The 288,358-nt window shown below is 38.8% G+C and overlaps 2 long non-coding RNA genes and 1 pseudogene across 5 annotated transcripts; 2 read left to right on the top strand and 1 right to left on the bottom strand.

Moving 5' to 3' along the window:
• The first annotated feature begins 7,853 nt into the window (after nucleotides 1–7,853).
• On the top strand, nucleotides 7,854–8,222 carry LOC131496857 (large ribosomal subunit protein eL22-like; annotated as a pseudogene).
• A 63,183-nt stretch (nucleotides 8,223–71,405) lies between these two features.
• Nucleotides 71,406–282,408, bottom strand: LOC131496859 (uncharacterized). Of its 3 annotated transcripts, XR_009254677.1 has the most exons (5): nucleotides 282,018–282,408; nucleotides 276,187–276,265; nucleotides 229,059–229,150; nucleotides 89,169–89,281; nucleotides 71,406–72,396 (listed from the first exon to the last, which is right to left on the bottom strand). It is a non-coding gene; the product is annotated as an uncharacterized LOC131496859 (long non-coding RNA). The 3 variants fall into 3 exon arrangements; XR_009254678.1 differs by lacking the exons at nucleotides 71,406–72,396; nucleotides 89,169–89,281 and adding an exon at nucleotides 148,420–149,175 and having other exon boundaries at nucleotides 282,018–282,404; XR_009254679.1 differs by lacking the exons at nucleotides 71,406–72,396; nucleotides 89,169–89,281 and adding an exon at nucleotides 221,714–221,846 and having other exon boundaries at nucleotides 282,018–282,404.
• On the top strand, nucleotides 270,108–276,309 carry LOC131496858 (uncharacterized). 2 transcript variants are annotated; one of them, XR_009254676.1, is made up of 5 exons: nucleotides 270,108–270,212; nucleotides 270,692–270,827; nucleotides 273,279–273,387; nucleotides 274,585–274,663; nucleotides 276,192–276,309. It is a non-coding gene; the product is annotated as an uncharacterized LOC131496858 (long non-coding RNA). The 2 variants fall into 2 exon arrangements; XR_009254675.1 differs by having other exon boundaries at nucleotides 270,108–270,245.
• Nucleotides 282,409–288,358: the final 5,950 nt, after the last annotated feature.

Genomic DNA, 288,358 nt, shown 5'->3' with positions numbered 1-288,358 from the left:
GCCATCTGCAACAACGTAGACGGAACTAGAATGTATTATGCTAAGCAAAATAAGTCAGTAAGAGAAAGACAAACTCCATATGATTTCATTCATATGTGAAACTTAAGAAAAAAAAACAGATGAACACAGAGGAAGGGAAGCAAAAACAAGATAAAAACAGAGAGTGAGGCAAACCATAAGAGGTATTCTTAAACAAAGGGAACAAACTGAGAGTTGCTGGAGGGGTGTTGCATGGAGGGACGGGCTAAATGAGGGATGGGCATTAAGGAGTGCACTTGTTGGGATGAGCACTGGGTGTTACATGTTAGTGATGAGTCACTAAATTCTACTCCTGAAACCATTATTACACTATATGTTCATTAACTTGTATTTAAATAAATAAAAAAAAAAGATGTGTGTATTGAGGAACCTCCATACTGCTTTCCACAGTGGCTACACCAATTTGCATTCCTCCCAACAGTGCACAAGTGTTCCTTTCCACATCCTCACCAACACTTGTTACTTCTTGTCTTTTTGATTCTAGCCATTCTGACAGGTGTGAGGTGATATCTCACTGCAGTTTTGATTTGCATTTTCCTGATTAGTGATGTTGAGCATCTTTGCATCTTTGTGTTGGCCATTTTCTTCTTTGGAAAATAAAAATAAAAATAAAATCACCATATGATCCAGGAATTTTGCTACTGAATATTTACCCAAAGAAAACAAAAACACTAATTCGAAAAGATATGCACCCCTATGTTTTTGGCAGCATTATTTACAATAGACAAGATATGGAAGCAACCCCAGCATCCATCAATGGAAGACTGGATAAAGAAGATGTGGTATGTATATACAATAGGATATTACTCAGCCATAAAAAGGGTGAGATTTTGCCATTTGCAACAACAGAGATGAATCTAAGGGTTATAATGCTACATTAAATAAATCAGACAACAACAAATACAATGTGATTTAACTCCTATGTGAAACTTAAAAAAAAAAAAAAAGAACAAAGAAATAAAGAGATAAACAAGCAAATAGACTCTTAAATACAGAACAAACTGGTGGTTGCCAGAAGGGAAGTGAAGGGATGGATGAAATAGAGAGGAATAAGAGTATACTTATCATTATGAACACTAAGTAATATACAGAATTATTGAATCATTATATTGTACACATGAAATTGTGTATATAACACAATTTATAACACTGTATGTTAATTTTATTTCTATAATTTTTTTTTAAAACAATGCCTCTACTGATTTCCCTATAGGGTTCTTTTTTTTTTTAATGTTTTTTATTTTATTTTTGAGAGAGAGAGAGACAGAGAGAAGAGAGCATGAGCAGGGGAGGGGCAAAGAGAGAGGTAGACACAGACTCTGAAGCAGGCTCCAGGCTCTGAGCTCTGAGCTGTCAGCACAGAGCCTGACGCGGGGCTCAAACTCACAGACTGTGAGATCATGACCTGAGCTAAAGTCGGGCGCTTAACCAACTGAGCCACCCAGGCACCCCACCCTATAGGGTTCTTAAAATGACTCAGAAAGCAAGCAGATTTAAAATTTGGGAAACGTGGTACATTACATATAAAACCCTCATACTCTACTCCTGATCACTCATTTTCCTTGTTCTAAATTCTGATTCTAAAATGAGAATTCCTTGAGGGCTTAGTATAGATTTAAGTGAAATGTCCAAGTCCTGCTCATGGTGTTTGTATGAGACATGGCCTTAAACAACTACTAGGTGTACAAAACAATTGTTTAAATGTAAAGATTATCGCTGGATCATGAGTTCATGTGTCTTGCCCCTAACATCAATATTAGTGGGAAAACAGTTTGTCAGTTCCTCAAAAAGTTAAACATAGAGTTTCCATATGACCTAGCAACCCCATTCCTAGGTATACACAGCAAAAATGGAGACCTCGTTCTCAAACACATACTTGAACACAAATGTTCATAGCAGCACAGTTCACAATAATCAAAGGTATAAACAAACCAGATACCCTCCAACGGATAACCTGGTAAGCCAAATATAGTATCTACATGCGACAGAATATTACCCAAAGAAAGGAACGATGTACTCACACATGCTACAACATGGATGAACTTCAAAAAGTGAAAGGAGCCAGATGCAAAAGGCAACAGAGTGTAAGAGTCTATTTATGTGAAATATCCAGAATAGGTTAATGCATAGAAACACAAAGCAGATTGGTGGTAGCCAAAGATAGAGAAGTTACTGTTTAACAGAAAGTGGGTTGTTGTTGTTTGTTGTTGTTGTTGTTTGTTTGTTTTGGTAGGGGGTATGGGGAGGGGATAAAAGTGTTTTGGAACTTGGTTATGCTGTGGTCACACAATCTGGCAAATGTGCTATAGACACCATTGCATTATATGCTTTAAAATGGTTATGTAAATTTATCTCAGTTAAAACAATACAAGTGGACCCACTCTAGATCAGAATTATGTGTATATAAGTATATATATTTTCCTTACTCTGAGTTGTAAAAGCTTCTTTCACTCTTGTTCCTTACACACCTTCCATAGAATTGCTGACTAGAACTAGAAATGCAATTAGGGTCTGAAAAACACAATTTTCCTCAGCACAAAGCCAAATCTTTGTATGTGGATTCAATCCTCTACCTGCTTCTAGAACACTTGGTAGAATGGAGCACTTCCAACCTGCCTTAAAATGCTTTGATTTTTTAAATTTTAAAGTGATTTCAGACATATTAAGGTTTCAAAACAGTGCAAAGGATTCTTATACATTAGTCACCCAGAGTCACTATATGTAAATATCTTTATGTAAAACATAAGAAATGTAAAGCATGTTTTAGTGATAAAATAGGTAAATATGCATACATATGTACATTCATGTACATACATGTATGCTATGCATACATATGTACATTCATGTACATACATGTATGCTGTCTATATATGCATGGGATATGTTTTCTCATGTATGTATATTCAATATGTATGTATTTCATAAATCTATATATGGATGCATGCATAAAGGTGTGTATGCATCTATTCACATATATGTATATGGGTGTGTATATAATTGTGCACATGTATATATGTGTACATGCATATACACACATCATATGCCTACGTATGTATGCACATATACACATAATCTTTTTTTCTGGACCATTGAAAAGACATGTTTCCTCTTGACTCATATAAACAGTTTGTTATTTCCTAAAACCAAGGACAATCTATTGTATTACCACAGCACAATTATTAAAATCAAGATACTAATATTAATGACACTAAAATCTAATCTATAACTCTTCAAATTCCACTATTTGTAGTAATAATGTACTTTTTAGCAAAAGAAAAAAACATGGAGCTGAAATCTATAAGCTGGACTGGAATGAAACTGGTAACTCGAAGTTTTTGGAAAACTTTCTTTATATCTAGCTCATTGTATTTTTAATTACCAAGGTAATATATTATGCAGTATGCCTGGGGTGCACGAAGATTAGATTCAGGAATCAATTTCATCCAATTACTTAATCTCAAATATGACTGCTTTTACACTGTGAAACTATTAATCACTCTTTTAGGAATAGAGGGAGAGCCAACAACAAAAAAAAATCATAAGGGTCTGAATATCTTTTGAGCTAAAAGTGTTCTCTGTTTACTTTTTCTTTGATCATGAAAATCCACAGGCAGCCATAAAAATTTTACGGGAGCTATAATTATTTGAAACTTTCAGGGTGTCTCTAAAGCACTTTATAACAACCTCAAGTATCATAACTTGATATTATTTCTACTTTTCTACTTATAATGAAAACAAGAGTTGTGAGTCCTATTCATCATTTCCACATGAAAAAACAGTAGAAAAAGTGGTGTGTTTATTCACCTAGAAAATGCCCAGCTGGGGTTTATTAACCACATTTTAGTTACTCGTCTTTATGACTCTCAAATAGAGATAAGATAAAATCACAAAGACCTCCCAGATGACAGGCTCAGCAAGGCCATTGGATTTGAGGGAAGCTGGGGTATTCTGTGGTTGCTTCATGGCCAACAACAAATTATCTATGTTCGAGGTATCTGTTTTCTGGAATTTTTAGTAAATTAAAACTTAGAGTCCGTTTGACAGCACTATCCATGATCTCATCGGCACATCCTCTTAATATTGAACCGTTGAGGATATCAGTCCTGCAAACTCGCATTTAAGATAAGCCCTATGTATTTAATATATACATGTAATGAGGAATAAGGCTTATTCATTTTATCTATCTATCTATCTATCTATCTATCTACCACCTGTCTTTAAATCTGCTCTGTGATGGAGGGAAGTGGGTAGGTGATGGCCTAGATGGGTGATGGGTAGTAAGAAGGGCACATGTGATGAGCACTGGGTGTTGTAAGTGATGAATCACTGAATTCTATTTCTGAGCCAATATTGCACTCTATATTAACTGAAATATAATATAATAAATTATAATATAAATTATATAAATAATAAATTATAATAAAATATAATATTTCACAGTTAGTCAAATAACTGGAATATAACTAACTGAAATATAAATAAATTTAAGCTCTAATCAAGTTCAATGAACCATATGCCCTGCTAAGACAGGAACACAAAAGGGTATAAGGGATCTCTGGCCATCAGAAGGTCACAGTCTAATTGGGATCATTGATCTGTAAAGAGATAAACCACAAATCAGCATCATTAGGTCTCTAACATTTGTCTGAACTGAATGCCATGACATCATGAAGAGTCTGGTCAAGATGCCTTCGATTTATCTGGGAAAGTTTCACTGAAGGAGGTGATACCTGAACTGTGAAATCTTGATGGCTGAAAGGAATTTTTCAGAAAAAAAAAGGTTGGGAAGGAAGTTTATATATATAAAGCTAAGGAGATATCTACATGTATACGATAGACATGTATATAGATAATCTATAAATGTAAAGAGATACAGATATGCACATATATACACATACATACAAGCATGAATATACTATCTAAGTGAGAGGTGGTAATGACTAGTCATGAGAAGCTCATACATACATTTAAGATATTTATAATTTGCAGTTGAAACTCTATTTTAGAGGGTAGAGAAAACCTAAAAGGCCCAGGGTACAGGAGAAGTAAAATCAAGTACTCTGATTTCATGGCTTCTCCTGGAGAAGCTTAAATAATGCCACAGTCCCTTCTAAACTGCCTCTTATGCATTGGTCGCTGTGGTCCTACCATGTGTTCTAATACGCTGGCCAAAGGTGATTGTCACAGGAATATGCATCACACCCAACAAAAACCAATCTATAAATGGAAGGCGTGCTGTCAACTGGCCTGCCACAAGAGAACTGGCCCATGCTAGATGGTGATGGATGAATCACCTTGCACCTCTCAGCTTTTCTCTGCTATCAGCATTTTACCTCCTCTGTACAGCGTCTGGTCACAGACAAAACACAAATGTGAAGCCATGGGATGGAGAAAGATGCCATGAGTCAAAGAGACCTTCTGAGTCAAGCCCTGACTCCATCTCACCCGCCTCTTTCCTCCCTCACCTGTCTGCAGCTGCTTGTTACCAGGCCAGGCCTTTGCCTTCCTCAGGGACTCTGTACTTGCTGTCCCCACTGCCTGTGATGCTTCTTTCCCAGTACGGCTCACGCCCTCCTTTTTATTAGGTCTTCTGACAATGCCATCTTTTGGGGGTGAAAAGGGGCATTTCTGGATGCCTGTACCTAAAACTCTACCCTCCACACATTTCAAAACCCCTTTCCCAGCTTCATTATTTTCTCCTTGGTGCTTATCACCATGGGACATTCTATGGCTTTCCTCAGCATTCACCTTTTTTTTGTTGTTGTTCTATTTTGTCTCCATCCTGCACTAGAACATAGCTGCCTGAGTGCAGAATCTTGTCTGTTGTGCCCACTGCTCCATCCCTAGTGCTTAGGTTAGAGCCAGACACTTGGGGGTACTTGGACAAGTAATGTTTCATCCCCAACTCACCCCAGATCCATTTTCAGCCCTCTGTGCCCTGCTCTGTGCCCTTGGAGGTAAACCCCTGTGAGCTGCACCCAACAGTAGATAGATGGCTTTGGGGTGCTTCAGCCAATGGGAGGCACTATGAAGATGTGTAGGGAGGGAGGAGAGAAGGACTGTGGTATTCCTCCCTGCCCTATCACTGCCTCAGTCCATCTCCAGCAGGAGCTGTGTCCCCCCCACAACTAGAGAGCTCCTGCCAGTCCTCTGTTCCTTCCATGAAAGCAATCTCTTCTAATTCCTTCCACTGTGGGGGTGTAATGGCTTCCTGCTGCTCCTAATTTCTGGGTACTGTATCCTTTCTCTATTTTTACTTGTAACCCTGCCCACATATCATTAAGTCGACCCTTCATTAAAATCTTTTCATTTGTACCATCTGTGATGAGCTCTCTTTCCTGCCAGGACTCTGCCTGATAAAGAACTCAATAAACACTTGTTGAAAGACTGTTGAATGAACGAAAAGTTCTGGCATCCTTTGAAAAGTTGATGGATTGGCTTTGGCACTGGAACTGCCGTTGGAGAGACACTAGAGGAGAGAAGCCTACAAGTCAGCAGTGGGGAGATGCTCCTGGAACGTCCAGCCAAGCCCTGAATGTGTATACTAAATGCAAGAGCCACTGGTTGAGGATACAGAAGTCAATCTGCAAGCTACTTTTCTTCATTACGCCAATCATTTCGTCTAGTTATTTTGTATGTCAGCTGAATATGTTTGTGCTGATAAAATAACGGTGTTTGAAACAGATCATAACGCTAATAGAATGCACTGGCAGAGGGTGAGAGGCGATTAAATAATTGTCGAATTCCAATTCACTATTTGACTAATTTGCTTAACCTTTCTGAGCTTGGCTTGCTCATCTACAAAGGGTAAAATAAACTTAATGGAGAAGTTATAAATGTAAAGACATGACTTGTGTAAAGTGCTCATCACAGTGTGTGACACAGTATTTTCTCAATAATATTAGTTTCTCCTCCTTTTCTTCCTGGTTTCATTTCTCTTTTTTGTTGCCTCTCTCCTTATGGCACTGCCTCAAATAAAATGGGATCAGAGAGATTTCATTCTGCCGAAACCTTTAAATTCCCTGGTTTGAAAAAAAAAATCTGCAATAATGTTTCTGGTGAAGAAAGAGAAGGAATTTATTACCAGGTGGGCATTCAGACACCCAGGTACAAGAAGTTATAAGAAAAAAAGAGAGTCTGTGAAGAGACGCAATAGTCACCCTCCTGACATAAGGCTTCCAGAAAGGTCTGCCCCATGCTGTACAAGCAAATGGCTATGCTTGATTGCTTGGCAAGTTAAGCAATATTCCACAACCATTACAGTTACATACCACTGGATCAAACTTGAGCCCATTTCAAGATGCTGAACAAGAGAAACTTGGCTGCTTTTCTTCGCCATGGGGGAAAACAGAGGGGCCTTCTTGGAAGATTATTGGTGTGAAATCCTTAGTTATAGTGTTAAAATTTACCACTTTATGTGCGTGTTAGGACACATAGATGTATTTCCACTTCAACCTATAACTTCCCCCTTGTCTTTTTTTTGTTTAGAAAGCAAAGAGCATGCTATGAAGGTAGGATAGCATTAGAGGTTTTGCTTCCAAAAAATTTCACACACTATAGGATGGATTAACAGAACCGAATACACTTTCAAAGAAAATGCTGTGTTTAAGTATATACACATCCTGTAAGCCCACTCGTAGGAGACAGCATCCCAATCACCAAGGGCATGAGAGTGCTGTGTTGGTTTTCTTGAGCTCCTGTGTCCCTTTTGTCCTAAAGAAATGGGACTCATCCAACAAATTATAATGCAATAACTGACTGCCTTTTCTGCCTCCATTGCTGCCATGGCGCCTGCGGGGGGGGGGGGACTTGTGGCGGGGGTGGGGGGCAGAAAAAAAATAAAGAATCAACTTCTGAAGTTTACACTTGACTGCACACACCCTGTAGAAGATGGAATCATGGATGCTGCCAATTTTGAGCAGTTTCTGCAAAGAGAATCCAAGTGAATGGCAAAGCTGGGAATCTCCATGGAGGGGCTGTAACCACTGAAAGAGGCAAGAGCAAGATCACTGTTAACTTCTGAAGTGCCTTTCTCCAAAAGGTATCTGAAATTTCTTACCAAAACATATGTGAAGGATAATCAACATGACTGGTTGTGTGTAGTTGCTAACAGTAAAGAGGGTTATGAGTTGCATTACTTCCAGATTACCCAGGATGCAGAAGAGGAGGAAGATAACGATTAAAACATATTTACCAATGGGGCATCTTCATGACTCAGTCAGTTAAGCTGACTCTTGGTTTCTGTTCAGGTCATGATCTCACAGTTCCATGAGTTCCAAGCCCCGCGTTGGGCTTCGGGCTGACAACACAAGGCCCACTTGGGATTCTGTCTCTCCCTCTCTCGCTGCCCCTCCCCCATTCATCTCTCCCTCTCTCTCAAAATAAATAAATTAATTTAAAAAAACTCATTTACCAGGAATATTTTGTATGAATTCTTGAAAAAGGCTTAGGGCTAAATAAATAAATATACAGATATGGATCACTGTATCTACGTAGCTGCTGAATGAAGCTGGCATGACTGTAGAGAAAAAACCCAGCTCTGAACTTGAAGGCCATGAGGACAGCAATGAAATAGTTCAATCCCTTGCAAAACACAAACCAAAACATAACCAGAAAATGAGAACATCCCAAATCTCAACCTTCCCTTGGGTCCTGCAGAAATGTGTGCCATGCTAACTCCATGTTGGCGCTGTCTCTAATCGTGGGCTATCGTCACCAAACACCCACACTGCAAGAGTCAGCACATTAATATCTTCGTGACACCAATCCCAGACTTAAAGGAGAATCAACACCCATACAGACTTACTCAGAGACCCTGTGTGACTTTCTGTGGCACTCACCAATTCACGTTACTCTATTTAACCAAACTATGAGCCACGTGAAGGTGGCCACCATGTTGTAATGTCACTGAGCCCTTCTCTCCCCATTCACTCATTCTCTTAGGAAAGCCTTCCCAACTTCCCTGACCATGATCCAGTACCCTGCTCCACACCATCGTGGTACATCACGTATGTCACACACTGCTGTCATCACCAGTGTTAATATTGCCTTTGGGTGATCATTTGAGTGTTTCCGCCATCGGAAATAAGTTCCATGATGACATTTGGGCACCTTTGTTTCCATGAAGTCTAAAAATAATTATTTTTCAATGAGCGGATACATACATAAATCTGAAATGTCCTTATTATTTAACTGTCTAGTATTTTTGTTGGAAAAATTAGTTTGTGGTACTGTGGTATCTTGATAAATTATAAATTGTCTTTACCATATTCTCTGCTTGTCTGGGAAAAAAAAAAAAAAGCCATTACTGAAACATACGCATGCATAACATCCCAGAACAAAAACTGGTACCTTGAAAAACAAGTAAGAAAAATTGAGGTTTGACATATTTAATTCTGATAGGCATAAAAACCAGATGTATAAGTTAAGGGGACGAGTCATATGGATTAACGCATGCTCTGACATGTAGTGTTGTTGACAAATGAAGCAACTGAAATGGAAACATTCATTTATTTTGATAGACAGGTGCCAACATTACTCTGAAAAGGTGCCAGTGTGTTCTATACACACGCACACGCATACGCGCGCGCACACACACGCACACACACACACATTTCTTATGCCTTACCACTATGTTTAGTGTAAGATTTATACAGCCTATTGTAGAATAAAAGTTATCCACACATTAAAAGTAAGGATTCTTTAGGCAAAAGTTATATAAGATTGTCACTAAAACTGTCGTCATTAGACAACAAATACTTGGTATCTATTGTGTGTTTTCTAGGACTGATACGATGTCTAAGGTACATCCCTATCCTCAAGAAGAAGGGTCAGAGGAAAACTCAACTACAAAAGCACTTAAGAGGTAATACATGCAAAATAAAATTCACAGAGTTAAGAGAAGGGAGTGGTCTCTTCCTGTAATGGAATTGGGGAGAGCAGAATGTTCCATGGAAGAGTACAATTTAATTAGGAATTTGGATGTTAAGTAGAATTTTGATGGATGGAAGTGCAAGTAAGGTGAAGGAAAGGGACAGCTGTTCCAAAAAACATTAATATCATTATTGAAAATCTAAAGACCTGCATGGACTGTGACATACTGAGAAATATATTGTTTTAAAGGCTGGAATTGTGGGGTTGAAACTGCAGCATAGGCTAGCTTGTCCTGACTTGCACAGGAGTAGGACTTGGACATCAAAAGCCTGGGGCCTGAGCCAGTGTTCCTAATTCCGATGCTCTGTGGCCTCCCTTCGTGGTGCAAAGACTCACCCTAGACTCCCAAGTGCCAACCATATTTGTCCCAGCCACATTTTCCCTTGACAGCCAGTCAATCACTTTAGCTAACAATGTTGTCCCTTCCTGAGTTCTTTATCCATAGCAGCATGAGTAATTCATTGGGTTTAAACAAGGATCCCTTTATTGGGATTTTCTGGTGAGGATTCATATTCAACGTAATTTTAAATATTGGGTCATGACCGAGAAGCGCGTCTACATTTTTTCCCAAAACTCCTTGTCATCAATCTCTAATGTGTATGTACTTATTCACTCAGCAAAATATCACAAAGTATTTCTCTATGGCTACATAGCAGATCCTGGCCACGTCCTGCTCACATCCCGGTGTCCGTATTACCTCAGTGCACACCACTAACTAACTTCCCACTACTGAATGCTGCTTTTTTGTTTTCTTCCTTAAGGGCTTTCTCTTCTTGCAGCTGGAGTGTGTTTTGTCCCCCAACTGGTTAGTGGATTTGACCCAAATTATCATAAAGAACTAATATTACAGAATAGGGCCAAACATATGTGTTGAACTCAGGGAATTCATTGTGAATGCTTCTTGGTGCTTCTATGCCTGGGGATGAGACGAAATGCATGACTGCAAGAGTTTCAGAACCTGCAGCCTGACAAGGGCATGGTAACCAAGGGTTCTGATATCTAAGGAAGAAGTTCTGAGGTTCTCCTTGGTGAGAAACCAGCAGAAATGTCAGGCAAGAACGAGGAATATATGAAATGAGTACAAGAAAAGGAAGACAAGGAGTATCAAGTGTAGTCTTGAGACCAACTGAAGCTGATTGTGGCTTATCCCATGATCCCTCCTGTTTTAAGTATTTTATTTAATTACCTAATATATTGCACCTGGCCGCCACCTTGAAGCGTCAACATAGGACACAATGAAACTGACACAGTGCACCAGTGACAGGAGTGGTGCACTGGTCGGACTATAGATTATTACGGTGCCCACCACCATCTCACACTTTCCACTTCAGTACAATTGCCAGTACCTGCACTTCTCCTCCCAAAGGCTCCCTGTTGCTCCCGGAGGTGCTTTGCTGCCAGCATGGCAAACTGGAGCTGTCAAAGTATTCAAAACAAAACCCTGGGAACAGTCCTCAATCAGTCCAACTGATTGGAGTTTGTCTACCATTTCCCCAGTGACCTCATTTCCGCAGTGATCTTTTTATAGGATGACTCTAAGTCATATGCTCTACACTGATTCCTAAATTCCCTCCGTGAGTTAATCTCCATTTATCCATGCTTGTAATGGGCTCTGTAGCACAGTCTTCATGGGTTGCATCCCCTTCTTTGCCTATCTTCTTCAATCTCCTATGGGTGTTTTCTGTCGTCCCCCACATAAAATACTTTCACTCAAATCCTTGACTTAATTCTGCTTCTGGGGAACCCAAACTAAAGCAGTCTGGTACTTGTCATTTGCTCATACTGTTGGCTGTTCCCCAAGCAACAGAGGAGATTCTGACTTCAGACCAACAACCCTCCCAGAAAATATGGACAGAAAGATAGAAGGCTCATAATTTCACCGCCAGGAATTCCCTCCTCTCCTCCATGTCAAGGCCACCTGTGAACTGGACTGCAATGCCATGGAAGTCGATTTCTGGCTGCTCCTGGCATATTACCTCAATCTTTACGAGAAATTAGATTATGGGAAGTAGTCATGCTACTATCAAGAAATACCATCACAGTTCATGCGACAATGAGGTAGAAACCATAATTATTTTTCCTTTCTTAGATTTTTTTTCAGACATTGACTAGTTCATAGATTCTGTCTTCCTCAAAATCTCACAAAAAAGTCGTATGACATCCCCCACCTGTAACCTCATCCTTATGGCACTTTAAATGTATCAGTATAGAAAACAGATCAATCAACTGTATCAACAGACCCTGCTCACCTCTCATATACTCAGAATTAAGCCACACATTTCAGACCTTGAATCTTATCATCAACATTAACTGACAAGGATGTACATCAGACCCAAGTTGGACAAATCCAATTCTCTCCTCCATAAATTCTGAGTTGGGACTTACAAAAGCTAGCTAATTGAAATGGGAAGCTCGCCCGGGAAGACCTTGTTTAATTACATGCATAGTTAAGAAAAGAAAGATAAACCCTAGGAGGCTGAGAACAAGAAGAATAAAGCCTACCTGCAAGAGAAAGTGCAGATAGTGCAACTAGGGATTTGGAGAAAGTTCTCTTATTTCTAACAGCTTCCTAGTGCCTGCTTCCAAGCTTGTATGTGGTCCTGCGATATTTTTTTCTCTTGGAGCTACAGATCCCATTGCACCTTACAACAATTTTCTCCCTTTGGCCTTAAGTTAACTTGAGGGATTTTCCAGTTATTTGAAACCAAAAGAACTTTGGTTAAAACAAGCACACTTGACTTTGAGCTCAGGGAGAAGGGGGGACCATCACTTTCTTGATTTTCAGTGTATCTAACTCAGTACTTTGGCACACAGCACATCTTCGTTAAGTGTTAGTCAGAAACAGATTGAATAACCAATATTAGTAAATTTCAGTAGACACACCAAGAAGCATGTATATTTTTCGCCATGAGAAAAGCCTTTCCACCAATGGGAAACAGCTGACCAGCGTTCATCCATTTATAGGGCTGGAATGCTCATGCCTTGGGTTTATTTTAATCGGTAATTGCCCACTCCTTTAATCTATTTGAAAAACAGTCTTAACCACCACTCAAATTATTGGTGTGTTTCTCCAGGATAGGTAGTAAGGCATTAATTCACCTTGAAACATTTAGGCGCCTTTATCACTCTCAGATGTTCAAAGTGTCCGAGCAGAGGAGAGGGATGAAGTAAAGTTTAGGATGGTTAAATCAGAGAAATGAGGTCTCAATCTTTGGCAAATCCAACACTTCATCAAACTCAATAGGAAGGGTGAAGTGTTGTGGGCTGTTGTTTCTTGAGATGTGCATTAAGGAAAGACTAAATTTAGCAAACGCTAAAGTCCCTCTTGTAATGTTTTATGATTGTTATAGTATTTGGTAACTTCTGTTCCCCTCTGGCTGTGATGTGAGAGGCTCCCCTCCACCACGTCACCCCCATGACAGCAATCTCTAGTTGTAAAACGGTAAGACCGTCAGCCAGCAATAATTTGCAATCTAAACAGACTTGACGCTCCCTGACATTTATTGAAACCTCAGACCCCGTGCGCTGGTTTCAGTTTTCCTCCCTTTGCTCTGTTTTTACAGACAGACAAGTGCTTAGATTTAGGTTTAATAATGAGGAGAAATTTCTTCTTGGCCTACTCTTGCTTGTGTTGGCTGCACCGGGGCTTGCAACAGACGGGTGGTTGGAGTTAATTACACTAAATGGTGAGAACATTATTTGACCCCACCGGTTCAGCCCCAGAGGCTGTGTGCCTTCTCACAGACATAGGCAGATGGAATGCTTCACAGGCTGGGCAGAGGGCAGGAGTCATGTAGAGAGAGCTCTCTGCTTAAGACCAGACATGGGGTTTCACTTCCTAACAAAGCTTGGAACTCCAGACTCTTTTATAAGCATAAGCTAGTGACACTCAGTGGAACAGAGAATGATATCAACAACTAGGAAAACATACTTTAGCCAATGGAATTGCTCTCAAACACAGCAGTCACCTTTGTGATGGTATACCTCCTTCTTTTTGGGGGAAGATGATGGAGGACTTCACCACAAACTTGACTCTGACAAGCCAAAAGGAAAACTGTTGTCACATATGTCATTGCAGGAGATCTGGTGACATATTACAATTACATTCGAGAGCCAGTGATTAACTGCATTTTTAGCTCAGTGCGTAACACTTAGTGCCTGCGAACATTCTTGTCATTGCCATTTCTAATCATGATGGTGACAATGATAACAGTCTACCCAAGTTCTTGTCCTAGGGATAAGCTGTCATTCCTGATTCTCAAGAAGAAAAATTAACCAACACACCTAGGGGGTAGTGAAGGCGCATTGATTGTTGAGCCAGCATAATATAGCTTCAGGTGTACTAAAAGTGTAACTAGGCCAGAGAGACTTGTTGACTTAATACTGTCAAGATTTTTGTTCCAATGTGTGCTTTTCTGTTGCATGTCAATTCTATGTAGATTGTTCAGAGGCTCTTGGAAGTCGGTAAGTAGTAATGGCCTACATGTTGTCTGCAATATTAATTCCATAAAACAGCACTGTATAGAAGCATGCTTAATTTTTTTCATTTTTTATTTATTTTTGAGAGACAGAGCATGCACATGGGGCAGAGAGAGGGAGACAGAGGATCTAAAGCAGGCTCCACACTGACAGCAGAGAGCCCAATGTGGGGCTCAAACCTAACAGAACCACGAGATCATGCCCTGAACCAAAGTCAGACACTTAACCAACCGAGCCACCCAGGCGCTCCTGTATCATATTATGTTTTTAAAAGCCTGCTAGAATCATTGCTGTAAGCTGCACTATCAAATAATTTCTGGTCTGTGACAGTCTATGAAACCCACCAGGATAACAGAGGAGGGAAGAGGTGAGTAGTATCCCCAGAGATGGCTCCTACTCTTACCTAACAGGAAGTGGTCCAAACAATTCTTGGTCCTCTTTCATATACAGACAGCCTCCTGTTCTGTACTACAATGGCCACCATCTTTCCCCTTTTTGTCCAACGTCAAAAATTAATAGTGGTAAGAGAATCAATATTACACCCCAGCACACCAAGGGTTTCTTTGTAATGTATCAGTTGGGAAACAGTGGACTAGGATTGGGTTTTAATTTAGGTAAGAGTCCTGACTGTCTCCCCTTCAAAGCAGCATGATTCATGTTCAATGATCACATTCCACAGATCTAGTCCCAGTCAGCTGGCATACACTTGATTGTCATTAAATTATGAGCAAGCACGTATAGTTGGTGAGACTCATCTCCTCCCAATGTATAACCTACTCAAAACACGTGTACTTTGTGAATCAGCAGCATCTTTCGCACAAAGGTAACACATGATCACAAGTATAATGTCCATATCTGGAATGAGATAGGATACAGAAATTACCCTGTGGTGATAAACCTTGTCAAATAATTACCACAATCCATAAAGGAGTTTGTTTTGCAAAATGCTTACATAAAAAGTATACGGTGCATATTTTCCCAGTAAAAGATAATTAGGAGTGGTAGGGTGTGCTGTTAAAACACAGAAACAATGACATTCAAGAGTTTAAAAATTGTTATAACACAATCAACTACATGTAAACAGGGAGCAAATGTGAGCTATACTTAATAAAAGAGCTGACATGTTTTTTTTAGTAGAGTGGCACTTATTAGAGCAATTACTTTCAGAACTAAAAACATGGTAGCTGTATTATAGAGTCTGTGAGATAGGATCAAGGCATAAGGGAAAGCCAGGACTGAACAATATGTCAGAAGTAAGTTTAGGCAGCAAGAAGAGTCTTGATAAATAAAAATAAATGCGATTTAAACCCAAGAATAAGGATTTCAGGAAAAAGTGAGGACCTCTGCTTTCTCTGGTAACTAATTCTTAGCCCCCCTCCCCCTCCCACACACCACACACACAGTACAGAGAGGGCTGCTGTAGAGAAGGTAAGAAAATCTTCCTAAAGACTCAATACTAAATCTAAATTTTCAAAGTTGTGTTGCTGTTTGCTTCATTTTTGTTTGTGGGCTTCTTGTGTATTTCCAAAAAGAAACTACAGAGGAGAGTTATTCGCAGTGAAAGAAGTGTGAGAAAGGTTCAGGCACCAAAGATCTCAGCCCATTCACAAAACACAAGTGGCTGGAACATACTGCACGGGGCAGGCCAGAGCCATAGCAGAGAGACGTGAGGGCCATGCTGAGAAGCTGGCATCTGTCCTGTTTGCAGCAAGGAGGCACTGAGTAGTTTACTTAGGAGCACAGCATGGTCAGACTGGTATTTTAAAGAGGTCACAAGGGCAACATTACAAAGGACAGATCAATGGTTCGGCTGGAGTCACAGAGACCAGCCAGAGAGAAGGCAGTCTATGGAGCCCTGAACAGGGCCTAAACGAAGACAGAAGTGGTGGAAAAGCACATCCGTTAGGACAATTGGCAGGTTACACGTGCAGAAAAATCATGGTGGACTAAGAAAGGGAAAGCCTATCACGATTTACAGGATTCTGATTTGAGTCAGGGGCTGCTGGAGACAAGAAATATGAAAGAAGGAATAGATCCTAAGGAAAAACAGATCTGAGTTCAGATTTGAATGTAAGTTTGAAATTCTTATGGGCGCCTAAGCTCAGATACTGCACATCGAATAAACCAAAAATAGGATTCAACCTCAGGTCTATTGGACTCCAGTCTATGCTCTTCTTATACATCTTATATCTTCCTAGTGAGGTAACTAGGAAAGAAACTGTGTAATAAGTTATTATAAACAGGTATGAGTCTGTGTAGAGGCAAGAGTTGATTCAACATATTCATGGATGCAAGCTATTATCTATCAATTTATATGCTTTTTTCTTTAAAGAGACTTTCTTTCATATTACAGAAATAGCTACCTGGGAGGTAACATCTTCACAAACAATATGCAATCAAGGCAGATTAATTTAGACTCTTAGCCATGTGTTGGAATTCTATCTTCTCCTTCCTTCATCCAGCACAGTTGAGCACATGAAGCTCTGGACAGGACTCCTTAGGGAGTCCTGATGAGAATGATGTTAATAAAAATCATTGAAAATGGAAGGATTCACCATATACAAGTATTTCTTCCTCTGACAGAATTCTTTTCTTAATACTCTCTGATTTTCAAGCAAGTGGACTTTCTCTTTTAAAAAATGATCTGTTGGGGCGCCTGGGTGGCTCAGTCAGTTAAGCGTCCGACTTCAGCTCAGGTCACGATCTCACGGTCCGTGAGTTCGAGCCCTGCGTCGGGCTCTGGGCTGATGGCTCAGAGCCTGGAGCCTGCTTCTGATTCTGTGTCTCCCTCTCTCTCTGCTCCTCCCCCGTTCATGCTCTGCCTCTGTCTCAAAAATAAATAAACATTACAAAAAAAATTTTTTTTAATAAAAAATGATCTGTTGCGATGCAGACTTTCTTATCTTTTCAGAGACAAGTTTCTTTTTTTTTTTTTTAATTTTTAAATGTTTATTTTTGAGAGGGAGAGAGAGCACAGACAGGGGAGGTGCAGAAAGAGAAGGAGACACAGAATCCGAAGCAGGCTCCAGGTTCTGAGCTGTCAGCACAGAGCCCGACGTGAGGCTCGAAATCACAGACCGCAAGATCATGAGCTGAGCCAAAGTTGGACGCTTAACCAACTGAGCCACCCAGGCGCCCCTCAGAGATAAGACTTAATGAAGACATAAGACATCAACATTGGAGATTTAAATGAGATTTAAAGATTTAAATGAGGTTACAGACTTCAACATTAGAGGAGAGATATTAGTTAGAATTTTAAGGAGCAAAACAGGCTGAAAGATTTATGATAGCATTTAGAAACACAAGCCTTCAGACTGCATGCCCAAGCATGACCAAAGAGCAGGTAATAACAGATCTCATTAGACACTGTTTATTTAATTTAACATTATTCTGTCAGAGATGTCTACCTGCTGGGTAGAGCTAATATTTTTTGGTAGTTTAAATAATGCTCAAATACACAAGGCTATGTTTATAATAACAGAGAGGTATAAGTGCAAGTTCAGAAATCACCAAATTATCCCACCTCAGTGCAGTGTTCTGTATCTACAGTTGTTAATTTTTCTGCATCTGCATTCCTCCATGAGAGCTAGGAAATAATTCATACCTACTAACTCAGAAAGAACCCTAAAAAGGGAACCCATCATGGATGACACTAAGTCTCCACGTTTTCCTTTGTTTTCTTTTTCCCCTTCTATTGCTACCATACACACACCACACACAGTCAATATTCCTCCTCCTCCTTTTTTAAATTACTTTTTTTTATTTGAGAGCGAGAGAGAGAGAGAGAGGATCTCAAGCAGTCTCCACCCTCAGCACAGAGTCCCCTGTGGGGCTTGATCCCGGGACCCTGGGAGCATGACCTGAGCCCAAATCAAGAGTTAGATGCTCAACCTACTGAGACGCCCTACCACCCTTCTTCCTTTTTTTTAATGCAAAGTATCTTCAACTTTCATTTGAGAGAAACATAGTAACATTCAAATGTAACTTAAATAAAAGAAGATTTACCTAGAACTTTTCATCTTATATATGGTCTTTAAGCGTGGCCAGTACAGGTATGTATTTCATTTGTGTTTTATATATTCATTAAAAAAATTTTGAGCCCCTCCAATGGGCCACACACTGAGCTCCAAGAATCTGGTGTCACCTCCCTTTGCCTGGTCTCCTGGAGGAAGAAGATGGCTCCTGGGGCAGCTCTATCCCTTCCCTGAGACGAGATCAGCCTCAGTTCCTTAGCTCAGACCTGAGCCTGCTTCTTTCCTCAGTGGAACAGTGTGCTGAGTCCAGGGGCTTTGTTGAGCTCTGGCCCTGGGTCCTTGTGAGGTGGGAGGGCTAGAGGTGGATGGGTGCCTGGGGCATCTCTGGGCTTGGTGATTAAGCTGGAGGCCACTTCCTTTCCTTCATGACAAAGCAAACGTCATTTCCCCAGCTTTCATCCAAGAGGAAGCTCTGGGCAGGGTCTGTCCCTGGCCTCTGACATCCAGCAGCTGCATCAGGTGATCAAAGAGTGCCAGCACGTGATTCTGGAGCTGCCTGAGTACTCAGAGCAGAAGGGTGCAGTTGTGAGGCTCACCCACCTCCAGCTGAAGTTCCAGAAGCTGAAGGTGGGTGCTGGTCAGTCCTACCACAGAGGCTGCTGGAGCAGAATGAGAATGTAGAAGTCTGGAGGCCTGGGGCAGCCTCTGGCTCTCTCCCCTTCCAGGGGATGAAAGCTACCCAGAAAGGTGGGGACAGAGGTGGGAACTCATCCCCTGTGTAGCCTACTTCTCTCTTCTTCTTCTTCCACCTCCCCCTCCCCCTCTTTCCTCTGTTTCCCTTCTTTTCTTTTTACTAATGTTTTTTTATATATGAAATTTATTGTCAAATTGGTTTCCATAGAACACCCAGTGCTCATCCCAACAGGTGGCCTCCTCAATGCCCGTCACCCACTTTCCCCTCCCTCCCACCCCCCATCAACCCTCAGTTTATTCTCAGTTTTTAAGAGTCTCTTATGGTTTGGCTCCCTCCTTCTCTAACTTTTTTTTCCCCCATCCCCTCCCCCATGGTCTTCTGTTAAGTTTCTCAGGATCCACGTAAGAGTGAAAACATGGTATCTGTCTTTCTCTGGATGACTTATTTCACTTAGCATCACACTCTCCAGTTCCATCCACGTTGCTACCAAAGGCCATATTTCATTCTTTCTCATTGCTAAGTAGTATTCCATTGTATAAGAATTCTATGCATGTTTTTGAGATTAAAGGAACTCCTGGGTAGAACTGTACAGAACAAGATATGCCAATATGAATGATTTCATACAGAAACCAATATCCTTGAATATTCAAGTGAGGAAAATCAAAGATGCTTGTGGAAAGACTACACTGCACATATGCCCACTTAATTTTCTGTTTATGTCACTTCCATCTCCATCCAAAACAGGTTATAAAAAAATGGTCACGTTACTTAGGTTTCTATATATTTAAAATATAATTAATAATTCATTATTCAATAGCATAATGTAATTTAGACAGTGAAGCTATCAGCTTTTTTTAAGCATTTTTAAAGGTAAGGAGGTTGGGACGCCTGGATGGCGCAGTCGGTTAAGCGTCCGACTTCAGCCAGGTCACGATCTCGCGGTCCGTGAGTTCGAGCCCCGTGTCAGGCTCTGGGCTGATGGCTCGGAGCCTGGAGCCTGTTTCCGATTCTGTGTCTCCCTCTCTCTCTGCCCCTCCCCCGTTCATGCTCTGTCTCTCTCTGTCCCAAAAATAAATAAAAAACGTTGAAAAAAAATTTAAAAATAAAGGTAAGGAGGTCAAGAAAAGAAATTAAATTTTCTTCTGTGGTTTGACATCATCTCCTATATGAATTTGGAAGTAATAATAAAAATTGTTGAGCTGAAAATTTTGTGCTCTATGATGAAAACTTTAGAGCACAATGCTAGTAGATTGACAGTGTTTCTGAAAATCTTTATGAATTTTAGTTAGCTGTATTTTTTTATTTTTTATTAATAATGTATTTATTTTTTAATTCACATCCAAGTTAGTTAGCATATGGTGCAACAATGATTTCAGGAGTAGATTCCTTAATGCCCCTCCCCCATTTAGCCCATCCCCCCCCCACAACCCTTCCAGCAACCCTCAGTTTGTTCTCTGCATTTAAGAGTCTCTTATGTATTGTCCCCCTCCCTGTTTTTATATTATTTTTGCTTCCCTCCCCTAATGTTCATCTGTTTGTATCTTAAGTTCCTCATATGAGTGAAGTCATATGATATTTGTCTTTCTCCAACTGACTAATTTCACATAGACTAATACCCTCTAGTTGCATCCACATAGTTGCAAATGGCAAAATTTCATTCTTGTTGATCACCGAGTAATACTCCATGTATGTGTGTGTGTGTGTGTGTGTATGTATGTATGTATGTATGTATATGTGTGTATATATATATATATATGTGTGTGTGTATATATGTATATGTATATGTGTATACACACACACACACACACACACAAACACCACATCTTCTTCATCTATTCATCCATCGATGGACATTTGGTCTCTTTCCATACTTTGGCTATTGTCAATAGAGCTGCTATAAATATTGGGGGGTGCATATGTCCCTTTGCAACAGCATACCTGTATCCCTTGGATAAATACCTAGTAGTGCAATTGCTGGGACATAGTATAGCTCTATTTTTAATTTTCTGAGGAACCTCCATACTGTTTTCCAGAGTGGCTGCATCAGTTTGCATTCCCACCAGCAGTGCGAAACAGAGTCTCTTTCTCCACATCCTCACCAGCATCTGTTATTACCTCAGTTGTTAATTTTAGTGATTCTGACAGGTGGGAGTGATATCTCATTGTGGTTTTGACTTGTATTTCCCTGATGATAAGTGCTGTTGAGCATTTTTTCATGTGTTGGTTGGCCATCTGGATGTCTTCTTTGGAGAAGTGTCTATTCATGCCGTTTGCCCATTTCCTCACTGGATTATTTGTTTTTTGGGTGTTGAGTTTGATAAATTCTCCATAGATTTTAGATACTAACCCTTTATCTGATATGTTGTTTACAAATATCTTCTCCCATTCCGTTGGTTGCCTTTTAGTTTTGCTGATTGTTTCCTTCACTGTGCAGTAGCTTTTTATTTTGATGAGGTCCCAATAGTTCATTTTTGCTTTGGTTTCCCTTGCCTGAAGAGACAGGTTGAGTAAGAAGTTACTGTGGCCGAGGTCAAAGAGGTTTTTGCCTGCTTTCTCTTCTAGGATTTTGATGACTTCCTGTCTTACATTTAGGTCTTTCATCCATTTTGAGTTTACTTTGGTGTATGGTATAAGAAAGTGGTCCAGGTTCATTTTTCTGCATGTCGCTGTCCAGTTTTCCCAGCAACATTTGCTGAAGAAACTGTCTTTATTCCATTGGATATTCTTTCCTGCTTTGTCAAAGATTAGTTGGCCATACATCTGTGGGCCCATTTCTGGGTTCTCTATTCTGTTCCACTGATCTGAGTGTCTGTTTTTGTGCCATGAAAATCTTTATGAATTAAGAGAATAATCTGCAATAATCTGTTTTGACATTAACAATATGGTCTAAAATCTTTTTTTTAATATTTATTTTTGAAAGGGGGGGAGGGGTAGAGAGAGGTGGGGCCCAGAGGATCCCAATCACACTCTGGGCTGTCAGCACAGAGCCCAACACGGAACTCTAACCCATGAACCGTAAGATCATGACCTGAGCAGAAGTCGGACACTTAACCAACTAAGCCACTGACGTGCCCCTCGTCTAAAATCTTCTTGAAAAACTACTTCAAGGATCAAGGATTCACCATCCCATTGCTCAGGCACAGTGATGGCATTTCCAGGCATGGCCCAGAAATTAAATTATTCTAACTGGAGAACTAAACTTTAGGAAAAAGTTGTCAGTGAAGCATGGAAGGTAATCAGAACAACCTTGGAGATGTTTAGACCACCCAGCAAAGGCCCCTAGTTAACACTAGAACTCTCTTTGATGCTTAAAATATTGGAAATAATTACTTATACTTACAGATGAGATAGTAAGATTTTTAATTCTCCATTATTTTCTGGGAACTTTTAGCCAAAGATGCATACATCTACTTTTTCTTCAGAGTCTTTCTCTTCCTGACTGCATGATGTCCTCTGATGCCATGGTCCTTCCAGTCATACAGAACTTCATACAGAAATGAAGCTTCCCACTTTGTTTTGGACCCTTCCTCTGTCCCATCCCCTACGTTTTGTCAAATTTTAGGGTATGTCAATGCTAGCACCTCTGAGTTAGAACAAGTGTTGGCAAACACATTTTGGTTAAGTACCAGATAGTAAATAATTTCGTTTTTGTGGGTCATACAGCCTCTGTCACAACACTCAACCCTACTACTGTAGCATAAAAGTAGTCACAGACAATACGTAAAGGAACAAGTGTGGCTATATTCCAATAAAACTTTATTTACAAAATCAGGCATTAGGCATATTCGGTCCAAAGGACCATACTTTGCCAACTACTGAGCTAAAGCACATGTTCTTCTTTTTCCACACCTGCTGTTATATCCTAACAAACTCTCACTAATTCACTCTGCTCTTTTATACACTTTTGTTTCCTGTCTCTGCCCAGTCAAAAGCTTCCTTATGTTGTCATACGAATCTTCTTTAGGCGTAACTCACTCATCTGTGTTCCCCTGAGAAAACCTATCTGTGAGCCTATTATCTATAAAATTAAGTTTTAAAGTTTCTGCAGATAAAGTCCCAACCTAGTTTCATACCTCACCCCTGATACTTAAGAATGATACTTGTCCTTCAAATAGCCCTGCTCCTTCTTGCAACTTTTCTTATACTCTCTCTTCTGCTTAGGATGGTCTTCTCCCTATTTTTACTTGTCCAAATCCTGTCTGTAATTCAAGGTCTTCACTCCCTTATCAACTACTCCTGACTTAGCCCTTTGTGTGGTCTACAGGGAAGAGCTAAAAATATGTGTATACAGGGGACGACCATGGGGAAAATTAAAAGAGCCAGTGGCAGAATTTTGGAAATTCACTATACTTAGGGGATAAGAGGGGAGCAGTGTAAGAGACAAAAAAAAAAAAAAAAAAAAAGAGAGTACTGGGAAAGGCAGAGGGAGAATCAGGAAGCACTGCATGACAAATTAACATCCACATGAATCATCATGTTTAACATTCAAGTATCACTTCACTGAATGAATGCATTGTAATACACTTTAATTTAAAAGATCCTCATGTTAGAAATTGAAGTTGTTTTGTATTTTTTACTGTTGTAAACAACATTGTGGATAAGACATCTATTTATTTATTTAACAAGTATTTGAGTAAGTGCTTAGTGACTGTTATGTGTCAGGCAATGTATAGTCATCTATGTAATTGACAGTTCTCAATAATCTGTTATCCTGGAAATAACCCCTAAAGATGGGCTTTCCCTCCAATGCCTGAAGTTATAGTAACAATGGAAACATTTTACCACAGGATTGACTCATGCTCAGGAACTCAGGGCAGAGGGGGGCGGGTAAGAACACTGACAGACCTGTCCTGTGGGAAAGTGAGGAACACTAGTTGAGAAAATGACCCAGAAGATGATAATCTTGTTATGTTAATCTTTTGGTTTTAGATGCTCCTCCAGGGCAGAATCAGAGAATATGTATGTATGTATATATGTATGTATGTATGTATGTATGTATGTATATACATTTATGGATGATATACTCAGTATATTTGTAGAATATAATAAGATAGCATCATCTAATTCACAGGGAAAAATCCCACTCCACAGCTTTTTAAGATTAAATCCTTTAGGAAGTGAAACAGGCCTGGTTTGGAAATGGAGACTGTCGATTTATCTTGAAAACACATCCACGACTCAATTTCCCTGATGTTACACAATAGTGCCAGTGATAACAGGAGAATTATTCCAGGAATAGAGGAAAGTTTATTACATTAAAGAGATAAACTGAATTGATACAGACAAATGAACGTCTAAGTTGAGTAGGCACAGAGAGAAATTAGTGCAGCAAAAAAAGCTTTATAAATAGGAAAATGTCTTGATTTCTCCTGGGTGGCTCCATTTACCTTTTTTTTAGACTTTTTAGATTTGGGGGTTGGTTGAATAGTGCTAAGGGAAGAAATCTTCAGCACTCTAAAAATTCTGAGTAAGTTCAATATACTTATGTGTTCACTCCTTAATACAGCTATCTCAAGTGTCACTAGAAGCAAAGACATGAATAAGGACCTCTGTGGAAATTCATTCTTTTCAGCTGAGGATTGCCTCATATCCAGAATGAAGACATAAATAAATGCTGGCTTACTGCAAGAACAGATACACTCCAGGTGTTACAATCTCAAGTATCTAACAAAACAAAACATTATTTCAATGAGTGAAGATGGTCAGGGACAAGAGTGGTGCAGACTATGGGTCCTAGGTGAAGCCATGTCCTATGACGGGCTAGCATCTCCTCAGTCCCTGCAGACTGCTACCATGCAGGACCATAGGATCACTGTGACAGATCTGATACTCAACAGAAAGATGAATCACTAGATGTGCAATATCTGATCAAAGGCTTGATAGCTATAAAATATGCTAGTAGGTTCTTCACTAGGGATGAAATTGGGCATTAGTCCAGTGGCTCTAACTTATTGATAACTTATTTGTATTTGTATGAAGACATTACCTCCCTAAATCTCAATATTTTTATTGATTAAAAAAAAAGTAGGGGTATAGGATAACTTCCGAAACCTCCTAGAATTGCAGTAGTTACCTGAGTGAGAACTCCGTGTCTATTAGCTCAGGCTGCATTACAAAATTCCATAATCTGAGTAGTCTGAACAGAAATGTATTTTCTCATAGTTCTAGAGGCTGGAAGTCTGAGCTCAAGGTGCCCGTGTGGCTGGTTCTGGTGAGAGCTCTCTTCCTGTTTTACACACGGCCACCTTCTTACTGTGCACTCACTTGGCCTTTCCTTGGTAGGTGTGGTTGGGAAAATCTCTTCCTTTCATAAGGTCAACCATCCTATTGTTTTAGCACTCTGCCCTTAATTATCATTTAACTTCAATGATGTCCTAAAATCCCTATCTTCAATTATAGTCACATTAGGGGTTAGAGCTTCAACAGGGACACCATTCAGTCCATCTCACCATGAAGTTCCACACTTGATCTTAGCCAAAAGGCTGAGAAGCGATCACCACCATGAAGTTCCAAAGGCTCATTGGACTTGCTTGAGTTTGTGAGTGTTTTCAGTACTGGTATATATGAGTCATAAAAATGTCTATGAACTCGAATAATGGAGTGTGTTCATAAAAAAATTTATGCAAAATAGGTCATTCTCCATTTATTAATGGATACATGAGGTCATTTAATTTCCCCAAGAAGAAAAACCAAAAAGAAGAAGAAGAAGAAGAAGAAGAAGAAGAAGAAGAAGAAGAAAAGATGATTAGGTTAAAATATTAAAAATCAACCTTTTCAGAGCACTGGAAAACACCCAAAGGCAAGCAAGAACTTGCTCATGAAAAACTACTACTGCATTGTGAGAAAAAACAATGAGCTTTTGGGCTTCTTGCCTAGAGGATTTCTCTGCTCCCAAGTTCCAGCAGTAAAACTCTACTGGCCAGAGGTGATGAACTTGGTTTTGGGTAGGTGGTAAAGCAAGTAGAAATTTAATGAGGAGATTTTGGAAGCAAGAGAACCATAGAAAGGCTGATAAAATTCACTCTCTGGCTGACTGCTAAACTGTATATGCATGTGGAAGACACTAGAGAATCTGGCAAAAATCAAAAGCCTAGGGAGACTTGTAAACTTGTTACGCCTTTGAATGTGTTCCTCAACCCCCACACACAGCTTGGGTGGCAAAGGTGGAAATCTTGGCCGCTTGAGGAGTTTCAGTATAGCCTCTGCACAAACTATTGGCTGACCACTCAAGTGAACAGATGTAGGGGAGACTCTTAGAGAATTAAGCATAAAAAACAAAACCCAAACAGCATAGACTTCAGTAGTTGTACACCACAAGGAAGACAGATTATTCAACTTGTATCCATGCATATTAACAGCCTACTAAAACATAAAAACTAACACTTAGAAGAAAAAAATAGAACCCAGAATCATTATAATGCATTATCTAAAATGCCTACTTTTAAAGCAAAAATTACTAGACCCGCACTTTTGGTGAGGAGTGGAGGGAATAAAAAAAAACCTTTGTGCACTGTTGGTGGTAATATAAATTGGTACAGCCACTATGTAAAACTGTATGGAGATTGCTCAAAAAATTAAAATAGAACTACTGTATGATCTAATAATTTCACTTCTGGGTTTATATTCAAAGGAAATGAAAACAAGATATGTGCACCCCCATGTTCATTGCAGCATTATTCACAATGGTCAAGACATGGAAACAAGCTAAGTATCTGACAACAAATGAGTGAATAAAAAAGATAGGGTGTGTGTGTGTGTGTATGTGTGTGTGTGTATACATGTATGTGTATATATGTATGTATATAATGTATAAATGTACATATGTAATATATATATGGGAATATTATTTACCCATGAGAAAGAGGAAAACTTGGCCATTTGCAAAAACATGGATGGAACTTGAAGGCGTTATGCTATGTGAAATAAGCCAGACAGAGAAAGACAAACATTGCATGGTATCCTGTGTACGTGGAATCTACATAAAAAGTCAACCTCAGAGAAACAGAGTAGAAAAGTGGTTGCCAGAGCTGAGAGGTGGGAAAATCGGAAGAGTTTCGTTAAAGGGTATAAAATTTCGGCTATAAGATGAAGAAGGCCTGGGGTGCCTGGGTGGTTCAGTCAGTTAAGTGTCTGACTCTTGGTTTGGGCTCAGGTTATGATCTCACAGTTCATGAGTTCGAGCTCCACATTGGGCTCTGCTAGTTCACAACCTGCTTGGGATTCTCTCTCTCTCTCTCTCTCTCTCTCTCTCTCTCTCTCTCTCTCTCTCTCTCTCTCCCTCTCTCTCTAAAAATAGATAAATAAATAAATAAGCTTAAAAAAATAAATTAAAACAAAGATGAAGAAGGCCTGAAGATCTCATGGAAAACACAGTGACTGTAGTTGATAAAACTGCATTGTATAATTGAAATAGGCTAAGAGAGTAGAACTTAAATGTTCTCACCAAAAAAAAAAAAAAAAACCACACACGCACACACACAAAACATTTTTCTAGATATGTATCCTAAGGCAAGAGAAACAAAATAAAAAATAAACTATTCGGACTATATCAAAATAAAAAGCTTTTTCACAGTGAAGGAAACCATCAACAAAACAAGAAGGCAGCCTACTAAATGGGAGAAGATATTTGCAAAAGATATATCCAATAGCGAGTTAATTTCCAAACTATATAAAGAATTTATACAACTCAACACCAAAAAAAAAAAATCTGATTAAAAAATGAGCAGAGGAACTGAATAGACATTTTTCTAAAGACATACAGATGGGCAACTGACACTTTAAAAGTTGCTCTATATCACTAATTATCAGGGAAATGAAAATCAAAACCACAATGAGATATTATCACTTTATACATGTCAGAATGCCCAAAATCAGAAAGACAAGAAATAACAAGTGTTGGCAAGGATTTGGAGAAATCCCACCTTGTACATTTGGTGGGATTGTATATTGGTGCAGCCACTGTAGAAAACAGTATGGAGTTTCCTCAAAAAATTAAAAATATCACTATAATATGATCCAATAATTCTACTCCTTGTATTTACCCAAAAAACCCCCAAAAAATATTAATTTGAAAAAATATATGCACCCCTATGTTTATTGCAGCATTATTTACAATAGCCAAGATATGGAAGTAACCTAAGTGTCCATTGATAGATGAATGGATAAAGATGTTATTTTATATATATATATATTATATATATTATATATATAATATATATATAGAGAGAGAGAGAGTGAGAGAGAGAGGGAGAGAGAGAGAGAATATGGATACACTTATGCATATACATAGAGAATATTACACAGACATAAAAAAGGATGAGATCATGCCACCTGCAACAACGTGGATTGACCTAGAAGCTATTATGCTAAGTGAAATAAGTCAGACTAAGAAAGACAAATACCATATGATTTTACTCAAGTGCGGAATCCAAAAAAACACAGATGAATAAACAAAGAGCAGAATCAGACCTATAAACAGAGAACAAACTGATGCTTGCCACGAAGGAAGGGGGTGGGGTGATGTGCAAAATGGGTGAAGGTCACTGGGAGGTACAGGCTTTCAGTTATGGAAGCAGTACATCCCGGGAATAAAAGCCCTAGCATGAGGAATATAGTCATGCTACTGTGATAGCGTTGTATGGTGGTGACGGAGGGTAGCTGGCTACACTTGCGGTGAGCATAGCATAACATATAAACTTGTCAAATCACCTGTTGTACACCTGAAATTAGTATAACATCATGGGTCAACTATACTCATTAAAAAAAAAAAAAAAAGATCAAATGGCAATACTAGAGCTTAAAATGCAATAACTGAAAATTTAAAATTAACTAGACAGGATAGCCAGCATATATGAGATGGCATAAAAAAGAATCCGTTACCTTGGAAAATGGACCAATAGAAATTATCAAATTTGTAGAACAGAGACAAAACCTCGAAGCAAACTGTACAGACCTTAGAAATGTATGAAACAGTGGCTGGTATTCTAATACAAATGTGCAACTGAAGGTGGCATAAGGGGGTGAAAAGAAAGGTGGAAGAAAAGATGTTGAAAGAAATAATCTTCCCAAATCTGGTGAAAAGCATGATCCTTCACAACCAAGCCTGACAAACCCAACCAGAAAAACATAAAGGAAACGACACAATGACACATCGTCATCAAATGCTGAAAGGCAAAGAAAAAGAAAATCTTGAGAGCAATTGGAGAAAAACAGCACACTATTTATAGAAGAAAATGGTAAAATTGATGAATATTTTTTTTCTTAAGCAGAATCAGTGAGGTACAGAAAACACTGGCATGACCCAAGGACATAGAGACAAAAAGCAATCAAACAAATGTGTTGACCAATAGTTTTATATTTCGAAAAGAACTATTCTTCACAAATGAAGGTACAATAAAGGCATGTCCAAATAAAAATGGAAGGAATTTGTTGCCAGCAGCTCTGTGCTACACTAACAGAAATCCTTCAGGAAAAGAGAAATGATACCAGATCATATCCCAGATGCACAAGGAATGGCAAATACATATGTAAATATAAAATACTGGTGCATGTATACTCTAATCCTTGATTCTCTTATTTTTTAGAAGACGTATAATTGTCTGAAACAAAAATTGATTTTAAATATAGAGCAAATATTGTTGGGTTCATAATGTTTAGAGACGTATTATATGTGATAACAAGAGTGTAAAGTTGGGTTGGGTGAACCATTCTAATACAGAGTTCCCATTCTTTACTGGAAATAAATACATTGGCACAAGTCAAAAATATATACTTCACACCAGAAAGCAATTATTAAAATAATAACAAGAGGAAACACAGTTGAAAATTTAATAGATGAATTAAAATGGTAAAAGACTAATAATTGTCTGGTTCCATTTGTATGAAATTCAAGAAGAGACAAAAAGAGTAGTGACAAAGCAAATCAGGGACTTCCTAGGGTCAGTGTTGGGGGAAGACACTGACCATAAGAGGACAGGAGGGAAATATTGGGAATGGACAGAAGTGTTCTAAAACTTGATCTTGGTGCTCGTTTCATAACTAGATGTATTTGTTAAAACGTATAATTATACACTTAAAGTGGGTGGATTTTACTTTAGAAAAATTATCCCTCAAGAAGGTGACAACGAAGAAAGTAGATTGAATTATAAAGTTAATCTGAAGGTCTCTGGTAAATATTACACATGTGTGTGTGCATGTGTGTGTATGTGTATATATATATATATATATATATATATATATATGTATATATTCATGGCTTTCATTTCTCCTGAGTAATATTTTTATTAATATAAAGTAATACTTTATTATCAATTAATGCAAAATACTATTTTATCCCACTTCAAAATCTCTGGACTTTTGCTTACCCTGATCAAAAGCTGACTTACAAATTATTCTCTTACTTGCTTCGTAAGTAGCTCAAAATCACACAGTGTACTAGTGGAGAACTGAGGACTGCAAAGTTGGCGTTTGTGACTGTTGGTGAGCACAGGGCCTCCTGAACTCTGGTCACACAGTGAGAGTGTGTGGCTTGTGGTATGCCTCTTAGTCTGAAGCAGAAATCCACTGTTATATTGTACACTTCCTAGTGAAGGAGCACAGCAGGAACACCGCCAGGGTACTTGTCATTACTGTCAGTTTTGACTGTGGTGGTGGTCATGAAAGCATCGTTGATGGTGGCAGTGACACACTGGCAGTGACACGAACAGTGGCAACAGCAGCAGCAGCAAGCCTGGGAACAGCGGAAGCTTTATAAAAAGACGGCAGACCGCCACAGAAATATTTACATGCATGTCCTCTGTGCCCTGAAGGCCTTTGCCCATTCAGCACTGCCTTCGGCTTTTAGACAGTAACCCGGCCACTCTCTGTGGCTTTTCTCACAACACAAATGGAAAAGGTCAGTCCGGTTGGCATCTGAATCCAGCTCTCCCGTCCACCCCCACCCCCCATACTGCACAGAAACCTCGTTAGCCAACCAGCTCATTGTGTGTTGACATTTCACTTTGTGTACAGCAAGAAGGTCATGAAAAGGAAACACTAATCTGGCCATACTGCTGCTTAATCCTTAAGACTCTCACTGGAAAATACTGCTTCAACATGCTCCATTGTGGGCTTGTGCCATTTTGTTGTGTTTTATTTTGTTTTATAGATAGAACAATGCTTTTTTGGTTTGGGCACTGTATTGCCTGGGGAAAAAAGGGAAATGTCTGTTATTGCTTGCTAAACATCTACCACGTAGCCAGCCAAACCACAGGAGCTAATCTCAAATCGGGGAGTTAACTTCTCAAGGAAGGAGCCCTGTGGCTTACATTCCTTTCGAACATGGCCTCCTGAATTTCCATGCTTTTTCATCTAACTTTTCTGTGTGTACTTCAATACCTACAGCCTAGTTTTCAATTTGGTGCTATAGCAATCTAGGTGTTTTATTTGAATTGTCTTTAAAAGGAGAAATAGTCATCACTTTTCTTTTTTTTTTTTTTTTTTTTGTCTAAATGCCATGTAGATTGGGATCGACCAATCATTTTCAAGGTATATTTTATAAGTTGTTTTGCCTCTTACTTTGTGCTATTTCTGCTTAACTCATTCCAGAAGTAGCATTCATTCATATATTCATTCTTCCAATAAACATTTTTAAATACTTCCTATGGACTCTTTTAAGGCACTAGTCCTTTTTAAGTCACTGAGGAAATAAAAGTAAAACATATCATGTAGAGATCTTACCCTTAAATAGCCTGCAGTCCAGATTCTGTCCATCAAGATACCAGAAGCAATAGATAGAGCCTTTAAAAAGGATAACTGAGAAGAGTTTAATGAAGACACTATTTATAAAGAATTAACGGAAAGCAAAAGGGGATGATAAGCACCTCATAGCTAATAAGATCAAAATTCCACTACCATTTGCTGAGACAGAGGAACATGGGCTCTACATGCACTGTACATGAGAGCCATATGGCTACAGAAGAGAGAAGGGGCAGGAGCTATAACCTTAGGTTGAGAAATACAGCCACTGAAAACTTGTGGCCAGTAAGAAGAGAGCTGATGCATTATCTGTCTCACTTCATCCTACCCTGCCATGTCTTGCTGGCACCTCCAATTGTCCAAACCCAACTGGAAGCAAAGGGCAAGGGAGTTTGGTTGATACCGTTCATAAAGGTGGGCCTCCCAAAACAAAGGGCATTAACAAGAAAATGCAGAGTCAATGAGGGACAAGTAGAAAACATCCAGAATACAGAGATAACTGGCAATAAGACCTTAGCATTAGATTTGCTTTAGAAAAGAACTGAAATAATTAGTTATATGTAATCTAATTAATTGATCCATCTCTCCACGGTAGATTTTTCTCGTAGAAAGCATATACTAAGTAATATCCATGAATTTATAAAATTAGAGATAGTAAGAAGGCTGATTATTAGATCTTATTGTTTTTAGAATAAACACATACAAATAACACGACACGCTTCACAGTTGTTCTCTTTTCCAAGCTCCATCCACACTTCAACTTTAATTGTGTTAGACAAGTACTAAATATATATGAAAAGATTATGGAAAGAGAAGAGAAGGGAGAGTAGAAAGGAGGTCAAAGGAAAACAGAGAAGAGAGAAGAGAGAGATGCAGGGCCAAGGATGGAGATGAAAGGAAAACACTCTGTGCGACTGCAGGTAATTATGAACCACCCTAACAAGAGCAAAAGTCATCTCTGCTTAGAACCCTAACGTTCTGGGAAACAGCAATCCTTCTACCCCCTTTACTTCCTCTCTCTTTTCTTTTCATGCTGCTACCAACCTGAGTTCTCACCTGTCTTTTCCCCTTCTTGCTCTACACGGTGCCATCCAACCACAAGCTCCAACTATCAGGTTGGTAGTTATTCCCATATCTATGGATTAGACTTAGCCTTCATATTTTCCCCCAAATTAAGAACTATACAGCCAAGAATTTATTGAACATCTCCACTTGGATGTCAAACATGTATTTCAAAATCAATATTCTTAAAATCCAATCTGTCATCTGTATCATCAAACTATCACCAATTTCCCCAAACCAGAAGCTCAGCACTGTCGCTAACAGGCTTCCCTACTCTCAACCCTTATCTCCAAATTCAAACAGGTATTGATTTCCTTAGATTCCTACAGGTTCTCTGACCCCATGGCGTTTTTGCCTTCCAGCATTTGTGAATACCGTTCACACTTCCATTGCCTTTTCCATGCACCCTCACTTCCCCCAGCCTTGTATTCTACCAGGTGAACTCCAATTCAAAGCTCTGGGCTTCAGCCTAAACCTTGCATCACCTCTCACATCTGTTTTGGATGCCCTTTCTACGTGATCTTAATTCAGCATCTTAAAATCCTCTTATTATAACATTGCCAAACTATATTAAATGGCCTTGTTTCATATACAGTTGACTCTTGAGTACGACAGGCTTGAACTGGGCACTTATACACAGATTTTTCCAACAAACATAGTACAGTAGTTACCTACCTATCAGATGTATTTTCTCTTCCTTATAATTTTCTTAATAATATTTTCTTTTTTCTAGCTTACTTTATTGCAAGAATACAGCATATAATACATGTAACATACAAAATACGTGTTAACCAACTTATGCTATTGGTCTGGCTTCCAGTCAATAGTTGGCTAGTTAGGTTTTAAGGGAGTCAAAAGTTAGGTATGGATTTTTGACAGTGTGGGGGTCAGTACCCCTAACCCCTGCATTGTTCTAGGATCAACTGTATGTTTACTTGCCAGATTAAATCTCCATGAGGGACAGGCTATATTTATTTCATTCTCACTGGCATCGCTGGTCCCTACCATTATGTCTGGGTCACAGTAGACCTTCAATAAGCAAAAATTACTTGAATTGATGAATTTTGGTTTTGTTTTTTACTTTTTACAACCTTATCCAAACGTAGAATTCTAACTCTTATGAACAAAAGGCTTTCCTATTTTAAGTCTTTCTAGCACATAGTTCCTTTATAAGTCACTTTCTAAATGGAAATCAAGCTCTACTTTAGTGAATTCTGGACTAATGTTTGACATATTATGTTAAACTGATTCAGAGACTGTGTCTGCCCACTGAAAGCCTCAGACATGAACAGCCATATAAAATAGTTCTGCTTATCAAAGTATACCCTTTCCAGGTACTAGGCTGATTCACAGGTAAATCATCCAAACAAAGGCTGGACAATATTTGTTTCTATTTTAGAATCAGTGTTTAATCCTAAAATTTGATGATAAGGCTTCTACAGGGGATGATACTGTGATTATAGAGTACCCACTTAACTTTGGAAGGCACCTCAACTGACCCCTCTCATTCATACTCTGGGTTATTCAAAGGTCCAAAGGTAATTACAAATCCCTTTTGAGCTCTTGAAGAACAAAACCTACCTTCTGAAAGAAATACATCTTGAAATGGCACAACAGCAATATGGGGCACCTGGACTGATGAGCTTACTCTGAAAAACCTCGTGGGGAATAAAGTGCAGCTCAACCATGCGCTGTATTAACAAGCTGGAACTTGGGTTAAATTTGACTATTGATTCATTCTCTGGCATCATCACCTGTAAGAATCTTTGCCTCTCTTTAACCTTAGCTGAAGCCACAAACATTGTCTGATCTTGCTGACACCTGGGCTGCACTCAGAATGATGAACGTAAAAGCTTTGAAAAGGTAATAAAGTCACAATATCCATCATCTGAAACCAACTCAAGGAATAGCCATGAATCAACTGGAAGGTTTGGTAAGCACAGGGCCAGCTAGCAGCCTAAACATCTAACATCTTTTGCTACTTCCAAAGAATCTAAAGTGACCTGCTCAAATGAAGAGGGGATAAAAGGGAATTCAGGTTGTCAGCACACAGTACAGGCACTTTCTTGGGTTATTGCTTTCTTTATTCTTTATTTCTCTTATTTCTTTATTCTCTTTTTGGTGGTGCTGATGGTGGTGGTGGTGGTGGAGGAGGAGGAAGAAAATCAGCTTATATTTACATTATCTCAATGTCTCTTTAATGGGGCATTTAATAAAGTAGTCAATACCTACTGGGTACCTACTGGAGGAAAATATACTAGGAATGACTATTGTATAACGTATTATGAAATATTCCCTCAGTCTCTTGACCTCAGTCTTTGGTCGTTCTTTGTCCACATGTGGTCAACATTTAGGTAGAGGCAATTGATACTTGAGAGTAATAATCCAAGGCAGTGGGGTCCCAATCTCCTATTTACTCACAGATCAGAGTCATGCAGGAACTCTTCATGGACCTTATTCTTGAATCCACTGCCCTCCCAGAGCACCAGATTCAATATATCTGGAGTGAGGTTCAGAAATCTCAGTTTAAAAGCCCTCTTGAAAACCTAATGTTAAGGGGTGTGTCTCTCTATAGATTATAGATTCAACAAGCCTCTGTATCAAATCAGGTAATAAAAAAAAAACAACTTGCTGTTCTGTGTTACTTCAGATCTTACAGAAGTGTCCTCTTGTAACTTTATTTTCATATTATGTAGCAATATGCAATACAGCTAACTGCATCTCTGCATGTATGCACACCTACACATATATGGATATACATACATCTACCTATGTACACCTGTCTATCTGTCTATCATAGATCTATCAATAGGCCCACCTCATTATTCAACACCATGTCATCTACTGTGACAAGTCCATCACCGGTGCTACAAAGCAGTTATCTGATGTGTAACTAGTGCATGCTAAGTAACGCTTCTCCTTTTTGTTTTATCTGACAAGGTGATGAAATTTAAGCTCAGGAGCAATAATTTCTTCATTTGGCAGATGTCTATATTTCCCACTGGTAGTTCTTAATTGGCTCTTTAATTTTATGATTCTATTGTATACATGCTTTTAATTATGCACTTTTACACCTTCTTTGGAAATAGATGTGACATCATTATAAATGCATGAAATATGGGTAGAGGTGAATCAGCCAGCATGAGAGAAATGTTGGGACAGAGAAGCCAACTCAGTTACTGCCATGCTCGACTCAACGGAGTTGCTGTTTTGATAGTATCTTGAAATGAGTAAATAATGGAAAATGTTTATAACTCAACTTTCACTAAGTTCTTTGCCTTCCAGACTCAGAAACAAATAACAAAAGTCTGAGACCCCATCTTGTACCTCAGCGTGTCCAGGGCCTTTGAAAGACCTGCAGAGGAGCCCTAAAAGTCACTTCTATGTTCTGATGGTTGTTTTTCACCTGACTCCAGACTTCTGCCCTGGGTTTCCCAGCCACCTGCCATCTCCACACCATTCCATGAGCCTGTCACTTTGTGGGTGCCTCACCACCCTCTGGCTTTCCAGGGCACAGCTAATACAAGGCTGTCGCATATAACTGGACATTGAGAAAGCTTTAGTCTGCCATAAGAAAAATTACAATGCCAAAAAAGAGAGAGAGAGAGAGACAGAGACAGAGAGACAGAGAGACAGAGAGATGGAGAAGCATTTCTCCCCATGCCACTTCACAGGATGTTCTTGGCCCCTCTCTCATATGCCTCTGGCTGGCCATGACAGTTTAATGCTACCTCACTGCCCAGCACAGGTGGCCTCTCACATGAACCTCGCCACCTCCATTCCAAAGCCTCTAAGTTGAAATAAATTTCTAATGATATCAGGTGAGACGGAAATTGTTCCAATGAAAGCTCCTTTTTCCATTATTAAAGAAAATATTAGCATCATATTTGGAAGCACGTATATTTTTATTCAGTGATTCACTGAGTAGATATTTGTTCCTGGGCAAATGGTGGCTCTGCTGACAGGCATCTTCTAGAAAACACTTCTTCTTAATGGAGAATGCTGAGCCACATTTGGACTCTTATGAAGGAGAAGGTCAATTTTCAACTCCTAATGTTATTTGTTAACTGGTTGCAGTTTGTATACATGCATTTCTGAAGGCTGAAAGATAGAGATAACTTGAAAAAGCTCTTTTCAGAAAGTCCTTGAGAAAGTGTAGAAACATAACTGCTACACTGAAACCCATGTATGGAGTAACACAGAGGGAGGAGACTGGAGTATTGTTCACCTCAGGACCAAGCATAGTGTGTGGGTTGTGTTACCGGGAGACGCAGAGATCACGGATGAATTAGGGCGTGTGTATGTAGCCTGTCCATCAGCAGTACCTTGAACTTCAGGCTGGTCTTGAGCAGCAGGTCTCCTTTGTATTGGAGAAACCGATCCAGAGAAGTACCAGCACTGCTGGAAGGAGTTTCTCTGAGGTGGCTTTTGAACTTTAAGCCAGCTTCAGGACGAAGTGCAAAAGTGTCTGTGGGCACAGGGGTCACGTGGATGTGTTGAGCTGACCTGCAGCCTAGCAAGCCCAGATGCCCAGGCAGCAACATCTTTAAATATCCGGGTCAGGGAGGGAACAAGAGGGTGACCTAACTTGAAATAACTAAGATCATCCATGCCCAAAAGCCAGTGAGATCACCCCCTAAGGATTCCTGGAAAGAATTAGAATTTGCTGGGTATATGTGCACAGGGCTTTGCAGGGGACCACAGGTCACAGAGTATGTAGGAGGGCATACATGATTTTTATGTAAATGTGACCCAATTCATATCCCTAGGCTGGTGTGGTCTGAAGAAACAATAGTTACATAATTTCCACTGACTCTGGCAAAGTCTTAGCCATTGTGTTTTTAGATAGTCATAGATAGGGCAGCAGGGGCTGATTAATGCAAAGTAGTCAAACCTGGGTGAAAAGTTATGTATTAAGAATGCTGATTAAGAGCTTTTTACCACTCTGTAAATGATAATCTAATAATCTGTCACAGGGCTCTTTTCCTAGTTCTGGCTTTTCAATGGCTTTATTATTGATTTAGACTAAATAAATAAATACAGCCTGTGTATGTGTGCATATATGTGTGTGCACGTGTGTATTACTTTCCTATGGCAAATATATATGATTTATTTGCCATGGCAGTATATGTATGTGTATATATATATATATATATATATATATACACACACATATATATATACACACACACACATATATATATGTATATATATATATATATACACACACACACATATATATATATACATATACATATATATATTTTTTTTCTTTTTAATTATCTAATTTGCTGATGACACAAATATGGACAGGGCATTTAACAACATGACCAACCCAAAGATTTAATACAAGCTCACTGACATAGAATGATGAATCAAAACCTAAAAGAGGAAGTCACATGGAGATAAATCCAAAGTAGCTTTTTCTTTTAATCGATTACACAAGGATGAAATCATGAAATCATAAATTATGGAAGGAAGTTTGTTGCCAGTCCTTGTCCTGACATTAAGTTAGGTCAATTCAGACAAATTAGATCTTGAGAGATAATGTAAATCCTTTTATTGGTTATCCCACTAGGTTTTAAATGGGTCACCTCTAGAACCCGTTAAGACTCTATATGATAAGTGTGAAGATTGTCTAGCCTTGTTTACAGGGAGAAAAAAAAAATGGATTCAACTGATGCCAATCCAAGATCTGTGTAAACATGAACAGCCTACTTAAATTCTCTGAGTCTCAGTTTCCTCATCTGTAGAGAGAGAACTTCTAATTATTTCCAGAGTTTGAAGAAGTACAAAATAAGTTATGCATATGAAGTACCAGAATGGAGTCCAACACATAGTAGATAATAATAGATATATTTCATTTTCTCAAAGTCTTGTTAAAGAAAAAAAGAAATAGAGAAAGAAGGGAAAGAAAGGGAGAGGGGAAGGGAAGGGAAGAAAAGGGAAGGGAAAGGGAAAAATAAATTTAGGGAGAATTTTCATTTTCATTTTTCATTCTTCAGAATATCAAATGAGCCAACAATATAACATTTACTGCCCAAATCCTAACAATACTGTTTACATTACTGTTTACAGCTCGTAAGAAGAGTTCCCTGATGATTTTCATATTCAGGAGTGATGTCTCCAAACCAGGTGCTCGTATTTTAAGATGGATCTTAACAAATTAGAGCTTATTAAAAGGAACAGCTTATGGAGAGAAGGGAACATTGTGGCAAGCTGTAATATACAAAGAATCCCCAAGGAAAATACAATGTATCATAAAAGACGTGCAGGTTATAGAGGGCAAATAAAAAAAGATTTACAGAACTATTTCTGGCTATTTGCTAGTCCATGACATCAAAAGGGGATAGCCTGGTTTTGCACTGTCTTTGAGAGCCAAGCTAGAACCAAGTAATAAAACTGACAGGAGGCCAGATTTCAACTCAACATGAAACAAACACTGCATTGAATAGATAGGTCTAATACTGAAAAGATTGCCTCAGGACTCAGTGACTTCCTTGTCACTACAGGACTCAAGAAGATACAGACGACCTTCCATCAACATGGTCAAAGAGAATCTGCACTAGGTTAGGGGTTGAGCTACACGATGATATTTCGATTTCCTTGTAACTTTGAGACTGTGTAATTCCAAGAAGGAAGTGGGCTGACAAGGATTACATTCTGCAAACCAGTTTCATCAGAACTGCTGTGTTGTGACCTGAAATGTGAAGGCGTTTTTCACAAACAATAAGACAGCCTTCTTCCCAGCACAAGAATTTCCCCTGAGGAATTCTCTGGTGTTGGCACCTTTTGAAATAGTGCTTTGGCAACATCCATGGGCCCGGAGCAAACGTATCCAGACCCCATCTGGTTGGTGTCCTCCTCATCACCGTAACACTTTCTCCTTAGCCAACATACACTACTTGGCTTTAGTAATTAGTTAGAGTTACTGTATATTTATCCAGATTTCCAACTCCTTGATCCCCATTCTCTCATCTCTTTGTACTGCTGATGTGCTTGCCTAGTGTGGGTACAATCATTTAAGTATATAGTCACTCGGCTCTGGTTTCAACCACAGATGTTGGGTTATTTTTTATTGTTTGGGTCTTTAAGAATGACAGAGGAATGTGGAGAGGGCTGAGAAACTTGGGCACACATTTTGAGATCTCTGTGTTTCTCACCACAGCTAAAGATATAAGCATGTGGGGAAATTGAAAGTTCATGTCCTGGACTGTGATATCTTTCTCGTCTCAGAGACTGGCTTCTCTGCTGTCACTGCACAGATACGAAGCAGTAAACGTGCCTTATTTAACAACAACAACAACAACAAAAGATATGGTAGGCAGTCTTCTAAGATGGCTCCTAATGATCCCCACCTTCTGAGGTTTAAACCCTTTGACGCCACCCCCCCCCCCGCCCCCCGCTTCAGTGTGGCCTGGACCTACTGACTCGCTTCTAATGAACAGAACTTGGCATAGGGTTGGGATGTCACAAAAGGATGCAGACTTTCCCTCTGGATGGCTTCGGTGAAGCAGGCTGCCAAGCCCATATGGCACAGAACTGAAGTCAGACTCTATCCAAAAAGCCAGCAAGGAATTGAGGCCTTCTGTCTGACAACTAATGAGGAACTGAATTCTGCCAACAAACTGGGAGCTTAGAAGTGGGTCGTTCCCCAGTTTAGCCTTGAGATGAGACCACAGCCCCCTCTGACAGTTTAATTTAAGCCCATGAACCTGAAGCACAGAACCCAGCTGTCCATGCCTGGATTCCTGACCCACAGAAATTGTGAGATAATAAATGTGTATTTTTTTCAGTGACTAAATTTGGAGGCAATAAGCTATGCAGAAAGAGGTAACTAATATACTTGTAATAGAGGAAAGCCTACGCTTAGCATACAAATAACTTAGGTGGAAATTACTCACGTCGCTACAGAATTAACTCTAGTTAATTTGACCTAAGTGCTTTTTAAGAAATTAAGTATTGTGTATTTTTGACTAGTAGGAATAGAGAAACTTAGTTTTGAAAGGAAATATTCATCATTCATTCAAATTCAACCAGAAGATACAATGGGGCACCTTTAGAACCTTCATGTGTGTCACTCAAGATTTCACTAGAAAAACAGATCCAATGGAAGGTGCACATTAAGGATGTTATTGCCAGGAATTAGCTCACACGATTATGAGAGCCGGCTAGGCAAGTCTGAAATCAGTGGGCCAGGCCATCAGGAAGGATAAAGCTGAAACTCTCAGGTACAAACTGAAGCTACAGGCCACAGGCAGAATTTTGTAGTCTTCTAGAAGATGTCAATTCTGTTCTAAAGCACATCCAGTTGATTAGATCAGGCCCACCCAGATTATCTAGGATAATCTCTCTTACCTAAAAGTCACCCACTTATGGACTTCAATCACATCTACAAAATACCTTCACAGCAACACCTGGAATAGTATGCAATTGAATCATTGGAGACTGTATAAAATTGACCATCACATCATATAATCCAAAGTTGATACATAAACTGGCCATCAATCCTTGAAATCAAAGGAAAATAAAGAGATGTGATTTACAAAAATTTGAAATGTTCATAACATTCTATGTCATGACATAATCATGTCCCTGTGAAAAATAAAGCAAATATTTTGTTTTAATCTTACTGGAGAAACTTATATGGTTGAAGAGTAAACATAAGCCAGTTCTGTAATTAAGTTTTAAATGTGTTTCTTCCCCTAATGCTATTAATGATATTCAGTGCTCTGAGAACCATATTTGAATTGTTAACTCCAATTATATAAAACCATTCAAATATTTAATTTTAAATTTAATTATTTTCTAAATTGTCAATTGTGTACATGGCGGAAAATATTAAATAAATGTTACATAAACATTTTATATAATTATGATATTGATAAAAGAAGAAAAATATGGTTATAAACCTGCCAAATTGTCAAAAACATCAATAAATGTTCCTTTGACTTGTTTATTAGGCCTTAAAACTTATTCTTTATTATCTAGTAATTGAACTATCTGAGAGGAAAATGGTATGATAGGGGCGCTTCCCCATTTTCTCAGTCACTGCAGACACTATCACCAAAATAAAAAGTGGCTGGGGCAGTGAACTATAAACTTTGGGTAAATTACCTACTGTCACCAAAAATTAAGGTTATTCTACATATCATTCATATATTCACTCACTTAACAAATATTTATAAAATGCCAGGCAGGGGTCTAGAAATAGATCCTTGCCTTTATTTTAGTCCAAAAAACAAAAATAAAACAAAACAAACAAACAAAAGCAAACAAACAAGTGTGAATAAACGTAATAAAAATGATTACATAGATAATCAGAAGGTTGTATTTCTACAAGTGAAGTAAACTGGATTCACCTGGATCCTTGTTGAATCCTTGTTCTTACAAACAAGGATACAGTTTCAAATATCCCCAGTGGACAATTTTATCAGGTAATTTACACTCCCTAAGAGAAGACTCTACAAAAAAGTGGCTAGAAAAGGGGCTGGAAGTCTTAGGGGGAGAGGGGATCTTGAAACATCAAGAATGAAATGCAGCAAATTCATAAATATCTGGGGATGTATAATACACTAGTCTTTTGAGTTATTTTAAAACCTACTAGACAATGAAAAGCAACTTCTGCCTGCAAGTTCTGGAATCTCTTGAAATGGGTTACTTCTGAGTCAAGTGCACTTTGTTCCTGCAGAAACAGCCTTGAGAGAACAGGGACTCACAATGGCAACTATGTTACATCAAGCACTATAAGCAGCTGGAAACATATTCAGATACATGGTATTGAGGGCATTTTGAGATACTTTTGTTATTGAAGAGACCTTGGTCCATTTGAGAATTTATAAAGACCTTATCAGAGAGATTAACATTCCACTGAGTTTTACAGTGTGGTGTGTGGCTTCCACATTGTGTAGGATGTGAGTGGATTACATTCATTCTCTTCCCTCCCCTTCCCCCTCCTTCTTCATTTTCCACCTCAAATACTTGATAAAACAGCTAGTTTATATGACACAATGTGGCCTACTAATTAGGAGCTATAGACTCTTCAAAAAGTTCAAAGCTGAAGTTACTTTGCTCACCTTAAATAAAAGCTAGATGTAAATAAAACACATCCATAAAATATATTCTTGACAGCATCAGAACATCTGAAGCAAAATAGAAAACATCTATTTTCCTACAATCCAATTGGAGGCTGAAGTAAAATATGCCCGTTTCTCTGTCATTCTGCAAACATAAGTTCAATTTTGGAACAGATCCCCTGATGGAGGAGACTAAAGCAAGACCACTTACATTTTAAAAGGACAAAAAAAAATAAATTAAAAAAAAAAAAAAAAAGAGGAGTGAAGAAGTCTGCTTATTAGATAAGATTTTGGGCATGGTCACATTTCTTAGACCTCTGGCTGTTTTCGGCCTGTCCGTGATGCCGACAGAAAGGAGAAGAAAGCAGGCCCATTCCCAACACTCGACCTGTGCTGGCTGTCGGCCATCTTTGCAGTCTCGGTAGCATCTGGTGGTTACATTCTATCTCTTGAAATGAAACAGCCTCCTGAAAATAAACCTCTCTCTTGCCCTCCCTCTTGCTCTCTCCTCTCTCATCTCGGTCTCTCTTTCTCGTCCTCAAGACGTCTACAGTCTTTTTACCGTCTTTATATTTAGTCTGACTGAATCTGTCAGGTTAAAGGTATAAAAAGCTGACTGAACCCAGCAAGGCAGAGAGAGCACTTTTCCTCTCATATTTGGTGGCTGTCAGCTATTGAGGAGGATTCTGGAGTTTGTCCTTGAAACCCAGTATAATGTGAATTAATGTGTTGATGGCAGTGTTTGCACAGCCCTCTCCCTCTACCCACACATTCCACTCTTCCCTCCCCATTTACTTCACAGAAATTGTTCTTCTACTCAAATGCTGCGTAATTAAGTTGGAGTTCTCACAGCATCATTTCTCTTTTATACCAACACAAGCCCTTCTGTAAAAATGAAATAAAAAGATTTCCAGGGGCGCCTGGGTGGCTCAGTCAGTTCAGCATCTGACTCAGGGTTTCGGCTCAGGCCATGATCCCAAGGTGGTGAGATCGAGCTCCACATCAGACTCCATGATGAACATGGAGCCTGCTTAAGAGTCTCTCCCCACCCCACCCCCTGCCCTCTTCCCCTGCTAGGCCCCCCACTCTCTCTCTAAAATATAACCAAATAAAAAATAAAATGATTTCCAAATTTTTCTTTAAAATATGCTAATACTTCATAGTCATGTCTCCTTATTTTATTGCAAAAATCCAATTAACCATAAGTCAGCTATTACATGTGGAACCGCTAGACTAAGGACACACGAATACATTCACATAAACTACTGAAACGAGGATTTTTTAAAAGGTAAAACTTGCACCATTATAGAGGCAGTCACGTGGGCTCTGGATTTCATAGCATAAGTAGTTAGCCTTTAAAGCGAGCTAAACACGTAAAATTCCACAAAGTCCAGGAGTCCACTTCTTTGCTGTTGTTGTTCATTGATTGAACACTAGTGCCTGGCACAAAACGCAAACAGAGTGAATATTCGGTGAATCAATGAGATGTTTTCAGGGATAGGTAATGAAGAGGGAATTCCTATAGGCTGTTGTTTTTCAGCATGACAGTAGCCAAGAGCTGAATAATTAAGGAGTGAGAACTTTGCAGTGGGGGAAGGGGACCAGATGTCATCCACCAGAGTCCCAGTGTCTTCAACTTAGAAAGACCTCCTACCTAAAGAATGCACATTTTCAAATGCATCCCTAAGAAACAGTCATCACCCCGCTATTTTAATATCTGGGAGAGGAGCCAGGAAATACGAATTTAACATCAGTCCTGCTGCTGATTTCTTGCTAGCCTTGGATAGATCTAGACCTCGGTTTCCTCGGCTGTTCGTGGAGAAATTTGGATAGACGGCGGGTTGTAGCTCAAGATCGCACCATCCTCCAAGAACTCTGGAGTCAAGTGGCAAGCATGAAAAAGGAATTTTGAAACTTTACTCATTTTCAAAGTTTTGTCTGGGGACTGGCTACCTGGGACTGCTTCAGAATCAACTTGTATTTCTAGGACATAAAATTTTAAGTGATGAAGCCAGATGCACACATAGATACACATGTAGATACAGAGATAGGAAATTGAAACAACCTAGGACTAACTGTTCTCTATGGCTAATCCACAAAGTAAATAAAACCCATGCAGGTGGCAAGAGAATCAAGCCATCAACAAATATGAAAACAAAAATGCAAAGGCCACCCCGTTTACTCTCTTGCTCAGCATGAAAATTCCAGTTAGAGAAAGGCAATCCCTGAAGCAGCAATCACTGTCTAGAAATATACCCAGAGTTTTGAATTTATTTGGCATTTGCTACTGTTTTCCATATAATCACCATCCACATTGGGGACGTCTCTAAATAATGAAAATGCCGACAGACCAAAAATAATGGAAAGTCTAATAAAACCTGAGAGCAAAATTCTCCCAGACAAGTTCTCCCAGGACATCCCACATATTCATCCTTTTGTTTCTAGAAATGGCATTAAAGCCACCCAGTGAGGGAGAGGAAAACTATACAGACTCCTGTTCATTGTGGGCACTTAAAACCTCGCCACCAAATGTAGGTTTTGACTCTGTGCCCAGCACAGCTTTGAAAGTTTTGCCATGAAGTCCTAATTGCTAAGTAAATGTTCGCTCGGTATTTCTCCATAAAGGAGAAAGAAAGAAAAAAAAAAAAAATAGTTGTAGAAGAGAAAGTGGGAGAGAGCACGTGTCATTTTGTTGGAGAAAACACATATTCTAGGTACATTCTTAGGCTGAAAATTATAACTCCTATGTACAAAATTGATAATTTGTTAAATGTAATATTCTCCATGTTCCCATGTTTGCTAAAGATGGCACACGGACCCGTTGCAACCTCTAAAGTGTGCTCCCCCTGATATAAATGAGATGCCTTTCTACTCAGTAGTATTTGCTGAAAGGCGTGGTCTCCCAATCCCCTTGAGAGTTTACAAACCATGACTGCTTTACCTCTGATTGGAAAAAAGTTTCGTTTCCAACCAGAAGTGCTGATTATGGATCTTCTAAGACTCTACTGCACTCATGACAGTCACAAGCAAATAGAATATCTGGGCCTTTCCCTGAGGGGTTGATAGTATCTCTTGGGAGGCAAAGCTTACTAACGGGTATGTTGGTGCCAAATTGTATACCCAATAAGAAAACACATGAAGTGATAAATTTAGTATAATAAGGAAAACAAGAAAGGATATAATAATAAGTAATTCATTTAGAACGTCAATGTTTTCTCTAGGTTTTATTTACAAATACTGTGTAATACTCTCACTTATACCAGGGTTTCAAAATCTCACTGCTGTTGCTATTTGGACCAGATAATTCTTTGCTGTGGAAGGCTGTTCTATGCATTGCAGAATGTTTAACAGCATACACGGCCTCTACCCAGTAGATGTCAGTAGCATCCCTGATGCATCTGTGGCAACCCAAAGTTCTCCAGACATTGCCAAATGTCCCCTGGGGGCAGGGAGTAGGGGTGACAAACATATCCCCAGTAGAGAACCATTGACTTTTGAATGATTATAAAGAATGTTTTCTTCCTTCCTTTTTACTGTAGAAGATGGGGGAATCCAAGCAGTGAAGTTCTTCCTAAGTGTCTCACTTCTATATTGAAATTATATCATGTAAGATCAACTCAAACAGGAGTGGGGAGGAAGGTAGAGTAGGGGCTATAAATATCTACATTCTACCACTTTCAAGCTGTGTGACTTTGGGAAAGTTATTGAAGGGCTCAAAACTCCTGTTCCCTCCTCTGTGAAATAAAGACAAGAGAATTTACTCCCCAAAGATGGTGATATGTACAACACTTAGGAATGCCTAACACTATGCCAGCAATTTGCAAGTGCTAATTATTACTGCCATGATTTTCTTTAAGCCAAATGGCTCACCTTATGTCTGCACCAGGAGTTTGGAAACATTTTCTATCTAGCATGCCTTCCTCTATATAGTTTGTTTTTATGAGAATAAACATTTTTAACTTGTTGCTTCACTCTGTTTCAAATAATGACTTCCAGACTAGTTGTAAGTGTCTGCTGAGCCAGAAGACCAAAAGTGTATAGAAATGTCATGGGATTTTCCTTTAAGAAAATGCATCTTTAAAACTCCAGCTACACGATCTAGGATGTCGTGTAGACATCTCCTCTCTGCCCAAAGAGGTAACTGTCCCCACTATGAGTAGATCTCTATTTCTGATCACTTTCTACATAAGGTCCCCTGCTGGAAGCAAGGGACCCAAGAGAGAGAATGGGAGTGTTTTATGTGAGAACGCGTAGAGAAGCCGAGGAAGGCTCTCTGGGAGAGAAGAGGTAAGCAGACTTGCCGGAAGACACAGAAGCTCTTCCTTGTAGGGGTCTGGTGAGGCCCTGGAGCCGCTGGGGTGGCGCTGGTGGTGCTGCTGCTGGGGTAGCTCCTAGAGACATAAAGACTCCCATCTCTGAAACTCGCTCTGGGCTTTCACAGTCCCATCGCCAGGAGGCAGCCCCGAGGTCTGCTGGTACTGTAGCAGCAGTGATGGGAAGGGGAAAGGGGAAGAGGCAGCTCCCCGGAGTGGCCCCGGGGATGGATAATCCCCACGTCCAGTGACTGATGGGTTGTAATGACTTGCTTTGAGTCATCTTGCTGGCACTCTCCAGTGGGCTCGCTGCACCAAAACCTTGTGGTAACTGCTGAGTTGGTAGATAGAGCTTGACCAGGGGAGAGTCCTTGGGCTCTCATTCATAAACCCCATAAAAAAGAGAGTGGGTCAGAGAGCAAACTCCACAGCTAAAATGCACAGAAGTAGGCAAGTGGCTCTATAGAGCCTGGGTGGGGAATGGGGAGAAAATCTCCTGGTCATTTGTGACTTGACTCTTGAATCTTCCTGAGATGTAGGAAACAGCAGTCCATGTGAAATCTATAAATAGTTGTAGAAGTCAAAGTTTCTCTTCAGACGAAAAAAAAAAAAAAAACACTCTCTGGAGAAAACATGATCTTTTCTCCATGTTTTAGTTGTCAGTTTTGACAAGAATGATACAAGCTAATTAAATTTTTGTTAATTTATTTTGTCTGATTCAGTGACTGCCTGTCACACAAATCCCTCAATAAGTAAGATTTCTCTCTGCTATAAACTTTCTACTCTTTCTCTGAAATGCCATTAGGTAAACGCACGAAAAGTGGACGTGTTTTATTCAAATAAACACTAAAAGCACTTAAACTCAATCCGCCCTCAATACTTCAACTCTTCATGTCTGTTTTGGAGAGGACCTAACTCCTTCCAGCTTATAAATCTCCAACAGCGACCATAACCCTGTAAAAAATGAAACCCCTTGTGCAGATAAAATACAAAGATGAAGTTAAGAAATTGATAGTAGATGAAACAGAGGAGTAGGATGCATTCCAGTTTGCCTTAAAATTCCCAAGGAATATCCTCTCACGTCATTTCTCTTTGAATTAAAATGTGAAAATGACACAGTGTGATCACTTCAATCCTACTTATCTAGAACGGCTGGGATCTTTTCTTTCTTTTTACTTATGCCGTGTCCAGGGTGGTATGATAAAGTCATGTTTTCATACAAGAACAGAGCTTGATGCTTGAACTGCTATCAGCACATTTGACAGGTGTGGCTATTCTCCTCAATCTTTTCTGCACTGCTCTCATGGAGGGTTCCATGCTTCCTCATCACTTGAGGTTCAGCACAAACATCACCCCCATCGCAAATTCTGCCTCGACCGCCTTCACCCCACTCCTTCTGCCGTGGCCACCCTAGAAGAACACATTCTTTCCCTCACTCTGCATAGCAATTTCTTGTTTGCATGTCTGTTAGATGACTACAGTCCCATGAAAGCACGTCCCCAGTTAGAAAATAAGGAGAAAAAAAATGAAAGGGGTGGAAAGGAAGAGGGAAGGCAGACAAAGGGCCTTTTTAAAATAATTTAGCTACTGGCCTATTGTTTAGGCAAGGGCAAATCCCACATGACATTTCCCTGACTTCCTGGGGCTCATACATTACAGAGGATTTCCTATTTCATCAATGTATATGCACTAGACCCTATTCAGATATGATAATATTCAGAATAGGCCTTCAGAACCTCAGGCAAGTTTTCCTGGGTGTGGTTGTTGCTGTTCTCTTGTATATCCAAAGGAGAAAATGATTCATTACGCTTTCTGTTGAGCTGATAATACTGCAATAGTAACTAGCCCACTGGACACTTGTTTGCCCCAAACCCTCCCCTATATAAACCCTCCTAATCCTCAGAACAACCCTGTAAGATAGGTAGGTATTATTATTATCCCCATCTTAGAGATGGGGAAACTGAGGCAACAAGAGGTTAAAAATAAATAGTCCATGGTCACAAAGTTAGGAAGTTAGAAACCAAACTAAAACAGAGCGGAGCGCATGCTCTGCACAGTCGAATTGGTTTCAATGTCATCAACCAATAAATATTTTTTGACATTTGAAATCGGTTTTGTGTCACAATGGTAGTGATGATTGAAATTAAAGGAGAATGTCAATAAACCACACTCTATGCTTTCTCTCTTCTGTGCTCTCACAGTAGATGAACTCTCCTGTCATGCTTTCTCATTCTTTACAGACGTTTGTATCTCTTTTATAAACTCTAAGCTTCACAGGAATTTATTCATTATCACATCTTTCACAACTGTTTTTGCTGAATAAAATAAAATTGTTTAACATAGGTTAAAAACCCTTCCTTCTTCCCACTGCCCACCAGGCAGGTATTGATCGAATTCTACTGACTCTCAGGTCTGGGGATAGAATATTAACTTTAATTCCTATCACGGTTATAGATCTCTTTTAATTGTACATAGGGGCTGAATGAACGTTTTCATTTCATTTCATAGGAATGAAAGCTTTGTGATGGGAGTTTCTTAGCCTTTGGAAATGCCTTTAGAAAAACCAGGTTAAGAATTTTAATCAAGGTAGGTAAGCAGAGGCTACGATACTCACACCATCAATTGAATTCTTCAGAAACACTGAAGAATTTTCTTCATTTGGGATTAGTCATTTTATAGCAACTTCACATTCAAAGAACCCTTTAATACCAGCACAGGAGTGTTGTTATGTTGTCTTGCATAATGTGGTCACTTCTGCACAAAGGCACCTGCATGTTTTAATTCTTCTTGGCAGTGGAACACTCAAGTACGTGACTTTACACTCATAGACACTCTGGCACATTAGCTGTTCCCTCTGCCCCACACCCCACTTCTTTTCTCCCTTCTCGTAGCTGGAATTCACTCACAGAACATGCTGCACTCTCCCTCAACTCAAACTGAATATCCAGCGGCAAGAAATTAAAAAGCAGTCTGTTGCCAAAGAGAAGGTGTCAGAGATTTGCTGAGTCATCTTGTGATATTAATCGATTTGCTAAAGCTCTAGTCAGCTGAATCTCAATCAACAGCGTTAGGGCATCTCAGGCGTAAGGCATGGCTGTGAGGTGATGGTCTCTTTAACTGAGCTCCTTTTTCATTAGGCCACTTCACATATGAGGCTGTGAGTGGATATTCCTCCCATCTTAGAGTATCTCCAAGAGTTTTACAAGAGATAAAAAGCTGCTGTGTATGTGATTGTCGAATAAGGATATACAGCTTGACGAAATTATACTTGGATTACAGTATAGCTGCCATTTGGCCAGAAACGGCACTGGGGGGAGGGGGTGAGAACATACTGGCACATGAAGGTGGGGGGCAAACATATGGTAGAATGGTCTACATTACTACTTGGTACTGTAGAAGATGGGAGTGATGTCCACACCTCTCCAAAAAGTCTGTTGTTGGCTCCCCTCTTCCAAAGAGGTCAGGCTCCTTACTTTATGACACAGACTTCCAGAGGAACATGAATGTTAACAGCTTTCCCTATAGCCAAGCTCCTTTCCAAGAGCAGAAAGTACACAGGGGAGAGAGATGGCTCAGGAGGTGAGCTCTGGAATATGAGGAGGCTCCATATAGGGTTCAGAATTAAGGTCTCCTTGATTTAAGTCACTGGGTTATCCAAATTTGGGGAAATGAATATTACATTACACTTCTAATCTTCATTTCCTCTCTGACCTCAAGCGTACCCCCAGTGCTCTTACTAAAACTGCCCAGGGAAAAAGTTAATGTCCATTCCAGATCAGAAAGACCAGGGCTTTTGCATGCCTTAGTCTAAAGCTCCTAATATGGTGACTTTCCCCAACCAGGCAGTGACTTCTACAGTTTGATGGGAGAGGAAAACTGACCTTGTCTCCTTGGAGAGGGTGCAAGGATGAGCCAGACCTGAGTCCTTAGTTTGGGGGCATAATGGATTGTATCCCAGGTTCATAGTCTCCTAATCCCCCCGACCCATTGGCTTTAAATGTTCAGTAAATTAGCCTCCAATACGATTAGTCACTTCATAAGTGGCCTTTTTGGGGGAAATCTGCCAGGACAACTGTTGAGTGATGTCTCAATTTATGGCCCAAGGGGGACAAGGCATCTCTGGTAATGCCATTAAGTGGAGAAAGACGAGTGTAAATGTACCGTTTTCTCCTTTTGGTGGTAACTTTAAAATGTTTTTAAATACTTTTGGCCCCATCGTCATGGTATTACTGCTGCCCATGGAGGAAGAGATGGGAGCTCCAGAGGAAAGGAGGAAAACACTTAAATGGGGCTCCTCAGATTTCTTCACTTTTACTGCATAAGATACATTTACCCCCCCTCCCCCCAACTTCTTGCATGGAAAAAAAAAATTACGTTCTGCTCTCAAATCTTGGCTTCTCCAGTAATGGCTGTTAATATTTAATAAAGATTTAGTAAAATTTCTAAAGTGACTACTCAGAGTGAATGCCTGTATAGCACAGGACACAAGGCACAGTCCCTGAAGACAACCGGTAAAGTAGCGATCCTTCCGTCCTCAATGTCCCTGTTTGCCTCAGGCCAGGAGTGGAAGTCTACAGGGTACCCAAGGTCACACATCACAGAGGTTTGGTAAACTTTCAGCAAGATCACACTGTGAGGAGTATCTAATGCATTCCTGTTTTTACTCCTTTTCTGACATTAGGCCTCTTCAGCTCTTCATCAATAGGATGGAAATAAGAAGTGAGCCACAGGCTTGAGAGGAGAACTAAAAATAATCTAGGTCTGCTCATTCAGCAATATCCTAAAGGTTATGGGTTTTGTCACAGGCAAAACAAACTCCTCATTTCCTCACAGGGTAAAAAGAGAACGAAATTTGCCAAAGTATTCTCAGATTAATTGGAGGAGAGCACTGGCTTCCTCAGACACCGCCCTGTCTAGACGTGAAATCCCTGAGCAACTCCTGTCACTTTTCTTCCCTGCAGTAAGGATCACATAAATCACTGACTCCCAATGGAGGCAGCTCTCATCTTGGGGATAGAGGGGCCTTGGCCCATTGACCTGTGGGGTTACAGCACCTCATCTCTAATGGGAGTGGATGCAGCCTTTGCCTCCGTCTGCCCTTTCCATCAAGTTGACTTCTGTTCACCCACTAGAAGCCCATCAGGCCTCCCAACGTATCCTGTCATATTCGACGTGGCAACATGCAGAATAATGGACATAAAGGACTTTCTGTGCAAGATACAGATGCAAAGGATTGCCATTCCTATTTCATAGTAAGAATAATTATTATGTATGATTTTATTTTTTTAACATATCAAGTAACCCCCCATTTTTAAATATGGTCCTAATCAGATGGCAGGAATGAGACTCTTGTAGAAGATTATAGAACGATGTATATTAACGATAAGATCCTATAGGATGAATAGGACAACTCTGTGTCTGTGACCCTGGTCTATGCCCATGTGCAGGGATTTAGAGGAGGGATAAAAATGCTGCCTTGCCTGCCTAAAGAAGTTCCACATTATTTCATTGTATGCATTTGTGTGATTATGTTGGGAAGGAGGAGGTGGAGAACTCACAAATGTCACAGTTAGCACTAATATATGCCTTTATAAATAATCAATTGTTTCTTTTTAATTTTTTTTAATGTTTATTTACTTTGAGAGAGAGAGACAGAGTGCCAGCAGGGGAAGGGCAGACAGAGAGGCAGACACAGAATCCGAAGCAGGCTGCAGGCTCTGAGCTGTCAGCACTGAGCCTGACATGGGGCTCGAACTCACACACTGCGAGATCACGACCCGAGCCGAAGTTGGACGCTTCACCAACTGGGCCACCAAGGTACCCCAATAATCAATTGTGAATGCTGAACCTAATTCATTATCAAATCATTAACAAAGCACTTCTAATTTTTGTCTCCAAATGGTCCCTTTTTAGAACAAATGTCTAGCAACATACTCAGGACATATGTAATAAACATCGTAGAAGCTGGCACACAGTGATCTAGAGCCTGGCACACTTATTGGAAGCTTTACCCAATTAGAAGGAAGCAGGAGGTCAGCACTTGGCACTGGCCCTGAGGAGAATGAAGAGCAAGAAACGTATGACAGTGAGAAACTTCACCAGTCAAGCAGGTCAGATCCCGTTTCCTGTTATGCAGACTTTGCTCCTTGTAGATTATATAGAACATCTTCTATATTTCTCATTTGATCCTCACATTCCATTAGATGGGCAGAGCAGGCCTTGTTATCCACATTTTACACCGAGGAAACTGATATACAGCCCAAAGTCACACAGCTTGTAAGTGGTGAAGGTGGGACATGAACCTATGTCTCTGGACGCTTAGAAGGTTAGTGCCTTTTCAACAATTTATTTTTACAACCTCTAGCTGATACTGCCTAAGCTGTCCAAAATAGCCCTAGAGAACTAAAATTCTTCCTCTGATGATCCAAGTGTGAGTTTCTCAAGGGGCTGTGACATCCCTCTGAAATGTCACATGAAAGTGATGTGGTATGAGCACATATGCATTCATCTGTAGGACCAAATGAATAGGAACCCAGTGAAGTTTAAAAACAACTGTCTGAAGAAATGTGGGAGGTTACCACTGTATTGAATCATTGCACCATTTTTCCATCCAAGAATCCCGAATGCAGATGTATATAACCAGGAGGACAGAGGATGCACTTATGTGTTTTCTCCATCCCCCTTGAAACAACTTTGGATACATCTCAGGAACCCAGCATCTACGTGGAGGCCCCCATCATAGGACCTTCCCTTAGGTGGAAGAATACATCGAGGAATACATAAGGAGAGTAGTGGCTCAGATTCCTGGTGTTTTAAGTAGTCTGCAGTGAGATGTTTTTACTCACACAGATGCCGAGTTCTTGGATAAAATGGGGGTTGGACTTCACAAGGACTTTAGAGTTTGAGATGGGCTGGACAGGGGTAGGGTGGTGAACTGAGGCAGTGGGCAAAGAGATTGCCCATAGACAGGATGTGGCCAGATGTTTATCTTTCAAGCCACCAAGGGCACAAACTTTCCAGGGCTGGTAGGGGTTGGCACACTGCAGTTCCCCCTCCTCCAAGCCACTGCCAAACCACCTTAATCCTGACGTGTAGAGCATTTGCTACCTTAGCACAGGGACTCCCTGGCGATCAGCAGCTGGAGAACTTCCTCTCCTCGGCCAGGCTGTCCAGACATGGTCCACCAGGGGCCTGGTGTGTCTGTCAGACTCTTTTCCACCCTCAGTCACCAGGGTTCAGAGTCACGAACAAAAATACCCCAGGAGCTCTTTGGTTTTCCTGTGACCCTGCAGTCCAGGAAAAAGGATGTCTACCGCGAAATTACTCTGTATTTGAGATGCAATGTGGTCTAGTGGGAAGCCTGCAGGGCTGGGAATCTGGAGCTTTTTTCTTCAAAACCTGGGCTCTATTACTAGCTCTTTGACCTTGGGCACATAATGGAAACTAATAATTAAAGGAGAGCTTAGCTGATCAAGTTGCCAGACCTTATGAAACCTTCATATGTAGAGACTAAGGAGAAGAGACTAGACCATGAGTGAATAGAAAACTTAGAACCAAACTGTGGCTTAGCTTCAGCAAATGTGCTGGATGTTCTAGTGTGTATTTTGTGCACTGACCTCACCCTTATATATATGCTATATATATTTTTCATATTGCTACACACACACACAAATATATATATATATATACACACACATATATATATACACACACATATATATGTATATACATATATATGTATAATGTGTCATATACATATAATGTGCCATTTCATACATATATGTATATACACACACACACAGATGTGTGTGTGTGTATATACATATATATAGTCTCTTAAATCATTTTGAAAACACACATTAAGGAAAGGAAAGAGGAAAGGGGAAGCGAAGAAGGCTCGATGCCTTGAAGCAATGCCCACCATCACTTCCTTGTTAATACTCACTGAAATCTCAGTCAATGCTTACTCCTCTAAAGATCTGGCACCTAACTTGTGGTTCTGCTTAACCCCAAATCGTGCTATCATCGTCACGGATGGCAAGGGCAGCCTTCAATATTCTGGCCTCTCAAATGCTTGACCTCTTGATCTCCATTGGCCGTCAACTCTGCCATACTGTCACCCCATACCACGACCAATATTTCCACTCCTGGAATTTCTCCCATCTCTGAAATTATGAAATCAGACACACCACTTCTATCAGCTAAGCCTCTGTATACTGCCGGTAACAAAAACTGGTTTAAGCTGTAAAGGTGATTTTTTGAGTTATGAAGTAGAAAAGCCCATACATAGGATACACCTTAGGGCCAGACTGCCTCAGTGTCTTGATATGGTTTTATGGGATCCAGTTTCTTTCCATTTCTGCCTCCTGAATTCCTCAGCAGCATCCTCAGGGTGGAAAATTATGTATCGTTCTGGGCTTCACGCTGTATGCTGTACCATAGAGGAGGAGAAAGAAAAGTCCCTTACCTGAAATTTCCAGAAAAGGTCTTCTTCACTCTCACTGATGCACACTGGGCCCGATGTTCACCCCAGAACGAGGGACATTGGCTCATGACTGGATTACTGTGAACTGATTAGCAGAAGTCTAACATATGTATCCAAACCCCTAGAACCGGGGTTAGGATTAGCTCCCCCTACCACATACAGGCTTCATGAGGTGTAGACATCAAAATAAAAACTGAGGCCTTAAAAAAGAGGAGGGGAACAGGTGTTTGGGCAGGTAACAACGGTGTTTGCACATCACTTTCTGAACACAGTTCTCCATTTTCCTGCCTCTCCACTAATTTGCTCTCATATAGTAGCTCATCTTCACGAGGATCTCTGGTCCCGAAGTCCTTAAGCAATCCAGGATGGTAGCCACTAGCAACATGTACCCATTGAGATTTAAATTCATTAAAAATAAATAGAATTAAAAATTCAGGTTCTCAGTCTCGCTAGGCAAATCTCAAGTGCAAACAGCCACACGACACTAGTAACTGCCATACTGGACGACGATAGATATAGGACATTGCCGTCATTAAAGAAAGTTTCATTGGAGAGCCATGCTCTAGTGCCTACTCCTCAGATTCCTCCTACTTATCAGCATCCTTCTGTCTTTCCTTTCCTTTCTTTTCACATAAGACCCTTTACTTCTTACCACTATCTTCAACTCCTTTTTCCCACCTTCTTTGGCTTCACACATCATGGAAACCCCATCTCTAAATGAATGCAACCGTCAACATTCTTTTTTTTTTTTTAATTTTTTTAATGTTTATTTTTTAGATAGAGAGAGACAGAGCATGAGCTGGGGAGGGGCAGACAGAAAGAGAGACACAGAATCCAAAGCAGGCTCCAGGCTCCAAGCTGTCCGCACAGAGCCCGACGTGGGACTCAAACTCGTCAACCGCGAGATCATGACCTGAGCCAAAGTCAGACGCTCAACCGACTGAGCCACCCAGGCACCCCTCAACAGTCAACATTCTTTTTTTTTTTTATATCAAATTTATTGTCAAATTGGTTTCCATACAACACCCAGTGCTCATCCCAAAAGGTGCCCTCCTCAAAACCCATCACCCACCTTCCCCTCCCTCCCACCCCCGTCTACCCTCAGTTTGTTCTCAGTTTTTAAGAGCCTCTTATGCTTTGGCTCTCTCCCACTCTAACCTTTTTTTTTCTTCCCCTTCCCCATGGACTTCAAATAAGTTTCTCAGGATCCACAAAGGAGTGAAAACATATGGAATCTGTCCTTCTCTGTATGACTTATTTCACTTAGCATCACACTCTCCAGTTCCATCCATGTTGCTACAAAAGGCCACATTTCATTCTTTCTCATTGCCATGTAGTATTCCATTGTGTATATAAACCACAATTTCTTTATCCATTTGTCAGTGGGTGGACATTTAGGCTCTTTCCAGCATTTGGCTATTGTTGAGAGTGCTGCTATAAACATTGGGGTACAAGTGCCCCTAGGCATCAGTACTCCTGTATCCCTTGGATAAATTCCTAGCAGTGCTATTGCTGGGTCATAGGGTAGGTCTATTTTTAATTTTCTGAGGAACCTCCACACTGCTTTCCAGAGCGGCTGCACCAGTTTGCATTCCCACCGACAGTGCAAGAGGGTTCCCGTTTCTCCACATCCTCTCCAGCATCTATAGTCTCCTGATTTGTTCATTTTGGCCACTCTGACTGGCGTGAGGTGATATCTGAGCGTGGTAACAGTCAGCATTCTTAATGTGTACATTCAGGCTGCCGAGGGCTACTGGAATTAACGGGACCTATGTGCCGCCAGGATCCCTTGAAAATTTAATCTCTAGTCTCATCTGGATGCTCAGAGCTGCTAAGCAGTCTGTTTCCCTAGCCTGCTGTCCCGTCCCTCTTCTTCCCTTGCAGTCTTCTAATAACTTTTTCTGTGCTCCTCAAACATTTTCTCTGACTCTGAGAAGATAACAAAAGCCTTCTCCTAGGGAAGAAAGCTGGTGTGCCTTATAACCAAACAAACTGCAACCACAAACAATACTTACTCCTCCTTTCCTAGTACTCTGAAACGGAGGCCCTTCCCTCTTCCTGTTGAATGTCAGCACCTACTACCTCTTTCAAATCCCTCCACACAATGCCGAAATCATTACCCCTGTCACTTGTATTTTAAAAACCTCCCTCTTTACCACGTTCTTCTCAGTATCATCCAGTTCTGTTTATTGATTTATTTTTCTGTAAAATGCTGGTAACAATGGTATCTACCATAGATGGTTAATTTGAAGATGAGTCAAAGCACTAGTATAATGTCTTGCATAGAGTAAATGCTTAATAAACATTTTTTTTCAAATTAAGAAATAGGGTTTTAAAAATACCTTAATAATGTTCTCTTATGTGCTAGATTTCTTATGAATTAAGTGTAGTGACACATGAAATTAATGTGAAAAGATCACAGAGCGGCCTTGCTTTAAAAGGTGGTACATTTGGACAATAGAACATTTCTATCTTAAAACAGGTGAGTACTATTAATTGAAGAATATATAAAAAGCCAGTTTAACTATTAAAAGTGAGGTAAATAATATAATGTTAATAAGATGATGAACAAAACAATTCCTTTACGGTACTTTCTTCTTAGTGGGGAAAGAAGACAGAATATGAAATAAAGGTGTAATACATGTTAAGAAATGATAAGTGCTAGAAGAAACAGTTTAAGGAGAAACAAATTAAGGAGACAAAGAGTAGTGGACAAGCAGGGTGCTACTGTTGACAGGTGCTTAAGAAAAGCCTATTGAGAAGGTGACATCTAAATCAAGGACTGAGGGGAGAGAGGGAAGAGGCCTTGTGGAACACGAGAACAGAGACAAATGTGTGCAAAGCCCTAAGTTGGAATGGGCTTGGTTCAGGCAAAGAACTTTATGGAAATGAGCAAGGGAATCTGGAAAGGAAACAGTATCAGAGATGTAGTCAGGAGCAAGATTATTTGGGCCCTTGTAAATCATGGCAAAGACTCAGGTATTATTCTAATTCCAACAGAAAGCCATAAAGCTCAGGCATGTTAAAAATAAATAAATAACAATCAGCTTTAGTTTTCTGTTTCATTACTTGTTATTCAATGTTTAGTCCTATCAGATACACACAATACTAAAACAATTTCAGCTAAATTTGTCAGATCATTTCTGTGACTAACTAAACTAATTTTTATGTAAACAACTAAAGCCTACACTTGGATCAGCTATCCTCAGGTGGGTTTTGAATCAGCCCACTAATGGGATGCTCAGAACCTAGCGTTATGACCACACATTACTAGCCATCTTCCTCTAAAATTGTGCTTTCTCCGCAGAGAAATAGTAACAAGTCAATTTGTCACAAAGTAATTATTTCCCCAAATAAAATCCAGGAAGGTGTCATGAAGTTGTAGGGGGGAAGAGGAAACTCACATGTTTCTTGCAAGTTTCATTTTCCTTTCAATATCCTTACTTTGTGTCACTTAACATCACATTTTCTTCCCTGGACAGATGGTGCTAAAGGCATAAATTTACAAAGACATGAAGAAAGGCAAATTAAGTTTAGTACAGAAATTGTGAGTATCCATTGTAGGATTTCTCTTGTAAACAAAAGCCAAAAGGTCACAATAAGAAAGGACTATTTGAACTCTGGACTTTTTAGTGTAACTATCTTGCTACTTGTCAATGACAAAATAGCTACGTTTGAATAAACATAAAGGAAAATACCAGTGATACTGCTTTGACAGATTTTTTTTTTTAATTCAATTGAAAGAAAGAGGCAAGAGACTGAGCATCTCTATACTTCTCTCCATGTTCATCATATTCAGGTGCCCTGTGGAATATCACAAGGTAGAGAGACTCAACCAAATAAAAGCAGGGATCAATCAGGATCCAGAAATACTGGTTGAATGGTCTACTGACACGCACAAATGATATTATGTTTCCAACGGGTTGTTTTATACTTTGAGGGAAAAAAAAAATTACATACTAGTTTTCATGTCAATTACAGGGACTTAATTGTTTTGAACTGAAGCCTGTGATTTATCAAGACACATTAAAAGTATCACAAAGTATGGCTATATAACTGGTACCCAACTGACCTGGCCTTTCCCCAGTCTGTAAAAAAAGAAGACTGTACTTGTAAATGTTTTCATGTACAATATTTACGTTTCGATCAGAAAGAAACAAATGGGCAACTTGGCCCCAAATGTCTACAAGATGTGGGCAGATGTCAAGTTATGGGGTCACTTGAATGGCATTTTATGGCCGAGGACACACGATTCAGCTTGTTTCAGTCTGTTTGAGCAGCATGTCCATTCCATCACTTCTTGCTCTTGGGCATATGGTGGGATGTCATTAACCCGGGAGACAGAACCATGAAAGTGGAACCATATGTGCTGTAGCAAGAAAAAAATTATTTTCTTCACTCTTCCGCTGCAAGTATCAATGTGTACCTTCTGCCAATGCTTTCTTTATCTGTTAAATATTATGTAAACATGCTGATACATGCACTGTCATTAACGCGGTATTTGGGTACTCAAACTTAGCACTGGATAGGTCATGGGATGACCCTCCGCATTTGAACCGGGGAACTCGGAGATGAAATATTAGGGCAGATGGGCCAAACAGCCCCACGTGGATCTTTCATCAGCAAGTTTAACTGGTGCACAGCAATGAGGGAAAAGCTCTTGGTCTGTCATGACGGGGTCACATCTACCAGGGCCTGACATACTTGACACCATCTGGAGATACTCCTGGCTGCTATTAAAGAGGCTACTTAAGAGTAGACTTTGAATATGCTAGCGAATGCTACAGATTATTCTTTTGCCAGTTAATTTCACACAGGCTTCCATCTCCACGTGAATTTATGAAGTTATCATGGTGTGATGAATTATTCTGTTCCTCCTGACTCTTTCTCCTCACTTCAAAGGGCCATTTTACCTCACTGAAGGCCTATTTTGTCAGAAATGCCTTAACTGTGTGTTTATTTTTAAGATAGATGCATTACGCTGTGTAAGCTCTGGGAATTACAACTTATACTCTTGAAGACACTTCGGGCCTCTCTGGAAGTTGTCCACGTATCTCAGGGCAGTTAAATTAGCTGTAAGCTTGCCATGTATTATTTCAGTGTTTGGTGATCAAGTTATATTCATGTTACGTAAAAACAGGGATGGCTGGTTGTTTTTTTTTTTCCCCCGCCCCCCATGATCTGAATGGTGTCTTTTAAGTTGAGCTGGAGTCATTTAAACCCATCGATGTTGACTGAATCCTTGTCGAAGTATTTGCCCCACACAGGTTTTCCTTATCTATTCATGACAGCAAACATCATGTTCTTGTCTAGACAGAAACTGTAAGAAATGCAGAGACTGGATTCAGAACGAGTTTGGACGTGACTACCAAGGTATTTTTGCACAAACACTGTTTTTGTCTTTCCCAGGATATTTCATATTCCAATGACCGTACTCCCTCTGTTACACAGGACCCACAGACTGGCCCTCCATATAAAGATGACTGGCTGTATGTCTGCTGGACCCGTGAGCTGCAGCTCAACGCAACCCTCTCTGATACGCATTTATATGGATCCTGCTTAACCTTCTTTGTGTCATGAATGGTTCAGTGCGTTGTAAATAAGGCAACGGAACCTTTATCCATGCTAAATTTTTCTAACAACACTAAGTTCGCCCCTTTTTGAAAATAAGCCCTGTGCATTATTCTGTATAGCGTTTGTTAGGTTTCAAAATATCAAATCTTTGTATCATAGCGATTCCGTTTTCTACCTGTTTAAAAAGATGAAGGCTAGATATGTCCTCAAAGCAAGTATTTGGGACACAGGAAGTAGATCTGTACTTGCCTAGGACTGGGGTTAGGGGTACACAGGGACTCCAAATGGGCACAAGCTTTCCTTTTAGGGGGCTGAAAATGTTCAAAAATTACACCATGGTGATGTTTGTGCAACACTGTGAATACACTAAAACTTCTGAATTGTACACAAAAGACAGGTAAATATGTGGTATTGAAATTGTAGCTCAATAAAGCTGTTAAAACATAGAAAAGATAGAGGCTAAAAGCCAGAGAATAGCTTTGAACTTTTTCTCTCCTTCACAAAATATAAAATGTTATGCATTTTCCTAATTGACTAATTACAGAATCTTATTTTAGTAACATTTGAAAATATATTCTCTGGGATTATGCATCGTGTTCGTTTTGCCTATATAAATAGTGAATCATTCGAGAGTATGCTGGTCTTCGGGCGCCATTTCTCACTCAGCTGCCAGTTCATATGAACTATGCCCAGCAGAAGTGAATCTGCTCCACACGAACCAGGGGGTAGCAAAGGCAGTTCTTCCCTCCCCTGTAGCAGAGGTGGAAGAGAGAGGATGGCAACAAGGTATCTCAAGGGCTCAACTTGGGTGAGGTGTCCAGTCATGCACACCTTCTTCTACGGTCAAGGCAAGGTACATGACTGGACCCCAAGTCAGAGAACGTAGGAGTACATTCTACTGCCCTTTTTGGGGGAGGAACTGAAATGTCAAGGTTCACGGATGCTATGGGAATTGTGGGCACTCTTGCAGTAGGTTACAAGTGGGAGGGGTGCAGCGTAACCTAATAGCAAAAGTGGAGTCACCAGGAGGGCCGGGTGCGCTGGATTCACTCTGAAACCCTTGTGCAATTTCCTTCTCCTCTTTGGATCATGGGTTTCCCATCTAGGAATGGGAACACATAGCTCTGCTTTTGATTTTTTTGTCATCTAGGAACATATCAATAAATGTGTTCCTGCCACAGTGGGGTCACTGTGCTTTCAGTAAGTGTCCAAGCTTTCCTTTGTGTCCACTGACTGCTGCACAGGGAGAAAAAGCTGTGCTTCACAGCTTCCTTGTTGTTGGTCATAATCATAGGTAATAAAAATTTGTCTTCCAACACTACAGTGCTTACAGAAATCAGAAGCATCGTTTTCCCATTTGAAGAGTTAAAATGTCCTGCTTATATGTCATCTGGTCCTTTACTACTTCCTAAAGCACTGATGTGGTTCCCCATGGTGTAGGAGTCAGTCCAAAAGAAATATACCGGGGTCTGGCAATTAAGCAGAGATAGTTAAGAGACAGAAAGGGAGGCCAGTTTACATTAAAATGCTTTTATCTCAATATTATAGTAATCCATACTTCCTAAGGATACAAAAGTTTGGGGCTTGAAATGGGTCATTTTAACTTCCCAGACACATTGTACTGATTTCTACCCTCACCTCCCACACTGTCCCTATGGAATTCTCCTAATTATTTCTAGGAGTCCCATCCTCAAAGAAGATCATATGGCATCTGTCAGATTCATCCTTTGTGATCAGTGTGCCCTATACTGTGTCTCTTTCTGAGGCCTGTACTGTGTGTAAAAAATCCGGAAGTCACTGTATCATTGTCTCTGATGCTGAGCCACGTTTGGGCACCCTTTCCCTCTCCCCCCCCCCTCGCCTGACATACCAACCACTGCTACTTTTCCAGTTATGTCTGTTCCTTCTGTGCTCAGTGGGGTACTGAGGCTCTTGAGGGGCTCGTGTAGCTCAGTGTTCCTTGAAGCCAAACCTTCATCCTGTGGAACTGAGAGGCTGTCTCTCATTCCCTTGTATGGTAGCATACTGCCTTGGCACCAAAACAGAACTATTTCTGATGCAGTCATTGAGCATTTTCTAGGAAATATTTCCTTTCATTTCCGTCCTCTGCAACTCCTTCCATAGGTTTAAATATATCACAGGCTTGGGCATTTTTAGTTTTAATCAATACTTTAAAGTTGTTCTCCAAAGTGGCTGATCAGTTCGCACCCTTACCAGCACTGACAACAACGGCCATTTTCCTATATCTTCACCAGCTCTTAACATGCCCTGGCAGCTGGGGTGTTAAACAGCCTGACTTGGTGGAGGAGCTTCTGAGTCAAGAGTGGATGTGGTAGAAGAAGAAACGGTCTTAATCCATGGGGTTTTTCTTAGCCAGCTGATTAAGTCAAGGATCTCCAAAGCAACCGAACAAATAGTGTGTGTGTGTGTGTGTGTGTGTGTGTGTGTGTGTGTGTGTGATGATGCAATTATGAAGGCTGGCAAGTCCAAAATCTGCAAGGTGTGGCTGGGTAGCAGGCTGGAGACCCAGGGAAGAATTAATGTTTCAGTCTAAGTCCAAAGGCCATCTGTTGGCAGAAGTCCCTCTTGCTCAGAGGAGGCAGACTTTTGTTTTATCCAGTCTTTCAACTGATTGGATGAGGTCTGCCCACTTTATGGAGGGCAACCTGTTTTCCTCAAAGTCCACTGATTCAAATGTTAATCTCAAACAAAAACAAAGCAACATCCACGATAATGTTTGAACAAGTATCTGGGCACCATGGTCCAGCAAAGTTGACACGTAAAATTAACCAACTATATACCAGTTATGGCTTGAATGAATTCCTGTGTCCATAAAGGGTAGAGAAATAGTAAAAAACAAAAACAAAAACCACCACAACTGATTGGGCCTCATAACCTAGAAGTTAACATTTAGCAGCAAATAGAGAAGATGGTCAACTGAGGACTAGTTAAAACAACCTTCTTCTCAATATATGCCCAAATGGATCAAGGACAACTATAGAACACCCCTCATCATCTTGAAAATATGAAAGACCATAAGCAGTTTACTAACTCAAGGGCAAGGCTGGTAGAGGAACCCTGGCTTGATTGAAATGAAGTCTTTCTCACCTAAAATCCATGTGGCTCAATATAGGATTACTAAAGTAGGCACTAAATCAAAGCTCTTTTTAAAAAAGAGATTTAAAAAAAAAGTGATCCAAGTTAAATTGGAATATAGGAAGATAGTCTGTTCCTGCTCTGATTTTGGTGACTTCATGATGGTCTGACCAGGGAAAGTTACCCTGTCTAGGTACCATTTGACTTCTCTTTCCATACATGTGCTGGAATGCCATTTGCATTAATATAAGCTGTGATATCAGCTATCCAACAGCATAACTGATCCAATAATATTGAACACGCATTCTTCACAGAATATCTTATTACACCTCTGGCTGTTGTTTTTGTGAGTAGACCATGGCCCAAATTGGTCAGAGATTCATTAAGACCTCCAAAGCAGCTGCCCAGGGGCCCCAAAGGAAGGTGTGAAGATTAACAGCCTGAGTCAAGGCTGTTAGAGGATATACTTAATTAATAGTGACAAGGGATTACTGGCTCCATTGCCTTTCTAGGCGTGCTTGAACCACGTATACTGACACTGGTTTATTTTTGTTTGCATTATTGAGTAAACTCTAGAAACTCAGTAGATTTACAGTCTTTCCTTCCTTAATTCAGCAGGACCAAGAGGCCCCAGTTCTCCTATAAACTATGCCACTGGTGTCTCCTGAGGTAAACAGCTCCTGGGGTTGGGGTAGGAAACCTGTCTTGCCCATTCCGCATGAGGTTTTGTTTGTTTGTTTGTTTGTTTGTTTTTTAACCTGTTTTCCTTGTACTGATAGTACACTCTGCTCTTCCTTTGTCCATGTCTCCTTATTCATAATTTACCAATGACACCTGTAGGTCCTTAGGGTGGCATTAAAGTTAAGTTGGTTTTAAGTTTCTGCCTCAGAATCTGTATGCAGATCAGCAATGGTAAATCACCTGAATGTTCTGTGTGGTGCTCTTCTTCCAGGAATCTTAAAAATATGTTCAACTAAGCCATGGACTAACAGGTGAAGAGTTATCAGTCACAAATAAAATTTTCATTAAAAACAAACAACTAAAAACCTTCCTCTACATAGCTCTGTCATGGATTCCCAGTGACTTTCTGACTGTCATCAGCTTCTGGTAATTTTAATTTATTAAATTAAAAATAAAATTTTAATTCTATAAATTAAAATTTTATTTTTAATTCTACAAATTAAAATTTTATTTTTAATTCTGTACATTAAAATTTTATCTTTCATTCTTAGAAAAACAGTGAGGATTTTACCTGAAATCAGAGAAAATTATCCTAATGATTTGGGCAGACTGTGAGTAGTGCTTTCCTTTGGGCTCATCAGCTTGGCCCATGCACCAAGAGTAACACCCTTTAAAACTCATTTCAGTATATAAAATATACACAGGGATACATGCTTATACTACTAGAGCAACATCAATCGATCCAATCTCATAAAACTATACTATTTTGGGCTAGAATAGGAAACAGAGATAACAGGGCAGTCATGACTTGACGAAGTTCATATCTAGCTTTAGGGGTGACTAGGTATTTATGAGGAAGAGAAATTCAAAAAGAAAAGAGAGTGAAGGGTGGGAGGCTAAGAATGGGACTCTACATCGTAAAGAAGCATCTGTCTCCAGATCTGATGATGTACCACAGACAGCCCTTCCCAGGACAGTGTCTGAGTGGCTGCAGTCCTGAAGCTGAGAATCCAGGTTCCTGGAGTTCCTATTCTAATTCTTGGTTTTAGGAAAACAACATTCTTGCTGTAGGCACAAAAATATTCATGCACACAGTTCATAAAACATCTTCCTAAAGGGCGCTGGAGAGGGAGAGGGGAGAGGCTGTGGGGAAGCAAGCACTGGGTGGGAATGAATGGTTCCTTAGAGTAGAGGAAACAGTTGGTGCCAAGAGCCTGCCGGCGGCCTCCGCCAAGCACCCGGGGGGCACCTTTCAGTGGAGTGCTCTGGGTAAATATTTGAGCACCTTTCCTCCTCAGAACTTGGGTCAATACACCGTTCACTGGCAACGTTTTCTATAGTAAAGAGCGTACCGAATCTTTCACATCTCCCTATGACTTTCCTGGAAAGGGGAAGGACCGAATGATATTTTCAGCACACATTTTAAATGAGGGAAACTGGTTTTCATTTTTTCCTCCCTGATCCTCCAGGCAATCGTCTCACCAGGGCATCGGGAGCTCATACTATTTTCTAGGCACTTCCACTCTCCAGGAGAGAAGCACAGAGGTGGCAGTGCATACAGACAAACCAGCAGGAAGTCTCCTCTCAGAGAGGAAATTACGTGGATTCACAATCACACGTGAAGTGTGTGCGTACGTGTGTGCGTGCGTGTTGGGTATTTTCCCATATGGATGGCACTGAACGTATTTTTTTGGTCATGTCCTCTGACTTTTCTCCACACGTCTAGAACGTGGGCTGCAAGGGAGAGTTCAAGCTGCGGACTGTGAATTCAAAAGGCCTAAAGCACATGAAGATCCACTTCTGTGTTGTACTGGCACTGCCTCTGTCTAATTACACAAGAGCAGAACAGGTCGCAGTCTATGCAGCATGTTTCAAGAAGTCTCCAAATGCTTGCAAATGTCTTCCTCAATGGCTTCCTTTAATGATGTCTCAAAGTCCTGGCATCAGAGTTATGTGTGGAAGTTAGAGGCACAATGCCTAAAGAATGAACCTGAAGACAGGTAATTATAAAATAAAAATATTGGGGCACCTGGGTGGCTCGGTCAGTTAAGTGTCCAACTTCAGTTCTGGTCATGGTCTCACAGTCTGTGAGTTCGAGCCCTGCATCAGGCTCTGTGCTGACAGCCCAGAGCCTGGAGCCTGCTTCAGATTCTGTGTCTCCCTCCCTCTTTCTCTCTGCTCCTCTCTTTCTCTCTCTCAAAAATAAATCAACATTAAAAAAAATTTAATAAAAAAATATTACATTTAACTTGTTTCCTTCCAGTTTGAATGTCTTGTGTTTGGATGGTGTTTTATCTAGTACAGAACTGGAAGCCTGGCTTGTGGTAACAAAGTACCTAGAAGATACTGCTGACCTATGTCCAATCCACAGCACCAAACTGTATCAAGCCTCTAAGAGGGGTTATTCCCCAAGGAAATGAAAGACTTAATAAGACCTAATCATGCCAATTGGTTTCTACATGCCAGACACTTTTCTGAGTACTAGCAGAGGTATTTCCTAATTTATTCCGTATAATGATGCATTGAAGTAGGAATGATTATTAACCACATTTTACAGAAGAGAAAACTGAGCTCAGTAATTTGTCCAAGGTCATCTAGGAATTGGCAAATCAGAATTCTTACCCAGGCCATCAGAGAAGGAAATGGGTGGCGATTTAATAACTAGCCCCTGCTCCCTTCCCCAGCCTCTGAGAGTAAGGTTAGAGATACTGAAGCAGCAGTAAACAGCAGTCTCCCCAGTGAGGGCAAGCCTGAATAGGAAGGAGAGAAGAACACTCCATCTGCAGTTGAGGCCAACTGGGCTCTTTGAAGGAAAGTGGGGGAGCCAAAGATAAAATTTACTCTCTTTGAACACACTGCACCAAAGAAGGAAGATATGTTCTTTGTGCGTGGATGAACTGTGGAAGAAAGAGGCTGTGTGATCCTCACCACCGGCTGGAATTTCCAAACCTCAAATGTACTTGTCAATGTAGCAGCAAATGCACTGGCCTTCCTACTGTAGTACATGAAGCAACAGCCCCATGGCTCTAACCCTCAAAACACACTGCGAGAAAATTTACCAACTAGGTGGGTGATTCCACATCATCAGCACCTCCTTCGTCTTTGCATAATGGCTCTAGTAAGGCAAAGTTTTCTTTCTGGCTAGCAGGGAAAAGCGAAACCAAAACCAAAACCCAAACCAAAAACAAAACCAATATGATTTCTGTAGACTCCTGAGGTACAATTAGCAACCCTGATTACTGTGTTTCCTTTTTTACCCTTTTCAATGACTCAAGTACGGTTCCTGAATGGGATCTTGGTTTGGCAAGCAAGCACACAAATTGATGACATAACCCCGCCCTCAAGAAATGACCAGCCTTCCAATCACGGAAGGGGCAGTAAGAGAATCAATAGCTACATCCACGATGTAAACTCAAGGTTCAAAACCTACTCAGGAAGAAAAGCAAACTTATGTCTCAACTCAGGCTGAGGTGGATTCACTCTGGAATCCTTAATATATGAGGCCAAAGGACTTCATGATGACATGTCATTTCTGCATTGTGCTCATGTACTAAGGCTGCACTTATGACTGAATGCCAGGCCCTGTGCTAGACGGTTATGACACCACAACACTTTAGGATTCTAAGCATTTTTCATTTATTTTCATTTGAGGATTTAAAGCCTATTCCTAACAAAAATTGAGATTATTCCCTTTTTTAAGGGCCAGCAATTAAAACACAAACATTGCCACGTTTTATCAGGTAGTTGAAACAAGTATTCAGGTAACGTACCAGCATTTAGAAAACAAAACACTGATATGGAAAAGATTTCATGATATCACACAAAAATGTTCATAGTGATGAAGTCTGGATAATAAAGTCATGGGTCATTTTTATAATGAAAGTTTTTTAGCAAGTCTTAAAAGTAGACATAATAGTATAAAGAACACCCACGTATCCATTATCTTCTTGAAAACACTTTATGTTCTGATTTATGCTTTTTACTCTGTTTTATAAATAAACATTAATTTTTCATAATCATAAAATTAAAATGATAAATGCTTCAAAGAAGTGGATTCAAATTTAGATTTTTTTTTTAAATATACTAAGGCTGTACTTTACATAAGACACCAAAGCAGATGTACCATGAAAGACCCATCCCCAGTTCTTCCCACCAGAAGATCAGTCTCACAAATTAAGGAAATGAGAATTGGCAGTGGGGGGAAAAATTGTGAGTTGCAATTCTCTGCTCTCTTCCTGCTCTCTACCTGGAGGGGTCAGCATTTGGCAAACTCAATACTCTGAACAAACAGGTCAAGTCCCTCACTCCCATTCAGTGGCTTACCTCTTGGCTGAGCATAAGAAATCGACGTTTGGGATTTCGATCCATACACACGGCTGTGGAAAAGCAAATTTGCAGCACCTACCTTGGGTCTTCCACCCACAGGGAAAATGCGAACATGAGTCACAACTGTACTCCATTTAGAAGACAGTTAATTTAGAAATGTGCAATATGCTGAACAGGCACAGAACCAAACCAAATGTTTGTAGTAATAGAAATTTCCATATGCTGTACAACATTTAAAATATGTTATTTGCCTACACTAGCCTTCAACAGCGGGACCTTTCTCTACGGCTAAAATGACAGCCTCTATCCAGCCGCCAGTACTAACACTGATGTTACAAGCTGTACCCTGTGTGCCCTCGTGGCTTCTAGGCAAGGTGCCTCCCTCCAGAACTACCCATCGCTAAGAACCCCCAAGGACTAACTCCTGTAGTAGGGGTCCATGAAGGGGATTAAGCATAAAGAGCTGAAAGAAAATGCTTTTTCAGCAAAGAGTTATAAAGAGGAGACTTTGGGAAGTTTGCCTTGGGATCCCATGATTTCACATTCAATCAGTTTTCTTGAGTTAGTCATAGAATTTAATGTTAACTAGTATCATAATATCAGGTATAACTAGAGCATTTTACCTTTTACCATGCTATATCCATCCTCCTTTTACAGATAAGAAAATTAGAGCATAGGAAAAGTAATTTTCTAGCATCACATAGCTAACTAACCACACAAAACAAACAAACAGCAGCAGCAACAACAACAAAAACAAGGAACGGACTCTCAGTGCCATTTGACTACTAGGGATTGACAAAATAAAATTAAAAAAGAACTGAGCTTGCATTCAAAGCATGGCCATTGTCTCTGGCCATGAAGAGAAAGAGGAAGAGAGATGATAAGGTCAGGCACCAACAAAATCAGGGCACAAGCAAAGCAGACTTTTGACACTTGCCTTCTTAGCAATCCTCTACCTAAAACCTCCTCAATCCTATCCAGTGCAGCTGCAACTTACTCTAGATACCAGCCATCTTGGTCCCCCAGGACTCAGTGTTGACCAATTAAGAGCGTCTTTCTTAAATACTGACTTTGAAACTAACACTTGATTATGCATTTGTTCAGAAATTGCTCTTAAGAGAATTCTTCCATCTGTGCCCCAGGCTTTCTCCTGCTCAATCAGGCCGCGTGGATGGTATGCTTCCCCTCCAGCCCTCCTCTATTTCCCTCAGTGTTACACCCTTGGTATTTAAAAAAAAAAAAATTTTTTTTAATGTTTGTTATTTTTGAGAGAGAGAGAAAAGGACAGAGCATGAGCGGAGGAGGGGGAGAGAGAGAGGAGACACAGAATCCAAAGCGGGCTCCAGGCTCTGAGCTGTCAGCACAGAGCCCAATGCGGGGCTCGAACTCATGAGCCATGGGATCATGACCTGAGCCAAAGTCGAATGCTTAACTGACTGAGCCACCCAGGTGTCCCCCTCAGTATTCGAAGGTGTCTTTGGACGAATCCACATTAAAACATAAGGGGAAAAGTTAGTATAAATATCCAGAGCCTCTCCTACTTGCCAGAGTACCAGCTGCACATTTTAAAAATGTTATTGAAGAATAATACACATACAGAAGAGTGCACATAGCAAAAGTATGCAGTGCTGTGACTTTTCACAAAGTAAACACACTTGTGTAAAAGCACCCAGAGGGCGAAACAGAGGAACCCTCTAAAGGTCTTCCTCATGCTTTTTTCCAGTCACTACCCCTCAACCAAAGATGATCACTATCCTGACTTCCAATAGGATGGATTAGTTCTGCCTATCTTGTACTTTATATAAGTAGAATCATATAACAGGGTTTTGTGTGTATCTGCCTTCTTTCACTCAACACTAATTTATCAGATTCAACCATATCACTTTCTGAGTTGTAAAGTCATTTTCCCCACTTTGTGTTCTATAGTGCAGAATAATATGAATACACAGCAATTTATTTACCCATTCTACAACTGAAGGGCATTTGGGTTGTTTTTGCAATATTTGGCAACTTTAGACAGTGCTGCAATGAACAATCTAGTGCATACTTTTGGTGATATATGTACATGTTTCCGATGGGTATGCATATCTAGGAATAGAATTGTGGAATCATAAAGTATGCCTATGTTCAGCTTTACCGGATAACACTAAACAGTTTTGCAAAGTGGTTTTGCCCATTTAGTTTCCCACGAACACAGTATGAAAGTTCAGCTGGCTACAGAGCTGTTCAGTCTTAGTATTTCCTTGGTTTATCATTTTAGCTCTTTCACTAGATATGCAACAGTCTCACACTGTGATTTTTATTTGCATTCCCCAGGTGCGCACTCTAAGAGATGCTTGTAGAGACACCTACTCTAATTCAGTTGTCCTTTCCCAAGAAGCGACCTACAAAGAAGGTATAAGGTATTTTAGATCAAGGATCCATAACAGTGGAACTAATGACATTTTGGCTTGAATCATCCTTTACTGCAAAAGATTCCCTGTGTACTCTGAGATGTTCAGCAGCACAATCTACAGTTGTGACAACCCAAAGCATTGTTGAATGTCTGTGGTTGTAGGGGAAGAGGCAGGTGGTAGTCTTCCCTGGTTGAAAACCATTGCTCTAGATCTGTTTGGCACATTCTTAGAGACATGTCAATCTTTGCAAGGTCTTAGAGGTTACACCATGATGGGAAATGTCTCAAGAGGACCAGCGCAGCAACAGAGCAGGGCACAGAACAGGAGAGCAGGGGGGACAAAGGAGGAGAGTCCATCAAGATCTTTGTGTTTGCCCCATGATCAAGGGGGCAAAAGTTCATTTGCAATACTTTAAGAATGTGTGGTTGCCTTGCCACCACTATTCCAACTGAAAATCTCTGAAATTCTTCTGCATGCTATGAGACCACATTAAATGGAAACAGTCATTCTGAAAGCTTCTAGCCAGCCAGGACCTGCAGATCAGTAAAAAAAAAAAAAAAAAAAAAAAAAAAAAGTGGGAAACTAAGCAGTTGAGTTGGATTCCTTTTATTTTGTAAATTTACAATATAAAAGGAAAGGCAAGTTGCCAGAATATGTTTTTCTTATTCATCTTGCTTAAAGCAAATATACTTTGAAGCCAAGATTTTTTTTCTTTTATCAGCAAGGTTATTTGTGTGTATAATAAGAGGGGCAAATAAGTACAGAAGTCTGAGGTAAACCAGGAAGGGTGTGCAAGTCTGACTGAACATTAATAACATTGTCTACCAATGCTCATAAGTATACTGAGATCTCCAGAGCCAGAGACACAGATTTGGATCCTGGTTCTGCCACAAAATGCTGGGTCATTTGATTTTAATTTCCTTGTGCCTCAGTTTCCCCACCTATAAAAACAGAGTTTATAAGACTATAAAAGCCTATCTCCCAAGGCTCTTTAAGGATTAATGAATTAATTGTTACAGGGCACACAAAAAATAATGTGTGACAATAGCAATAATTAATAAAAGTTGGCTACAGCAGGTTTTTCAACAATCATGTCGAGTAGGTATTATTACTTTACCTTACAAAAAAGAAACTGGATACAGAAAGGTAAAATATGGGGTGCCTGGGTGACTCAGCCAGTTAAGCTTCTGACTCCTGATTTTGGCTAAGGTCATGATCTCACAGTTCGTGAGTTCGAGCCCCACGTGCAGAGCCAACTTGAGATTCTCTCTCTCCCTCTTGCAGCCCCTCCCCTGCTCATTCTCATTCTCATTCTCATGCTCATTCTCATGCTCATTCATTCTCTCAAAAATAAATAAAACTTTAAAAAATTCTTAAAAAATAAAAAAGGTGAAATATATTGCCCAGTGTCACACATTTAGTTTCAGAAGGGTTATGTCTCAAGCCCAGGCTTATCCCTCAGGCTCTCCACCAGTCAAGATGCCTCAGTTCTGATGTACGGGGCCTGTGGCCCTCTCTGCCACGTACCACTTTCCTAGGAGTCTGGCAGGAAATCTCTCCAGTAAGAAACTCCCATGCCATTTCTCAATTACAAATCCCAAATACCTCATTCTTGTCTTCAATTTCAATTTTTTTAACTTTAAATTTCTCAATGACGTAAGATAAAAATTTTATTAATTTTAGCAACTGCTTGAATTTTGTAAGCCATGCATATAAGCCATGTCATAAAATCAACTACTAAAACAAGAAAATCAGGTAAGTTTAATGGAAATGAAGAGACTGACCAAATTAAACAAATTAAGCCTTTCCTTCTTCCATACTCTCTTAGGATTTGTTGTGGTGGTGGTTACTGCCTTGAGTCAATTAAGCCATGCAAAAACATCACTTCTGCAGGTAGATTTGTGTGTGTGTGTCATTTTAGCAAAGTGACATGGTGTAGGTGGAGTTGATCTCAGGGTTTGAAAGTAACTGAGGAAAAGAAGGTAGCAATGGCATTAATAATAAATATGGTTTTATTCCATGCGAATTTTGCAAGACAAATGGAATCTTTGGACCTGATGGTTTTTGAAAACCATTTGCCAGACATAATTATACTCCCATGGAAAGTATTTGACTTGGGCCAATCTTTTGGTGCAGAAGATCAAAGGAGAAAATCAGTGGGCCTTTGGGCTGAATAAAGGCTGACAATAAGGCCTTATAAGTTAATTAAAGTCAGATTTATACCCCTAAAGCCCCAGATCATTCTGCAGACTTCCTAGGGCAATTCAAGCTTTGTTACCCACAGACTTGGACACACCAATCGTCTTTTGCTTAACACTAAATCTTAGCCGTTTGAAAACAAAATTAAATATGTGGAGGCTTTTGTGCTAGGTCTCTTTGGAAAACCATGACAACTCTCCCCAAGACAGAGATCCCATCAAGGTCAGCAAGAGCTTTGGGTAACCCCAGGACTGTCTGAGCTTGGGTTCTTAATCCGGATCTCTAGCTTTTCAGAACCTCAATATTTATCTCCATATAGGCTTTATCCATTTGTTTTATAAGAAAGAGGTCAACAATCGGTCACAGACTGCATAGGACAGAAGCTGAGCACTTCCTCAAGGCCACTGCAATCCTGCAAGCCCACGACCTGGAGTAGGTGCCCAAGTCTTAGGTCAGCACTCTGTGTGCATGAACATCTGTCTTTTGAGCCTAGGTCACTGTTCACATTTCCTGTTACCCATAAGCTGACCCAATGGCCCTGAAGCTTCTCTATATAAGCTACTTTGGAAAAGCTGTGTTAGCTTTTCAGAGCACCCATCACTGAAGCAATTATTTATCTCATGGATTAGTGTAGTGCCTCCAGATCCTGGCTATGCATTAGGATCACCTGCAGAACTAAAAATCCTTATCCCCATGCTGGCCCACAACCACTGAAATCTCTGAGGGTGAGACCTAAGAAACGTATTTTGGGCTTTTATTATTATTGTTGCTTATAATTTCTCCTGGGAAGTTCTAGTTTGTAATCAAGACTATGAACCCCTGGTTTTGTGCACAATCTAAAGACACTAAAGAGTCTCAACCAGAACAACTTTCACCTGGAGATCACACTGTTTGCAGTATTATTATTTAAAAATATATGGGCTGCCTGGGTGGTTCAGTGGGTTGAGCGTCCAACTCTGGGTTTCAGCTTGATCATGATCTCACGGTTCTTGAGTTTAAGCCCCACTGCAGAGCCTGCTTGGGATTCTTCCTCTCTTTCTCTCTCTCTGCCCCTCCCCAACTTGTGCTATTTCTCTCTCAAAATAAATAAATAAACTTAAAAAATTTAAAAATATATATACCATAAGAAGGCCTGCAAGCAACCCTCACCAAGTAAACATTTTCTCCTCAGTAACATGACTTGATTTTCTGTAAATGCTTCCATATAAACTGCTTTTATAGAAACTTTTACTGCTCAGGGAAACACCCTTTGTAACATTATCAAAAATATATTATTTGCAAGAATTTTCCCTTGGGGAAGAGTGTGATGATAAGAAATCAAAAGTTTCTTCAATCCTTCAAATTGTTCAAATTCTTCAAAAAGTTCTTCAATTAATGACATTCTGGTATAAATCTTTCTCTTTCTCAGGGATAATTTGATATGGGAATAAAAATGAAAATGCCACTATAAAATAGAATTTCCTAGATGGAAACATATGGGGGCAAATAATTTTTTCTGTCAATTAACCATTACATTAAGTTGTATGTTTAAAAAGACAAACATATGCAGATAGAGATATCTAATCATTCAATTTTTCTAATTGATTGGACTGTCCATGTACTTCTACTTTAGTGTATCACAGGTAGTTCCCCAGGTAAAACTTGCTTGCAAATGTTTAACATTTGTTTAAAAATCCAGTCAGCATTCTCTGATTGCCCCAAAAGCTGTATTTGGAAAAGACTGACTAGGATTAAAATTGGCAGACCTACCCCAGCCTTAGGGACTGTTTCTTTGAAAACATCAGCAATGGTGGTAACAATTACTGAATAGGATTATAGCATTACTTAAGTACTTGCCATCTGCCACTTAAGATTCTAAGTGTTCAGGAACCTGGGTGGCTCAGCCGGTTGAGCATCTGTTGGACTCTTGGTTTCGTCTCAGGTCATGATCTGACGGTTCATGGACTCGAGCCCTGCATTGGGCTCCTAGCAGCGCACAGAGCCTGCTTGGGATTCTCTCTCTTTCTCTCTGCCCCTCCCCCACTCGTTTTTTTTCTTTCTTTCTCTCTCTCTCTCAAAATGGATAAATAAACTTAAAAAATATTTTTTAAAGACAAATCTTTTTCATATGTTTTTTAAAGTTTTATTTATTTATTTTCAGAGAGACAGGGACAGCATGAGCAAGGGAGGAGCAGAGAGAGAGAGAGAGAGAGAGAGAGAAAGATTCTAAATGTTCCCATTAATTTGCTTAAACCTCATAACAGTCGTATGAAAGAGGTTTACTTGTGAGGCACACTATTACTACTACCAAATTCCAAAGGTGGAAACCAAGAGTAAATGACCTACAAAAGGGTACAAAGCTAGTAAGAAACAGAACTTGGTTAAAACTAGAACTGTTGGACCCTCGAATCCACAGGCTTAACCACTAGCATTAGCTATGGGAAGATTTTTCTTTTTTGCACGGGTGAAAGCCCAGTGGCCTCTGCGGCTGGTTTCTGCCTCGGGGCTCACACTTTCCTGCCTGGGACTGCTGATAAATTTTTTATGGTTACATCCTGGATGTGATGGGACCTACACTCAAACTACTTTCCAGTTTCTTCTGTCTGGTCTGATATGAATTCTACCTTGTGTGAACAATAGCTATCTTGACATTCTCAAATACACCCAGGATTTCTACGCCTTTTATTATTTCTTCATACTCTTTCCTTTGAAAGGAATGCTCCTCTTTCTTTCATCAATAAAATGAATACCTGTCTCTAGATTCAGCTCAAAAGCTGCTGCTTCTATGAAGAGTAACCTGAGTTTCCTTTCTTAAATTGAAATATGTTTGACATATTATGTAAGTTTTAGTTGTATATGTGTTTATTTGATACAATTATGTATTGTAATAGGATTGCCATTATAGTAATTGTTAGAAAGATCATGTCACATAATTATCATTTTTTTGTGGTTGGAATAATTAAGATCTAGTCTCCTAGCAAGTTTGATGATCACAATACAATACTGTTGTCCACATTAGTGTACTGTACGTTATACACCTACAACTTATTTACTACTTACTTACTTACTATTTACTGCTTACTACTTAGGTACTACTTGTACCCTTGACTAATAACTCTCCTATTCCCCCACATTCTAGTCCCTGGTAACCACCACTTTATTCTGTTTTTATGAGCTTGGCTTTTTTGAGATTCCATACATAAGTGCGATCAAACAGTATTTGTCTTTCTCTGACTTAATCTCATTTAGCACAATGTCCTCAAGGTCCATCCATGTTGTTGCAAATGCCAGGATTTCCTTCTTTCTCAGGGCTGAATCATATTCCTATCTATCTATCTATTTATCTATTCATCCACCTACCTATCTACCTAACCTACCTCAGCTTTCTGTGGGAACTATTTTCCTCCTCTTTGATTTTATTGCATAGTTTCTTCTTTCTACCCTGAATATTGTTAATCATGCATTTGTCTGTCTCTCTCAATGCTTTATAAGTTCCTGGAAAGTCAGTATGTGTACTACTTACATTTTCATACCCTCCACAAGACCTAGCAGTGGTTTTACATGTTTTATTTTATAAAAAAATATTTTTAAGGGGGGTGGGGCAGAGAGAGAGAGGGAGAGAAAGAATCTTCAGCAGTCTCCATGCCTAGCATGGATCCCAACACGGGGCTCAATCTCACGACTGTCATCATGACTTGAGCCAAAATCAAGAGTCGGGCACTTAACCAACTGACCAGCCAGGCACCCCATAAAAGATACTTTTTTCAGTTGAAGCATAAGTTACATTCAGAGAAGTGCACCAATTGTAAGTATGCAGTGATGAATTTTCACAAAATGAATGCATCAACTCGTGTTGAACAAGATTATTACCAGTCATCCAGAAGCCTCCATTATAACCCTATCCCTACAAAAGATAACCTTCCTAACTTCTACCTATTTATATTTTGCCTGTTTTTGAACTTTGCATGCATGGAAACATATAGTCTGTACTTTTTGCGACTGATTTCTTTCATTCAACGTTATATTTGTGAGATCCACCCTTTTATGGGTAGTAGTATTTTGTCAACACCGTATGAATATATCACCAGGTATTAATCCTTCATCATTTAGATTGGGGCCATTATGAATGCTGGTGCCATCAACATTCTTGTGTATATGTTTGCTATATATTTGTAAGGATTTCTACTAGGTATGTATCTAGGAATGAAATTGGGTCCTATGGTACACACAAGTTCAACTGTAGTAGATAATGACCAACAGTTTCCCAAAGTTATTGTACTAGTTTAACTCCCAACAGTAGAAAAAATAAAGTTGCTCAACATCTTTGTAAAATCTCATTCTTAATTTATTCCATTCTTAATTTAAGCCATTCTTGTGGCTGTATAGTGGTGTCACACTGTGGTTTTAATTTGCATTTCCTGATGAACAATGAACCTGAACATCTTTTCATGTGTTCATTGACTATTCAGGTACCAGCTTTTTAAAGCAATTATTCAAGCTCCTTGCTTATATTTGTATTTGTGTTGACTTTCTTTTATCTATTGACTTTTAGAAATCCATACATTAGGCAGTGAAAAACTCTCTAAGTTTTCTATGTTGTGAATATTTTCTCCCAATCTGTGGTTTACTATTGTCTTTTTATGAACAGAATATTGTCTTTTTATAAACAGAAGTTCCTAATTTGAACACCATTAATATCTATCAATCTTTTCATTTGTGGTGAATAATGTCTTTTTGTTTCCTAGAAAAGTAGTCTTTCTTAACCACAGTTATAGTTTTCTTCTACCAGTAATTAAAGCAGGGTACAATATGATTTTCTCTCTTCCATAGACATTGTCCATTGACCACACATTACTTACTGATCTACACTGCTACCTTTGTCAAAAATCAAGTGTGTACAGATGGATGCGTCTATTTCTCCCTCTCTGTTCTACTCAATTAGCTTATTTCCCTTCTATCGATTCCATACTCTTTTAAATCCTGTAATTTTAAATTATGTTTTGATGCTCTGTAGTGTATCATCTCCAACGCTGTACTTTTTCAAGATTTTTAGGACCTTTCCTGAGCTTTTCTACTTCCACATAAGTTTTAGAATCATTCTGTCAGTTCCCACAATCAAAATGTACTGGATTTTTTTTAATGTTTTATTTATTTTTGAAATAGAGAAAGAGAGAGACAATGTGTATGTGTGGGTGGAGGAGGGGCAGAGAGAGAAGGGGACAGAGGATCCAAAGCAGGCTCTGCACTGACAGCAGAAAGCCTGATGTGGAGCTTGAACTCACGAACTGTGAGATCATGACCTGAGCCAAAGTCGGATACTCAACCGACTGAGTCACCCAGGTGCCCATAAATGTACTGGAACTTTTAATGGGACTGTATTGAATCTACAAATCACTCTGAGAAAATCTGACATCTTTTTATTATAATTTTCATATCATTAATGTGTTTAAATATTCTTTAATTTTTTCCAATATTTGATACTGTTATCTGTAATATATTATCCTCATTTTCACATTTATTCCTAAGTATCAAATGTGTTTTTTGATGCTAATATAAATGTTACTTTTAAAAATTAAAATGTTTAATTTGATGTTGCTGTTGTATGCAAACACAATTTTTTTGTACTGATGTTATATCCAACAACCTTCCTAAATTCAATTATTGACTGTAGATATTTAATTTCCATATTAGTAATTATACCATCTTTCAGTTTTGACAATTGTGAAGTTTACTAAAGATTCAAGTTATAGCCTAGATAGGCTTTGCTGAGAATTTGCAATCACTCTGTGTGTGTGTGTGTGTGTGTGTGTGTGTGTGTGTGTATGTGGTCTGGGTGAGAGATGTGGGGACTGTTTTGTAGTATATTAACCCTAGATGATGACTCCTCAATAAAAATTTAAATTATTCCCTAAAGTAATAGAAACAATATTCATTTTTTGTTTTACTAATATATATTCTCTATATATCTAACTCATGCATACAGTTCAGAAGTATATATATGTATAGTTAAGGGGCATTCAAATTCATTAAAATGTGTTGGTATCTGTTTCCTTTTATACAAAATACCATAGGTTTTAAAACAGGTACAGGGATGTGTTAGAGTGAGCAGATGATTTGCTGAATGTACATATTTATGTAAAGTTTAAATATTTTAATCATTCTAAGGTACTTTATCTTCTTAAAAGTATATTGTGTGTCTAGTAATCTATTAATGGAAATGGTAAAACTCTAGACAATAATTTGGATATCAAGGTGTTTGCTGTGGATTATTAATAATAAAAACCATTATGAAACATTTAAGTAACACCAGGTATAAATAAATTGTGGACCATCTTTACCTTAAAATATTGAACAATTTTTTAATAAGTGGGTTAATTATTCAATGTTAAGTGAAATATTACATGAAAACTCTAAAGTACCAAAACTATACAGTGTGATGTCAATAGGAGGAAAGAGGGGGAAAAAATAAAGACTAGCTATTTTCAGGTATTGAGATTAGAAGTGATTTTTGTTTTATTTTTATTTTTATATTTTAATTTAATTTTAATTAGCTTAATTTTAATTTACTGTAATTAGTCAAAATAATTCATCAAAATTATAAAGACAAAATAGTGGATACTATTCACTTTATAACATACTTGAAACCTCAGTCACATAAATGTTCTATAATAATTCTTTCAGGGTAGATCAGTGGTCCTAAGGGCTATGATTTTAAATTCTTTTCAAGATGCCAAATTTCACTTTTGTTCAGTAGACAATGTAGTGAATAAGTAAAGAATTACTTTACAGGTCTCACTAGTAGCCTCTCACTGTCTTAATGTCAGCCCTAAGGGTATATTGATTGACAAGGTAAGTTAAAATTAGCTTAAGAGCTTAGGCCAGGGGTGCCTGGATGGCTCAGTCAGTTAAGGATCTGACTCTTGAGTTTCGATCAGGTCATGATCTCACAATTCCTGAGATTGAGCCTTGCATCAAGCTCCATGCATTGTGAGTCAGGCTCCATGCTGACAGCGTGGAGTCTGTTTAGGATTCTCTGCCTTTCTCTCTCTATCCCTCTCTCTCTGCCCCTTTCCTCCATTCATGTTCTCTCTCGTTCTCTCTCTCTCTCTCTCTCTCTCTTTCAAAATAAATAAACTTAAAAAAAAGTCATGTGAAAAAAAAGAACTTAGGCCAAAGCATGCTCTTAAAAAAAATACCAGATGTTGAGGCTGAATGGCCAAGATTATTTGTCGATATTGATCAAATTTACCAGCTAGTTGTTTAACCTCTGCTCTGGTCTGCCTTTGAATATACATTTAGCTTTGGGTAGTCAAAGGAATCAATGTTGCAACATATTTCACTCTCTCTGCCTCATTTTTAAAGACATCATGACAAAATAACTAGCTCAAGAGTGAAAAACATAAACCAAGGAATGAAATAATTGTTTGACATTATGAAACTTATTAATACATCCCATTATCCAAAGAGAAGATATAAAGGTATTTGATCCCATTTAATACCTATTCCAGCCGAAAACTCTTAAAAGCAAAAATGTAGAAATACTACTTAATATGATAAAGAATTTCTATCACAAGGCAATAAAGAGCATCAAGTCAACAGGACAGGTAAATTCAAAGAGCCAACCAGTATCATTTCACTTTATTTTGGAAGTACTGGGCAATGAAATGATGACATGAATGGAAACCATTCATACTGCAAAAAAAAAAAAAAAAAAAAAAATTTATCATTATTTTCAGATGATGTGTTGATTTTACTTAAAATTCCAAAAGGATCTACTGAAAATATATTAGAATTAATTAGTAACTTAGAAGGATACCTTATATAAATCTTGATCAATAACCATTAAGTAGAATGTATAAAATATTTCATTCATAACAGTACTGAAAAAAAATCACCTTAAAATATCTAGGAATAATGTTAACAATAAATATTGTGCTATAATTTTATGTAAATAATTATATTTCTGAAACTAAAGTATATTTATCATGTAATGAGACATAATCAAGCTTCTCAATAACTGCCATATTAAAAAATAATATGACAGGCACCTGGTGGTTCAGTGGTTAAGTGTCTGACTTTGGCTCAGGTCATGATCTCACGGTTTGTGAGTTCAAGCCCCAAATCCGGCTCTGTACTGACAGCTCAGAGCTTGGAACCTGCTTTGGATTCTGAGTCTCCCCCTCTTGCTGCCCCTCCCCTGCTTTCTCTCTCTCTTTCTATATATATGTATATATAGGTACAAACTAAATAAACATTAAAAAAATAAATTAAAAAATAAAAAATAGTATGATAATTAATGGTTTTAAGTTATTTTAAATAAAAATTTTAATGAAATTCAGAAGAAAATCTAGAGAGCATAAAAAAACTAAAGCCAAAAAAGAAAAAAAGGTATTAATAGAATATAATTGTTTTTAATGTAAGGAGGATTCACAATAGATTCCTCCAGATTTAAAATATATTACTTCAGTAATTAAAACAGCGTAAAATTAATATTGAAATCTAATCAGAAAGTTATGATAACTGAACCAATCAACAAGAAACAAAATGTATATGCATGCATGTATATGCGTGTGTGTGTGTGTGTATATATATACATATATATACATATATATATGTATATATATGTATATATATACACACAAGGTAAATGTGGAATCAAAATAACTAAACAAAACAAAAATCATAGAAGAAGAGAAGAAAAGCAGAATGAAAAGTTCTGGAGAACTAGTTTCGTTATTTGGGGGAAATACCAATTTAGTACCTGCTCCGTGTTATGTATCCAAATAAATTCAGAGGATTAAAAATAAAATATTAGAAAATAATGTAAAACACTAGAAAAAAATTAAAGCCAAAACTAATCAAATGTATGATGGTAAAATGTCTTGCTAAATCAAACACAATGGAAGAAACAAGAAAGGAAAATATTTAACTTCTCAAATTTGTCCATATGTAAGCATAAGTAATGATTACATATTTTTAAAAAATTGCAGTAAATGTTCAACAAATGCTACTCATGAATAATATCTTTATTATACATAGAAACAACAGAAATCAATGAGAAAGTCAATAAAATCCCAATTGGTAAGTAAGAAAAGCAGAGGAAAACCACCCATAAAGGGGAATACAAGTTCCTTACAAAATTAGCATGGAGTATTTAAAATGAGAATATCCACTTCAGAACCACTTAAGAATGTGGTTAAATTAAAATTGACTTTCCCTTCATTCTTCACGAACTTACTGAATGACTATCTTCTGTCAAATATTTTTCTAGCAGCTAAAAATATAGTGTTTAATATGGCAAAGTCCCCATCTTCCTCAAATTTATAGTCTAGTGGAAGAAACAGACAAATAGTAAAAATAAACAATGTAATTTATCTAATAGTGAGTACTATGGAGAAAATCAAACAAAGGAAAGGGTTAGAGAGTCAATGGGTTGCCAATGGGGCAGTTTTTCATGGGATCCTTTAAGAAATGTGCCTCTAATTTGATGACTTTCTGGCATCTAGCCAGAGGGAAGAGTAAGGACAATATGGTGATGGAAATATAAAGGTGGAGGCTGGAAGAATCACAACGTTCAGTGTGCTTGGGGAGAGTCCGTAGGTAAAAGTGATAGAAAGGGGAACATCATCGGGGCGCCTGGGTGGCTCAGTCGGTCAGGTGTCTGCCTTTAGCTCAGGTCATGATCCCACAGTCCGTGAGTTTGAGCTCCACGTCAAGCTCCATGTCAGGCTCTGTGCTGACAGCTCAGAGCCTGGAGCTTGCTTCAGATTCTGTCTCCCTCTCTCTGCCTCTCCCCTCGCCTCTCAAAATAAATAAACATAAAAAAACAAAAAACAAAAAAACAAAAAAAAACAAAGGGGAACATCATGCAGGGCCAGCTCAGGGAATCTCATCTTGTTCTGATGCCAGATATTGTCCAAATGGTAAACTTTTTTTAAGGAGACAGAATTGGCAATGCTATTAAAAAAACATAAAATATCATGTATTTAACTCAGTAATCCCACTTCTGGAAATCTGTTCCTTGAAACTTATTCTCCCTCATGTCCTATATGATTACTTAAAACATTTCCAGGCTTCAAAAATTCCTTATCCCACCCGTTTACCACTATCATACTCCTTCATCCTAGAGGATAAACTAACCCACTTTTGTTTCAGAAAAAAATGATCTGTTAGGTAGGAACTCCTTTAGGTCTCAATTTGGAGCCAGTGACTCATCTTTATACCCATCCTGCCTCACATCTCCTTTCCTCTCTGGGGAAGGTACCCTCCCGCTGTCCCCTGCTTCTGTATCCAGCAGACTCTGACCCTTGACCCCTCCCCTTCCTCCTCTGGAATCCCCAGTAACTGTTTTCCCTCAATTATTTTTCCTTCTATTTCCTTCTATTTCTCCTTCTCTACAAACTTCTTCCTCTGCACCAGTGCAACTCACTTCAAAAATTACCCATTGTTGAAGAAACAAAACAAAAAACTTTCCCTATCTTTCTTAGCCAACTTTTCTCAAAAACGTCCACTTTTACTGATGCCACTTCCTCACTTTCATTTATTGTCATAGTTTCTGCCATCTTGCTTTTGCTCCCATGCTTGCAGTGGAAACTGCTCTGGAAAATACCACCAACTTTCTCTTTGTTACTACATCCCTTTTATATCCAACCTTTTGCTGTGGGTATGCTTCAGGGGTGGCCTTCTTCAGAGGGCGCACATAAAGCCACCAAGGAAGTATGAAATCTGGGTCCTAAATGTTTTATTATCCTCTCTGTAATGAGCCCTTAAATTACTTTATTTTGCACTACTCTTGGTGGAGGTATTATAAGCCACTGTTAAAATATCATTTGTATTACCTTAGCTTGGATTAATTCCATGTATAAATCCTTGGGGAAAAACAAAACAAAGCACAGAACAGTCCAAGTAATGGGTCAACAAGCAAACAATCTCATCTGTGATTTAGAAAGGAAGGCTTCTGACTGTGGGCAGCATGGGGAGGTGCTGACTCCAGAGCAGGAAGGTTGAAAACCTCTAGAACATAACTTAGCACTGGTCACTGAGATGAAGGAAACGTGTACACACCAAATGAGAGGAGGGAGCACATAAAAAGATAGGGGAGGGCTGAAGACATACTTTTGTTTTTCTATAATCTAATGATCTACTAAAAGCTGGAATATGTATGTGCCTGATGGTCTCTTGGAAAAAGACCTGTTTTTGTTCTTGTCCAAGTAAGGACTCTATCCTTGTGCGTCGGGAATTGTAAATAGGCTGTTTTATCAAATGGAAGGCCAAAAAAGAAGGAGGAGGAGAAGGAGGAGAAGGAGGAGGAGGAGGAGGAGGAGGAGGAGAAGGATTAACTCAGGCAAGAGATGCCATCTTCTATTCATTTCAGATGCATCCAGTTTCCTAACACTTACAGCCAGCCAAACTGCAGGATAAAGTACATACAGTAAAATTATACAGACTTGCAAAAATTCTGATTTGAATTCAGGGTATTAATAGCAGAAGGAATGTTCTTCTGGGAGTAATCTAAGTGTTATATTTACCTTTGGTTTGAGAATATTTGCAATGAGGAATTTCAAATGCAAATATTTTAAAAGCATAGCATGTTGGTAGAGAGACACTGTGGGCACTTCTGTTTTCCTTAAATTAAAAAAAGAGGTTTTTCTTGACTTTTTATTGGAATCCTAATGAGACCATAATTACGACAGCAAAAGGGGAGACTGCAGCTGTTAAAAGCTCGGTGTTACTGTACATATAGTCCCTGCACTAAATTGAAAAAAATAATTCTAAAACCATTCAAGAGAAGGGGAAAAAAGATGATTTAGCAAAACAAATCTTAAATACTTATATCCTTAGTATGCATGGATTTTTTCTAATGCAGATTTTTTGAAATTTGGCTGTCCTGCTTCCTCTTAACTATTCTTTTCATTTTAATTGGACCATAGTATAATACACTTTAAAAAGAAGACCCACCTTTGTTTTTGTCCCTTCCACACATACCCAACTTCCCACACCTGTTAAATGTTATGATATGAAGCTAAACATCTCCAAAGGCTAAAGGCTCAACTATTTTTGTTCGGCTACAACCCTGTTTGGAAGTTCTGAATGCCTGTGTATGGGACAGAGAATTTCTTTGAACACAAGACTTGTGATTACAAGGACTTTCACCTTCTGGTTCAAGGCAGCTATTTGTATTTTTGCTACACCTGACCAGAGGAAGCATTATTTCTCTTGAACCAATGACCATGATCAATTGGGTAAAATTTAATTTTTATTTTTTTTATTTTTTTTTTATTTTTTTTTTTTAAATTTAATTTTTAATTAAACAGTTCCAAAATGGCGCCCTCATTCTTCTGGTCATGTCCTAGACCTGGACTCAGACAAATAAACATTTTTTTTTTTATAGAACAAAGAGGATGATCAGAGTAGATCCTAAGCAAAAGTGTGCTCAGATTGACTTGTCATTAATGGTACTTGTTAACTTGATAGACATTTTCAACCAGAAGTTCCAGTAGCAAAAATCTAATCCAAATCCTATTTTTCCCTTCTTTGGTTGGGAAAATGAAGCCCTGTGCATTCGCAAAGCAGTGGAAGAAATACAGACTGGCAAAGAGGCAGGAGTCTTCCAAGTACTCTATATAATGGAGCACAGCTGACCTTGTTTTGTTCCCCAGCCATCACCCAGAACTTCCTAAAGAGCACCTCAAGGGCATCTCCCCAAGTTCTATTCCAATCAGAGCCTTCAGGAAATGGTAATGTCAAGAGCACTGATGCCCTCCTCACATCTTATTGTGCACCAAAAGGGGAGGATGCTGTTATCAAGTCTAATAAAATACATTTATGCTTCAAACTCTGATCAACGTGAGTCTCCACCACAACCAACAAAACAGCAACCTTTCAGATTGCTATTTTAGAAACCTAAATTTATTTCTCAGCTCTGTGATAACTGGACTGTCCTTATATCCAGAGTTTACAAAATCTTCTAAAACGCTGTGTTCTTACTTTGGTGACTTAATCAGCTTATATTACAGATGAATAATGCATGTCTGACCTAGCCATTATCAGAGAGCTGTTATCTGGTCACAAATAACACAACAGAAGTGTTTTCAAAATGAGCTGAGGTTACATTACACAGAGTTCTTATATTTCACGCAGAAGGATAAAAGCTGCTTTTCATATAATCGCTAATTGTAGATAGTTGTATTTATTTCCGGATTTTTAAAATAAGTCAGTCACTAAATTTGATCAATGTAGCATATCCATTTGTAATCCATGTTATTTCCCCCTTTTTGATTCTGATATACTCCACCACCTCTGCTGCACCCTCACAACAGCTCCTAACCCTGGCATCCATTTCTTGCCCACTCTTACATCTCACAAAAAGAATACCAATTATGGGGCGTGTGGGTGGCTCAGTCAGTTAGCCATCTGAGTCTTGATTTCGGCTCAGGTCAGGATCTCATGAGTTCATGAGTTCAAGCCCTGCGTCAGGCTCTGCGTTGGCAATGCAGAGCCCGCTTGGGATTCTCTCTCTCTCCCTTCTCTCTCTGTCTCTCTCCCTCTCTCTCTAAATAAATCAACTTTAAAAAAAAAAAAAAAAAAAGAATACCAGTTGCAAAGACAAAAGGTATCTCTACTGTTTTCTTAAAGATTTATTAGTGATCAGACCTTCCTGAAAGGAAGACTATAACCATTGCCCTGACAGGACCAGGACCATGAAGAATATGGATATGGGAGGTGATGTCTACTCTGCCTGCCAGATAGGCTTACACTGTTTTCATTGCCTTGTCCTGTTTCTTACTCTGTCCTATTTGTTTATGGAAAGAAGCAGTTGTATGCCACACTTGTGGAATCAGGAGCCAATGAAACAAAAGGCTACACCATCCAATTTTTGAGGGGAGTGGCACAAGAGCATGCCTTCCTTTTGGCCCCATGGTATTGTGTATACAAAGAACTCAAAAAATATCCAGAGAGGGGCGCCTGGGTGGCTCAGTCGGTTAAGTGTCCGACTTCAGCTCAGGTCACGATCTCACGGTCCGGGAGTTCAAGCCCCACGTCGGGCTCTGGGCTGATGGCTCAGAGCCTGGAGCCTGCTTCCGAATCTGTGTCTCCCTCTCTCTCTGCCCCTCCCCTGTTCATGCTCTGTCTCTCTCTGTCTCAAAAATAAAATAAACATTAAAAAAAAAAAATTTAAAAAAAAAATATCTAGAGAACCCAAAAGATGCAGTAGTAAGATTGACAATGTCTTCTATGGTAACCTTTCTACTGGCTCACTCTTTTTATCCTATAAAATTTTCCTTTTTGTAATAGCAGGATTTTTTTCTGATTTCAAAGTAAGATATATTTATTCTGAAAAAGTATTTTAAAAGGAATAAAACCTAAAATTAGAATAACTCCAACATCTGGAGGTAACTATGTGTTTTCATACTTTGTGTGTGTATGTGTGCACTTTAAACGATAATTGTGATCATGCTTACCACACTCATGTTATACTGAAATTTCTTAAGTTGTATGTCATCGCCAAACAAGAGGACTTTTAATTGGATTCTTAAAGACATGAACATCTGTGTCAACATTTATTTAGTCATTTCCCACATTTTTGGACATAAGTTGCTTCCCACACCAGCACCTCTGCTATCACTGTCAGAGGCAAAGTCTTTTACACCCACTTGTCTCTTCATACACTGAGTTCCTACAGCCTCAGATTATCTGCATCCACTGAAGAAAAACACCAGGCAGAGATAAAAAGGTTTGGGGGTTATAATTCATCAAGCTTGCTCCTTAATGCTTTACTTAGAGAGTCTATCATTGCCTCATCTTTGGATCCTTCTTCTCTCTCTAGAACCAGTCTACATCTCCCTTTCTCAGCACACCTCCTTTTTTCAGTTTCTTGACTTCCTGGATCTATCTCAGCATGGATCAAATTCTGGCTTCACATATCCACAAGTCCAAGTCCCTCTGGTCAACCTACCATTCTACTACGGCCCATGCCCCAGCATCACACCTGCTACAATCAGAGCTTTGTTTTACCACTAATTATGTTCCACTCATCTCCCATGATCTGCTCTTCTTACTCCACTCGAGTTGCAAAAATAAATACCATAGACTAGGGGGCTTAAACACTTGTAATATATTTTCTCACAGTGCTAGAGGCTGGGAAGTCTGAGATCAAAGCGGCAGCAGAGTCTGTGTCTGGTGATGCCTCTCTCCTTGGGCTGTGATCACGGCCTTCTCACTGTCCTCACATGGCCTTACCTTGGAGCAGGCATGAGAAAAGAGATTTGTCTTCTTATAAGGCCACTCATCCTAACAAACTGAGACCCACCCTTTTGACCCCATTTAACCTTAATTTGCTGCTAAAAGCCTTTTCCCCAATTCATTCACATTGTAGGGTTAGGGCTTCAACATAAGAATTTAGAGGGGAAACAATTCAGTCCATAGCATCCCCTTCAAATAACATGCAGATTTCATCAATACCTTGACTATTCCAAATTCTTTCCTAGAGAAAATGCTCAGACTCCCCAAATGATGGCAACATCACTCCAAAAGCAGGTCAGGCTTGCAGACCTAGTGTAATCCAGCTGCAATGAATTCAGGTTTAACTCCAACAAAAAATATTCTCATAAACATTCAGATGATCCTTCAGTTGACTGTCCCCCAGTTTGTTTCTCTGCCTTAAATATGGCACACCTCAGACACTGCTTCTGATTACAAACCTGTCTGGCTCCCAAGTCGCAAAACAGCAGCAAATATCAACTAATCAATGTTTTATGGTTGTAATTAAACTGTGCACTCACAAATAAAATGTAACACTTAAAATCAGGTCCCAATTTCTCAAAGCTGCATTAATATTTATAAAATGATTATTGCAGACGGGCACATTCTTTTACTGCTTATTAAGGCACATAGTACTCACTCAGGACCAGTAAATTCTTAATTATCATAGAAGTCGAAGGCCATGGTTTCTCAGTTCCTTCGCCTTGTCCCGACAACTTCCCACCTTCCGAGGCCTCTTTTATGGGTAAGCTTCTGGTCTTTTTCACTTCCCTGCCTTTCTATTCCCAAGAGATGCTACCTTAAGAGAGATCTTCTGAGAGAAAGCTAATGGAACTGTGATTTCCCGTATGACTCCATGGAGTAAATGGAGCAAAATGGTCCATCCTCAGCTAAACAGCTGTTTCCAGCTTTTCTAGGAATTTCGCAGCCCGAATGATGACAATTTCTCTCCCCTAAATCCCACCCATAGTTGTTTCCACCAGACCACCACCATAGTCTATTATTAGCCAATATAAGATCTATAATATCTCAATGGCATTTTTGTAGAGGTAAAAATCACATACTTATATAATAGAGGTGGGAATTGATTTCCATGGCGATAGCTTGAGCTCTGAAGCAATACAATATTTTAGAAATATTCATTAGTCCAAAAGGAAACTTTAAATGGTAAAAATGAACTAACCCCACCAGCTGGCAGCATAACAGAGCAGAGAGGGGATAACACATTTGGCCAAGTCATAGCCATCTGAGCTTTGAGACTACACAATCTCAGCCCCTTGTGGAGGCTCAGGTTCCTTTTATACTTGGCAGAATGTTATTTCCTGATGTACAGAAAGCAAGAAAATGGTTTTGGGGAAGTACTTATAGGGCCCCAACAGTATCAAATAGCTTTTTACAAAACATTTTGATGAGCTAACTTGAAATTCATCAGAAATTTACAGATTATATTTATTTCATGCAAATATTCTTTTCATAGAATTATAGACTAGGAAGGGAACTTGGGGATTATTAAGTCTGAATCTCTCATTTTACAGATGAAAGTAGTAAGGTGACATGAAATTAGGTGTCTGTGGTTGATCAATTTTATGCTCAGAAAAAAAGTTAGTTGACTAGAAAAGTGTTACCGACTCTGTGTAGAACAGATTCAGCTATTACTTACCTGTATGAGAATTTAATAGAAACTGTTGATACTAGCAATTATGGAGGTAGAAGAAGGAGCAGCCCTGATGTCTTATTAATTCAGAGCATAGAAATATACATCGACTCCATAATATTTCCACAGCCTGCTATGGGGGCTTGAATTCCCACCATTAGAATCATCTCATGGAGTTTTAGATTTTTATCACTATGGAAACTTTCAGTTGTATGCAAATTTTATTTGTGTACAATGAAAGCTATAATACATTAACTCACTATATTAGCATACATTACATTATCAACGTATGTAAGAATTAGATAGGACAAGCAGATACACTTACTGGTAAGAAACACAGGGAAATTGAAGAGGTCTGGTGTCTATTCCTCCTGCCTAAGGAAACAAGATGGTGCAAAGGATGGAATGTGCTGAAGAATTTAGACATTTGAGGATTAGGTGGGAGAAATAGGAGGAAGGGATTTATAAAAAGTCAGATATGCCAAAGAAAAACTTTGCTCTCTTGGTCATCCAGATAGGATTCACAGGCACCTGTTTAATTAATGGGAAATATTAAATTCATTTTAAGCAAGCAAACATGAAAGGAAATCAGTGGTGGATTAAGTAGCAGTCTGTTTAAGGAAAAGAACATGGAATCTGGGGTCAGATAGACGTGGCTTGAAAGCATATCTTTCATCTACCAGCTACATGATCTTGAGCAAACCACTTACATTTGAGCAACAGTCTCTTCATATGTAAAGCAAGAATAATAGTACTTTTTAAGAGTTGTTAAAAGAATTGTGTCTGGCATATAGTAGACATTCAAGAGCTAGGAGCTACAAGAAAGAAGGGGAAATTCTACATTGCTGGAAACTTAAAATTGTAAATGAAGCATCCCCAATTGCCAAATTCCAGCCAGTCTATCCAGTAAGATTCTTACAGGATGAGGCTTCCACCCCTTCACACCTGCCCCTCCATTTCTGTACCAGTCTTCCCACATTTTTGTCACAGAAACAAACAAAATGCATGAGGAGGATCACTTTGTAAGACAACAGTTTTCAGAATCAGAAGCCTGGGTTGGGGAGGATTTGGGGGACAGGATTTAGGAGATCTTTCACTTCACTCCCTATCTTCTACCCACAATGCTTTGTATCATTCACAACAGCAAAGGGCTTCCTGTAGAGTAGAGAGCTCAGAAAGCTTACTCCAGAACTCGCTGATTCCTCCTTACAAAGTTCCAAGGTTTGCTGATACATCCATGTTCACCTTGATATTTAGCACATCATTGTTACTACAGCACCATGGCTCTACCCATCACTCCACCACCTGTACCTGTCATCTGTAAAAAAAATATACTCAGCTAAGGTTTTGCCACTGAGGACTTAAAATTCAAACGTAGGAACAGGAATTCCAAGAGACCAACATGCTACAGTACCTAGCTTTCAGACAGGAATTATTTGGAAACTATATGTCCATTTTAAAAGCTGGTAAGCACCCAGAAATTTTCTGGAGGAATGTGTACAATTTTGATGTTGTCATTTGGTAAATGATGTCAGCAGGAATGTGGCTGAGGGCACAGACTCACTAGCTCTAGCAATAAAAAAAAAAATCAATAATAAAATTAAAATTAAAATTAAAAAGAAAAATTCTTTACCTGTTCATTTTCTAGCACTGTAATGTTGTAGTCCTGAAAAATGGCGATTTGGTCATGATGAAGCATATGATATTTACATTTACTCAACAAAAGAAAAATCCATAAAATCCATTTGCCAAACACACCCTAAAAGGAGTCTCTATGCAGCTGAACACTCTTACTAGGTAGTGTGGTTGAGGTGAGATTTTAGTGTTTGCAAATATCAAGAGTGAAGATTTTTAGATTATCATCTTTAGATCCCCAGGCCCTCAAATCTATCATATGCTATGAAAATAGCTCATGGGCATCCTAAGTAGTTAACAGTAACTATAAAAGGGCTAACTCACCTATCACTAGGCTTCCATCCAACACATTAGAGAAGTGACTTGTTTAATGAACCCCATTCAGTTGGTTTTGGCATCCCCAGTAGTTCCTTCCACAGACCCCACTCCCTCTAGAAATCTCACCAGAAGCCAAGTTGTACCAGCTTGTTCTTCTGAGCTTTTACCAGCCATACAGCTGCTCTCTCAGATCCAGCTTCCATCACTCAACTGGTCTCTGTGATTTTTGTTCTCATTTGGGATATAGCTATGTCTGTATCCATCTCTCTGTATACAAAAATTTTCTTTGTTCTTTTTTTTTTTAACAAAATAACTTTTCAGTAGTAAAGGGAAATATTTATTGTAAAACTTTAAGATGATAAAGATATTATAAAGATAAATTAACTTACTATTCACTCATAATTCCAATGCCAAAAAACAACCACTGTTAAAATTTTGGGGTATGTAATTAGGCTTTCATATGTATAAAACCCAGGTATTTACAAAATTAAAATCGTAACATACACCATATTCTGTACTTTAAAAACAAAAAACAGCATTCTATGGTGATTCTCTCTACATGCCAGTACATGCTTATTTCTTCATTCTGATATCTTGTCTGGTTCCTTTGGCTTGATGTCTATTTAGACAATTTGATTAGCTCCTGACTCCATCTTTCCTTGTCCAATGTCTTGCCATTTTATTTTTACCCTTGTCCACAAGCCCACAGAATAAAGCTATTAAAACTGGGTTCTTCCCACAGAATAACAGACTGAAATATGCAGTCCTGGATTGGATCCAGGACTAGGAATAATCACTATAAGGACTTTACTCGGGTAATAGATGAAATGTGAACAAACTATCTAGAAGCATCACCAGTAAAAAATAGTCACTGTTGTTTAATAATGAAACTGAATGGCCTTATTCTTAGGAAACATACACTGAAAAATTTAGAGGTAAAGGAGCAGTATTTGTGTAGCTCACTCTCAAATGGCTCAAAAAATTAAAATTAGATAGAGATAAAGCATATGTGGTAAAATGGTAACAATTGATGCATTTGAGTTAAAAGTACACAGGATTTTTCTCCTGAAATTTTTGAGTTTAAATTATTTCAAAAGAAAAGTTAAAAATATATATGCCAACTCCCTAATGAAATTAGGTAAAACAAACAAACAAATTAAAAAAAAAAAACAAAAAACAGAGAGAAAGATATAGGGAATATCTTTGTCTAAGAGTATGTTTATGCCCCTGACATTAAACTAAGCATACTATTTTAGGATTAAACCCCTCAGAAATCACCAAGTACAGTTTGTCTCACTTAAAAAAAAAAAAAAAAAAAAAAAGTAGTTGCCTTGTCTAAGACAAAACAACATATTTTTACTCCCTGTCTTACTCACTACATGGGTCTTAATCTCCAAGGCTGAGAAATGCATGAAATGTTATTGCTTGAGATATCCCTAACTCCAGAATTTATACTAAAATTTACTGGAAAGAAAATGAGCAAGTTCTTAATTTCTTTTAATTGAAACTAGACAGTTCAGTTCAGATTCCAGACATTACAAAATCTATTCTAAAATGAATGGTGGGCAGATTGAAACATAAACACACACACACACACACACACACACACACACACCTACTTTTAAACTCAAGACCATAGACAATTTCACTTTTGTTAGGATTGATATGTGTACAGTTTACAGTTTTCAGTAACATAGCAACATTTGCTGTGTGTAACAACAGCATCTAAAATAACATAATAAAAAAAGAATTATCTGCGATTAGAAATGAACTGTTAAAACTACACTGGTCAGTGCCAAAAATCAAGGGACTTTATTAGTATTTCAGTAGCTGCAGTGAAAAAAGCCCCTCTGGGTGCCTAGAAAATCTGCCCCCTTAAGCTTTCCACCCATCCTCCTCACTAACATGGTAATGGGCTTTGTTAAATTCAAAGACAGTTACGTCAGCAATTTGTGGCCTCTTGTGGGTTTTCCAGGCCTATAAAGCACACAAATTATATCCAAATATTGGCCTGAAAAATTAGTAAGCTATAGGGTTTGTGTTATTTTAGCCAAGCTTTACTGGTGTAAAAGAAACCTAGGGACCCTAAAACTCAGTAGTTTCTTTGCTGCTTTATTATTTTCTTTTATGGTGGGCTGATCCTGATATGTTAATATCACTTTTTACTTTTCTTTTCTTGCTTCGTTATTCTATTATTTTTATTATTTTTGTCTTGTTTTGTTTTCTTTAACACCCAAGGAAAATTTTGGCAGATGTTAATTAACATTACATTTCTGGTACCTTTATAAAACTGTTCTTTGGTCTTCTGTTTGGAATTGAGCTATTAGAAAATATCTAAAATTATTTTCTTTTTTTAGAAGCTTTCACGACTATCCCAGGAAATGATAATGCCCTTTGTAACAAGTTGCAAATCCCTATTCATAGGATTCCATACATCAGAGTGTGATGCAGTAGCTGAATGGAGTTACAGCTTTGGCTGGGCCAGGTAAGAATACCCCCAAAGAATGAAACTACTCATGGTTATCAGAATCTCCTGTGCATTAATTTAATGAGGAAAAGCACTAGCATTGGGAGTCCAAACACTTGAATCCAACACCAGATGTTCACTTACTAGCTTTGAACAACTGTGGCGAAATTTCTTCCTTTTTTTTTAAGTATGATTATATATTTTTTTAATTTTACAGTAAAATGCAAATATGGAAAAACATACAAAATATATATTGCTGAATGAGTTATTTAAAGTTAAACATCCTTGTAAAGTCACTCCAAGAGGCTTCCAGATGGTCTGTCCCATTCACAATTCTTCTGTCTCCATAAATAACTTCTATCCTGACTTTTATAACAATGAAGATAGAGGGAAATGTTTGCTATAAAAGTCAGAATGGTTGTTATTTGTGGCCAAATTTGTAACCTTATTTTCTTCATGGGAGTAATACTGAGAATAACAGCAGCACTAATTAACTCACAGTGGTGTTTGGAAAAACAAAACATAAAAACAAACACACAAGATGCATATGTTCAAGGGTTCTACAAACTATAAAGATCTCTACCAAAAGAAACGGTTCCTTAAAAACAGGGAGGGGGATAAAACATAAGAGACTCTTAAATGCAGAGAACAAACTGAGGGTTGCTGGAGGGGTTGTGGGAGGGGGGAGGGGCTAAATGGGGGAGGGGCGTTAAGGAAGCTACTCCTGAAATCATTGTTGCACCATATGCTAACTAACTTGGATGTAAATTAAAAAATAAATAAATTTAAAAGAAATGGTTCCTATTTAACTGAGCGAGTCTCAGGTAGGGGGTCTGGTCTAACTGCAACACATGAATCTGACCAGAAGTATTACTAACAGCTCTTATCATTCATATTTATGTGCTGGGAGCTGCGGGGAGTTAGACTCTAAAGTTTTTCATAATATTATTTATCAAGTAGGAAGATAATTACGTGTAGCAACTGGGAAACATAAGTGTTAATAAAAGTATGTTTATTGTAGACTACTTACACTTTAATATGATATTTTCCACTAGACCACATTTTTTCCCCATCTTCTAGTATTTAATGGTCATAATTTAATTCCCACAAACATTAGTACGGAGCTCCAAAGGTCAAAATCCAAGAGGGAAATGGAGGCTTTGCTGAATAAAGTTATTTACATAGTTAATCAGGAGCTAAAACCCAGGAGAAATGCAAATCACCTTGTTTCCAGAGAAGGAACAGTAGTATAGTCTTTGGCCAGCATTCACACCCCAGAGACAAACAAAAGCTTTGACTTTCTTCCCTTGAACTTCTTTTGTGTATGTGATCTTACTTGGTTTCAGTTTTCAAGTTTATAGAAATAATCTTCTGGGTGAACCAAGGTCAAAACAGCAACCTGGGGTTTAACTGCTGATCAAGCAAACAGGATGTCCAAATATTTCCCCGAAGCAATAAACCATCAGTTAATGGTGTCATTCCCTCCCATAATGCCCTCTTGGACCAACAGGAAATGTACCTTCATTTTGCTGGCCGTGAGTAGTAGTATCCATTTTAAACACTATATAAAACCGATCACATCAGGATTTCTAGCTCCATTCAAGGATGGAAACTTGTAGTGAATTACAGGCTGTCTTCCTTCTTTCTGTTTCACTGAACTGTTACATGATCTGATCCGGGTGGCTCCTTTATTTTAAAAAAAGACAATAGGGAGCACCAGAGAAGGATACTAGGCTAGAATTAGGAACCCTTAATTCTAGTCCAATTTCTGCCTCTATACATTATTGTACAAGTCATTTTAAAACAATGAGTAAAATTCTGAAAAGTTTGATTTAAATTCTGAACACCAGCATTATTTATAACCTCTCCACTTGAAAAGGTTTTGGCTGTAGATTATAAGAGTATGGTATGTGATCAAAATGAACCATGGTGAGGATATGGGTAAGGGAAAAGACAACAGTCAAATGGGTTTGAGGGAGAAACATAAAAAGGGTTTGAGGGGATAGATGTTAGTGGAAATGCTTTAAGAAATGTGCAGCAACCCTTTAAAAACTGGCACTTCCCTAATGCTTCACTAATGCCTGGACAATACTGTTCACCTAAGTAAGCTTACGGTATATTTTGTCAAAAGTTATCTTCGGTTCATTTGTTTTGAATGGTAACTACACTTCTCGTGGTAAGCACTTTATAATGTACATAATTGTCTAATTACTATGTTGTACACCTGAAATTAATATAATATGTCAACTATACTTCGATTAAAAAGTTTTAAAAATCTTAAACTATCTTTGTTTCATGTTAGATCATAAAGCTGGAGCCTTTCTTCTCAGATTATAATGTGGCTACTCCTTTGCTATTCTATTTTTCCACACCTGATAAAACTACTTAACTTTTTATCTACTCTTGTTATGACCTTAAGTCCAGGCTCCTCTGATTTTCCTAAACCAATTTCTCTCTCCTCAGTTTCTGGCTCTTTTTTAACTCCTTACCCAGCCTGAAACCCATGGTTACCTGTTCTGATGCTTTCTCCTCTAGCAAATCTGGAATTCATTGCCCCTTTGTTTTTCTTTGATTCACATTTGCACCCAGATAACCCCTATTCTCCCCTGTGTAAGACAGCAGGCTTCCAAAGAATGTTAAACCAGGAAACATGGCTGAGTGAGTACACTGCCAACGTGAGTAACCCCAATTTAGTGGATCCTTGTCTATTCCTTCAACCATCTCCTATCACATTTTTATAGTGACCGTTCTACGCTTCCTGTGTGTTTTTAAATGCCAGCTCAGCTGTTTCTTCCAGCTGCTCATCTACTAGGGTTGACTCAGTGTATTCCCTCAACATTATTCCCTAACATGTTCATCATGATTGCTCGGAGTTTTTCCATATTCTTTAAACACTTAATATCTTTTTGCCACTCACAGATCAAAACCTCCTCCCAAGGTTCAAGTTTCTGGCCTCAGCATCCTAGGTACTATAAAAATTCCAAATGTACTAATAAATATAAATGTTATGATTTAAAAAAAAAAATCTGTGCCCCCTCCTCTTGCCCTCACTTCCACTTAACCTGATGAAACCCTAGCCTTTCCACAGTTAGTTTCAAATCCACTTTTTAAAAAAATAGTTAATAGAGGAAAATTAGGCTCTCTGAGAATATTTTTCCCAATCCAATTCCCCTCTTTCTCAATCTAGAGATAACCAGTATGTATTCTCAATTTAGTACCAATTTTTTCATGCATTTTTTATAATTTCATGTATTTGTTTATGAAAAATATATAGTATGGGAGAGAGAAAAGTGGTCTCCTAGGATGTCTATGTCCCAATCCTCAGAACCTGTGAATATTTTCTCTTACATCAAAAAGGGCCTTATACAAATGTGACTAAAATTAAGGGCTTAGATGTGATTAAAGGTAAGGACGAAGTGAGGAGATGATCACTGGCTATATGGGTTGGCCCAACTCAATAACATGGGCCATTCATAGTAGAGGAGGAAGGCAGAAGACTGGATCAGAGAGATGCAACATAAAAAGGACACAAGCTGCTATTGTTGGCTTTGAATATGGAGAACAGGGTTTGGGGGTTTGAATAAGGAAAAAGAGCCATGGAAGAAAGTGGCATCTAGATACTAAGAATCACCCTTAGTTTATGGCTAACCAGGAAACAGAGACCTTAGTCCTACATCCTCAAGGGACAGAATGCTGTTAACAAGCTACATAGCAAGGAAACAGAATCTCCACTAGGGCCTCCAGAAAGGAACACAGCTTGCCAACACATTGATTTTAGTTCGGTAAAACCTATATTAGACTTCTGACTTTACAAAAGTAAAATGATTAATTTGTGTTGGTTTAAGCCACTAAACTTGTGATACTTTGTGATGTGTTCAGAAAATGAATACATATTATAGTTTTCTGTGTCCCAATGCTATAAAAAAGTACACACCCTTCTGCTTTATTTTTTAACCACATGATTATATTTTGGGGATAAACCAATATTGATAGATGTAGTTCTAGCTAATTTATTGTATGTTCTATGATGCTTTATAAATATTCTACAACTTATTTATTATACTGTTTATTGATATTTAAGAGGTTTTCTCCTTAATTTTTTACTATTAATACTTTTTTAAAGTTTTTACCCCAGCTTTATTGAGGTATGACTGACAAAAATTGTTTATTTAGACTGCACATTATATTTATGGTGTACAATATGATATTTCAATATACCTACACATTGTGAAATGGCTACCACCACCAAGTGAACTAACACATCTATCACCTCACATAGGTACTATTTGTATTCTTGCAGTGAGAAAACTTAAGACCCACTCTCTCAGCAATTTTCAAGTTTATAATAGAGCATTATTAACTGAAGTCACTATGCTAATATATTAGATTCCCAGAACTTATTCATTTTAACTGAAAGTTTGTACCTTCTGACCAATTATCTCCTCATATCCCCCACCCCCAGCCCCTGGTAAACACTGCTCTACTCTCTGGTTCTGTGAGTTTGGCTTTTTTTAGATTCCACATTTAAATGAGATTAGACAGTATTTGTCTTTCTATGGCTGGCTTATTTCACTTAGCATAACATCCTCCAGGTCCATCTATGTTATCCTAAATGACAGAATTTCCTCATTTTCTTAATGGCTGAATAATATGTATATTTTATGTCTATACCACATTTTCTTTATCCTTTAATCCATCAGTGGATATCTAGGTTGTTGTCATATCTTGGCCATTGTAAAACAATACTGCAATGAGTATGGGACTGTCGGTATATTTTCCAGAAACTGATTTTCTTTCTGTCATATATATGTAAAAGGGAGATTGCTGAGTTACATGTTACTTCTGTTTTTAATTTTTTGAGGAATTTCTATGGTGGATTTTTTACTTTTTCTAATTCTGAAATGAACTATTAAAATTTATTTGTTTACTCGTGCATGATTTTCTCCCAATTATATCTACAGATAGAATTTCTAAGTCACACAGTATATGCAGATCATGCACTTCATGAGTTATTGCTACTTTGCCCTCAAAATGAGTGTACCAGTTTATATCCCCATTGTAGTGGATGAGAGTTTGTTAGTCTTCCTCTTTGCCAACATTTGATTTTTGTCAGACCTCTTAATTGTTGACCATCTGATGAATATGAAAAGGCCTCTCCTTGTATTTTCAATTTGCAATTCTGAAACTTCTAGTGAGATTAAATTAAGAAGACTTTTGCGTTCTTTTTCAGTGAATTTCTTGTTTACAGTCTCATTTTGCTATTGGGTCATTTTCTATTTTCTTATTGATTTGTAGTTATTTATAAATTCTGGATATTAATTCATTGTTATTTATAACTTTTAATTGTACGGATTTTCTTTGTATTTTATTAATAGCACCTTTTCAGGGGACCTGAGTGGCTCAGTTGGTTAAGCCTCTGATTCTTGATTTTGGCTCAGGTCAGAATCTCACTAGTTCATGGGTTCAATCCCCTCATTGGGCTCTGTGCTGACCATGCAGAGCCTACTTGGGATTTTCTCTCTCTCCCTCTCTCTCTCTCTCTGCCCCTTCTCTCTCTCTTTCTCTTTCTCTCTCTCTCTCTCAGAATAAATAAACTTTCAAAAAATAGTACCTTTTCTTGAAGTTATGTTTTATGTTTAAAATAGTCATCTTTATTAATCTTTTAAAATTATGGGTTTTTTTGTTATTTAAGCAATTCTAACCTCAGATTATGAATATTCCATTCTGACTTGTTTGTTTGTTTTACATGTACAAATGGTTAATCTATCTGGAAGTGGTTCTTGGATTGTGTTAAGTAGACGTATTTTTTCCCAGATCAATCAACCCAGCACCACTTACTAAACAGATTATTTTTTTTCACCAATCAATTTTAATGCCCCCTCTGTAACACACCAAATTTCATATATGTGTTGGACCTTTTTCTGGACCCCCTATCCTGTTTCATTAGTTTATTTGTTTTTACTCATGTGCAACTATCAAGTAGCCTTAATTACCATAGTGTTAGAATGTCTTGATATCTGTTGTGTGCTTCCATTTTGTTATTCTATTTTTCAAAATTGTGCTTGCTATTTTTGCCCCCTTGGTGTTTTATATGAATTCTAGGAACTATTGGTCAACTTACATAATAAATTATGTTGGTACTTTCATTGAATTGCAATTTATTAGTTAATTAAAAGAAAAGCCACTCTTTTATTACATTGCTGAGTATTCCAATTCACAAACATGGTATATGTTGTCATTTAATTAACACTCATTTGCTACATTTATTCCTAGAAACATTATGCATTTATTTTCTATTTATTGCAGGTGTATAAAAATGCTAAAGATTTCTTTTTGTGGAGCATTTATGTGACAACCTTACTGAATTTCTACATATTCTAACAGTTTATTGAGTTGCTGGGGTTTTTTCTAGTAGACAATCATATTGTAAAGAGCTACTGTAATCTTGATACCTTTTATTTTCAACATTGTTACTTTGTTTTAGACATCAATTCAATGCTGAATACAAGGATGCTAACAGGGATCCTTGTTATGTTCCTGAGTTGAAATTAAAAGTCTTTCCTTTTTTGTTTAGTTCTTTAAAAGTATGGCTTTTCTTTTGTTTCCACTGTCCATGGAAAAGGCACATAAGTTACAGACAACCATTTCCTTAAAATGTGGTAAAATTTCTCTGCAAATCTGCCTCAGCCCAGTTTTATTTGGGGGAAGGATGATGGTGGCAAATATTTTTGTTTGCTGATTACATTTCCCAATTTAATATTAACTATACATGCCTTTACTCTGTAATGAGTCCATTTGGGTAATGTGTTTTTCCCCAAATATTACCCACACCACATAAGCTTTAACTTATATGGGCGTTATCTTGTTCATTATGTTCTCTTATGGTTTTTCAGGATATTTATAATGCATCTTTAGTGAATGCATGCTACAGACACAAACATTACATTCTTGGGGCACTTTCCCTCTCCCTCTCAAATTTCATTTATTGCTCTAAGTCAGCATTTCATATGGACTGAGCTCCTGTGCAGTGTTTAAAACTGTATCACAAATGCACTAAATCTGACTAAGCTTCCATTACCTAAATGCAACATTTCTAACATTAAACTCATTACTAACACGACCACCACCCAGGAGCTCCTACTCCTGAGCCAGGTCATGGTTAAGACAATACTTGCAGCCATTCAGACTCAATAGTTCAATTCACTCTTTAACTTCTCTGTCCAGTCTACAGGATTACAGAATCATCACAGCATCTCCCAAATCTGTCTCTTTCCATTCCCGTTGTACAACCCCCAAACATCACCTTAGCACCTCATTTTCTAAGCCACTCTGGCAGTCTTTTTTAATTTACCATACTGCTTCCCTACAGTCCCCTTTTCTAATACATTCTGCTCGCCCCCCCCAATCACACATTAATCTTGTGTATGATATGTTTGTAAATAAGTGGTCTTTTTTAGAGTTGCACAGTATTTTATGGTTTACGGAGAACAGATGAAGTAGAAAAGGCATCGCTGGCTCTATCTTTTTCAAATGCAGAACTGAAGTTTCAGATTCTTTTGATTTTCTGAGGGAATTAAAAACTCAATCAGACCCCTCTATGTTCTTTAATGGCAGGAGGTATGATTTTTGCTATTGTCTCACAACACCTCAAACCCTGTGCTTTAGTGCATATGGTGCCTGAAAAATGCTGAGCTGTTACTGACAGAGAGATACAGCAGTGATTATTCTTGATCTGCGAGGCATGTTGGGTGCTCGTTGCATTATCTCACCAAGAAGGGAACCACCCCCTGAACAAACGATTCTTCTACCTTTCATGACAAATGTATGGCCACCAAAAACGGTAACACAGGGTTAACTTGGGAGAAACTTCAGCACCAGCAGTTTTAATAGGAAGATAAACTGAAAACAAAGAGATTCAGTCTTGCTTACTCCTACTGTTTAATTCTGAAGAGATGAAAAAAAAATAATGAAAACACATACTCTCGGTAAAGGCACCCTCACTTCCATATATACACACACACACTTGATTGGTTCCATGGTTTATACAGTATGCTTTCCGCTCCTTTTCTACCCACTTACAAGATTACAAATATCAATCATTTTCCATGGTCAATTCCAGGGATTAAAGCCTAGTACTGGGTATCTCTATAAGCAATGACATCAGATGAAAATGTGCTCTGTTTTTTTGTTTCCCCTACCCCCACCCCCAGCTGTTCATATATCATATTCTGGTGTCTGAGAGAAAGGAATATGAGTATCTCAATAAAGAACTATGCTAGAAGATGATAGAAAATCAAACAAACAAAATAAAGAGATAAAACTCCTTTTGGAAAAGATCAAATCTAGGAAAAGCTCCCAGAGAATGGGTATTTCTTCATACATGGACTCCAGTTCAAGATATCAGAGGATAATCTTCAAATCCAAGTCACTAAAGTCAAGAAGCAATAATTGAGAACCCATGATGGTGAGCCAAAGAGCCAACTGTTCCTGGCATTGGCAATATATCCTGAATATAACCAAACTTCTCTAAGTTCAAACATCTGTCCCATCCCTATTTTAAATGTGATCCAGGAGGGTGTCTCTGTTCTCCTAATTCCAGTAGGTGAACGGATGAAACAAAGGCAACAGATGCATGAACCTGCAAAGCACGCAGGTGTGTACTACTTAAAGAATTTGCTTATGTTCCTTCTTAGTCAAAAAAAGATTCTTATACTTTTCTCCAGCTTGTCAGCCAAATATGTAAAATGCATTATTTTTTCTTCAGTAAAATCAGAAATCGAAAAACATATGGACCAACCTCTTACACACTAGAAGGGCAGCAGCTGAGGAAGTCATATACCTAACACCCTGTATCAGTCAGGATAAACTAGATTATTCTGCAGTAACAGACAACCCCAACATTCAGTGGTTGAATAACCATGAAAATGTATTTTTTTGCTCATTCTACATACTGTGGAGGAAAACTGCTGTCAAGAGAATTTACACATCAAAATTAAACAGAGATGTAGGTTAAAGGATGCTCTCCACCTCAACACAGACTTCCAGGACCACCCAGGCAGGGGGAGAAAATATGGCACACCACCATGCCCTAGCTCTTAAAGCTTCTGCCTGTAAGTGATACTCATCACATTCATTCCTATCTCATGGCCTAAATTCAGAAGGAGCGAATACGTGCAATCTTACCATATGCCAAGAAAGGAGAAGAACTACGATAAATGTGAGCAGGCTTAATGACCTCATTCCACTTCATAAAAACTGTCCAAGTCATACCCTTCACTATTAACCTTACCCACAATATCAACACTGACTGTGTACAGACACCATTCTAGAGAGAACAGACAGAAAGGAAGGCAGGTGTGAATACTACATACCACAAAAGTTATCTCCTAAAATGATTCAGGAAATAGAAATATGGATGATAGCCAATTCTATTTTATTTAGTCTTTTGCTTGGACTTTCTTTCTTCCTTCCTTTTCAATCAATCAACAAACCTCTTCCTGGTCTATACTCTTGATGTTTTCGTTCTCATATTTTTAAAATATTTCACTTTCAATCTCCTACTGTTACCTTATGAATTTTTTGGAACAAAGTGATATATTCAGTAAATTCCCTTGAGATATTGTCAAAGCTTTAAAAGCCTTAATGACATTAATTCATTAATTTTTTCTACTCTAAAGCATTCCAGAACTTATCAGTTTCGAGCTCTGACTATATTAGGGCAAAGAAAATAAAGATTTAATTCCTGCCTCTGTAGCAGTAAAACTCCTAGAGAAATAGCACACAAACAATGAACTACCAGAAGAAAAAAATAAAAAGGAAAAAAGTCCAACATAATATTGTTTTAGGTCCCTATTGTTCATATTAGCTACTGGTATATTCTTAAACCCCCACTGATCACATATGGACAGCAATAGTGTTACAAGAGTTGGCAAGATGGGCTCTTCTGAAGCCTGGTGTGGATGTCTAGCTAAGGAAGAATGTAGAAGATTTACGTAAGTAAATGCAGAGAGACACAGACTTCAGAAGTAGGGAAACATATACTTTGCTCAGAAGAAGAGAAAAAAAATATTATGTTTTCTTTCAATCATCCACATAGAAGCAAAAATGAGTTGGCTTTTCTTTGTTTTTACTTATCTATCACAGATAATTATTGGAACTAAGGAATCAAGCCAACCACACTAAATCAGAATTGTTTGCTGTACCATTTTGTGCATATATTAAAACACCTGGACCTGTGCTTTTTCACTCCTTATACAGCTGCAAGTTGTTACCTTTAGTCTTTTACCTGAATCATGTTCCAAAACTCTGTGTGTGTGTGTGTGTGTGTGTGTGTGTGTGTGTGTGTGTGTACTTTTGGAATTCTTCATCCATCCTCTGGAGTCCCCTACAGGGACTGGCTGCCTGGACTGTTATTATTGCTTTACTAAAGGCTCAGAGGACCATGTGATTTTGGCTGCTTCCAGAAAAATATATTCACTGAAAAAACATTTTTTTCTTTTTATTCTGACATGGGTATGAGAGGTTGTCTGAGCAGCTGAGGGAACTGTCTAAAATATCTCTCTGGTGTTGTCAGTGGCCACAAAAATCCTGAAGCTTTAGTTCCATGCAATGTTCAAGTGGAGAAACCTTGGGTGAAGATTTAACCATCCATGTTTATATATCACAACCGCATCTCCATTTGAATTTAATTTTTTTTTTCATGTTTATTCATTTTGAGAAAGAGAGAGGGACAGAGAGACAGAGAAACAGAGCACGAGCAGGGGAGGGTCAGAGAGAGAGACACACAGAATCCGAAGCAGGCTCCAGGCTCTGAGCTGTCAGCCCAGAGCCCGACGCGGGGCTCGAACCCACGAACCATGAGATCATGACCTGAGCTGAAGTCGGACGCTTAACCGACTCAGCCACCTGGGTGTCCCTCCATTTGGAGATTTAGTTCAGTTCTTCAGAGCATGCTTTCATGGAACAAGTCAGAATTTATGTACAACTTGTAAAATTAGAAAATGATATTAGAGAAGATATAAACTACATGAAGCCACTCCGACAGGCCCTCTGATTTCAGGGTCCTCTTTATGACTCTGCTTATCTACTGAGTATACTAACAAAGGCCACTAGATTATAATCACCTACAAGTGGCCATAGTTCAGACTGGTGTGCCACCACCATCTGTCACAGTAGTGGATAAAAGTAACACTACATTGCAAGGAAACTTGAACCAACATGCCTTCATTAGATCCAAAATGAAAGCTGGGACACAGTATATTAGTGGATATGTCTTTTTTGGTTCTGTTAAAATTAAAGAAGTAGGGGGGCGCCAGAGTGGCTCAGTCAGTTAAGTGTCCAACGTCGGCTCAGGTCACGATCTCACCATTCCCGAGTTCGAGCCGTGCCAGGGCTCTATGTTGACAAAGCCTGGAGCCTGTTTCACATTCTGTGCCTGCCCCTCTCCCGCTTGCACTCTCTCTCTCAAAAATAAATAAACATTAAAAGCTAAAATTAGAGAGGTACCATTTTTTTTGGAATAATAAAAATACTACTACTAAAAAGATAGAGATAGTTTCTCTATGGTTCTTTCCAGGTTATTCTATTCCATTCCAAATAGGCAATATTTTCATGATCACCAGCGTTCTAAAATACACAGTGAACAGTGTTCAACATGTTATGGTAGCATAGTAAGCATTGGGATAATAAGCTAGCTTATAAGAACCATGGCCCCCTAGGAGCTTATAACCTAAGGCCAGTCTGACATCAAGTTCTATGTGTGATGATGACAGGAGAGGGTAAAGTATAGTGTTCAATACAGCATATGGAGTTTCTTGAGATTATCAGCCTCACCTGTCTCCTTTCTAACAGACATAACCATCCTGTGGCACTGCCTTTTCACCTAACTTACAAAATGCTCCAATTATTAGGGACATGCCAAGCTTACACCCAGGTCATTCATCATCATTTTCTGGAACTTTTAAAAACATTTCTCTTCTAAACATAGAAGCAGAAGTGAGGAGAAAAGGCTTAGTGTTTCTGTAATCTATCCGTAATAGAAGTGCCCATCCTTTAAACTGTCCCTCATTAAAAAAAAAAAAAAAAAAAAAAGTAAACAGAAAAGCAGTAAGTTTAAGTCTTTAACAACTGCTTTCTCTCCATGTTCTTGCCTGTTCACACCTGATCTGAGAAGCCTTTCACAAATCACTTTACTGACCCTGGCTCTTTGACAACACAAGATCAAAGCCTCTCCAGCTTTGGAGTAACTTTTCTGCATAAATAAGTACAGCACTGGTACACTTTGGGGCTATATAAAGAACCTTCGGTTTAGCTCTAAAACTGAGTTATTTTTACAGAAGCTGATGTCAAAGGCAAGAGCCAAAGACTTGGAATATTACAATAGAACAAAAACAAATAAGCAAAAAAACAAAAAACAAAAAAAACCATAGCAATCAGCCCAGGTCTTCGTGATATTTATGTTTAAAGCCTATACCAGTAGGACAACATTTATGAGGCTTTTCCAAATGAAGTACACCAATCCTCAGTATAAGGCTCGGCTCCGTCCAACAACATTCCATCTTTCTCTTTATCATTTATGGGATCCCTGTTGACCTCTGAGTGTTGTCTGAGGTCTGAAAACGTGTGATGTAAATCTTTGATGGTCTTTTAAAATGAGACTTTGATTGTCTCAAGGGAGAATGGCACTGAGTGAATTCCATTCAGGAACCTCAAATAATAGAATAAAGAATATAAGACACATTTATCATTGGAGTATGGATGGACCTTTCCTAAGCATGATTCTTGATTGGGGTACAATGTTTCTCTCCCAACTCGCTAACTCTGTGTTTAGTTTTATTCCTGCATGAAGCAAATTGTTAGCAAACAGAAGCCAATATCTTTGTGGTTCTCTCATCCTTCCTCACCTTTCTTCCCATCACCCACATCTCCATTGCCCCATGCCACTGCAGCACATGCACATAAAACATATATTATCTTACACGTGTTATTTCCTAGCATTGTTTTCCACACAAGAATATATTTCCTGAATATGTGACTCACATTTAGAATCTACACACCTATTGTTTTCTAAATACCCTCCAAAAATATGTGAATCTAAAAAAACTGATCAGGTGCCTGGGTGGCTCAGGGGGTTAAGTGTCTGACTTTGGCTCAGGTCATGATCTCACAGCTCATGAGTTCGAGCCCCACATCGGGCTCTAATGCTGACAGTTCAGAGCCTGGAGCCTGCTTCTGATTCTGTGTCTCCCTCTCTCTCTGTCCCTCGCCTGCTCGTGCTCTGTCTCTGTCTCTCTCAAAAAAAAAATTTTTTTTAATTACTGTTGACCATATATGTGCATAATGTTGCCTTTTAGAAATATTTTATTGACATACTTCTTCTTTTAAAAAAAAATCAGGAGACCATACACCTCTACTGCCCCCCGGACAGAATGTTATGCCTTTCCTATTTTACTCTTAACTCTTTTTTTTATAGTCATTTTCCATGGTGTGGACTGGATGTTTGAATTCCCTCAAAATTCAAATGCTGAAATCCTAAGCCCAAATGTGATGGTATTTAGGAGGGGAGCCCTTTGGGAGGTAATTAAGTCAAGAGTGTGGAGCCTTCAAGAGTGGGATTAGTGCCCCGAATACTGCTCCTCACTCCTTCAGCTATGTGAAGACATGCTGAGGAGACAGGAATCTATGACCCAGACACTGGATCTGTCAGCACCTTGATGTAGGACTTCCCAGCCTTCAGAACTCTTACAGGGGCACCTGGGTGGCTCAGTGGGTTGAACGTTCCACTACAGCTCAGGTCATGATCTCGTGGTCAGTGAGTTTGAGCCCCGCATCAGGCTCTGTGCTGACAGCTTGGAGCCTGGAGCCTGCTTTGGATTCTGTGTCTCCCTCTCTCTGCCCCTTCCCTGCTTGCTCTGTCTATCTCTATCTCAAAAATACTACACATTAAAAAAAATTTTTTTTAATAAAAAAAGAACTATTAGAAATAGAGTCTGTTGTTTACGCCAGTCTATGGTATTTGTCATAGCCGCCTAAGCCGCCTAAGTCATCCCAGAATCACACAACATACTTTGTGTTCCCACTAACTGGAATGTCTTCCTTATTCCCCAACAGGCAATATTTTATAACTCTGAAAGAAAGATTTTCCTTTAGTGAATTTAAATTTATCCTTTTGTGAACTTGAATTTATCCTTCAAGATACAAGGCAGATACTACTTCCTCTGTGTATCCTTATTTGATCCCCAGAGGGACCTTCACTAGTACTTAAGTGACACTTTGGAACTAGCTCTACCATATTTACAATCACACTATAAATGTGATATTTTGAATTATTTATTTTGTAGCCCATCTCTCTCTCTCTCTCTCTCTCTCTCTCTCTCTCTCTCTCTCTCACACACACACACACACACACACGCACACACACCATACAAAGTTTCCTAAACATAGATAGTATACTTTATTTCTGTGTTTAACAAAGCACACAGCACAGTACATGGAAAATAATTGGGAATCATATATATAATGTAAAATTGTGTGGTGAATGTCATATAAAATAATTCATGGGAACACTTGACAGTGTCTGGAAAATGAGGAAGAAGTGTGAAATGAGGATGAAGGGGAAGGAGAAGAAAAGGGGAGAAAACAAGGGAAAGCAGTGGTGATAAGGATATCTAAACTGAAAGTGAATGGAGAAACAAAGATAATATAGACAAAATTCAACTAATCAAGTGGTAATTCTTATCAGGAACCCTTAATGGAGTGTGTGGGCAGGAAAAAGAAATAGTGATGAGAAAAGAAAGGTGTCAAATCCCTGTTGAGTCCAGTCATCCACTCTTACATCCTTCCAGCTATCACAGACATCCAAAAGATAAAGAGTGGATGGGAACATAAGAGGAAAAATAGTTATAATATTAAGCAATGAATGTCTGAGACTTTTTTTTGTCTCTTCAAATATTTTAACAATAAATTAAAAATCAATTTAAAAATATCACTCTTGGGGTACCTGGGTGGCTCAGTCTGTTAAGCTTCTGACTCTTGGTATCCGATCAGGTCACGATGTCATGGTTCCTGGGATAGAGCCCCAGATCAGGCTCTGCGCTGTCAGCACAGAGCCTGCTCCAGATTCTTTCTCTCTCCCTCTCTTTCTGCCTCTACCCCAGGTGCGCTCATGTTCTCTCTCTCTCTTTCTCCCTCTCTCAAAACAAAAAAACATTTGAAAATTTAAAAAAACATAACCACTCTTAGTTGTGCTTCATGGGGTGGGATGCCTACAGTGAGGGTAAAACATCAAAGCACAGTATCCCTAACACATTAAGAGGGAGAGGAACTTGAAAAAAAGCTCGATATAGGGTGATTTCTTTTACTTTTATTTATTTATTTTTAAGAGGGACAGAGAGAGGGAGAGGGAGAGGGGTAGTGAGAGAGGGAGAGAGAGAATCCCAAGCAGGCTCCACACCGTCAGCACGGAGCCCGATGTAGGCCTTGAACTCACGAACTGCAAGATCATGACCTGAGCCAAAACCAAGAGTCATACACTTAACTGACTGTGCCACTCAGGCACCCCAGGGTGATTTTTTTTTTAATTGCCACAATATATTGTCATCACCATTACGGGCATGTTTTAAAAACGAAGGGCGGAATGGGGCTTTCCAGAGAGTCAAATTTCATTAACCGAAACCATTTCTGAATCAATTTTTATACTCACATCAAAGCCACTTAAAATAAATGAGGTCTGATAACAAAACTTTTACCTGGATTACCAAGGGGATTTCAGTGTGAGAGCAGGGAGTACGGTTCAGGCCTCGTACCCCAAGGAAGGGTAGAGACGAAACAGCAGGATTCTCCTATAAACTTCTGAATAATCTTTATCTCCGAACAAGTGAGACTTCTTCAATGTGGGCTAGGAGTCTCCAGCAGTAGCTAGCCATCCTTCCTTAGATACGAGATCACCTTTTACTATTAATCAAGTGCATCTGGAGAAAAAGGAGTCGGCATAAATCCTCCATCAACAACCACTCTCACGCTCATACATTTGTCATCAAGAGCATTCTTTTTGCTCAGGAGGTTCTGAACAGAACTTACCTAAACACACACACACACACACACACACACACACACACACACACGCACACACACACACACGCACACAAATGAACGAAAGTGTCTCCCATATTCTCTCTACTCCCACAAATTGGTGATAAATAAGTACTAGATACTAGCAGTGCCAAGAATTTTGGAATTGTAAATACCATTAAGTCATTTTGATGTCACTGGAGCTCAAGAGAGGAAACACAATGCCGGGGGGGGAGGGGGGGGGGACAATGGATTTAAGAATTTTAGTGGCCTCAAACTTATCTGTTTATTTCAAGAAATGTTGCAAATACTAACAAAGTTTTTTAGCTGAAATTATGTTTCTAGAGTATTCTTTCATATAAAAATAAACTAAAATATCAACTTAATTTTAAAAGCTGTGCATCTAACCTCTATATAGGCAACAGGCCTGCAGAAGCTTTCTATATATGTTACTTGATCCTATTATCATCTTTCACCCAGGATGCTCCAACAAGTGGTTAGCACATAGCAGAGGTTCAGAAAGGGTGTTTTTTTTTTGTCTTTTAATATATCTGAGCTATAATTAGAGTGGGTATATGTACCCACATACCTACAGCTATTGAAGTGATTACAAATGTGATTAATACCCCCTGAGAGATCATTCAGTTTCCAAAGTATTTGCCAGAACGAGTGGGCCCTGAGACCCCTGGGGAGCTGAGGGCCGGACAAGGTCCAGTTTCCATCTCCCCATCACAGCCCCACACACTATTATTACTTACTGAAGGCCAGTGATTTGCTTGGCCCTGCATGGCTCACAGGGGAAAACGCTGCCTCTGCCCAGTGGGGTTTGAAGAACAAGGCTTGTAAGACATAAAAGACAAGTAAGAACTGGCAAGACTGAGGAGCAATTTAAGCCCATGGCTTAAAATACCATTAAAATAATCATTAAAACCAGGCATCTAACACGCCCCATGATCTAAGCCAAAAACAGAAAATGTAAGATTTTTCACCCTGTAACCACAGGCTCTTTGTGTAATTGGTAGGCATCAGGGAAGAGGGGGATAAAATCCTTCCTAGATATTCTAGGAGATAGTCATATGGTTGTGAATGTTGTTATTATGTATTATGCACCCACAGTTCCATGGCTAATGTTGGATATACACAAGAGTGAAACATGATTGAGATAGTTTCAACAGGCAAAGAAGTATTCTCCATGTTACCTAGGATATAACCTATAAAGACTAACACTCATCTAAGATCGCAGAAGCTGATATCTCATAATGTGCTCTGAAAGGGTCACAGATGAGGGATACCTGGGTGGCTCAGTCGGTTGAGCGTCCAACTTTGGCTCAGGTCATGATCTTGCAGTTCTTGAGTTCAAGCCCCGCATCAGGCTCTGTGCTGACAGCTTAGAGTCTGGAGCCTGCCTCGAATTCTGTGTTCCCCTCTCTCTCAGCTCCTCCCCTGCTCACAAGGAAGGAAGGAAGGAAGGAAGGAAGGAAGGAAGGAAAGAAGGAAGGAAGAAAGGGAGGTAGAAAGGAAGAGAAAGAAAGAAAGAAAGAAAGAAAGAAAGAAAGAAAGAAAGAAAGAAAGAAAGAAAGAAAGAAAGAAAGAAAGAAAGAATCACAGATGATATGATCATCTAAAGAAAGACATGTCCTCCAAATGCTAATCCCACAGCTGTGGAAAGCAGGCATGGTTTCCTGTGAAAAGATGTCAGAATGTGTGGCTGGCAGAATAATAACTATAAAGATGTACACGGTTTCATCCCCAGAACCAGGGACTGTATTACTTTAAGTGGCAAAAGGGTCTTCGCAGACATGATTAAGGCTCTTAATATGGGGAAATTATCCTCAATCTCAATGGCCCTGACAATGGGGAGGCAAGAGGGTCAGTGTCAGAGTAGATGTGATGAAGGAAGCAGAGGCTGAAGTGCTATGAGAAAGGACCACAGGCGAGGAATGCAGGACGCCTCCAGAGCTGGAAAAGACAGGGAAATGCATTCCCCTAGAGCCTTCAGAATGAATGCAGTCCTGTCAACACCTTGATTTTAGTACTTCTGACTTCCAGATAAATAAGATAATATATGTTATGTTCTAAGCCACTAAGGTTATGGTACTTTGTTGTAGCAGCAAAATACAGAGGAAATTTTTTTTTAATTTTTTTAATTTTATTTTTAAAATTTACATCCAAGTTAGTTAGCATATAGTGCAACAATGATTTCAGGAGTAGATTCCTTAATGCCCCTTACCCATTTAGCCCATTCCCCCTCCCACAACCCCTCCAGTAACCCTCTGTTTGTTCTCCATATTTAAGAGTCTCTTATAGGATTTTTTTTTTATTCAGCTTTTAAAATGATCTTGGTAATAGGCATGCCTAAATTTCTGCTGCATAATCTGAATGCTTCAAAAAGCATCTGGAAGACACTTTCATAGCAAATAGATCTTCCACATTTTCCAAGGATACATCAGCCTGTGCCTCTAAGTTACACGTTAATAGTATTTCTATGTTTAAGACACTACCTACAGGGGCGCCTGGGTGGCTCAGTCGGTTGAGCAACCGACTTCGGCTGGGGTCATGATCTCACGGTTTGTGAGTTCCAGCCCCGCGTCGGGCTCTGTGCTGACACCTCAGAGTCTGGAGCCTGCTTCTGATTCTGTGTCTGTCTGTCTGTCTGTCTGTCTCTCTCTCTCTCTCTCTCTCTCTGCCCCTCCCCCGCTCATGCTCTGTCTCTCTCTGTCTCAGAAATAAACAAACATTTAAAAAAAAATGTTTTTTTAAAGACACTACCTACAGAAGTTCTGGAAAAGTAGCACTTGTCTCTCCCAAATGGCTCTGTGCTCATTCGGAACACTCCAGAAAATGTGCTACATGTTACAGAAATTTGGTTTAACGACCAAAAAATTAGTCACTCAAGTTCATCATATTAACATAATAAAGGAGAAATACTATGCATATGATCATAACAATAAATGCTGAAAATGAAACGGACAAAATTTGATACCTATTCATGATGCAAACTTTCAGAAGTCAGGAACAGAAGGAAATTTCTCCAACCACTCAATCAGGCTTTATACCAACATTATATTTAATGATTAAAGAGGCAACGCTTTCTCCCTGAGACTGGAAACAAGGCAACAGTTTCTACTCTGTTTCTACTAAAAAATTTGCTGAAGATCCTAGATATTTCACTAAGATGAGAAAAAGAAATAAAAATATGCATACATATTGCATAAAGAAATAAAAATATGAATACATATTGCAAAGAAAGAAATAAGACTGTCTTTATCTAGAGATGACAATCATCCATATAGGATACTCCAAATAATTTAGAAAACAAGTTAGAAGATAGTAGGCAAGTTTATCAAGGTCATAGGTAAAAAAAAAAAAATTAATATACAAATATAAATGATTTTTCTATATAGCAGCAATAAACCATTGTAATGGAAATAAAAACAGCATTACGATTGCAATTAAATATCTAAGTATAAGTAGATTTCATAGTATATATGTAAGGCCTGTACACTGAAAACTACAAAATACTGCATAAAGAAACTATAGAACAATCCTTAGATCTAAATAACTGGAGAATTGTAACATGGTTATAAATTGGAAGACTCAATATTATTAAAACATCTATAATTTTATCTATAAACTTAAAGCAACCCCAATCAAACACAGGCGTGTTTTAGAAACTGATGAACTAACTCTAAAATGTATATGGGTATTTAACTAACCTGAAGAACAGTTCAGTAGGAGAAAGCGATCGTCTTTTATACAAATGGTGTAAGAACAAACATTTATCCATATAAAAAAATCTTAACTCTTACCTTCCATCATGTAAATATTAACTCAAAATGGATCATAAAACTAAACATAAAAATTCAAAATATAAAACCCCCAGAATAAAGGAGGAGAATTTTTACAATCTTAGAAGAGGTTAGGATTCCTTAGATAAATCAAAACACTTTGAAAGATACTGATGAGTGAATAAAATAACACACAGACTGGAAGAAAATATTTGCAATGTATATATATGACATAGGAATCATATCTAGAATACTAAGAACCCATGAAACTCAATAAAATATCAAATAATCCTATAAAAACAGGCAAACACTATTATATACACTATCAGACACTTCGCAGAAGAAGGTATACAAATAGCCAGTAAACACATAAATATAGGCTCAGTATTATTATTTATCAAGGAAATAAAAGTTAAACCTTCAGATAGATACCATTATGCACTGGAATGCCTAAAGTTAAAAAGAACCTTAACACTAAGAGCTGGCAAGTATGTGAAAAAATTGCTACTGTCACATACTGCCAGTGGGAATGAAAAATGGTACAATGGTACTTTGGAAATAGCTTGTCAGTTACTTATAAAGCCAAGCATTCACTTACCATGGGACACAGTGATCCACTAACCATATTTAACAAAAGTAAATGTAAACATACATCTCCAAAACGATTAGTGCACGAATGTTTATAGCAGCTTTATTTGTTATAGCCCCATGTTGTAAGCAACCCAGATATCCATCAACAGGTGACTGAATAAACAAACTACAGTACATCCATGCAAAGAAATACTCATCATCAATTGAACGGAATAGATCAGAGGCACACAACAACGTGCAGGAATCTCAAAAACATTAGCTGAGTAGTAAAAGCTTTGCACAAAAACGTATGAACTCTGAGGTTTTAATTATGTGAAACTCTAGAAAGACAAGTCTAATTTAGTGTCTGCCTGTGACCAGAGATTAGCAGGGAATTGTCTGGAAACGGTCATAATCTTTGAGGGTAATAGACTTGTTCTACATCTTGGTGGTGGAGGTGTTACACAGAAAGATACACTTCTCAAAACTTACACTTAGAACTTGGTACAACTGATTTTATGTCATCTGCACATCAATAAGGTTGATAGGGTTTTCAGTCTTCCCAATACCAAAACACAAAAACATCTACCAACTACACATCCTCATACTCTACCTGTATCTTCATATCAGAGCTGTTGGCTATTACCCATTCTTTGTTTTTGGGGTGGGGGGGGGGCGGGGGCAGTGAGTTCCTTCACATATGGCTGGTGTCTAAATAGTTTAAGCAAATAGAATCCCAAGTGCAGGGAGACCTCATGAACCCATCGGTACATTCAGCCAGATAAGAAATTTCAGATATTTATAGGATCCTGTTTTTACTGGGGCCTCTATTACAGGTATTCAACCATGAAGAATAAGGACCAAAAGCTGGTGACAAAAGGTTGGTATTTAAGGAATGACAGAAACAGGAAGAAACAAATGTCTGGAGAAAGTTTTTAACCGTCCATCCAGTGATGAGTGACTTCCAGTGACCAGTATGTTGCTACATCAAAGTGTCCCTGAATGCCTTTGAAGGAGGTTATTTCTGTCTGCTCAAAGATGTTATGAAATGCTACACTTGGTGATAACAGTGGCCACTTTTCCACCCCCTCATCGGTATAGAATTACAACACAAGGGGATAACAATTAAACATTATTAGAGCCTGTGGTTTCCATGGTAAGAATACATATCTTTGAGACTCTAGAAGGACTGAAAGTGGGTGGCATTGCTGAGAAGAAGTTCACTATGAAATTACAACCAAAGCCTTGAAAAAATAAATGGTCTTTGCATCAGATGACTGAAGTCAGGTCCAGTTAGAACACTGTGCTATCTTAAAACTTTTTTGACTTTCCAGATCACTAATTTTGTTTTAGAAACATTTCTCTGAATCACCTTTGTTTAGACCAAATAGAGTTGAAGCTGAACAGCAGGCAAACAGCAGGTCAATAAAATTAATCTTTCCTCCAGTTAATGTATATACATTTCTCAATTATTTATACAAAGTGAGGAAAGTCCCAGGGATCTTCTAAAAATGGTTGAATATAAAAATGTCACTTCTATCTTAGCTTGAAATGCTTTTTTAATGTATACAGCCCATTTACTGTCCTCATTCTGGGGTTGTTCCATAAAATGATGTTTTCTGGGTAGCAGGGAAAAAATAAAAAAACACTAGGCACATAGAGAAAAAAGCATCCGAGATTAAAAGTTTTCCAGAAAAATGTCAAAGGGGACAGCAAGTGTATGAATAATGGAAAGATGACTATCTGGGGGTCTTTGGGGACAGAAACTTCTAAGCAGCATCAAAACATGTTATCATGATTCCTGCTAGTAACATGAGCCAACTTCAAAGCTTTCCTTGGTGGAATACACCAAGAAGACTCATTATCAGAAAGGAGTAGTTAACTAGAGTGAATTATTAGAATGCTCAGCCTTCCTTAAATGGAGTACAGCTGCTGAGTCACACTATAAAAACGAAACAGGACCACTCCTTTGCTCATGTCGTTAATAATTTTTGTTTGAATTGGATATACGATATTTAAAGCCAGACAGAGTGACACCAGAAAAACAAAAAAAAGTAACCACATTGTTTAGCACATTTAAATGATTCTTTCTTGACAAATGTTAATCATTTAATATGTTTTTCTGGACATTTTAACCAGTGTAACCCCAGTTTTCTTGGTGTGCTTTTTTTTGTTCCCATCACAAAAACAGCCATCTTCCCCAGATGCATGTTATAACTGTAGATTGGTAGTACCTGCAATACTTGGGAGTCTCACTATCCACTGCTTCATAAAGGGGAATTTAGACCGAAGGTCACAATATAATAAAATCATTTTCTTAGTCACTCTGGAAAGGAACTTGAAAGGAACAGGTGCACTGTCTGGGAGGAAGCCTGAGCTGATAATGTAAGACCTCTTCCTTACTTTTTTTCCTTTCCTCTTTTTTTTTTTTTTCTTTTCTCCCTCAGGAGGTTCCAAAAAATATCATGAGAAAGTAGTCTGATATAAACAGATGCATCTCACTCTAGGAAAAACACAAACATCAATTATGAAGCAGAATGACACTGACAGCCGATAAAAGGAGATATGCTGCTTTATGTTCTTTCCTTCATCCTGGTGTGCACGAATCTGGGAACTTGATAAGCTGTCATAGGTTAAGGAAGTAAACAGATGTCGGCTGTTGATAACAATCTCTGGTGAACTTTCAGAGCCGGGTGGTGATTTGCCCAGTGGCTCTCTCCTTATCGGAATGCCATTATAAACGCTCACCTGGGTAAGCGCTCCAGCCTGCCCAAGCAACTTTCATCTGGCATCAATCACGGCCATAAAACAAGCCCATGAGTAATATAACAGCCCAGGTGTCTACAATTTCCAACTTCCACACCACCTGACAGCATGCAAGCACTTTCAAATCAAGGTTTCCCTATCTCTGTTTAAGGACAGTGAAGAGAACTCTAAGAGTTGTAGCCCAGTCCCGGACATGCTTATGGTTGAATGAAACACTCTTACTCATTTCCCAGAAAGTCAGCAAGTACCGTGAGTGATCAAAGTGGAATGACATACTCGAGGAGTGTAAAAGCAACTGAACTAACATCAGCAATGCAGCTTGCATAACCAGCAAATGCCTGATCTTGAAAAAGATTGTCTTGACTTGTGAATGTGTTCTTCATTCAACGGCTCACAGAGTATGCTGGTGGTACCCAGATCTGTAAGCCTCAAATGTCTACGGAGCTTTTACACGGCTAGAGATAAGGTGGCAGTAATGATCAAAAACATTTCTTATCGGGTCCATATTTTTGCTCTGGGTTTTAAGACATGAAAATAATGCTCAGAAGTTAATGTTTATACTGTTTTTAAAATGAGATAAGGAGAACCTGACAGAGGTGATGGTTGCACAACTTTGTGATGTACTAAATCCACTAAATGACATTCTACAAAATGGCTAATTTTATGTCATGTGACCTTCTGAAGAAAAATCAATATTAAAATTTTGAGGGGGAAAAAAAGGAAGCAGCTAAGGTATTAAGGCCAAAACATTCTGCAGAAAAATTTTTAATTAATTTACCCCACAAACAGTTTTTGAACAGTTAAGGGCCAGGCACTTTAGTATGGGGCTTAGAAAATTAAGGTCCTTATATTCCCATCTCTTTAAATGCCCTAAGCATTTACAACAGAATTCCTTTCTCCCTTCCTTCCTTCTTTTCCTTCCTTCTTTCTTTCCTTCCTTCCCCCACTCCCATCCCTCTCTCTCTCTTTCTTTCCTTCCTAGTCAAACCTTTCAAGACAGAAAATCTTTTTTTCCTAGCTTATCAAGCTGAAGGCTCCAGGATTAGTGAACCTGGATTCAATCCTGGCTTGGCCTCTTTCTAACTCAGCAGTTCTAAACAAGATTTTAACTTAAGCCTCACTTTTTTCATGTGAAAATGAGGATAATAAAGCCATCAACCTCATAAGGATATTTCAAGGATTTTATTAGATATTGTAGGTAAAGCACTGAGCACATTACTAGTATTAGAAATAAGTTAATGTCAGGCTTGATTATTGATATTATTATTAGGTGACTTTCTTTCATCCTTCATGTCAATATGGCATTGTAAAACATATTTTGGATTCCTTAATTTTTTAGCACACTTATGTGACTATACAATATGTTTCAATGATGATAAATTATCTCTGAATCAAATTAAAGTTTTTAAAGTTTCTAAATTTGGTATACCTTGCTGGAATACTTGACCCATGGAATGATAAATGATTAGTTAAGAGCTAATTCCTTCCTCTGCCTTCCAGTTTTCCCACCCTGGAATATTGCCAAGTGAAAACTGGTTGATCTCTACTCACCTGAGAAAATTTTGTTACCTCCTAAACCAGTTCAATATCATGGAAAATAGCTTTCAAGCTAGTGAAGGCTTGTGGGGAGGGGGGTGGGGGGAGGTTAAGGGTAAAATAAATACATCTATCTCTAGTTGCAGTTTATTATTTTTTTTCTCTTTAATTTTTTGGAAAATCAACTTTATTAAAGTATAATTTACATATAATAAAATGTCCTATTTTCAGCCTACAGTTGGTGAGTTTTAAAAAATATATACTCTTATGTGTAACCACCACTCCAATCAAGATATGGAACATGTTCATCAATCCCCCAAAACACCCTTGTGCCCCTTGTTAGTCAACCCTACCTTATGCCTGGCCCCAGACAACTGCTTATCTGTTTTCTGACATTTATATTAGTATAGTTTGGTCTAAAACAAAGGGTTTGCAAACTATGGCTCATAGGCAAAATATTGCCTGTCCTTTTTTGTAAAGCCCACAATCTAAAAAAAAAAAAAAAAAGGGGATTTTTCCCCCTCCATGTTGAAATGGTGTGAAAAGACAGAAAGAAAATAATATTTCATTACATATGAAATATTTATGATATTAAAATTTCAGTGTCCAAAACAAAGTTTTATTGTCATTCAGTCATGGTCTCAATTACACTGACATATTATCCATGACTGCATTTATGCTACAATGGTAGAATTAAGTAATTGCCCACAAAGATTAAAACGTTAATTTCTTGGTCCTTTACAGAAAAGGGAATCATGTAGTATGTAGTCTTTTGAATCTGGATTCTTTTGCTCATTGTAAGTTTTGAAATCCACCCATGCTTTGCATGTAACAGTAAATCAGCCTTTTCATTGCTGAGTAATATTCCATTTTACGAAGACACCACAGGTTTTTTGGTGTTTTTTTTTACTCATTCATATGCTGATGTACGTTTGGGTTGTTTCTGTTTGGAGCTGTTATGAATTCGTATGTTATAAGCATTCTTACACAAGTCTTCTTGTGCACATATGTTTTAATTTTTCTGGGGAACCATAAGTCAATGTGGGCTTGCTACATCACTTGATAAGGGTGTGGTTAACTTTATAAGAAATTTCCGTGAATGAGAGCTCCACTTGCTCCACACCTTTTGTCACTAATTGCAAAACTTTAAAATAGGGCTTAAAATGTCAAGGATTTCCAAGCAAAAACACATACTCTAACTTGGGTTAACTTCTTGAGTTATTCATATTGTTTGAAGTATTCATTATGACTGCATTTCTACTTTTCTTATCTTGTTTTCAGATAAAAACATTGTCTTTGGATTTTTTTTTTTATGTTCATTTATTTTTAAGAGAGAGAGAGAGAGAGCTGGGGAAGGGCACAGAGAGAGGGAGACACAGACTCCGAAGCAGGGTCCAGGCTCCGAGCTGTCAGCACAGAGCCTGATGTGGGGCTTGAACTCACAAACCACGAGATCATGACCTGAGCCCAAGTCAGAGGCTTAACCAACTGACCCACCCAGGTGCCCGTGGATTTCTATTTACCACACATATGCCTTTATAGATGGCTGACAAGTATTGAATTTTTCAATTCAGGTAATGGTAGCATAGAATAGCGTCAGCATACTTTTACTGTAATAGGTAGCTGGGCTTTGAGAGCTACCCTATGGTCTCCATTGCATAGTCTCTCCTTCTCCTTCGTTTTCTTTTTTACAATGCTTTAAAAATGTAAAACTCATTCTGGGGCACCTGGGTGGTACAGTCAGTTAAGCATCGACTCTTGATTTGGGATCAGGTCATGATCTCATGGTTCATGAGTTTGATCCTGACTTCAGGCTCCACACTGATAGCTCAGAGCCTGCTTGGGATTCTCTCTCTACCTCTCTTTCTATCCCTCCCTCACACCCACACATGCACTCTCTCTCGAAATATATGTATATATACGTATATATATGTACATATATATACATGTACATATATATACGTATATATGTATATATATATATTTAATGTAAATGAAAAAATGTAAAACTCATCCTAAGCTGATGAGCTATACAAAACACACTATGGGGGCGCCTGGGTGGCGCAGTCGGTTAAGCATCCGACTTCAGCCAGGTCACGATCTCGCGGTCCGTGAGTTCAAGCCCCGCATCAGGCTCTGGGCCAATGGCTCGGAGCCTGGAGCCTGTTTCCGATTCTGTGTCTCCCTCTCTCTCTGCCCCTCCCCCGTTCATGCTCTGTCTCTCTCTGTCCCAAAAATAAATAAAAAACGTTGGGAAAAAAAAAAAAAAAAAAAAAAAAACACACTATGGCCCAGTTTGACCTACAGGCTATGGTTTACCAATCTTTGACATAGAACATGTTTTTCATAATTGAACAATGCTCAAAGTTTTCTAAATTATTTCCTTATATTTAACTGATTTAACACAGGTCTATCTGGCATAGTAAGGAATAGACAGCTTTCAAGAACAGAGTTCTGAGACACAGCTAACAGTCTCTTAGGTGGGTGACAACTAGGGCTATGCTGGGGTCAGCTCCTACCAGCGCAAACAGGTGATTATTAAACATTCATGAGTTTTCTCAGATGATTGTTAAACCACTGGTAGCTTGAAATGGGTCACAGTGGGAGTATCTACACCATGAAAATGAGTAAATACTTTTTTTTTTTTTCTAGAGAGCAGATGTACCTCTCTACCACTGGCATCAATCCTTCTGAATCACTGGTGCTTATGCCATCTGCAAGCTCAGACTTGACTGTACATGGCTAGTATGAAAATAAATCCACCAATCACATTCCCCACTCTGGGAAACAACCTGCCATCCTGCTTTCCTATGATAATATGCAAAATCCACATTTTTGTCTTGCTTGTAATCTAACTCAAAACTTAGAAATCCTGGTCATAAATTTACAAGTCCAATCAGTTTTTACAACCCTCACCCAGAAGGCATGAAAAACTATCAAATATTTGATGTCTGTATATCAGAACTGCTGCCTATTTCTGGACTTAGTTTTTTTCCTGTTGCTATACAAATACACATTTTAATTTTTCCTCAGATATAATTAGAATTATAAAGTCTCCCATTCCTTTGAGCTTGATATTTTGCCCCCATTGTGCCTATAATAATCTCAGATGACAGCTTCTAATTTTTGCTTTTGTAAGTTAAGTTGAATTATTATATAGGTCAGTTACATGCCAAATCTGGCCCCTGATCACTCAGCTATGAGCTATTTTTTTTTTTTTTACATTTTAAGTGTTATAAATGAAGAAGAAAGAAGAGTAGCTAATTTTTTTTCTTTTTTTTTTTTTTTTACATTTTAAGTGTTATAAATGAAGAAGAAAGAAGAGCAGGAGAAAGAAGAAAGAGAAGACAGGATATCAATCATGTGGTCTGCAAATCTAGTCCTGTACAGGAAAAAAGTTTGCCAATCTGTGGTACAGAAAATCAACACAGCATGAACATTTCATAATCTATTTAATAGTGTGTACATTATGGTATAATAGAGGGCAGGGAATATATTTTCTTCCTATGTACCTTTTACTTAATGACAAAGAAACAATCGCAGAGGAAAAAAAAAATAAGAGCAACAGGTTTAATGGAAATCCACTTGTTTTCCCTCTTCAGACCTATCTTTCTCTCAACCTTCCTCATTTTTTTGTAGGTGGGAATATTTATTAAAAACAAGGGAGACTGAATGAGGCAATGAATAATTAATTATTAGTGTCTTCACTTCACTTACAACCATGTAAACAGTCCTAAATATTTAGAAGTTCTAGACTTTTAAAAGAGGATATGTGAATAAATTTTACTCACTGTGACAAGCAGGGTACCACGAAATTGAAATATAGTTTTCTATATAGAAATCCTGTGCTTCTGGTGTTTCCATGTTCAATTCAAAGTAATTTATTGAGGATGTGCTATACTCTAGGCACTATATTACTGGTCTGAAAGCAGCCTAGACACATATTTAGCTATAATAAGAAAAATTAAACATACAATCACACTGTAAATGATCCATTTTATTCAGCCCTTCCTCCAAACATGGATGTCTTCTCCTATTTAACACTCTACCAGTTTGAATGATAATTTGCATTTACAAAGGAGATATATGACTAACCTGTTGACAGAAGAGACCCAAGATGTAAGGGTTGCTTTAATCTGGCTACTGTTCTCTGAGCCTTCCCAGGAAAGCAAACAAAGCCTTGCTTAGCTGTTGATGGATATCTAACCATCAGTGCTAGAAGCCTCCTAAACCAATCACGAAAGCTGGGGTCTTGGTTCTGCTTCAGGTTACAAGCACCCCAAATCAAGCGTATGTGACTTGTACAGCGTCTAAAATGTAAAGATGGGGAGGCAGCAGCGGAAAGAGCAGGGAAAGGGCATTCTAGACAGAGGGAACACTAGCACAGTGCTCTGGAGGCAGAAAGGCCAGCCTGGGGATCAGGAAGGAAGAAGGGCCTACAGAGCCAGTGTGCAGTGAAAAAAGGGACAGCAGTGGAGGATGAGCTAGGCATGCACTCAGCCACATGTGGGCTTTACACACCATGCAAGGAGCTTAGATGTCACTAATTCATCAGAGTGTTTTAAGAAGTGACAAGATCCAATTAGATTTTTCAAAGTACACCCTCAGTGGCTGCTATACGGTAAATGAATGGTAACTGAACAGGAGAAGAGTAAGAAAGGCCTGTTGGAAGGTTGCAGGAGACAGTCCGGGGAGCAGATAATGCTGGCAGTGGAGAAACAAGGGAACATATATTTTTTACTTATTGCTGTCAGGATTTGGGCAACAGTCTAGTGATGTTCTGTGGAATTAAACGAGGATTCATTCAATGAAATCCTGCACAGGAAAGTAATTCTAGTGTTTCCTGTCAGTCTCTTAAACCACACTGTACGTTTTGAAGGAAAGATGTCATTGTTTTCTCACACCACTACTGAATAGTAACTGTTATGGACTGAGTGTTGGTGTGTCCCCAAAATTTACATGTTGAAATCTAATCTCCTAATGATGGTATTTGGGGGTGGAGCCTTTGAGAGGTAATTAAGTCACGAGGATAGAACTTTATACGCAAACTTATAAGAGGCCAGAGAGATTGCCTGCTCTTTTTCCACCATCTGAAGATACAATGAGAAGTCAGAAGTCTACAACCCAGAAAAGTACCATCAAGAGAACCTGACAATGGTGGTACCCTGATCTTGAACTTCCAGCCTCCAGAGCTATGAGAAATAAATTCCTGTTGCTTCTGTAAGTCACCGAGTCCATCGTCCAAAATGACTAACACAGTAACTGATACTTTATTCTACATAAAGCTGGTACCCAATTAATGCTTTTTCACAGAGCAGAGGTATGGTGGCCATGGGCAAGGACCGACCGGATATTCCTTCACAACAAACTCTGCTACAAGGAGTGCTGTTAGTCGACAACCTCCGACTGCTGCATCTCTGTGACTCACCACAATGTTCCAACAGCCCTTGGGCTTCTCCCAACCAATGGCTGAGCACAGCACAGCTACAGAAGCAAGAGCATTCCTGCCTAATGTGTGAGTCTTCTCATGGGCAATCTCTGTGTTCGACTGCCTACCAGCCAGGCCAAGCTTTCCTCAGGGCTGTGCTGCAGTATGAATCTCATCCTACTCAAAGCTCCTTCCTTCCCTCTGTCCTTTCACATAAAATTTGCATAATGTCTGGGGCACCTTGGTGGCTCAGTCGGTTATACGTCTGACCACAGCTCAGGTCATGATCTCACAGTTCATGGGTTCGAGCCCCACGTCAGGCTCTGTGCTGACAGCTCAGAGCCTGGAGCCTCCTTCAGATTCTCTGTATCCCTCTCTCTCTGCCCCTCCCCTGCTTGTGCTCTGTCTCTCTCTGTCTCTCAAAAATAAATAAACATTAAAAAACTTTTTTTAAAAACTTACATCACATCTGAAGGTTGTCCTTTTTCCTACTCCTAATCCCTTTCCCTCTTATCCCTCATAGGTATTTCAACCGATGAATCTCTGACCCATCTAATTCTATCTTGGCAACTGTTTCATTCGATCTCCTGAGCTGACACTAGAGGTAATTATAAAGACTGACCTTATTACCATGTGATGCAGTGCTGTTACCCCCTGAAGAGAAAACAAGTAAAGTGACAATAACCAAAGAATTAATGACCAAAGAATCCACAAGGAAAAAGAGAACCTGTAAAAAGACAGTTCAGTTTTTCAAACTGGAAGGTAGGTGAATACATGGTAAGATTTGGTATACCAGGGAAAGCTTACCCCTAAAATAACAGAAGAAAAGGCCAAAATGTAACTTTATTTACCTTTAAGTCTCAGGAATTGGCAGCAGCATCCACTTCTGGTTTTGAGGGTGTAAGTGGGGAAAAAGACAAGTCAACTTACACAAAATTATAATGGCTATTCCCCACCAGAATCACCCCCCTTCTGAGTGAGAAGTAGTTATGTCCCTACCTGCAGCAAGCCAAGGTTCTACCCTCCATCCCAGTACAAGACTTAAGCTTTACATTCTCGAGATAGCAAAGCAGAAAGTCCCTACACTGAGACAGGCTCATTGATGAGAAGGTACTTTGTGTGTGTGTGTGTGTGTGTGTGTGTGTGTGTGTGTGTGTGTGACAGAGAGAGAGAGAGAGAGAGAGAGAGAGAGAGAGAGAGAGAGAATCTTCAACAGGCTCCGGTGTGGAGCTCAATCTCATGACCCTGGAATCATGACCTGAGTGGAAATCAAGACTGAGATGCTTAACTGACTAATCCACCGGACACCCCGAGAAAGTACCTCTCGATTTTCCTTGTTCACTTAAATTCTAGAATATTGGAAGCCAAAAGTCTATCTTACATATAGGGAATACAAAGTCTCTTTAGTGTAAAATTTGACAACACCAAGAATAAAGATATAAAGTACTATCTTTGGGCTTCTACAAGGAAAGTTCCTCATCAGAATCATTACACAGGAAGACCATAGTAAATAAGTCCAACAAAGAATCTAAGGTCCCAGCCATTTGAAGAAGGAACATAATATTAAAAATAGATACAAAAATAAGCAAGCAGGGGAAAAAAACAAAGGTATTTGGAGGAATAAAAATAAGCAAAAAATATTTTCAAAGTGATAAACAGTGTATCTAAAAAAATAAAAAGAACAGAATTTTAGAGGAAAGTATCTTCAGAGAATAAAATAGGCTTTTGGAAAAAAAATAAATAAAAGAAGCAATTTTTTTAAAACTTCAATATAAAGTCTGCAGGATAAAGCTGGTGAAATAAAAAAAAAAAAAAAAAGAGAGAACAGATAAAAGGGTAGCAATAGTAGAAAGGGAATAATCAGGTAAACATTTCAAAAAACATCCCCCAAACAGGAGACATGTTTCCATATTTAAAGGGTTCAGAGAGTCTACAGAATAGTGATTGAAAATTGACCCACACCCAAATATACCACTGTGAAATATACCATAAGTCAACCCTTATGACTACAAAAAAACACTATAATTTTGTATTAAGAAAAAATGAGTTGTATATAAATGTTCTGGAGTCTATGATAACAGTTTTGTTTTGTTTTTTTAACAGTACCTCTAACTGCCAAGAGACTATGGAAAAATGCCTTCCAATAATTTAGGAAAAGATATCTCTAACATAAAAATTACACATCCTACTAAATCCTTAATTAAGTGTTAAAGGAGAGTCAAGACATCCTGACTTGAGTTCTAGAAAACAGGAAACAAACTTGGGTGAGGTAAGGGAAATCAAGATGATGTTTAAGAAAATTGCCAATACAGCAGCTGTGAGCCAGTACAGACAGCCATCAGTCTTCAGCACGGTATGTCAGAATGTTTTGGAAGATCATGTCAGAAGACGAAACTGATAGATCCCCAAAGGTCTATAATCATACAGAGAAACGTATACAGAACTGAGACAAAAATTGGGCTTGACTTCACAACCAAAACAAAGAAAACAAAATACAGAAGACAGTTGTCACCAAAAAAATTATAGAGGAAAAATGAGCACAGTATACTATATGATTCAGCTGTAACTAATATTTTCAGAGTTATGACAGCACATAGAAGTGAATGTTGGTCTAATAATAAATACCAAATAACCATCCCAGAAGGAAAAGGGGATATGATGCTTATAGTCAGAGAATAAAGAAAAGAATAATCAAATCACCATATTCCACAATGAGAGTTCAAAAAATAATTCTTCAAAATGAAAAATAAAGGAACAGTGATATTATCAAACATTAATTGGAAATATGTAGGTAAATAATGAGAAAAATTTGTTAAAAAGAGTTAGAGATTGCCTTGGAGGGCGCAGTACCCAGTGGCAAAAACAATGGTCTCCAGCAACAACACAAAAAGGCACGCAGAAAAACCACCCTCTAACACACACACCCAATGTTATTTTCTTAATATTCATACCATCATCCATTTAATTACATTGGCCAATCAGGTTTGTCAAATAAACCCAGATCTAGGAAACTCTTGCTGCTATCATCAGGCTAGAAAAACCTGTAATCTTATTTTTAGGTCACTAATTTTGAAAGCTATTACATTCTTTTTTTCCCCCCAAAGAAATTCTCAGCACAGAAGAAATTAAATAAATTGGAAAGGTGTCTTTGAAGATCCAGATCTTAAGTATAACGCCTAATTAATGCAGGAGGGGGAAGGAGGGTAGGGTAAGGGGCAATCAATTGGGTCACTGCAGCTTCTGGTAGGTAATTGTTTATTTTCCTCAGGATTTTATCTATGCCAAGTAATCTCACACACACACACACACACACCACATTCTTTTTTTTTTTTTTTCCTTCTTAACTATCAGTTAAACCATACATAAAGCTAAGCTTCTCAGGAATTACTACGGATGAGTAATTTTTTAATCATATCTACAAATGTTGATGGGACGATGCAGCAGTATTAATAGAGAAGTAATTCCCATTTCAAGGCAAGGCTCTGAAACGAAATGACTGCAGACACCCTGCCAAATACACACCTCAGCAGTCTTTCCATGCTGATTTCTGACCAATTCCACCTACAAAAATGATGGCCATCATATCGGAATCTAAACTCGCTTCGATCCCAATTGGCCAGACTCCAGAAACTGAAGTAGATGTGGTGTCATGTATACTTTTTGTGTTCAGAGAAGGGGACTCATTTCAGCTCTGGCCCGAGAGTATCTTGCTCTGTGAGGAGTTTCCAAACCGAGACGGGTGTGGCGAGCAATCCTGGCACTGCAAGTAGCTGGAGATAGATGCCCTGTGGGGTCTTGCCATGCGTTACACCCACACACGCTATTGTCATTAGTACATATTAGACAACACCACCACACCCTCCCATGCACCAGCATTTTCAATTAAAAACCTCCTGAGGTTTCCACGTAAGTATCTTACAAAAGATAACATGAAGGCTACTGCTTATAAAGAGTCCTGAGACTGTGTGCTGCCTGCCCTCATTTTACCTGGATGCAAAGCGGAAACACGGGAGTCCCTGAGGATGTTGCGGGAGACCCAACAATGGGGTTTCTCTCACAAATAAAAGAGACCTTCAGGACTTTAATTTTGTGTTGGTATTGTTGGTTTGGCCATGCTATATTGCTTCACATTTTGATATCTACCAAAGCTCCTTCTCTATTGTACTAACACCAAATACAACTAATCTCAAAAATATATATACATTTGCTCATCCAGAATAAACTATCAGATTAGGACACAATGCTGTCTCATTTGCCATGTCGCCATAGACACACACGGAGGGTGTAAGCTAACAGTTTGTTCATATTTATGACAAATCTAAATTAGGAAAACTTTGAACTTTCTGTAAATTAAAAAAAAAAAAAAAAAAAATATATATATATATATATATATATATATATATATATACATACATACACATATAAGAGAACACGAAAATTTGTCAATGGTTACCTGAGCTTCTAAGATGCAGACCTCCTAAGGGATCACAGTGCTGGGACCCCTTCCTCTCCTACGTATGAATCAAGTCCTTTTACACAACATGAGGAAACTTCCTTTTCTAATGAAATAGACCCACCCTCTACCTAGGATGTGGCATTAGCCTCTAGTTACCCCAAAAGGAAGGTGAATGGAGTATACGGTGTAACAATTTTTTTTTTACTGTAAATTTTCCATAAAGTTTCCCTTATGCTAAGTATTCTACTAACTGATACAATGAGGTCTGGGGTTGAAAATGATGCTCAAGAAAAGACGGTTGATTCTCTCTTGACTAACTTGCCAACGAAACAAATTATCTACTAACAGTATGCATCGTTTCTGCTTCCTAATGCAATCTCTGTTTACCTACAGAAAAACAGAACTCCTAATTATAACCCCTTCCCCCGAGAAAAGATCTGGAAACAAGTGATTCAAATCAGCAAGCTTTCCCTGCATAACCCTTACCCTAATTAATGACCATAATGACACAAGGATTGGGACTCTTGCCAATTATTAGCTTCATCTCTCGGTTCTGTTTCTCAACATAGATTCAATAAACAATTCAAGACTTGCTGGAGTTTGAAAGCAAAAATCGAAGCCAAAACCCTGTGTATATTAAAACCATTCCTGCAACAACAACCTCCGACTGGGAAATGAACTAATCATTCCCGTTGTTCAACTAAGCTCCTGACTGAAGAGGCTAAAATCACTCACCCCTCAAAAAGGAAGCTCTGGCTTAGCTAACAAGAGAAAAGCATTTACTGACCCTCAGGTACCCTTATGTTTCTGAGCTTCTCAGACATAGCCTCTTCTGCAACACATGCCTCTCCTTCCCCCATGCCAGCATTTGATAGCTGAGCTTAGGATGCTGAATGGTGATGAGTGACGGATAACCCATCATTTATATCCCATTAGGGGAAAACAAGCAAGACAGTATGTCTGGTGGCATACTTTTAGCCAGACAGGTTTCAGTATGTTCCCTTACCTGTGTTTCTGAAGCCACCGAGCAGGAGGAAGTAAGAGCACTGTTTAGGAGGAGGTGAATCTGTTAAAATTCCTATGTAACTGGAAATCTTTGAAACATGAGGAAGTCTCTGCCCAAAAATCTGTCTTGTAGTTTATTACACTTTGCATATACTAAGTGACTTGAAGACCTCTGTGTCCCTAAATTGTTCCTGCAATTATCTTGTCCTTTGAGTTAAGTATAAGCCTGCCTAGATGCAATGGAAACTTGCAACGGGTAACATATGCATTCAACAACTCATTTGTAGGTTTTACAGTAAACTTATGATTCTTTCTAAGGGAAAATCAGCCTAAGAAGAGGGCTCTATGTCAACCAATTCAACAAAATGTGACGACTGGTAGATGGAAAGATAGGACCAAGAGACAGGACACTTCCTGCAGAGTCAGAACAGGGTTGCTATAGGATGCACTGATATCAGAACACTAGACCACTCTAGCGCAAGCACTACAACTGCAAATATTTCTGCAAGAGGATGCTCCCCAGGCAAACTTCATCCTGAACACTTGTCTTCACAGAGGGCACGTGTTTAGTCTCATTTACATGTGACTTAGTCACAGTGAGTGTTTTGACCTGAAAATTGTCTCCAAATAAACTTTATGTCAGGGTGCCTGGGCGGCTCAGTCAGTTAAGCGTCCGACTTTGGCTCAGGTCATGATCTCTCAGTTCATGAGTTCAAGCCCTGCATCGGGCTCTCTGCTGTCAGTGTGGAGCCTGCTTCAGATCCTCTGTCTCCCCCTCTCTCTGCCCCTGCCCCTCTGTGCTCGCTGGTGCTCTCTTGTTCTCTCAAAAATAAACATTTAAAAAAATTTGTGTCTTGATCTACCAACAATGTCTGAATGCACCAATATCTTTCTGCTTCTCAGAAATATTTATTTGTACTCTGGTATAAGAGTTAAGAAGTATCCAAGCCTTCATTGCCTAGTTAATTCAAGGGCATAAAAGCCAAGTATCAGGGTTATGTAGACCTTTATTTGAAGACATAGCATTTTAGTGCATTGATGTTTGAGACACACAAAGTTTTGCATATACAAGAGTCATTTCTTGTCCTTTCAGTCATACTGAAATGGTTTTCCTGTCATGAAAGAGAGAGCAAAAGAGAGCGAGCGTTAGAGCAAAATCCATTTTCCCAGCTTCCCTTGCAGCCAGAAGTAGCAATGTGGCCATTTAGACATAAAAGGAGACCTGCTCAGGGACTTCTGACATAGATCTTTATTCACTTAACATAAAGAGAGGAAGCATGAGGCTAACTCTCTTGTCCATATTCTTTCTTCTAACATTTGGGTGTTGAGTAAAGACACACTGCCTGGAGTTGTAGACGAGAGGGTGAGAACATTAGCACTCAAGGAACAAAGAAAAATGGGAGGAGCATGACTTCCTAAGGACATTAACCTGCTAAACCTATCCCAGGACCACCATAACTCTAATCTTGTTGGTCCAGGAGAGAACTTGAGACTTCTTTCTAAATGAGAAATGAATGGACTCAGTTATTTAAGCCACTTTTAGTCTGCAAGTCTCTTACTTACATCACAAAACAAGTGATTGCTTTAAAAATGGGGAAGTATAAGCCAGTTTGAATCAACGCAACACAAAAAGAGAATTTCTATGGGCTCCGGGATAAATGAATCTATCAAATGCAAACAGTGAAGCATATTTCTTTAATTAGAGTGGATAGCCATTTGAAACCTTGAAATGAGCCTGCCTGAGGATGAGCCAATAGACGGAGAATGGCTGAGAGGAAAGATGAGAAGGGTGTGTGTCCCTGATGACATTACTGAGTTATTTAGTCAACCAATTCTATAGTCTACACTGAATCTTGGCTTCTATCCAGTTAGATCATTAATCTATGCAAGGTATAAGCAAATTTTATTTTGTATTCTATTGCAGGTAAATTGCATTGATGGTCTCAGTTAATGACCTCTTTGGATCTATGCTCTCTGCCTTATAACTTAGCAGAATCTGCCCACTCTGCAAGGATTGCTTTATCCAATAGAAAGTGACAAAAGTGACGGTATGCTGGTTCTGAGCCTAGACCACAGGAGGCCTTGAATGTCTACGTCTCTGCTGTCTCTTGGAGTTCCTCCATTGTCATGCCTACCAGCCTGAGCCAGCTTGTAGAGAATGAGAGACCACATGGAAGAGAGCCTAGTTGTCTCAGCTAAGGTCATTCTAGCCTAGTACACAGCTAGCAGACACCCAAACATGAAAGAGAGCCAAGACAAGATCAGCAGAGCTGCCTACCCAACCACCAACTGACCACAGGCTTCTAAGTGAGCCTAGTCGAGACCAGAAAATCTGCCCAGCTGAACCATAGACTCATGAGCAATAATAAATGTTTATTGTTTTAAGCCACTGAGTTTTGGGATGGTGTATTATGCACCAAGAGCTAACTGATTCAGTTACTTGTGTTACCTATGGATGAAGGCATCCTAACTGATAAAGCAAAATAGGAAGCTGAAACACAGGCAAGATAAAGTCCTTAAATACATTTTGAGCAGTTGGTATATTTTTGAAAAGGCTTAATTAGTAAATTAAATCTTTTGAAAAGACTTAATTAGGTAAATGGTCAGAACTGTATTTTAAATAAACACATTCTGCCATGAATATTGAGGATAAAACTGAGGAAGATTAAGTCTCAAAACTTTCACTGAAAATAACTAAAGCCTTAAAGGAAGGAAAAAATAATGTGTAAGATAACATAATCTAAGAGGAGGTACCTGAGTAGAAAAAATGAGCAGAAGGTAAAGCATATAGGATAGAAGTTGTAGAGACAGGAATTCCTGAGTCCCTGCCATTGCAGACAAGTTTATCTGTCAGGTGCTTAAAGTGAAATCTCTAGACGAACAGCAGCAGGCATCACCTGAAACCTTTTAGAAATACAAACTGTCAGCCCCACCCCAGACCTACTGAATCAGAAAGTGGAGAATAGGTCCCAGCAATTTAGGTTTTCACAACCCCTCTAGGTAATTCTGATGCATGTCCTAGTATGAGAACCACTGACCTAAACCATGGGTGGTAAAAAGCTGTTAAGAATATCAAATTATTAAGACACCAGCACCTCTCCTCTTCCAATCATCTTTGCCCTAAGGAATGGAGATGGGATGTCACCATTTTGTATGGTTGAACATCGTAGTCTACTGATATGAAGCTTGCTCCCAGGATTACACCTCTGGATTATAATTTCTCAGTGGCCAGGTTTTAGCAGCAGCAGTGATGTCCCTCACTGGTTCTGAGCTTCCTTTCCAACATAGTTCAGAGTGGTGACTTCTGAACCACAACCAGAAGGTTGGAACACAGAATAAATATATAGACTGAGAACACTGAATATAGGTTTGCTCCTCCATCTTCAGGCTGGGGGAGGGTCAAATATGTACTGAATGGTCTTGTCATTGGCATGGTCTCCATGAAAGGCCTGTGTTAACCGCCATAATTGATACACTATGTCTTACCCTACCAGATGATTTCTGTACCCATATTGACCTCCCAGGTTTCCTAAATTCTGCAGGGCTGAAACACACTCTAATGATGTAAGTCTATGGGGGAAACTGTAAAAATTAAAGTCTTAAATACTATAAAATGCAATAATTTCAGTTAAAAACAAAAGTGAATTGGGAGGAAATTCTATTGGTGAAGGAAAAGATTCTATCTTTAATTTATTCTAGGCATTGTATTTTATGGAAGAGAACTTAGGGATCCTTCTCTGCAGGAGGCATCAAGGATTGTGTTAAGGAAGACAAAGTACACATAATTAGTAGCTACAAGTTTCACTCAGCAAAACATCTATGATGGGGGCCAAAACAAGTCCCATCTTTTAGCTGTTAGACCTTATGGCCCATTGTTTCAGCATGAAATCATAATGGGACATAATTTAAAGAAAGCTTGAGTGACCTCTTAGTATTGTTGACAAAACTGGGCACAAATTCCAGGATGTAGACAAGTCTCAAATCCTTTCCACCTACACAAACATATACAGGATTCCATCCTGTTTGAAAATGTTGGTTATTCTCTAAATTTGAAAACTGGAAAAATTGGTGGTTTATCTGTGGTCCAGAAATGGGCAGATGCCTTTCAGCTAAAGGGCTTCCAGTGCAAGTCAACAGCCTGACAAGTCTGGAATTTGAGATTTCTTATGTGGATAGACTCTTCCAAGACTGCAAGTGGGGATAAGCAGAAAGGTCTTTCAGTAACCCTAGTACTACTGTAATAAAGACTTAGCTAAGGTTCCACTTCTGAGCTTCAGTTCCCTCATTTATAAAAAGAGAGTTTTAATAATACTATCAGTAAAAATATTAAATGAATTTAAAAATGAGAACACATAAAATATTGCCTGATTCATAGGAAACCACTGATAGAAATTTAGCCATTATTAGTGTCAGTGTATTGTTGACATTATTACTATTATTATTATTATTATTATTGATATTTGGTGTTATGTTAGTAAAAGTCTAATGGATAATTATGAAAGATATTTGGGAAAAAAATTCAATAGATCTGTGTGTCTGAGATAGCTCGGTGATTTCCAGCCTGGCTGAGCTTCATGAAGCAGTTTAACATCATAAGTAATCGAACCCAATCCCACTGGGCAACTCTTCGAGACAGTATAAAACTGTGACCCACAGGTGTCCCAAACAAGAGGAGTTGGACTACATTATTGCTCATTATGTCCTCCATTATTCCCAGGGTTTTTTCCTCTTGGAATTTCCAACCTATCTTGCATGTGAGCTGCTCAAACTCAAGTGTCCAGGACCATCCCTTAGACAAAGAGTCAGAGGCCCTTGTGATGGGAAGCTGTTAGCAGATCACATTTTCCAAAGAGGGTGCAACACTTTCTCCAACCCTCATTCCCTTCTGCATTATGAATGTAGAACATGTTTGCAGCTGGAAAGAGGTCGACATTAGCTCACTCAGTCTGCCATGTTCCTGAATTGCAGCCAAGATAATCTCAAGGTAATTAAACATAGTCTATTCTTCTTTGATCTGTTGTACCCACTCTAGAATAGTGAGAAAAAGTTCTTCCCCATGTAGAAATCCAAAAAATTAAGAAAAAAATGCTCTCAGGGTCGGTTATGCGTCCAACTTTGGCCCAGGTCATGATCTCAGCGCTCATGAGTTCGAGCTCGCATTGGGCTCTCTGCTCTTTGCACAGAGCCCACTTCAGATCCTCTATCTCCCTCTCTCTCTCTGCCCCTTCCCCACATGTTCTCTCTCTCTCTCAAAAGTAAATATTTAAAAAAAAAAAACTGCTCTCAGAAATAAACAAATAAATAAAATCACTGTCTCACTCAATTTCAGAATCCACAAAATAGATTATTGATATAAGACAATATGCTTCTACAAATTTCACAGCTAGACCAGCAGATGGCTATGTCTCAAGAATATCTTAGTCTGCACAAGAATACAAGACTATAGTTTCTCATTATATGCTCCAGGGATTAGCAATTCTCTGATTTTCAGTAGAGTCCCTTGAAGAAAGCAGCCATAGAAATGTTAAGGTGCATGCATTACCCTTCCATGTCCCAACGAAAGAATCATCGCATTTCTGCAAAGTAACCAACCCAAATTCATAACTAGAAATAAAGTCTCCAAGTTAGAAGGGAGCGGGGAATGTATAGGCAGAGCCCAGAGGACTTTTAGGGCAGTGAAACCACTCACATGATACTACAATGGTAGACACATGCCCTTATATATTTGTCAACCACCTCTTCCTTCCTTGAAAAAGGAAGTCTCCATCCAGGTGCATAGGTGCATGTGATGTGTATGTGAATGGGGGTTGGGGGTTGGAATATAAGTCTCTATATCCAAGAGGCAATGCAAGTGGAAGTTTCCACAAGCCAAAGGACACCAGAGCTAGAGCACTCACATGCCAGAGAGGCTGGAAATGCCAGGAGTGAAAAACCCTGAGAACAATCCTCACCCAATCATGGAAATGCTCTTATCAGCATTATATTTTACTTAGAAATGCTTTTACTTAGAGCAGAGGATACAGTTATTTTAAGACAAGCAGGTAGAAATGATCAAGTCTCTGGTTTTAAAGGAGGGGAAAAAATACATCATCTTGAACAGACAAAAGGGCAAATATTACTTCCAACCCCAAAAATAAGTAATCCAGTCAGATTAAATAGAGGGCCAGGAAGAGATGGTCTAAAATAAAATAAGGAGCCATGAAATACCCACGCTGGGAGAAGCCAGTCCAGCAAACCCAGATTCAGGATCTCACTTGCATTTATTCAGCAGGCCCGGGCAAGAGAGGGGGAATGAAATGCAAAGCAGATTCCTATGAAGTACTGAGCTGTGGGGAACTGTGACTTAACCCTAATGTTCCAGAACTTTAAGTGACTTTGAATTTTGTACGTTTTCGAAAAATATGATCATTAATATTCTTTATATTTTAAAATTAAACAGCAGGCCATGTTAATCATAAAAAAAAAATAAGAAAAAAGGTGAAGAGTAGGTAGCTAAAATCTCCCATAATCCCACCACCCAGATAAGACCACTGGGAGTATTTTGATAGCCACCTTTCTTAGCATTCTCTGCTTCTATATGCATATATTTGTAATGGAATTCAATGAATGTAATAGTCTGTAAACTGTGCCTTGCTTCAACAGTATAGAGGTTAAGTTAAAACAAAACAAAACTTTCACGGAGCTTGAACTCCTAATCAGAATACTGACTTGAATTAAAGGACTTTAGCAGAAAATACAGAGTGCAAGTTTATGTGTTTTATTCACATGCCATCCTTGTCAACATCTTATTAGATAGTATAACTGTATTTGGCCAAAAATTAATCATATTAGAAGCCTGTATTCTGCCTGTGTTCCTTCCTCTTTCTTTTGTTTTCCTCTCACTCAGTCCAGAGCATACTTTTGGTTCTCCACGATCCTTTCCACCCTTCTTCGCTCTTGTTCTTAGCTTTTCCCAACATTTTCTTGCTCGAAATTACAGTTCTCCAGCTAGAAGCTTGGAGTACAGACGTGGAAGGTGCCAGTATCTGGCAGCTTCAACCTGCGTTACCACGAAGACTTGTTTTCCATTGTGTGCTCCCCTACGTGTGCCATAACCAGCCCGGCCATTGTGCCAGGTGAAATACCAATGTTCGCTGATGTGGAAGATGGTTCATCCGGAGGCAATCAGCTCCACCGAGAGAAGGGAGAAAGAAAAACATGTGTGGTTTCTGCTGCCTTCACCTTGGCAGAGAAAAATGGATGTGAAACTGGGGCTGGGGTACAGCCTTCAGAGTTCTGGAAGATCAGCAAAGCCAGCCTGAGCCAAGAAAGAACACATGGTGGTTGTGTGTGGCAGTGACACCTCAAGAAAAATCACTTTGAGTCGTGCGCCTGACCATTTAACTGCTGTGGGCACGGGCCCAGCTTTCTCCCCAAGTCAAATGTAAATGGTTTAAGGAAGCTGGTCTTTTTTTCCCTCCACTTTTACCATACTAAATGTCTGACAGCCATTTTACTGTGTTTACAAATTATGAAAATTCTGGGCAGCTAATTATGAAAATATTGAGGAGTCGTAGGAGAACTAACTCTTGGAGCAACTTAAGGCAGAGAACAGACTGTAAAGTCCTTGAAAAATGAGCTGCTTGCTCTCTACTTCTGCCAGTAAATTTTGGTATTCCAGCATATTACTATGCTAATCTGAAACCAAAAAGAAAGAAATCAATAAAAATCTCAGAGAAGACTAGGGGAAGAGGCAGGCCTTCCATACTTAACAAATGAACAAGAGTAGATTAGTTTCTAAGATCTACACATTTCCTTCCAATGGATCAGAAGCCAAAGAATCCAGCGAAAAATATGAAAAACAAAGTTTTATAACCTAAATGAGAAGTGATAAATTGTAAGTTCTCTGTAAAAAGGGACAGCCTTTCTTCAAGTTTGACCTTGCTGTTTTCACACCATCTGGAAAGAAAATCTAGTTGTCTTCCCCCATTTGTTTTATGTTGAATAAAATTAATGCATGTGCAGTAATAACAGAAAGAATATAAGTACATTCTAGACTGATTATAAAGCTGGTTAGATTTCATGATGTATCATAATAATTTAACAAATGATGTTTTTCCACAATGCCTTTCTTTCTTACAGCAGCTTTCTCTGGCTATTTTATTACGTTAAGCAAATCCATACAAAATAGCATTATTGTCACCCTCCTTGTGTATAAAAGATGAGTCGTGGTAGTCAGGTCAGGTTATAGATGGTAAAGTAATTTTAGAACATAGCTACTTCATTATCCAGTCCTATAATCTTTCTATCAGAAAATGAAGACTTCTGTGTTTAGGCAATAATACATACACTTTACATTCCATCCTACGTTACAAACGGTTATGCTATAGGATGATCTTTGATGTCATATATGGCATTAAAATCCTAACTGATTTCGTGTAGTATTATAAGCAGTTCTTGTGTTATATTAAGCACAGAGTATCATGTGTATCTGACATAGATATGCATCTTATATTCAGAATCTTGTGACAGTAATTAAGATTTTCTACTACAATTCCTGCCACTTTTTCATTCTTCTTGACCCTAGCTTTATAAATTGTAAATAAAATAACAAAGATCTTATTAATTGATAAAATGTAAAATATGATCACATTTTCAACTTCCCCTCTATTTGCTCCCATAAGAAACAGGACCAGACCACTGGCCCTCAGTTCTTTCAATATTAGAAGCCAAGAAATTTACAAGGTTTTCCCTGACTTTCCATTGGCAGAAAGCTTTATAAAAGCTGTGATTTATATAAAGCATGGAAAGGCAAAGAACACACACATTAATATGTGTGAAAGAGTAAAAAGAAAAAAGGCAAAGCTATGAAATGAACTCTCCATACGCCTATTATTTGACTGAAATGCATAAGTACATAAATAATTTACACCTTATATTCTCCAGTTACCTTTCAATTGAGCATCTGCATAGATATGCACACATGCCACGTGTGTGCTTTGTAACTGGAACATCACCTGCAGAACATCAAATGCTGTGATAAAGACCAGTTACATTTAAGTCTGTCATACTGTCCCATTATAAACTCTAGCAAATGTGTTTAGCGTGACACGGCTCATTCTCAGTGAAGTCATGCTGGTTACCAGGGTTAATCCTTCTTGGAGCTTAAAAGTCATTCGTTTTACCCCCAGTGCTTGGATTTTACCTTTGAATGGAAGTAGTTACATAGCTTAAAGAAACCTCACTGAACATTCACATGTGCCCATTTTCCATCTTCGGACATCTTTCCCATTCTCCACGGTTTTTTAGATTCCAGTTCGTTAATTTGCTTATTTGCCAGTGCTGTCTGTATACTGCACAACATAAATCAACTGAGCCTCGAAGTCTGAATTCTTTCAAACTAGCCAGGGACATATCTAAAATAGTTTGTCAGGCTTTGGGACCATGTCCGCCTTAGCAAATTCTGCCTGTCCCTCTTCATACCAAAGTTCATCCCTCTTGACTATGAATACAGAAATCAAAAGAGACTTAAAAGGAATGAGATGGAATTTGGTTTTGGGCCACAAATGACAGATGTCCCATCAGAAGTTCTTATTTTAACAATTAATTTGGAAGTTAGAGTAAAAACAGAGTCAGTCACACCAGGGGGAATGAAAAATGCATTGTGCTTCCTTGATACAGATATTTCTCACTATTTTGTCAGGAGCTGGGATATTATCCACTGATGACTGTTTCAGCTACTAATTAGCTGCATGATTTTGATACGTGGGGACAGTATTCAAGTATTAGAACATAATAACCATCTTCCTCCTTCAGGCTAGACATGCTAAGTTAGGCAAAGTCTGTCTGTGTTTAATTCCAAAAGACTGCAAGGTGGAACAGTCTGATCAAGTTTTTTGGTTTGTTTTTGGTTTTGGTTTTTTTTTTTTTAAGCCTCCAAATTTAAGAGCAGTTTCTTCATTAAAACTGGAAAGCACTTGATATGCTGAGACAAGATTCTCTCTTCCTCTCTTTTTTTTTTCTCTCTCTCTGCTCCCTCTTTTCTTCCCTCCCTGCCTCCCTCTCTCTCTGAAAAGGAAGCATTCAATGGAATGAGGCAGCTAGCTGCCTCTTTTAAAATTGGCATAATTCAGTTACTTTACATTCTTTCTGCTAAGGTATAATTTAAAAATCAACAGTGCACATCTACCCACATGGAAACTTCTTGAAAATTTGGGAACTGACCAAGAACACCTTGTATCCTATCATCTGCTATCCAGAAGCACTGGAAAGGTACTTGCTACCAACAACCCTTTCAGCAAGCTTAGCTTTAAAAAGAGAAAGGATGCTAAGGACATGGAAACCATCTGGAAAACAACATACCTGTCACTCTACGGGAATAGAGTTAAACACTAAAACTTCAAAGAGAGTTTCTTTCTTTGGCGTTTACCACCATACCAAATTCTGATGGTTTGGCATTAGATCGACATTGCCTTTCAATACATCACATTTTATTTGCAATTTCTCAGTATTAAAATGTATGCATTTTCATCATTATTTGGAAATGAATGCCTTATTACCCAAAGCTCCATGAGCATATAAAGCTGTGTTAACCTGTTGCTGATATACCTACCTTTGGTATGTTGCTTGGGATTCGTCAAACTTTTTCCGTACAGGGCAACTTAATGAATACTTTAGGCTTTATAGACTATATGGTACTGTTGATACTACTCAACTCTGCACGTGCAGTGCAAAAGTTTGCTAACCTATAGCACAGAACATTGTCCGGAATCTAGTAAGCATCCAAAAACGCTCTGTTGATTAGGGATAAAACCGATACCAGTTAGTATTTCTATGGGCTTAGAATAGCCTGACATGCATTCATTCTCACCAGGCTCTCTTAGGGCAGGTTGGGAGTAACAAGCCACTATCTAGAGTAGGTAAATAACTGTTTCGCAGTTGTCTGTACTCAATACCTAAACACAAGGTATCCTGTAGACGTGGTAGTTTCTGGATAAGACAGTACAGAGCAATATATGATCAAAACTTGGAGTATCAGTGAAAAGGAGTAGAAAGGGTTATTGGCTGTCCTCGACCATTGGTCTCCATAGACATCTCTTCCTTTTATCTCCCTCCCCACTTTGTTCTCTGACGTTTTCATCCTCCTTTGTCATTTCTTTCCTTATTTCCCTTATTGCCTTATTTTTTCCCGTGGCATTGCCTGTATATAAAATCTTCCTAGAATGGTGTTTCCGTGGGGTTTCTCTTCCATAATCTTTTTCTTCTTGTCTCATCTCCCGCCCCTTTGCAAATACTGGCTACTGTACATATCTCTGGTCCACCTTCCCCTTACAACACTGAAAAAAGAATAGTGAATATTCTCAACCCTCCTTTACACTACCCCTAAATGCCTCTCCTATTTTTAATCATTCTCTCCTGTCTTTAAAACAAAATGTATATTCCATTCCTTTACAATTTAAGTTGTCCCCACACTTCTTGATTCCATTCTTTCTACTTGCCTGTGACTTAGATTGTGCCAAGTCACTCATACTTTTTGGCTTTTTATATATATTTATATTTATATTTATATATATTTATTTAAATATATATATAAATATTTTATATATTTTATTATATGATTTAAAATAAAATATAAATATAAATATATTTTTAAATATAAAACATAATATAATATAAAATATACATATTTTTTATATTTTCTTACCTCTCTGGCTTCTTTCCCTTAACCCACAGTATATTAAACTCTCAGGTATATTTCAGAAGATCCAAACAATGGCTGTCAGATCTGCATCTTCTATCTCTCCCCCCCCCCGCCCCCCCCTCACCACCATGTTCCTCTTCTTGCACCTCTTTCTGCTTCTTCCCCAGCCTGTGTCTGGCCCATCTCCTTCTCTCTCACTTTGTATACAAGGGACTCCAATCTGATGATCCCCAAATCTATACCCCCTACCCTGATGTTTCTCCACAGTTCAGATCTAAACGTCCATCCATCTCCACAGAGCATTTCCAAATATAGAGCATGCTGCTATATTGATGCAGTGTAGCCTAAAATTTCCGAATCAGCTTCTCCCCCAACTTCTTTATATCTTCTCCCTCTTCAAACTTGCTTTTCTCTCTTTCCCCTATGACGAAAATCAATGTCTTCCTGATTTTGTCTGTGCAATGTATGCATTTCCTTTTCATTTAAACTCTACTGCTACTGACCTAAATTGTATCTTCTTTACTCATCTAGTCTTTTTTCAAGAGATTTCTCACTGGTATACTAAATTCATAGTCTTGCTTTTCCAGGATATCATCGAACTGTTTCTTGAGTCACCTGTCTGATGTGAAATTCATACCATACTATACCCCTCTTCAAAAAACTACTAATAGCTCCCCATCCTTTTCTTTCCCATTTTTTTAAAAAATGTTTATTTTTGGTGGTTGGGGGGGGGAAGCGGGAGGAGCAGAAACAGGGAAACGGAATCTGAAGCGGCTTCGTGCTGTCAGCACAGAGCCTGAAGTGGGGCTCAAATTCACAAACTGTGACATCATGACCTGAGCCAAAGTCGAATGCCCAACTGACTGAGCCATCCACGTGCCCCTAATACCTCCCATCCTTTCAAGTGTGAACTATATTCACCTAAATTAAGATTATGATAATTAAGATAATATTGGGTCACCTGGGTGGCTTAGTCAGTGGAGCATCTGACTCTGGATTTCGGCTCAGGTCAGGATCTCATGGTTCATGGGATCGAGCCCTACATCAGGCTCTGCACTGACAGCATGGAGCCTGCTTGGGATTCTCTCTCTCACTCTCTCTGACCCTCCCCTGCTCGTACTCTCTCCCTCTCCCTCTCTCTCTCTCTCAAAATAAATAAATAAACATTTTTTAAAAGGTAATCAATATATTATTATACAATATATATTATTTTATATTTATATTCTAAAATTAAGATAATTAGAATTGTCTCTAGTGTGCAACCTAATTGTTAATTTTATCTAGCCTTCACTTACTCATTACTCCAATTACACTGGTCTAGTCTCTGAACCTATGTAAATGAATTTTCTAATTAAAAATCAACTTTTTATTAAATATTAATAAGTATTTTGGAAAAATATGATATATAATGGCATACCTCAAAATTTGCGACTTCCTTTTTCTTTTTCTTCTTTTTTGCACGTAAACTTCCCCTCCTTCTGTATATGTACACACATTTTACTTGCCATTTAGTGTTCTGATTTTTCCATTACCACAAATACTTTATATTTCTAAATAATCAGGCAACTGTTAGTTAATTACCCTTATACAATCCATTCATGAGTTAGGTAAGCCAGTACAATGGGGTCATGCTTTCCCTTTCCTGCTTATTCCTGCTTGGACCTGACACAGAGCGACAGATTGTTTCTGCCACCAGCAGCAGCAGCACCACCACCATCATCACCATCACCATCTGATCAGTACTCAGATGGAATTTCATAAATCACTATCTTCTTATTAGGCCTGTGCCTTCCTTTCGACTGATAATGAAAAATTCTGTAACAATATCTTATGTATATATACAAACAAATATTGGATTTTGTTAAAATTATTTAAGATAAGTTCCTGGAAGTAAGGTCAAAGAACATGAATATCTTCATTATATCATAAATTTACACACCTTACCTTGCTGACATTCATTATCCTGTTTCCTTAGCTTAGAACAGTACCCTCAACCAAATACTCATACACACTCAGACACATCTTTCTCCCTCCCTCCCTCCCTCCCTATCACTCTCCCTTCCTTTCCCTCTCTTCCTCCCTCCCTCTGTTACCCTCTCCCTGTCTCCCCTCCCTTCCCCTCTCTTTCCCTCCCTTCCTCCTTCCCTCTTTCTCTATCTTGCCTATTAAAACTTCTCCTTCATGACCCTGCTCTTATGCCTCATTTCCACATAGCTTACTATGGAATCCTAAGCAGAATCAATTACGCCTTACTTGAGCAAATTACTAAGTCTGCCATAGTCTGCATTAAGTGTAAAATAAGGATAAAAGTAATAATTACATTACGGAGTTGCTGAGTTAAATATCAATCCCTTGAGACAGTGTCTGGGAAATAGTAACTATGTATTAGGATACTAGGTATCTTTATAATGAATGACATCACTCTCCAAGTACACTGAGCACCTTAGAAGCAGTCAGCACCACAGCTCATGCCTGTGTCCATCTCACTCAGTCTTCCGCACCATAAGTGAGATCAATTGCTATGCCCACCACTGACCAGGCTTTCTTCTTCCCTGGCATACTCTGGGGCAGTGACGTGCTGAAGTGCATGAACACTGACTCATGAGGGCTGACTGTGCACATGCTGTCCTCACTCTGTCCACATTTAGGGATACCCCATCAGTAGCTTGAAATAGGCCATTGTGGAAATGGCAAATGTTATGAATCAGGGCTTTTTTTTTTTCCTTCCTCAAGAGCCAGTTGTTAAACTTTACCAGCATATCTATGCTTCTAGACTACCTTCCACTCCTGTTCTTACATTCAATTGGATCTGTATGAACACTGCCCAGCAATGGAATGTGAGCAGAAGTGGCATATGTGACCTTCTAGAAACAGCAATTAGGAACAAGTATGCCTTTGCCTTTTTTTTTTTTTTTTTTTTTTTTGCCTTTGCCATTTTCAATTGCTCCCTTTCCAGCTCATCAGCTGCAGAGGATCCATTTGTATCCTAAGAAATACTGGGGCCTACTGAATGAAGGATCCTGGGTCCCTGAATTACTCTGTGGAACAGAGAATCTCTTCAGCCCCTCATGGAGTGTTGAGGTCACTAAGAAATAAGCTACTGAGATATCAGGGTGGTCATTACACCAATTAATCTATCACAATACTGTCAGTATCCCATAACATTCAGACAAGCAAGCATTCATCGGTCATATGTGCACTGGTTGGCCCTCAGATGTGACCAGCCTAAGACTCTTTACCTAAACAGGTGTTATTTGGCTCACATAGAAAAACAATAGGGCAATTGTTCAACCAACTGACCATCTGTGATGTCAGCTGGCAGGCTTCAATCAATTACATCAGTCAATCAGTTACATCAACTGTAACTAAAACAATGTAATAAATTCTATAATTTCAAGTAGTTCAGTTTTACTGCACTAAAATTGCATCATGAAATGTAGTCATTATGAGGGATTAAAAATATAAAGAAGAGGGGTGCCTGGGTGGCTCAGTCAATTAAGCGTCAACTTCAGTTCGGGTCGTGATCTCGCAGTTTGTAAGTTCAAGCTAGGTGTCGAGCTCTGTGCTGACAGTTCGGAGCCTGCTTCAGATCCTATGTCTCCCTCTCTCTTTGCCCCTCCCCCACTCGCACTCTGTCTCTATCTCAAAAATAAAATAAACATTACAAATTTTTTTTTAAATAAAGAATATGGTCTCAGGTTTTAATCACATTTGAGTAGCATCTGATGCTCTAAAAGCAAAGAATGGACTCTAAACTTATTGCTAGCTCTAAAAATATGCTCATTTCACATCACTGAATTTATGAATGTCAATAAATAAATAAACAAATATGGACAGGTCCATCAAATTTAGTATAAAATATTTCCTGAGCACTTGGGTGGCTTGGTTAAGCATCCAACTCTTGATTTCAACCCAGTCATGATCTCATCATCAAGAGATCAAGCCCCACATCGGGCTCTGCACTGATCGTGGAGCCTGCTTGAGATTCTCTCCCTCCCTCTCCTTCTGTCCCTCTTCCTGCTCATACTCTCTCTCTACCTCAAAAAATGAAAATAAAAATAAAAAATATTTCCTGACTGGAGGAAATCTGCAAAAGATTAAATTAAAAGGATGAATTAGTAGCAGCTAAATGAAAGTAAGCTTTCTCTATTGGAGCTCTTCATGGGTACGATTAGCTCTACCCTGCAGGTCACCCACTGCCTTCAAAGAAGTGGAGGGACTCAAGATAAATGAAACGGTTGTTTTCTGGTCTAGAACACTAGGTACTCTCATACTGATTTTTTTTTTTAATGAATGAGTAATTATGTAGGGGACAGATATGTGAAAAGTTTCATTCTAGTAAGTTTCATGCTTTATTTTTTTTTTTTAACGTTTATTTATTTTTGAGACAGAGAGAGACAGAGCATGAACGGGGGAGGGTCAGAGAGAGAGGGAGACACAGCATGTGAAACAGGCTCCAGGCTCTGAGCAGTCAGCACAGAGCCCGACGCGGGGCTCGAACGCATGGACCGTGAGATCGTGACCTGAGCCGAAGCCGGATGCTCAACCGACTGAGCCACCCAGGCGCCCCATAAGTTTCATGCTTTAAAACACTGCAGAAAAAAATTGGATAAAGGGAGGCTCAACACTAGTGGTTACATCCACAAGTCCTCCTGGTGATGAGAGTATTTGCAATGAAGCCAGCTAAGCCTACAGGGAAAATACTGAGTTCATTTGAACACAGCACAAAGTTGAGCTCCAGAAATCAATTCCTAACTCCCTAGTAATTCAAAGACTGAAGACTGCATGTGTAGAGAAAGATATGATGTCTCTTCCTTCTGAAGCTGCTGATATTCTTTTCTAAAGCCCATGAGAGAGCTGCTCTCTTGGGAAACTTTTGCAAACAGAATGCTATGCTATGAGTAGAGACGACACATGGCTACTATTGCTGAGCATGTGGAAGAACTATAGTCTATATAGTGCATGAAATATCAGTTTGGCCAGCACCATCTAAAGCTAAATTGATCCATATGATTGGAATTTTGCCCAGACCCTTTAACCAAAGGGGGAGGGGAGGAGGCATCATTTTGAAATTAGCATTATCAATACAGTAATACATTCTGAATGCTAGTTGGGCCTGACATAGGAAGTGATGTAATAAGAGAGTGCTTACTGCTCCTGCCCCTTGAACAGAAAATATTTTCCTTGAGGAATAGAATACTTGAAAACTGCAGATTGCATTTTAATATTAACCAGATTTCTACATTAAGCATGATTTCCGAGAACAATTTGATTTCTCTTTTTTTCTCTTTACCCCCACTGCGCCCCTCAAGCAAGTGATCAGAACTGTGTTCACCCACAGGCAGCTCCTGGAATGGACCCAGGGCTGCCTGCAATTTAAATGTCAAACTTGGTGCTGTTGAGCGTAGAGAGTCTCACTCAGCAACATGTGTCACTCATTGCTGCCCTGTCTATCGTTATTGTTTCTTGATGCGTTCAGATTGCTACAAATTCTCTCGTGGTTTCTTTGATTGTCTCCAAGTGTGAAATTTCAAAGCTTGTTTCTTCTTCACCATGTTTAAGACAAGTAGGTGTAATCACCTTCTAGAACAAGCAAAGAGCAACAAGAAAATTACCAAACCTGTTTTAAATTTTGAAAGGAGCAGAATTTTTTTCTTTTTTTTTTTGAGCTTCTAGAACTGGTTTCTGCAACTAAGTGTGGAGTCAAAAAAGCTTTTTTTTTTTTTTTTTTTTTTTTAAACTGGCTAAACATATCTATTCCCAGTGGACACACAAAGAATTCTAAGCTACCAAAAATGGCCTCTCTCAGGGCAGATTTGACAGCAGTGACAACCCCTGATTGGTTAATGGAAGCACTTCAAGATTTATCAGTTTTGATGGCTATCGTCTTTGGCAGGCAGTAAAATCGTGAAATAAAGACAATTTAACCACAGTTGTGCAAGGATAGGGAAGGGTGTGGAAGACCACTACAAGTAATGTGCTGTCATTCTGGATTTGTCGAAAGCAGATGGCTGTGAAACGGGGGCCACAAGCGAGGATGAATAAGGAGAATACAAACACAGAGCTGCAGGGTAATAAACCAAACCCATGAGTGTTTTGGTGCATGAAAGGGCATACATGAGGACAACTGCAGCTTTATAAGAGAATTAGGGATAAATGGTTATAAAATGGTTTTTATTTCTCACTTTACAGAGCTAAATAATAATTTCTATTAAAAAAGAAAAGCAACAGTAAAGTCTCTCTTAGGATCTAAGAATAGCACCCTCCCCCAGGAAAAACAGGCGGTGTGATGGACAGAAGAACCCATAAGGCAAAACTGTCAGCGGTCACTGGCTTTGGATGTGTTCTACAACAAAGCCACAACTTAGGGGAGAAGCGATCATGGGTAGCTGGTGGCATCTGTCTGAAAAGGCCACTATCTTCTCTCAGCAGTGAGATTTCACTTTTCTAACAGAGAAGAGAGCTTTCTTCAAGATTTTCATACTTCAAGCATTAAGGACTGCTGAGAGAGGAGGAAAAAAAAAGCATTGTTTTTTTTAATTCTTCATTTTGACGCAACATAAATGCCTCAGAGCTGCATATTCTCTTTTTCTATATTCATCCTAAATGTAGCATTTCCCAGGGAGGAAAAAATCTAACATTTGTAGAAAACCTACTATGAGCTGTGTTGTACATTTCATATGTTAAATTTCATGATGTTTTACATCTAAGATGTAAAAAAGGTACAGTGAAATGGATATCATCTCAATTCCAAAAATGAGAAAACAGGCATCTCTTCTAAGTATCTCTTCCAAGATCAGAAAGCACAAAATATGTGTAAAGTTATAATAAGTACTTTGAACTCAAGGTTGCTTGAATCAAAAATTAGTGCCCTTTTCATTATATTATACCTACTACCCAGATTAATCCCACAGTTTGACCTGATATCTGGCATTATCAGTAACAGGTGCTGGCATCTATGGTTTGGCACTCTCAGCCTGTCTCATTATTCTAACACAATATCCACAACGAGCCTTTGCCTTGGTATCTATTCCTGACTCTAACCCACCACCATCCTAATAAGTGCTCCTGTGTCCCTGCCTACAGTCAAAGTCCTGACTTAATCCCCTGCTCCATTTGACTGAAGACCTGTGTGAACATAACACATCTTTCGAAAATAACCAACTTTCCCTCTACACTTGTGGTTCCTGCAAAACACATGTAAACATCCACCATGACTACCTCTCACCTGACTTTTCCATGGATTGTTGCATTTCATACACTGCCCCCACCACCTACACCGTCAATTAGGAAGACTATTTTAATTCTAGAAGCAGATGGAACCTAGAGATGATATTCTATCGTAACTTCTACCAGAATGTCAGATAGAAATTTAGTGGCTTAATCTTCAACTATCAAAACACTTGATGTAAAAACTGATAAAAGGAAAAGGAAAAAAAGACAAGTGCACTATTATGGTTAAATATTTCAACGCTCATATTGTAATACTTGGTAGAATATATAGATATAAATTTAGTTGGTTGGCCTATCAGCCAATTTAGTTTATATCTACAGAAAATTACATGCTAAAATCCATAGAGTGCAAACTCTTTACAAGTGCACATGAACTGTCCGCGAAGATAAATCGTATGTTTGACTCTAAAGTAAGTTTCCATAATTAACAAGAATTGAAATCAAACATAACATGGTGGGGCACGTGGCTGCCTCATTTAAGCATCCAACTCTTGGTTTCAGCTCAGGTCATGATCTTACAGCTTCGTGGGCTCGAGCCCCACATTGGGCTCTGCGCTGGCAGCACAGACTCTGCTTGAGATTCCTTCTCTGTCCTCTCTCTCTGCCCTCCCTCCCCGCACTGTCTCTGTCTCTCTCAAAATAAATAAACAAACAAACCTAAAAAAAAAAAAAACCATAACATGTTCCCTGACTACAATGGAATCAAATTTGGAAACAAAAGAAAAACAAGAAATATTTCTGTAATATATCCAAATACTTCAAAATTAGAGAACACATTTCTAAATAATTCATGAAAAAAAAACAAGGTATAGTAAATACTTCTAATTGAATATGAAAACACAACATGCTAAAATCTGTAAGATACAAGTACAAAAGTATAGAATGAAATACATAGTTTTTAGTGTTTGTATTAGAAAAAAAGAGAAGTTTAAATTCAATAATGCAAGTTTCTACCTTAAGAACTGAGAAAGGGAGAGAAGAAGAGCAGGAAGTGAAGGACTGGAGAAGGAAGCGAGCAAATTAAAACTGTAAGGGGTGCCTGTGGCTCAGTCAGTTAAGCATCTGACTCGTGATTTAGGCTCAGGTCATGATCTCACTGTTTGTGGTTCAGGTCTTACATCAGGCTCTGCAATGACACTGTGGAGGCTGCTTGGGATTCTCTCTCCCTCTCTCTGCCCCTTCCTCTTTTTTCTCTCTTTCAAAATAAGTAAGTAAACTTTTAGAAAGTTGAAAAACTAAATAAATAAATAAAACCAAAAGTAAAAGAAATAATGAAGATGACAGATGAAAACAATAAAATAGAAAATGTGGAAATAATTTAAAAAAAAAAACAATGAAACCACAGCTAGTTTTTTTTAAAGAATAAAATTGATAAACCTCTTCTTAGACTAACCACTAAAAATTACCAAAATCAAGAATAAAGAGGACATCATTATAAAGTTTTGAAATTAAAGGGTAATAATAAAATATTATGAATAATCATATGAACAAACTTGAAAACTTAGATGTAATAGAAACTACTTTGAAAAACAAATTTGCCAAAACTGACACAAGAAGAAATAGACCATCTAAATTGCCCCCATCAACTAAGTAAACTAAATTTGCAATTAAATATCTTCCCCAAAAGAAATTTCCTCACCCATATGGCTGTACTAATGACTTCTATCAAACATTTAAGAAATAAAATTAATTCCAAGGAAATATTTCAGAAACAAAATAAACAGCACCTTCAATGCATTATATAAAGCAGGTATTGCCCTGCTAACAAAACCATAAGCTGCGAGATCGATACTCTTCCCAAACATAGAAGCAAAAGTTCCAAAGAAAATTTCAACAAGTCAAATTCCATCAGGTGCATCATCATCAAATAGGTTTTATTCTAACAATGTAAATTTGGTTTAAGTTTTAAAAATCAATTGATGTAATTCACAATGTTATAATAAAAGAGAAAAAAAATTATGGTCATCTCAGTAGATGCATAAAATAAATTTGGCAAAATTAAACACTCATTCATGATAAACATTTGGAGTATATTAGGAATAAATGAAAACTTCCTCAACTTCTAAAAACTTCTAGATATGTTTATAAACATATCTACCAAAATCTGCATCTAATATCAAGCTTAATAATGAAAGACTGCAAACTTTCTAGCTAAAATGAGAAACAATTCAAAGGTATTAAAACCACTTCTACTCAACACTGTATTGGAATTCCTGGCCAATGCAATAAGACAAGGGAAAATAAAGCACATAGAGTGGAAAGGAAGAAGTAGCACTACCTTCTTTCATGGCATGATCATTTACATAGAACTTCCAAAGAAAAGCTATAGCAAAACTATGAGAACTTGATAAGTGAACTTACCAGGGTCACAATGTATAATGTTAATGTAATGGATTTCTACATACTTTTAGAGATCAATTGAATAATATAAAAACAACTGGATGTTTTATATAGCAATTTTTCACATATTTCAAATGGTCAGAAAATGAGATATGGAAGAATTTATTTGGGGAAGATTCAAGAGATCTAGATAAATACAGATTAGGAGAGACACACTTTTGCTATTAAGGGCATTTCAGCCTACACCACTTGAAAATCTAACAAAATATACATTATACTCTAACAGAGAAGTTGAAAATGAGATATAATGACAGTCCCATGTTACTACCAATTAGGAAAGGTAATATCATTTTCAGGTTATTGAAATTGAATTCCAGCATGTGAGACATTAACTGCCAATCAGGAGAGAGATGCCATATATATTAAGAAGTTCTGGAGAAAAGAATAATAATATGAGCTTTGAATCAGTTATGCTAAGGGATCTAACATCATTTCAGCACCTGTAATTTGTCATTATTATTAAGCCATGAAATGAAAAGGTGAGCCAAATGGTATGTGCTTTCCAGTGGTAAGTTTATGTTGGAATGAGATACTGGGCCACCAGAGCCGCTAAAATATTTTTTAATGAATTCATAAAGAAAATCCAGACACTTAAAAATAACAAGGTCTACAACAGTGCATTTCAACAGAGTTTGCTAAAGGGGAATCAATATTTTTCCTTGAGACTACTTCCTCTGATTCTCTCTTGTAAATACAGACATTGGAAAGTGAAGAGATTATTAGTTTCATTTCTTAAACATTAATGAGTCAATGGCAGATGTTTCAAATTTAAAGCTTAGGTTTGTGATAGAGCTGCTTCTCAAACAGACTTTACCTCATATGCTCTAGGGAATGTAGCAGCAAGAATTGTTTGTCATATGTTCTCTAAGTAAACAGAAGGACAAACATTTACAGAAACTTTAACACCAAGCTAAAAATTATCACAGCTCTGAAAAAATTAATAAAATTATTACAACTCCAAATTTTGATTTTCCATTAAACTTCATGTAACAATGATTAATGATTCTTCTGAGAAATGCTAGGTAACACAACTACTAATATTAATAATAATAATAACAGTTGATATTTAACTTTTATTTAGCATTTACTATTTACCACATGCTATGATGCAATACATCTAATTTCCATAACAACTTCATGAAGAACTCATGAAGAATGTATGATTATTACCCATCTGTGAGGTAAAATAATCAAAGTATAGAATTTAAATTGTTACCAAGTTCATTTAGCTAGTAAATGGTACCACTGAGTTTCATAAACAAGTTTGTCAGGGTTGAGATTTGCGAATATGCTGTCATACTCTGAAGACTAGGCTTTTAAACACTATAATGCTCTGTATCACAGGGGTGAAAAGTAAAAATATCTAGAAATACTAAACATTCTGTAGTTCTTCCCCACCTCCAAAGGCTTTCTGAACAAGATAAAAATACAAAAAAGGCACTGTGGCAATTTGGAATTAACAAGAAGTAAGCCTCTACTCTTAGAAATTAGCATCTGCTGTACAAAAGCCAAATACTAAGACATACTCAAGTTTACAATTCTTTGGAATAGTCACATAGAAAGTAATTAGAATTGATCAAATCCTATTCAAGTCTATCTGAAAAGGATTTCTAGATATAAAGCTCAGAGGTTCATATTTATACACACACACACACACACAGAAAGAGACAAAGACAGAGACAGAGAGAGGTCACCATTTCGTACAATTCCTATGAGTTAGCGTGCCATAACTTCAAATAACCAACACTTTCCAGGGCACCTGGGTGGCTCAGTCAGTTAAACATAGGACTTTGACTCAGGTCATGATTTCACAGTTTGTGAGTTCAAGCCCCGCTTCGGGCCCTGTGCTGACAGCTCAGATTCTGGAGACTGCCTCAGATTCTGTGTCCCCCTGTCTCTGCCCCCCCCCCCCCACTCATGCACACTCTCTCTCTCTCTCTCAAAAATAAATAAATGAAAAAAAAAAAAAAGAAATAACCAACACTTTCTACATTACAGGATTCCAGACAAGGGAAAAAAGTCCTAAAATAATAGACTTGGAGAAGTGTAAACCAAATAGCTTCTAAATACATTTTGCAGTAGGTAAGGTGACTGTCATAAGGGAAAACAGTACTGGGTGAGTATGTGGAAAGAAAGCTGGTTAATGGCTAACTGCCTTAAAGGCTAATTATTCATGTAGAATTACAGAGACAAAGCTGAAAGGATCCCTAAGGATGTCTGAATCCCTCCCTCCTAGCCCAACAGTACAAGGGAGCCTTAATCCAAACAATTCTAGATAAATGGGTCTCTTCTTTGTTTTAAGGAAATCTCCAGGGTCTCAGATTTCAAAATTGCCCTCACTACACATTCCATATATTTTCCCTAACTTTCATAAATCTCTCTTTTTATTAAGTAAATCCAACTTTCCCATATGAGTACTGGGTTTGGAGGAGAAATATTATACAAGCCTTCTCTATTTCCACAAAGTTCCAACATAACCATAGGAAAATACTTGTAATCTTGCTGTATCTAGGGGTTGCTGTGTCAAGGGGTTTCTTGCCCACCATCTTTACCTACACATATCAACTCTCAAACCAAAACACTCACAGACTCACAGACCCACAGACACATACAGAGACCTTCCTTGATGAACTTTCACCCTAAAATATATTCTGGATTCACTTCACTCAAAATCAATCCTACTCTGTTTCCATACTGTGGTATTTGGAATACAGAGCATGTTTTTCATATTCATGTGTGGGACTTATTAAATATACAGATTCCAAGGTTGCTTTCCAGGCCTATTGAGCCAGAACCTGCCAGACAATATACAGTTGCGTGCAGACATAAGTCTACAGGGCTGTGAAAATCAACAGGCCTATTCTTATATAGTTGGAGTATTGAGACAATTACATCTATGCATAATCTTTTACCGAACTGCAAGGTATTGATCATATTGATTCAGTTTCTGAATACCACTAGAACAATTGCATACAGTCCAAGGAAAGCATTCTAAGGTCATTTTTTGTTTCTTGCTCTGAATGTTCACCTTAATTTATTGTTAGATTTATCTGATTAGCTGAGAGTGATTTAAAAAATTCCAAATCCCCAGCACCCGGGTGGCTGAGTTGGTTAAGTGTCCAACTTCGGCTCAGGTCACGATCTCATGGTTCGTGGGTTTGAGCCCCACGTCGGACTCTGTGCTGACAGCTTGGAGCCTGGAGCCTGCTTCGGATTCTATGTCTCCCTCTCTCTTGGCCCCTCCCCCACTCATGCTCTATCTCTCTCTTTCTGTCAAAAATAAACATAAAAAATTCCAAAGGCTAGCTGGACTCTCTAGTTCTTCTGCCTTCTTCCACTAAAATATCTTCTAGCTGTGAATCTTCAATTGGTGAACTGGTGCCCTAAATATAATGGTATTTTCCAGGATATATTTGGCACATTTTTTCCAGGACACTTAATTACTGAATAATTTGGAGAAAAAAGTAAAATGATTTAACTAGAAACTACGTGGAAGTATTTCATATATGTGAAAACAATTTTTAGATATTACACAATAAGCACCAGGGCAGTGTACCCTGGGAGAAAGGAGACAAACAGGTGAACTGTTAACTTACTGTGATAATGATTTCACAACATGTGTGCCAGGTCATTCTGCTGTACATCTTACACTTACACAGTGCTGTATGTTATGCGTATCTCATAAAACTGGAAAAAATAATAAAATGAGAATAAAACAAAAACAAGATGAAATGTATGACTGCCCAAATGTACTGCCAAGAAAGAGTTTCAAGGCCCAGGGAGGGGAAAACCATATTCTGAGTGGAGGAGACAGAGTTGAAAATTAGATGCTAACACAGGTAGACTTCACAAGGCAGAGTAGCAGTAAGAGGTCTGGAGATCTTCAGAGGATTTCAGTTGAGTCTTCAGCAGTATACTGATGGAAAGAAAATACTTTTGAAGAAACTATGTGAGCCATGAAAAGAACTATCAGCAAGGAGCAGGAGGAATTATTCATTATTCTCAGAGTTCACACAAAACAAAACAAAACAAAACAAAACAAAAAAAAAAAAAAAAAGGAACTCACAGATCCACCAGCCAGGGTGAGGGATCCTCAAAACAGGTGGAGCATCAGGTAGAATAATTCGAAGTACTTCCTCAGCAATAAGGATAACTCAGTCCTATACAAAATGCTGATCTCTGGTCTTTCCTAACCAAAACTGAAACCAAGCCCCCCCCCCCAAAATCAAACTGATTCCAAGTAACTTAACTGTGGGCAGAACAAAGTTCAAAAACCTTTACAAGATTACAAAAAGATCTAGCACCCTAAAATGTAAAATTCAGAATCTACACTTTAAAAAAAAGTCCAGATGTGCAAAGGAACGGGTGAATATGACCCATCATGAGACTTGGTAATCCCACAGATGATAAAACTCATAATCAAATAATTTAAAATACCTATTGTAAGCATATTATGCTACTAAAATCAACAATTTTGATGAAGTGGACAAACTCCTCAAAGAACAAACTATTGGAAGTTTATTCAAGAAGCTTTAAATGATAAAAGAAACACTCAGAACACTAGAACCAGGAAACTTCCTAAATCTGAGAAAAGGAATGCACAAAAATTCTAGAGTTTATATCATACATGATGGTGAAAGATGGAATGATTTCCTCCCATGATTAGTAATAAAACATTGATGTCTGAGCTTACCATTTGTTTAACATATTACTGGAGGTTCTGGGTAGTGCAATAAAGCAAAGAAATAATAAGCATACAGACTGGAAATATGATGTAAAAAAGTGAATTGAGTTTGCAAAATACAAGGCCAACTGAAAGAAATAAATTATGTTTGTACACTAGTAATGAGCAATCAGAAATTAAAATTGAAAAGAAATACGATTTTACAGTAGCATCACAAAACTGAAATAATTAGGGATAAATCTGACAAAATATTTCTAATACATTGAAAGCTATAAAACATTAGTGAGAAAAAAATTAAATAAGCTAAATAAATGGAGACCATACCAAGTTCATAGGTGGGAAAAATCAGTATTTTTACCCCAATCAAAATCCAAGCAGGGTTTTTGCGTGCATCAAACTTGACAACCTGGTTCTAAAACTTATGTGGAAATGCAGAAGGCCTTGAAAATAGCCCCTCCATTGAAAAAGAAGAACTAAGTAGGACAATATACACTTCCTGATTTCAAAATTAATAACAAACCAACAGGAATCAAAACTGTCTGGTACTGGCATAAAGATTAACATATACATCAAAATAAAAGAACAGAGTCTTTAGAGATAAAGCCATGCATAGGTTGTCAATCAGTTTTCAACAAAGTAACCAGATAATTCGACGGGGGGAAAAGGTCATCTTTTTAATACATTTTGCCAGAACAATTGGACAGTCATAAACAAAACCATGAACCTTGATGCTTCTCTCACACTACAAATAAAACTTAAGTCAAAGCAGATCACAGACTTAAATGAAAGAGGTAAAGTTATAAAACTGTTAGAAGAAATATAGGGGAAAATCTTAATGAGAGTGGGTTTGGTTTAAATACCTTCAATAGGACAGAAAAAAGCACAAAGTCTAAATATTTTTTTTAAAAGTTAAATTGGACTTCATCAAAATTGAAAATGTTTATACTCTAAAAGATACGATTATAAAAATGGAAGAGCAAGCCACAGACTGATAGAAAACATTTGCAAAATACTTATCTGACAAAGAACTAGAGTCTAGAATGTATAAAGATCTTATAGCGCACTAATAAAAAAACAGACAACCCCCGCACACACACAAAAATGTCCAAAGTCTGAACCAACACCTCACTAAAGAAGATATACAGATGGTAAATGAGCATTTGGAAAATGTGATTTAAACACAAATTAAACCAAAATGAGATGCTACCGTATACTGAGAATAGTTAAAATTAAAAAGACTAATTACATAAAGTATTCGTTAGAATGTGGAACAAATGGGACTCCTTTATATTGCTTTGCAAATGTAAACTTGCACAACCACTCTGGAAAATGGTTTGACAGTTTCTTAAAAATTTAAAGATATACCTATAATGTGACCAAGCATTTCCACAGCAAAGTATTTGTGCAAGAGAAAAGAAAGCATATGTCCACACATTAATCTGTACATTAATATTCACAAGAGATTTGTAATAGCCAAAAATTGAAAAGAACCCAAATGTCTATGAAGAACTGAATGGATAAACAAATTGTAGTATAACCATACAATGGAATACTACTCTTAAATTTAAAAATAAAGATAACACTCAACAAATTAGATGAAACTCAAAACAGGTATTGTGAGTAAAAGAAGACAAAAAAAAAAAAAACCAGCACATACATAAACAGCATTTATATAAACATACATTTGTGATCCGTTATATAAAACTGTAAAATTTGAATGAACGTACAGTGACAGAAAGCAGATGAGTTGAAGGGGTGAGTGGATAGAGATTGAGTAAAAGGGGCATAAAGTAAACTTGCGGGGTATATTAATTATCATGACCGTGGTAATGGTTTCACAGGTGTGCAGATATGTCAAAACTTGCCAAAATGTACAGATTAAATATAAGCAGTTTATTTCAGCAATAAAGGTGTTAAAAACAATTTAACTGGAATGTCACATATATTATTGACATACTAAATTAGACAAAGATGGTGTTGGTGACAATTCTGCCTTATTTGTGTATCTTTTCCCCCCACCGGAATCAGAGTGCTTGTTCTTGTGACCGACCATCTTCCCTTATAATAAATGTCAGTATATTCCAAATTATGTAACTCACTATGCAGCAGGAATAAGAAATAAGATTTCAATAGACACTAAAGGCAAAAAAAAAAGTCTACAGCATTTTAATCTGACCATATAGAAAGAGGGACAACACATATATCTGAGCCTGGGTTTCTGGTAGAATGGTGAAGATAAGCATTGAAATAGGGATTTGAGAGGAGCCGAATCTAAAAGAAAGTTGGTACTGCATTTGAAACATGTCAAGTTTTCAGAGTCAGCACAACTTGTCTCAACATAGTTGGAAATGTGACACTGTAGTAAGGCAGCAATCCCATTCCTGACATACAATGGTCATTTTGTTGAGAGCAGTGCTCACCAACAGAACCTTGTGTGATGATAGAAATGTTCTGTATCGACATTGCCCAGTGGAGTCATGACCAGCATGTGTCTGTTGAATACTTGAAATATGGCTGGTTAACATAAAAATTAACTTTATTTAATTCAAATTAGTTTAAATTTAAATAGCCACATGTGGTTACCATATTGGACTTCTCAGGTTCGGAGATTACCATTCAACATCCCAATCAAGAAACTTCAGATAAAACTATCTCCTTCATTTCTCATTTTTCATTTACTCGTTTACTGAAAAAAGTGACTACCTACTCTCTTTTGTCTATTATTGTACTCTGACCATTTAGCATAAGTAAGTTTCTTGCCTTTAGAAAGTTTATGTTTCAGTGAGTCCCATTAATTACCAAATCCCAGTTAGATTCTCAACTGAAATTTCATTCACCTTGACCCACCTCTTCTCTACTTTCAATACAGCCTCAAGATCATCCAAAAGGGTAAAATAATCCAAACATTTTGTTTTAGTTTCTGTTGTTGCCGTTTGCTTTTGGTACTGTGAAAAGTAAGGAAAAGTTGCTTGATTACTGGTTTCTCAACTACAAGTTATGAAATGTTCAATGTTTTATATTTTTCTCTATTGCCAAAAGTCTGCTGACCATAAATACAGGTTGAAATACACAGCAAACTTTGACTGAGGCATCTTATTGTTCATGCTGATGTATGTCTATATACTGTTTAACTATGTCTATCTTTATGTGTGTCTATGTATTGCCATAATCTATGGAAATACAAGTATTTTTATCCAGGTTTTAAAAAAAATCACCTTGTAAAAAGAGAAAAACAAATGTGAAGTAGCCCAAATATTTAAATACTCGGTGAAATTGTCCATTACATCTGAAGTTCTAAGCAATAACATGTATATTTTTTCCAAGCAAAACACACAACATAGCTATTGAATTTTTTCAGTAAAAATTCTCTTTAATTTAATAACAAAGCCATGGTAATCAGACTGAAACTTTTAATTAGCAAAGCACAATTTCAAAGTCAGGAGGAAGAAAACAAAAAGAAATTTGTCAAAGATTTTTATCTTAGGATCACAAATCCATTCAGGGCTGTAAATTTGTCAAAGAAACCCACTGAATGATCCTAAGGGAAACCAACTACATTTATGGAGGAAATGCCAACCCCATACAAGTGTCAAAAGGATAGGAAATCAACGTCTATGAAGTCTTTAGACTGTCAAAAAGACACACTTTCGGCTATTTTGGCTCTGACTCTTTGGGACACCCAAAGGAATTGTTAGAGCCTTGGAACAGCAAGCTTCATTACCATAGATGCAATAAAGCTTATTTTCTGCAGACTTCTTGGTTATCACTATTTAAAAGTGGTGAAATGCTGATATCCCCAATACTCTCATGAAAGAGTAACTAAATCTAATTTTTGAGTCTAAAATTGCTAACTTCCTAGCAGAGCCAACAAAAATGACATGAATGACTTTATTTTTATGCTTGTAATGAAAGGTAACTTGTTACATCAGAAAGCTTATTATAGTTTAAAGAAATGAAAAATAAAAGATACTTCTGACCTCACATCATTGCAACAGCATCAAAATAATTTATCCTGATAGGTCACAAATTTTAAGATATCACAATGTTCTGCAGCATGAATTAGCTTCCCATATGGCTACAGATACACTACATTTACCAGCATGTGTCCATGCCTTTGTAACATAAAAAACAAAGTAAGGAAGAGCACCAGGCATATGGAAGAAATATGGGAACTTCAGGAAATACTGAGAAGGAAGGGCTCACGATGCCTATCTGCACACATCAAACCCCAGATTCAGTCTACACAGACAGGGACTAAAGTTACTTTATCATCATCTATCCCAAATCCTGCACACAAAAAGAAGGCATTAAGTAATCAGCATTTCCAGTCTCCAAAGGATTCTTTTCCTCTATCACCAGGGTGCATTAATTTCCATCATGAACAAATGGTGCTTTGAAAAACAGAACATCGAATTTGTTTACTATTTTCATTAGTGTGGTTTTCTTGGTAACTAATATGAGGGCAGAAGAGGTAGTTAGTTGGGCCTCAGAGCCCGTGAATAAGGCAGCTGGTAACAAAATGTAGCTCTTTACAGATAATCTGTCGCTGTTATTCCTATAAAAATAGTTTCTCTCAATAGCAGCTTTTGATAAACATTTGGTCATGTTTTCCCAATATTGCCTAAATATAAGTATCTCCTGGAATGATTTTTAAATACAGATCACAAAATCCTCCCCCCTAAAGATTCTAACCAGTGAGGAGGGTCTTGGAATCTGAATTTTTAACACTGTGTGTTTGAGAAACACTGCCCTACGTGTATCATCCTGCTGTAAACAACTATCAGCAAGTAAAGATTGGGACCAAATGACAGAAATGGAGTCTGTGCAAGTTTGCTCAATCCTCATTACAGCTAGTTCCTCTCAGCTTCTTTACAACTCCCATATCACATTGTTCATCTGGCTATTTACAAAAGAAAGAAAGAGAAAGCAGAGACACTTGCATCATGACCTGCTAAAGCAGTCTTTCCCATTTAGAATTGGATTCCACACTTTTGACAGCGTCAGAAATAGCTTGCTCACCTTCTAAACACTCTAAAATGCTTGCATGCCGTAAGTTTACTGAGGAGTTCTTGGGATCACTGCCCACTCCTATGGGCAAATGGACACACTGAACAGACATGCATTGCAAAAAAAAAAAAAAAAAGGGGGTATTAGCTGGGCTCAGAGAGAGCTCTGAAACCAGGAAGTCCCTTCAGGGTTGTTCCAAAGTAAAGCAAGATGGCCAGCCCTTTATACCACTGCCCTATTGATGTTTTATTAGATGTGGGCTGCCCTTGGGCTATGACATTGGGCAAGGCAATTATCTTCTTCTGACCCCAACTTTCTGGGAGAACTCAGCCAGGGTCCAGCAGCAATCAACATCAGCTGGGGAGATTAGTAGGTCCTGAAGGTCCTGAAGGCGGTACACACCACACCACCCACTGCAAAGACTGGCTATTGATTCCAATTTTGCTCACCTTCATTCATGTCTGGTTGCCCCACGTTTCAACAAGAAAACAAACAGGCTGGGGCCCAAGATCACCTCTGAGAAACCCAAGAAGCTCTAAACACTTTAAGACCGGTGATTTAGCAAAGAGTTTATACACATTTTCAATGCACAATAAGGGCAGAGTGAGAGAGTCAACATATTTTAGCACTAAGATGTCAGGTTTCATTAGAGTTAGTTGTTCCAGCTAAGCAAAGGGAAATAAAACACAGAGTAACACTAACAAAGAGTCACATTACCAGCCTTTTAAATACATTGACCATACCTTGGTAGTTTATACTGAAAAAAAGGAAATGTACATTTTTACACATTTCAGTGAATCAACATTCTTATCCACTAAGGCCCTTCATCAATCATTTAGTGGTTAGACAACCCCACATACAAGGAGTGCATCCGAGCTCACTCCTGGAGTTATTATAAATTTGAGGTGTTGTGTGCCAGCCCTTCACAGTGAAGACTTTCACAGGGTTCTCAGCAACATGCAACACCAATCCACTCCTAAATGTTCTGGTTCTCAAATTTTCAACTGGGGATAATCACACTTAAGTCAAGTGTCAACAAAGGTTGTATTTAACCATGAAAAGCCATACAGTGCAATCTATGCATCAGCATTGCCTATGAGACCCAGTGTTCTCCAGGGCTAGGTTTTCTGCTATCTCTTCTAAAGTATAAGACCATTAGAAGTGAACTGACAATTGTAGGTGGGGAATAGCATAAAGTCTCCCACACTTGCACGTTCAACTTGAGCACAGGCAACACTACGAACTCTGAACATGATTCATCATTGTTGTGGTGAATGGTAAGTGTTTGATGAGCAAGAAAGTCCTAGAACCAAATCTAAGTCAACATGCCCCCAGAGAATACAAAGGTCACCTGACCTTGCTGCTCACTGACTCATAGTAATCACTGATAAAATTCTAGGGTCTTAAATTGCCACCTTCTCTTTATTCTATCTGGGAAGTGGGAGGGAGGGGGTACTGCCTCACAGTCAGTCTTCTGTCATCCATGTAGGATTTGCTCACCAGTAAAATGTGTTCTTCACATTCCCTTTTTCCTCTATGCTAACAAATGTGTTTCTGATGACTAGCCTTTTCACTGACTAGTCTTTCTTGATCTGGCCATTATGGAAGGATAAAAGAAGAAAAGATGTGGTCCTGTTCACTGCCCTAGAACTTCATTGTCTTTACTACTCCTACAATGACACGAGTCACATGAGGTGTGACCAACTCTAATGGCTGCAATAAATAGGAATTATAATTTAGGTTAATTCCTCCTGCTATCCTATAAAAAATATTTTTTCTATACTATAAGCGAGATAAAACCAAGAAGTCACATATTTTACAGGGGTATAGCCCTACTTTCCAAACTTGCATACCTATTCACAGGGCCTGAACATTTCTGTGAAAAAAAAAATTATTTCTAAAGTCTGTGGTAGGTCTCTGCGACCACCTTTCAAAAGTTTCTGCCCCTTATGCACATAAGCTGGTTTTCTCCCACAATCCACCCCCCAACATATCCTTAAAACCATTTGTACCCAAGTTAAGCTATTTGGCTGGAACAGAAACCAAGAGTCATTTTTGTATTTGAATTGGTATCATGGAGAAAGGTCAAACAGAGAAGGGAAAAGATGTGTTGGCCTTTGTTTTTTTAAGGTCTTGAAAGCAGTTGAAGTATTCAGGGGAATCTGACATTCCAAATCTAGTGTAGCAATCTATAAGTGCATAGGAACTGCAGGCCAAATCCCTTCAAAATCATCCCATGATAGTGAATTTCAGATGCACTTTCTTATTATTTCTAAGAAATGTGAGCTGAAGCATCCATATACATGAATGAGCACATGTCTACAAATACATCTTACAAGCAAGCATGTTAAGAAAAAATGTGGGTTTTTTTTACTTCATAATTTAAAAGGCATTTTCACAATGGACTTAGGACTTCACTATTTTATGTGTATTTACCAAGCCACAGCTCTAGATCTCCACTTACTTTCAGGAAAAAAAAAAAAAAAAAAAAAAAACAACCATCAGGTTGCTTTATTTGTGTTATCTTCACCACTTCATATTTTGTTCTTTTTCTCAATCAACTGTAATCAAACTTATATCGATATCACTCCACTAAAATAGTTCTTTGTGTGGTCAAGAGTAAGTTTCATGTTGCCAAACCCAGTGGCCAACTCTCTGTCTTCATTTTACTCTACCACTCAAAATGATTTGGTAGAGTGGAACAGTCTCACTTTTGACTTCCATGACAACTGGATTTCTATTTCATCTGTGTTCTCCTTTACTTATTCCTCTCCTTTACTTACTCTTCTTCCTTCTCAACCCAAATTTGTCTTCAGTTGTTTTATTTTTTCTGTACATTCTCTCAAATGAGATGATTTTACACTGTGCTGTGCCTTAAATACCATCTATAAGCTATGCCTTCCACACCCATATTCCCAGGACTGAGCTATATGTCCTCTGTAATTAGCATCAATACCTGGACATGCCATATGCATTCAGTAAGTTTCTTACATTAACCTGGCCCCAAATTATGATCTTTGCCCTCCAAATATGGTCTTTCCCCAATCAATCCCATCGGTAGTGCTTCTTTAGTGCATCAATAGTGCACCACCACCCAATCTGATTAAGTCAAAGATCTGCACATTAACTGCCATTCCTCTCTTACTCTCTTACCAATGAGCCGTGTTTCCTTAAATTCCTTAAACTGCACCACCACAAAAACCTCCAACTTACTTCCCACTGACAGTCTTTTCTCCACAAAAAGCCAACCTTATATTTGAAGAACATGAATCAGATCAGGTCACTCCCTTTCTGAAGGTGCTCCGAAATCTTCCATACTATGCAGAATAATACCCAAATGCACTATGCTAGTCACTAAGGCCATGAACGACCAATCTCATTTCTTTTCATTCTTCTCCTGCCTTTCCATTGCAGCTGACATGGGTGTTTTGTGGCTTTCTCAAACAGGCCAATGTGTTTGTTCCTGCCTCAAGTCTTTGGAACTTTCTGTACATTCTGTTTGGAACATTCTTCCTAGGTCTTCACATGACTGTTTCCCTCAATAAATCAAGTCTGGGCTCAAATGGCACTTTGTCAGACAGCATTCCTTCCTTGATCACCTCACCTAAATAGGCAATAACTACCCATCACCTTACTCCACTTTATTATCAGAGCACTTAGAGTATCTGAAATTACCTTCTTTATTTTTCATTAGTCTTCTTAAGGCAAGGTCCCTGTGTGTAACATTTAATCCCACAACACAGATCAATGCCTGGCATAGAATAGACACTCAATAAATATTTGTTGAGTGAAAGGATTGGTCCCTTTCCCTCATTTCTCCCTTTTAAATTGTGTCCTTTCACTGGTAACAAGAATCAGGCCTTTATTTAGCCATTTTCCTTTGAAAATCTCTATTCCAAGTTACATAAAGATCTAACAGAACCTTTGAAATAATCCCTTGGTTGGGCTTATTATTGGATAAGCCACTTCGTCTAACAAGCCTTTGGGAGAGTCATGTTGCTTTCTTCTAATCACAGAGCTATGCTATGATTCATTATGGTGGGCAACATACAGGTACTATAATAAATAGTTATTTAGAGACAAAATAGTCTCAAGAATCACTTTCTCTAGAATCCATCCATGCTAACTTAACCACATCCTCTCTACTGAATACGTTCTTTATGTTTAGTATTTTACTGTTCAATTAAAACAAAATTACTATGAACTTAGCCCCCTCTACCATTTTATATATAATTCTAAAATCCAATTTCATTCCAAAATCTAATTTTATTTCTGAAATACTAAAATTATTTTGTAAGTTTGTAACAAACTTGTTGGTTGACAAAATATGGCCTACATGAGTATAAAGTGATTAACAGCTTATGCATTTTATTTAATATGAATATTCATGTTTCCCAATAGAATTATTGATTTGTTTGATTATAGTCAAAGACCCCTCTGAGTGTGTGATGCTAATATTCAGGAAATGCACCATATTATCTTTGTAAAAATTAAAAACTTCTACTTCAGCTCTCAGACTATGATCAGCCCAGTTTTCTTCCAAACAGGCAGTGACAGGGGCCTCTTGTGTCTCTCCCCTCCCCCCATCCATCCCTCTCCATTCTCTTTCTTTGTGGGCATCTTCCTCCTACTCTCTCAGCGTGTCTGTGGTCTGGAACTCCATCCCTCCAGTACCTTCTTCCTGCCCATGAAGACAAACCCCACAGGCTTTTAGTTTCAAGGTTTTGCTACTGATCACTCTGATAGTAACAGGTAAGGCTTGTATAGCTTGCCCGATGTGGCAGGCATGGCACTAAGAGCTTTTTATATGCATAAATTCATTCAATCTTTGGAATAACACTAAGCTAGGTCTTAGTACTGTCATCAATTTGCAAATCAGAAAACTGAGGCCTTGAGACACTAAGTAAATTGCTCAAGGTTACACAGACAGCAAATCGCCTGATTCCAGACCGAGTTATTTTTAAAATTATTATTAATACATGGTCAAAGTAGGGGCACCTGGGTGGCTTAGTCAATTAAACGTCCAACTTCGGCTCAGGTCATGATCTCACAGTTCCGTGGGTTCAAGCCCTGTGTTGGGCTCTATGCTGACAGCTCAGAGCCTAGAGCCTGCTTCGGATTCTGTGTCTTCCTCTCTTTCTGTTCCTCTTCTGCTCGTGCTCTGTCTCTCTCTCAAAAATGAATAAACATTAAGAATTTAAAAAAAAAATACATGGTCAAAGTAAAGTAAGTATTATATATTTTCATAAAATAAAATAAAATAAAATAAAATAAAATAAAATAAAATAAAATAAATTTTTTTATTTCAAATGGGGAATGTCTTTTGTTTGTGCTATCAGTTCTGAAGGGGTGAACAGAGCATCATCTCATGATTTGAGTTGTCCCTGCTGCCAAGGTAAAATACTCTGGTTTCTCATCATCCATTCTTAACAATCCTTGATTTCGACATACCTCTTCACTGAACAGTATAGAAAAATTCCTAGCTAAGCTCTGGCTCAATAACTTAATTATTAACAACCAATAAACATTATTTTCATTGCTTCACTTTCAGATTGTATTTCCTGAGGCCCTACAATGCTAGGTTTTGCTTATTTGTTAGCCTAGTAAATCCCACAAACAACTGTTTGGCAGCATTTTTTCCTCATTCACAAAGGTCCTAAACCAAGCATCAGCTACATTGTTCATGTTTTTGAGACACACAACTCAGAGAGCATGGAGCCAGGCTTTGACTTGGTTTCAGGAGGCACTCACCAACATAGGCTAACTAAGTGATCACAAGTGTACCAGTCCTGCTCTTCCGGAAGCTTAACTGTAGTATTATTTTTCAAATGAATAACATTTTCACATGGTCCAAATTCAAATAATCCAATTTTACTCCAAAATCAAATTTCGTTTCTGAAATACTAAATTATATTGTAAATTTGTGACAAACTCATTAGTTGTTAAAACCTAGCCTAATATGGGTATGTTATTCATAGCTTTACCTTTTTCACTTAATGTGAACACTCATGTGCTTAGCTGCAAAATTACTAAAGTGCTGGATTATGGGTACAGTCTAACTCAACTGTCTTCCTCCCAGGCAGTCCCTATGCATCTACTTCCCTTACCCAAAGGTAGTGATTACCATTTTTCTTCTGGGGTTTTCTTTGTAGGTATAAAAGCAAATATGAATAAGTATTTTTTATTTAAATTTGAATTAGTTAACATACAGTGCAATATTGGTTTCAGGAGTAGAACTCAGTGATTCATCACTTACATATAACACCCAGTGCTCATCATAACAAGTGCCTTCCCTAATACCCATTACCCACCTAGCCCATCCCCCCACCCACCTCCTTCCATCAACCCTCAGTTTGTTTTCTATCATTAAGAGTTTCTCAGGGTTTATTTCCTTCTCTTTTCTACCCATCCTGCCTTCCCATATGTTCATCTGTTTTGTTTCTTAAATTCCACCTATGAGTGAAATCATATGGTATTTGTTTTTCTCTGATTGACTTATTTCCCTTAGCATAATACATTCTAGCTTCATCCATGTCATTCCAAGTGGCAAGATTTCATTCTTCTTGTTGGGTAATTGAAAAAGAATTTTTACACAAATGGAGTATACTAGAAATACTACACACACACACACACACACACACACACACACACACACCTGTAACTTTTTCACTTAATGTATCATAAATATCATTTTATACCAATTAGAATGGCCTGCCTAACTCAGTAGTATTTTTTATTTGGATGTTTCATAATTTCTTTAGCTGGTCCCCTAATTATAGCTATTTCAATTATTTCCAACATTTTGCCATTATATATTATATGCCGGTATCCATATGTCCAGGCATATCTGTCAAGTAACTACTTACAAAAGAAAAACAACCTAATAAAACATAGGAAGGATATTAACTGATAATGCACATAAAGGAAAATAAAAATATCTGTTTTCTTATTGACTTACAGAAGACATAAATGGTATTAGGGAAATTAAACCTTTGCCTCTGACATGCCTTACAAATCTATCTCCTCAATTTATTACTTGACTTTTGACTTTGTTTATAGTATTTTTATAAGAATTTGTTAAAACTTTATGTAACCAGAGGTGCCTGTCTGGCTCAGTTGGTAGAGTCTGTGACCTTCGATCCTGGGGTTGTGAGTTCAAACCCCACATTGGGCATTGAGCCTACTCAAAAAATAACAAATAAAGGCCTAACTTTGTACTGCTAGGGTTGGCAAGCTTTAAGAAAAAGAAAGTATGTAACCAAATTGTTGACTTTTTATACTTTCAAATTTTATGGAATTTATATGACATTTGGAAAGACTTTTCATTCTAAGATGATTGATCTGACATATGCAGATATATACCTCTTTACATTAGGATTTTTACCTCTCTGCATATATTTTGGGGTAAGTCTGGTGTGATCCACGGCCCACCCTCCATGGTATTCCTGATACCATTTATTGAATGATCCTTTCCCCCCCAGTTTTCTTTTCATTACACAGAGTACCTTTTGCATACAGATGGTAACCAGTGAACAAAATTCTATTTATTTTCTTTTTGTACTGACTAACCCACAGTACAATTTCTATTAAGGCTGGAAATTTTTCTGCTCTGCTTTGGGTCTGAGGATTCATATTAGGTTGCATGACAGCATAAGAGGGGCAAGGGCTTCCATCACCCCTCGCAAGGCCAGGAGAGGTTGTGTCCTTGCTCATTTGCATTTAAGACAACTTGACATTTGAGCACAGGCCAGGTGGTTTTCTTTCCTCCACTCCCTTGTACCTATTTTGGAATCTCATGTGTCAGAAAACAGCTTAAGTAGTAAATAAATAAAAATAAATTTTGTTAGGAAGTTATTCTTTTCTTTTCACTGCAGATTTTTTTTTTTTTAATATTTGACTATCAGGCCTCTATATTAGAATTAATAAATAGTCGTATTATATACATACATCTTATTTTATAAAACCAGTTGTGTTTAAATCTTTCCCCAGACATTATGAATTGTCTAATTAAAACTTTCAAGTTGACGAATTCTAACAGGAAGGTACTCATTCATCTAATAAAATCCTTGAGTATTTTCTGTGTGCAGTTTATTCTCCTAAGGGCTGTGAAAGACTCACAGATGAAGAAAGCAAGTTTTTGTTCCACAACAGTTCTTCCTGGCAGAATTTAGACAGATTAGACCATAGAAGAACACTTACATTGCAGGGACAGGAGATACCTAAAACACATGGGAGAACATGATAAATGTTACTATAAAACTCAAGAAATATCTCTGGCATGTAGAAGGGAGAAGGTAATTCCAAGTGGTAGAAATAAAGTGTCATGGAAACAGTGACAATGGACCCATCCTTAAAATCTTAAAGTCACATAAAGTGTGACTTCACTTAAGAAAAAAAAAAGCACGTGTGATGGTTAATTTTACATGTCAACTTGGCCCAGGGTTAAGAGATGCCCAGATAGCTAGCAAAAGGCTATTTCAGGGAGTGTCTGGGAGGGTTTTCTGGAAGAGACTAGCATTTGATTCAGTAGACTGAATAAAGAAGATCCATCCTCAGCACAGTAGGTGGGCAGCATCCAATTCACTGAGGACCTGACTAGAAGAGGTGAAGGAGGGGTGAATTCTCTCTTTTTGAGCTCTCAGATATCAGAGTTTCTGGTTTGGGGGCCTTCAGAGTTTCTGGTTTGGGGGCCTTCAGACTCTGAGACCAATATGAGCAGCTTTTGGTCCTCATTTATTTGGACTTGCATTGAATTACATCTCAGGCTTCCCTGGTTCTCCAGCTTGCAGACAGCAGGCTGTGGGATTTCTTGGCCTCCATAACCACATGAGATGTGAGCCAATTCCCATAATTAATAACTAAATAAATACCCCCCCACACACACACACACACATACTAATATAGCATAGAAACAAGGTGATTATTCTGGCAGCAAAATATCAGGTTCTAGGCATTGAAACCAGAAAAGAGAAAGAATTCCTCCATATCCCCCATTCCATCAGCCTCAAAACGGTCGATTTTAACTTCCTATTTTTCCTTATACCACTCTTCTACTCCATCACCAGGTTATTGCCTTAGCTCAGGGCATGAATCTGTCTCACTCTTAGATGACTGACGTATCTGGGTTCTATCCAAGAGCTCTTGGTTCTATCCCTTGCTCTTCACAACGTGTTAAGACTCTAGAGAAAACTCTACAGGGTAAAGTCCATTAATCTGATGACCACTGTTCTTCATAGTCTGTCTTTATTCTACTTCTCCATATTCATCTAACAAACAACTCTTTTTTGCACAGCCTGAGTTTCAGCCATTACAGGGTACTTAACATTCTCTGATTTCACTACGTAATACAACATCTTCATGTTCATACTTCTCTCTACCTGCAAATTTAATTCTTAGCTCTTATGTCCATCTAACACACTTATATTCATCTTTCAAAATCAGTTCAAGTTTGTGCTCTGTGCAACATTTTACCAAACTAGCCAGAATGAATAACCACTTCCAGAGTGCTACCACCCTGCCTTGTTCTGAATCTATCCGTGCCTTTCCTTGTAGTACTGTGGTGTAGTATGTATTTATCTTTGTGCCTCATGATCCAGACCTAAAAATGGGGCATAGCAGGGTATGACTATATTATTTCAGTGATCTCTGGATTATCTATCCTCTATGGCCTGTTAAGCAGAAGGAGAGACACTGCTTTATGGTGGGGTGGGATGCAACACATTTTTAGGTAATTATAAGTCTGCTATATAACCACTTGTAATATGGGGACTTATTAGTAAAAGTGCAGTGAATACCAAGAACAGAGAGAAAACTTCATCATTAAAATGTGGGAAAAGAGCAGTGATGATGAAAATAGGAGCATGCTCTGAGATGCTGACATCAGTTTCCTTAGTGATATTTGTGGAAGGCTGGTTCTAAGTACATGAACCCCAGGTATAGTCCTATTTGGCTTTTAATGATTTGGAAAAAGGAAAAAAAAAAACAATGTCACTTTCTTTATCACCATTTGTAAACATGGAAACATCAAGATGGTTCACTTGAGGGCACCTGGGTGGCTCAGTTGGCTGAGCGTCCAGCTCTTGATTTTGGCTCAGGTCATGATCCCACAGTTCGTGGGATGGAGCTCCACATTGGTCTGTGTGCTGACAGCGTGGAGCCTGCTTGGGATTCTCTCTCTCCGTCTCTCTGCCCCTCCCCTGCTTGCACTCTTTCTCTCTCTCAAAATAAATAAACATTAAAATTTTTTTTTAAATATGGTTCACTTGAAACAAGGAGATTATATAAGATGAGATGATATGACAGGTTCTTAATGTATTTCTCTTGTGAAAGGCCATCCTACGGTTTTTGGCCTGACAGTTTTTATCAAATGTCTACATATTAAAGCAAGTATATACAATAAAAGACCTGAGAGTTATAAACCTTACTGTGAAGATTTTTCTTTTTTATCCATCTCAGCTTTTCAATGACTTAGTTAAGATATCATTTTACCATTATATTTGAAACATCAATTTTGTAATGGAATTACAAAAGGTAGCTTGAAAGACAGTAGGATTAACATCACATAACACATACCATTTTCAGGAATACTTCACAGTGGCTCAAAAGTTATTTCAAGTGATGTGTATTTTTCTGCCAAGTATTCATTGTCTCCTTCTTTCTTGCTAACACATCCTGATTTTAGTCTGGATGGCAAGTGCCCAAAGTCAGGCATTTTGGCCTAAGCCAGCTCTTTAATGTTATTCCTAATTTACTACTTCCCTTGCAGCTGGGGTGGCCATGTGACCCAGCATGCTCAAAGAAATATAAGGGGGCCATTGGAAAGGGACTTATGGAAAAGCTCATGATGAACTAATAAATGGAGCTGACCAACTTGCCCTCTTTCCCTTCACCTGTATCTTCAGAAGCAATGTTACGACCAAGAGGCAAAAGGAAGGATGTTTAATACAGTGGAGCAAAAAGAAAGACCATGTGCAGGTTCTTAGTGATTTGGTGAATCCATGGATCAGCCCCACTTTCTTGCTATATGATAAGAACAGAGCCACCCTTGGTGGGGTTTACTGTTATTTGCAGCCAAGCACATTCTCACAGACAGTGTACTGGGTAGTTGAGAAGAAAGTCTTTCATAAGAGCCTTTGCTTTGTGCTGACCCTTCAGAACTTTTGTGGAGGATAATCTGTAAGTAAGGGCTTACTGATTTTTATTTCTTTTTAAGTTTTATTTATTTATTTTTATTTGAGAGAGAGACAGAGTAGGGGAGAGGGGAAGAGGGAGAGGGAGAGGGAGAGGGAGAGGGAGAGGGAGAGGGAGAGGGAGAGGGAGAGGGGGAGAGAGAGAGAGAGAGAGAGAGAGAGAGAGAGAATCTTAAGCAGGCTCCACATTCAGCATGGAGCCCAACGCAGGGACCAATCCCATGACCCTGGGATCATGACCTGAGCGGAAATCAAGAGTCAGACAGTAGAGGCGCCTGGGTGGCTCCGTCAGTTAAGTCTCCGACTTTGGCTCAGGTCATGATATCACAGTTTGTGAGTTCTAGCCCCACGTCAGGCTCTCTGCTCTCGGCACAGGGGTTGCAAATCTTCTGCCTGCCTCCTCCCCTGCTCACATTCTCTTGTTCTCAAAAGTAAACAAATAAAACATTAAAAAAAAAAAAACAACAAAAAAAAGGAGTCGGACACTCAACCTACTGAGCCACCCAGGTGCCCCAAAGGCTTACTGATTTTTAAACACAGATTATGAAGAATGTCCCCTACATATATGGCAAGACATCATACACTAAAGAAATGAGAGTGGTTATTCATGATAAACTCAAAACAATGACAAAAAAATTTTCCTTCAATTACCTCTGTAAATTCTAAAAATTCCCAGAACCCTAAAATTACGCAGGTTGGTCTTAAGGTCCCACGTCTTTGCTTAGAAACACTAAAATCTATCTCTTCAACATAAAAATAGCAATGCCTGTCCATGTTAAACCTACATAGTTTATAGAGGTAATCTCAAGAAGAGAAGGTTTTGTTTCTCATTAGGAAAGTTGAGCTGTTGGCCAGTGAATGTGTTTGGCTAGCCAGGCTTCTAACCCATGAATTGAAGGCAATTAGTTTTCAAGCTTCAAACTTTTCCTTGCTCTATAGGCTTTGCCTTCGAGTTATTTTCATCTTAAATAGAGTTTTCAAGCCCTGAACAGATATTTTGATACCTTGATAATTTGTGGTCTTGCTAAAGACTAACTTTTTGCACAGTCTCCTTGATTTGTTATTTCAAACTTCCAATTATTTCACACCTTCCTTTGAGGCTTTTTGTAATTGAGCTATATTTTCCCAATTGAAATCAGAACCGGCCCAACTCCTGCCTTACTCAAGATTTAGGCCTCCTTTAAAAGATTAAACTTCTACAATGTTTTTAAATAGATGTTGTTTTTTTTTAATCTTCCTAATTTCATTTTGTGGAATAAACTAGGACCTTAAAAATAATGAGAAAATATTTTCTTACTCAATCCCCAAGCCCCATTTTTACTTACATGAAGTTCCCATAAATAAATACTTTGCACAATATTTATACTTTTGAAATATTTAGTGGTGACAGTAATAATTATCTATGAACCACCAAATTTTACAATTTGTGATTATTTCACCCTTTCCCCAAGTAGAAAAAGTCATGTTACTGCCATGCAGCATATGACCAAACAGACATTCAAAACCAAATTAGTCTAAACCCAGATACCACTTTCTCATTAGAGAGAAAATCAGAAGGAAAAGTTTAGTTGTTCTTACAAGACCAGAGTAACTAAATATCGTTCCAAGAATAAAAGGTCTTGTTTTAGTCCCTTGTAGACTAAGTGTTTTGAGTTACTGAAACTTGATGGGTGTGATTTGCCATTATTTTCCATTTCCTGAAAAACTAAAAAAAAAAAAAAAAAAAATTAAATCACAGCTCATATGTTCCATGGCCTTTCCCTAAACTGTGAGGTATTTAAACTGCCTCCTAAAAACATACCTTAATTTTCATGTATGCATCTCTCCATTCATGTGGATGTTTGCAAGTGTAACTGTTTCTATATATGTCTGCTGAGTCATGTTTCCAGAATTAAAAGCTGCTTGGTTTTAATCAGTGATTTCACAAGAGTTATCAACCACAATCAAGAAACAGTCCACTAAAGACAATCCAAAAATAGGTTCATATCCTAAAAGAAACAGTCTCATAAAAGAGTTATTACATTGTATCTTATTTAAGAATTCTCCATCCATTTTTATCACCCTTCATGTCTTCTTGTCCAAGAAATATTTTAGGGGTCTTGGCCTACTAGTATACTGTCTAAAAGGCAAACGCCAACAGTTTCAACAAAATAAAAGATCAAATGACCTCTGGCCATTCAAAATATATGTCACAGGGGCGCCTGGGTGGCGCAGTCGGTTAAGCGTCCGACTTCAGCCAGGTCACGATCTCGCGGTCCGTGAGTTCGAGCCCCGCGTCAGGCTCTGGGCTGATGGCTCGGAGCCTGGAGCCTGTTTCCAATTCTGTGTCTCCCTCTCTCTCTGCCCCTCCCCCGTTCATGCTCTGTCTCTGTCTGTCCCAAAAATAAATAAAAAAAAAAAAAAAAACCATTAAAAAAAAAAAAACAAAAAAAAACAAAATATATGTCACAAATTTTCAAACACTTTTGGTAGAATTTCATCTTCACTTAATGCCTCACTGTTCTTATTAAGATGTAAATGTCCAAACACCTTTGTTTTAACGTGTTTTTGTTTTATATAACACATGGAAGGTTAATAACATTTAGAAAGAGGATAATTTCGGGGCGCCTGGGTGGCGCAGTCGGTTAAGTGTCCGACTTCAGCCAGGTCACGATCTCGCGGTCCGTGAGTTCGAGCCCCGCGTCAGGCTCTGGGCTGATGGCTCGGAGCCTGGAGCCTGTTTCTGATTCTGTGTCTCCCTCTCTCTCTGCCCCTCCCCCGTTCATGCTCTGTCTCTCTCTGTCCCCAAAAAAAAAAAAAAAAAAAAAAGAAAGAGGATAATTTCAAGAGAAGTTTGCATTGAAAAAAGTGAGGGTTATACTCTAAAGTAGGAAAAACATAAGGGTGCCTGGGGGGCTGTCTGTTAAGCATGTGACTTCGGCTCAGGTGCCGATCTCACAGTTCATGGGGCTAAGCCCCATGGCAGGCTCTGGGCTGATAGCTCAGAGCCCGCTTCAGATCCTCTGTCCCCCTCTCTCTCTGCCCCTCCCCAGTTCATGTGCACTCTCTCTCTTTCAAAAATAAACATTAAAAAAAATAAAATAAAATAGGAAAAATACAGAAAAACTAAATAATTACTGAAAAAAAATTAAACAAATAACCAAATAAAAACATTAAAGTTTAAGACCTTTTAAAGTAGTAAAAACAAACCTAAACCCTCAATAGTCATCATTTTTAAATAACATTTCAGAAATTTGGACCAACAAGAAAATATTGTATTTTTTCTATTTGTGGTATTAAGAAAATAGGGAAAAGGCTAAATAAAAAGGATCATTCTCCCCTGGCTAGTGACTATCATAGGTCAATTTTGTCCAACAGAAATGAATGCCAATCAGAAATGTATGCCACATATATATTTTATATTCTGTACTCACCTCATTAAACACAGTAAAAAAGGGGCTCCTGGGCGGCTCCGTCGGCTAAGCGTCCGACTTCGGCTCATGTCATGATCTCACAGTTTGTGGTTTCGAGCCCCGCATCGGGCTCTGAGCTGACAGCTCAGAGCCTAGAGCCTGCTTCAGATTCTGTGTCTCCCTCTCTCTCTGCCCTCCCCCAGCTCATGCTCTGTCTCTCTCCCTCTCTCAAAAATAAACATTAAAAAAATAGTAAAAAAATAAATAGGCAAAGTTAATTTCAACAAGACATTTTATTTAACCTAATATATCCCAGATTTGATCATTTCAACAGTCAGTATAAAAACAATTAATATATTTTATAGTATCTTCATGTATATTAAGTCTCCAAAACCTGGTATATATTTTATCCTTACATCTCTTAAAAGAGCTAGCCGTATTTTAAGTGCTCAAAAGCTGTCTATGTGGCAAGTAGCTACCGGATTGAGCAGGACAGTTCTAGGTGATAGGAATAAAGTAGCGAACAATAAAGATAAAGTCCCTGTTTTGGTGGAGTTTACCTTCTACTTCAATGGAGATACAGAAAAGTACAAAAACAACAAACAGGAAAAAATCACATGATGTTAAATGCCCTGCAGAAAGTAAAAAGGTTGATGAGCTAGAAAATGCTGAGGGGTGGGAGTGCTCTACAGATGTGACATTTAACCTGGGACTTGACTGAGTGGGAAGCAGGCAGTCTTGATGAAAAGCATGCTGGGCAGAACAGAGAGTTTTTACAACAAATCTAAGGCAGACATAAGCTTGCATGCTTAAGCAACAACAACAACAAAAGATTAGACCCTAAAGGGTAGAAAGGGAGACATGTGTAAGACATGGTAGAGGGGCAAGGCAGAGCCCGATCATGTAGGATTCAGGAGACCAGAATAAAGAGCTCAGGAGTGGCCAAGAGAGGAGGGACCCTGGAAGCACTATGAGCGTTCAGTTCAAACCCTGCAGGGCTATGCCCTGGAAGTGAGGGCAACAGGAAACGGTCTTCACAAAACCTGCAACAAAGCCTCAAATAGTTTCAGTACCTAATTGGATAAAGGTGATCTTCCTAGATCAATTTTACTGCTATTAGAAAATCAAATCCACTTTGAAGGAATTAATCTGGAGCTTCTATACTTTTAATGTAAAATGTCCAGAATTTAATCCCAAAGCACCAAGAATGCCAATAAAGAAGACCAAATGACCACAGTTAAGGAGAGACAAATATATATATTTGCATATATAATTTTCTTTTTGGTGAACCAGATTTTTGAGTTGTCAAGATTTCTCCTTTATAACTGATGAGTAATGTTCAAAAAAATAGACAGTAAGATGAAGAATTCACTGGAGAACTGAAATGCATAAAAAATGAACCAAATTTTCCTATAATTGTAGAGGGGGAAAAGGCAACAACAAATATATAATTGAATAGATGGGTTCAAAAGTTGATGAGCTAGAACAGAATTAAAGATTAGTAAAATGGAAAACAGATCAGTCAAAAAAAAAAAAAAAAAGGCCAGATCAAAGAACAGAAAGAAAAAGAAAATTACAAATATACATATAAAAATATATATATATATATATAAATTTTTATATGTATACACGCAAAAAAACATGGGGAATAGGAAAAATTATCTAAAATGCATGTTACTGGAGTCCTAGAAGGGGAGGAGAGAGAAATAGGAATTGGGTGCGGTTTTTATCTACTTAATGCTTCTTTCCATATTCTCATGTTTTTATCACTTTGGAGAAAATAAATATAGATCATTACCTCACATCATATATAAAAATGAATCCCAGATGGATTAATGAATTTAATGTAAAAAATAAAATCACAAACTAACCAGAATAAAAGGAACAGGCAAATATTTATCTTGCCTTTCTAATCACAAATGCAAAATCTGAAACCATTAAGTAAAGACTGTTATATTTGTCTACCATATGAACTTTTGCTTATGAAAAACACCATAACCAAAGTTCAAAGGCTAAAGACCAGATGAGAAAACAGTTGAACCAGGTGTATGATGGAAATACATGCAATAATTAAAATCATATTTCACAAGAATATTTAATGACATGGAAAGTGCCCATAATTTGTATTTATATTTAAAATAGTTTATTGACTTTCTCTCCCAGTGAATATAGAGTAACAAGGGCTGGATTTAGTCTGTCACAAAAAGCAAAAAGAAAATTAGACAAAACACGTGAAGAAAAGACTTTGAAATACTGGACAAGTGGCATCATAGTACTATAATCCTTGAGAGATTGGGAATAAGCACAGTGAGTTCAGAAATGTCTCGGTTGACTGCTTGAAGCCAGTTTCCCAACTGCATCAGGTAGAGGGAACTCAAAGACAGCCCATGATCTCACTGATGGAGAGAACAGAAGTCAAGGTGGCCAAGAAAGGGAGAAGAGAGGTGCGCAAAAAGAGCACTGGAGGGGTCCCCTCAGGGTTTTGAGTGTTTACTAATCTGTGCACATATGCCACAGAGCTTCCAAAGACATGGAGAAGAAATACTGGGACGGAGGAGACACAACAATTCCCAGAGTCCACACATGGTATATATAGTGCATATTCCCACCAGCCAGAGTAGGAGAGACCTCATAATACATGAGCTAAAACAGTTGTTACAAAGACATTCTATTTGTTCAAGAATATAGGAAAAAAACCATGACTGTTATTAGAAAACAAACGTGAAATATAAAAAGAACCCAAAGGGAACTTCTAGAGATGAAAAATACATTAAAAACATTTTCAACCCTGTTTCTAATGGCATTCTTCAATAAAGGGAACAAGGGCTCCTTGCAGAAACGGCTGCTTCTATGACTGAAGCAGGAGATATGCAAGACAAGCCTGCATCCCGTAGTGCCAGAAAGTAAGGAAGCAGAAAGAAAAACAACAACATTGATGGGAACATATGAAAGGGACACAGGAGCCAACTGAAGGAGCTCCCAATGCCTAAAGCAGGAATAATATGAGCAACAAAATTAACTAGTAATGATTATAACACAAAGAATAAGATGAATATCCATGAGTCCACACTGATATAAATAAACAACTGAATGAATAAATAAATGGCATGGGAGGAACAGACAAATCTTCCACATGCACAACACTTCCAAGTAATTTACATGGATACTCTCCCTCAAGAGAGGGAGCATAACGTCTCGATGTTCAAGCATGGGCTGCACAGGGTGACATGACTCTTAAACAATATAGTACGGAAGGAGTGCCTAGCTGGCTCAGTCACGACAGTGAGCAACTCTGGAGCTTGGGGTTATGAGTCCAAGCCCCACTTTGGCTATAGAAGTTACTTAAAAATAAAATCTTTAGGGGCTCGTGGGTGACTCAGTCAGTTAAGCACTCAACTCTTGATTTCGGCTCAGGTCATGATCTCACGGTTCATGACTTTGAGCCCTGCATCCAGCTCCGCACTAACTGTGGGGCCTGCTTGGGATTCTCTCTCGCTCCCTCTCTCTGCCCCTTCCCTGTGTGTGCATGCGCTCGCTCAATCTCTCTCTCTCTCAACATAAATAAACTTTAAATTAAATAAATGGGTGAAATATTTTAAAAAATACAGTATGGAAAAGGGGGAAAAAGGCCAATTTTACAGTAAAGAAACCTGACAAGTACTATCTCAGTAAGGTAGTCAAGGTTCAACATGAATAGTGATAAAGCATGTTATAGGATGCAGTCTTTTTTTTTTTTTTTTAAGTTTATTTTTGAGAGAGAGAGAGAGAGAGAGAGAGAGAGGCAGAGAGAGAGGGAGACAGAGGATCTGAAGCAGGCTCTGAGACGATGGTGCAGCTGTCAGTGTGCTCACTTTGAAGGGGGCTCAAACTCACAAACCATGAGATCATGACCTAAGCTGAAGTCAAATGCTCAACCAACTGAGCCACCCAGGAACCCCTATAGGATGTATTCTAGATATGATATGATGATAAAAAAAAAAAAAAATGACACTTTTTCTCCGCGGACTTCTTCCCAAAAACCCATAACCCCCAGTGTAATCATGAGAAAAACCTCAGAGAAATTCCAATAGAGGGGAATCACAGAAAATAACTGACCAGTACTACTTAAAATCATCAAGATCATCAAAAACAAGCAAAATCTGAGAAACTGTCATAGTCAAGAGGAGCCTAAGGGTACATGACAAATAAATGTAATGTGGTATCTCAGGTGGTATCCCAGAACAGAAGAAAGACATTACTTAAGAAGTGGAAAAAACCCAAGTAAAGTTAATCAGAATGTGTCAGTATTGGTTCATTATTTGTAACAAATGTGCCATATAAATATATATGTTAGTAACAGGCAAAACCAGATTTGGGATATATGGGAACTTTCTGTACTATCTGCACAAATTTTCTGTGTATCTAAAATTACTCTAATAAAAGCTAAGCCTATTTTAAAAATACATTGTATTAGGACGCACCTGGGTGGCTCAGTCAGTTGAACAGCTGAATGTATGACTCTTGATTTGGGCTCAGGTCATGATCCCAGGGTCATGGGTTCGAGCCCCATATAAGACTCCGTGCTGGGTGTGAAGCCTGTTTGGAATTCTCTCTTTCTCCCTCTGCCCCCTCCCCTACTTGCATGCTCTCTCTCTCTCTCTCTCTCTCTCTCTCTAATATAAAATAATAAAATAAAATAAAATAAAATAAAGTAAAATAAAATAATATTTAAAAATATACTGAATAGGATTAACAGCACATTAAACACTAAAGATGAAGAACGCAAACTTCACGTCATTCCCTCCAAAAAAATCAAAATCAGAGGGGAAAAAAAGAGAGAAATGGTATCACACATGTGGACCCATAACCCCAGGCAGGTGAAAGGGTAGCAAAAAGGAGAGAGGGAAAAAAAATATTTGAAGGAATAATGGTTAATTTTTTTTCAAATTTGATGAAAACTCTAAACACACAAATCCAAAAAAACTCAACAAACCCAGGTGACCGTACAGTGGTACTTCATAATCAAATTGCTAAAAATCAATGATAAGGAGAAAAGTCTCAAAATAATGTAGGGTAAAAACACATTATATGCAGAGGAACACAGACAAGAATTACCTTTTAATTCAAATTGCACACATATTTTTTGGCCCAAAACTAAGCATGCCAGGAGATAAATAACGGGAAAACCCTCTTTAAAATACTGAAAGTTAAAAAACAAACAAACAAAAACCCAACATAGAATTCTATATCCAGTGAATACAACTCTCATGAACAAAGGTGATAAAACAGCAATTACAATAAAAAATGAAATACTTAGGCATATAGCTAATAAAATATAACTGATGAGAAACAAGAGACCATCTAAATGAATAAAGAATTATTCCAAGATGTATAGACTGAGTGCAATCTCAATCAAAATCCCAGTAGTTCCTTTTATGGAATTTGATAAGCCTACTCTAAAATTTACAAGGAAATGCAAAGAATGCCCAATAGCCAAAGCAGTTTGAAAAAGAAGAAAAATAATGGATAATTTGCATTCCTTGATTATATTTACTATAGGGTTACAGTAATCAAGACAATGTGGTATTGGCATAAAGACAGAAATACAGAGTGACGGAATACATGGACAATCAAGATATACATCCATTCCATAAGTAAAGAGCCAAGTGATTTTTTATATAACAATCACTGAGATGTAATTCACATACCACACAATACACAAATATAAAGTGTACAATTCAATGGTATTTACTGTATGCACACAATCGTGTAATAATCACCACAATCAATTTCAAACATTTTCATCACTGACAAAAGAAAACACCCTATGCATTACAAATCATTACCCATTTGCCCCCAACTTCCCAAGTCCTATGCAACAACTAATCCACTTCCTATTTATGGATTTGCCTATTCTGAACATTTCATAAAAATGAAATCATATAATATGTGGCCTTTTGTAAATATCTTCTTGCTTTTAAAAGCATAATATTTTCAAGCTTTATCCATGTTGCAATTAAGTGTATTAGTCTGGGTTCTCTAGGGAAACAGAACCATTAAGAGATACAGGAATCTAGATCTATATGTAGTTCGAGAGCTAGATTTATGTATGTATGTCTATATATTGTTTTGTTTCTCTCTACATATTAAGAGACCTACTACAAGGAACTGGCTTTCATAGTGATGGAGGCTGAGAAGTCTAAGATTTGTAGTCAGCAAGCTGGAGACTCAAGAGAGCCAATGGTCTAGGACCAGCCTGGGTCTGAGAGCCTACGAAACAGAAAAGTCAATATTATAAGTTCCAGTCCAAGTCCAAGTCTGAGGGTAGGAGAAGACTGATGTCCTAACTCAAGAGCAGGCAGAGAGAAAGAATTTCTTCTTACTCAGCTTTTAATTCCATTCAAGCCTTCACTGGATTGGATGAAGCCCACTCACATTTGGAAGGGCAATATGCGTTACTCATCTACCAATTCAAATATTAATTGTATCCAGAAACACCCTCATAGACATACCCAGAAATAATGTTTAACCAAATATCTGAGTCTTTATTTGAAACATAAAATTAAAGATCACAAGTCCACTCCTTGTCAACTTGACACCTATACATATCTCCTTAAATCATATTAAATCCCCAAATAGACAATAATAAGGTCATAATTCCTCCTTATATGATACAACTATCCTGTGTACAACTGAAACACACTAACACCTTCCACAGAAGAGGAAAAGTCCTTGAGTGATGCTTACTCTTCTCCCTGAAATCTGTAACTGAAATACTACGATAAAAAATAAATTAATACCTAAATACTATGATCTAAAATAAATATACTTTATGTTATATAATAAGGGTATAATGGAGGGAAGTAAATATATGATACATACTTTGCAAATATATTCATAACTAAATAAGGAGGAATATGGAATACTCACAACGATTGCAGTTCTCATTTCTGTAATTGATCACATAGTTATTGCTGGTATTTATAGCTAATGTTTTCAACCAGCCACTCTGAATTTCCTTTGCCTTCAGTAAAGCGTCTGCCAGTTTTGTTTGTTTCATGATTCTTTACATGTGGGATGACCTAAACCTTCAATTCCTGAATGGATTAGGCTGTTGGATTTTTCCATTGACCTTAATCACAGGGCGTGGTAATACTAAAACACCTTAAGGGGTCCCCTGTATTCCAGACATACTTTTCCTCACTTCCATTATGGAGCAGTAGTCCAATTTCTCCTTGGTAGTCAGGATCAATCATCCCAACCACCACAGTAACTACCTTTTTGTCTGTTGACTTAGTGGCATGAGGAGCCCAAAGTGGCTGAGCACCAGTCTTGTCTTCCAGTTCAATTGAATCATTGTTGTGTCTCCTGGTTGAAGCATTTCTCCCTTTGGAAGAAATGACCTCTAGGCCAACAGAGCATAAGGTCATGAGAACAGGAAGCAAGAATTATCCTAGTGGGTAACTAGGGTTAAAAGTGAGTGATGCCCACTCCCATTTCCAACCCTTGATTCCTGGACCCATGAATTCTGGTTAGGAAAGAAACATCACCATATATTGGATGCTGATTTGGAGCTTATACAGCTTTCTGGAAAACCCTGTCCCCATCCTGCAAAGTACTGCCACCTAGTTTGCACTGTAACTGAGTCTTCAAAAGGTCATTCCACTATCTTTTGAAGCCAGCTCCTTCAACATGGTAGAAACATGGTAAGACCAATGAATTCCATAAGCATAAGTACATTGCCACACTTCTTTTGCTGTTAAGTATGTTCCTGGATTGAAGCAAGATTGTGAGAAATACGATGATGATTGATAAGCCATTCTGTAAATCCACCAAAGGCAGCTTTGGCAGAAACACTGCAAGCAAGAAAAGCAAATGCATATTCAGAGTGTCTACTCCAGTAAGAACAAAATGCTGCCTCTTCCATGACAGAAACAGTCCAATATATATCAACCTGCCACCAGGTAGCTTGTTGATCACCCTTGGTGATGTTGCCATAACAGGGGTTAAGTATTAGTCTCTGCTGCTAGCAGCCTGGGCACTCAGGGGTGGCCATGACTAGGTTGGCCTTAATGAGTAGCAGTCCATGTTGCTGAGCCTATGCTCCAACCTTGCCACCATGGCCACTTAGTTCCTAAGTCCATTAGGCAATGACAGGGGTGCCTGAAGAAAGAGGCTGATTGGTATCCACAGGAGAAGCCATCCTATACACTTGATTATTAACCTTTGGTTAGCATTCACATGGAATACAGATATCTTCATATTTTTTGCTCATTCAGAGAGATTTATTCACGTATCTCTTCTCCAAATTTCATTGTTGCCAGTTTTCCACTCATACTCCTTCCAAGCCTCTAACAATTCAGCCAAACCATTAGTTACAACCCATGAATCAGATTATAATTGCATGTCTGGCCATTTCTCCTTCAAAGCAAAGTGAATAACCAGGATCACTTCTCAAAGTTCTGCCTTCACTAGGGGTGTCCCAGAAAGCACTGCCACTCTGCAATTTAGGGTGGTACCTGTATATCATGCACAACTATGTATAAACCAGGCTTGGTTCTTCTCTTCCTCTGTCAACTGACCATAGCTTTTATTCCTTAAGAGGCGAGAAAAAGAAGAGTAAACCAAAAGGTAGCAGAAGGAGGAAATAATAAAAAGTAGGGTGGAGATTAATGAAATTGATAATAGAAAACAATAAAAAGAATCGCAAAACCAAAAATCAGTTCTTTGAAAAGATCAATAAAATTAATTGAGCAAGAAAAACAGAGAGAAGACACAAGTAACTAAAATCAGAAATGAGAGTGGAGACATCACTACCAACATTACAGAAATAAAAAGAGTTATAACAGAATACTATGGAAAATTGTGTGCCAAATTATTTAGATGAAAGAGAAAAATTTCCAGAGACATGCCAATTACCAATAATGACTCAAGAAGAAATTAACAAATGTGAACAGATCTATAACAAGAGATTGAAACAGTAATCAAAAACCTGACTACAAAGAAAAGATGGATTCTCTGGTAAATTCTAGCAAACATCTGAAGAAGAATTAACACCCATTCTCCTCAAAATCTTCCACTCAGTGAAGTAGGATGGGAAAGTTCTTAACTCATACTAAGGCCAGCATTACACTGAAACCAAAGCCAGACAAAGAAAGCACCAGAAAAGAAAACTAAAGACCAATAACCTATGATTATCAATGTAGAAATCCTAAACAAAACACTAGCAATCTAAACCTAAAACTGTACTGAAGGGATTATACACCATTACTAAGTGGGGTTTATCTCAGAAACACAAGGGTAGTTGAACATGAAAAAATCAATATATCACATTGATGGAAGGGATTACACAAACCATATGATCGTCTCAACTGATGCAGAAAAACCATCTGACAAAATCCAACAGCATTTCGTAATAAAAACACTCACAAAAATAGCAATATAAGGGAAATTCCTCAACATGATAAAGGATATTTATGAGAAACTATAGGTAACATCATACTTAATGGTGAGACTGAAAGCTTTCCCCATAAGATCAGGAACAAGGCAAGGATTCCTGCTTTCAATACTGCTTTTCAACCGTGTCCTGGAAGTTCTAGCCAGAGCAATTAGGCAAGGGGGGGAAAGTATTCAAATTGGAAAAAAGTGAAACTATCTCTATTCACAGATGGCATGATCCTATATAGAGAAAATCCCATAGAATACATTAAAAAGGGAAAATATCATATCCAACAAATGAATTCAGCAAAGTTGCAGGACACAAAATCAACACACAAAATCAACTGCTTTTATATGCCAATAATGAACAATCCAAAAAGGAAATTAAGAAAACAGGTAAGTTGCAAGAATAAACTTTTGGGACTACATCAAAATAAAAAGCTTCCGCACAGCAAAGAAAGCCATCAATGAAAGAAAAAGACAACCTACTGATTGGGAGAAAATGTTTGCATACAATATACTTAATAAGGGATTCATATCCAAAATATATAAAAGACTTATACAACTCAATATCAAAAAGAAAACCCCAAGTAATCCAATTTTAAAATGGGCAGAGGATGTGAATAGACAGTTTTCCCAAGAAGATACACAGAAGACTAACAGACACATGAAAAGATGCTCAACATCACCAGTCTTGCAAATTAGGGAAATGCATATCAAAACCACAATGAGATATCGCCTTATACCTATCAGAATGGCCAGAATCAAAAAGACAGTAAAATAACAAGTGTTGGCAAGGATGTGGAGAAAAAGGAAGCCTCATGCACTCTTGGTGGGAATGCAAATTAGTGCAGCCACTGTGGAAAACAGTATGGAGGTTCCTCAAAAAATTAAAAATAGAAATACCCTATGATCCAATAATTCTACCACTGGGTATTTACCCAAAGAAAACAAAAACACTAATTTTAAAAGATATATGGCATCCTTATGTTTATTACAACATTATTAACAATAGCCAGTATGTGGAAGTAGCCAAAGTCTATCAGTTAATAAATAAAGAAGATGCGGTGTATATATACATGTGTGCACGCGCGCACACACACACACACACACACACACACACAATGGAACAGAACACAGCCATAAAAAAGAATGAGCTCTTCCCATTTGTGACAACATGGATGGACCTAGCAGGTATTATGGTAAGTGAAATAAGTCAGAGAAAGACAACCATAGGATTTCACTTCTATGTGGAATCTAAAAGACAAAACAAATGAACAAACAAACAAAAGCAGAAACAGATCCATAAATACAGAGAACAAACTGTCAGAGGAGAGAGTTGGGGGGGAGGGGATGGGCAAAATAGGTGAAGGGGAGTGGGAGATACAAGCTTCCGGTTATGGAATGAATAAGTCACAGGGATAAATGGTACAGCATAGGGAACACAGTCAATGGAATTGTAATAATGTTGCAAGGTGACAGATGATAGCTATACTTTTGGTGAGCACAGCATAATATATAGAGTTGTTGAATCATTATGTTGTATAAGTGAAACTAATGTAACATCACATATCAACTATATTCAAAATAAGGAGGAAGAGGAAGGAGGAGGGGGAGAAAGAGGGAGGAGGACGGGGAGAAAACAGATCAGTTATTCCAAGAAGCCAGGGATAGTGGCGTGAACTAATTTTAAATGAATGTGAGAAATATTTTGGGATGATGAAAACATTCTATTATCATGATGATGGTGGTTATAAGAGTGTACAATTGACAAAACTCAATGAACTGTACATTTAAAAACTGATAAATTTTACTGTATGTAATTGTACAACAAAAAGCCAATAAAAAGATTTAAAAACAAGACCCTCTTTTAAAGTATTTGAATGCAGGGGCACCTGGGTGGCTCAGTCGGTTAGGCATCCGACTTTAGCTCAGGTCATGATCTCGTGGTCTGTGAGTCTGAGCCCCATGTCGGGCTCTGTGCCTGGAGCCTGCTTCAGACTCTGTGTCCCCCTCTCTCTCTGCCTCTTTCTCTTTCTCTCTCTCTCTCTCTTTCAAAAAATAAACATGAAAAATTTTTTAAAATAAAAATAAAATATTTGAATGCACAGAGAAATGTATGGAATGTTGAATAACAAAGTATAATATCCATGAGGTGGATGGTAACTGTTTTTTTATGTTTCTTTTTACTTTGAATTTTTTACAATATATATCCATTAGTTTTATAATCAGGAAAAAAAGCTATTTAAAACATATGTTAGGGCGTGATACACTTTAGATTTACTTCCATTTAAGAACTGTAAAGTATTGGCTCCTACCATGTGAAACAGATCAACTTCTGACTGTGACGAACAAAGGGAGGTGTTACAATATGCTGAGCTGACATCAAGCACTTAATTCCCATTTTCACATTATATCTCATAAAAGTCTGTGTACTAGAACTCCATTTTTATATGGATACAAATGAAAAGACTCCAGAAACCTAGATTATAGCTAAACATTCAAAGGCTATTTACCAATAAAATTGTCTGGGTATGTTTAAGCAGAAATCTGGAAAGCTGTTTGGTTATCACAGGACCATCTAAATTTTAAATCAAATCAAACAGTAACAAGATCGTTTTAATGAACCCAGTAAACAAACTTCACAGGATGGAAACAGGGAGAAGCAAAAGTTGGCGTGGATGTTAGTGATCAAACCCCATGTTGTCCTTGATCTCATAAAGAAAATCCTACTGGCAGAAAGACCCCTTGGCAGAAGAGGAGAAGGCATCCTGATGGGTATTCTTGAGAACACACTAAATGTTAGTGCTCACCAGAGACGACAGTTGAAAGGACACAGTTACAAAACTAGACTAACTCATACAGATTTGGCACCAAATCCGGGAATTCTGGCATCTGTAGTCTAGTTTTGGCAAGGCAATAGGTAAAAATACACGGAACTGATTACCCCTACAGGTCCTGGCTGAAGGATGAAGAGACACAGAGTCAAGAAGCTCATAGATAAATCTGTAGAGTATTAACCCATAATGCATGGTTAAAGCAAAGGCATTCTAATTCCACCATCCTGGACAATGATGTTCTTTAGAAAACTTCCCTAACTACTGAGGTAAAAAATAGCTCCCATGTATAGCATGCAGACTATATAAGAAGCATTTTGTACACATTATCTTTAATCTAAATTAAATACCCAAGTTTACCTGCGAGTTTGTGATGGTTGAACAACTGGCAGAACTCTACACAGTAACTAAATACTAGAGCAAGGCTTAAATCTCAGGTGTGTTTCAGTAAAAACTCCAGGCACTTTCCCGTCTGATGCTTATTCCCGTTACACTAAGCTGAGAAAACGAAGTCTGACTCTAGAAAGAAGAAAGTAGAGAGCACAGAGTGCCTGCTATGACCTTTGCACGTACCACATTAAACGTACTGACTCTAATTTGTTCTTTAGAAAAACTCAGACTTCATGGGGCGCCTGGGGGGCTCAGTCGGTTGAGCGTCCGACTTCGGCTCAGGTCATGATCTCACAGTTTGTGGGTTCGAGCCCTGCGTCGGGCTCTGTGCTGACAGCTCAGAGCCTGGATCCTGCTTTGGATTCTGTGTCTCCCTCTCTCTCTGCCCCTCCCCCACTTGTGCTCTGTCTTTCTGGGCGCCCGGGCGGCTCAGTAGGTTAAGTGTCCAACTTCGGCTCAGGTCATGATCTCACAGTTTGTGGGTTCGAGCCCTGCGTCGGGCTCCGTGCTGACAGCTTAGAACCTGGAGCCTGCTTTGGATTCTGTGTCTCCTTCTTTCTCTGCCCCTGCCCCGCTCATACTCTGTGTCTCTCAAAAATAAACATTAAAAAAATTAAAAAAAATTAAAAATAAAAACTCGGACTTCCTTTTCATGTAGATACAATGTTAATATCTAAGTTCACATTCAACAAAGATCTTCCCTCCATAAATGTACAGTGTGCAGTTTTTCCTATGTCCCAGGTCAGGTGAAAGATAAACATGAGTCTTAGTTATTGTAAACTCATTGTCTTTCAATTATACCAAAGAGAAAGGAAAAAAAAATTGTTTCATCTCGCTCATTTTTCATCCACCCGTGAAACAGGAATAAGGACAGCTGCTTCACAGACAGGATGGTAGAAATTCAGTTACAAAAAAATTTTAAAGTGCTTACCAGGAGACTGGCATGCAGTAGGTACTCAGGTCATGGGAGTTATTATTAATGTCACTTTCAGCCCTTGGTGGTGCCATCAACGTGGAAGTCCTTTAACAAGTTAATATGGAGTAAGCCACCAAAGTAACAATCAGATGAACCCGGTACAGTGGACCTGAGGCTCCTGCTGTTCCTACCCGCCACCCCCCACGGTCATATTTCATCTCACTGGCAGGCAATCCTTCGAGTTACATCACTAGGTGTTAGCTTCAACACAATACTTTGTGCATCCAACTTTCAAGCTCTCTTTCCTTTCCTTCTGCCTTTCCTAGCTTGAACTGTACCTCCCCAAATAGGTTACACTTCAACTTACGAGAAAGAAAAGCCTCAAATAACTCATGCACTAATTAATCAATCATTTTTAAATGTTTGCTTATTTATGAGAGAGAGAGAGAGAAAACAAGCAGGGGAGGGGCAGAGAGGGAAACACAGAATCCAAAGCATGCTCCAGGCTCTTAGTTGTCAGCACACAGGCTGATGCAGGGCTCAAACCCACGAACTGTGACATCATGACCTGAGCCGAAGTCGGACGCTCAACCAACTGAGCCACCCAGGAGCCCCATAACTAATCATTTTAATTAATTTTTTTGTGTGTATTTGTAAAAGATGATGTGGATGTACAGACATTCCTGCCTGCACTGACCCTCCCTGTACACTCAGAACATTAGAACAGTCAAAGCAATTTGGGACACTTCTTAAGGGGGTGGGGGGGGGGGGGGAGAGGGGGAGAGACAGAGAGAGAGAGAGAGAGAGAGAGAGAGAGCAAGCCAGAAGCAATTGCCTTGTTATCCTGAACATAGTTTTTCAAATCCAATGTGTGCTACATTAGACCTTTCACTTTGAGTTTTTACTGGCAATGGTACTAGAACAACCTTCTGAATAGCAACTACTGCTGAATTTTAAAATCTTCCTGGTCCTGCCCTGAGCCAAATTTTAGGGGTACATCAAGTTTGGTTCACTAATATTCAAAAACCTTATCTTTTTTACTATAAATTAATTTTACTACTACCAAACAGCATATGAGTACCATAAGGAGATAAGATTTATTCCAGTCTATACCACTAAGAAAAAAGAGAGGACACAGGTTAAGTCTAAATTTCTAAAGAAAGACTTATCAACCTTATCAACCTCAGCCAAATTTGATGTCATTTCAAATGATGTCCCTTTTCTCTGGAGGGACTCTTGGTTGCTAAGTGGAATGAACTGTATAATTTTTAAAGGTTTTATAATGTAATATCCTCAATAAATTACTTGAGCATGCTTAATAGTATCTCACAGAAGAAAACTCTTTAGTATTTTACTCAATTTTCTACTAGACTTATCTATCCTGGGGCCATTAGTCTCTGCAAAGTAACTACAGATTTTTAGTCTCCGCAAACACACATCCTCTTGATTTACCACTGAGATTTCAGCATAGGAATGTTTCACATACAAGAATTTCTTCAGTCTCATCAACTGGCACACAGGAATTGCACATTCCAAGGAAGAAGGCAATATTTATTTTTTCAAACCCTATTCCAGCCAACTACCATAAACTTGGTTATTCTTAAGTCTCCTTGTTTCACTTTTATTTGGAGTCTGCCAACAGGTGACTGGATACTAGAGCACATTTGCGTATTCCTTGGGGATCCTTCTAATAGGACTATAACTTGGAACCAGGATTCCAAGTGGAAAACCCTCAGTCCAGAATCAGCAGCCCCTTCAAGTGCCTCTTCCCACATTCACACCAGGAGGTGGTGTTCCAAGGTGGTCTCAGCATTGCATTGGCCAGCTTATTATTAGATCAGCAGGAAGCTTATTAAAAGGAAAGAAAACTCAATGAGCATCAGGTATTCTGCATCGGGAAAACTAAAACTGTAATGCGATGTCGCCTAAGGCCATTTGATCCTTTGAGATTTAAATAAAATTGGCTTGAGCCCCTATTCCACATCCTGTGGGACATGCCTAGCTTTCCCCAAGATTTTTGCAAAATACCAGTCTCATGTTCTCATGGTCACATCTAGCTTCAAATTCTTTTTCTTGCTGGACTTTTGATCTCAGTTCGTTTTGCTTGTATCTCATCTCCTAGGGGCATTTTCCTTCCTCTGTTCTAGACATGGAACTCAGCTCTTTTCTTTTCTCCCCCTCAAAAAAACATGGCATTTCTACAGTAAGTAGATTTTCATGAAAGTTCTGGATGTGAGGGAGGTTATGGCACATAATTAAAAACGGTAGTGGATATAGATCATCCTTATTTTTTTTAAATTAAAGTATAAAGTATAAATTAAATTTCAAGTATAAGTATTAAAGTATCAATTAAATTTAATTAAAGTGTAATAAAATAGTATTTTATTAGTTCCAGGTGTACAACATAGTGTTTCTGTAATTATACACATTAAGAAATGCTCACCATGATAAATGTAGTCACCATCTGTCACCATACAAAGTTATTACAATATCATTGACTAAGTTCCCTATGCTGTACTTTTATCCCTATGACTTCTGTATTTTATTGCCGGAAGTTTGTACCTCTTACTCCCCTTCACCTATTTTCCCGGCCCCTGACGCCCTCTTCTCTGGCAACCACCAGTTTGTTCTCTATAGCTATGAGTCTGTCACCCTTTTGTTGTTGTCACTGTTGTTGCTTGTTCCTATAAGTCTCTCAGACACTCTGACCTTTGGAATTTTTCACTGGTCACATTTCTTCTTTGGCTCCTTTCCAACCCTTAACTCTTCTCCATCATCTCTGTTCTCTTCTATCTTTATACTCATGTTTATTTTTATGCAAGTTTATTTTGTCTTAGTTCATTCAGGCTGCTGTAGTCTAAGCTGCCCTAGACTGGGTGGCTTAAACAATATTTATCTGTCACAATTCTGGAGGCTAGTAAATCAAGGTGTCAGCACATCTGCTGCCTGATGAAAGCCCACTTTCTGGGTCATAGATGGCCATCCTTTCACTGCACCCTAATATGGTGGAAAGGGAAAAGAGAGTTCCCTGGTGTCACTTTTTTAAGGGCACTAATCTCTTTCATGAGGGTTGCACATTCATGGCCTGATCACCTCCCAAAGTTCCCACCAATCCTAATAATATCAATTAGGGGCTAGGATTTCAACATATGAATTTGGGGAGGACACAAATGTTTTACTCTCTGAACACGCTATTTCCATGCCTTCACTTTCCACATTATAGCTATTTTCCTAAAGAAAAAAAAAATGGCCTCCACTTAAGGCCATTTGTTACAACTATTAAAATACTAATTCAAGTTTTGATATTCTCCTACATAACAATAAAAAGAATAAAAAGGCCACTTGCAGTATTCAACTGTCGGGTCCTTCAAAACAAAACTCTTTCTCTTATGGTTGTATCTTCTTCCAACAATGCCATTCCCCATCAATTTCCCTCAAACTCTATAAACTAGAAATACTAGTGTTCTACAAGTATGTTTTTGTTTGCTTTTATCTTGACAAGCCCCAGAGTTTCTGTTCTTCATTTGAATAGTTTTACAGAGGGCACGCCCTCCTTTGCCTCAGGACAGGTGATTCCCTATAGCCACAGAGCGGGCAAGATTCAACCATTTATCTACAGTTATTTCAGCACCTGACCCATGACCCCTGAAATTTTTTTTTTCAAACACAAATCTCTGGATTTTGGATGGTGATAATCTGCCCATATCTCCAGACACACGTATCTCTGGATTCAGTCTTATAATAATCTACCTAATAAGAGCTATAAATGATTTAGGGGTTTGCCAAGAGCATCTCTTGTTCACCCAAAGCTGACCCATTTGACACTGCTGCCAGCACTAACCTAACCCCTGACATCCTGTGACATCCTCCCTTCACTCCATTTTCTAGCCCAGGTCTGGACTATCCTTCCATTTGCCAGCCATTTTCCCTTTACTGTGCCTCGTTTTGCCGATATCTTACTTTTTAAAAAATTTGTTAATGTTTATTTATTTTTGAGAGAGATCCAGAGAGAGAGAGAGAGAATCTAAAACAGGCTTCAGGCTCTGAGTTGTCAGCACAGGGCCCAAAGAGGGGCTCAAACTCACAAACCATGAGACCATGACCTGAGCCAAAGTGGGACCTAATAGCTTAACCGACTGAGCCACCCAGGCTCTCCTTGCCTATATCTTCCTTTTAAACAGATGTCACAAACCCAAATGTCTGCTGAGACCACATAGATGACATAAAGGAGGGAAGGCTGGGTGAGTGGAGACATGGGAATTCTTGTCTCCAAGACACCTGGAATGACTTCCACTGCTCAGCTCCAGCTGACTGCTGCTCTATGAGGCACTGGACCCAGGAATGCCATAGCGCCTATCCCTGGGATGTTTTACTCCGTTTTATTTGAAACCACCATTTTCTTATTTGAAAATGAATATTTTTAAAAACTGTATTAGCAAAACAAAATATGTTTCTGGACCTAATGTAGCCCAAAGACAGCCAACTTGAGACGGCTGGCTCAGACTCATGAATCCTAAGTCCCGAGAGCATGTTTCCTGGCAGTACGGGCCGAGCCTGCTGCCCTGTTTAATAATCTTGTCATCTGCAGGCTCACCTCCTAGTGCTAGCAGGATTCAGTTCCGGTCTTCCCAGCCACGCCCTCTCAAATCCATCCAAATTTGCTCTAAGTAGCTCTTCCAACCTTTCAGGACTGCTCCTAATTTGCTTCTTTAATTAAACCCCTGGTTTTAGCTTTAAGAGGGACTCTCCCTAACGTCTAGATCTGATTTTTCTCTGAGGAAGTCATTTGCTCCCTTTCTGAGTTTTGCCCGCTGTCATCTGTTCCATGTCTTTGGGCCACAGTTATCGTTATCATTCCTAATACAGTCACAACTAAAATATTCCTTTCTCCTGGTCCCATTTTTAAAAGCAATTACAGGAAATGTTTTTGTTTTTGGATATCTCCTTAGTCTTTCCTTTGTGATCTCACTTTTGCACAAAGTAAAATTCCTGTTTCTTCCTTCATTTTTGAAAATTCATTCTCCTACTAATCCTTTTCTTACTGTATGACACAAATCAATTTTGAAATTGATTTTATTCCTTCCAAAGTAATAATAAAAAAATCTAATCCCCTGGAGAGAGTCCTATTGTTTAACACTTTTTAAAAATCCCCTTTTAACTTCAGGCCTTATAGTAATCACATTGAGATGTTTCTATACTTCAAGCCAAGATGATGACAGAGCCTCTATTATAAGGGCCTCCAGGTCCTTATCCTTCCTTTACCCTTATGAGGGGCATCCTGGAAATCCACAACCAGGACCAAGGCACTCATGATTAAATAATCCAAAGAGAATTAGAAACCCACAGTATGTAGAAGAGGTAACCTCAGAAGTCTTCAGATGCGACAATAAAGCCAGCAGTTCTCCTTCCATCATGTTTTCCTTGATGTGAGATGAAGTTAAAAATAAGGCACAAAGGAACAGAATTAGGAATACCTGATTTACCAATACCAACTGTTGACAGGACAAACATTCATAGAGCAAAATGCCAAGCACACCTGCTCTGCATCCCATCTGGAATCCAGATCTAATTCAGCTCAGCTCGAATAGTCTAATTCCCAGAATCAATGCTTAAAATGCTGTTATGACCATAATATTAGCTCCAGCAGCACATGAGTCACGGATGGCCATGGTGGCTTCCCCAGGATCTGCATCTCTCAAGTTGTACTTCTGCCCCTAAATGCCTTTGAATTTCTACCCTAGGGATCTCCCTGTGCTAAGCATAATACATTGGAGGTTTGCAAAAATCTAAGACTTCTCTTTGTGTTTATCTGACAGAGAAAATAGGTGCAATGGTGGCTAGCCCAAATAAGATTTAAAAACTAGGTTTATTCAGAGTTTTCTGACAGAGAATAGACTGGAGTAGCAGGACTGACCTGATTTATACCTCTGCCTTCATTTGCAGGAAGAGAAATTGGAAGACAGGACACTCCATGCCAAGAGAAGCAACTTCCCTGGCCTGCTGATCACATTAGAGCAGACAGAAGAAAAAGAGTGGTATGTTTTCAAAGACAGGGACCATCTCATGCACCATTTTTTTTTTTAACTGCCTGTAGCTCTTAGTCCAACAGTAAGGATGCCATAGAAACAGAAAAATGATCTTTAAGCTGAGAAAATGTAGATATAATTCTTACAAACTCTATATTGCAACTTCCAGAAATTTTGCTTCCATAGTTTCTAATGCACTTTCATAGCAAGGCCACGAGGTAGAGAGGTATTATTTACTTTATACCCATCATCTCTTCTGAGGACAGAAAAGAACAAGTTCGTTCTTATAGGTCCAAGAACTAGACTTCTTCACATTCAATTTGCTCTCACAAAAATCTGTGCAGTGAATTGGATTAAAAGTGAATTCCCATAAAGCTTATGCTATTCTCTTTTTTTCCATTAGACTACTGCCTCATTTTACCTCAAAGGTCTCTTTAAAATCGTGCATGTCTCTGATATTATGCAAGGGAGAAGTCATCATAAAGATCCCGGGTATTGTCTCATACAGAAAACAACCACCATTTAAACTCGGTGTCACCACAGAACACACATGTCTTTACTAGCAACAGGACAGAAGTGTGTTGTTAGGAATCTTTTGAGTTGAAATCCAATTAAAACATAAAGCTTTAAATTGGCCTGCTCTTCCAACATAACCTTCTGAATCATAGAGAGACCTTCTTTCCTCCAATATCAACTTCTGGAGTCCCACAATCAAGCTAGAAGTTGCAGGTGTATCGAAGCAAAGATGATTTTATGGTGACAAAATTAAATAGAAAATAGACATTTTTTTTTCCTTCTTTCATTTTTTGAGGGTTGGAGGCACTTCAGCCTTGGCTTCCAGAGTCTATAAAGAACTGAAACCTTGATTGCATTTAAAAGAGTTGGGTGACTTTGAGCAGGGCAGTTTTCTTCCATATGTGTTGGTGCATCTCATCTACAAAATGATGGGCTTAGACTCAGTCATGTCTAAGAGATGCTTCTGATCAACCCGCAGGACATGGTAGTTACCAATCAGTGCTGTAAAAGCACCAAGGGAAAGTCTTCCAGGCAGACTCATCAAGGAAGGCTGCATAGAAGACAAGAGCATTGGTGGTCGACCACTGAGAATGAGAAGACTTGAAACAATGGAAAAACATTCCAGACAAGGGACAAGATGAGTCAAAGCTGGGAAAAGGAAACACACTGCACTTTCCTAGAACTGCAGAGTCCTGCATACCTGGTTGTTGCAAAAACACTTTTTGATAGGTCCATTCTCATATATACATATATACACACACACACACACATATATATAGTTATATATATGTGTGTATATGTGTGTATATGTGTATATATATACACATACATATATATACACACATATATATACACACATATATAATTAATTATATATGTGTCTATATGTATGTGTGTGTGCATATATATATATATATATATATAAAATTTGATAGGTCCATTCTCATATATATATATATATATACACACACACACACACACACACACATACATACATACATACACATATATATAATTAATTATATATATGTATATATATGTGTGTGTGTGTGTGTATATATATATATATATATATATATATATATAAAATTAAAGCAGGTAATCAATTTATTTTTTTGTTATAGCTTTCTTTAGATATAATTCATATACCACACAATTCACCTATTTAAAATACTCACCTCAATGTTTTTTAGTATATTAACAGATATATTCAACCAATCAATTTTAGAATACATTCAGCAACCCACACCCTTTCGCTATCACCCTCAAAATTTCATCATCCCCTTCCCCAGCCCTAAGCAACTACTAATCTACTTTCTGACTTCATAGATTTGCTCATACTGCACATTTCACATAAACGAGACCATACGACCTGGATTGTAAGTGGCTTCTTTCACTTAGTATAAGATTTTCAAAATTCATCTAGTTGTGTCACGTACTGGTACTTCATTCCTTTTAAAGAAATATAGTATTCCATTGTAGGATATACAATTTTCCATTGTATGGAAATATATTTTGCTCACTCATGCATCAGCTGATGGGCATGTTTGTTGTTTCCACTTTCTGGCTATTATCAATGATGTGAATAATATTCATGTACCATTTTTTTTTTTTTTTTTTTTTTTGTGAACGTGTGTTTCCATTTCTCTTGGGTATATACCTATGGGTGGAATTTCTGGATCACGTGGTAATTCTATACTTAACTGTCAGACTATTTTCCAAAGCGGCTGCACCATTTTACATACATTCCTACCAGCAGAGGATAAGAGTTCCAATCTCTCTACATCCTCACCCATACTTATTATTATCTGTCTCATGATTATGGCAATCCCAGTGACTGCGAAGTGTTTTTAAGAGTTCTTTATATATTCTAAGTATAAGTACCTTATCAGATATGTATATGATTTGCTCCCAATCAGGAGGAAGTCAAATTATTACCACTGCCACATTCTAAAGAACAGAAAAAAAAGTCTTCCAGTACAAGATTAAAAATACGGTTGTATTATTTTCTGCAAAACACATTTGAGTTTCTATATAGTGATCATCAAATATTTTAAACTCTGCTCTTTTCTAACTCTCATTAAAGTCACCCCCAATGTCAGTTGATAAGAAAACAAATAGGCTAAGACATGTATATAGATGCCTCTACAGAGAGGAACGAACTTCTGATTACCCCAGTAAGACTACTGCAGCTTTTACAAATCATGTTTTACAAATTCACATACTAGAATTACATTTCCAAATAAGCCTGAGAAGACATCTGGCCACATGTTGTAACCATTAAAATGATGTTCTATGCTACAGAAAATGTGTTAAAGTATACCCTCTCCATGAAGTATGACTAGATAGTTCAAATCTCCTATGATTGACCAATTAGTTGCTTCCAAAGAATGACCACCACAAATCCTGAAGATATGTAAACACTGGCTCATTAGAGCAAGCCATATCCTTGTTAGGCTGTGGTCTCTGTTATATGATGAAAGGTAAAATGTAATTCACTGGTCACTTTGCTATGAGCATTAAAAAGATTTCATTTCTGAGAATGAAAAGGTGTTCTCAGATCACAGAACTCAGAAAACGTAACTTTTTCTGTGCTCAAAGTTGAACACAAGTCCTGTGCACTTTATCTTCTGCTGTGACAATTCCAGCTGGATGCCCACTCAGGTATTACCTCAAAACTCCCCTTCCCGGAGCAATGGAAGCTGAGTGCATCTGAAATCCTAAATTCTACTCCACTGGGCTGAGCCACAGGCCCTGCATGGAAAGACCTGGGAAACATTAGCTTGCTTCTGGTCTGGCCATAATGAAAATAAATGAGGGCTTCAATTTAAAGTCGTTACTAAAAATTTGTTCTTTCCTCCATCCTAATTCTGAGACCCACTTGCAGCTAATTAGAACGGTTCCCAGCGTGATCGCCCAGCACACTGCTAGTGTAAACACCAACCATCTGAGTTTCATTACAATAAAGAAATCAAATAAACAGTGGACCAGAAAACAGTAGTTTGGGCATGGCTCATTACAGCACAATGCAGTTAACATTCCTCACTCAGGAAGGGAAAGAAGGCATCAGCATCGGGCAGTGACGCTGATGCCCCGTGCTTTCCATTCTTATTAACGACATTATGGGGGCTGGGGATTACTTCTTACCATTAAATTTTTCTGGAGAAAGAAGAGGGAGTTGTTGGGGTTTTTTTTAAATGAAAAAGAAAAACAGTTCTCTCTGAACCTTATTGTAAACAAAGAGAAAGGGTAATTATTTGCTTTGGACTACTCACTGCTTCTCCAGTTCCTCATAGGATATATTGTTTACAATTTAAATAAGGAAAAAGAAAAAGAAAGGGGAAATACGGTGTCCATTAATCTGCTTAGGGTTTTTATTATTTACCCTAGGTATAAACAAATTTCTGCCAACATAGGCTGGGCATGACTACATGATTCCTAATATTCCCTCCAAAAATAATAAGTAAACATATAAATAAGTCAACGAATGACTCGTGTATTTAGATATTTCAGTCATCTCATTCCCACCAACTACTATTTGGAATATTCACATAAATAGGTAATTGTTATCAGGGTTCATCTACATCATTTAGCATGACCTGGGAACTAATAAACAGAAAAAAAATAACATTTCTGTCTCTAAAATGTAACCCTTCTCTTAAGTAACTGTAAAACTCCTAAAACATGAATTGAATTTTGTTCACAAACTCAACAAAGGAATGAATCCTTTGGTTAATAATCCAGTGTTAATAATTTGACTTCCTCCTGATTGGGAGCAAATCATATATGAATACTTTGATTATACCACATTCTGTGAATAAAATATGAACCACCTCTAGTACCTCCTGCCATACAACTTGTGTGTCTGGAACTATGGTACACAACTCACATCTGGCCCTGGATCAGGTCACAGTTTCACTATACATGACAGAACTTAGTTAGCCCCTAATGATAATGCAGCTTCAATGAAGCTAATACAGAAACACTCTTTAGACTTAGAGTCTAGGTTTAGTTGTGCAAGTATCACATGGCTGGTATTCACAATTTTTTTTTTCATTAAAATTGTTACAGCAAATTATGATACTTGTGGGAATGTATTCACTCAGAAAGTTCCAGATGCTTTGGGCTAAGATTAAAATGCCTCTAAAATAGCCTCTTTTATGTTCCCACTTGGACTACTCTAAAAAACTGTTGCATAAAAGGACCCAAACCAAGATCTCAAACCACATGAATCAATAATTGAAGAAAAGTCACACACACACACACACACACACACACACACACACACACACACAAAAGCAAATAGTATTGAAGCAAATCATGTCAGGAAAAAAGTTCAGTCAATGGAGCTAAGAGCTAAAATACATACTCTGACCTTGAGATACATTTTAACCTGTGGAAGGAAACAATCACTCATCTCTCAGGGAAAAAAAAAAGAATAAAAAAACAGGGAGGCGTTTGTCTACAGCAGTTGCTTAGTAAGGAACTTCAAGAAAAAAGTATGCCTTCATATGCCTTCATAGTAATAACTTAAAGTATTGTTTTGGAATCAATTGTCAATCATCTACATGTTGAAAGAAAATTAAAGTCAAGGAAAATAAAAGTAAATGTCCAGAGAAACTAAAACTGAGCACATCAAATTTTAAAATCTGAAAGCACTGTCGTTTCACGTTTTTTGGTAATTTTCTTAACCTGCCTCACCTCAGAACAATCGACTTAGGTCATTCATCTGCTAGATGCCAAATTTATTCACTGAGTTTTCCAGTGGAATTTGTAGACTCTTACATCCTTGTGTGTAAAATGAGAGAGTGAGATGGGATCATTGGGAGAGGTTGTCCAGCTCTTGGAGTTGAGAGCTGAGCCCTCACCAATAGGCAAAGTACATGCCAGGCTCTGAACGGCAGCCGTGGTCTTTTCCCTGGTCAAGATGGGCTGTGACAGCACCAGAACTGACCACCTGCTTAAAAAGCCATGGGATGGGGTTTCAGGACCGTAATGTTCAGTGGGGTTGAATGGGAGACTACTGCTCTCTTAGAAGTTCCCTTTGCCTATACAAATAAGACTGGAATAATGCTGAAAAATAGTCCAATCATTTCATGAGTACCAAAAGGATGACAATCATAATCCCCTTAAATTTTTTGCATTACATAGTATTTTTCCTTTCAGAGCACTTTTATTTTTGTTTTCCCACAACAGGATAACATAGTCCAAATGTAGCTCACAGAATTGTGACAGAACATTACACCAAGCAAATGGGAATGGACTGCTCAGCCTGCTTTGCCATGCCTCGTCCCAAAGGCCTACAGTGTGTGAGGCTTTTAAATATATTATTTTATGTCATCTTTGCAACCATGCTGTGGTTGCCACAACTCACGCATGATGCCACTGAGAAAATAGGGACATGGCTTGACTTGTGTGGTTTCTCAAGGCTCAGAAATGGAGGAGGTGGGATTTGAAGCCAGGGTGAGCCTTACTCTAAAATCCACAATTCTTCTTCTACCTCAGGTGTATTTACTTTATTTCTGTGTATGAATCATAAACTTTGCCATAAATGAGATTTTAGAAATAAATACACTTAATGCATTTTAGAATATAAATATACTTAAAGAAAACTGTGTGATGGAAAGAACATACAGTTCTGAGGTACAGTGACCCTCTCATCAGGGCATGAATTAAAGCATGCATTTCTAGCAAATGAAAGAGAAAAGCCATTATGTTTCACCTCAGATAACTAGACCACTGAACTCTACTGGTAGAAACTCATTTTTTTTAAATCTCAGATTGCTTTTCTTCCTCCACGTGGTATATTCATGGAATGAGGATCCCAGCAAGGAGAGGTGACACCAGAAACCGAAATAGTCTAAAGAAAGCATTACCTAACATAAAACTTTTATAGGGAAAACAAAGGGAATGAAGAACTGATTCCCAGATTATTCTCTGTTTGGGAGTATTCATACTGTCTTTCAGTCACTGGGGAAAACTGAAAAGGAGATAACACATAATGATAAAACGTACGTGGAAAGGAAAAGAAAGACTTTTTTTTTTTTTTTTCATTTGTGTTCTGCCACAAAGCAGCTGCCTGAGCTTCGGTGTGATAAAACACTTACACCTTCTGCCATTTTACATCCATGACATTAAGAGTTTGAGGTCAGGGGCGCCTGGGTGGCTCAGTCGGTTAAGCGTCCGACTTCAGCCAGGTCACGATCTCGCGGTCCGTGAGTTCGAGCCCCACGTCGGGTCCTGTGCTGACAGCTCGGAGCCTGGAGCCTGTTTCCGATTCTGTGTCTCCCTCTCTCTCTGCCCCTCCCCCGCTCTTGCTCTGTCTCTCTGTCTCAAAAATAAATAAACGTTAAAAAAAAAAAAAAAAAAAAAAAAAAAAAAGAGTTTGAGGTCAGATTTCCCTCCTGTCTCTGATATTCTATTAGACTGTGAACAATAAAAAAGAACCTCAGTGTTGTCCATCTTGGTTTTAATGTAGCAGCAGGCAAACTCTTCTGTCTTCTCAAATCACATGTGCCCCTGAAACTCAACTTAACTGTCCAAAGTCCACTCAAGGCAGGAAAGCAACAGATGTTATCAGACGCTTACTATACCAAGTTTAGAAGACTATGTATGTATGCACACATGTGTTCAGGGTGTGTGTGTGTGTGTGTGTGTGTGTGTGTGTGTGTCAAGGAAAGGTCATAAATTTGACCTTTGGGAAGCAGCAAAGGTTCCATCCACAGAGCCTGCTGTGACAGCATCTGGAAATTCCTCACTTGGGTCAGTGGGGAGATATTCTGTTTACTTTGCTTTCGTTTTATACCCATGTGGAGTTCAGCATATCAATAATATATTTCAATCTCATAATGAAAGCCTCTAATGATTTACTTTTCAAACCTCCCAGGCCCATCTAGCCACAGGAAAACCCATTCCTTCTGTTACAAGCCGAAAGGATGACAGTCAAAACACAGACAGAAGAAAAAGCGCTGGATGGAAGCTGACATCGTCCCTACTGCTCACCCACAGTAGCCATAGCTGAGCTTTCAACGTCTGGAGACAACATGGGGAAGGCTGCTAACTTCCTGTAGTAACTTTTTCTAGAAGTGACGTGTGTCGAAAAACAGGGAGTTCTTACATGACTGGCAGTATCCACAGAAAAATTTTCTGCAAAACTGAATATGGCAATAATTAATTCTGGAACAGTGCATTACTACCTAAAAAACATATACACATTTTCGTATATTTCATATTTACCTGTGTAGATCATGCCAAAAGTTCCTTTAATACTATACCGTTGTTAGAAAACCTCTGAATTCACATGGAGTATGTCACTGATGTCTGTCCAGCTCATCACAGCTTTGCAGGAACAGCAGTCAATCAATCACTCATCAAGATAATTGTCAGGTATTGACAGTACTCATGCCTCCAGGTGTCCAAGCCAAAACTTAGAGGAGCATCTTTGTCTCATTCTCTCCATTCACCCCCTGGGTCTAGTCACTTTCCACATCTGTCCACTCTCCTGCCTCAAATTTACCAAATCAGCTCATGTCCCTCTCCCACACAGCCACTGTGATCCCCAGAACACTATCTGTAGCATAGATATTCCCTATGCTCCTACACACTCTCCTACATAGCTTTTGTTCCCCACAGTTGAGACAAAGTAATCATAGTTAAATGTAATCTGAATATGTTACTGGTATGCTTGAACCCTTCTTTGTTCACATCAATACCTCAATAAATATCACGATTTTAATGGAGTAGTCAGTGTTCCTGCAAAGGTGACTGTGTACATAACAAAACATTAGTAATATCTTCACCTACATTTCAAATTAAATAGGGCAGGCAAAATGAGGCAAAGAAAGGAAAGAAACATTCGTTAGCATGCATTATGTACCTGCTGCTTCATATACGTGATTTTATTTGCCATGGGAACCTTTCAGTGTAGGTCTAATTACTCTCATCTTACAGATGAGGCAACTGAGGTACAGAGAGACTAAATTTCTTGCTTTCACAGAGTTACACAAGTAACAAATGTCAGGGCCAGGATATCTGACTAGTTCCAGTATTTTTTACTCTGTGCTCACCCCATGTAGGAGAGAAGTTAGTCTTTAATGCCCTCATGCCTTCTTCTGATAAACTTCTTCACAAGGAGACTTAGCTCCTCATTCTGTTAATACCTTCCTGACCTCAGGATGTCTCTCCTGCATTCAAAAAGGAAAAGGACTTGGAAGCAGTCACCTCCTGCCTCCACGTGTTCATCTCCACCAAGTCACCACCCATTCATCACTCAAACCTCTGCAATACAACTCCACCCCATACCTCACATGATTCCTACTAAAGTCACCAATGACTCCCATGTCACAGAATCAGATGATCCTTTTCAGACTTCCTCTGTCATAATGTCTCAAAAGCAAATTATACCTTCACTGCTTTCTTTATATAAAACATTATCTCACCCCAGAACCTCCTGATTTTCCTGCTTCCATCCTGATATCCATTTCTCAATTTTCTTATGGGCCCATCCTCTTCACTACAGCTTTTAATTCCTGGGAATTTCAGTCTGTTATGTCCTCCCTTTCCTCTCTCCGTAAGAGATTTAATATACTGTTGCACAACCCTAAGAATCTAAGAACCATTCTTAACGTATCCCTTTTCCTCATATCCCTCCATATCCGTTTCACTACATGGATCTTGCAGATGTTTGAACTCCTAAACATCTTCCTAATCCACTGACTTATTTCAATGTCTATCAACTGTGCGGTATCTTGTTGTTGGGGAGGGAGGAAGAATTGAAAAGAATAATAGTTTTTTTAATTTTATTATTTTAATTTACATCCTAATTAATTAGTATATAGTGCAACAATGATTTCAGGAGTAGATTCCTTAGTGCCCCTTACCCATTTAGCCCATCCCCCCCTCCACACCCCTCCAGTAACCCTCTGTTTGTTCTCCATATTTATGCGTCTCTTATGTTTTGTCCCCCTGCCTCTTTTTATATTATTTTTGCTTCCCTTCCCTTGTGTTTATCTGTTCTGTGTCTTAAAGTTCTCATATGAGTGAAGTCATATGATAGTTGTCTTTCTCTAATTTCGCTTAGCATAATACCCTCCAGTTCCATCCAAGTAGTTGCCAATGGCAAGATTTTATTCTTTTTGATTGCCGAGTAATACTCCATTGTATATATATGCCACATCTTCTTTATCCATTCATCCCTCGAGGGGCATTTGGGCTCTTTCTGTTCTTTGGCTATTGTTGATAGTGCTGCTATAAACATGGGGGTGTATGTGTCCCTTTGAAACAGCACACCTGTATCCCACGGATAAATGCCTAGTAGTGCAATTGCTGGGTCGTAGGGTAGTTCTATTTTTAGTTTTTTGAGGAACCTCCATACTGTTTTCCAGAGTGGCTGCACCAGCTTGCATTCCCAAAATAATAGTTTTATATATTTCTTTGGCCCCTAGAGAGGAGAAACACTAGATCTGGACCAGATATGCGGTGTTCCTAGACCAGTGGCTTTAAAATATTTCTCAACATATTCCTCTTAATGAAGTTCCTCCTCCAACATATGACTAAACAACTGTCATATACAGTTCCCTGAACTATCTCTTGAATCTCTGAGCACAGTAAAGAAACAAAGTAACATAGACAATAGCCTAATGTCCAGTGCTGTAACTGCCTTCAGCATTGCTATTCTCCCATCACATGCTCCAGTTTCCCAAAGGCAAAAGAAAACTGTTACAGGGTCTACTAAAGAATCCTGGACTCTGATCATCCCTATCACAGATCAGCCTGTTCACAGAGCAGAGGTTCCACACACAGAGGAGCAAGCCAGGAAGACTGAAGGCTACCACACCTGCCAGTGCAGGAGTTTCACTCGCAAACAAGTGGGCCCTTTTCCCCAACTCCAAAGCAGGTAAGCAAAGACTCTGCCAAGGGGGTTCATGGGGGGGTAGGCAGTCCGTAAAAACAGAGAGTTCTGTAACTCTTCCTAAGGGGATTGACCTTATATGGAACAAACTATGCAGAAGTTCATGCCTGAGGACTGTGTAAACCAATAGAGATGTTAGTGGTGAGCCATAAAGAGAACACTAATAGATTAATATTAACAGCAAGTGAACAAAAGACCGCTAGAAGTTTAACACAGAGCAAACGACAGTTCACCATATTCCTCCTAGAGTTAGAGCAAAACTCAAACAGTGGCCACACATAACCGGGAAAAGATGGTTGAATGTAATTGGATCAGACTATGGAGCAATTTAAGCTTGTTGTTGAAAACAACAGAACAATCAGCTAGCAATTAGTGGAAGCTAACAGCTGGGTGTTGATATCAATAGAGGCAAACGGCCAGAAGTTTAATGGGGAGGTCAGGGAAAGGGATGGACAAAGAGAGGCTGGGTAAAACAATAATCATCCCTGTTGGTCAGGGAGATTTCCACTTGCCCAAAGCTGCGCTCTCTGAGGAGTGACATCAGAAGTAGCTCGCTGTGGAGGAAACAGGCTTTCCTGAAGGAATCTAGTAATAATTATAAGCAGGTATAGTTGGGTTTATAACATATACACAAGCACACTGTGTCGGACACTAACAGGACAAAAACGGAGAGAAGTTTATAGAGGAATAGAGCTATATAAAAGAAAGTTTTGATATCTCACTGGAATTTAATGATTATAAATTTGAAGTAAACTCAGATAAGTTGAGAAATATATTTAAGCCTTAGAGGAACCACAAAGAAAATACATTTTTAAAATAGTTTAGGGGCGCCTGGGTGGCTTAGTCGGTTAAGCGTCCGACTTCAGCTCAGGTCATGATCTCACAGTTCATGGGTTCGAGCCCCACGTCGGGCTCTGGGCTGACAGTTCTGAGCCTAGAGCCTACTTCGGATTCTGTGTCTCCCTCTCTCTCTGCTCCTCCCCCACTCATGCTCTGTCTCTCTCTCTCTCTCTCTCTCTCTCAAAAATAAACAAACATTTAAAAAATTTTTTTAATAAATAGTTTAGAAATTATTAAAGGAATGTAAAAATTTAGTAGAAAATAACTTATTGCAAAAGAAGGCAATAAAGAGGAACAGAGAAACAAAAATTTCTTGAGACATACAGAAAACAAAAAGCAAAATAATAGAAATGAATCCAACATACTTTGATATCATTAAATGTAAATAGATTCAATAATCCAATCAAGACAAAGATGATCATATTAGAAAAAAACAACACAATTCAACTATATGCTGTTTATAGAAGATACACTTTAGATTCAGAGAGAAAAATATAAGAATGGGGGGAGGTATACCACACAACCATCAACCATAAGAGAGCTGAAGTGATAAACTAATAAATTTATTAGTATAATATCAGGCACAATTTAATATAAAAGTAAAAATATTTCTCAATATATAAAGGGTCATTTTATAATGAAAGAAAGATCAATCTATCAGGAAGGTATAACAATTACAAACATATGCACCTAGCAACAGAGCCTCAAAGTGCATGAAGTAAAAAAAAAAAAAAAAAAAAAAAGATACAATTGAAGGGAAAAAAGATAGTTCAACAATAATAATTGGAGACTTCAATATCTGTTCAAATAGTGAACAGAAGAACTAGAGGAAAACTGAACCACATAAAGCAAATAGATCTAACAGACCTAATAGGACACTTCACTCAACAACAGCAGAACACACATTCTTTTCAGGTGCATATAGAATATTCTCCAATATATACCATATATTAAGTCATGAATCAAAACTCAATAAATTTAAAAGAATAAAAATCATATAAAATATGTTTTCTGACTACACAGAATTAAATTAGAAATAACAGATAAAAATTTGGGAAATTCACAAATATGTAGAAATTAAACAATAAACTAACAAATAATCAATGGCTCAAAGAAGTCATAAGAGAAATTAGAAAATTCCTTGATATGAATGAGAAAAAAGAAATACAATATACTATAACTTACAGGATGAATTTAAAGCAGTGTTTAGGGCACACCTGGGTGGCTCAGTCGTTCGAGCATCCAACTCTTGATCTCGGCTCAGGTCATGATCTCAGGGTCGTGGGATCGAGCTCAGTGTTAGGTTCCATGTTGAACATGGAGCCTGCTTGGAATATATTTCCTCTCTCTCTCTCTCTCTCTCTCTCTCTCTCTCCTGTATGCCTTCTCCCCCATTCTTCTCCCCTCTCTCTCGAAAATAAAACACTAAATAAAATAAAGCAGCGCTTAGAAGTAAATTTAGTTATAGTGTATGCTTACATTAAAAAGAACAATCTCAAATCAGTAAGTGAATCTTCCATTTTAAGCAAGTGAAAAAGGAAGAGCAAATGAAACCCAAGGTAAGCAAAACAAAAGAAATAATAAAGAACAGAATGGGAATAAATGAAATAAAAATAGAAAAAAATTAAGAAAATCAATAAAGCTAAAAGTTAGTCTCTTAAAAAGAGCAACAAGGTTGATAAAACCTTAGCTAGACTAGCCAAGTAAAAAGGAGAGAAGACTCAAAATACTAAAATTATAAAATGTGAACAGAACAAAGAGATTGTAGATGTGAGAGCAGTTAATGTCCACAGATCCAGGCAGAGAAGGAAATCAGAACAGGTTGAGGACTACATACATGAGGGTGGAGTGCAGAAAAGAGCACTGGCGGTTTGAAAACCAACTTCTGGCAAATCTGCAGGCTCTGGGGCAAAAAACTAAAGCAAAGGATTCAAGCACGGAAACCGACACAGAAATTCCAGTTCCATACCCAGCACCAAAGGAAGGGCAAAGACAGAATCAAATAATCAGAAACAATTGACAAATTCTGAACCAGACAGGCAACAAATGGGACATGATGCTAGTACTTCGAATATTAAGCTGGAGTTTCTTTAATTCCTAATGCAAAGGTCAGGACTTATCCCCAAAACTTGTGCAACTGACATTGAGTTAAGTGGCCTCTGCCATTAGGATAAATCAACTTTGAATGCCGGGAAGTGTATCATGCTGGACTTGTGACCACTGTTTCTCTCTCGTTCCTACTTCTTTTCAAGGGAGTCACTTCTGGGCAGTGAAATAAAGGACAGAAATACACATGGATAAATAATTCTTGCAAACAAAAATTATATATATTCCAAACTACACATATAATTTAATCTTCCTCAGGACTAAAGGATCTCTCATTGTCTCAATTTCAAACACCTAAGTTTTCTTTAGATCTAAGGAAGAGTAAAGAATTTAAGAGGTTATAGTTTGAGATGTAAAATTTTTATCCAGAACACCACATTACATTCTGTGTGTAGGTCAGTGATTCTCAAACAAGGCTGGATCCCAGATTTGTCAGGAAGTTTGTTTTGGTTTTAATACAGACTCCTACCTCCTAATGAAAGCAAGCATTTTTGGAGTTCTTTCTATGTACCAGGCAAGTATAAGTGTTATTTCTATGCTACAGATGGGAAAATTTAGGCCGGGAAACGAAATAACTCCACACTTACGGAGCTAGTAATGGAAGAGCTGGAATCCACACCAAGGCAGTCTGGCTCCAGACCTGGGCATCACACTGGCATATCCATCAATATTTCAGGGAAGGAGCCCAGAATGTTGTATGTTTTTAAAAGTCCTAGAGGATACTCCTGCTCCTCTGGACTTGGGAGCCACTGTTCTGGCACATTTCTGTTCGAAAGTGCACTTACAAATAGATTGCGGTTCTTCTAACATCTGTGCTAATATTGTATTAAGTGTTAGGCATTTAGGGAAAAGGCTGTTTTAATTTGTTTTAGAAAGCTTCTACATAGCTTAATAAGCATATTCCTCTAATAATATAAAAGATATCAATGTGCCAGAAATATACATCACTTCAATAATGATAAAGAATATTAATAGTACTCGTTGAGTGCTTTATATTTATTATCTCTAATTCTTACAACACTGCTACCATTATAAAGATGACAAAATTGAGGCCGTGGAACAGTCCAAGGTACAAAGCCCAGATTAGAACTCTCCTACATTGATTACAAAGTTCTTATTCCCATTTAGCTTATAGGTATCCTCTTCATACAATGAGTATGAAGCAGCATCTTAGAAATCTGTACCTGTGCCCATTTTAACTTATCTCCTCTTTTGGATTATGGTGGTTCCTGTTATGGCTAAAGCCCATTCAAGTCCTATTGGGGGACTATAATTTTCTTTTGAGTTCTACAGTTTCTGGAAAAGAGAAGTGAAAATAATTCTGTTCCTTATAAGGTTGCTGTGGTAGTAAAGAGAGGATTAACACAATTGGACTCTGGAAGAAAACCAGAAGAGATTAGTAGGATGTCAAGTCAAGGAGCTAAAGAGAATGGTGGCAATGTCATATGATAAACTACTGATATAGCTTCTTATGTTTTAAACTCTCAGCATGCATTACTCTGGCAAACAAATATAAAGGAAGAAACTTCCCTGAGTTAATAATTGTGTGACCCCCCTGGGGTCATATACTTAAGGAGACTCAAGTAAATAGAAATATATGCACATTTAAGTGTAAAAGCCAGCTGGTTACACTCAAGATGTATAGTCCCAGCTCAGTCACTGACACGTTAGCTGTCCTTAGGCAACTTATTTGGCTTCTCTGCATCTCAGACTCTCTAGTTATAGATCATTAATTAAATTAGAAGTCACAAATGAAAAGAAAAAGTATGCCAAGTTTCTAAGAACCCTAAATCCCAGAAAATCAGATAAGTCAAGTGATGTGAGAGAATTATCTAAGTTTGCAGAAGCCCAGAAAGCTCCAGAAGCCATGTTGGGCTTCCATTTAGAAAATAAAAATACAGATAAAAATAAAAATTATATCAATTATATATAATATCTATTATATCATATAATAGATACATATATGTTAGATATCATCAAGGAAAGAATAAAATATTTATAAGATTCTTCTCTTGAATATCACACAACTAGAACTCTTAGAACTTGAAGTGGCAGTATGAATTGGTACAACCTCTTTGGAATACTGTTTACTTTTATCCATGAAGCTAGACATGTGCATAGCATATGGTCTATGTATGTGTTCTGGCAATGTTCTATTCCTTGATCTGGGTGCTATTTACATGGCTGTGCTCACCTTAAAAATCTATTAAAGTTATAACTTAAATGTTGAGCATGTTTCTGTATATTTGTTATACTTCCTAAAACTTTTTTTTTTAAATCATCACCAGTCCCCAGCAATTTCCCGACAATAAGTACCCTTCTGCACTCCCTTCTGCACTGTGTTTGCTGATGGGAGTTTGTTGCCTCCATCCCTAATTCTGAACTAGTTGGGAAACAATTGTTGGTCATTTAAAACATTTAAGGGTGGTTAAGATCACTTATAAGTTAAGCAATCTTATTTTTGCCACTCATAATATTCCACTCTATCTTGTCGCAATCAATCAAGGCAAAGGCTCTTCCCCTAGGCAATTTTGCTGTAGGCAGTTCTGCTCCTAACTCTTAGCAACATTTGACAAAGATAATCCTATATGCCCATCTCATGTCCCTGAACACAGTGAAGAATTTATAAATAGGCACATGCCCAAAGTTAGACCAGTCAAAGCCAGCAAAACTTCCAAAGCCTTTGTTTGATCTCTCAGAAACTTCCTTCCTCACTAGACTTACATGAGGGAAAATAAAGCTTCAGAGTGAGAAAGCACTGTCAAAAATAGGAAGTGAAGACTTCAGTCAACACCACATACAGTTAAGTGTTGAATTTTAATCATGGGTGAAGCTAGACCTTTGGTAGACCTTCCTAATTATGAAAGACAACAAACTACCTTTTGTCTCAAGACCATTTGTCATAGATTTTCTGTCTCTTAAAACCAAGAGAGTCTAACCTAACATAGACTTCCCTTCGAAGATCTCCATAAATAACCGTGTTTATTTTAGGATGTGTCTCCTTCTGACAGCTATTTCCACCTACTGTATCAGAAAAAGCTTAAGGAGGTTGAGAAGTAAGATGGAATTCTCAGGAGCTTTGTCTCTGATTTTCTCTTCCAAGCTCAAGAAGAACAATAAATGTCCAGGTGACCACAAAATCCACCTGGCACATGTCCTCTTGTTCTCTGAGAGGACCCTTTTCTAAAGTCCTTGCATCCCTTCCCTTGGCCATCACCAGAGACTAATACAGAAACAGAGCAATGCAAGACTGCCCTTACCTGCCAAATGGCAGGCCCTGAGTTTCGTGATCCAGAGGGTATGCGTGGTGGTAGGAGAGAGAATCCATCTGGCTGCTGATGGCATGTAAGGCAGGCTAGTGGAGCACGGACCCACATGTAAGAGAGGAAAAATACCTTTAACAAATCTCAGATTCAGAAATGTATACTAAGCATCTCTTCCTTAGAGCTTAGAAGACAGCCCAAGCCTTCTTAAGTTTTCCTTAAGTTTGGAAATTTTATCACTGGCAGCGGCAGTAAATAAATTCTCTGAGATGCTGCCATTAAGGAGTTAAGAAACACCCCGGCTTTTTTTTCTTTCTCTTTGGTATTAAGATAATAAAAGGCACACATTTTAAAACTAATTTACCCTCTAAAAAATTAAAGCATTTTTACCACTGTTTGCTTTTCTAGTTTCTTTAATTTGGGTAATTGCTTAGTCAACTTTCAAAAATATATATTCTGTCTTAAAAAAACAGCCAAATATGACGGATCACCTTCATTTTCATTTCAGATTTGGCATGCTGGACCCAGATTGTGTATTCTTTCCATGGCGCCACACCAGCGTCGGATACTTAATTAATTTCCTTTCGTTTGTGCAGGCTTGCACTTAAAGGGACAGTGTCCCATTTTGATGGCTTGCTTTTGGCTGAAGTTCAAAAGTATCACTTCTTAAATCTTTTTTTTTTCCCTTCAAAACTTCCCAGAGTGCTATATAGAAAAAATAAAATAAAATAAAAACACCCTGGTGTTTTTCTCCACCCTAACCCTCTCTTTACCACCACTTCTTTTACTCATATTTATTCTTTATTTTAACCAATCTTTCCTTAAAAAGAAAAAAAAAAAAAAAGAAAGAAAGACAGAGACAGAGAAGGAAGCAATGAAAGAAAGCACACGATACATGCTCTCTCTTATTCCCCCCACTCCTCCCTCACCTTTGTTTTCAAAGCTGGCGGTGGGGCTGCTCTTGATGATGTCAACTGGTCAGAATCATTGGGAATGATCAGACTTTTTGAACATTAAGATAATATCTTCTCACCACAAAGGAAGACCTGGAACCTTCTCATCATATATTTCACACCATCCTTAGGGTAAAACGAAATGTTCTTAAAGACAAATGATAGGTAGATGCATCTGGGAGTACGTATGGAGTTTGACTTGAGAGGAAATGAGGGGGTTGAGCATAACAGAAAGAAACAGGTAACACCAGAGAACATGCATGCATTATGTGAGTTCTTTTCCTACTGGAAAATCCTTGATCATCCAGCATACCAAGTTATTCTACAACAGAATTTCCTGGTTCATCTCTACCATATGTATGGTGTTCAGTATATTATATACAGCAATTTTATATGCTATGTCCTGATCCAAAAGAACCTATTTTTAACAATGGATTGTTGCACAGTGATTTCTTTTTCCCTGCCTAAACCCAGTTCTCTGCGCAAAGAAGGGAGGTGGGGATGAAATATTAATCCCCAGCTTGCAGACACTAAATACAAAGCATTTTCTATGGAGAATTTAGCTTTAGCCTAGTTCTGAACCTCATTTTTCTATTCCATTGTATCTATGGCTCAATATTGGCTGATATGGAAAATTTCTCTCTCCCTCTCTCTCTCTCATCTGTTTCCCCTGTGGTAAAAAATACATGGCACAAAATTTACCATTTTATTCATTTTTAAGTTCACACTTCAGTGGCATTAACTACATTCACATTATTGTACAACCTTCACCACCATCTCTCTCCAGAACTTTTTTCATCTTCCCAAACTGCCCAGACTTTCAACTTCCCAAACTGCCCAAACTTCCCAGACCAATGGGGTAAGTCTCCATTAAACACTTACTCCTCATTCCCTTCTCCTCTAGCCCCTGGCACCCACCAATCTACTTTCTGTCTCCATGAATTTGACTACTTTCTCTTGGTACCTCATATAACTAGAATGATAAAGCATTTGTCCTTGTATTACCTGCTTATTTCACTTAGCATAAGGTCTTCAAGGTTCATCCATGTTGCAGCATGTGTCGGAATTTCCTCCCTTTTTAGAAAGAATATTCCATTGTACGTATAAACCACATTTTGTTTATTCATTTATCCATGGATGCACACTTGGGTTTCTTCCACCTTTTGGCTATTGTGAATAACACGACGAACATGGGTGGACAAATATCTGTTCGAGTCCCTGCTATCAACTCCTTTGGATATATACCTAGCAGAAGAACGGCTAGATCATATGGTAATTCTAGCTTTACTTTTTTGAGAAACTGCCATACTGTCACAGCAGCAATTCACAAGAATGTCTATTTCCCCACATCCTCCTCAACGTTTATTATTTTCTGGACCACTGCTCTGCTGCCCAGTAGCTTGCTAGCTTCCCAGCAACTTCATCTTTTATTGTGCTTGAGAGCCTTTCCCCAACATTGACCAGATAGGACATCTCAGCTGATTCTTCTTTCTCAAGTTTTAAGAACTGGAAGGTAGATACAGAAAACAGGGAACCTTGTGAATCCAACCTCCTGGTTACTAACACTGAAACAACCTTCCGTGGTCTAAAAGTAGAAGTTCAGCTTTTATAGACTTGGTGAAAATAATTCTTAACCATAATCCAGCTGTCAGTGGGCAGGAATCTACTCTAAAAATCATTTCTACAGTGAAAAGAAGTGATCAAACTTGGAAGGAATGTTACAGGCAAGCAGTTCCTTGTTGGTGGCCATGAAACAGCAGGCCCTAGTACCACCTTCCCACTCATCTTTATGGCCACAGGCCCTGGACAGTGGGGAACCCACACTTGATATTTCATGTTACCCCTTGGTAGTGGCTTTACTGTCTATTCTATAGAACATGCATACATTTAACACAACAAACAATGTGCTTTGGGTATTTTGCTGTATTTTTCTTATATTGTTAACAAAAACCAAATTATATATATTATATGTTTTATCCATACAATAGAGAGAACCACAGCTATTGTAGCAGTACCCTCCTTCCGAAAGTGGATGATAAAAAGCAAACTCCAATTTGCTTCCTCTTATACAGATGCCACTGAATCTTTGAGATCTTCAGACTTCCCTATTTCTTGCTCTACTTGTAGGGTCCTGTAGGAGCCACGATTTCCACAACTGTTCTCCTCATCCTGCTGTGATACTGACTTGTTTTTTGAATGTTTACTTACTTTTGAGAGAGAGAGAGTGAGAGAGAGAGTGAGAGAGAGAGAGAGAGAGAGAGAGAGAGAGAGTATGTGAGTGGGGGAGGAGCACAGAGAGAGAGGGAGACAAAGAATCCGAAGCAGGCTCTAGGCTCTAAGCTGTCAGCACAAGGCCTGACACAAGGCTTGAACTCACAAACCACGAGATTGTGACCTGAGCCAAAGTCAGACACTTAACTGATTGAGCTACCCAGCAACCCTATGATACTGACTTACAGTATCCAGTTTTTGCCTCCAATCCAGTACAGAGTTGTCTATGGTGAATTTTTCCTACCCATCTAAAAATGTATCAAAGTGACCTAGTGTACATACTCAAGGAAAAGAAAAAGCAAAGTGTTAGGGAAGGAAAGCCCTTTAAACTATGTCCTTCACAATTTAATGACGACCAACAGCAATAAGAATACCTGTGACTGGTGAAAGGGACTAAGACGGTCTTCTGGTAGAGGGAAACCGATTGATATGTAGGCTGATAAAATTAGGAGGTATCCCCATGCACTGCACCTTAAAGAGGCATGTCAAGTTAACACATCTAGCAACAGGTGAGGCCCACTCATCCTGCCAGCCCAATGGCCAAGTCACAAAGGATTGGAAATACTCAAGAGGGGCAAATTTTCTCCATGGCTAAAAGCATCCACACAAGACAACCCACAATATACTAAGAAGGATGGTGCCAGTCATCCTCCAACTAGTTCACCACATTCCTGCCTTCAGTTTATTGTCAACAGCAAAAGAGTTTTCCAACGAGAATATGAGCAGATGTTACTCTTTCTTAAGCACCTATTATTATACAATGAAAGTTATTTTACTGAATGAAATATTTTCCTGCCCGCTCTATACACACCATATAATTTAATCTGCCTATCACCTACTGGAAGCAAGTATCATCCTCCCCATTTTACAAGTGAAGAAACTGAGTCGGAAAGGTTATATAACTGGTCCAAAAGTAGAGGAAATGTTGGAACTTTTAGCCATTAAACATGCAGATGTGAAAACAATGCCCCAAACTTCCACTAAACAAAATTCATGTAAACCTGGAGAAAATGATGTGTGAGCAGTACCCTGAATAACATAACATTCCAGCCCAGGAGTTGGCAAATTACAGCCCATGGACCAAATCCAGTTCACCATCTGTTTTTGTATGCCCCACAAACTAAGAATATTTTTTATATTGTTAAATGGTTGAAAGAAAAACCAAAAGAAGACTATTTCACAACACATAAAAATTAAATGAAATTCAAATTTTTGTATCCATAAATAAAGTTTTATTGGAACACAGCCATGCTTATTCATTTGCATGGTGTCTTATGGCTGCATTTACACTTTAGTGGAAGAGTTGAGTACTTGCGAAAGAGAGACCTTATAGCTTGCAAAGCCTGAAATACTTACTATTTGCTTTTTTTTCAGAAGAATTTTGTCGACCCCTGTCCTAGCCAACAGCCTCCTTTTCAAGGAAACATCTCATGCTATAAAGCCTGGACTATCACACTGACCAGAGCATAAATCAGTGTTCCCCAAATTTTCATTAAAGGTGTAACACCAGCAGATGTACCCCAAATACATGAATCTGTGACTGTGCTAAGATAAATTTGACATCAATTATTCACTTTCCATAAGGATTCACTATAAGATGTGATTTCTCAGTGATTTTCATTAGAGTACTTCAGACAGGATTTGATTTACCAAACCTGATTTCATTCACTCTTTCATGAAATACACATTAGGTAAAATAAGGTACACCTGTTTTGCCAACCTCAGTCCAATACAAATCTATCTTGAATGTCATCCAAGGGAGGTTAATTTTCAAAGGACCAGAGGGACCTCATTATAACCACTGCGACTTCTGCCCCAAACACCCCACAGCAAAAACTTCCATGAGCAGCTTTCCGCCCAGGTCCCAGCATACTCAGGCAGAGTGAAGTTAGCAAATCAGGGATTGGCTTCAGCCAGCTCTGAAAACAATGAGGTTCTGGGGAAAAGTTCAGCAGAGGAAATAAAATTGTCAGTGGGCCTTTTTACAGAAATAAAAGGATATGAGGTGGGTGAGACAATATAGAGGATAAAATTTAAGATACTCAAAATATCCCATTTCAAGGCCAGAGGAGACCTAAGACTGTCTTAGGGACACTTCAAGTATTCCTTTTGCTTAACACATGGAACTTGATGATAAGTATTCATTCTAGAACACTGAGCAAAGAAAAGTTTACCCATTAACTAATACAAATACAAAATAAATCCATGGACTCATGGGCCAAGATTGGCATATAAGATTAGTCCCTAGAGGGTTTTTTGTTTTAATGTTTTTATTTATTTTTGAGAGAGAGACACAGAATGCAAGCAGGGGAGGGGCAGAGAGAGAGGGAGACACAGAATCTGAAGCAGGCTCCAGGCTCTGAGCCATCAGCGCAGAGCCCAATATGGATGGGGCTTGAACTCACAAACTATGAGATCATGGCCTGAGCCGAAGTTGGACGCTTAACCAACTGAGCCACCAAGGTGCCCCAGTCCCTAGAGCGTTCTTAAATGAGAATAAGTTGCTTTGGGAAAATAAAATGCATTAGATTTTCAAATGGGTTCCTGGTTGAGTTTCGTTATTATGACTCAGGAGACGTCCTCAATATATTTTTTGTATGTTAAAATTTCCTTGACCACCCTATTTAAAATTACAGTTTCTCCCAGTCATTCTTACTCCCTCTCTTGCCTTATTTTTCTCCCTAGCACCCATCACCATCTGACAACCTATATGTTGTAGTTATCCATTTGCTTATAATCTATCTCCTCCTTCTAGAATGTGAGCTCCATAACAGCAAGAATATTTTCTGTTTTGTCTATTGAATTCTCAGCCCAGTGTCTGACCCGCTATATGTACTCAAAAAGTATTCCTGAAGGAATAAAATAATTTAAAGGGGGGTTCTTATCAAAATGCCAGAATGAATCCTCTTGATTTTGTGAAGTACCTGATGAAATGCTCACTTTCTCTCAAATGGTAGGAATGCTAAGATGATCTCTAGATCTTTGAATCATTAAAGACTAATTTACTTTCTCTCTGGCTACAATGTTTGCTTGCTTTATGCTATCAGCCAGAACCAAACAAATGACCAATGTTCAAAAAGTCAAGCACCTGACACTTCATAGGGACTTGACACATGTATGTAACTATCTGAATTACTGAATGAATAAATAAATGAATGAAACAGATGATAAGCAAATGAACTGGCATGCATTGGTAACTGATGACCAGCAAGAAGGTTCATTCTGCAAATTTAAATATTTAGTTTCCTTGACATTACTCCTTCCAGGTTCTCCTTGACCCCTTCTGATCTTTCCTTTGGTATCCTTTCTATAAAGATTATTTTCCTTTCCCTTTCCTTTAAATGAGGACATACTCTGTGGTTGCAAAATATGCTAGTATTTCACGTGTTTTTCCACATCAAGTAACACTTAAAAGATGATGACATTTTTACAGCATATGGACAGGGGAATGAGAAAGATGCTTGTGGTTCAAGGTTTCTGGGCCTGAGATTCTTATGGCCCCAGCCCTGCTCCGTGATTCCAGGACACCCAGTAGCAGCCCCAAAGTTAAATGAATCAACATGTTTGTATATATATATGAGACCTATCCAAGGCACACCACAAATACTGTATCACAGCAACTGGGAAGCTATGTTCTCATCTTTTTCTACATCTCTCTGGTCAATCCTATTCACTCACATTTTTAATCATCACCTAGAGACCAGTAACTCCCATATGTAACCTTCTTCTCCTAATATCCACCTCTTTCTTAACTCCCAGAATCCAGAATCACACAGACCACCAATGATTGGATACATTGTCAGAGTGTTCCACACCTGACTACATTCTCTATTTAAAGCACACTGCCTACCAGATTTCTCTCTCCTAGTGGCCATTAAGCCTGCGATCCAAACTAGAAACCTGGGAGTCATCTTTAGTCATTTCCCATCCTCCATATCCAACAATCTCCAGGACAGCCAAGCCATCCTCACTCTACATCAGCTGCCTCTCCTTTACTTCAAGCCCATGTTATCTTTCACCTGAACTATTCAAGTCTCCTAATGTGTCTTAGCTCTCCCCAACTATCCCTTCCAATCTGCTGATGGGCAGGATGGGCTGTCCTGGCTCATGAGACTTGTGCTCTTCTCTTCCCAACTCTGGGTTCAGTGGCTTCAAATTAGTAGCTTAAAATCTGCCATGGTGGGAGTATTTACATCATGGAAATTGGCAAATGCTAGCATCAAGACTTTTTTTTTTTAATTTTTTTTAATGTTTATTTTTGAGAAAGAGAGACACACACACAGAGTATGAGCAAGGGAGGAGCAGAGAGAGGAAGACACAGAATCTGAAGGAAGCTCCAGGCTCTGAGCTGTCAGCACAGAGCCCAACGCGGGACTCGAACCCAGGAACCATGAGAACATGACCTGAGCCGAAGTCGGACGCTTAACTGACTGAACCACCCAGGCGCCCCAAGATTTTTGTTTTCAAACAGGCAGTTGTTAAACATTTACTGGCATATCATTGCCTAAATGTATCCTCTACAGAGAATAATTTATTGGAAACAAAAATTTAGCCATGCCACACTTTGTTTAAACAGTCTTGTGATTCCTAATTTCTTATAAGATCAATCCAAGTTGTTAAAAGGTCATAGAAGGCCCTCAAAGAGATCTCCTGTCTCCCCCTATAGTCTTACCTGTTAATATCCCCCCCCTCCTTGACAGATGCCTTTGGCAACATTAAATTGCTTATAATCTCTCATATATCATGCTATTTTAAACTGCATGATTTTGCATAAACTATCCCGGAAGCTTGCATCTCTTCCCTTGGATTACCTTCCTTATTACGACTATCTCTTTACTCATAGTTTACCGTACAGACAGTAGTTTCTGCACAAATTCTTTCCTGATCACTCCTAAGCTATGATATCAATTCTCTTCTAGGCACTGCGAGTTCCCTCTTAAAATTTCTACCACTGCATTTACTACATTCTATTATGAGTCTCTATCTCCCCTCCCCTACCTCCTGGAAAGACACTGGGAAATTCTTGACAGCAAGGAGTATGTATATTCATCTTTGCACCCCGAGTTCCCAAACAGTAACTCACAGATATTTTAAGCTCAACCTATATTTACTGTATGTATAGGTAAATGGATAAATAAAAGAATACTAGATATGACTATAGTAATTTATAACACTTTGAATTATACCAAAACTGGAATTCATGCTTTCTAGTTTACTAACTGGTATTCATTAATTATGTGGATGTAGGGGCTGTTAGATTTTAGCCACACTCGTACTGAATGTGCTTGCGGGAGGCTATTAAAAATATGCTCCTATGAAGATCATTCCCTTTTCTATATTGATCTATTTTCTATGCATCTGCCTTGACTATAGCAGACCTCCAAATAAACTGGCCACTCATTTACAATTAGAAAATGTGTATGATATTATCTGGAGAGTGGGAAAGTCGGGCAGGAGGCTTAAATAGACAGAAGGGTATTGGTAAACTTATGATTACCAGGGTCAACAGTATTTGTTTTCTTCCTTCCTAATAGCCAATTACTAAGAGGACTCTGTTTTAAAATGCATTATACAATATTGTCTCCAACGGGTTTTTAGAATGGTTTTCTCTTCTGTTATTTTTACATTAAAATGCAGTGAGACTCCTGTACATTAAGTACTACTGTGAGTTTTGAAATACTGTACTCTGGTTAGCAGGGGAGGTAAAACATTTATTACCGAGAGACAACATTTCTTGAATAACGTTGTCAAAGAGGAGAGATGAGAGCTTCCTGAGCTGTAGCTCAACCAGCAGTAGCTAAGACATTTAACGATATTCTTTTCCTAAAATAAATAAATAAATACATAAATACATAAATAAGGCTTTTAGGAGATATTGCAATAACAAAAAGAGCTTTCTTTTTTGTATGTTTCTTTTACTTAAAGGTCCCAAAGAAAGTACTAAAAGTAGTAATTCCATGGGTACGTGTTAGATATATTTATTAATATGGTATTTAAGTATTTGAGAGAATATTAGTACATGATAATGCAACTAAGCTCAAGGCCACAGAGAGAAGCCACTAATTAAATTTAGAATTGATAGGAGTTGGCCAATGTCAAGGAACAGTCATTGAGAGTATTTCGAAAAAGTCTGATGAAAGATTTTCTCTATCCACCCCCACACCACCACCACCACCACCAACAGTACCAGTAACCATCTGTATACCCACAGATATACCAAAAAGGTGACATTTTATTGCAAGCTTAACATTTTCTGAATCTGTCTAAAACCACAAAAATTATGCTGAACTCCCCAAAAGAAATGAAGTTGTTTTTACTTTTTCTTCATCTCTCTCTTTTTGCCTGACTAGTAACAGGAAGTTCTTGGAAACTTCCCAGAGAATGGCTGGTCTTGTAAGAGTCCCAAACCAATCTTGTAGGCGCCAGAGTCTTGGCACATTTGAGGTGAGGGCTTTAGAAGCACCTGCATTGCCCCTTTCAACCAAACTTGCCATCACTAAGCTCAAGAAGTTCCCCTTGTTGTTATTAGTCATGGGTCTGAGTTGGGGGGAGGGACTCACGCAGAAAGGTACAAAGCTTACCCCAGCCAAATTTATACATTGATCATATAAGAAAATGTAGAAAATGCCTATTAAGTCTCTTCAACTTTGGAGTCAAACTGGACCCTTACTTGAACCCTGAGGTCAAGCTATAGTATGTTCCCTATTCAGAATCTATCCTCTTGACAAATAAAACGTACAGAAGGAGGGAAAATTCATGGCATGGCACTTCATTATTTGTTATGAACAGATCCTTTTTTCACCTTGGAGCTCCTCAAGAATGATTTGTGAGGCAGCTCACTTCCATTCCTGTTTCAGTCTACACCAAGCAACCTTAAACCTTTGGGTCTATTCCTTCTCCTTCTCCATTCTGTGGTTAGAATTCTGAAGGAGTTGGAGGCAGCACAAGAACAACAGTGATTACTTGCAGGAATACCTCCCCCACTGCCTGGAGCTCAATGGGCTCTACCTGGTATTGTTCTGGACCTGCAGCTACAGCAGGAAAATCACCAGACAGTGTGAGCGTTGCTAAGAGAAAAGAGACCCTCTAAAGTCATTGCAGGGGCTGTGATAGCCATAAAGATCAGGTAATTCACTGCATTCAAGGAAGGGAAGGCGCTTTGGCCACGTCGTGATTGAGAGATTTTTGGTCTGCTCTTCTTTTTCTTCCTCCTGTTAGTTCCTTTAACTTCCCAGTCCCAACAGCAGCTGAAATTCTAAGGATGTAACTCCTCTCATTACACAAATGCATGGCTTTCCATGAAAGTACCCTAAGCCCACAAAATGGAGTCCTAATTCAAGCCATCAAAGTCTGCAGACCCATCATTAAATATTTTTCTGATTTAAAGTCCCATGGCTCTTTGGAACAAACATGCTCCTAGAAAAACATTACAAACAATAGCTATAATTTCACATTAGTATAAATTAGTAAACTGATCAGCAGCTAATAAGACGTAACAATTATTGAGAGTTTATTTTGTGCCCAGGATTGTTTGAACTACTGTAGATACAGTAGCTCATTGAATACTTAACAAAATCCTTTGTGTGGCAGTCATGGTTGTTGCTTTCCGAATTCTAAGTGATTATCTTAAGATACTCATTGCAATGCAATTCCTCTTTTCAGTGTTGATTTTGGCATGGGCATGTGACCAAAGACTATCTAATAAAATATGAAAGGAAGTCTGGGGAGGGGCTTTTAGAAATGATTTCTTACTCCTAAAAAGCATGTGCAAGAAAGAGACACCCTTTCTTCTGAGATCACATCAATATCCCTGGGTGTGATATCTGGACTTAATGCAAGCCACACTGCCACCATAAGATGGACCAGGGGAGAGAAAGAAAAAAAAATCTGAGTCCTGAGGGGCACTGCTGAGCCACTGATCATACTTCGCCAGAACCAAACTATCTCTCGGACTTCCACTTGTGTGAGATAATAAATTTCATTACTGTGTAGGCCAACATGAATTGGGGTTTCCTGTCAACTTTCAGCACAAGGCATCCCAACTGACACATATTGTACTTGATAAAATTGTCTTCTTTATTCTACAGGTGAAGAAACTGAGGCTCATACAGATAGAGTAAGTTTCCATGTCTCCCAAACTATACAATTTTGAAGCAGTGATTTGAACTAAGCATACAGACTTCCAAACTCATACTCAAACCACCATGCCATGCTTTAAAACTATTACAGAAAAATAGTGTTAAAGGAAACAGTGGTCTGAGATAGGTTCCATGGGTAAATTAGAACAATATCAGGAGATTTTAGGGTGCTCTGAGCCACTGAGGCTCTGGGGTAATCAGATTGTTTGGTGCTCTTTTGAGAGTCCTATAAAGTTGTTTCAATAATTCAGTGCAGAAGTCAGTCCCTAAACCTAGCAGGCAGTTTTCCAGAGGCTTACAGCTCCCTGCTTCAGAGTGAAGCAGACAGACATGTAGAGAATTGACTATTTAAAAAAAAGCATTTTTAAGAGAATAGCTATAGGGGCCTGGGTGGCTCAGCTGGTTGAGCGTCCGACTTCGGCTCAGGTCACAGTTTCTCGGCTGATGAGTCCGAACCCTTCGTGAGGCTCCGTGCTGAAGGCTCAGAGCCTGGAGCCTGCTTCAGAGTCTGTATCTCCCTCTCTCTGACCCTTCCCCACTCATGCTCGGTCTCTCTCTGTCTCAAAAATAAACATTAAAAGAAAAAAAAAAGAAAAAGATAATAGCTATAAAATTGTATTGTTTTGGGGTGCCTGGGTGGTTCAGTCAGTTGAGCATCCAACTCTTGACTTGGACTCATGTCATGATCTCAGAGTCATGGGATCAAGCCCCACTTTGGGCTCAGTGCTAACCATGAAACCTGCTTAAGTTTCTTTCTATCTCTCTCTCTCCCTCTCTCTCTCTCTCTCTCCCTCTGCCCCCCCCCCCCACTCACTCACTCTCTCTCTAAAACAAAATTTCTTTAATTAAATAAAATAACTTTCCCTAAGGGCATAGCAAAGAGTAATTAATTCCCACAGAAAATGAATCTCTTCAGCCATTTTCCTCTTCATGGTTTAGGCTAGTGAACAATCTTCCTCTGTGCCATTTCTCTGTCACTTAATTGCAAGTACAATGAAGGCTTCTGATCTTTTATTCCTTCCCCATCAGCCTTGTTCAAGCCAATCATCTCCAAGGATGAGGAAACACAGCATCTTATTAAGGCTCCTGGAGAAGGAATGAAGTGCATCTCCTTCAATCAACTGGTGGTTTGTCTAGTATCTCTGACCATGAAACTGTAAGCAGATTGGTGCTGAAAGCAATATCTATCCTCATTTATTAATCAACCATTTAAATAAACTCTCCATCCTGGTGTTCAAGATCTTCCTCTCTATACAGGCATATATCTTTCAAGGTCATGAACTTAATATTGAAATTTTACCTATAAATACCACAGATTTGTGACTGCTTGTTTATTCATAGGGCATCTGTCCCCAAAGTAGTCAGGCTTCTCACAGCTACCAGACCAGACGTATAGACCTGGTAGGATCCTGGTGACAACCATGCAATTGTCTCCCTGACAGAATTATACAAGAATGACCCCAAGTATAACATCATTAAACATAGTAAGGAATTATATTTTTTGTGGGGCAACATGAGGCAATGGCTAATTGATAAACCCTTGCCTACCCATATATAATTATTTTCTGTTAATTTCCAGTGTGTTAAATACTCATTTCCACAAATGCCTAATTGGACTCCAAAGGAAAAATTAGAGTTTTATAGATGTTTGTTACAAAGAAAGGTTTACATCAAATTACTATTAAAAATGATACTTACTCTTATTTTAGAAGCATCCCTGCCTGAAGGAAAAGATGAGCTAGCCACATTGTAGCCCTAAACCTAAGTCTATAAAGCAACTTTTCTCATAAATGGTCATTGAGAAGAATTTCTTCCCACATTATATGTCAAAGAGCTTTTTAAAGAACTGTTCCAAGTGAGAACATTTAGAAATGCACATGCCCACATCGTAGGAAAGCCATCAACACTCTTGCAGAGCCATATGCTTGCCCTCGAGGGACCCAAAACTATTCCATTATACCAGAAAGTCTGTGGAATGTAAATCCAGGGGCCTGAAATGCTGTATATTTTTCAAAAAGTACAAAGTGGAAGCCATTGAGTCCATGGATTCACCAAATGAATGGATTGTTTCATCTGCACAAATGAACTGTCAGAAACAATGGCCACATAACGCATTTGCTCCTGTTCCCCAAAGAGGAAAAAAAACATACCCCAAATAAAGCTACATCTTTTTATAAAACTTCAGCCGAAAGCACAAGAAAAAGAAAGGTTGATTTATACTCTAGAATCTGGATGCCTGAATTCAGACAGCATGGGCTACAAATATGCAGCTCATGTTTTTCTTAATACATATAAGGTATCTGCTCCCTGCTTTCAGAATGCAAATGGGCTCTACATCCACGCTTATTTGAACAAATTTGCAAAAGCACTTCTTATATTTTGTCTAGTTTTATCTTCTTATCACACTTTTTAAGTTCCTTTCTCCAAATTTTTTACCCCTAATACTTTGAGACAACTTCACCTTCCACTTTTACCCTCTCTCTTATTTTTAGATATGATCTTTCATTATGAAATATTCAACATACACAGAAAGTTATTACAAATAATCTAAGAAACATCATTTGTCTTTACTTACCATTTTTGTCAAATATTGGCATTTTTTGAATTGGCCCAAATTTCTTTTAAGAAATTATTCTAAAATTGATGCTTCTTATCCATCAATCTCCAAAATTATTACACTTCTCCCTTTTATTAATGATCTATTCTCCTGAGGTCACCAATGTCCAAAATTTTGTATTTATGATTATTTCCTTCATATATACAGTACATAATATTATATAGCATTTTTTAAATAGTATGATACAGTACATATCTTTATGCAACTTGTTTCATTGGTTGTTTATGCAAAACATTCTTTTGAGCCTCATCAATATGTTACATGTGGCCCTGAGTTTTTCATTATAACCATATAGTACCCCGTGTATAAAAATGAGACACTTTGTCTGATTTCTTTCTGATAGTCATTGTGTACCTTTTCCATCATTGTTTTCTGTCTTTCATCTATGATAACTTAGGACTTTTATGGACTGGATGTAGTGCTTCCTCTTTGAAAGGCCATCCCTTTTATCTTAGGCAGCAACAGAATATCTTTTGCCCCTGTCCGTTTTGGCCAATTACTCATGTTTTTGTTTCCTTCTGGTTTATATGCATACTGTATTATGAATGAGTCTTGGACTCTTATCCTCCTTTCCAAGCATTATATGTTTAGGCATATAGCTTTAGGACTAACAGGAATATCAGAAGTCACAAACTTCTTTTCATAAACTATGACATTAGCAAGGGGACAGGAATAACTTACTGCTGGTCGCACAACTGCTTAGTGAAGAGAAGAGTCAGGGACCCAGGTGTCCTGGATCTCTGTCCTTTCTTTTTTCCAGTACACCAAAACTGTGGCTCACCCACTCAACTAAACATCATTTGTTGTGTTATCAGTGGTTTCTCAACAGGACCAGGACATCTTACATCCTTCTCATCAGAGCAAACTAGACACTATGGGAATATACAAAAAGGGCTCATGCCTTCAGGGCCATTAAGGTGTACACACAGACCTGGAGCACCTGGGTGGCTCAGTCAGTTAAGTGTCCGACTCCTGGTTTCAGCTCAGGTCACGATCTCACAGTTCATGGGTTCAAGCCTGCACTGGACTCCATGCTGACAGCATGGAGCCTGCCTGGGATTCTCTTTCTCTGCCCCTCACCTACTCTGTCTCTTAAAATAAATAAACTTAAAAAAAATTTTTTTTTTTAAACTGTACACAACAAGACTAAAGACAAATGAAAACATTACAGGCAACTAAATGAACCTAGGTCTGATTAAGTTTCAATAGTGAAGGCAGTAATTTATCAAGCTGTACATCTATCTATTTATCTATATATATATATCTATATATATACATATTTTATGAACCACTGAGAGTAAGTTGGAGACATCACAACACTTTACTATATAGTATATCCTTGTGTATTTCTTAGGAACAAGGACATTCTCTTACATAGCTACAGAATTATCAAAACCCATTTTAGCATTGATACAATGCTTATATCTAATCCACAATCTATGTTAAAATGTTCCCAAAGGTCCTAATGATGTTCTTTACAGCTTTCCTCCCCTCTACCCAAGTATAGGATCCAACGAACTCAGGTCATACATAAAACTGTATAATTTATAAGAAAAAAATTATTTTTTTCTGAGCTGTTTTTGATTCACCCATTTGTATAACAGTTACTGAAGATCTGTAGAGAGAGATCTCTGCTCTCCACAGACTCAAGCCACATGGTGGAGGATGGATGAGGTAACCTCTCATTTTTAATAGATTATTACCAGCACTGAGACAGAGATAATCACCAGATGCTACACTGTGAAGAACCTTCTAGGAAGAGGTTACCCTGAAGCTTGGATTTCAAGGAGTAGAAGAGAGTGGTAACAGCTTTCCTGGCCAAAGTGGCATATGCTAAAACAAAATGAATCATAGCCTATTTAGAGGAGAGCAAGGAGCTCAGTAGTTCAACAGAGTAGGGGCTATGTGTATATATGTGGGTATATGTGTGTGGCAACACCTCTGTGTGTGTGTGTGTGTGTGTGTGTGTGTGTGTGTGTGTGTGTGTTTGGCAAGATTTGGTGTTCAGTGGAAATGGAACTAGGTATAGGCTTCATCATAATAGACCTTATATGTCACAGCAAAATGTGATCCTGAAAACAATGGATAATTGTTGGAGAAATTTAAGCAGGGGGCCAATAAGATATAATTTGATTTCCCTTGTCTAAAAGATCAGTCTGGCTGCAGCACTATACATGAGCATTGTATCAACAGAAGTAATAAATAAGAGCTTGAACTAGACCAATAATACTACTGCACAGATTTAAAATATTTTAAAGAAGGACAGTGGGTAGAACTTACAAACTGATGGATGGGAGATGGTGGCTGGCGGTGAGAGGGAAGAGACGGTCCAGAAAGAGTTCTCTGAGTCCCAGAATGGGTCTGGACTCATTCTACAAAGAAACACAGATAAAGTCTATGATTTCAGGCCATTGGAGCTTATTCTCCTAATAGTTTCTCTATACTCTTTGGAAACATGGAAAAAGTACATATTCCTGAGTCCTGCCCACACAGTTCCCTGATTCTTGCACACAGGCCTCCTTGTCTTCTAGAGGAGACTTGGTCTGGTCTTAGTCCATGCTCCCTGGGTGATCTGGCCATTTTCCTTCTTGCAGCTATTTCGCCATGCCTCTTAACGTAAGTAAGTAGTGCACCACCTTCCTTTCATTACTGCTCAGGTCTCATGCATCATTCTGCCACCTACTGCTGCTCAACTTTATAAATAATGTGCCCATAAATGTTCCATATTTGGTGTACAATATTGCTTAGGGTGCTTATCCTTCCCCATCTGCAAACCAATATGCCCTTTTTGGATGCATTTCTTAGCCAACAGCTTAAAGATCTGCAAGTCCCTTATTAAGTTCAGCAATGAGCTCATCTATTCAAGACCATTTCTATGCCTCAAGGCTGTAATGATGCATCTTCCCTCTTAAGTCCGTTGGTTTTGCTTCTCAATCTTCGAATCTTCCCCAATAACATCAGCTTAGGTAAATTTATCTTCTTCTCTTGTCTTTATTATTGAGAAGAATATTATCATCTGTCTAATTTCAAAATACAAGTTTACAAGTTTAACACTATGTTATGGAGGTGGGAAAGGACAAGATGTCCAAAGAAGATGAAATGGAGTTAAGAATCCATCTTCAATCTTTTCTGCTAATACATATGTATGTTTCTTTAAATCTCAGCAGATTTCCTTCTGTCTTTCCACTTTTATTTTCATGTAGGCTATGTCTCTAGATTTCTTTCTTTCTTTCTTATTCTTAGTATCACTAACATCTAGCATATCTAACTTCTGATTGGGCTCTCAAAACCATTTATTTTTGTTCACTAAATGCCCAGTTCTACTGATTATTTCAAATTATCTTGATTGTTTTCCTTTTGAGAAAGATGATGCTTTTTTAAAAAAGTTTTATTTATTTTGGGAGAGATAGTGAGTACTAGTGAGTGGGGGAGGGGCAGAGAGAGAGACTCCCAAGCAGGCCCTGGACTGATAGTGCAGCGCCTGACACAGGGCTTGAACTCCCAAACCGTGAAATCATGATCTGAGCTGAAACCAAGAGTTAGATGCTTAACCAACCGAGACACCCAGGCGCCCCAGAAGATGATGCTTGATAAAGAGAAAATAGAAATGATAGGGATGCTTGTCCGAAGGATCATTTTTAGAAAATGAAGGTGGTATCTTGTTCTCTGACTTCTGTGTGAATCAGTCTTCGTAGGGGCTATCTTCCAATGTACCATTTACTAGCCTGAATAGATGATAGCATCACTGAGATGCATTGGATAAGTCCCTTCTTTCTTCTACATCCTACCACACTACCACATTCCATAACTCCTCTTAGTTTCCACTGACCCTTCTATTTCAAAATATTTTCCTCGCATATTCCTTGAGGTCTTCCTAGACACCTTTCCTCGATGGCAAAGCATGGTTGGTAAATCTTCATTATGTTTGTTACTTCTTTCTCCATATACTTTCCATTTCAGTATGATAGTAGAGATAAAAATAAATAGGCCTCTACACCAAAAAGTACTGATTAATACTGTTCCTGACTCCTTACTATTTCATTCCTGTTGGTTGACATGTCATAATGTGTGTCTTCAGAAGGAAACTGTGGCTGTGACTGTGACCACAAGGATCAGCCCTAGATCCTTGGCCAGTATCCAGGATGATGACTGAATCCTCAAAATCAGACATAGGTAAAAATAATGAGTACAACTTTTGGCCCTACAATAAAGTAGATTGGGATGTACACAGAGATATATAGAAATGTTCACCATGGGGCGCCTGGGTGGCGCAGTCGGTTAAGTGTCCGACTTCAGCCAGGTCACGATCTCGCGGTCCGTGAGTTCGAGCCCCGCGTCAGGCTCTGGGCTGATGGCTCGGAGCCTGGAGCCTGTTTCCGATTCTGTGTCTCCCTCTCTCTCTGCCCCTCCCCCGTTCATGCTCTGTCTCTCTCTGTCCCAAAAATAAATTAAAAATGTTGAAAAAAAAAAAAAAAAAAAAAAGAAATGTTCACCAAAGGGTTCTTTGTTATAATAAAATTTTAGAATAAAAGTCCAACATTAAAAGATGAATTGACTCCATAAATTATGGAAAATAATAATTTGAGGAATTTGGGAAGTCACTGAAATGTTTAAGCAGAGAGTGTTCTTCCTGGATTTTCATTTTAGAAAGATAACCCTTTGCTAAAGAAGAGAATAATTTGGAAGAGGCAAGAATTGGAAAGTGAGTAATACCGGTAGCCTGGATTACGGTGATAGAAGTGAATATGAAGAGACATACTTGAGAACCTTGAGAAGAAAGAATTGGAAGGACTTCATGATTGATTAGATGTGGAAGTTGAGAGAAAAGTTCCCACCAGTCAGACATTAATCATACCACTTTAAGGTCTTTCCACACCTTTTTCTCTTCAGGGCCCTTCATGTGTGAACCTATGTCACTCACAGCACAGCCTTAGGAAATATTATCAAACAGAAAAGTCTCTCTTCAGGGTCCTTGGTCTCCCTTTGCTGTGCCCTAGCCTCCCTCCTTCATCTTCTCTGCCTCCTTCGAATTTAGACACCAGTGTTCTCTGGTGTTGGTGGAGTCTGAGAAATCAAGATCTGGAGTCAAGGAGACTCGATTTTTAATTCACTCCTGCCATTTTCAACTATGATACTGGGCAAGTTGTTAACTCATTAAGCCTGTTTTTATTTTTATAAACTAAGATAATAGTGCATACCCCATAAGAGTACAATAAGTAAAACACATCATATATATAAATCACCTAGCAGTGTGCATGGCATAGAAGAAGTACTCAAAAAATAATTGTTATTAATGTAACATCCAAGGAAAAAGAATAATTTTAATTTATATCTTTACATTGTTTAAAGTCAGATGGTTTCTTCTTTCAGGAGTATTTGTTTTTCACTCTTGCCTCTAATGATGAAATGATAGACTTTGGCTATGACAATTAAGAGAAATTTGTGGCAAAAGCCTAAGGTGGAAACTGGGCCCATTCAATACTTTATCATCTCCTCTCTAGCAACTACCTCCTCACTTTTGCAGACACAATCTATAAGCACAGTCCTATAAACAAGAGAACTCTATCCCTGCTCTTTATGCTTCTGCGTTGTGTTCTCACCAAACTGCTGCATCAGAGTGGGATATTTAAAAGAATCCATTTCCTCCTGGCTAAGCAACCATGGACAAGATACCTAAATGTTCTAAGCCTCAAGGTTTGTTTTTTTTTTTTTAGGTTTTTTTTTTTTTTTTAATCTGCATTCTGAAAACAACAGTACCAAAAAGAGATATTAGATATTAATGGACAATTGGGTAAGTCAAAGACTTAGCATGGGGTATGGAATGTAATAATAAATGTTTGCATTGTTATTAGCAGTATTATCTCTTTTAACCGTGTTCTATGGCTTCTCTCTCCACTTTCTCTACTGACACATATATTCTGACAATACGCATTTCACATTATTGAGTATTCACCTTGTGTAAACCTTCCCAAATATACACTAAAATACTGTAATTCCACAAGTAGCTACTTGTTGAAGAAACTTGTGATTTGTAAGTTTTCGTCCTTCTATTACTAGTATTTTCTCTTTATCTAGGCTTTTAATTTGGTACGGTTTCTCTTCTAAGATTTGCTATCTCCTTTTTCATTATGATCATGCTTACCTTAGCCCTTGATCAAAAGTATAAGAGCCACTTAAAAATTCTTGTCTGATTGTGCCAACTTCCGAACATCTTGGCATCTTGGGATCAGTCTCCAGTGACCTTTTTTTTTTTTTTTTTTTTTTTTTTACTCCGTCTTGGGAAGGGCTTATATTTCCCTGTTTCTTCATATGTAAAGTAACCTTGGTTGTGCCTTGGATATTAAAAAGATGTTATAGAGACACTGGGTTCAGTTATGTTTCCCTAAAGCATATAAACTTTTAAAAATGGAAGCATTAATTATATAGCAAAATACTATGGGACAAAATGGATTTTTTTCCCTCTCCCTTCATCTCCTTCCCCACCATAATGCATACTCAACTCCTTTTGGGACCAGGAACAGACCAAGCTAGGGTTAAAAAGTAAGTCAAGCTGGGGCGCCTGGGTGGCTCAGTCGGTTAAGCATCTGACCTCAGCTCAGGTCATGATCTCATGGTCCATGGGTTTGAGCTCTGCATCAGGCTCTGTGCTGACAGCTCAAAGCCTGGAGCCTGCTTCAGATTCTGTGTCTCCCTCTCTCTCTGCCCCTCCCCTGCTTATGCCCAGTTTCTCTCTCTCTCTCAAAAATAAATAAACATTTAAAAAAATAAAAATAAATTTAAAAAAGCAAAGCAGGTAATATTTGACTGAATTTGAATTTCAAACTCTGGAATACAATTTTTTTTTAGCCTTAGGCTACCTGGGGTCTTCTCTGAGCATGTATGGTTCAAGAGTCAACCAGAGATTTGCAAGAGTTTAAATAAAGAATTTAAAGCTTCTCCTTTCTGGGATTTTCCTCTCCTACTTTCCAGATACAATGATCACCAAGGACTCCTCTGGCCTTCCAAGCTAACAGGACTGAGGTTTTGTATCTGAGCTTTCAGCTGTTCCAAGTACTGCCAAAGACCGCAGCCTGCCCTCAGGCTAAAAGCTCAGAACAATGGGAAACTCAACCAAGTTGTTACAGAGATTTCCGTTCACTATCTGCCGGATTCTCCTTACTCTTAGTGCCTTCATATATTTGCAGTTTGTATTTTGTCCACAATTCATTATTTTTACCTCTGAGAATACTGGTCTGGCAGGAGCTGTGCAGGCTTGTTGGAAGTAAATTCCCTGGTATTAGTTATATCTCTCAAATAGAATAAAAATCTATAATAAAGTTTTTATTTATTTTTTTTTTTAATTTTAACGTTTATTTTTATTTTTGAGACAGAGAGAGACAGAGCATGAATGGGGGAGGGTCAGAGAGAGGGAGACACAGAGTCTGAAACAGGCTCCAGGCTCTGAGCGGTCAGCACAGAGCCCGACGCGGGGCTCGAACTCACGGACAGTGAGATCATGACCTGAGCCGAAGTCGGATGCTTAACCGACCAAGCCACCCAGGCGCCCCTATAATAAAGTTTTTAAAAAGAAATAAAAATAATCCAAATATCACCAGTCTAAACATTCACGTTTTCTCTTCCTGTAGTTCTATACACTTCTTGTGCATGAATGTACTTTTAATTAGTTCATAAAATTCATATTTAAATTCCTATACTGTTGGCCCAAGTCTGTCATTTTGACTTCTATGCTGTATTCTCTATAACACAGATCATGATGGGCTTTTTTGCTCCTGTTTTACAAATAAAGAAATACAGGTCTGCATAGTATAAGTAACTTTTCCAAGAGAGCACAGCCAACCAAGAATTAGAATGCAGATAGATATTCTGATCTTACACTGGCTCTTCTAACACTGAAGTTCAAATACACACACACACACACACACACACACCCCACAGAATTCTCCTTTTTTGACATTCACAGAAGGGTTAGAATCCTGTGCTTATTTCATTCTAAAATTTATAGTCATGCTTATATGTTTCTTGAGACATGATAGGAGAAATCCAACAGGACAAATTTGACTCTCATTTTAAGTACTTGAAATTCATTTTCCAAAATCTCCTTAACTTTCCCAAACATTACAAAGTAACTTCTTTATAAAGTTAACTTGACTGCTGTTTCCTTACCTGTCCATGTCTGGTATCAAATTTCCAAAAACTAATATACTTCATGCTTCCTACACACAAGCGAATTCCAGACAGAGTAGTCAGCGCCCACACATGGGGGATGGATTCCCAGCAGGGTGGATGTGTCTTGGATTTGTGCTTTTTTTTTTTTTAATGTGTGGGATTTGGAAAAAGAATGTTGAAAATGTCTTTTTCCCCATAACAGTTTAGGATTCTAAGTCATGTAGAACTGAGACAGCTATTTGCCATGCAGTATAAACACCAGTACCACGGCAGCCCATACCCTTCGCCAATCTGACTCTGCCTTGAAAATCTCCTTCATTTGGAGATGCTGGTTCAAGATTTTATTACCCCTGAGACTTCTTTGTAAAGAAACACACCCTTTGCTTCCCTATGTGGTTTGGTAGACCACCTCCATCAGGGGGAGTCAGGCTGTCGAATAGTTAGCTACCAGGGAGGTGAGAGGTTCTTTCAAGGAGAGGTTCTTTGCAGGTCTTCCTTGCTATTTTTAACCTACTCTCATTTGAAATCTCTTACAAGAAATTCTATACACATATCAGGCTGTGAGGTTCTGAGAACAATGGTCCTATCTTATTCTAACATCCTTTGGACTTTCAATGTTCTGTATACACCAGATACTCCATAACTAACTAGATTCAGTTGAAATACAAAACGTAGAAAATTTTGAATATATTCTCTAACATTCTTTTAGATTGTAAGACGTGAAAAGTCCTCTATTTTACAAATCTGATTGAAAAATGCTTATAAAACAAGAATAAGAGCTTACACTAAACTTTATTTCTGTAGAAGTCCTTATCAATGCACCTTAGATATCTAAGGCCAAACACAGCACCAAGAATACTGCCTTAAAGGAAACACTTTGTGGTTTGACACCTCAGCAATTTCCAGTGGGGGGAAAAAAGAGAGCAAGACTTCACCAAATACATACTCATATGCTGAAAGAAATTTAAAGTTATTTGACAAGTTAATGCCATAAACAGTTTTGAAGGAAAGGGGACCATAAAAGCAGATACAAATAATACACTGTAATTCTAAAATAATATCAATGCCCAGGGATAGCAGGTCCTAATAACATGATTCCTGAAATACCTTCCGAGGGACAAAATACTAGCAGTCAAATAATTTCAGGAAGCCAAATTTACTACAACTTTCTGTTGGAGATTCACAGTGTACATTATCATACTACAGGCTTCAAGAAGTTCCACTTATTTAATCTGAGATTGCTGATATATTTTATTTTGTGAGGCAGTGTGAGAAGGTAAGACAGAATCTGTATCTGGGCAGCACAGACTCTGATCCTACTTCAGTTACTTATTTGTGTAAACTTCAGCGACTGATTTTATCTTAGAGTACTTCAGTTTCATCATCTGTAAGATGGGAAAGAGTCTTCACCTCATGAGATGTTACGCTAAAAGCTAAAATAGGTATTGTTTAGCAAACTCCTCATAAAGTGCCTGCCACACATTTCGCACTCGGTAGATGATAGCTTCTATTGCTCCTGTTGTCTTTCCTACTCTTCTTTCCCTGCCCCCTCCGTTTCCTCCTCTTCCCCTCTTCTCCTTCCTCTTCCTCCTCTTTTCCTTCTTTGTATATTATTCTTATCCCTCTCAAACGAACAGTGGCATACTTACTTTGGTTTAATGGCTTGTCTGTCGGTGACTGATATAATCAAATTTTGCTAGCCTCAAGATAACAGTCAATCCCAACTCTTACATATATTTCAGTGAAATTCAACAAGAGAAAAATATACAAGCCCATTTTCATTCTTCCTGACTGGTAAGCTAACAATGAATGAGAACTAATACGAGTGGGAAATGCAACTATTTTTCAATTACTCTGGCACATCAGCACACACTCTCTCTTGATTAAATGTTTTCCTTTGATACAGGTCATTAGCTCTTAAGGCCTATATATATATTCTTTTCTGAAGAATCACAAATTCCTTACAGGCAGGGACCATTCATTCCAGCAACGTATACTGATAGTCTACCGGATTGTAAGGTGATGTGGATGCACTTATTCAGTGTACCAATAAACAGGGAAGGGTGTTCAAAAATGCTTGTGAACAAAATCAATATTCATAATAATACTATTTACTGGATTTGCCATCTACAAAGTCATGCTCTAAGGGTGCATTTCATTTGTATTTCCTGAGGTGAAAATCAGCAAGTTCAGTCCATTCTTATCATGCACTGATCTCAAGAATCTTCACCACAGCCGCAAAAAAAGTGAACTCTGTGAGGTAGAGGATATGTGAATTAGACTGATTGTGCTAATCATTTCTAAGTGTATATACTTATATATTTATAAACAGCACGTTGTACACCTTAAATAGACACATTTTTATTTGTCAATCATACTTCAATAAAGCTGGAAAAACGGAAAATAAAAAGAAGTTATATAGAAAGTGCTGTAAGATATGGGAGAAACATGTACTAATGAGATGAAGAGAAGGGAAGACAAAGGTACTGAGCCATAAGAACAGATGAGACATGATGGAGGAAATTTCATTTTTTTCTTTACAGATATGATTTGCATGTGAATATACTGGGAAGGTTGTTATGGCCTGAATTGTGGCCCCCAAAATTCATATGTTGAGGTCCCAACCACTAGTATGCAGAATGTAACCATGCTGCATATAAGTTCTTTAAGGAGGTGACGGAGTTAAAATGAGGCCTTTAGGATAGGGCCCTAATAATCCAACATAACAGATGTTCTTATAAGAAGAGAAAGAGTCACAGGGATGAGGGTCCACAGAGGAGAGACCATGTGAGGACACTGAGAGAAGGCAGTCATCTTTAAGCCAAGGGGAGAGATCTCACCAGAAACCAAACCTGACAGAATATAGATCTTAGTTAGACTTTCAGCTTCCAGAACGGTGAGAAAATACATTTCTGTTGTTTAAGCCACCCAGTCTGAGGTATTTTGTTACTGCAGTCCTAGCAAGCTAATAGAGGGGATCTATCATATGAAGTGATAATCATGACCAAACACACATAGGGAAGAAACTCAAGGGAATTAAAAAATAAAAATAAATAAATAAAATAAAATAAAACAAAAACCACAGTGACAGAAATATATTCTTATTTCTCCGGAGTATTAAGAATATAGTGAGAGATCCGCTAAACTAATACAGCTTGGGTCTAAATGACAAAGGACATAAATTCAAGACTGAAGGATATGGACTTTATCCAGTGAAAATCAGGAAGCCACTGAAAGCTTCTGAGGAACAGAATAACATGATCAGACTAAGATTTAAGGAATTAATGTAGCAGCAGAGCACAGGATGGTTTGCAACGGGGAAGACAAGGTGAGAAAGCAAGTTTGAAAGCTATAGCAAAAATGCAGAAAAGAGGTCAAGGGAATCCGAGTGACAACAAGAATTAACAGGAGGAGACAGAAACGAAGTATTATGGAAACAGCAGTAATAGAACCGATGTAAAAAAAAAAATTCTCAAAACTATCCAATTGGCTGAACTTAGCTTTAAAACATACTGCATTTTTCTTTTTCTTTTTGAATTACACAAATCCTTAAAACATGGGATTGGTTTCAACCCGTTGTAGTTAAGTCCTCTTGCAGGGTCATTACTTGGGTGTAATTTTCCCTCCTCGATTTGTTTTTTTGAGAGGGAACAAAAGAGAAAGGGCGTCTGAGTCCTCAATTCCATAGTTCTGAACGCTTTCTCCCTGCAAAGCTAAACATCTGCTTCCCATCAGGCACAGGTGTGGCTGGGTTCTGCAGCATGGCCCGGGGATGAGACGCAGGAGACGAAGTCTAGCATCTCATTCATCAGGAGCTTCCCGACAATCTTCCAACCGTGGACACAGTACCTCGAATGACACCTCCCACCTCCCACTGTGGGCCTGACAGTGACTGGGTTTGAGACTTGGGAGTATTATTCTTGTCCACCTTCCAAGTGGTTCCTTAGAGATCTCATCAACTTACAGACCCTCTCTTCAAAATAGAGAAGTAAATCTTGAGGGTGGAAAAGGAAAAGAATTCCATTTGCAATGCAACTTAAGAGCATCTCTAGCTAGCCATTCATTCCAAGAGTGATTAGTATAAACTTGCTGTACAAAATCAAGGGAGGACAACAAGGGAGAGAAAAAATAAACTCTAATAGGAAATGCAGTATCCTGAAGTGAATTTTATTTACTTTTTCAGCAGCAATGAGCAGTCACAAAGCTGCAAGGTTATTTAATCTCTACCATTCACATAAAAGTATTTCAGATTGAAAGGGAATACTGACTCATTAACAATGAACCACTGGGGATAGGCCACTGCTTCTACCCACCACAAGCCTAAAGAATCACTCCCATACTCCACCCTCTGTTCAACAGGCAATTTGGGAGAAAAATACATTTCCCTGAATACTTTTGGTTGAGCAAGTGATTACTTAATCAATCAAATCTGCAAATATTTATTGAATGCCTAACATGGGCCATGCTAGGTGGTAAAGAGGCAGTGGGAAACAAAAGAGATAAAAATCCCAGCTGTCTTGGCACCTACATTTCAGAGGGTGATGTAAATACATAGTATGTTAAATGGTGACAAGTGATATGTTAAAAAATTATAAGAATAAGGCTGGGGAGAGCTGGGTCACATTTTTATACAGGGTTTTCAGAGTATTCCTCACTGACAAGAGAAAGTGTAAATGATTAAGCAAAGGAAGGATCTTGGAGAAGAGTATGCCAAGGAGATGGGGAAGCAAAGGTAAAAGCCAAGAGCATGCCTGGTGGGCTCAAGGAACAGTAAGGAAAGTGCGGCTGGAGTCAAGTGGAAGAGAGGTTGAAAAGTGGGTGATAAGGTACTGAGAGCTCAGATCACAAGGATATTATGGGACACTGGGCTTTTACACTGAAGGAGATGGACAGCCTTCAGAGCGAGCAAGGGTCATAACATCACTGGTGTTTTAACAGGATGGGCTGCCTGCTGTGCTGAAGACAGTGCGCATGACTTAGTAGTGGCAAAAATATCCTAAAATTCATGACTGTTATATATAGCAGATGCACCAAAATCAATGCAAAACAAAAAGGGTTTTGAGCAAGTATAACTTCAGTCAAAGCATAGCTTTTAAGGCAATCTGCAGAAATTTCCTCAAAGTGAAACTCTCAAAGTCTGAAAAGAAGACCTATCCTTGTGCTTCAGCATTTCTTACTACTGCAGTTCCTAAGTTTGGTGAGCCACGTTCTGCTCTTCTCTCCTTTAACTAGTAAATGGCTTACTCTTCTTTTCATTTTGCTTAGCTTTTGAAAGGAGTTTGCATTTTTTGAAAGTCAAGGTTTTTTTTTTTTTGTTTTTTTTTTTTTTTTTGTTTGTTTTTGGCACAGTAAGTGCTGAGTAACAGATTTCAGAACATCTGGGCAACCCTGATCAGACTATGATTTCATATCCCATAGGCTTGTTGTGATTAGGGAAGGCGGAGGGAAACCGGTGTGTCCCAAGTACATGGGTGATACTTAATTTTGAAGAAAAAAATGTTATATCATCACATAGAACATCTGGTGGAATTCAAGATTAAGTTACAAATGGTTCTGAAGGCCAGTATTAGACAAATGATGCCCACAAATGAAACTAGGCTGTGGTTTCACTACCTGGTAAAATTTTACTGATTGCTCTAAAACTTATCATGGGATCCTTAATTTGTATTACATTTACACTGAACTAAAAGGGAAGACAGCAGTTTCTTGTTTAGAGTGAAACGGAAGTAAAAAGTGTAGGAGAAATGATAGAAGGAGGACTAATTACTTCCCATATCTATGTTGATCTCCCGTTAAGGAAATGTAATGTGTCATATTTGAAACCCAAGTACCTGAATAATATTACTAATAACAATAGTAATAGCAACAGCTATTATTTATTGTGCCAAGCATTTTACAAGCATCATCTCATTTCTTCCTTAGGTACTATTATTGTCCCCATTTATCAATTCAGTAAGCTGAGGCTGAGAAGTTTAGGAAACTTGCTGGGGTTCAAACAAACTAAGCTGTGAAGCCAAATTTCAAACTAAGATATCGTAATCCTTAGCTGCTACTTTTTTTTTAAGTTTATTTACTTATTTTGAGAGAGAGGGAGAGGGAGAATGCACGTGAGCAGGAGAAGGGCAGAGAGAGAAGGACAGAGTTCTAAGCAGGCTCCCTGCTGTCAGAGTAGAGCCTGACATGGGGCTCAATCCCACAAACCATGAGATCATGGCCTGAGCCAAAACCAAGAGTCAGACCCTTAACCGACTGAGCCACCCAGGTGCCCCTATATTTGTCTTTTTAAAAAAATAGCTTTTGCAAGGAACATAACCACTTCTAAGGGGAAAGTGGACATATTTTTCAATTTGCATATTTAGCCAAAATGTTAAGTTTATCTTCTACTCTTTATGTTTACTGCTTGTCTGGGGAGAATGTCATAATCATATCTGTCACATGGCTATTCTAAAGTTGACAAGAAGAAATGGATCTGAAAGACTTTTGGAACTGTAAAGCTCATTTCAAATGTTAGTTACTATAATAATTTAAAATTTCAACCTCCATCATCTCTTAGAAATACAGATTTTAAGTGAAGTTTTCTTCAAGTGAGGCATAGCTCAACAAAATCTTCACTCAAGTAGAAAGAGCTTGGCTAAAAACTAAACCACACTCATTTCTATTGATACTCTCTTTCATGGCAATAAGATTCTCATTTCTTATCACTGCCATGTTGTGATACTGTGATTCATGAGAAATATATATTTGGTCTTTGTCCCCGTTTCCAGCACAAAGCTCCTATGAGTCTTGGGATTTCCTAAGTGATTAGAGTGGGGAACATACCACATTATTCATAGCAAGCCCCTTTCAACCACACCTGAGTTCGCGGTAACAAGGTGACTTTTGGAAGGCTCCTAAGGATGAGGAGATGCCAACCACAAATAGAGGGCTGGGACTTTTAGTCCCACATCTTGACCTCCAGGAAGGGGAGAGGGGCTGGAGGTTGAATCAATAACCAGTGGTCAAATGATTTAATAGAGCATGCCTATGTAATAAAGCCTCCATAAAAACCAATGAGGAGGAAGCTGAGAACTTGGAGTTAGTGAACACATCCATAGGCTATGAGGGTGGTGAACTCCAGTTCTGTGGAGAAACTCCTATGCTCTAGGGATCCTGCTGGACCACACCTAATGTACCTGTTCATCTGACTGTTCATATGTATCATTTACAATATTCTTTATAATAAACTGACAAATGTGTCTCTGACTGTTGTGACCTGCTCTAGCAAACTAATCAAACATTAAGAGGGGATTATGGTAAACTCCTATTTACAGCCAAGGCTGGTCAGAAGCAAAGGTTATATACAACTTGAACTTGAAATTGGTAACTAAGTTGGGGCAGTCTTATGGAACTGAGCCCTTACCTGTAGTGGCAGAAGTGAGTTAAATTGTAAGACATCTAGTTAGTACCCTCTGACAACTGAAGAATAGCTTAGTGGTGTTGGAAAATACACATGGTACATGTCATTATCAAAATCAAAATTCCTTTCAAGTAATTATGTGTGTTCAGTGTTATTTAATTTGATCCTTTCCATTAGAAGCATGCAAAATTTGGGGTGCCTGGGTGGCTCAGTCGGTTAAGCGTCCGACTTCAGCTCAGGTCACGATCTCACGGTCCGTGAGTTCGAGCCCCGCGTCGGGCTCTGGGCTGATGGCTCAGAGCCTGGAGCCTGCTTCCGATTCTGTGTCTCCCTCTCTCTCTGCCCCTCCCCCATTCATGCTCTGTCTCTGTCTCAAAAATAAATAAATGTTAAAAAAAAAAAAAGAAACATGCAAAATTTTTAAAAGGAAAACAAATTAGAAACACCAACACACAAAATATTTAACAACCCAGAAAATTAAGAGTACAAATTAAATAAAAATTGAAGTAACTCATTTACATAATATATTTTACATATCTTCCTGATGTTCTATATTGCTTAGGTAGAGCTATCCTAGACTCTTCTTTTAATGCAATTATCAAAAACTCTCCAAGTAGCCTTAAGGAAAAATATAAATTTCTTTTCAAGCTAATATTTGCAGTTCCTACAATGATACACAGCTCTTCATTGATTAATCCTCACATCATTTTATCTTGTATCCATTTACTTAATGTCTCGCTTAGTTCTCACACTATAGATGAAGAAACAATGGTCTCTGCAACAAATGCTCACAATCTTCCAGGGTAGACAAACTGTGACACAACTCTACAATCTTAAATATCGCTAGGTAAGATGAACTGAGAACATGCAAAAAGAACCTGTCTGTAAAAGAGATAATCTGCTTTACACCTTGGTATCTTTAAGGTATCTGTGCCTTCAATAATACTGTAATGTTTCCAGCACTTTGTAACTTTGAGAAAGATGGCGACAGTTGGACAGAAGCTGGAAACATTCATCATTGTAACTCTCTTTAGGGTTTGAGTTATGCTTAATCATTATTACATTCACCTGTGGTTATAATTTCCCTTATTAAGCAGTTAATATCACTGATTTTGCATGTTATTAGTATGGTTAACAGCCCCTTCTGTCCCTCTAAAAATTCATTTGTCCAAAATATAGAAAGAAAGAAAGAACATAGATTAATGATTATTAGAGATCGTAAGTGAGTTATGGTTTCTCTATGTGTAGATCTAGTGGAGTCAAGTGTCTTTTGATAAAGGTCACCTCCCCATGAGCCCCAATTCCATCTAATCACCAGAAAGGCTGCATTTCACATGATCGCTTTCAAGGTTACGTGACCCAACTTGATTCCTTCCCTTTGAAAAGGGCTATGGTAAGACACTGGACTTTGTGACACTTAGAAATTTAATGAGTCACACACTGGCAACCTTTCAAGGTTGCCTAAACCTCCTAGGTAAAGTGTACAGGTGTGAGTGCATTTCAAGGGCAGTGTAAAAGCAATGTAAAGCAAGGGTTTAGGTCTTCTCTAAGATACTAAAATGGTTCTCAGTGTTTAGTCACTTCAGCATCACTGAGGAGCTCTTGCCCACAGATGAGCTGGAATCTCAGAGGAACTCCGGAGAGCAAGTCATTAGCTCTCGGGGGTGACTCTCACTGTCTCTACTCTAAGTGTAGAAACTAGGTACAAATCCTTGAGTTCCATTAGGAGCTTGGTGAACCACCACTGTGAATTCAAAGTGACAATATGTCGCAAAATTCATTCACATGGTACTTCATCTTAAAACACAGGATCAAGGGGCGCCTGGGTGGCTCAGTTGGTTAAGCGTCCGACTTCAGCTCAGGTCGTGATCTCGCGGTCCGTGAGTTCGAGCCCCACGTCGGGCTCTGTGCTGACAGCTCAGAGCCTGGAGCCTGTTTCAGATTCTGTGTCTCCCTCTCTCTGACCCTCCCCCATTCATGCTCTGTCTCTCTCTGTCTCAAAAATAAAAAATAAATGTTAAAAAAAATTAAAAAAAAATAAAATAAAACACAGGATCAATACTCTGCAAAACTCCCAGGAAGAAATCACTGCATAGACCACAAAGTCAAACAGAGGTAAACATACTAACACTTTTCCATATGCACTATGCAAGTGGATGTGCAGGATTGAGCTTGGGGCTTCCTAGTCTTCTTGGACAGCAGTAGAAACTTCGTTTTCTGTAGAGAGGTTAAAAAGGAGAACTACTTCTCTTTCTAGTCTTGTTCCTAGGTTCCTACTGGTTATAAAATCCCAGCTGTATTCTACATAAAAAGCATCATTACTTTTCTTAACTACAAAACTCTCTGGGGAGAAGAGACTGTGACCACTACATAGGACTCCATCTCTTTCTTTCCTTCTCTCTTTTTTTAGTACTTTCATTTCTGAATAACCTACTTTTTGTGACCAAAATAACCACAAGATCTTCTTGTATCATCTAGGAAACACACATACAGCTTAACAAGTTTTGTTCTTCCCATCAGTTAGAATGCTTTCAAATTCCATAAAACGAAACTCTGAACTAGTAAAACAAGAAGCTGGTAAACTTCATTATTTTACGTGTCAAAAAGTCCTCAACTGAGGCAGATCCAGGACTGAACCATTCAGTGGATCAAAGATGACATCAGAGATCAGTCACCTCCCTTCTTGCTGTCCTTCCATCTTCAGCATGCTGGCTTTGCTCTCCATTTGTATCACTTAGCATTCCAGGATGGCTGCTAAGATAACAGCCATCACAAGCAGACACGGCAATGACCAAAAGCGGAAGATGAGGCCTCTCTTGCTTATGTCTTCTCTCAATTAGACACAATACCTTTCTTTAAGCTCCTTACTACACTTCTTCTCATTTCATACTGGCCACAATTATACCAGAAGCCCTTTCCTAACAAAAATGGAATTAATTTTGCTTAAGGAGTAAGGGGGAAGTGGAAATGCTGGTTGTATTTAATCAATAATATCTGCTATACTCTTTCAATTTTTTATATAGCTGGCCTATTATTTATATGAATAACTATGAAACAGTTACAAAGGAGGGGGGTTAATTAGAATAAGATTCAGGGCTTGAACTTAAAACTTAAATGGTGACACAGGAAAGAGAGAGATTAAGAATACAGTTGGTCTAGGGGCGCCTGGGTGGCTCAGTCGGTTGAGCGTCCGAGTTCAGCTCAGGTCATGATCTCACGGTCTGTGGGTTTGAGCCCCGCATCGGGCTCTGTGCTGACAGCTCAGAGCCTGCTTCAGGTTGTGTCCCCCTCTCTCTCTGCCTTTCCCCCACTCTCACTTTGTCTCATGCTGTCTCTCAAAAATAAATAAATGTAAAAAAAAAAAAAATTAAAAACAAAGAATACAGTTGGTCTATCTCTAGCTCTATTCCTACACACACACAATTTACATATGTGCATTTGTCTATTAAGGATATTTTAATTTTTTAACTTTTTATTTATTTTGAGAGAGAAACAGCACAAGAGGGTCAGGGGCAGAGAGAGAGGGGAAAGAGAGAATGCCAAGCAGGCTCCACGCCATCAGAGCAGAGCCCAGTGTGGGGCTCCAACTCACAAACCATGAGATCATGATCTGAGGCGAAATCAAGAGTCAGATGCTTAACCGACTGAGCCACTCAGGTATCCCAAAGATAATATTTTAAAAGCACAAATAAAACATGCTAAATATTTAACTAGTATAACTATTAGAGTGACTTAAAGCTTTAAAAAAAAAAAGTATTTTCCATTGGATACAAATGGCAGCAAAGTTGGTTTCTGGTTTTTACTTTGTTGTGTTTATTTGCCTGTTTCTGAGTGTCTGGTTTTTAATTTTTCTTTAATGTTTATTTATTTTTGAAAGAGAGAGTGCATGAGCAGAGGAGGGGCAGAGAGAGGGAGACACAGAACCTGAAGCAGGTTCTAGGCTCTGAGCTGTCAGCACAGAGCCCAACGTGGGGCCCAAACCCACAAACTGCGAGATCTTGATCTGAGCCAAAGTCGGATGCTTAACTGACTAAGCCACCCAGGCAACCCATTTGTTTTTAGTGTTTTCTTTTGCTTTGCTTTGTTTTGTTTTGTATTTGGGCCATTTTTTATAAGATTTCTTGAGACCTTTAACTTAGATCTTTGAAAGACCCAGGAACACAGAAAGTATCTTGATATCTAGGTGCATTATTGTATCTCTCCATTATGGTGTTGTTTTTTTGTTTTTGTTTTTTTTACCAATCTTCATCACATCAATTCAGGACATGAGAGGGCACTAGGAGCTGTCCTCAAAATCATGGGCATTGAAGGCTGGCAAACAGAGAAAGTAAGGGACTAACTTATAAAAACAAAAAGGGAAGATTTATAGCCACTATACAGCCAGACTGACTCACAGCCAAGCTCATTCAGCACCCAGCCCCAATTGTTCATGGTCACAGAAGAATGCGCCGAAGACCACTTTCCCCAGCAAGCCCATCTGCAGGATGCTGGAAGCCCTTGCAGTCCTGGCAAGGATTCTGAGATGCCCTCCTTTTTCCAAGAAGCACATACCTGAGCATAATCAGGCCAATTTCATGGGCTTCACATGAGCTCCTCTCATCTGCAAGTGAGCTGCCTCCCTGTTGATTTCAAGGTGCTGAGTTTTCCCATCCCAGTGATGAATCTCTGAAGGCCATCTCTCACCTTACCTCCACCTTACATAAAGAATGTCAGTGACTCCTCAAATTCCTCCTGAAAAAGTTGATACTTAGTGCTCTACATCTTCTCTTGGTGATTAATCCCCGTTTGGCTAGCCTGCAGAAAGGCTTTTATCAACCATTACCAATATCACCACTATCACAATTATTTCCTACAACTCTAAGAAGTTCACATAAACACAAGAAAATCAGGTTTTATGGTACTAATCCAGCCTAACTCTTTCCTCCCTCTAAAAAAGCTGGGCAAGCAGATTGGCTTAAATGGACTTTAAGGAATCTTTAGTTAGGAAAGGCAAAACATACACACACATGTACAACATAGATATAGACAGGGATGTATAAAATTATCTGCTCCAGTTACTACTGTAGACTATCTTTTCATAGGTCACTGCAATCTTGCTCTAAAGTCTGGGGGGGGGGGGGGGGGAGGGATGAAAAGTCATATTTGTTATAGTACTAGAAGCTCTGTTAGAGTAAATGAAATGTTTGTACTTGGATATTATTCTAGGGCCTAGTTCAGCCCTTGGTTAGGCTGGGATGATGAGGCCTGTAATCCTGTGGGTAAATCCCCCATGATTCCTAAGGACATTGATTGGGGCTTTTCCCAGGAGCACCCTGCACAAAAGCTGAGCCTTCATTACAGGCTGCTGAGGCCACTGAATGACTAGGAAATTGGCGCAGGCGGTGGTCTGTGGTGGGTAAAGTGGGAAGCTTGGAGCCTTCAGCTATCCCCAGACTTGGTGGGGAAAGGCCTCCTTGCCTTAGGTTCCGTGGGGGCCACTCCAGGAACCACAGGCCTTATCTCCATCTGACCTCGGGTTGCCGACCTAAAACCAAGTCCTGGGAAAGACTGGGAGATGGGAGGTGGAGCAGCTGCCAGGGAGGAAGCCAGTCAAGTCAGAGTCCTTGTTTTTATAAAGATGTACATAAGGCAATTTAGATAGAGTTGTTCCAGGAACATAGGAGATGGATTCGATGACCTCTAAAGTCTGGCCAACCAAAATTCTGATTATTCCAAAAAGCCACTCTCATAGTAGAAACCCTAATTTATTTCATGGATCTTGGGCTGGAAGTTTTCTCTTCATTGTCAGGGAGAACAGAACCAAGAGCATTACACACACCTTGTGTGTTTGCAAACACTAAATGGAAATGGATTCTCTCCATTTAAAGACGGGAAAGAATAAAAAGGACAATAGCTAAATGGGACCTAAGGCTAGGAAGATTTTAGAATAAGAGAAAACAAAAACTCATGAAAATCTGGGAGAAAAATATACTTCTGACAAAAGTACAGTTCAGGAGACAGAAGATAACTCTCCAGAGTATGCAAATTGCCTTATATCAAGCAAAGGTTAAAATCCTTAAGTAGCAAACAGGCTAATATTAAAGGATGGGATAAACTGAAAAACAAAAAATAATTAGCTACAAAGGCAGAGCTGAACCAAAATAAAACAAATAAACACATGCATAAAAATCAGGAGATACAGGGAAGGACTGCATGACAATTAAAATTACAATAGCAAGATTAAAATCTTCACAGATTTTTGAAAACAGCAATGGCATGCAAAATGTTTCACTAACTTCAAAACAGACTTGATAAGCTCTTCCACAATAAGAAAGTAAAGGACAAAGGACCAAAACTGGTGAGAAGACAGAAGATAAATAAATACAGAAGATAAAAATCACAGTTATTTTCAAGGGTGGAAAAAATGCACAATTTTAACACTAGCAAGAAAAGCAGTAATCAAATCCATAATGAAGGAAAATTTTCTGGAATTCAAAGCTAAACACCTTAAAATAGAGATTAAACAGATTCAATCTGTTTTGAATAGTATTAGTGAAAATAAATCCACAGATGGATAAATTCCAACAAAATTTTGAATTACGAAGAAAAACGTAATTTCACAAAAGATCATGTTGATAGTAACCAAAACCTCAATAAGATGCCTGAAAAGAAATAAAAATCCTCAAGAAGATGCATATCGCCAACCCGTTCTTACGAGGAGTTGTCAAGTGTCACAAAGGACCACATTTCTACTTGTTCTTTTTGGATTATACAGATTAGTTATCACATTTCAGCACAACAGCCAATTCTCTATTTCCTTTCAACCATATAGACTTGACATTGGGTCCATGACAAATCTCTCGCCAACAATTCTGAGCTGATAACCAGTTAGATTAGCTGATGGCTGACCTCCAGATAATAGCTCTTCATTTCAGTTTTATTTTATTTGGATTTGGTTTTCATACATCAAAACATCATGGATCCAAAGTTTCCCTTGTGGGTCATAGGTCACAAGATCCAGGATGCAATGGTGGGATTTTCCTCAGACTGTTGCGAATTAGCTGGAGACCACATGTTTAAGTGAAATAAAAACCAGGAAGGGCAGGAATTTCTATTTAGCTTCAGGCAGTGAAGCACTGGATACTATATGTACTAGCCTCTATAAGAGAGCTATAATTTGAAATACAGCCCAGTGTGGATAATGACTCTGTGAAGTTCCCTTCTATCTGAGAGAAACAGAGTTCAGTCATTTGCATTGTTTAAGTAGGAGAAAGGAAGGAGGCAATTAGATCATCCAAAAATCTATAAGTAAAATTCATCATTAAAGTAGGAGAGATATGTATGTACACACTGTATAATAAAAGCTAGGGAAAGAGGAAATTACAGAATAAAAAATACTACTAAACTTTGCTGAAGTTTGATTTATATCAATTATGATGAAACTCCATTGGCCATTAATAGCCATCTAAATGTGTAGTTTTCACAAGGGAAGTGTCAGCACTTGAAGGTATTTTGCAAAAGTACTAGCTGTAGACTTCTCCATCATGAAGTTTGATGCTGACAGGTGAGAGACAGTGCAGTAGCCTAAGTGAATACTGGAGTAAAAATTTTAGAAAAAAATCAGGACTAAACAAACGTTTAGCAGATGTACAGCTAGAGAATTCTTAGGAAAGAAAAGGTTTAAATAGTGAAAAGAGTTTGAATGTAATGGAACAAGGCACCATACGATTAGTAAAAGCATAGAACTTGATCGAAATAACAAAAGAAAGAAGAGTATTTATTTTAAGGTGGACACAAAGGAAGAGAAGATGAAAAAAGATACAGAAAATGTTGAGAATAGAAGAGCTGAAGAATATTCCGTCAAACTGGCCACAAACCTCTTGCCTTTTGTTAACATTGAATATTAATCCCTACGCTGAAATTGAAGAGATATGGATTAGATAGCAACTTAAAGATACGAAAAAGGTTTTAAATCATCACAGAATAAGTTGTCAACTAGGGATGAAAAATGAGCAATTTATGACCTGCCTGAAACTCCATAGGATTTATCTTCCTTGTATCAAATTAATGTGATTTCATTACATTATCCCTGGCAAACCACAAGAGGAGGAGGAGGAGAGGGTACACTGTAGAGGCTGCCTGTAGATATGGGTTATGGGATCAATAAGGCAATAGCAGGGGAATATGTGAAGAAAGATCTTATGGTCACTAAAAGGAGTACTTTTATGACATGATAGGCCTCATGATTCCACCTTATAAAGGAGGTCCATAGAACTAGAAGGAAGGAGACATTCATGAAGACCTCAAGAGACTGGAAAGTGTACTGGAAGCAGCAGAGACGGTCAGTAGCCACCAAATACCCCAGGGCTCTGTGCCTCTCTCAGCCTCCACCGCGGCCTATCTGGGACCAGGTGACAAGCTCAATTCAATGGACTTTAAGCAGAAATGAAGTGCATCTTGTACAGGACAAGTCAGTGGAAAAAAATCAAAGTGTCTCCTCCACCCTATTCTACCAGTATTAGACCTTGAAAGCCATGTATTGAGCAAGATGACAATGGCACAAGGTAGAAGGAGCCTAGACCCCAGAGGCCCTGATGACCCATACTGGATTTGTGTGAATGAGAAATGAGCTTCTGTTGTGTTATGCCACTGAGATTTAATTACTCTGATGATAAACAGAATTCCCAGCATGAGTGATGGGATAGAAAATATGAATGGAAAGGGGGTCATGCTCAAAGAGGGGATTTACACATTCTGAGACCTTTTAAATGGGGCAGTTCTGATCATGATGAGATCTAAGATGTGGCCACACTTGGGGATAGTTCATGGAGTGAAAAAACAGAGATCACTGGACCTGTAGACATAAAAGAACAGTTAGCTCAGAATGGTATTAAGGCAACAAGGATGATTTTAATGATTATGAATAAGAGGAAGACGGGCCTGAAGTTACAAAGGAAGGTAAGAAAGATACAGTCTTCAAGGTCGGAAGGATGCAGTATTAACAGTGGCGGAATCCTCAAAAAAAAAGAGAGAGAGAGAGAGAGGGGACAATTGTCTGGAAGTTGCCTTGGAGCCTACATCCACAAATCCCTACTGCTGCCCAGGGAATTCAAGGTGTAAGAGGATGGGATGGGACAGTAAAGGAAGAGATAGAAGCATTAGTAGTCTTGGAAGCTTTTCAGCATTCTGGTGTATACCAAAGATCTATGTCCCTACTCTATACAGACCATGACCTAGATGGGTCATGGGCGACTCAGCAAGAGCAGTGAGTTAATCTCCATGCCCAGGAAAGGCCTGCACTGCTTTGAAAATTCACTACACTACCTGGCTCCCCTCCAGGGACTCATCTTTGCTTTTCTAGACAAAACTACTTAGGATACTAAACTATATTCTCATGTCTATTTCTAGAGAAGGCCTTTTTACCCATCTTGTTGCAGCCCTAATTGCCTGAACTACCTGGCCATGTTTTGTGAATGTTTTAATTTTTTTTAACAAGTTAGCAGCAAAAAACAAAACAAAAGAAAGAAAGGAAGAAAGAAAGAAAGAAAGAAAGAAAGAAAGAAAGAAAGAAAGAAAGAAAACACTCTCAAATAGCATACATAGTAACATATTCCTACATTTTTCTCCTCAGTCAGAAACCTATTCCTACATTGGGAAGGTCCCATCCACCCTAATGCAATTTACTCAGTGAATAAACAAAGAAGAGAACAGGCAAGACTAAATGTTTAAAACAAAGATTCTTACCCTGAGGTCTGTAAACCATTTAAAATTGGCTCAGGGCTCTGTGAATTGGTACTCCCCCACTCCGCCTCTCAGTTAGAACTCCTATAGCCCTCATCTGAAAGTTAAAGGGGCCCACCGGTCTAAAAAGAGTTAAAAATAACCTGTCCCTTTTTGGAGCATAGGTGACAATCACTAAAAAAAAAAAAAAAAAAAAAAAAAAAATTGTTGACTAAAGATACCTAAGATGTAGTTGATGATCAATTTTCCAATTTCCCAAAGTAAACATAATTAATTCATTAATAATAAAGTAAGAAGCCATACGGAGTTGGGTTGATATTTTTCCTTGAGGACATAGCCAGCCCACTGCCATACTTCAGTCTCCCCGCATATATTCTTTGATGCCTAGGTACCTGTTTTCTTGTTCTGGAATATCTTTCTCCATTCTAGTCATCTCTCTGGTTATCCCCCTAACTGAGGGGATTTTGGTAGCATTAAGGATAAATCTTATAAACCCTGACAAAATAAAAATACCACAGACCACAAAAACAGGGAGGCAGCAAAACAGTGGGAGAAAGTGTAAGGACGTTAATCTCATATTACACAGCACTACATGGATTGATTAAGTTCAAAAAAAATTTAAAGATGTACAGATTTTAACTCTGGAATGTTTTTATGATCATTTTTTTCTTATAGCAGTGGTTCACAATTTTGGCTGCCTATTAGCATCACCTGAGAGCTTTAAGAAACACTAATGCTTGAGTCCCATCCCTTGAGATTGATATAATTGCTCTTCGATATAGAGTTTGAAAGCCTTCTCAGCTGATCCCAGTATGTAGTCAAGGTTTAAAGCTTCTGCCTTAGAGGAGTGCTCTGAGAACTCATCTCACTGGTGTTTATGAAACATTTATCTGTAGCCTGGAAATTCATTTAGCTTTACTTCAGTGTCTCTACGATTAAATTCCAGGAAAATTAAAGGTAATTCATGGAGGCCTCCTGCATAGTAAAATTACTGCTTTCTTTGTATCTATATATTATCCATCCAACCATCTGCGTGTAAGTAGAGAGTGTCGTCAAGAGCATACGTGAAACAGTTAATACTGGATTTGGGAACATCGATTTTTGTCTGTTTTGACTCCTCTTTTTGTTTGGAATTGTGTCATAAACATGACTCACAATTTTTAAAATAATGAAGTAATTGCTCATAGGAATAAATTGTTTAAATAAAGCTTAATAAAATTAAAAGCAGTCAGGCAAATACAAATGTCACATTAAAACTGGAGATTCCACACCTATTTCTAGTTCACAGGACAGCTGATTTAATTCTTAAAAGTGGAAATGGAAATCCGGGCCTGTCAGGACTTATTTTCTGGCTACGGGCATGTCTGTCCCTGTTAACCTTCCACTGGAGGGTGAGGGTGAGAGGACAAACATTAAGTTTAATCTGCCAGAGAATGAATAATGTTAACTTTCACGTATACGGACAGAATATCTCGGAGTACTAATTAAAACAATAACAAAAATAGGGTTTCATAATCGCTACAAGATGATCTGGAGAAGATGTGTCATCTGACTAGAGAAAGAAGGTTGTCACTGTCTAGTTAATGTTCAAGTTTGTTCTTGAAATAACGGATTTGTCTCCACTCCCCTTTCCCCAAGTTTAAATTTGTTGTACTCTTCTGGAAAGAAAAATAAATCCATCTCCCGGCACTGACCTATATAAATCAAAGTCAAATATACATACATACATATACCCACACATATTTACATATCCATGTATATTTACATATCCATATATATTTATTTACATTATGCCCAAGCAAATATATGGAATTGCAAATAAAGAGAATATCCAGAGATATATGAGGTATACTGGTTCAAAGACGGCATACAGTGGAGAAATTATTTAACAGGCTAAAATTCAGGAGTTTTAACTTCAGTTCTATTGACATTTTGAGCCAAATAATTTTTTGCTGTAGAGACTGTCCTGTGCATTGTAGGATATTAAGCAGCATTCCAGGCTTTAACCCACTAAATGCCAGCAGTAACCACCCCCACCCCCAAGCATACAGTTGTGACAACCAAAAAAATGTCACAGATATCTTCAGATGTCCCTGGGGAGCAAAACTGCTCTCTATTGAGAACTTTTTGGCTAAATTCTAATATGAAAACTCTTAAAAGATACAGGATGGTTACTAGGGAGTTGGAAAGAAAGGGAAAACTTAAGACAGACTTTCCAGAATCAAAGTACAGCTTGTGATGGGGTACCTGGCTGGCTCAGTGGGTGAAGCATGCAACTCTTGATCTTGGGGCTGCGAGTTCGAGCCCCACATTGGGGGTAGAGATTAAATTCTTTTTTAATTAAAAAAAAAAAAAAGAAAACACAAAGTACAGCTTGTGAGAAATTGAAGAAATTTTATTTAACTTTTTCTCACCTTTCATGTTTTGTCTCTTGGATAAAGCTACCAGCACCCTATGTGTAGGTATCATTGTTTACATTTTTAAATATTTTCCACAGGGCCAGTCATGTGGTATATGATGAATAAGCGTATACTGACTAAATATTTAGACCAAAAAACGGTCAAAGGTTCTACCCAGCAAATTCTCTGAGAAACCATGTTGTGTAGACATCCAGGAGAGGAAACTCTTGAGATTTTACTCTCTATTTCCTCTCAGGGAAGAGAATTTGCTACAACTTAGATTCTGAAGGATTAATTGGGCCTGGACTTCTAGCTCTCTAGTCACTGTTGTAATTCTCCCTCTTCCCCTTGCACAAATGATGTAAAAGAGCTGCCGGAACCTCCTTACTGCTCACTTGAGACTGGCCCATCCAGCCTATGTTCTATTTCTGTCCCCCCATGCTTTCTGCGGTGAAGGGATTCGAGTTTGAGCTTAGCAAGATCAAAGATATCCCTTAAATCACATTCCACAATCCAGTTCAGTAGAATATCATGAGCCAGAATTCAGACATGAGCCGAGCCACAGGTGAAGTAGTGTTTTTCCAGTCGCTGGTGTCCTTCACGTACACCCATATATTAGAAAACTTGTGGCTGTGGTTTAGGATGGAATTGTGGTATACCTAAGACCCTTACCAAAATGCCACGCTAATACCATCGTTAAGAACCCCAGAGTTTCTGTTTAACCCCTAACACATGGCAAGGGTGAGTAACCATTTTTTAAACACTAGGTTAAGACTATATTGGCATATTTACTAAAACAAACAAGACAAAATACAACACAACACAATTATGTCATGATGAATGTGGTACCATGAATGCAAACTTTGAATACATTAGATTCTTTTTATAAGAAATCGCATCATTTTCACAGAAAGGAGGCCAAGAAGCTCCATTTGGCATACTGTCACACATCCCTCTTTGTGGGATCAGTTCTTGGGCCAAAGAGCTCCCCCTGGAGTCAGAGTTCATGCAGCTTGACTTTGGTAGACAAAGCAAGCCAGATTCAAGACTAAACTTGCTCACAGTCTTTGTCAACAGTAATTTGGGCGATGATGGGGACCAGGCACTTCCACACAGGCAGTCAGCATTACCCACACCGGTGAGAAGAGAAAGGGGTAAGCATGCCTGTGGGTAGTGAAGGATGTCCTCCAACTGGTGGCGAACAGACACGAAGTGGAGGGCTGACAGGGAGTCTGATCTTTCTCCCAGTTCACTCTCAACCTTTACTCCCACTCTTTGCTTTCTTTTGCTTCTTTTCCACAAAGGCTAACACCAACTTCTGGCTTATCAGGACCTCTTCTCACCTTTATTCTCTCCATTCCTTATTGCATGAAGGCTATGACCACGGACACTGCCAAATGTCAAAGGAAACTACAAATATGTAGGAATGTTAACCCCTGGCAAACCAATTCAGCTGAAACTTGTAATTACCTCTTTGTCACTCCTCAAAAATTGTTTCTAGTTTATTACATTTTCTTTATTCATAATTTATTGCTATCAGTTTCAGGATGTGATTTTTTTTGCTTCTTTTTGTTCTGCTGACTGCCAATCAGATGGAAATGCAACTTAATACTGTACAATGTTCTGTCTAATTAAAACAATAGGGTTCACACATTTCCTCCTTGCATAAATAAAAGGGAGTATGATGCTTTTAACTACCCACACTGGATTTTTTTAAGCCTTTTATTAATTAAAGCATGTAAATTGTATACAATCAAGGCTGAGAGACCTGATCTTGCCAAGAAGATGTATCTGTGCCATTTGACTCTGGGAATTTAAACTAAAGATTCTCTCCAAACCCATGACTGAGGTTATAGGAACAGAAATAAAAAGAACGCTAAAAGTGAGGCCAAACTAGCAATTACATATCTGAACAAGGAAAGCTGAAAACTTGCAGAGTCACTTCTTGGGTTGTCTTTCTTTCCATCATCTGCCCCTATTAAGGCTTGCATGATTTCCCAATTTCAGTCAAGTTAAATGGAAGTTGACACTGTCTTGATTACATGAGGGAGAAAGACATACACACATACAGAAAAGAGAAGAGAAGAAAAGAAAATGTAGTATATTATGGTGAAATCACCTAGGATTTTCCCTAATTCCTGAAAAGAAAGCATTTTTCAGAAAAAATTTTGAATGAATACCTCATGTCCTCATCAACAGAAAACTCTGCCTTTAAGGAAGAAGGCTCAGTAGAAAAGACAAATACTGTGGTCCAACAGATGACATACAGATCTGCAGGGTAACTGAAGCTCCTGAGGTTTGCAGTTTTTCAAACAGAAAAGGAGTTGTTTCTGATTCCTCTGGAATTTAAGGTAGTTTTATGGGTTTCATTTTCCTCCCTTTGAATATCTTCTCTTTTTTCTGAAGTTACTGTGTGCCCTTGGCCCAGACATTAGGAGACAGTTAATATCTGATGTGACAGGACTATTGCAAATACAACTCCTCAACTGGAGAAGAATGGAGGGTTGATGGTTAATGCAAACCACTAATTTTTAAGGGGAAGGAAAGGATTGGAGATCGGTGCATCAACAGCAGCATCTCAGTGGCTATCCTGTGAGCTAAATGGCCAGAATACACATTTAAAAGCTGAGTCTCCTTTTAATATGTTGGATGCTTCCAGTGTTAAAACACCCATTTCTCCCAACACTATGTGCATACTTTGTGCCTGAACATATGTCATAAAACATATACAAAACACCCAGGATTCAGTGCCCCACATGGATGAGATGGTCTGATATGATACAGGGCCCATGTGTTGCTGTGTTAAATAAAGAAATCATCTTGAGAACTATCAAGCTCTGTGAGTGACCAAAGTAAATGGAAGCCTGTGTTTTTGTCCCCCAGTGTCTTATTTTCTATCTTTGTGGTTCCTTTCTAATAAACATGGTAAATAAGAAAATGACCTACTCATTTATCTGAAGAAAGTTACAAGGAAAGACAGACTTGAGAGCGTTGACTTGCAAATGCACATGAGTCCACGATAGAAGGCAGAGGTCTGATGTGCTCAGTATGCTGTTGTTCCCTTTTCCCTAATGGAAATTTCCACACCATCAGAAATACATGATACCTCAGGATAACAGTCCTCATCTTGCATTTTAGTGTAGTTGCTAATTGAAAATAATCATTCACGGACACTGAGGCTGGTTATGTGGAATAGAAGCAGGCAATGGCCAAGGAAACTTAGCAAAACCCTTGACCTGGACTTGTTTCTGAAATCCAGATAGGCATTGTTGATCTCCTTCACCCAACTGTCAGAGCTGGTTAAGCAGTTTCTGTACGATTGCTGCCTTTCAGTCTGGTGTGAGCTTGAAATTGCATGGGCAATTGGGACAGGACAATGGGTGTAAATCAGTGAAGATCAAGGTCAGATAAGAAACCATAAGCAGGAACTGGGACCTCATGGGGGCAGACTGCAACCCAGGTCAGTTCTTACTGCATCTGACCTCGGTGCTGAGGTTGTCCCTCATTCATTACAGAGCCATTCGTTACAGAGCTAAACACATAATCCCGGTCTAGGAGTTGGAGAAGCTGAAGGAGGATCCAGGAGAAGGTCCAGTAGTTTCAGGTCTCTCTGTTGCTTCACACCAGTAAGTCAGCAAGTCAGCAACAACATATGTGAACTACAAAATGCTGCTGCTTCCTTTCCACCCTCCAAATGTTCTAAGAATCTCCCTTGTGGTCCACCCCAACTGGAGACATACAAGAAAGCAGGGTTGCCAGGTAAAAATAGATACACAGTTAAATTCAAACCTCAGATAAACAACAGACTCTTCTGGTAGAAGAATATCTCAAATATTGCATGTGTGTGACATGTCCATATTGAACATATATATGTATATATGTACATATTATATATATATATATATATATATATATATATATATATATTCGTTGTTTATATAAAATTCAAATATAAGTGAGTGCCTTGTATTCTTATTTGCTTAACCTGGCTACCCTAAAAGAAAGGGAATTCTGGGAAGTGTAGTTCAACCTAGCCAAGCTGACACATTACAAACCCATTACATCATGAATTAGGAAATTTATAAACTGAGATTATATTGGCCACAGGTGCTCTCAACTCTGGATCATTTAGCTCTGCCAAGAATACAAGGTAGAGTACAATAAAACATGGTCTGTCTAGGTCTCTTTTCAAAGCAGATATAGATACCAGTCACAGTAAACAAAAGTCACATGTCCAGCAAAAGTTCTCATATTTCTGAAAGCTTTCCCCTTAAAAGACTGATCCTCACCCAGGGAACACACAATTACCAGCGGAGCTTTTTCAAAAGTATAGATGTCTGGGCCTGACCCCCTAAGACCTAATCAATGAGAATCAACAGGGATGACAATAAAGCCTGTGTTGTTACTGTTGTTATTTTTTGAAGACTACAATAGGTTGTCTCAGTGTGCACTCTTTATTAAGAACCCCAGCCTTAGAGGAATAACTAAAAGTGAATACATGTTGTGATCTTAATAGTTCATATGAGGTTGCTACATTACATGTTTTCCCCAAGCCCCACAGAAAATTCCTGGTAATACCAACATTACATATAACTGATCAGACATTTAAAATGTCCTATCTGGGACACCTGGGTGGCCCAGTCAGTTAAGCATCCAATTCTTGATTTCAGCTCAGGTCATGATCTCACAGTTCATGGGATTGAGCCCCACGTCAGGCACTCTGCTGACAGCACAGAGCCTGCTTGGGATTCTCTCTCTCCCTCTCTATAAACATTTTTTTTTTTTTAACGGTTCTTTAAAAAAAATAAAAAAATAAAATATCCTACCTGTGCACTGTGCCTCCGGTTGGTGTTGAGTTTGGGTTTAGTGGGTGATGTGTCTAATCATATACCGCTTACACTCTGGCACAATAGGCATATCTCTGCCATCACCTTTATCAATTTGTTACCATAGCTCTTGACCTGTTTCTCTCTCTTCCTTCATGGCTCCTTAAAGCTGGAAGCCATGCCGGACTCTTTTCTGCATCTCTGACAGTACACAGAAGTCATGTGACACACCAAAAGTACTCATTATATATCAGATGAATCAAAAATGTATGCCCATTCCTCCCTTGCTCCTTATTTTGGCCTTCTGTTAGTCTTTATTCAGAAATCAGAAAACAATATTGAGTGCTCATTATAAACCTGGCTCTGTTGTAAATTCTTTGTATTACTAACTGAATCTCCAAAACGTTTATATGAGATACGTGGCTGAGAAAATAGATACAAAGACTACAGTGCTGACTCTTCATCACATGGTTGATAGTGAAAGATTCAAGACTGAGTCCAGATGCCTTCTCTGAACTTCCAGGCTGAAGTGGTTCCCTGGAGAGCCCCATACAGGACCGTACTGCATTAGGTCACATTCTTAAGACTTCATTAAGAGAAAATCTGTTAGATTAAACCCAAAACCATTATTACATTCAACTTTCTGCCCACGAATGCACACTATTGCCCCAGCAAAGGATCCCCTCTGTAGTGGAATATGGAAAAAGGTCTAAAATTCACATCTCGTAGAGTGAGGCATAAATCACATAATTGGCTCTTGTATCCAAACGCATCGATGTGCAGAAACATGATTCATTAGAGATCACATGGTCACAGGGAAGCAGATCTGGAATTAGGACCCATCAGTTCTAATTTGCAAGCTGACGGCTTGTAACCCTTCACTCACATCCTTCATGAGGATTGGCAACCCCTCCACATATGATGCCTCGGTCACAGTTCAGCTTAAGAACAGACAAGGCAGAGCACCACACCACCTCAAAAAGAGCATCCTCCCTCAAGATGCCTTTCCCTTCTTCCCTGAAGTAACTCTCTTTTGGCTTTCTAGTTTAAAACCCACAGTCTCGGAGGATAAGGACACAAGTGCCCCAACCATTAGACTGAACAAGACTGATACAGAGAGGACATTTCCAGGAACAGGATGCAGGAGGCCCCCACACCTCTGCCTGTAAAGAGAGAAATGGGCGGCCATACTCCTCCTTTGGGTAAACCAGAAGAGCAGCTTCTGGAATCCTCCTCAGGAACATCAACATGGTGTCCGTGGCCTGACAGCTATAATCAGGGAACTTCACAAGATGGGGACTTTGGGCCATCGCAGAGCCCAGGAATCAAGACATATTCGGAGGTTGTGCCTTTGACTTTCTTCACTAACTGCTGTCCCCTCCTTTTATTCAAAAAAGTAATAGCCACACAAAGACAAGTTCAGAGACAGGAACTGCTAAATAGAAAACATAGACATAAAAGCCAAACAGTGAAAGGGGACAGGGAAAGAGGCTGTTTAAGGAGATAAACAGAAGGACTCATGATGCCCTGCCATAAATAAATTAAAGAACATTAAACACATACATTCCTTTTAAAGAGCTACAATGAGAAGAGTACATGCACTTTTTTTCAGTGTTATTCAGCCACGTTGGAAAACAAAACTCTGAAATTAATGCCAAGATAACAGAGATGGGAGCAGAACTTTCCCCTATAATAATTATCTTGCTATCTGTCCATCTTAGGTCAATAAACATGGTATGACTGACAGGTTAAAATGTTTGGGTTAGTCTGAGCTCATATAAACTTTCTAGGATGGGAGAATGTTAGAAAACAAATATATAATCTTCCTCCATCTTCCTACTTTCAAATCTTCTTCCCACCTGCCCTCCTGTCTGTTGGGAGCGTATGTCCACAGCACACTTCAGTCATTACAAGGGTTATCACCAAGCTGATGGGCACAAGGCAGGGTGAGAGCTAACAAATTATTGCATTCTCTTAAATAAAGGGAGAGGACATGCTCAGGAAAACCTAATTGGCTTCCATGTACAAGAAGAAAAAATAAGTGAATTCAAATAACTATCACTGTTACTCCTTTGAACACTCTTATAAATTCTGGGTCTCCCAGATGTCTTAACCCTTTGTTGTAGAGAATCAGGGTAATGGATAAGGAGATCATTTAGAGGAGCCCAGACCTGCCACTTAATTCACAGTGGGAAGAGAAAAGAATCACTACTCAAAAAGAACAGACTCCATCTGGAAGGTCACAGGAAGGCAGAAGGGAAAAAGAGCTTTAGGGAGATTTTTTTTTTTTTTTTTTTTTTTTTTTGGAAATGTGAGAAGGAATTGGTGGGCAGAGAGTATCTGTGAGGTAAGAATGGAACATTTTAGAAAATCCTGGTGTGTGCAGTAAGTGGAATAAAAATATACCTATTTTTTATAGATATCAGTAAAGTCAAAAATGTCTTTCCAATGAACGTCAGTTTTGGACTGGTGTTTATTTGAATGGGGCACTGTGTGGAAACAGAACAGGAGGCACACAGATTTGTGTGGATTACAGATATTTAATGGTCTGCTTCAAATGTCACTTTCCTTATCATGTGCGTCCCCCTTCCCCCCAATGACACCCTTTTGTGAGGAAAAAAATTCACTGTGCGGATGATTACAAAGTAGACTGCATGAAGACTCCAATAGCAAATAATTTAAAATCCCAAGGGTCATATGATTGAAAACTGCTGGCATAGCAGGTAGAAAACTCGGGTCTTAGAATATACAGCTACTATAAAATGTGAGGCAACGCACATTTATTCATTAATTAAATAGATTTCATATGCCTTCTATTCACCTGGCTCTCTGCTGTGAAATGTGATTACAGCAGTAAACAAAAGAGACAAAAGTTCTTATTTGTGGAGCTAACTTTCTAGTGGGGAGAGACAGGCCATCCATGCACAAATAACTACATTATACAGAATGTCATTTGGGAATAAGTGGTATAAAAAATACAGTAAATCACCTAAGGGGCTTAGGAACTTTCAAGGATAGGGATGGTGCTCATAATTTAAATAGGACAGTCAAGACTTCATTAATTTTAAGGAGTTGAGGGCATGAGCCATGTATCTGGACAGAAAACATTCTAGGCAGGAAGTAAGTGCAAAGACCCTGAGGCAGGAGCATTCTCAAGGAACCAACAATTTATAGAGTATTTCATAATATTCAGAGTTTTATTTCTTCACGTAGTCCCAAATGAGATAACAATATCAACTTCATAGAACTTTTGTGAAATAATTATAAACAATCTATGAAAAGCACTTGGGTTTTTAGTAACTAATTAATATGAGTAATTAAGTAACATTCTTCTTGCCATAGTGCTGATTTTCCAAGAGATGTGTGCTGCCTTCTAAAGTCAGATCACAGGAGAACAGGCTATAGGGTAGTCTAGCCTAGTGGCAAAAAGTAATGGATCCAAATTTAAATTCCAATTCCATTATTCACAAGATGCATAAACTTGGATAAATTCTCAGTATCTCTAGGTCTCTGCTTCATAATTTATAAAACTGACATAATAATACCTGTTCTTCAGTGTTGACATGAGGGTTAAATAAAACACTAAAAATAATGAAAAACAGTAATAATAGCTAACATGTATACAGTGCTCACCATGTATAAGGCACAGTGTAAAGCTGTTTCCCTGCATCAGTTCATTCCATCCTCATTAACACTGGAAAACCCGTTTTACAGACAAAGACACTAAGGTCTAGCTAAAGTGCCCATGGGTCCATAAGTAGTAAACTGTGGAGTGAGGGTGTGAATCCAACAGTCTAAAGACAGAGCCTGGGGCGCCTGGGTGGCTCAGTTGGTTAAGCGTCCGACTTCGGCTCGGGTCACGATCTCGCGGTATGTGAGTTCGAGCCCCGCATCGGGCTCTGTGCTGACTGCTCAGAGCCTGGAGCCTGTTTCAGATTCTGTGTCTCCCTCTCTCTCTGACCCTCCCCCGTTCATGCTCTGTCTCTCTCTATCTCAAAAATAAATAAATGTTAAAAAAAAAAAAATTTAAAAAAAAAAAAGACAGAGCCTGAGTTACCGGCTAGCATATTCTAAATTCCCTCATGCTATGCCTAGCACCTAATTAATGCTCAATAAATGGCAAAGGTGCCTGGTGGCTCAATCAGTTAAGCATCAACACTTGATTGCAATTCAGATCGTGCTCTCACGGTTTGTGAGATCGAGCCCCACATTGGGCTCGGCGCTGACAGCGTGAACCTGCTTGGGATTCACTGTCCCCCTCTCTCTGTCCCTCCCCAGCTCATGCATTTGCGCTTTCTCTCTCAAAATAAATAAATGATTTTAAAAATCAAATGGCAGATGTTACTGTTGTTTATGATGGTATTACCACCATCATCATCATTATTATGCCATTTAGAAGAAGCAACTAACTCCATTGGAAGGAGACCAAGCACAAATTTAAAATAATATTGCTGGCAGGGTTAGAGACCAATACACCAGCAATAAACAATAAAAAGATGTGCCATCTAGACCCCCACTTTGCATTAAAGGAATGAATCACAGATGTATCAGGGGCTAAAAACCAGGGAAGAAACACAGCTTTACTCTAGTCCCAGGTATTCTAAAACTGAGAATACCAGGTCTTGGAAAAATGCACTGGGGTTTTCTTTTTCAATGTGGCTAAAGTCTTGTTTTTCTCAACACACCCAACAGACATGTATACAGAGTACTGTCAGTGCCCCAGCCTTCCTCCCAGGAATGGAGAATAAAAGTAACCCCACCACACACACACCATGTGCTTGCTGCCTGTCTGCCTTCTCATTGCTCAAGTAAGTTTGTACAGATGGTTTTCTGAATTGACTTCTTTTTAAATAACTCAAACTACAAAAGTTGGTTCTTCTCTTCTCCTGCAAACCCTAACTAGAACTGCTTCTGTTTGCTTTCTTAGTAACTTTAATCCCAAGTAGATTTTCCTATGTAACACACACATGCACACACACTTATACAAGTTTATTCTGGTAAACTACTGTTCCTTCAGGGGATCCAGAAGAACTCACAGTTTGACCTTTATAGAAAAGTATCATCCCAGTACTTAAAAAATCCTCAGTTTCCCCAAAAGGAAGAGGATAAGAGACTCTTCCTATGGGCAAAGTTTTTGTGGCAATGTCTTATAAGTAAATCTTGTGCCATATAATGAATTTCCTAATAAGAAAAATCTATGTAGGGAATAGTATTAGAAGAGAAGGCTTTGCAATTGGACAGAACAATGTATTTATTACAGGTTGGGTACTCATGGCTCTTGGGATTTTTCTGCTGCCTGGAAAGATCCCCAAAACTATTCAGCTCGTTTTGTAATAGGTTTCCCAGTCTCACTGGGCCAATAAAGATTCAATTCACTTCAGCTGGTACTTATCAGCATATTATTAGGAAAGGCATGCTCTCAGCCCCAGGCAGTTATCTGTGAAGAGACCCAATTTCCAAACAGGAGTCCAGTTCAGAGTTACCTCCCATTCTCTAATGTAATTTCCCCTCCTTACAGTCAAATCAAGGTATTCTTCTTTAAAACAAACAAACAAAGTCTCTTCTTACAACCAGAAATCAAGACTTCTATTTTCAACTAGGCTTCAAGTATCTCTGTGTCCCCATGTTCTTAATCAGGAGGAGAACAAGAGAAGATAAAGGCTTCCCAAGTCTAGTGCAAACCCAAAGCATTTTAGGACTGAACGAACCTCAGTAGAGAACAGCAGAGATGCCTCACTGGACTCAGGCTCAGTATGCTATTATAAGGAGCTGTTCAGAAACACTACTCCCAGTCATGAGGACTGGACTCTTTGCTGCTTCCCCCTTCCTATGTGTGTACTGATGTTTATTTCATTTCAGTTTCCCCTAGTCCCTCCTCCAACCCAACATTTGCAAGTTTTTGAGGGCAAGTTAATCAAGAGTTAACCGGTTTTCAAAGCAATGGGGGCTTCTCAATGTAGGACCTTTGTTCAAATAAGATTTTCTTTCTCCAAAGTGGAGTTTCTGCCAAACTTTCCTTTTCCCCCTCACTTCACCCCTACTTCAGGAAGGTGAGAAATGGAAGGAAAAGTAGTAGCAGAGTATTTAACAGTGTCGGAAGTCAAGACACATTACCCCTTCGTTATCCCGAGGCTTTCCAAATGGAGTCAGTGCTGCCTGGAGTGTGTGCTCTCGCCGTCTTCTTGCTGAGTGCACTGAGCAAGGCAGTGAGCTGCGGTTTTCTTAGCCAGGCCAAGGCAAGCAAGCTGGATGGCACTGGGAGTGCTGAAAGGCTCCTGGGTCACTTCGTGGTATGCAATGAATCAGGAACTCACAAAGGTATTGATTCACGTTCGGCACACATTAAAATGTACAAGCAATCTCTGTTGTGGTTTTCATTTCCAATTTTTTAATATGCCTGTGTGTGTAACTTATGTGAGATCAGATGAATTCAGATGAATGTTACCCTTTGACAAATAATCTTGATAAAGTCTTATGCTTAGGTTCAGCCCTACTAGCAAGCTCCTTTCTCATTTAGAAGAATACTCTTCCAGAAAAAAATTTCTTCTCTCGTACATTTGTTTCTGGTTTGCTGCTACTATGATACTGCATATTGCGTGTGTGAGAAAGAGAGTGTGTGTGAACATTAAAAGGAAGCACAGTCAGGGGCGCCTGGATGGCTCAGTCAGTTAAGCATCCACCTCCTGATTTCGGTTCAAGTCATGATCTCGCAGTTTATGGGTTGGAGCCCCAAGTCAGGCTCTGTGCTGATGGCATGGAGCCTGCTTGGCTTGGGATTCTCTCTCCCTCTCTCTCTGCCCCTACCCTGCTCTCACACATGTACATACTCTCACTTTCTCTTTCTCTCTCTCAAAATAAAAATTGAAAGAAAAAAAGGGGGAAGCACAGTCAAATATATATGTATGGTACAAGACACAGAGCTAGAAACTCAATGTGATGGTCAACTTTATATGTCAACTTGAGTGGGCCACGGGGCACCCAGACATTTAGGCAAACATTATTCTGGGTGTGTCTGTGAGGCTGTTCCTGACTGAGAGCAACACTGAAATTGATAGACTGCGCAATGCAGAATATTCCACTCGTGGGCCTCATCTAGTCAGAGGAAGGCCCAAATAAAAGAAAGCTAGTCCCTCCATGAGGAAGGGGGAACTTCTCCTGCCTGACTACTTTAGCTAAGATATCATTTCACTCCTGCCTTTAGACTCAGCTGACATATTGGTTCATCTGGGATTTCTAGCCTGCGAGCGTTCAGAATGGAGCATGGCTGGCTCTTCTGGACCTCCAGTTCAGATCCAGTTCACTGGATACCTATCTCGGGACTCAGAAGCCCCTATAATCTCATGAGCTAATTCCAATCAATTCTAGCATATACACATACTGCTTCGTGTTTCTCTGGAGAACCCTGGCTAGTACAGTCAGGTTCTAGTCAAATAACTGCAGGATCTTAGGTGATTCAGTGAACCCTCTCAGGCTCCTTTTCTCCTCTTTCATGGGAAAAAAAAATGATCAAATGCCTCCCAGTGCTAATGAAATGATTTAAAAAAATAACAAAAAAAGATAAATTGCAAGGAGATCCCAGAAGTATACATCATACATACACTCATCACTAAGAAAATTAGTCTTATGGTTTCATCCAGCAGAACCTACCAATCTTTCAGTTTTGACTGAAAATAGGAGACTTACCTCTCCAACATTAACAATGTAGAGCTGTTTGCTGGCTTTAACCATTGAAATCTTTCTTATTCCTTCTAAAAACTAGTCCCTTTGATTAAAGCAATGGGAAGGTCATTCATAAACATATTCTGACAGTAAGTAAAACACAGGTGCTTAGCATAAAATAATTGAATGTAGAGCTGTCTCCATTCAGAGAAAAATGGGACCTAAGATATTTTGGGAGGACAGACCCTCTTTTTAAATTGCATTCCAACTCTCAAATGATTATAAAAAGGGGCACAATTTACCACTGTAAGTAAAGTCTTCATTTCCTAGTTCAAATTTCTGGTGGACATAAGATTAAGCTCGACATTTTGAAAACCATTTACATTAGATTTGATTTATACAATTATACATCCATGCCACATCCTACCCTAACACAATACTGGGTACAGTTAATAATTTCCCATTTAATAACTGCGTTAGTGAGTGAGTGACTAGAAAGCAATATTATGTATCTGTAGAGAATACAAACTTTGAATCAAATGGACTGGAGTCCTGCCTTCAGAAATTCCTTAGTATATGACGTTGAGAAAATTACTCAACCTCTTCAATGGTCAAATAGAGTGGTTTTGCTTTAAGGAATCAATGTATTGCCTGCTGTGCACTTAGCAATCTGCTTGGCAGCACATACTAAGTCTTCAGCAAATACTAGCACTGAGTATGAGGATGGTCATCTATAAATTGATCAGAGGTAAGACTGTTCTAGATTCTACCTACTTCCTACTCAAGGAGAATAACCCCCTTCTCAAATTGTTGTTCTTTCTTTCCACGCAAAGGAATGAGAACAGAGAAGGGAAGGCAAAAGAAAGAATAAGGGAAAAGCTAGAAGGTGCAGCTCTAGATAGAAATAGTAGCACTTCGGGGCACCTGGGTGGCTCAGTCGGTTAAGCGGCCGACTTCGGCTCAGGTCATGATCTCGCGGTCCGTGAGTTCGAGCCCCGCGTCGGGCTCTGTGCTGACCGCTCAGAGCCTGGAGCCTGTTTCCGATTCTGTGTCTCCCTCTCTCTGACCCTCTCCTGTTCATGCTCTGTCTCTCCTTGTCTCAAAAATAAAATGTTAAAAAAATATATTTTTAAAAATAAGAAATAGTAGCACTTCACTGTTTGTGTTTTGAAACGAAACACTACTATTCAACAAAAAAACAGGAGTTTCCATTATGAGAATATGCTTTATTTTCTGAATGCTAACCTTCCTCGTGATTGTTCTTTTCAGACTCAGAGTTTACTACCCTTTCCCAAAGGGGCTCCCAGAAGAGCATTCTAAAAGTTACATTTTATCATGTCCCTCATCTGCCCAAAATCCTGCTGGCTTCACATCCAATTTAGAGTAAACCCCAAAGTCCTTGGCTTCCTCACTGTGCCTCCAGTATGCCTTTGGCTGGCTATTCCCTTTGCGTAATGCTCTTCCCCTAGAAGATCATATGTCTTTCTCCCTCACCTAATCCCAGGCCCCCTGCTCAAATGTTCCTTTATCAGAAATATCTTCCCTAGTCAGACCCCTCCCCCCACCATCAGCCTCTATTCTATTATCCAGTGTCATGCTTCACCATAGCTCTTATTGCCACTATAGGTTTATTTGGTTCTATATGTCATTACTTCCTGTCCCTCCCCACCAATGCCACAAGAATGTCAGCTCTGTGAGAGTAGAGACAGCATAGAGTTTACTGTTCCTACATATAAAGTCTCAACAAATGACTGGTACACAATTAGCACTCAAACATACTGTTGAATATATAAATGAATGGGACTAAGGAAGAAAAAGATGGAGGAAGGTAGACAGGGTGGGAAGAGAAGTGAGAGGGAGGGACAGTTATTGATGACCAGAGGATCAGCTTATTGAAAAGGATTTCACCTGATGAAATATACTGGTTATTGTGTCTTAAAATGAAGAAAAAATGGGACACCTGGTGGCTCAGTTGGTTAAGCATCCAAGCCTTGATTTCAACTCAGGTCATGATCTCCAGGTTCTCTACACTGACACAGTGGAGCTCATTTGGGATTCTCTTTCTCTCTCTCAAAATAAATAAATAAACTTTTAAAAAATAATAAGAAAAGTACAATGAGGAAAAAAATAATCACAAGAAATCTAAGGAAAGCAGTCAGGGTGGCTAATGAAACAGAGAAGAGAAAGGAGGGAATGATAACTAATATATATTTTGCCTTATCTCCTTCTCGTCTTTATGATTTTGAGGTGGAAGGTAAAGATATGCTAGGAGTCCAGTACTTATCACAATATTATGAAATAACATTCCAGAAAGCAGCTCAGGTTTTCCTATCCTACAGATAATATAAGAAGGTGGAAGACATGAATGAGGAGAGATGGATTTTGCATTTCCTTATAAACAACTTTAACTTTTCTACACTATATTCTATGGCAGATACAATGCTGAGTGATTGCATATACAATCCTAAATTCAGTTTTCACAATGACACTCTGAAAAAGATATTATAATAACTATTTACTGTTGAAGAAACAGAAGCCCAGAGAAGTAAGTGATTTATCTCAAGGTCACACTGCTGTTTAAGTGGCAGAATGTTTGGGCCAGGTCCACGGATTTTCCTGCAACCTCCTGCTGCCTCAAATGGATATAGCAGATGTTACTTCTTAGACAACATGTCCACGAGCCTTAGACATTCACAAACAAATTTGTATTTGTTGCCAGCCCCCTTGGAAGCTTACAAGAGACAAAATATATGGACCACTTCTTCTACGTTATAGCATCCTCTAGAGAGGTTACGAGCAACCAAACAAACCAAAAAGTCTATTGGACACTTTGAGGGTCTTCTCAGCTTTTAGGCCAGATCAGAACTCCTCTAATTGGCTACTTCCTCTCCGTTCTCCTGAGAGCTCCAAATTGGATTAATATCTTATCTGATCTGTAAGTGCTTTTTCGTTGTTGTGAGCAAACTTATCCAGGTTTCCCCAGCTTGAAGGCTGCCAATCTCTTGGTGAAGTCAAAGCAGTAACTTTCTTATTCTGTTACTAGCTCCACTGGGTTAACTCAGATTAGGAAAAATTATCACCTTGTTTTTAAAGAACTCTGATTTCATAGGGGCCATTGTTATGCTAGTTTCAGGAGTTCTGTCCTCTGAGGTCATAAAATACAGTAGCTACAAGAGGTGGAAACGATGGATTAGAAGAGAAAAATGAGATCTCCCTCCTCTTCCTCCTCATTAATATCTCCAAAGATCTTGGAGCCCTTGCCAAAAATGTGACTGAGCCTTCACATGGGTTTTCAAATCAGGTTCAATGTTTGCTTAAGTTATATGGCAATCTTATCAGTTTGATTGCATATACCCATTGGAGTTCAGCTTGATTTTAGGTTTCTAAAGTTGACTTGGTAATTTCTAATAAATGTCAAATATTACAAAGGTTCAGATGTGAAGCCAAACATATTTGGGCTGCAAGTTTTTGGAAAGCTGGAACTGACTCTCTTGAGAGCTTTCCAGTAGGGATGGGCTAGTGTTTCTTTGCCAAGTTTAGAACCAAATCCAAATCTAAGAGGTTTAGAGCTCAGCCTTGGCTGGAATCTTCTGGAAGTTGAGGGGGAGTTGTTTTATTTTCCTCTAATTTAGCAAGCTTTCAGAATTATGTCCCAAGGGAACTGTGTATAGATATTCAGTGGCTCTGAGAAAAACTCCCTTAAGTGACTGTGATTTTTAATGTTTTTATGTTTTTGATCCTACACAGGCAAATGCATCTGCATTTCTTATTTTTCACTGTCTTCATGTGATTGACTGGGTTCTATCATTGAAGAAAACTCACCTCTGTACAAGCCTTAGGAGACAATTTCTTCTCCCCGCCCCCTGCCCCACTAAAGTTAAAGGTAAATCACTCCTCCAGGACAAATGGTTTGTGCCCAAAATTAATACATCCAAGAAAGCAAAAGTTGTTCCTTGGCTCCAGGGGAATTATACAAATATCATTTTGTCTGGGCCCCACTCTCTTCCTGTTTATGGAGAAGCTGTCATAGTGAGAGCTGAACCGATTAATGGAATGAATGAATGGTAGAAAGCAAGGAGTGGCCCCTATGGACTGGACAGGACCTGTATAGAAAACGGAGAGGGCTGGGAATCAGGGGACCCAGATTAAAGTCCCAGTTCAGCCACTCAATCATCCTGATCTCCCATTCACAAGTTATTTAATTGCTGATCTTGCTTGTAAAGGGGGAAAAACAATATCTGCTGTATTTACCTTGAAGGAAGATGATATATGTGAAAGTATTACATAATGTAAACATGCAAATAGACAAAATTCTGGGAACTGTAAAAAAGTGCTTACCCCGAATTTTGTAATCTCCATCCATTTTAGAGAATATGAAATACGATCTGCTTTGACAACCCAATGTCATTATAGTCCTTTAACATGATGCAGTTTTCAAGGAACAGAATTACTGACAACTATGGAAAGCTTTAAAAAAATCTCCTTCCCAAATGGAACTCTCTGAGTTTCCTTCCCCCACCGAAAAGATCTCCTTTAAAAGAAAGAGTCTGGAAAAGACCACTGATGAGGACTGCCCCAAACTGGCAATGAGCAAGGCCTCACTCTTCTTACTCAGGACCAATTAATATTCATGTAGACCCAACCTTGAAGGGATTTAGCCCCAGCATTTCATAAAACTGAAGCAATCCATCATCTAAAAGGGCAAAGAGGCAAAATTTCTGAGCACTTTTCCTCAAACTCCATCAGAGAATATAAGCTCACGTTACTTCCCCTCCCCAAGCCTTTCCTTCTTTATGAAGTGAGACTATTGTGGGCAACCGTGGTCTTGTAATGCATTTTTGGCGGGCCAAGGCAATACCATGGCTTCAGAAATTCTCTTTAGTAGAAGTTGGCCAGTGTTCTATTGTTTGCATCTGGGACATGGCCAGTAGAGTTCGGACATCTGCCCACTGTGTTAGCTCCTTGGGCGCCAGTGGGCTGAAGCTCATTATTCCACCGGGAATTATGCCTCTATTCTTGAAAAAGGGAGTGACTCACCAACAGCCCTCTATCACATCTGACATTTGGAGGATGAAAATCTCTTTTGAGTTCCAAGTTTAGTTGTGAGTGAGTTTCTTATTCTGACCAAGCTGATCCATAAAGGTACTGCCTGACCAAGCTTGTGTTTGGTCATCACACTGGAGTTGCTATTTAGTAGGAAATTTGGGAATTCATTTCTAGACATGCTTACGATTGTGCCAATCCAAATGGTCAGCCCCCTCTGGCTGTAAAGACAGAAGATAAAAAGAGAAAACAGTTGCTACAAGAGGCAGTGGGGTAATGCTGGTGTGGTATAAGAAGGTGACAGATTTCTCAGTCCTTGCAGTAATTCTGCTCTTTCCCTGTCGCTTTCTTTTTAATCTTATTGTAACCGATTTCTAGTCCTTTGAGAATCTCAGTAAACATACATACTCTAGTTCCCTATTTCTGTCATGAGCTAATTATGGCGCATTGGAAAAGTAAACCTAAGGTTCAGTATCTATGCCTCAAAAATGAGGACTATATCAGTGTTTGCCTTACAGAACGGCAAAGCTTTAAATACTTAGCACAAGAGCATGGTGCCTAATAAGTGCTCAGTAAATGTTAGAGCTAAAAATGATGATGGTGCTTACAAACAGCTTTTAGCACAGTATTTAGCATGCAACAAAGACTGGCTACATCATAAGAAGTATTAAAATTACTACATTATTATTTGTTCTAAGTGAAGGGTGAGAAGAATCCAGCTGGCTTCTTTCCTCGGGTCTATTTACAGATTTTTTCCCGTGGGGTCAACACATGGCTTTTGCCAGACCAGAAACTGAGGCTTGGTCTTGAAATACCATCATCTCTGCTATTCTAAGACTTTGCTCCCTAGTACCTGTCTACCAACATTTTAGTTCTTTAAGGGGTTCCAACCTGGCCTTCATGGCTAACAATAGCCAATAACTTCCCGGAAAACAAAGAGCAGGATATTGAGGTCTTTTGGCCTTTGCAACAAAGAACAGCTGGATCCAATTCAGAGCCTTAACTGAAGAAAGAAAGAATAATGGACAGCCTTCCACTGGTCATGTGTCAGCCACTACAGGCTGTGTCTCTACCACCTGCAGGAACAGATTCAGATGGAGCATTTTTATTAAGGAAAATCTTCCTGCAGATCACAAGCAATGACCCAGTGAGAAACCAAACTTGCAGGGAACTGGTTGGCAATACCATGCTAGGATGTTGCAGCAAGGAGCGGCCTTTCGAGTGGAGAGTTCTAGTTTCAAATGTTGACCGCCCCCCTTGGGCAGCTTTATTTATCCTTTCTGTGCTTTAGGTTCCTCATTTTACATAAAGAGGAGGGATATAATAATTACATAACACTTCAGAAGGCTGCTGAGATTTAAATGAGATCTTGTTTGTTACAGCACTGGCCACAGCCTGCGGTAAGTAGTAAGTGTCCAATACTTGTCAACATGGGTTAGTTCCCCTCCTCTTTCTCAAAGCTTTCCTGAATGTATCGGGGGAGTACAATGGTGGCAAATATACAGTGGATGCTAAGTAAATGGCACTTTCCTAAGAAACAGTGAGGAGCCCTGAGGCCCATGCCCCTGGGAGTGTTAGTCCAGTGCAGAGTGCCAGTGGGTGGCTGGAAACCAGCAAGACAGCGTCAGCTCTGAGCTTCTCGAGGCCCATTGTTCCCCCACTTCAGGTTGCAAATTACTGCCATGGCCTGCTTATTATTACTTCGACTCCTCCTTCTTCCACATTTCACTGGCTCGCTTGCCTGCCCTTGAGCGTCTCAGGGAAGCCCTTCCCACACCCTCCAGGGAGTCTGCAACACAGCCCAGATGCTCTCAAAGATTAGAAATACTTTTAAGTCCAGTCTAAAAAAATAGTCCTATCCTTTGTCTCAGGCCATTATTTCTACTCTTACCAATTTTGGAGGATGCAATTTCCCATTCTTCATTTATAATATTTTGCTCAGGGTATTTATAGATTGTCAGCCTATATATCAAGTCCCCTGCTTGATTACACCATATAAATTCAGTCCTATTTATAAGCCGAAGCACTACTACTAGAATAGGAATTAAATACATTTCTGGTTTTGGAGGCAAACAAAACTCATTTTGATCTAACTCAGTGTCTCTCTGGATGAAACATTAGCCTTAACCTATGAATTAGAATTTTTGTGCCGCAAAAATCACCTCATTTTGGAGGCAAGAAAGGTAAAGCACTTTCCTCAAGTGATACTGTCCTGCTAATGGCAGAATCAAGACTTGCACCCATGTAGCCTGATTCTCCGGTCAGGTGTCTCTTCACTGTCCTAGGATAGCTGATCTGGTCATTCAAAATTTAAACTCCTCTGCATCCTATGTAAGTCCTTTGGTATATGGGTGCCATATACATGTCCAGGGGACTTTTTCCCACTCCCAGGAATGACCTGCCTCACCTGTCTACCTGGAAAATAAACTCATCCTCCAATGTCCAGCTCAATTTTTTTTCCCGCAACTGTCCTGAACATCCTCAGAAAAAATCAGTTTCTCCTTCACCTGTATGCTAATAGAGTTTTGCATATGTCTCATTTGTAGAGCACATTGCATTGAATTATAGTTCTTTGTTTATCTTTGCCTCTCCACCAGGCTGTGAATTTTTCAAGCTTAGGAATTATATTTTATTCATCCTCGTATCCAGAGTTCTCCAAAGAGTTTCCAACACATGGTAAGCCTTGATACCTGCCCCATCTTTTTGTTTCTGCTTTTATTCTTTTTGTTTGCAGATGATAATTTTCATGTTAGTGGCTTTAGGGAATAATAATGACTTATATAGAGTATAACTATTTGCTTTTGACCAACATCTAAATATGTCTGAACTACTGTGGATATCTTGGACTTCTAGGAACTACAGGTACTACTACTAATAATAATAATTGGAAAACTTTGCCTGGAGGATTGGGTAACTTTGTGCAAAGAAACTGAGAGAAAGTTCACAAAATCAAAGCACTAAATAGAATAACCAAAGGCTTCTCCTTTATGTTTTAAGGTAGCATAATTTGCTAATCTTTAAAGAGTCTAGAATGATCTAGAGGCGCCTGGGTGTCTGACTTCAGCTCACGTCAGGTGGGTTCAAGCCCCGCATTGGGCTCTCTGCTGTCAGCACAGAGCCTGCTTCAGATCCTCTCCCTAGCCCCCTCTCACCCCTCCCTGACTCGTACACATGTGCTCCCACACTCTCTCTCAAAAATAAATATTTAAAAAAATATAAAAAATAAAAAGCCCAGAATGTTCTACCGTTGACAAAAAGCAAAACAAACAAGCAAAAAAAAAAAAAAGAAAGAAAGAAAGAAAGAAAATTTAAGATGACATATATGCCAAAGTTTTAATGTCAAAGAGATTAAAATTAAACCATAGCAAAATAAAAACTTGCTGTTTTGGAAAGTAGATAATAACTCCAGTATACAAACCTCTAGTGACTTAAAATTGAGTCTTTTATCCCCAAATGGCAATGAAGTCTCCAACTGTAAGTAAAATGGAATTCTTTAAAAAGTAATCTGAACTCTGAAGTATACCCCATCCTTGGGAGATATCATGGATTTCTCAACTGTGTAAATTATTCTTTAATATGTTCTACTCCAGTTTGCAGCAGAAATACAACACTTAGCAAGTGGCCTAGAAGCTGTGAAACACTAATGCTGAATGACCGAGACTGCCCCCTAAATATTACCTCTATAGGCAAATTCTTACTTATGAGACCCTGTGGGGAGTCAGTCCACCCACCGCCACTCCCCATAACCCTCTCCTGTTCCCTGGGACTAAAAGAGCGATGACTTCGAGCATATTCAGTTTCCAGTGTGGCTTGCCCTGGGATTATACCAGATTGATATTCGGAGCCATATTTGGTTATTCTTGGCACCAGACAACCACAGTTTCTACCAATCAGGTTATGGCGTGCTATAATGGGAAGTCATAACATATTTAATAAAGCGGAAAACCAAAAAAAAAGGAAAAAAGTCCTAATGCATGGACGACATATAACTTAACAGTAATAAAGGAAGTAAGACAGGCTTCAGGCATGTATTTTGTCTTAAGAGCAGAGCACAAACACCATTCAACACAAACTAGAAAGAGCAGAACAGAATCCTGATATGTTGAAAGCAGCCAGAGTCAGAAGCTATGAAGGTAAAAGTTATTTGACACAAATGCCACTGTTTAGATTTCTTAAAGTTCTGTGTGAACTTATCTTACCTTAGAGACTGAGGAGAAGGAAGAGAAGTATCAGCTCATGTATAGAATGTCCCACAGATCACAGTAATGACTCTCTCAGCTGGAAACAGAAATAAAAGTCATATCGATGGTGTTAGTGTTAGATGATGCATGTGTGTTTGTCCAAATTCCGTGAAGAATTTCAAATGGCTTGATCCTAATCACCAATTCCTGGCCAGAAACACACTTTCCTTCAAACACATCTAGTCTATTTTTTTTTTCTTTTTTCCTCAACACCTCCCCTAACCTTACCAAAAAGAAATATTTTATTTTGATTTTGTTCTCTCCTCTTCTCGCTATTTGGCATAATTATAAGTCACATAAATAATGACCTGTATTGGCTACTGGGCCCAGTGGAGTTAAGAGGACAAAACAAAGGGAATGTGTTAACATGACTCTTGGAAAGAGCACAGCTGAAATGCATGGTTTAGCATCTGACTGGAAACTGAATCTTAGCTCTTCACTTGACTTCTTTATGCCTCACTGTAAGATGAGAATTATAAAAATCAGTATTTCAGTTTATGGTAGCTAGCTCACTGCCTGACAGACAGTTGGCACAGACACACATAATTTTGTATTCTACCATCACAAACTTGTTTATAAATATATTATTTTTCTATTTCGTATGTACATACTTTTATGTATTTATACATATATTTGCTGTGACATGCAATTGTTATTATATTTATCTCCAATTATGCATTAAGCAATGAGATAGCACGAATTAGGAAATAAGCAGAAAACAAGATTCAAATGAGGTTCTTCCTCTTCTGTAAGTTATAATCGGGGGGTTGGGCAGGGAGTATTCAATTCAAAAAAAAAATTCCAAAATAGTTGACAAGACAGGCCAGTTTCCCCTGGACAGTCCTGATTTTTGTGTGTTGTCTCAGCATACTTATTAATAGCTCCCTCTTTGGGAAGAGTGTCCTGACTTGATCAATTAAATGCTCACACACTAATGGCCACATGTGGTAAGATAAACCTGAGAGAAGGAAAACGTCCTCAAGGGCACCCGAGCCAGGATAAAGCTTGCTAGGGTTAGGCAAGATCTAGGCTGATGAGGGGAAGTAGCCATGTGAAGAATAAAACAGAAGCGTGGCAGGAACCACCAATTTCAGAAGGATATTCTCTCTCCCTCTCTCTCTGCCCCTCCCCTGCTCGCTCTCTCTCTCTCTCTCTCTCTCTCTCTCTCAAAATAAATAAACTTAAAAGAAGAAGGAGGATAGAGCAGTGAGTGCAAAGATAAAAGCACAAGGGTCTATGAAGAATAGGAGAAAAATTGAAAAACAGAGGGATTATGCAGTTCCAAGGAGAAAATTGTAAAGGATGGCACCAGATAGATCGGTAGTTATCAGCTCTTACGAGTTCAGACGGTTTGGACCAGTCTATTCTAAAAGCAACACAAAGGAAGAAGGTGTTCTGTTTACTTGAATGGGAGGCTCTGCCATGAATGTGGGAAACTGCAGGCATAGAAAATAAAGAGCCTGTTTCATTTGGAAGCCCTTGGGGGACTGTTTATTTTACAACAAAGTAGTATCACTTTGTTTGTGGCCTCCTTCTTCCAGACGGTAGACGGGATCTGGCTAAGAACCCCAAAGCATGCAGCATCCATTTCACTGCTGAGTTTACATTTCAGCAGAACAATTCCAGAATGAATCATTGCACGCACAGGTTGTTGGTTATGCCCGGTTTGAAGCCCATTTTCAAAGCTCTTTTCTACTTTGTGTTCAAGGCTAAGTTTGCAGAGATTTATGTGGAGATTTCTTATTCTTCTTGAAAAATATAAAATCTTTCACCAGAGTATTTTTCTCACTCAGTGAGGCAGTGCTGGGCCTCCTTGTTGTTATTCTCCTTAAGACCTTTTCAACTTCCACTCAAATCTCTAGCATTTTTACTTAAGAAAGGAAGGGAGTAGTTGAGAAAAGAAAAATAAGCCCCCGACATGATCTAAAATGGGATGGGAAGTGAATGCATCCCTTTCAAACCAGCAGAATGTGAGAGAGAAAGCAGTAACTCAAGGGGACAAAACGGTGTGCCATCAAATAGGGAAGTGATTTTAGGAGGATTCAATTTCTCAAAATTCCCTACTGCTAAGACCCAGCCTAATGCGCAGTAGGGTCTGAGGAATGGGTAGGTGCCTTCAGCGATGACAGTAGCTCAACACTGGGAAATAAACCTCATTAAAGAACGACTTTGATCAAACATTATATATTCAAAAGGATGTGGCACCCAGTTTACAAAGAGAGGATTTCATGACAAAAGGAATCTGGGGAGTGAGCAGGTGGTGAATTCAAACCAGGCTCTTCCACATACATGCCTTGTGGCCTTGGACAAGTATCTTAAGCTCTCTGAGCCTCAGGTTCTTCATATGTACAAGGGGGAAATAATAGTACCTACCTTGGAGGATTGTTATTAGGATGAAATATGTATAAAGTACATAGAGTAATCCCTGACACAGAATAATTGCTTTTTTTTTACCCATTTTTTTTCATGTTTATTTATGTTTGAGAGAAAGAGAGAGGGAGAGGAGGGAGGGGGCGAGGGAGACAGAATCGGAAGCAGGCCCCAGGGTCCAAGCCATCAGCACAGAGCCTGATGCAGGGCTCAAACGCACAAACCACGAGACCATGACCTGAGCCGAAGTTGGACGCTTAACCGACTGAGCCACCCAGGTGTCCCAGAATAAGTGCTTTATAATGACAACAGTAATAGCAAAAACCTACCAATAATTACTACTCTAAAATTTCTGTAAATCTAAAGTTTATGTTTCTATGAAATTATTTCGACTCCGGCTATGTTTCTTCCACCTCCTTCAAATCTTCCTAAAACCAAGAAGAATGTGTAATGCTTAGAGCAAAAACTACCAATTCAAAATATGTAAACAAAAGAACTCGTGCTATGCTTTCTAAATTTCTGGTGATACACCTACACATACACCAAGTCCCTTAGTGATAAGAATATTTGCCCAGGTGAAGACAGTAAGGCCAGACATTATGGGGAGCTAGGCAGGGTCAGAGTTTATCTTTATAACTCTTTGTCTCAGTTTATAGAAAAGGAAAGGTCCCAGCTTCCAGACAGCCATGAAAACAAAATAAACAGGCATGTAAATGAGATGTGTTTTGGATGTGGGTTTGTATATATTGGCAGGAAGAGCAGTGAAACTTTGACTCTACTTTCTTATTCTTTCTTCTGTCCCCCTCAGTGCCAAAGGAGTTATTTTTAAAAGCATGGGTTCGTGTTTTTGATCATAATGTTATGGCAAAAGGGGAGATGACCTTTACATTTAGTTAGTGGCTGTTATGCAATCAGCAGGCCCTACATGGCAGCACTTGACATCTGGTCACCAATAATTTGGGTATTCTACAGCTCTTTCATTTGCCCTCACAATTAAACAGACCTCAGCAAGCCCGAACGTGGTAAGATAGTAATTTATTCCTTCGTTCATTAAAAGAATATATATTCCCTACCAAGTTCTACCAAAGCATCTTCCAAAGCCCAGTCTGGTATGGAATAATATGCAGAGATAAGCAAGTGTGCTAAATCTCTACCAACACGTGCAGAGGCATTAATCCAACTCTGTGCACCAGGACTGAGACAGAACTTAACAGCTAAGAGCACTTCTATGTAAAACCCAAAGGATAAAGAGACGACCTACAGAAGCAGCCACATGAGATACAATTCCATAGGAGACCTGGGTTTGTAATTCAGCAGGTTCATATCAATGACAAGAGACTGAATGTCATGATTTATATAGCGTCCTAATTCTTCAGCATGTCAATTCTTAGTTTTGACCACTCTGTAGGGGTTAAGTTCTGGGACAATTTTCCTAGAGAGAAGAATGATAATTTCTGGCAAATAACAACAAATGCTGACTTTGTACATTTTATGCACTATTTTTTTTTTTCCTGGAGAAAGGGGAAAGTAAAAACTAAATTACTTCTGTGGCCTAATATTTTTTTCAGCCCTTACCTGAGAGACCAATGAAAGCATTGTCTATATTATTCCAAAATGTTGACAGAAAACCGATTCAGTAAATGTTCAAATAGTTTTCTTTATACAGAATTGAACAACTTGGAAAAATCTCACTACGCCACCAACTAAATTTCTCTATTTTCTTTGGATATTTGGCGATGGATGGTCTAAGACTACACATTAAAACATATTCACATAAAACCTGTACTCAGGGAAAAAGAATACAAACTCATCTGATCCTCATTACTGACCTTTTGTTATAAAACAGACTTAATTTTTCAAATCCCAATTCTCTGCTCCCGTGATGGCATTCTGCAGGGAGAATTGTTTGTAACAAAACTGGCATCAAATGAGATCTGATCCATCCAAAGAACCCAAATAATATCTCTTAAGGACAGGGTGGGGGGATGGGAGCTCATCCTATTCCTACAGAAAAAGAGTAAAATTGAAATGGTGAAAATGAATAATGTTTAAAATGTGTATTCCTTTATTTGCATCAACGTAAAGAGTCACAGATTTGAGACTTGCGTTACAATAGTTACTACTAGCTTCTGATATAAAGAACCCTCTGCACATCAGTGGCTTAGCCCAACAAAGATTTCTCTCTCACGCATGCAGTGTCCACTGCTGATGGCCCTGGGCACCCCTCCCCCAATTGGCTCATGGGTCTGGATTCCTTCTGTCCTATGGTCCTGCCACCTTTGGAGCCCTTTGCTTCTAGCTGCACTGACGATGGAGACAGAGACAAGGAGATAGAGACAGAGACAGAGACAGGGGGGGATGGGAGATGATGCTGAACAGTCTTGAAAACAGTAACAGACATCTGAATGACACCTGAGGGTCTAGGGGTTCTGACCTCTCAGCCTCACTGGCTTTAGTATTTTATCTACCAACAGCCTGTTCCACAATCCCTGGATCTTCATAAATCCCAAACACTCCTCTTTGAGGGCAAGGAAGGAGACCAGCGGACAGGCCAACACACAACTGCCAAGTAGCTCACAGCATCTGTAGGAAACGCAGCGATCACACTTCTGACAAATGATGCGGCCACCTCTCTGTACATGTCTTCTCCCCACTCTTCAAGCACCTGAGATAAATGAGTATGCATGGCTTTTCAAGGGCCCTTCCACTATAGGGGCGCCTGGGTGGCTCAACTGGTTAATTGTCCCACTCTCGACTCTTGACTACTCTCAGGTCAGCATCCCAGGGAGGTGGGATGGAGCCTGGGATCAGGTTTCGCGCTGAACGTGGAGCCTGCTTGGAATTCTCTCCCTCCCTCCCTCTCTGCCCCTCCCCTGCTCGCTCTCGCTCTCTCTCTCTCTCAAATTTAAAAAAAGAAAAAGAAAGGAATTAAGGGGAAAATATAGCCGTTCTACTATATTAAGAGCCGGGGTCTGTTGAAAGCAAGACAACAGGCCCCAAACGGCGTGGTTCTGCGAAGCCCCCACCGAGGCCTGATCGGCGTCCGCTCGCCCGGAACTGGAACCCCACTCCGGTGGATTGGGAGCCGCGGGGATCAGCTCCCGGGGGACCACCTGCCCCCACGGAGCCCTGCCGGCCCCCAAGGTCCCCCCCCCCCCCCGCGATGGTCAACCCGCCGTTTCCCGGAGGAGGACTCCCCCGCTTCCTCTAAGACCCTTTCACTTCCTCCAGTTCCTCGCAGGCCCTTTCCGTCCGCCAGTTCGCACGCTGCCCGGCCCGCGGCGAGTTCTGAGCGAATCAACACTTGAGTCGGTTACGAGGCCTCCGTTTACCTCGTATCGGCTCTGGGGTCAGAAGAGGGGACTGGAAAAGACACAAACACACGCCCCCTGGAGGAGCGAGCTGCAAGGCCCTCGTACCTGCCCAGCCGCCGAACCTGCCGCTCGCTGGCTGCCTCTCCAGGCGGGGAGGCCCCGTCTTGGGATCCCAGCGTCGCAGTCGTTCCCTTCATGGGCTTTCAGGCTTCACGTGAGCGTTTCGGCTTCCAGGCTGGGTGTGGAAACCGTCGGCCGGCGTCCGGGCTGACTTCAAAACCAGGACGGCCTCAGACTGGAGTCAGACAGCGCCGACGTCAGAGCGAGCAGACGTCAGGTGGGTCCGACGTCAGACTGCGTTCGACGTCAAGCCGGGGTCCACGTCAGACCGGGTCCCACCTCCAACTGGGTCCCACCTCACCCTGGGTCCTACGTCAGACGGGCCCCCAGCTCAGAGCTGGTCCCACTTCAGCCCCCGTCCTACCTCCGACTGGGTCCCACCTCAGACTGATTCCCACCTCAGACCGGGTCCTACCTCCAACGAGGTCCCACCGCCAACTGGGTCCTACATCACACTGGGTCTCACATCACGTTTGGATCCCACCTCACGCTGGGTCCCGCCTCAGACTGGATCCAGCCTCAGACTGGGTTCCATACCCCCCTGGGTCCCACATCAGACAGGTCCGACTTCACATGGGGTCCCAAGTAGAAACCATAGGGGTCACACTGTGTCCAACATAGAAACCGGACCGAATTTAAGTGGGACAAGGATCCAGGGTCAGACTGGAGCCAGTGAGAGGCCTCAGGTGAATAAAATTGTGTTTTAAGGCTGCTCAAGTAAGTTTAACCTTAACAAACTTAATCTTGAATTACTGGGAGAACTCTGAAGCTCTTAGATAAGCTTATCCATTTAAGAAATGCCCCAGAGGAAAGGGGGTCTCAGCCAAGCACTAACTAGAAAGGGTAAAAGGGGTTGGTTTTCTGTCTCTGCAGTTTCTGGCGACAGGATGAAATCTTCTGGAACAGCCCATCGAGTCCAGAGCCTGCAGCCTGGGATCCTGGGAAAGCACAGAAGCTAGCAGAGGGTGAAATTGTTGCCAAAGTCAGCGCTCCCAGATCTCTATGGTGCCTGGTGGAGAGAGAAAGGTAAAATTTCACCTTATCTCTTCTTTCCTAAATTCAGATTGGCTGGGGGAAAAAAAAAAAAAAAAAACATTTATAAGAATTAGATCTTTGAATGTGACTTGTGAATTTGCTTTTTACAGAACCTGTTGGTGGTCGATTCTTTTTCTCACAGGGGCAGCTGGGAGAAACACCTTCCTGTTTGTCTCATTTTTGTGTCCCGAGAACTTGGTTTGGCATCTATCAGGTTGGGGGTCCCCAGAATATGGTCAGACATAAATGCGGGTTGTACTTCATTTGCAGCTAGAGTCCTATGAACTATTGCCAACTCTCAAGACAATTGTCTTCCTTTCTTTTGGTTATCTTTGGATCTTGGGAGGGTAGTATCCTTTGAACCCTCTTTGGGGATGCCTCTTGTGTCCATGGGGTTGTTTAATAGTGCCAGAAATATTTACTGTTTGTCCTGGCAGAAACCTGACAAAATATTCAAAAGAATGGTTTGTTTTGTTTTGTTTTGCTTTGCTTTGTTTTGTTGTTCCTCTATGGTCAGAAGTTGGCCAAACTGGAAGCTGATATTCAGAGCCCAATAGGGATTTTCTTTAGTCCTCCTTCTCTAAGATAGAATGAAACTATGTACCAGGGCAGGGGGGCGGTGAGTATGGAGGTGAGGGAGTGTGACAAAATAAAATTCTGGAGCCTTGGTGGAAGGATTTACCAAAATAGTGCAGAGATACCCAGGTCTAAATTTAAAACATAGGCATGTTTTCATTTCCATCTTCTGCCTGCTACAAAGAAGCAAACTGAGGATAATGTAGCCAGATGGGTGGGTCTTACTTTTACAATAGGTTGGATCTTACCTCTGTCATTTTGTTGCATGCCTCCTATCTTAGCCCCCCCTTTTTAAAAAAAATTGTTATTAGTTTCTCTAACCTCTGAGCCCATTATCCACCTACCAGTTCACCACAAGCAAGCATACACACATTGTCAATTCCACTCTTCCACGTGGGAGACCCCAAGGTGCAACTAGAAATGTAAGAGGTTTATTGAATGAAAGACAAAGGAGAGAAATGAAGCCGGGAAAAGTATCGTCCTACAGATCTGACACCTAGAAATAGAGCCTCAGGCTACAATGCAGGTCTGAAACTTCTCCGCCAGCCCATGGAGCATCACAGGGCCAAGAGAATTGGGCAGAAATGACCCAAATATAGCCCCCTGCTGTGCTCAGCCATTGGCTGAGCTTCCCGTGAATCCTAGGATAGATCCCAAAGGCACGTACATAGGCATGTGACACTTCCCCAATTTTGTTGGACAAAATTTATTTACTCTACATTTGAGAAGTACTCAGTTTGGCTTTTGTATCAGCATGTGTGTGTGTGTGTGTGTGTGTGTGTGTGTGTGTGTCAATAGATATAGAGAGAGAAAGAGACACACACACACTCATGCACACACATACATATATACATAAAATTCATTCAATAAGAATTCACTGAATTCCTATTCTCATCTTTGTGTGTTTTTAAAAACACTAAAAAAAGTTAATGTTTATTTTTATTTTATTTTTGAGATAGAGAGAGAGCATGCACGCACAAGTGGAGGTAGGGCAGAGAGAGAGAGAGGGACACATAGAATCTGAAGCAGGCTCTAGGTGCTGAGCTGTCACCACAGAGCCCCACACGGAGCTCGAAACCATGAACTGTGAGATCATGACCTCAGCGGAAGTCGGATGCTTAACCAACTGAGCCACCCATTGCCCCATCTATGTGTTTTTTCCACCGGTTTCATTTACTTCTAATATCTCTAGAGTAAATCTAAGTAATTTTATCCAAAGTGTTCACAAATAGTTCATATTTTCTTTATTTTCACATCTGAGAAAATCTTTGTGTTGCTTTTGCTCATGAATGGCAACATGGCATATTATTGGAATCTTTGAATCTTGCCTTTTATCACTCTAAACTCCGTAGGAATTCCATAATTATCTCTTAAGTGAAGTATTACTAAGGAGAAAGAGCTTACTTTGGTTCCTTTGTACGTAACCTAAGTTTTCTGCTTGAATATGTAGAGAATTTTTTTTTTAAATCCTTGAAATGCAAACATTTCATCAGTGTATATTTATGTGTAAATCCTGCTCTTTTTAATGTGTTTTTTGGATTAATCTTATTTGGAAATGTAAGAGTCATTATGTATAGATTTGGATCTCCTTTTTAAAGCAGGAAATAGTTCTTTTACATCTCCAATAATCCAATAACCACTTCTATACTCATTTTGCCCATATGCAAAAGTGCTGGTGTTATTACATTTTTATCTGAAAATATACTGGACATAATATTTGTATGCTTCTCAATGTCAGTTTGAAAGTCCTAAGAGCTATTTTGCTAGCCATACTACGAAGGCCCACTTTTACAACATCGTCTTGAAATTTGTCACCCCATTCCTTTACTTCTATTTCTTACCCAGTCTCAAGTACTCCTCTGGGAAGCAGAAAGAGGTCTCTTAATCGTACGTATTTTATTAAGTGTCTAATAGACTATAGGAGAAAGCCAGTTCTCTGTTTTCCCAACATTTCAGCCAAGTACCAGAATTTGGGGCCAAATTACAGCAAATCCTTTTCTAATAGAAAAAAAAATAAAGGAAGAAAGAAAGAAAGAAAGAAAGAAAGAAAGAAAGAAAGAAAGAAACAAACAAACAAACCTCAGGAGTTCTATAATGTCCCAAACAAAGCAAACAAACCTTGGGTGTTTAGAGTCTTATCCAAAAGTCTTTGTCACTATATACCAAGCGCAATTTATTGCAGACAAGATGAAGGGGTAAGTCAATGTGGCTGTCATTTGAACTTTGCAATTCTAGGGAGCTCCCGTTTCCTACCTGAGATTTAGACCACTAAACTATCTCCCCTAGTGGATTTATTTGCTTCTTTTATTTCACGGGTTAAAAAATGAGTCACTATAAACCCAACACTGCAAGAATCATTGTTTTTAAAAGAGCATTAAATCTGCATTGATTGATTTGGTGAGATGTTGGAAACTGTTTTGTTCTCTGAAAATTTTGAAGGACTTCATTCAATTCTGGACAATCAATGGAGGACATTACAAATGCAATATCATCCTCCACTTGTCACCCTGAGAATCCTCACCCCTGCTCCTCATTCCTTCCTTAATGGCCCCCTCCATATGCCCCTAAAAGACACCTAAAAAGACTGAACAACCAAGGCTCTACTTACAGCATATCTAATCAGAACAGAACACAATAAAACCAGTACTTGGTGCATGGAGGATAGCACTAATTCATTTATCTACGTATTCATCAATTATTCATTGAGTGCCTAGTATATTTATTCACTACTCCACATGCTCACGATACAAAGATGAACAAGACCTAGGCCCTTGAGGACAATCTAAATATTCTATGATCATAATTATGATAAAGAGGGGGAAGAAGGAAGCAGGAGAAGAAAGGAGGTAGTGTTATCCCCATTGACAAAACCGAGGCATAGGGAGGTAAAGGAGCATACCCAAGCACACAACGTTTACAATTAGCAGGGCCAAAATTCTAATGCTTGAGTTAGGCTTCAGAGCACACAATCATAACCTCCATGCTCTACTGTCTCGATAGGAGATTGAACAAACACATCAGAGAAGGAACTCAGCGTAACCACATTTACCCCTTGGTTCAGCAGGAGTCACCATCACAGCTATGATCCTGATGCTCTGTCCAATGGACTTGAGAGTTTCCTTTTTTAAGTTTCTCTTTTACTTTTGAGAATCTCTGGAGAAGGGGAGGGTTGACAAGTACTCATAAACAACTGTTCTTGTCCCTCAGATTCTGTCATTTCCATCTGTTAACCTCATAGCCAAATGGTGGAGAATGCAGAGCCAGGCACCCTCCGTGTGTACTTGAGTGAAGAAAATGACCTTATGGTATTAGCTTTAGGAAGTTCATTCCTTCAACACACATGAAACAAAATTCTAGGAAAGGAAAGGCATGCTATGAGTGTGAATAAAGTGCCACTCTGGCTCCCGAGGAAAACATAGTTTGGGTAGAAATAGGCATCTTAATACCACTCATGTAGTACAAGCTCAGTGCATTAAGTATGTGACCAGATATTCTAGACATATCTGCCGTTGTGGTGTAAATACTAATAATGCCAATATACCCATCTGGATAGTACATTATGTAGTCATCCTAGCATTAAGAGAGCCACCGTCAAAATATCGTGGGAAGTCAATGAGAGAGCAACCAATTTTCCATAGGAGAAGGGTCTAGTGCTCTAAATGAGTTTGTTTTATGGTTGTAAGAAATCACTGTCTTGCATTTAACCTGCTAGCCAAATCATCCTGTGTTCATGCACTGGCAGGCAAAGAAATATCTAAAAAAGAAGATATCAGGAAACTTGCCTAATGCATGAATTGGGCCCTTCTCAATAAATTGAACAATTCCAAAAAGACATTTCTGAATGCCCACTGCATTCTAGGCATTGCACTAATGGTGCATGGATGGGGCAGTCATTGCCTCTCGAACTAAACACTTGCATGCAGGGATCAAAACACACAAAAGTATGACATAGTAAACACAAAGATGAAGTGTGTGTAGAGAGAGGGAGAAGGGAGAAGACATATTTGATCCAAGCTGGGCATTCAAAGAAGTGGAGGAACCAATTGAACTAATCTTGAAGGATCAAAAAGAATGAAGGCAAATAAATAATACATTAATTTTTAAAAATAATTTAATTAATTAAGTTTAAAAAGTGAAAAGGTCAAAAGTTGGAATTGAACTTAAGGCAGAGTGAACAGTCACCCAGCCACCATCAGGCACAAATTTTGCTCCCCTCTGGAGGGAAGTGTGTCCGCTGCAAACAACAGGATTATATCCACAACAGCTGAGATGGAACTGGATGATAGATCTGGCTAGATGCTAAATGTTTAAGCTTAAACTGAGCGAGGCCCTAGGCATACCCAGATGACTACCATGTGAAGTCAGCTCTCAAGGAAACCATGTTATAGCGGGAGTCACTCACCGATTACATAGAATTTATTTGTTGACTTAAACTATCTTCCCCTAACTTGGGAGAATGCCTCTCTTTCCTTTCATACTGTGGTCTCACTTTGGTGGGTTTAAGTAGTATGTTAAAATGTGACTGATTCCTTGCTTCCTGTGGTCTATCTGACAACCAACAGAAAGTGTGATCCCGTTGCGCAGTTGGACATTGTAAATCCATCTAAGAAATACCTTTGCACATCTGTTTCAACATCTTTTTTTTATATAAATAAAAAAACATTTATTTTTATAAGAGCATGTGCACATGCGGGGGCGGGGCAGAAAAAGGGAGA

The sequence above is a fragment of the Neofelis nebulosa genome, chromosome 16 (assembly GCF_028018385.1).
Source record: "Neofelis nebulosa isolate mNeoNeb1 chromosome 16, mNeoNeb1.pri, whole genome shotgun sequence".
NCBI classification, from domain to species: domain Eukaryota; kingdom Metazoa; phylum Chordata; class Mammalia; order Carnivora; family Felidae; genus Neofelis; species Neofelis nebulosa.
Note: the sequence above shows the minus strand (reverse complement) of the source record. Positions and strands in the feature narration are given on the sequence as shown.